General features: G+C 49.0%; 8 protein-coding genes and 2 pseudogenes across 35 annotated transcripts; 7 read left to right on the top strand and 3 right to left on the bottom strand.

Annotated features, from left to right (window-relative positions):
• Positions 1-10,149: 10,149 nt before the first annotated feature.
• Positions 10,150-25,332, top strand: NPTXR (neuronal pentraxin receptor). The gene is made up of 6 exons (XM_036250770.1): positions 10,150-10,156; positions 10,530-11,329; positions 21,086-21,311; positions 22,326-22,573; positions 24,234-24,413; positions 24,785-25,332. Exons 1-6 carry the CDS (start codon positions 10,150-10,152, stop codon positions 25,007-25,009), a joined length of 1,686 nt encoding a protein of 561 aa, XP_036106663.1. The 3' UTR covers positions 25,010-25,332.
• A 16,644-nt stretch (positions 25,333-41,976) lies between these two features.
• DNAL4 (dynein axonemal light chain 4) lies at positions 41,977-52,078 on the top strand. Of its 6 annotated transcripts, none has more exons than XM_036251781.1 (7): positions 41,991-42,052; positions 44,763-44,910; positions 47,835-47,899; positions 48,460-48,665; positions 49,607-49,690; positions 50,988-51,086; positions 51,699-52,078. In XM_036251781.1, the coding sequence occupies exons 4-7, from the start codon at positions 48,597-48,599 to the stop codon at positions 51,789-51,791; spliced, it is 345 nt and encodes a 114-aa protein (XP_036107674.1). In that variant the 5' UTR covers positions 41,991-42,052; positions 44,763-44,910; positions 47,835-47,899; positions 48,460-48,596; the 3' UTR covers positions 51,792-52,078. The 6 variants fall into 6 exon arrangements, with proteins under 6 accessions (XP_036107676.1, XP_036107674.1, XP_036107673.1 ...); XM_036251780.1 differs by lacking the exon at positions 41,991-42,052 and adding an exon at positions 42,515-42,772; XM_036251785.1 differs by lacking the exon at positions 41,991-42,052 and adding an exon at positions 42,519-42,772 and having other exon boundaries at positions 51,756-52,078.
• Positions 44,591-44,701, top strand: LOC118624925 (annotated as a pseudogene).
• A 16,855-nt stretch (positions 52,079-68,933) lies between the features above and the next one.
• Positions 68,934-90,044, top strand: SUN2 (Sad1 and UNC84 domain containing 2). Of its 14 annotated transcripts, XM_036252422.1 has the most exons (18): positions 70,700-71,102; positions 73,105-73,263; positions 74,104-74,294; positions 74,676-74,813; positions 75,330-75,425; positions 75,788-75,881; positions 76,501-76,571; positions 79,092-79,219; positions 81,913-82,167; positions 82,572-82,649; positions 83,118-83,161; positions 83,690-83,855; positions 84,194-84,415; positions 84,714-84,798; positions 85,167-85,282; positions 85,426-85,593; positions 85,950-86,042; positions 87,580-90,043. In XM_036252422.1, exons 1-18 carry the CDS (start codon positions 71,080-71,082, stop codon positions 87,691-87,693), a joined length of 2,241 nt encoding a protein of 746 aa, XP_036108315.1. In that variant the 5' UTR covers positions 70,700-71,079; the 3' UTR covers positions 87,694-90,043. The 14 variants fall into 14 exon arrangements, with proteins under 14 accessions (XP_036108321.1, XP_036108312.1, XP_036108323.1 ...); XM_036252431.1 differs by lacking the exon at positions 75,330-75,425 and having other exon boundaries at positions 70,699-71,102; positions 87,580-90,044; XM_036252419.1 differs by lacking the exons at positions 70,700-71,102; positions 85,950-86,042; positions 87,580-90,043 and adding an exon at positions 68,937-69,031 and having other exon boundaries at positions 85,426-85,939.
• Positions 86,992-115,132, bottom strand: GTPBP1 (GTP binding protein 1). Of its 3 annotated transcripts, XM_036252432.1 has the most exons (14): positions 114,917-115,132; positions 110,974-111,085; positions 104,703-104,883; positions 103,580-103,928; positions 99,473-99,596; positions 98,513-98,627; positions 96,726-96,870; positions 96,412-96,594; positions 95,503-95,638; positions 94,729-94,907; positions 93,851-94,051; positions 92,694-92,741; positions 89,998-90,124; positions 86,992-87,230 (listed from the first exon to the last, which is right to left on the bottom strand). In XM_036252432.1, the coding sequence occupies exons 1-14, from the start codon at positions 115,106-115,108 to the stop codon at positions 87,019-87,021; spliced, it is 2,304 nt and encodes a 767-aa protein (XP_036108325.1). In that variant the 5' UTR covers positions 115,109-115,132; the 3' UTR covers positions 86,992-87,018. The 3 variants fall into 3 exon arrangements, with proteins under 3 accessions (XP_036108325.1, XP_036108327.1, XP_036108326.1); XM_036252434.1 differs by lacking the exon at positions 86,992-87,230 and having other exon boundaries at positions 90,106-90,129; XM_036252433.1 differs by lacking the exons at positions 86,992-87,230; positions 89,998-90,124 and having other exon boundaries at positions 92,397-92,741.
• On the top strand, positions 113,745-113,894 carry LOC118624892 (annotated as a pseudogene).
• A 5,652-nt stretch (positions 115,133-120,784) lies between the features above and the next one.
• Positions 120,785-136,012, top strand: JOSD1 (Josephin domain containing 1). 2 transcript variants are annotated; one of them, XM_036252247.1, is made up of 5 exons: positions 120,785-121,232; positions 131,175-131,303; positions 131,419-131,613; positions 132,825-132,888; positions 135,964-136,012. In XM_036252247.1, the coding sequence occupies exons 1-5, from the start codon at positions 121,048-121,050 to the stop codon at positions 135,976-135,978; spliced, it is 588 nt and encodes a 195-aa protein (XP_036108140.1). In that variant the 5' UTR covers positions 120,785-121,047; the 3' UTR covers positions 135,979-136,012. The 2 variants fall into 2 exon arrangements, with proteins under 2 accessions (XP_036108140.1, XP_036108139.1); XM_036252246.1 differs by lacking the exon at positions 135,964-136,012 and having other exon boundaries at positions 132,825-134,825.
• Positions 135,154-137,377, bottom strand: TOMM22 (translocase of outer mitochondrial membrane 22). Its single transcript, XM_036252248.1, has 4 exons — positions 137,232-137,377; positions 136,862-136,980; positions 136,026-136,143; positions 135,154-135,788 (listed from the first exon to the last, which is right to left on the bottom strand). The coding sequence occupies exons 1-4, from the start codon at positions 137,346-137,348 to the stop codon at positions 135,714-135,716; spliced, it is 429 nt and encodes a 142-aa protein (XP_036108141.1). The 5' UTR covers positions 137,349-137,377; the 3' UTR covers positions 135,154-135,713.
• Positions 137,378-139,592: 2,215 nt separating this feature from the next.
• Positions 139,593-152,084, bottom strand: CBY1 (chibby family member 1, beta catenin antagonist). Of its 7 annotated transcripts, none has more exons than XM_036253196.1 (6): positions 151,995-152,072; positions 148,782-148,897; positions 144,388-144,497; positions 143,442-143,547; positions 143,232-143,350; positions 139,593-141,214 (listed from the first exon to the last, which is right to left on the bottom strand). In XM_036253196.1, exons 3-6 carry the CDS (start codon positions 144,463-144,465, stop codon positions 141,134-141,136), a joined length of 384 nt encoding a protein of 127 aa, XP_036109089.1. In that variant the 5' UTR covers positions 144,466-144,497; positions 148,782-148,897; positions 151,995-152,072; the 3' UTR covers positions 139,593-141,133. The 7 variants fall into 7 exon arrangements, with proteins under 7 accessions (XP_036109089.1, XP_036109087.1, XP_036109083.1 ...); XM_036253194.1 differs by having other exon boundaries at positions 144,388-144,472; positions 148,782-148,900; positions 151,995-152,064; XM_036253190.1 differs by having other exon boundaries at positions 144,388-144,561; positions 148,782-148,900; positions 151,995-152,064.
• A 5,015-nt stretch (positions 152,085-157,099) lies between these two features.
• On the top strand, positions 157,100-220,705 carry FAM227A (family with sequence similarity 227 member A; the record flags this gene model as incomplete). Its single annotated transcript, XM_036250771.1, has 17 exons — positions 157,100-157,268; positions 159,335-159,417; positions 164,548-164,617; positions 165,090-165,163; positions 167,738-167,884; positions 173,779-173,880; positions 174,337-174,441; positions 177,521-177,644; positions 185,500-185,607; positions 189,003-189,082; positions 193,173-193,257; positions 197,762-197,856; positions 200,418-200,575; positions 202,872-203,024; positions 208,411-208,551; positions 218,768-218,893; positions 220,594-220,705. Coding segments are annotated over 17 exons (1,932 nt in total), but the record flags the coding sequence as incomplete, so codon positions are not given.
• Between the last annotated feature and the right edge of the window lie 7,460 nt (positions 220,706-228,165).

Consider the following 228,165-nt stretch of genomic DNA (forward strand, 5'->3'; position numbering starts at 1 on the left):
GGTGGATTTGGAGGTCTTTAGGGGTTCTGTTGAGGATTGATACTCCCATCTGTGCGTAAGGAAATGGGGACACTTTGGAAAAGGCAAATGTGGACTCTGTCCCCCATGGGGACTCATTAAAGCGACCATCGACCATCGTCTCGCTGGCTCCCTGGGCTGTTTCCATTCAGTGGTGTTCTAGAGAAGTCCTGCTGCCCTCAGCACCCCTCCCCTCCCCATTTCTCACCTGCCTGCCTGCCACAACTCGGGACCAGAGACCCTTGTCCAGGTTCAGGCGGCCGGTCTGAGGCTGCTCGGCCACTCGCCCCCTCGGGGCTCGGTGCTCCTTAGCAGTGAAGGAGGCCGGGACGCCCTGCTAGGCAGGCGGCCGGGAGGACTGAAGGCGATGGGTGTGAGAGGGCTGAAGTTCAAGCACTGTGCGTGGGTGAGAAGAGATGTCTCCCAGATCTAAGTGTCCACACCCCTCCCGACTTTCAGTCTGGGTGTTCCAGGGGTCTGCTCACTGATGCTGGTGCCTTCCTCCCGCGAAACAGCTTAAGGGTAACAGAAAATCAGTGGAGTCCAAGCTCTGCCGGCTGCGTACTCTCAGGCCGGTCAAGGACCCTCTCTGGGCCTCTGTATCCTCTTCTGTGAAATGGAAGAGAGGGCCTCCTCTAATGAACCTTTCCAACTCGGAATTACTCTCAGGATAACAACGTGTACAGAGTAGGCTTTACAGGGATAACTCATTAAACCCTGACAACCCAGAGAGCGCGAACCCCACAATGTATAGAGGAGGGGACTGACACCCAGAAAAGTGAGCTCACTTGCTCGAAAACTCCTACGTGGTAGAGGCAGAATTCGAGCCCAAACACTCACACCCTCTAGGCCAACATCCTCCCCGCAGAGCATGGTGGGCAGTCACTGGAGCTGGACTGTGCACCCATGTAGGACCCTGGGCAAATTGTTTATCACTGCTGTGCCTCAGTTTCCCCATCTGTAAAGTGGGGGATGAGAGCAATACTCTCTTCCTTGGGATTACCCTGCTGAGTGCTCCACAAGCCAGGCTCTGAGCAGCACACTGGAGTCTTATTTGGGCATTAGCCCTCCCGTGGTGCAGCCAAGGACACTGGAAAGGGGGTGAGTCACCTGCCCCGGGTGGCCCTGTTAGTACATTGTGGTGCTGGGATTCAGACCCAGACGTCCCGACGTCAAAGTCCATGCTTTCAACCATCTGCTCCTGCTGCATGTGACGCCCTCAAAGCTCACGTTCAAAACCTACCTCGGACTGCAAACTGGCCCCCCACAGGCTGCCTGACTCACCGCCTTCCCGCGGGCCTGAACCCTGTGCCTTGATTTTGACTCATCCTCTCACGGCTGGTCACCAGCGCCGGTGACTAACTGACCCCTTAATGGAAATGCCACTCGGATCTTTCAGCCCAGCTGCCCGCTCCAGTCCAGACCCCTAAAGCTGAGGACAGTGTCACCAAGTACCCCTGTTACAAAATGTAGGCTTGCAAAGGGGCGGGGCCAAAACCCCTTCTGGTCCCTCAGCCCCCAAGGCCATGTGGCCAAGAAGGCAGGTGGGAGGTGGGAGATTGGAGAGGGAGCTCTCTTTAGAGATGGTTGGCCTTGCTCCCCAGCCTCAACCCAGAGAACCCAAGAACATGCATGAGTCCACTGGAATTCGGGAGGTGAGGTGCCCAGGGACAAAGGTGAGAGGCGGTGGGAACAGCCTGCACGCCCAGCATTCCAGGGCCCAGCAGGAACCTTGCAGAATGTGGCTGGTTTGAGGTCATTTTGAACTAGGATCCTGCCCCAAGGGGACCGGGGTGGGGGCAATCAGGAAAGGTGCACGGGATCCTGTCGGAAGAACCTGTGTTGGGTAAACCCCTTGCTCAAGGGGGGTTGTAAGCACCCGCCTGCCAGGGGATGCTTTGCCCAGGTAGGAACTGCAGGTGGGAGATCTCCAGTGATGGGGCAGGAGGGGTCTCTGAAGAACCCACGAAAGTGTCCCTAATGAGAAAGAGCCAGTTTCCAGGCATCCGACCCACTGAGAACACCTGCACCAGCCGTCAGACTTACCTCGCCCCACGCTCCCACCTGGGAGAGACCAGAGGCACCGTGTGAGAGGAGCCAGGGGCGAGCAGACCACCAGGGCCCCGGAAGAGAAGACACCGTGCCTCCTTCCTCTGTACGGGTCTTTGCACTTAAGGAAGACTCCAGTGAGGGGAGGGAAGCTTTGAATAGAGCTTCAAGTTTTGCTATTAAACCAGACTATTTTAATATCCAAAAAATAAGGTAAACCCCAAGAGTGACTGAAAAATCTGTGAGATATGCCTGAGATTGCACCCAGAGGGAGGAAAGACTGGGTCAACAGAACGAGGTGGCCACCGGGAAGAGTAAAACCACTCCTGCCTGCAGCCCGCCCAGCCCCCCATTCTGTGTCTCCACACACCGGGTCAGCCTCCCGCAGGCCCTACTTCCTCTGCTGTTCCTGCCCTGCCCTCCAGCCCCCGCCAGTCCGCGGGCTCAGGCCCTCCAGAGCAGCCTCCCCTGAACTGTGCTCCTGTCCAAAGACTGCACATCCTAGTGGTCATGAGCTTGAATGTCTGGCTTTGTCCCAGCTCCTCACCTTGGCAGCTGCATGACCTGAAGCAATTTGCTTAACCTCTCTGTGCTTCAGCGTTGCTCAGTGCTATGGGGACAGGGAGAGTAGCAGACCGATCCTCTGGGGGCTTGTGAGGCTTCACATGATCACACATAAAGCACGTGGGAACATGTAAGAACCAGCTCCGTGTTAGCGTTCATCGTTATTATTGAGTGCCTGCTTGCTGTGTGATCTTGGACAAGTCCCCTTCCCTCCCTGCTTCTCAGCTTCTGTATCTGAAAAAGAAATTGCGTGTGGGGATAATTCGCTGGTGGCTGCAGCTAGTGCTGGTGGCAGGCAAACCTCCCTGAGGAGAGAGACCCAAGCCCGGACCCACCCCAGGTGGTGCAAAAGGAGGTGACCACAGGACCTGGGCAAATTATTGCATCTCTCAGAGTTTCCATGTTCTTCCTGTGAAATGGATGATAATAATATGGAGCTCCAGAGATGCCACAGGGGAGGGCTGGCGGGCTCAGCGGGCAGGAGCAGGGAGGAGTCCCGCAGCGGAAATGCCACTCTGCCTGGTCTCCTGCATGTCTCTTCCAGCCTGAGAGAATCTCCCCAACCTGCCCACCTCCCCTCACCTTGCCCATAACCTGCCCACCTCCCCTCACCTTGTCCCATCACATACCGCTGCCCTGATTCTCCTCTTTCTTTCTTTTTTTTTTTTATCCTCATCCGAGGACATTTTTCCATTTTTTTGTTCAGATAGAGTGGGAAGGAGAGAAAGGAAGAGAGAGAGAGAGAAACACCAACGTGAAAGGGACACATCGAGTGGCTGCCACCCGCACGACCAACCAGGGCCGGGGACAAACTGCAACCGAGGTACGTGCCCTTAGCGGGAACCGAACCCGGGTCTCTCTGAACCACAGGCTGACGCTCTAACCGCTGAGCCAAACTGGCCAGGGCTGATTCTCCTTCTCTTTCATAGGCCTTTCATCATGCCACAGGCAGCACAGGTCTGCCCACACCCATTGTACGGACTAAGGAAGGAAGGGGCCCAGAGCCCTGCAACTCAGCTTCTCTGCCTCCATGTGCAGTGTCTGTGGAATCCTGGGGGTCATCACAAAATGGCCTCTTCTGGAGGAGCTGGAGAGGTGGCCATCCCTTAGGTTCTGTCGTGCACAAAGCAAACACACCCCAACACACACTGGGCGCCAGGGACCCAGATAGGAGGCAGACGTGTGCCAGACCTCAGGGGGCTCTCGAGTGCGGGATGCTGGGTGAGGGCAGATGGGGGTGCAATGGCCAATAAGTCTGGGAGGATTCTGGGGTTGAGGAAGGGCTTGGGGAAGGGTGGACTGAGCTCAGGGCAAAGGGAAGGTCCAGGACGAACTTGGCCGCCTCCCCACTGGGCAGGGAGCGAGAACCTGCAAAGTGGAATCTGAAAACTTCTGAGTTCAAATCCTAGGTGTGCACCCACTGACCACAGGACCTGGGCAAATTACTGCATCTCTCAGAGTTCCCATGTTCTTCCTGTGAAATGGATGATAATAATATGGAGCTCCAGAGATGCCACAGGGGAGGGTCTGGCAGATGCCGCAGGGAAGGTGTGGGGAGGCACAACAACAAAAGGAAGCCCGGAGCTGCCGTGAGGCCGTGGGGGCACCAGGCGCCCTGACAGCGGCAGAAAGAGAACCTCCTTTTATAGGCGGCCGCCTTCTGGTCTTTCTTGGCTGGGCCTGGACTCAGGCACACACATCAGCCAAGTCCCAGGCCCCCCGCAAGGAGGACACCCGTTTCCTCCTTGGTTCTCAGCCCCTCCTGAGCTGGGAACAGATGTCCCTGCTTCCTGCCTGAGCCTGTGAGCTGGGTTGGCTCCTTTTGCTGCTTCCCTGGATGGAAACCCTGGATGGAAATCTCCGGGCTTCCCCAGAGAGGAAAGCTCTCTCTTCTCTGGCTTCTGCCCCTCCCCTCTGGTCCGGCTCCTAACCCTGGCATCCACCGCTAACAGGAAAGCACGTCTGGGCACCCTGAGCCCCGCTTCCCTTTGGAAGGCCCCAGGCCGGGGTGTGTTGACTGAACGCATATAGGAGCCTTGGTCTGGATGATGCCCCAACTCTGCTCAGAACTGGGGTGGGAGGGAACAGCAGAAAGACAGAGCAACTGTGGAGGAAGGACTGGAGGCACCTGCAGAATAAAGGTAAAGAAGTAAAAAGAGGACATCAATGTACTGAGCTCCTGATATGGGGTAATATCAGCACGTTAACTAGCCAGTTGGCTGGTACGATAAGGGAGGGGTAGCATGTATTGGGCACCAACTCAGTGCTAGACAGAGCCACACGGGAAGAATGGTCTCTGCCCCGAGTGCCTGAGAGGTCCTACACAGGACATCTCACCTGGTCTTATCTAATTCTCATTTCAATCTGTGCAGTAGGGACCATGACCCCATTTTATATCTCTCTTTTTTTATGAGTTCATTTGAGCCCAACTGACAACATAGGCTTGCGAGCGAGATCTCAAATGCTCCCAACCCCATTTTATTTTATTTTTTAAATATATTTTTATTATTTTTTTAGAGGGAGAGGAAGAAAGAGATGGAAACATTCATGAGAAAAAACATCAATTGGCTGCCTCCCACACGCCCCCCACCCCACTGGGGATCGAACCTGCAACCCCAGGCATGTGCCCTGACTGGGAATTGAACCAATAATCTCTTGGTGCATGGGTAAATGCTCAACCACTGAGCCACACCAGCTGGACCCGACACCATTTTATTTTATTTTTCTTTATTATTGATTTTAGAGAGAGAGGGAGAGAAGGAGAGAGAGGGAGAGGAAGAGAGAGATGGAAATGTCCATGAGAAAGAACATCAGTTGGCTGTCTCTCACATGCCCCCTCCCCCCGCCAAACTGGGATCAGGCCCATAACCTGGGCATGTGCCCTGACCGGGAATCAAACTGTCGACCTCTTGGTGCATGGGTCGATGTTCAACCACTGAGCTACACCAGCCGGGCTTCCTCCCCCTTTAATTAATTTATTTTTTTATCCTTACCTAAGGACATTTTTCCATTTTTGTTCAGATAGAGTGGGAGGGAGAGAGAGAGAAACATCGATGTGAAAGGGACATATCGAGTGGCTGCCACCTGCACGACCCAATCAGGGCCAGGGACAAACTGCAACCAAGGTAGGTGCCCTTAGCAGGAACCGAACCCGGGTCTCTCTGGACTGCAGGCCGATGCTCTAACCGCTGAGCCAAACTGGCCAGGGCTTCCTCCCCCTTTTTAAAGATGCATCTCGAATTGAGCAGATATGTCGGACTGTGGACTTGACTAGACGAGGAGAGGAAAGAATATTCTTCCCCCTTTCTCAGCAGAGGCAACAACAGAAGGCAAGGGAACTAGAATGAGTAGTGAAGGAGGGAGCCATGAATACCTCTCAGGACCCTAAGACCAACTGCAGTGACACGGGCTGTGGTTTATCCTACTAACCCCCCTTCTAACTGTCCCCTGAGGAGGAGAGGTCGGGGGGAACCTGGAGGAGCTGCGGAGAAGTGGACCTTCACGGGGCACAGCGCACTCAGCTGCCCCACTGCGCACGCAGTTGGTAGACACCCTCCAGCTGCAGGGCCTTCGGCATCCAGCCCAGTTTCTGTTTGCTTTCAGAGCAGCTCTAGATTCGCAGCAGTGTTGAGCAGAAGGTACAGAGATTCCTCCAACAGCCCCTGCTCCCACACCTGCACAGCCTCCCCAACTATCGGCACCCCCGACCAGAGTGTACATGATACAATTGATGAAGCCACGCTGGCACGTCATCATCACCCAGAGTCCACAGACTACACTAGGGTTCACTCTTGGTGGGTTCACTTCTATGGGTTTGGACAAATGCATGACGTGTATCTACCATTGTGGTATCTTAGAGAATAGTTTCACTGCCCTAAAAATTCTCTGGGCTCTGCCTATCCTCCCTCCCTCCCCCCATAACCCCTGCAACCACTGATCTTTTTATTGTCTCTATAACTTTGCCTTTTCCAGAATGTCATGTAGTTGGAACCATACAGTATGTAGTCTTTTCCAACTGGCTTCTTTCACTTAATTGTGTGCATTTACGTTTCCCCTGTGTCTGTTCATGGCTGGATAGCGCGTTTCTTTCTATCACTGACTTATATTCCATTGCCTGGGTGTACCGCCGTTTATTTACCTGTTCACCCACTGAAGAAAATCTTGGTTGCTTCCAAGTCGAGGCCATTGCTACTACAGCTGCTATTCACATCCATTTGCGGGTTTCTGCGTAGACATCACCCCAGCTTTTGACCCGAAGCCACCTTCTTCTGGGGCAGCTGAGTATGAAAAGGTACCAGGGACTGGGCATTTGTGCCGAGTGCAAAGCTTCCCTACTAGACGGTCTTGGCCTCAGAACTCCCTGGTGGGTCAGCCAAGATGTGGTCAGATCTGCGTTGAGGTCTGAGGCTCTCCCAGTCCAGTTCTTCCTCCTCCCTTTTATGTTTCACAGACCTTAGCCCCAATCAACCCCTTGCACGCCTGGCCCCGTCACGGTGTCTGCTTCCTGGAGGGCCCAATGGACAAACCTACGTCTAAAATCAATCCACAGTTCCTCCCGTTCTCTCCATCATCAGGACCTCCCAGCCCCCAGTCCTTTCACCTTGTTCCTCTCCTGCCCTTGCACGATCCAGTCTCCGTGCAACTACCAGAGTGACCTTTTCCAAACACGAACCACATGATGTCACCTCCCTGCTTAAAGCCCTCCAGTCGGGCTTAGAATCAGACCATTCCCTTCCCCTAGCCTGTACAGCCCCCCATGACCTCACTCTGCCTTCCTCTCCAGCTTCTTTCCCCCTGGAGTTCACTCTGCTCCGGCCCCGCTGGCCTTTCTGTTCCTGAAACATACCAAGCTCATTCCTGCTCCAGGGCCTTTGCACCAGCTGTTCCCTCTGCCTAGAACACAGTCTCTCTTCAAATATCTGCGTGACTGGATTCTCAGGTCATTCGGGTCTCAGCTCAAATGCGTCTTTCTGACAACCTCATAAATAATTCCCATCTCCCAACTCCCCCACATATTACCTCCTGTAATTTTCTATCATATTGCTCTTAAATTTTTCTTTGTAGTTCTCATTACTATTATAAATTAACTTGTTTAATTATTCATTTATGTACTGCCTGCCTCCCCACTAGAATATAAAGGCTCATTTCCAGCTCTCCCCGGTGCCTGGCACTGTGACTGGCCAAAGTCGGTCACAAAACATGTATTTTGAATGAATGACTCTATTTGTTCATTTAGGGCATAATTCCCTTTCTCTAAGAATGGAATGAAAGTGAAGAAATAAAAAACCTAGGAGAGATGAGAATTTAGGGGGGAAATATGGGGACCATTGCCACCCTATGGACACTTCCTTGAGAACCCTTCTCTGACCCAGGATTTCTGTATTAGGGTTAAGTGGGGATCCCCCTCAGAGTTCCAGAGAGAGGGGTTTCAGAACCTCCCTGTCTAGTCTCTCACCTCTGCCCCCAGCAGCCACCAGTGTTGCCTGTGAGGGAACTAGTTCTGTCACATTCACCCAGTAGCTACCTGGGGCAGGGCCCCTGCCGGATGCCAGGGGTGGAATGAATCGCGGAAGGAAAGGTGGCATTCCAGGTAGGGGCTGCATGAACAAAGGCAGAGAAGGAGCCGTTCTGGTGTATTTGGGGAATTATGCACAGTTTGATATTGCTCTAGTCAGAGAGGGAGAGGATATGAGGCTGGAAGGGTGAGCAGTGCCCAAATTACCAACAGTCTTACAAACCAAGAGCAGGTGACATAATAAGACCCAACGTTTATGTAGGCTTTCCATGTACCCCTATCTGTCCCCATTTATAGACTGGGAAATGGAGGCACAGAGAGGGTGTCAAGAACTGTGAAAGATCTGAGACTCTACCCTCCTTGAAAACTAGGTCACACAACTGGTAACAGATAGAAGCAGGGTTTTGAACTAGACCTCCTGGCTCTAGAATCCATGCCTTGACCATTAGGCAATAACGCCTCTTACGGAGATTGGACTTGATTCCATGAAAGATGGCGCCACCAACGAGTTGACAAGCAGGAGCGTGACCCACTCACATCACAGGTTTATAAAGTCATCCTAGCAGATAAGCAGACCAGTTTAAACAGGATTTGATTCCAGCCTCCGGACCCACTTATCCAACTGTCTCCAACTCTCACAAGGCAGCTCATTCATATAAAGGCGGCACCATTTGGTGCCCAAGCCACAGGGGCTCTGCTGCTCTTGGCAGTCCCCTCTCTCAGCCTCCCTGCATTTTCGATGACAGTTTCTCCTCCACATGTAATGTATGTTTCTGTCCTCACAGAACACATGTGGGTGCTCCAGGAGCCCCCACGCCTCACGCACCTTCAGGACATCACGACCTCCTTTGCTTGGTCCAGAAAAGCTTCCTGTAAGCTATGCTGCCTAGAGGGGGTCCAGGTCACTGCTCCAAGAACGAACTGCATATACGGTGCAGGTTCGTGGTGTAAAGCTTACATTTTTGCTTCACCCCTACTTTACAACTCAGGGTAATCCTGACTCCCAGAGATCAGGTAGGCAGGGCAGGCATCATCCTGGAGCTGGGGGTGGGGGTGAGGAAGTGGAGCATGTGCCCAAGTCGAGTCCCCAGGGCTGTTGCCTCCTGAGAAATGTTCTGGTCTCTCCCCACCACCAGCACTGTGCAGAGCCCACACGGTAGCTATGGTGGTCCAGTTTGAACCTCCTTTCAAGTCAAGAATGTGGGCTTGGAAGGGAGGCAGGCCTGGCTGAGGCCTGGGCTCAGGACTGACCTGGGTGTGACCTTCGCCAGTGACTCCCATAAGTCGAAGCCCCTCTCCGCTATCCCAGGATGCAGTGTGAACATCCACAGCCTTCTGAGTGCCCTTCTAGCCCTGGGAACCCACTTTGGTCAGGAAATGCCTCATGGAAAATTGGAACTGGAGGGAGCTGGATGGTAACCGATGGTAGAAATTTTTTTTAAGTTTTTAATTGCAAAGTTAATTTGCAACAAAATATATATAGACATTTTTGACAGGAGGCTCCTCCACCACCCCCATACCACATCCCACTCCCATTCCTGTTGTTCCTTCCAGTGCCTGGTCCACATGCCCACCAGGTTTGCTATCCTAATGCAGACTGCAGCGGGCAGAGGAGTCTTCTCTGTTGATGGTCTGTGCCCCCCGGGAGGAGTCAGAGGAGGAACTTCTGCTACCCTTTGAGACCACAGGAAGTTTTTTTGTTTGTTTGTTTGTTTTTTAATGGAGGTGGAGGGGAGTGACCTCTGCTCCTTTAGGAGGTTGGGGGTGGGAAGTGACAGGCAGATGACCATAATATAAATACAGGTTGGGTCACAATCTCCAGTCCCCTGCCCCCAACACTGGCCTCTTTTCTTCCTCACTCCACACCCACCCCAGCTCCATCCACATCTGCGTCCAGCCAGATGTGCCTGAGCCCAAATGCTGCTCCAACGCACTCTAGCCCTGTGACCTTAGACAGCGACCTGACCTCAGTGAGCCTCAGTTTCCACATCCGTATTGTGAGCATGTCCAGTGAGGCTTAAATGGTACCGAGACTGTAGCTTGCTCAGCACAGAACGTGACACTGGGGCGGGGCAGCTCCCCGAAAGGTATCTTTGGTAATATGGGTTGAGGAGGGGGCCGAGCCCTGGAGGAGTGGGGTGGGGGTCACCCAGGATTCCCGCCGCGCGGTCATCGAGTCGCCGCCCTCTGTGACCAAGGCAAGATAAGCTCTTAGCACCTCCATCTGCCGCTGGCCGCATCCCGGGCTGCTCCCCGCCTCCGCGCCCGGCGCGGAACGGGTGCGAGGCTGGGCCAGGGCCGGCCCGGGGGAGCCTGCGGGGCGGGGCCGCCGCGCCCGCTCCCCCTCCCAGCCTCCTTTTCCTCCTCGCAACGCCGGGCTCAGAGCGGCGGCAGCAGCGGCCGCGGCAACATCTCCGGCTCCGGCTCCGGCTCCGGCTCCGGCTCCTCCCGCTCCCGCTCCGGCCCCGCTCCGGCCCCGCTCCGGCCCCACGCTCTCGGGCCCCGTGCCCCGACCCCGCCGCCGCGCCTCCGGGGGCCTCGGGAGCCCCCGCCGCCCGCCTCACGCTGAAGTTCCTGGCCGTGCTGCTGGCCGCAGGCATGCTGGCGTTCCTCGGTGCCGTCATCTGCATCATCGCCAGCGTGCCCCTGGCGGCCAGCCGCGCGCGGGCGCTGCCCGGAGGCGCCGACAACGCCTCGGCCGCCGCGGGCGCCGCGGCCGCGTCCCCGGGCCCGCAGCGCAGCCTGAGCGCACTGCACGGTGCGGGCAGCTCTGCCGGGCCCCCCGCGCTGCCCGGGGCGCCAGCGGCCAGCGCGCACCCGCTGCCGCCCTTGCCCCTCTTCAGCCGCTTCCTGTGCACGCCGCTGGCAGCCGCCTGCCCGTCGGGGGGCGAGCAGGGCGACGCGGCGCTGGGCGAGCGCGAGGAGCTGTTGCTCCTGCAGAGCACGGCCGACCAGCTGCGCCAGACGGCGCTGCAGCAGGAGGCGCGCATCCGCGCGGACCAGGACACCATCCGCGAGCTCACCGGCAAGCTGGGCCGCTGCGAGAGCGGCCTGCCACGCGGCATCCAGGACGCCGGGTCCCGCCGCGACACTATGGCCGACGGGCCCTGGGAGTCGCCCGCGCTGTTCCTCGAGCTGGAGGACGCCGTCCGCGCCCTGCGGGACCGCATCGACCGCATCGAGGTGAGCGCCACGCCCCGCGCCGCGCCGTCGGGGAGCAGGCCGGGGTGGGAGGGACCGCTCGAGGGCTCGCTGGTCTGGCCACCACCGCTGGTCTGGCCACCACCGCCGGCTGCGGGACCTGGGGGGCCCTCCCGCGAGTATCTGATGCTCGGATCTCCCTCTATGATAAAGGGGGTGATGGCGAGAAGGAAGAGTTCGGGCAGGGTGAGTGAGCAGGAGGCTGACACTGTGACGGAGGAGCTCGGGAAAGGCTCGCTTCTGATTAGTTTCCCTCCAGGCAGTTCCGTCAGCCTCAGCTTCCGCATCTATAAAGTGGGTATAACAGTGTCCACTTGTAGTGAGGATGGACTAAAACGTAGGTGTGTAAAAATGCTTGGCTCGTACCAGGACCTCATTAAATGTCCGTTTCCTTTTCTTCTTTCAGACATCCCCAAAGCAGCACCAGCCCCACTCACTCCCTGTGGTCAGGAGTTAGGATGCGGTGTCCGAGGGGCTCAGAGTCCCCCCCTCCTGCCAAACAGCACGGAACAGAGTGTCCCATAAGCCAAACTCGTGTGCCCCTCACCACCTCCCATCCCCATATCCCCCACCTAGGCTGTACCATAGACCTAAGGGCAGGAGCTCAGGTAGTGCCCTGCCAGCCAGAGTAGCTGGAAGCTGGCAGCCCTGGGGTGGGGACCCAGTGGAGAATAGGGCTCCACCCAGGGTTCCTCCTCTTCCGCTCACTCTTTTCAGACACAGGCTGGGAATCAGACACAAGAGGTCTGACCCAGTAGTCCACTCTTGGCGGTCATGTGATCCTGGGCCAGTCATTTCTCCCTTGAAGTTGCCAGACCCCTACCTCCCTGTTAGGACCTATTTAGGACCTCCAAGAAGGGGAGCTGGACAGACTGGGAAGGACAGGCATCCAGGAGATACTGACCATCCCCAGCCATTTGCCATTTCCAGGCTGCAGGAAAGGGCTTTAGCAACAAAATTGGATCTGGGAAAGGAAGGGAGAGAAAGAGGCCAAAGCACCAGCTGCCTCTTCATACCTCCCTCCAAACCAAGTGCAGCTGGCAGAGGCAGAAAGAGGAGAGAGGCTGGAAAGAAGAAAAGCAGGGACCCCCCGCTCCCCCCACGGCTCTCTGTTAAATCTCTGGCTCAGCAGACAGGCGATGCCATGTGGAAGGGTGGCCGTGCCCATGTACCTGTGAGTGACCCTCCAGAAAGTCTGTGCTGATGTGAGCACCCAGCCCACAGAGTGTCAGAGCGCAGCCAGGGAGCTGTCACAGACAACCCTCTCATCTTACAGGCGAGAAACTTGGGTCTCAGAGACCTCCTAAGGTGAGCGACAGAGGAAGGAGGAAAGCCCGGGGTGTCTTGTCTGCCAGGCCAGCACCCCTTCCCAATTAAGCTCTGGGGGATAGCTCGGATGAGAGCCAAGAGCAGGAAATAATAATAATAATAATAATAATAATAATAATAATAATAATTGCTGCGAGTCATCAGTGAAGTGGGTCTGAGTTTTCCCACCTATAAAATGGGGACAATAATAGCACCGACCCCACCCCGGTGTTAGGAGGATTAAGTGAGTTCATCTTTGTGAAGGACCCAGAACAACGTCTGGCAGAGGTGTGTTCAATCACTCTGAGTGATTGCTATTTTTAACACTAGGCTATCACATTACTAATTTTTTAAATGGTCAAAAATAAAAATGGGGACCAATCCTCCTTTTAGGAATATATTTTATTAATGTAAAAAAATAAGAATTGGTTTCTAAGAAACTTCCTCTTGCCTGCCCTGGACCCTGCCCCCACACCCAGATGGCACCCGTGGTTCTTCTCATGTGTGGGGCTGGCAGGGTGGGCTCTCCACTTAGCCTGCTGAGGTTGGGGCTATCCTGGTGGCTGGGGTTTGGCACCAGGTCCGCCTCTCAGGTTGGGGGAATTCTTGCTTCCTACCCATACCCCTCCTACTTCCTGAGTGCAGTGGACATGGACAAAGAAAGGCAAGGGCTCCCTGCCCACCAGATCTTTCCGAGCCTGGCTGCAGCCAGAGCCAGTCTCTTTGGGGTCTTTGGGAGGAACTGGGGTCTGGAGTCCAACAGACGTGGTCTCAGCTGGACTCCATCCACCTGTTGGACACTGTCTAGTTTCTCTGTTCTCTTTTCACCCAATATGCTCAAAGGGGTGCTCCCCAGTGTTCAGGGTCTACTTTCTCACCACTCACCTGTCTGCCAGCAGGGCACACCGAGCGTGCTCATGGAGACATCACTGAATTGATAAACTGAACAGAACCTTTCAGTTTTTATCTTGCTGGACCCCCTCTTGGATGTCTGACTGTGTTGATCATTTCCTCCTATTGGCTTTCATGCCCTTGACTTCTAGACACCTCTCACCTGCCCCGCTTCTCTCTGCTTTTCTGTCCCCTTTCAGGGTCCTCCTCCTTTAGCATTTGCACCTCTCCTGGCTCTCACCTCACTTTCCCTGGGTGAGCTCAGCCACACCCTGCAGCTTCCAACATCCATTCCACTGTGGTGCCCCAAACCAACGTCATCTCCAGCCCAGGTTTCTCTCCTCAGCTTCAGACCAATAGATCCAACCGCTTCCTGAGCACCTCCCTCTGGATGTCCCGCCAGCCCCCTGCCCTCGTGTCCCTACCTGAACTCAGGTCCTCTGCTTCTCAGATGTGCTGTGAGAAGTCATGCTGGGTTCCTCCCCTTCCCTCCTCCTTCCACTTGGCCTCATCTCTCTCTGGATACTTGCAGTAGCCTCTCACTGGTCTCCCACCCCCAGGCACACCCTTCCATCCATCCTCCTTCAGGTAGCCCTAGGAATCTTCCTTAAGGCCACCATGGGCTCCCCTGTGGTGCAAACTCCTTAGCCTGCTTCCATGCTGTCATTTGGGATCTGGCCCATCTCCCAGTTCCTTCTTGCCTCTGCCTAGATACCCCACCCACCCTAGAATATTCATCCTTATCATTTAAGAGTGTTCTGAGGACACCTCCTCCTGGAGGCCCTCCCTGATCACACTCTATCCACTTCCTTCCCCACTCATGTTCCCATAACCTTCAACACATCCCTGCCCATCCTCACCTGGCACATTTCTGCATCACCCCTTTTCCCACTCCACCAGGCCAACTACCAAAGGGGAGGGAAGGTCACGCTGGCCCAGCCTCTCTCCCCAGGCCTCAGTGGGAGCCATATTTGAGGGCTTCGGAGTAAAGGTCTGTCTTCTTTTCTGTTTTTATTTTTGTTATTGTTGTTGCTGTTTATTGAAAAAAGTCAAAGCTTTGGGGTGGGGGGGCTCACATTTAATTCCACCATTTTATTTGTTTTTGCAGCTTCCTTTTGGTCCTTTATCCAAATCACTGCTGGCGATCGCTTTAATGACGGCCGTAACATTCCCCGTCCGTCGAGGGCTCTTGCGGGAGCTGTAGGTTGTCTCTAGTTATTTTTCTTCCAGATGCTATTGCAGAATCAATTCCAGGCAGATAGTTGTGGGATTTTTTTTTTTTTTTTTCATTTTAAGTCTGTTGAATTATTTCTTTAGGCTCAGTTCCCAAGAGTGGTCATAGTTGGTCAGAGGATATTGACTTCTCATGACTGTGGCCAAGAACCACTTTCCAGAAGGGCTGGACCATTTATGTGGCAACCGGCCATGTGTACACGTTCCAGTGTCCCATTTTTCACTAATTTATCTGTAAAGTGAAATTTCAAGATTGATTTCAGCAGTAATTCTGTGGCATAAACCATATCCTTTGCCCAGCCTAGCAAGCTGGTCACCTCCTTCCATCTTGGAGTGGAAGCTATGGTAAGGAACACCCTGATGACAGTCACAAAAGACCCTGGACTTAATAACAAGTATAGTTCACGCTGAGCACTTGCCATGTATCAGGCACAGTGCATTCTCATTTAATCCTAATAAAATCTCGATGAGGGAAGTACTATTCTATCCCCTTTTAATGACGAAGAAACCAAGGTTCAGAGAGGTTAAGAAATTGGCCCAATGTCACACAGCAGTGACACCTGGATTTGACCCTGTCAGCGTCTGACTCCACAGCCCTTGTTCTTCATCTTTAACTCTAGAGCTGTCTAGAGGGGTCAGACCTCAGTTACCCTCAGGAGAGTGAGACAGGCAGGTGAGCGCAGTGGCCCGTGTGGAGAGCGCCCGGAGCCCCATCTGCCTCAGAGAACCAAAGGCTCGTCCTGCTGGCTGGCCAGAGAGTCAGGAGGATCACGCTGCAGCTTCAGTGATACAAACAGCAGCTAGAAGCAACATTGACTAGGGCCTTGCTACACGTTATCAGTCTTCAGCCCTGTGACTAGGCCGTACACACTCCTATCTCACAGATAAGGCAGCGGGGGCTCAGAGAGTCTGGGGAACCAGAGCCAGGCAACCCCTCACCCCACTTCGGTTTCCTCTCTCTCAAATGATACAGTGGGCCAGCTGCTCCCTAAACACCTTTAAGCTCTAAATCGTCTCTGAAAGAGGAAGGTCTGGTGGCATCCAGTTGAGTTCTTGTTTGTGACTTTAGGCTAATCACTTTTCCTCTATGGGCCTCAGTGGGTTTTTTTTTTTAATCTTTAAAATGGGTGGAAGGAGGGGCTAGGTTTGGTCCAGGCCCTTCAGTCTCTAAATTATGAGTTCTTGGGGATATGCACCCTGACTAGAAATTGGGGGGTACTTATGTATTCCCAAGCTTCCGTTCACCCACTCCCAGCCCTCCAGTTTCTCAGGGAAGTGTGCAGGTAAACACAGTGACTTAGAGAATCTGTTGGTGTCTTTTCTAAAGTTTACTGGTTGCTTTTACTTTTATATTGCTACCCCTTCTGGAAGCTTCTGCTCTGCAGGGCTGGTTCCCCTGCCCGTGTCTCTTTGGCCATGAATGGAGCCAGCAGACTGTGGCAAGAGAGGTTCTGCCCTCTGGCCTTTTATTTGAGGACGTGGAACCTCTGTGCCCTCCAGCCACCTGCAGACCCTGAGGGCCCCTCTCCCAGTGGCTGGCCTCCCCCCATCCAGGTGGGGCACCCACACTGGGAAGCCCTTAACCCCTCCTCCTGCCAGTGTGGCACCTTCGTTCTAAAAAGAAACCTGGTGTGTTAGCCCTGGCTCTGCCACCTGCCCACTGTGACCTCAGAAAATTTCTTCTTTCTGATCCTTAGTTCCCCCATCTGTCAAATGAGAGGGGTGGGCAGGACCCCTCTTGCTCTGTCATCCTGTGCCCCTGAGGCCTTTCCTCCTGGCAGCCTTCAGTCAGGAGACCTGCTCCGAGCGGGGCAGGGCCTTCCCTGCGGGGCTTCTGTGTTTGAGGTATATCTTACAATGAAGATATTTAAGAGCGCACATATCTTCTTTATAAAAGACACAATCTTAAGTACAGCTCAATGAAAATTTATGCATGGAGACACCCATGAAGGTACCACCCAGATCAAGAATCGGAACATTTCCAGTGCCCCAGTAGGCTCATGTGTGACCCCAAAACCCACACTTCCGCAAAGGTCCCACGTTCTGCTTCTGCCGCCGCACGTCTGTGCGCCCGTGTTTGAACGTCATTCCGATGAACTCAGACAGCGGTTCCCCTTCGTGTCTGGTGTTTTCGTCTTCATTGCGTGTAACACTTGGTCTTGGCATGTCAGTGGTCTGTCATTTTCGATGCTGTGGAGTGTTTCTGTGTATGGATATACCTTCCTTGATTTATCCATCCCCCTTGCAGATGAACATTTGGGTCGTTTCTGGTTGGAGGTTATTGCAGATAAAGCTGCTATGAACGTCTTTGTGGTATATTTTGGTGGCTGTAAGCCCTCATTTCTCCTGGCTACATCCCCAGGAGTGGGATGCCTGGGTCCGACGAGAGGCATATATTTAGTGTTAGGAGATACTGCCAAACACGTTTCCAAAGTAGCAGTGAGCGTCTACACACCCACCTGCATGTGAATCTTACCAACCTGGGTATGGTCATTTTATTTTTAAAAAATTTTTTGTTCTTTATTGATTTTTTTAGAGAGAGATTCGAAAGGGAGAGGGAGAAAGAGATGGGAACATTGATGAGAGAGAACATCAACTGACGCCTCCTGCACGCCCCCCACTGGGGATCAGGCCCACAACCTGGGCATGTGCCCTGACCGGGAACTGAACTGGCAACTTCTTGGTGCAGGGTCGACGCTCAACCACTGAGCCACACTGGCTGGGCGGTATGGTCATTTTAAAAACGCTCCTCATTCTGGCCCTGACCTGGTGGCTCAGTTGGTTGGAGCATTGTCCCATACACCAAAAGGTTGAGGGTTCAATTCTCGGTCAGGGCACATAGGGGAGGCAACTGATCAATGTTTCTAAAAAGAAAAAAGCTCCTTGTTCTGGTGGGTGTGTAGTGCACTTGTTGTGGTTTTAATTTGTATTTCTCTGATGACTCATGAAATCGAGCACCCTTTCTATGTTTCTTGGCCATTTTGTGAAGTCCCTGCCCATGGGAGGTGGAATGAGGTCAGGGACTGGCTCTCCTCAGTGAGTGAGACTCGGGGGGCTTCCCCAGGACAGACTTGGGTGCATGATTCCCACTGACCTCTGGGGATAGGGATTGCAGCAACCAACCCAAAGTGGAAGTTCTTACGCACCCCACACACCCCTCATTTGCCTCAGAGGAAGATAAAGTTCAGTTCCGGTCAGGGGCATGTACCTGGGTTGCAGGTTCAATCCCCGGCCCCAGTCAGGGTCATATGGGAGGCAACCAATCAATATGTCTCTCTCACACTGATGTTTATCTCTCTCTCTCTCTCTCTCTCTCTCTCTCTCTCTCTCTCTCTCTCTCTCTCTCCCTCCCTCCCTCCCTCCCTCCTTCCCTCCCTTCCACTCTATCTGAAAACCCATGGAAAAGTATTCTCAGGTGAGGATTAACCAAAAATAAAGATGTGTGGTGGGAGATGGAGGACAGTGGTCTCTTCACGAGGTGACAGCGTGATAGTAATACTGACATGCAGCACTCCATGCGCCACCTCTGCTCTCGGGGCGTCATACCTGTGACCTCGTTTCACTCTCACCACGGTGCTAGGAGATATTATTACCGTGGCCTTCTTGCTGATGGGGAAACTGAGGCACGGCAGCTTTGCATAACAAAGTCACTGGGCTGGTGGAGCCAGGGGTGGGCCCGGGCAGACTCACAGAGGACTTGAGGAATGACCAGAGGGGGAGGTGAGACCACCGGACCCACACTGCTGCTGCCCCTGGAGCTGGGCTGGGCAGGGGCGAGCTGTGCAGGGGGGGACCCTGACCCTAAAGCCAGCACCTTCCCGCTGCTCCCCGAAGCAAAGGAGCGGTTCCCACCTGGGGACGAGGTGTTGGGTCCTCCCCATATACTTCCAGCCTCTCAGCCACCCCGCATAGGCAGGTGCCTCCTCTCTGGTCCCTCTGTGAAGCTGCCCCAAACCACGGTGACAGTCTGCCAGACCCTCCCAGCCTTCTCAGGGCCACTAGAACCTCTCTTTCTGGCCCTCAGGGCAGCCAGGGCAGCCAGCACTGTGCCCTCTTGGCAGACCAACAAACTGAGATCCAGACTGGCAGGTAGAACTGAAGAATGGGAGCAGGTTCTGGAATCTGAAGGGCCTGGGCTGGGATCCCGGCTTTGTCTCTTCGCAGCTGTTACTTAGACAGGTGACTTCCCCTCTCTGAGCCTCAGTTTCGTTATCTGGAAAGTGGGCCTCCTCTCTCCAGGCTGTTGAGAGGGGCTGTGAAGTGTTTGCACAATACTTCCTCAGCGCAGCACCTGGCACAGAGCGTGTGCCAGCGAGGACGGGCCACTGTCCGCATTCTCATTACTCAGGGCTGATGAGCCGCACCTCGGTGCTGAGCAGGACCGGGACCCTGGGCTCTGCCTCCAGGCTCCATACACGCACAGCACACTCCACCCAGGCTCCCGGCATGGCCGACGGTGGGCTCCAAGCCCCCGCTTCCAGCCTCATCAGGGTGATGGCATCATCCTCTCCCCACCACCTTGGGCTAGGCGCCCACTCGGCATCAGGCTGGGAGCCCACGCGGCACGGCCTGCACCCGCAGCAGATGGGAAAGTGGGGGGCGCAGTCATGTTCTTCTGATTCAGACATGGGGGGCACACACGATCCGGTGAGCCCACCCCCTCCCTGGCCTTCCTGTTGGTGGCAGAGTTGGTGGCTCTGACAAAAGAACAGCTTGTGAGCACACCTCCCTCAGCTGCACGGTCTCTCCTCGAAACCATCTGTGTAAATAGCACTCCGCGGCCGTTCCTTCCTGGCAGGTCTTCCCCCCCGAGGGCGGAGGACGCTTTGCTAGCGAGAGAAGGCTTTGGCTCCAGAGGCGGCAGCTCTGCCCAGCCCCATCATTATAGAAAATTCAAAAGGACGCTGCCTCAGTTTCCCTGTCTGTGAAATGGGGACACGAACAGTGCCAACAAAAGTGAGTGGCTGTATGGATACATGAGTAAATAGGTGTAAAGTGCCAAGGATGAGCCTGGCACAGGCATTCAGATGTGTGCCCCTCATGCCAAGCTTATAGCGGAAGGAGGGGGACTGAGGACAGAGCAGTGCTGGACCGAGGAGGCCCAGCCGCGGCCCTCCCAGCAGAGGTGGAAGGCATTCTGAGTTCACCGCCTCAGCCCGAGGTTTCCTGGAAGTCCAGCCACCTCGAAAGCAGTGTGTGGCTGGCCCTGTCTCTCCGTGGGCTCTCTCGATCAAGAGAAGGTTCTGGAGGTAGCAAGCTCCCTGTCCGCTGACGTATTCAAGCTTCACAGTTTGCATTCTGCTTTTATAGTCCATGAGAGCTTTACTTCCTTACCCCTATCCTGGGGGTGAACAGAGCGGGATCAGTGGTCCCTACTTTACAGAAGGGGAAACTGAGGCATTGTGTTTAGTCAGCATGAGAGTCAGGATTCCTAGAACCCTGGGGAGAACGAGGAGCCTTCCAGATAGTGAAGGTTAGTGTAACAGGGGTGTCAAGGTTAGCCCACCTGCCCCCGATTTTGGGGTGGCGTGGCAGAACCGAGTATCTGTCCCTCCAACTCCTCAGCCCTAGACAGTGATTGCAGTAAACAGGCTCTGCTCATTGGCATTTACCACTGAATCGTCTCCACAAACCTTCTAAATAGGTACAGTTGCCCGTGTTGCATGTGAGGAACCAGAGGTTCAGCGAGGTAGAGGCATTTGCTCAGGGTCACACAGCAGGTTGGTTCTCGAGCTGGATGTGAACCTGGGCTGCCTGACTCCAGAGCTGGTGATCTTAACCACAGGCAACCCGGATGGCTGCCCTCTGGAGCCCTGTTCCAGAGCCCGGGTCTGCCTGGGTCCAGACGGAGCCCTGCACCAGCACAGAGAAGCTTGACGAGTGAGTGAGTGAAGACTAAGGGCCCTCAGCATACAGCCTTCCAGCTATGAAGGAGTCAGCTGTGGCCATCAGCTTCACTGCACATTAGAACCCCCGGGAGCCTTTCCAGAGCTCTGCTGCCCCCCCCCCCCCCGGCTGACATGTCCTTGCGGGCAGGAGCCAGCCTGCTCTCAGCTGACCAGTGCATACCAGTCTGACCTCGGGCAAGCTGGGTTTGAACCTGGGCTGTCTGACCCTCTGATCTTAAGATGCTCTGCTAGACGACCAGTTTGTTGCCTAAAGCTGGTATTGCTGACTCCATTTTGCTTACGGGGAAGCTGGAGCTCACCTGGGATCACTCGACAGGGGCGGAGGTCTCTGAACCCCACGTCCCTTCCCTCTCTCTCGGAGGGACCTCACACACCTCTTTCTCTGCCCCGAGAGCAGCAGGAGCTCCCAGCCCGCGTGAACTTCTCAGCTGCCCCTGCGCCTGTGCCCATGGTGCCCACTGCCCTGCACTCCAAGATGGATGAACTGGAAGGGCAGCTGCTGGCCAAGGTGCTGGCACTGGAGAAGGAGCGCGGGACCCTCAGTCACAGCAGCCACCAGCAGCGGCAGGAGGTGGAGAAGGAGCTGGACGCCCTGCAGGGCCGCATAACGGAACTGGAACACGGTGGGTCCTGGGCCCCGCAATGGGCGGAGCAGGCGAGGCCTTGGTCCTCAGATGGCACCTCTGGTGGGGGGGCGGATTCACTGGAAAGACATTTTCATGCTCTCTGGAGGCTGAAGTAGAAAGGTGGGGAGGAGGCTGTGGAACACAAGAGGGAGAGAATAATCGATGGCTATCATCATCATTAAGTTAGTATTTCTGGCACTTATTATATTTTGGGAGTGGGCTAAGGACTTAACCTATCAGCTGGTTTAAACTTCACCCACCACAAAGGGATGGCACTGTTGTTAGCCCCATTTCACAGAGGAGGAAACTGAAGCTCAGGGAGGTCAAGTGTTTTACCCAAGGTCACACAGCCAGTAAATACTGGATGTAGACTTCAAACCAGGTCTGACTCCAAAGCCCATGTATTTAAACACCCTACAAAATAGCACCGTCAGTGAATCAGAATTTGGTCATTTGTTTAACACCTGGGCCTGGCACTGCCAGGGAATCAGAGAAACCTGACGTAATGGACAGTGTACAGGTCTGAGCACCAGGAGACCTAACTCCTGGTTCTCCAGCTGTCACTGACTTGCTCTGGGACTTGAGAAGTTTGCTCCCTTTCCCCAGGCCTCATTTTCTTCATCTGAAAAGTGGAGATTTAGGACTCATACACTCTCAGGAAGCTTTCATTTTAAAACCTTGTGAGGACCACCCATAAGGGGCTTATGGAAAAGTTGAGGATACCAGGGAAAACCCTGAGCAGTTAGGTGGGACTAGCTTAAATGTAAATCAGTTGTTCTGGAGAAAGAAATCCAGGAGACTTCCTGGAGGAGGTGGGCCTCAAGCTAGTCCTTGAAAGCAAAGGTAGAGAGTGAATTTTGGAGTGAAGAGGCAATAGCAGGGGGCACAATTAAAGGGAGACATAGCAAGTGCCTAGGGACTAGTAGCCTCCCTCCTGGAGTGTGCCCTGCCCACTCCACCCTCGTTGGTGTCCACTGACTCACCATTTCCACCTTGCCCACCTCCCCTCAGGGTCCTCAGCCTACAGCCCCCCTGACGCCTTCAAGCTCAGCATCCCCATTCGCAACAACTACATGTACGCCCGCGTGCGGAAGGCGCTGCCCGAGCTCTACGCCTTCACCGTCTGCATGTGGCTGCGGTCCAGGTCGGGCAGCTCTGGCCAGGGCACCCCCTTCTCCTACTCAGTACCAGGGCAAGCCAATGAGATTGTGCTGCTGGAGGCGGGCCCCGACCCCATGGAGCTGCTGATCAATGACAAGGTCAGTGGGTTGGGCAGACTGGAGGGGTGGGGGAGGGGCACCTTCCAGGAGCACCGCACTGTGCTGGGCCCCACGCGTGTGGGCTCTTTCAATTCTCTCTCTCAGCGTATTCAGCACACATGCCATGCCTGCTGCGTGCCACGCCAGGCCCTGGCAACGCAAGGACAAGCCAGACCTGGGGTGGCTGAAGAGGGGCGTGTCCTAGAGAGGCTGTGAGGGCGGCGCTCCCATTACAGCGGAGGCCTGTGAGGCTCGCGGAGATCCCGTGACTTCCTCAGCCACCCAGCTCCAGGAGCAGGGCTGCAAGTGTCTGCCCCTGGGGTCCTGTTCATTCTCCTGGCAAGAGAGGGAGGCCCAAGGACCTGCCTAACTGCTCCTTCCAGACCACCAGAATCCTGCTCAGCAGGAGGTACCTTTTGTGGGTGTACTAGAAGAAGAGGAAGGAGATGGACCCAGGGGACAATGAATTTTTTCTGTGACCCCATAGGTCCTGAGAAGACCTGAGGTGGTCTGCATCTAGAGCCTCTAACCACGTTACTTTCTTACACCCCCTGGCTGCCATCCTTGGCTCTGTCCACGGTCAGCACTCAGTTCTTAGAAGCGATTCAGCACCACGGACAGGGCACAGGGCAGCCCTATTTCCGGAACCTCCGGAGTCCTGAGTGACAACCTCACAGGCGACCACTCACAGTTCCCCTTTTATTCCAGCCTCTAAGCCTTTGCTCCTGCCGTGCTGCCCACTTGGTTGCCTTGTGTGCAATGGTCAGAGTCCACTGTCATCCAGATGTCTTTAGACTCCGTGTCTTTGTTCCCACACCCCCTCTTCCTCTGGGCCTTGATCGGCTCTCTACCTCCCAAATGGTCCCTCTGTTACTTTGTCTTGTAACATTGTCCCCGAAGTCCACTCCTGTGCAGACGCAGCTCATTTACAGCCAGGACCAGATTCATATCCCCAGTGTCCAGAACAGGACCTGGCACCAAGTAGGCCTCAGAGAGTGTTGCATTACATTGTGATCTCAGAGAACTCAGATGAAAGAGCAGCAAGTACCTTCACCTCACAGGCCAACGCTAACCACTGAGCTGGCTTCGGCGAGCATGTTGATGAGGAAGATGCTGAGGCTGAGTCCAGGCTCGTGATTGACTGGTCATGTCTGCCTTGGAGAGGAGGCAGAGGTGACTGCATAATTGCCAGCCCTTGCCTGACCTCCTCACTTCACAGATGAGGAGACCGAGGCCAGGGAGGAAGGTGCAGACCCCGCTGGGTCCCACAGGGGGATGGTTGGCAGAGCCAGGGCCGGATGCCAGTGTCTGGCCTGAGTCCAAGGTGTGTTCCGCCACTGCCCATACTTTTTGAGCCCGGGCACTGTGTGCGGTGTTCAGGGGAAGGTAGGATTGGAGAGGCGGCTCCCACCCTACGTGACCTGTTAGTGAGTAAACTACCTGGAAACAAATGAAAACCAACACTGACTAGACCCTTGTGATCTGAGTGAAGCTGCCTAGTTAGGTCATGAGGAAAGAGGAGAGTGGTGGGGAAGATGCTGGGCTGGGAGGAAGGAGGGGTCAAGCCTCGGGAAGGGAGGACACGGGTCTCCTGCCCCACTCACTGCTCCAGGCTTGGGCCTTGTGACCCCTGACCTGGGGCTGGGGGATCTGTGTCCAGGTGGCCCAGCTGCCCCTGAGCCTGAAGGACAATGGCTGGCACCACATCTGCATCGCCTGGACCACGAGGGATGGCCTGTGGTCTGCCTACCAGGACGGGGAGCTGCGGGGCTCCGGAGAGAACCTGGCTGCCTGGCACCCCATCAAGCCTCATGGGATCCTTATTCTGGGCCAAGAGCAGGTAAGGCTCAGGGTGATATCAGGGCTTGAGGCCCAGGTAGACTTCCCACCCAGGGCCCCTGAGGAGGAGGGGCTAGTGGAGGGACCAGAAAGCACAGCAGTGACCACTCAGCACTGTCTGACCCAGCCATTCTGCAGATGGTCTGGCAGACTGAGACTCAGAGAGGACAGAGACCTGCCCAAGGGGCTAGAACCTTAGGGGCAGGGTTAGATGCTTAGGGGTGGGGCTAGAGTTGTGGGGCGGGGCTAGAGCCGTGGGGGTGGGGCTAGCGGAGCTTCCACTGGGACAGGGGCCTGCCTCTGAGTCGGCCACCTATCTTTTCTGCACTCTCACTCCATTTTCTCTCCTTTTTCTATGTTCTCTTGGCCCAGGATACCCTGGGAGGCCGGTTTGATGCCACCCAGGCCTTTGTGGGTGACATTGCCCAGTTTAACCTGTGGGACCATGCCCTGACATCTGCCCAGGTCCTGGGCATTGCCAACTGTACTGGACCGCTGCTGGGCAACGTCCTCCCCTGGGAAGACAAGCTGGTGGAGGCCTTTGGGGGTGCAACGAAGGCTGCCTTCAGTGCCTGCAAGGGGAGAGCTAAGGCATGAGGGGCCACCTCACCAAGGGCCCCTGCCAGTTTGGGGACCTTACAGGAGGGGGAACACATTCCCCCCACACTGGCCTCCCCTCCTGCTCCACTCCTGACCATGCCCCTCATTTCCCCTACCTACACCCACACCTCCAGAATGCCCTGCCTATGATGGCTGCCCCCTGATCCCACTTGGAGGGGGACAAGCAGCTCAAGTCAATAAGTCAAGCCTGGGTGAGGCCAGGGCCTGGCAGGGGTGGATAGCAGTGTCCATGGCTCTGCCCACAGCCATCTCTTACCCCTGCCACACCCTGTCCATCAACCATATCTGATTCCACTGATGTCAACAGCATCCCCACGGGGTTGTGTATGGGGGGAGGGGAGACCTTTCACTCCCTGTTCCCCATACAGCAGGCCTGGCCCCTTCCCCTTCGGGGCCACAACAGGCCGCAGAGCAGTGCCCCCAGCTGAGAGGGGAAAGCAGAGACACAGGAGACTCAGGCTCACCCCTCCTCCACTTTTCCACCAGCTGACAGTCAAGGGCAGCAGGATCTTAATGGACCCTCTCCCCCAGACCCCTACCCCACCCACACCCACACCCTCTCTCTTCCTCCTCTGTCCTTGTTTCTTTGTGTGCAGTGGATTAAATGTTGGTTCCATGCCTGTCCCAACCCCACCTCAACTTCCAGGACATTCCCTTCCCAGCTCTGACTGGAGGGTTAGGGACCAAGACCCCAAAAGGCCAAAGGACCGTAGTCTCCCCTGTGCCCACCCATAGCTATGTCCACTGCTGGCATGGTCACTTCTCCCCCTCTGTGGCCAGGACAGGGCCTGGGCCACTCGGGCCTGAGCTAGGAGCAGCATGAGGCAGACGCACTGTGCTGCAGGGGACCAGGCTCTGGCACAGCCACACTCCCACCCCTGTCAGAGCTGAGAAGGCACCCAGCCTGATCCCTGACCTGCATGGCCTGCAGCCTCTGAGGAAGGAAGGAAGGAATAGGCGGAGTGAGCAGGGAGAAACATGGAATGGTGTGCAGAGCATTGGATGCGGAGGAGGAGCCCCTGGTTCCTAGCCAGCTCTGCTCTGTGGCCTTCTCCAAATCCCTGCCCTCTCTGGGCTAGCCTTCCTCATTTGTGAGCAAACATGAGATGGTTTGTGATTTCAGGTGACTAGGGTGGGGAAAGCCTGAGAACTTTCCTGGTGACTGAAGGGCATAGCAGGGGCAGATCCTGGGACAGGGCAGCACGTGGGATCTGGCTAGGCATGGGTCAGGGTCAGCAGCTGGCTCCAGAGAGTCAGAGGCAAGGGCACGGGGCAAGGCAGGCCAGCCTCATGTGCATGCTATAAAATCAGCTCTCTGGCCTACCCTAGCCTGGCACTCTTGCCTGTTGGAGGGTGTCTCAAAGGGCTGGTGGCTTCCTGGTCCCCACCCTTGAGTCCTCATCAGCTCTCCTGAGAAAGTGGGAGAATGTCAGAGCTGAGAAGGCACCCAGTCTGATCCCTGGCCTGCACAGACACGGAAGAGCTCAGAGAGGGCAAGTGACTTGTACAGGGTCACCCAACACAATGGGCAGAGTCAGGACTAGAACCCAGGGCTCTGACTCCCTCTTCCGTGCTCCTTCCCCACACCATTCTGCCTACCCATGGGGGTCTTTGAGTCCAGGCCTCACTTAGAGGAGGGACATTTGAGAGGTCAGAATGCTTTCCAACATGACCACTGGAACATCTTCCCTTATAAGACACATCTTGGCATCCCCTACCTCCTGGGAGGCTTGATCCCGGGCACTCTGGCAGCAATGGTGAGCTGAGAAAGCAGGTGTCCCTTCCCTGCCAGTCACCTGCCAGGTCTGGGCAGCTGCAAGCTACCTGACTCGAGTGGGCACTGGTGCCTTTTGCCCCACTTTTTGTTCCTTGTCTCTGCCCCCACCGCCAATCAGCCTGAGGCGCGGTGGAAGAGCTGAGGCTGCGGAGGCTTTGCTGACTTGCCTCCAGCCCCAGATCCTTGTTTCCATTGCAAGAGCACAGGTAGACCTTCCAGCACCTCCAGCCCAGCTCCCCCAGAAGAACCTAGGAGCGATGGCGTGCTTCAGCCAGGACCTGCTGAGATCTAGGTTGCCCTGGTAACAGCCAATGACATCAGCCCTAGTGCTGGGCCAAGTATCTCATGGTGACATACGCTGTTGCTGGGGTGATGGCAGAATTTGGAACTTAGCTTTCAGGGGCACTGGACATTGGCTTTATTGGGTTTCTATTTGTGTTTTTAAGGAAGCAGCTTTTGCAGAGGCCTTGGGGGAAAGAAAGGGTCTTAGGATGGAGGTGACAGAACTGGTCTGACCACTTGAGCCCACCCAGAGAACATCCCAAGTCCTGTGTGCCTTGTCATGGGATGTGCCCTGGTTGGCTATCCAGAGGGAAGAGGAACAAATTGGAGGTGTTGGGGTGCAAGCTCTGAGTCTGGGCCATGGGGGAGTGGCCTGGATCCCCATTTCCAGTCCGGGAAAATGAAAGCCCCAAAGTCCCCACGCCTTCATACACTGGCCGAATGCCTGCTGCGTGGACTCTGGCTTGATCCTCAGCTGCTCCGGGCACAGCCGGGATGGCGGGGGAAGAGGATCTGAACCGGGGCTCAGCTGCGTCCCTAGCTGCTCTCTCTGGTGGTGACGCTGGAGCCCGTGTGTGTTGCGTCATTCTAAACATCAGGCCCTGCGCTAAGCACCTCCTGGGCATCCTCTCATTTCTCCTCTCAATGCTAGACTTTCTTCATGCAGATGAGGAAACTGGGGCCCAGAGAGGTTAAGTAACCTGCCCAGTGTCAATCAGCCAGCAAATGATGGAGCCCAGACTTCAAACCAAGGCAGTTTATGTCAAGGGCCCACCCCTCAGCCCAAGGGGACAGTCACTCCCACACTGTGGATCGGGATTTGGGCATCATTGCTCCTGCCGGGTTTTGACCTGAGGGATGTGCCTGACCCTCTTTACTACCCTACAGAGTTCAGAGTCTAGGGTGGAAGAAGAGAGGCAAGTCATAGGCCAGCCCCAGGGCCAGGGTCCCCTTGGGTGAGACTGTGGGAGTGGTCCCCGTCCCTTCAGGGAAACCCCCCTGCAGTGTGCCCGCCTCTCCTCCAATGGCTGGAGATTCCAGGAGAGCTGAAAGGTGGACTCCCTCCGAGAGCCCCGGCAGGGGAGGGGAGGAACCGGCAACTCCTGCGTTGGGCCAAGCCCTGCTCCAGGTGCTTCACAGCTCTTACCTGCCAGATTCTCCCACCTCGGTGGCATGTTGTGCCCCCAGCCAACCTCCCACGGGGACAGATCACCTTGCCACACCTGTGCATGACCTCGGTCCACAGATTTGGACAGAAGGGCTCTTAGAGGCAGCCAAAGCCCTCATTTTACAGATGAGGACACCAGGGCCCACAGAGGACGAGTGGCCCAGCGCTCCATCTCTGCATTGAGTGCTCTCCACGACACAGTGCCCTCTCCCCACACTGGTCCCCCTTCGCTGGGTTTGTGCACCTTTGCCCTGAACAAACTGGAGAAAGGGTCCCCTTCCAGAGATGGGATCATTTTCTTTACCCCCTTTGTCCGAGCTGCCTGCTACCCCAAACCCCACCTCCCCCGTGGCCCCTGACCTCTGACCCCCTGGGTGGAGAAGAGGCTCTCGTGGGCCCAGTCTAAGCAGTGAGTGAGCATGTCATGCTGCTGGGCACTGAAATTAGTGCACCCTTCTGGTGACCCCCCGCCTCCCGTCCTCCTGGCCCAATTTTGTACATAAAGTGACATGAGATGCAACGTGTGTGTGTGTATATGTGTGTGTGTGTGTGTGTGATATGTCATGGACTTTGTCACTTTTTTGTTTTTGTAAATTTGAATGTTCAAAATAAACATGACGTTTACTCTGAGGCTCTTCTTGCAAGGCTGGGCCACCCGGAGGCGGGCAGGAAGGAGGCTGCGACTTGGGGCAGGGCAGTGGGCAAATACAGGAGGACAGGAGGTGCGGCCTGGGTGCCCAGAGCCTCACCCAGATCACCTGTCCCCCAGTCTGACAGGTTCTGCCAGGCCCCAGGTACAGACATACCCCATGTCCCAGGATTTATGCAGGAAGGATGTGAGAACACAAATCCCATGTGGAAAGTGTCCCAGTTCTGATAACTGGGCTTTGGCCTCATTCCTAACACCCCATCCCCACCTCGTGCCCCAGTTCTGGGAACCAGGTCCCTGACTTGTTCCCTGAGACCCAATCTGCCTGAGTCACTTGCCTGGACCCCCAGAGTGGTGCCTCCCTTGGAGTCCTGGGGAGATGGGGGAGGGGAAAGGAAGTTGGCCCTGGTGTGGTTCAAACCCTCCCCTCCCCGTGGTCTACCTGGACACCTCTGACTTGCTTGACCTCTAAACTGGACTTTCTGATAGTCCCCCACCCACCCCTCCAGCACCCACCCATCCCTGGAAGGCTTTGATCTAGTCCCCAGCCCTCCCTGTCCACACCATCTTAGGAACACAGCAAGACAAGCCTTCCCAGACTTCCAAAGCTTCCCAACTTCCAGCAAGAGTGAATTCACACCCTGGCCAGTTTGGCTCAGCGGTTAGAGCAACAGTCCATGGACTAAAGGGTCAGGGGTTCGATTCCCAGTCAAGGGCATATACCTGAGTTGCAGGTTTGATCTCCAGCTCCAGTAGGGGTCATGCGGGAAAAAGCCAATCAGTGTGTGTCTCTCTCTCCCTCTCTCCCTCCCTTCCACTCTACCTAAAAATCAATGGAAAAGTATCCTCAGGTGAGTATTAGCAACAACAAAAAAATAAATTCACCCCATGAGGACCAGGGGTACCACTGGAAGCATTTCAAACACGAAAACCAAATTTGAAGTCTACTGAGTTACCTGAAAAATTGTGTCCAAAATGAATCCAGATTTGTTTTTAAATATTGTTTATAATTACTTACCAATGAGCAAAATTAAGCTGCAGGCAGCCACGCCCTGCTGGTCCTCTCTTGCTCTGATTTACTTACAAACACCCTCTCTCCTTCTGTCCCCCTCAGCTGGCAATGTCCTGCCCTGGTTAGAGCCCCTGGCCACCTGCCACCTGCCGCACCTGCACAGCTGACGCGGACAAGCACAGGGCTCGCACGTGTGCCGACTCTCATTTCAAATTCACGGCCAGAGATCCAGGGGCAGGTCTCCCTGCTCTGCAGCTCAGCACACTTTCCTCGTGGGAGGGTTCGCTCTCCACAATGGCTAAGAGTCGACCCTCTTTCTCCTCAAAACTCCTACAGCCTTCCAACCCCATCCCTGCACCCTCAAGGGTGACCTTACTTCATAGTGCACCGAGGAGACAAAGCGACCATCACCTCGCCACCAAATCTGCCCTGTCCCCTCGTTCTCTGGCGTCCCTCTGCCACTCAGCTGAACTGTCCCTGCTCCTGTCAGAGGCCCCATCCCCTCAGCTTCCCAAGGTCATCGGTCCTGAGTTACCAACCTCTCCGGGTCTCCATCATTCCATCAGGCACACGAACTAGCCCTAGTCACGCCACACACACAACCCCTCCCCGAGCCACACCCTCCTCCCGCTACCATCCACTTCTTTCCTCCTTTCAGAGCAAGACTTCTTGAAAAAGCAGGTGTGTCAGGGTCCCCGAGACCACCCCAAGCTTGCCGACTCACTTAGAAGGACGCAGGGAACTCAGAAAAGCGGTTGTACTCGTGGTTATGGCACGTTACATTGAACGGATACAGGCTGAAAGCAGCAAAGTGACAGGCAGACGGCAGAGACCGGGCACCGCCCTGGGGACAGGCTTCATTCCCCCGGCAACGAGGTGTGACGCGTACAGCAAGCTGTCCGCCAGGGAAGCTCCCCTGAGCCTTGGTGTCCAGGCTGTATCCGGAGTCAGTCACACAGGCACGGAGCACTCCCATGAGTGACCTTAACTTCTCAGTGTCCATCAAAGGCCAAACTGATACAACACGACCCAGGGTCCTAGACAAATAACAACAGGCATTTTCTACATGTCACATCATTAGCATAAAGTCACTGACACGGCTCAAGGTACACAAAGCACTCTTATTAGGCAGGATGTCTGAAGGCTCGGGGCTTACCTACCGGGCGCTGGCCAGGGCGCAGTCCTTTCTTCAGAATGTTCAGGGTTTGAGCGTCCTAAGCCCTCTGAATTAACCCTTTACTGCACGTGCTGTTTGTAGTCTTTGCTGCCACTTTCTCCCTCTCATTCACTCCTGGCCAGTCCCCACCTGGCTGCTGTCCCCACCTCTCCACCAAGATCACTCTCGTCAAGGCCACCGATGACCACCATGCCACCAAACCTCATGGCCAGGCCTCTGTCCTCATCTGAGCTGAGCTCTCAGCTGCATTTGACAGTTAACCACGCCTTCCTTCTTGAAATACTTTTCTTCCCAAACACACCTTTGCCGGGTTTCCTTCTCCCGCAGGGGTGCTCAGACTTTAGCCCGCACCCTCCAGCCCAGAGCTTCCGAGGCAGAGATCTGGGTGGGGCCTGGCAGCCTGCGCCCTGGCCAGCGCCAGGTGATGCTGTGCTGCAGCCGGACCACACCTGGAGAGCGGCGGGACCACACCTGGAGCGCGGCGGGACCACACCTGGAGAGCGGCGGGACCACACCTGGAGAGCGGCGGGACCACACCTGGAGAGCGGCGGGACCACACCTGGAGAGCGGCCGGACCACACCTGGAGCGCGGCGGGACCACACCTGGAGAGCGGCCGGACCACACCTGGAGAGCGGCCGGACCACACCTGGAGAGCGGCCGGACCACACCTGGAGAGCGGCGGGACCACACCTGGAGCGCGGCGGGACCACACCTGGAGAGCGGCGGGACCACACCCGGAGAGCGGCCGGACCACACCCGGAGAGCGGCCGGACCACACCCGGAGAGCGGCGGGACCACACCCGGAGAGCGGCCGGACCACACCCGGAGAGCGGCGGGACCACACCCGGAGAGCGGCCGGACCACACCCGGAGAGCGGCCGGACCACACCCGGAGAGCGGCGGGACCACACCCGGAGAGCGGCCGGACCACACCCGGAGAGCGGCCGGACCACACCCGGAGAGCGGCGGGACCACACCCGGAGAGCGGCGGGACCACACCCGGAGAGCGGCGGGACCACACCCGGAGAGCGGCCGGACCACACCCGGAGAGCGGCGGGACCACACCCGGAGAGCGGCGGGACCACACCCGGAGAGCGGCGGGACCACACCTGGAGAGCGGCGGGACCACACCTGGAGAGCGGCGGGACCACACCTGGAGAGCGGCGGGACCACACCTGGAGAGCCACGGCTTCACTGGCTGCTGCTTCCAGGCTCCTCCTCTCCCTGGCCCCTAATTCTGCCGTCCTCAGTGCAGCCCTGGGTCTCTTTATTCTCTAGGTGGATTCTCTCCCTGGGAAATCTCATCTAGGCCCATGGCTTCAACCATCATCTGATGACTTTAAAACCAATGAGCCCTCCCCGAACTCCACATTTATATACCCAGGTTGCCTAGGAGGAGTCTCAAAATTAATATACTGCATCCCAAACTCTTGATCCCCCTCTACTTCTACCCCAGTCTTCCGTTTAAAAAATAGGCTCACCATCTTCCAGCTCCTCAAACCAGAGATGCAAGTGTTAGCACTGACTTCTCGATTTCTCTCGCCCGTCCTGTTGAACCCATCGCTTCTGACTCTGCCACAAACATGGATCCAGCCTGTTCAGTCCTCCCCACATCTGCTATCCCTCGGTTCCAAGCCACCCCATCTCTCAATTATACAACTGCAATGTCCTCTCTGAAAATCCATTCTCTACACAATATCCAAAATGACCATGTCACGATAAAAACATTGTCATTCCCTTCCGGGAAGCTCTCCAAAGCTTTCTAGTACACTTAGGGTAGAAGTCATGTGATCTGGTCCTGGTCCTCCTCTCAGACCTCATATAGCGACTCTCTCCTGTCCTCCCGTTTCCCCCCGGGACACACAGGCCTCTGTCTGTGCCTCAAGCACACCAGAGCGGGAACTGACAAGTGTTCTTCCCTCGGCCTGGAACGCGCCTTCCCCTAGTCCTCAGGGGACTCGCTCCTTCTCGTCGTTCAGGTCTCAGCTTGACACACAGATGCTTTGCTGACCCTTCCACCTTAGGTAGCTGCCTAGTCACTCGCTGCCATTCACCATGCCCTCTCCATGACCCCAGAACTGGGAACTAAGCCATTCCTACTCAACCGGGACCCAAACCACAGGGTCATCTACTCTATCATCCTTTTTTAAATCCTCACCCAAGGATATTTTTCCATTGGTTTTCAAATAGAGTGGGAGGGAGGGAGGAAGAGAGAAGAGAAACATCGATGTGAGAGAGATACATTGATTGGTTGCCTCCCGCATGACCCCAACCAGGCTGGGGACTGAAATGCAACCGAGGTCCGTGCCCTTGACCGGAAACAAACTCGCAACTCTTTGGTCCATGGACCAACACTCTAACTGCTGAGCCAAACCAGCCAGGGCTCTATCATCCTTTTTAATGGTCTCAACAGCACACTCCTCTCTTTGATAATAAACTTGCTTACTTACTTTTTATTTTATTTTTATTGATTTGAGAGAGAGAAACATTGATGTGAGAGAGAAACATTGATCGATTGCCTCTTGAATGTGCCCCAACCGGGATCACACCCACAACCAAGGTATGTGCCCTCACCAGGAATGGAACCTGCAACCTTTGAGCTCCAACCAACTGAACCACCTGGCCAGGGTGCTTACTTTTTTGTTCGTTTTTTGTTAATCCTCACCTGAGGATATTTTTCCATTGTAGAGTGGGAGGGAGGAAGAGAGAGAGAGAGAAACATCAATGTGAGAGAGACACATTGATTGGCTGCCTCCCACACAACCCCGACCAGGGCCAAGGATCAAGCCTGCAACCCAGATACAGCCCTTGACCAGGAATCAAACCCATGACCCTTTGGTTGTGGGCCGACTCTAACCACTGAACCAAACTGGCCAGGGCCAGAGCGCTTACTTTTAATTGTAAGTCATTCAGAGCATCAGCTCCATCACGAAGTGACCGTATTTACTTTTTTCACCACCGTGTATATCCAGCACCTGGCACCGAACAGGGCTTAATATGTATTTGCTGAATATTAATAGCTGATATCTATTGGGTACTTACTATGTGCCAGGCATTCGCGGCTCTGATCAGTTGATGTGTATTAGTTTATTTAATCCTGTGAGGGAAGCACTATGAGGAAACAGGCACAGAAAGGTGGTCGTTTATCCAAGGTCACATGGCTGGGAAGTGGCAACACTGGGATTTAATCCAGTCTGACTCCAGAACAAGCACCCAAATCCTGCACTGTGTCATCTGAGATTCCGAATTCCCTTCAGCCCTCCGGGGATGTCAAAACATTGGTTTGAGAGACAAAGATTGATGTAGGAGTTTTCTGTGGCTGACCAATTCTCCCACTGAGAAAGCCTAGAAAAACCACACATTGTATTTAAAACATCCAAGGAAGACATCAGAGAGGTAGCAAGATAGGTGAAAATTGAGCAATGAAGATCCCACAGAGCAGAAAAGTTCAGAGGTGCACTGACTTTGGGGCTCCGTGTTCCCCTTGAGGCACCTGTCCACTTACATACAACAAACGTCTAAGCTGAGCAGAGAGCAATAGCTGAGCAGCTGGTTATTATGTTCAAGAAATTATATGACAGAGAGAGGAACAGATTCCAGCAAAAAACTGAAAGCACTCTAGGTAAATAGTCCAGACTTTCAGTGGGACCCCAAAGGCTTCCACTCTTGGAGTAGAGTGAGTTGAAAATATTCCAGCCCTCCAGAAATGGAATCTCAGCTTCTAAACCTTTCATTCATGCATTCATTCATTGAATTAAGGTGTCTGCCCCTTCACTAACATCCTGCCAAAAGCAAAAATAAATTCTCTCTGGAGGAAAATAATGACATCATTCAAACTCTCGCATTATATTTTTGGTACATAAGGCTTGGCATTCAATAAGAAATTATTAGACATAGCTGGAAACAAAACTGAATGATCGAAAATGAAGAAAGAAAAATTTTAAAGGCCAGTAGGCCTACACATATGTTAAAATTGCACAGAACTAGCACTGGTCAGTTTGGCTCAGCAGTTAGAGCATTGGCCCGCATACCATGTACCTTAGTTGTGGTTTGGTCCCTGGCCCTGGTCATTGTGTGGGAGGCAGTCAGTCCATGTGTCTCTCTCACATCAATGTTTCTCTCTCTCTCTCTCCCTCCCTCCCTCCCTCCCTCCTTTCCTCCCTCCTTCCCACTCTATCTGAAGATAAATGGAAAAAATATATCCTCAGATGAGGATTTAAAAAACGATTGCTCTACATTATTTCTTACAACTAAATGTGAACCTATAATTATCTCAAAATTAAAAATCTAATTTAAAAATCTCTACAGGAGATCCATATGGTAGAGCTATAAGACAGAGACTTAAAAATGGTTAATATAGTCAAAAATCTAGATGACAAATAGAATTTCAACAGAACTGTAAATTATAAAAAATAATCAAATAAAAATTCTAGAACTGAAAAATACATTAACTAATTTGTGAACTCAATCAATAGGTTTAACAGCAGAGTAGACACAGCTGAAGAAAGAACTTACGAACTATATTAGACAGATCAAAAGAAAAGATCCAGAATAAAGAATGAGGGAGAAGAACAGAAAGTACAGGGAAAATACTATAATATTAATAGGACATAGTGGAAAAGTCCAACATGTAAGGTACCCCAGAAGAAGTGGAGAGAGAAAATAAGACAGAAACAATATTTGAATAGAAACTGTCTGAAATTTTTCCAAAAACCACTGAAAGACATTAAGTCACAGATTCAAAAATCTCAGGAAACTCCAAACATGAGAAATGCCAAAGAACAAAAACAAACAAAAAAAAAACCACAACCAGGACTTTGATAGTAAAACAGCTACAAATCAAAGACAAGAAAATCTCAAAAGGCCTTAAGGAAAAGGGATACATTACTTTCCAAGGAGCAATGACAGGACTGATGGTTGACTTCTCAGTGGAAGAATAGAAGAAGGAAGACAATCAGAAGGGATTGGCAAGAAATATTCTACGTTATGAAAAGCAAGGACCTACAACCAATATTACTCTATCCAGCAAGGCTATCATTTAGAACGGAAGGACAAATAAAGAACTTCCCAGACAAGAAAAAGCTAAAGTTCATCACCACCAAACCAGTATTACATGAAATGTTCAAGGATCTTCTTTAAGAAGAAGGAAAAAAAGGTCAAAACTATGAACAATAAAATGGCAATAAATACATATATATCAACAATTGAATCTAAAAAAATAAAAAAATAAACAAGCAAGCAGACAGAAACAGACTCATAGATACAGAGAACACTTTGACAGTTGCCAGATGGGAGGGGGTTGGGGGATGGGTGAAATGGTGACGGGATTAAGAAGTATAAATTGGTAGTTACAAAATAGTCATGGGGATGTAAAATTCTGCATAGGGAATTTAATCACTAATACTCTAATAACTGTATGATGTCAGATGGGTACAAGATTTATTGGAATGATCATTTAGTAAGTTATATAATGTCTAATCATTAGGCTGAACACCTGAAACTAATGTAATATGGCATGTCAACTGTAATGAAAAAATAAAACAATAATAAAAAGAAAAGAAAAATAACATCTTCAAGTGCTGAAAGGAAACACCTGCCACCCTAGAATTCTGTATTCGTTGAAAACTCTTCAGAAATGAAGATGAAACTCAGACAAAGCAAAAACAATATTCGTCACCCATGGTTTTTGTTCCAACAGAGCTTCTCTAAAGGACAGGCTGAGGAAATTCTCTGGGGAGAGAGAAAATGGTCCAGAAAGGAACCATGGAAATTCCAATGAAGAACAACGGAAAGTCAATATGTGGATAAATCTAAGTTAATGTTGATTGAAAAAACTAATAACAAGTATGTCTTGTGAGGTTTAAAACTCATGACAGCAATAGAATAAAAGGTTGCAAGAGGTAAATGCAGTGAAAATGTTTTCATGTTCCTGCATGGCCCTGGCAGTAGTAAGTGTAGTAATATTTCATTAGACTTAAAATATTTTTTCTTTATTGATTTTTTTTTAAAGAGGAAGAGAGAGGGAGAGAGAGAAACATCAATGAGAGAGAACAGCGATTAGCCACCTCCTGCATGCCCCCCACTGGGGATTTGGTCCACAACCTGGGCATGTGCCCCAACGGGGAATCAAACTGGCAACCTCTTGGTGCATGGGTCAACACTCAACCACTGAGCCACACCGGCTGGGCTACATTAGACTTTAATAAGTCTGGGATCCATATTATATTTTCCTAAGGCAATCACTGAAATAATTATAAAAGAACATGTAACTAACAAGCTGCTGCAGGAGGAAAACAATGAAATAATAAAAATAATTTAAAAGAAGACCAAAAGAAAAAAGGAACACAGAAAGGATGGAATAAATAAAAATAGTAAGTTCATTGATTTAAACATAAATATAATGTAAGTGGGTATTTATATTAAATATAAAAAAGATAAACATTCCAATATTGTCAACTGGATTTTAAAATAAATATATAGAAAGGTAAAATTAAAAGGATAGAAAAATATACACTATGCAAACACTAGTTCAAAGAAAGTTGGTGTAGCAATATTTAGTTTAAAGTAGACTTTTAACACGGCTGGTGTGGCTCAGTAGTTGAGCCTTGACCCATGCACCAAGAGGTCACCGGGTTGATTCTCAGTCAGGGTACATGTCCAGGTTGTGGGCCCAATCCCCAGTGCAGGGCATGCAGGAGGCGGCCAGTTGATGTTCTCGTTCACAGATATTTCTATCTCTCTCTCCCTCTCCCTTCCTCTCTCTCTAAAATCAATAAAGAAAAATAATATCCCCCCCCCCAAAAAAAATTGTAAGTATGAAAAAAAGATTGCTAATCAGATAACCGTGAGACAAGGAAATTAGCCGGGATTGTCTGGATGGACCCAAAGTAATCACATGTCCTTAGACATAGAAGACAGAGGTGGGCCCTGGCCAGTTTGGCTCAGCGGTAGAGCATCAGCCATGGACCAAAGAAGAGAGAGGTGGAAGCATCTGCATCAGGGATGTGGGAAGTCTCTAGATGCTGGGAAAAGGAAGGAACGGTTTCCTCTAGGGCCTCAAGAGAAAACATAGCCCTGGGGACACCTTGATTTAGCCCAGTGACACCCATTTCAGACTTCTGACGACAGAACTGTACTACAGTAAATTTAGGTTGTTTTAAGTCATGGTTTTTCCAATCTGTTACTTACAGCTGATCTTATTACTAGCTGATTCCAGAGTGTCCACTGTCAGCAATTTTAAACGACAGGAGCAGCGCCCGAACTGGTGTAGATGGAACCCAGGCTGTCTTGGGGACTGACAAGAGCTGAGTCGGAAGAAGGAGCGTAGGACCCTATCCACCTCACGCATTCACTCATACATGCATTCGTGAGACATTTACTAAGCTCCTGTTCTCTGCTGGATCCTGTGTGGAGCCCAGGAATGTAAGACAAACAGACAAGGTTCTTGCTCTCAAGGAGTTCACAGGGGAAAACAGAATTAAACTCAAGTGCAGAACGGTGGAGAAGGGCAGTGGCGGGAACACACATCAGATGAGCTGGAGCACAACAACTCTACTGGTTGCAAGAAATCCAATGTGTGCAAGCTTTGACCAAAGGTGAATGGGCTCATCTAGCCAAAAAGACGGAAGGGCCGAAGGAGGATGTGGCAGAGAGGATGCGTGAGCAAAGGCAGGGAGGTGAAAAACAGCCATGAGAGTTGGCAGAAAGCAGCAGCAAGGAGACAAAGCTGCCCACAGGCCACATCATGGGGTCCTTGAACTCCAGGTGACAGCATCGGATGTCCTCTGATAGGCAATGGGGAACTGCGGAGGGAGGGAAGGAGTTGTTAAAGAGAGGAGTGCAGTGGTGAAATTTGGGTTTTAGAAGGATCACATTGTCTGTGGTACAGAAGATGGGCAAGACTGCACTCTGGAAGTCCCATTAGAAAGTTATCGCAATGATACCGATGGGATCGTGGGTCTGCGCACATACAGAATGCCATGAACGTGACCAGAAGGGGCTGTAACCAGGATAGAGGCAGAATTGAGTCAAAACGAACAGGCTGGTGATTGACTGGAGGTGGGTGATGGTGGGGAAAGTGTGAAGAATGAGAGTCCCCGGTTTCTGATGGAGGCAACTGGGTGGGTGGTGGTGCCATTTAATGAGGCAGGAAATGCAGGGAGAGCAGGTTGGAGGGAGATGATCAATTCTGTTTGACACATATAGAGTTTGAAGGGCTTGTGGGACAGTCTGGTGGAGATGACCAGGGGCAGTGGGATATTTAGGTTTGGAGCTCCAATGAGAGGCCTAATCTGGAGAGAGAAATAGAGAAGCTATCAGAATCCAGGACATTGACAATGGAACCATGGAATGGATGAGATCCCCAAGGGACAGTACTTAAGACAGCAGTTCTCAACAAGATATGCATAGGGGTGGCATAACTCCCTGAGAGAATATTTGGAATCACCAGAGAGGCTTTTCCAGAGTACATACTCAACCCTCAATTCCAGTAAATACCCAGGAAGCGTGACCAAGGGAATTTCTCACTGATGGGAAGGTGACTTAGGATAGGAAGAAATTTGAGACCATTGATGAGAAGAAAAGGGGGCCAAGGTAGGCACAAAATGCAAAGGACGAAAACCCCAAGAAAGCAGGTAAGGAAGGGGTCAGGGAGATTCAAGAGAGTGAAGTGTCCCCAATGTTAGGAGCTGTGATTCTTAACTGTGAGAGTGCACAGAGTGCTTGTGAAAAATACAGATTCCTGCCCCTCGCCATTCTAATGCCATGGGACCCTTTAAACTTCATTTTAAAGAGTTCTGAAGGTGCCCTGGCAGGTTTTGCTCAGTGGTTAGAGCATCAGCCTACAGGCCAGAGAGACCCGGGTTCAGTTCCCACTAAGGACACATACCTCAGTTGCAGTTTGTCCCCGGCCTTGGTTGAGTTGTGCGGGTGGCAGCCACTCAATGTGTCCCTTTCACGTCGATGTTTCTCTCTCTCTCTCTCTCTCTCTCTCTCTCTCTCTCTCTCTCTGCCACTCTATCTGAACAAAAAACGAAAGGAAAAAAAAAAAAAAGAGTTCTGAAGGCACTAGTTCTGGGGTACAGAATTTCAAGAAGATGGGTGTGGTTGATAGGCTATGCCAGCAGAGAGGATGGGTCCAGGAAAATAGAGACTAAATGGGTCTATCAGATTCTGCTCTCCAGGAGGTCACTGGTAACCATGGAAGAGAGAATTTTGGTGGCGTCGTAGGCGTGGAAGCCAGATTGCAGTGGGCTGAAAACTGAATGGGAGGTGAGAAAAAGAAGACAGCAAATGTGGACCCCTTTTAGAGAAATTTGGATGAGAGGCGGAGGCAAGAGCTTCATCCCCCTCAAAGGCCACCTTCCATCTCCTGGAGAAAGTGGGCAAAGAGATTTCAGGAAATATGGAGACTGAGTCAGACATCCCCTGACCCTCAGAATGCACCAAGGAGGCAAGGTGAGAATCGGCAAGTGGCTAGCACACCTCGTGCTGCCAAGTCTCAAAACAAAATCCACTGTGCCTGCCTTCGGTCTACCCACTCCAAGTCCAGTCCACTATCTTCACCACCCAAGTGATCTTTCCACAACCCAAATCTGACCATGTTACTGCTGGCCTTAAAACGCTCCAACATTGATATTTCAAATAAACTTTCCTTTCGCTTAAAAAACAAACAAAAAATAACTCTCCAACAGCCACTTTCTCCAACTCTCACTCACCCCAGGGAACACCCAAATACCTGAACCTGGCGTTCAAAACCCTCCTAGCTTTTGTGGTCCCTACTTCCCTCTGCATCTTCACCCCTACCCTCTTCACCATCACCTCCCACTTGTACCACATTCTCCGTCCTCCCGGGCCTCGTAGAGCCACCGAGAAGTTCCCTACTGAATTGTGCTCTCCACCCTCACTAGCCTACTGATCACGTACAGATTCAGCCAACTCTGAGTGTTAGTTATTCCCTCCTTGAAGAGAACCAGCACCTTGCCCACGCCTCTATCAGAACACAGATGAAATGAATTATTCTGTATTCATTTTGTTGACACAGCTGTCCCCTCACTGTGCCTTCTCTAGGACCAAGGTTTTCCTCTTCTCGTTCCTCTCTGAATCACCAGAACCAGGCCAGGGGTGAGTTCCCAGTAGGTGCCAGTGAACATGAAGTGGGATTTCACCTGAGTATCCACCATAAGAAAGTAAATGTTTACATTAGAGTATGCCACTGAACCTTTGATCCACCAATCAGATAATTGAATCTGCAGGTTCTTGTCTCTTCCATAGTCGTATAAATACTTTCAGATTAATTTTGCCCCCAAGGAGAAGAAAAGCAGGCTCTGGGCAACTGTGTCTTTAAGTCAGATGGTACAGTGTCTCCTCCAGTGGAAACAGCACCTGGGTTCATTCTCAAGGAGCTTTACCTTGATTTTTTACCAAGTTACTTAGCCTCTCTAAACCTTAGTTCAGGTGGGGTTACGAATCCTGAAAGAGAACTGGTGAGAATCAAGCGAGATACCATTGTAAAGCCCTACATAAATACTAGTTATTAGTAGGCTTTTGAGATCCTAATGAAGTAGCATCTCAGTGTCACGACACTAACAAATTTCACTTGTTATTTCAAATGACTAAAAGAAACTCCCCAGGCAATACTGCTTTTTTAAAAGTTTGTTTCTCTAAAATAAGAACTTCTGTATGTCCCTGGCTCCTCAGGCCCACTTAAGACGACTATAAGTTAAGCCCCGCCTCTCAAGCCTCTAAGCAACGCCCCTTTCGTACAAACCTCTACGTGTAGGGCCCTTCAACGTTGAAGGACACTTTTATCCACCAATAAGAAGTAAAATTTTTGTCAACGTCCGGTGAGGGGTGGGACTTCCCCGCTGTTGCTAAGACACTCTTGTTTTGCTCCTTGACAACCCTGGCGGGGGTGAGGTAGCTGCGGCCTCGGCTCCGGCCCCCGCGGGAGCAGGTGAGGCCCCGGGGCTCGGCGGGCAGCCGGGTGGGGAGGGCCGGCCCGAAGGGGAGCCGGGAAGCACCGCGGGGCTGGCGGGGCCTCGCCCACCGCGGAGGCCCCACCTCAGTCTCCTCCCTGCTGGTCCCCAGCCCCAGGTCCTCCCAACCCCCATCCCCCCACTTTAGAAGACCTGCGAGCTCGGTGGTGACAGATCTGCCGTCGCTATTCTGCAGGCCGCTTCTCCCCACCCCGCCCCAATGGAGGCCCGGTCACGCTTTGAGCTCCTCGGTACTCCCTGACCCGAACCCGCCCCCTGCACCTTGATCCCCCCACCTTTCGCGGAGTAATTACACCCTCTGGCGTTGGGCCTGTGGCCGCCAGAGCCTTGGCCCAGACAGACAGCTTGACTTGGACAGTAGGCGACGTGCTGGGACTCCAGGCTGGTCATTTCCCCCTTTGGGCCTCAGTTTCCCCATCTGTAAACGAGAAGTTGGGCTGAAGGATCTCTAAGGCCTCTTCGACTCTGACGTTCCAGGATGTGCTTCTCTGACCCAACTGTAGGCTTCCCTGAGGATGTGCTTCCCGTTAGAGGAATCGGCTGTGGTGCAAGAACTTGACAAGCCTGGTTTGGATTCCCAGTGGCAGGACCCGAGCAAGTTACCTAAGCTCCCTGGGCGCATAGCAAATCAGGCTACTACAGAGCATCTTCTCTGGGGATTCTGAGGATAATATGAAGTACGGAGTCCAGTCCAGTGTAGATTCAGTATTTGTTACTTTCCTTCCTTTGTCTCTTCCCCACATTTTTCCCCTCAGAAATGCCCCAACTCCCTTAGTGTGAGCTGTCATTTCTCCATTTGACCGTCAAATCCAGATCTCCAGCTCCGTTCTTTCTCCTGGGTTTCCATGGTTAAGGATACTTTGGGGTGGGGGTGGGGGTAGAGATTGATATATTGATTGATGTGCCGGTTGGACTCAGTGGCTTCCCTTCTGCCCCTGACGATCCATGATTCGGTGATTACCTACTCTTGATGAGACACCTACCTCCATTTGCACATCTCGTTAGCCGCTTAAACTCAGTAGTTCTAACATCAGACTGGCCTGCTCTCTCCCTATCCATGTTACACCTGATTTCCCTGTCTCTCTCGGGCAGCATCCATCATTCTGTCATGCCCAGCCCACTCGGGAAACTGTCAGTTTGCTTTGATTCTGCCTCAGCAAGGATTTCACATTCCTTCATTTCTGAAGCCACCACCCTAGGTTCAAGTCTTTAATGTCTGTCACCTGGGCCATTGCTGCAGCTTCCTAACTGGTGTGCCTACTTCCAGTCCCTCCTCCTGTTAACTCAATTGTCATAATGAGAATAACTGCCCCAAAACACAACCATGTCACCAACCCCCAAGAGACCTCCAAAGAGCTTCTCATTCCCCACTAAAAATATCCACATTTCCTAAGCCTGGGTTTTAGGGCCCGTCTTCACTTCCACAACCTAACCCCACCTTTTCCCCCAGCCTTATTGCTCCCTTCTCCTTGGCCAGCTCCTGTCCTCCAGACATATGGGACTGTTGGACTTTCCCAGAAACGCTTGGAGCTTTCTGCTTTGATGTGAGCATGTTTGTTCCCCTCTCTGCCCAGATCTTCCTCACCGTGTCCACCTGGTGGGATTCCTACTCACCTTTTAAGGCCTGATTCAAATGCTGCCCCTTCCCTCAAGGTTTTCTTACTGTTCTCTCCCTGCCCCCTCTAGAAATCTCCCCTTTCCTCTCTCTCTGCATCTGTCTTGTGGCACTTACTGTCTTCTGTCATGAACCACAGTTCCTTGTGTATGTATGTTGGTCTCTCAGATTGTACACTTGAAAGCAGGAACTGTCTTGCTTGTAGTGGAGTAGTTGGAAAAGTATACACTTGAAGTCATACATACCTGATTGAATCCTAGCTCCGTGTATTAACCAAGTGGAATGTCTCTCCTTTTCTCAGCCTACATGGTCATCAGAAAAGTAGGGATAATAGTGCCTATCTGACAGAGTTAGGGGGAATGAATGAGATCTTTATGCAGAGCACCCATCCTGTTGCCTTGCTTAAGGTCAGTACTCAATAAATATTACAGAATGAATTTGATATGTCCTCTCCATTCCCAGGGGGCAAATGAAATATAATTTAATTACAATTTAGAGGTTTGTTGGTCTCCTGCCACATGCCAGACACTGGACTTCATGCTTGGGAGCATCTGCAACAGAACAGATAAAGCCCTTCAGCCCCCGCTGATTGTCTAGCCTTGTGGCACACTGCTAAGTCATGACTGGTTGTGAGATGTCACCAGTAATGAGCAATTGTGAATGATCTTTTTAAAAATTTTTTTAGAGAGAGAAAGAGGGAGCGAGAGAAAGAGAAACATCGATCGGTTGCTGCCTGAATGTAGCCCAGCCAGGGATTGAACCTAAAACCGGGGCATGCACTCTGACCAGGAATTGAACCAGCAATCTTTCGGTACATGGGATGATACTCAAGCAACTGAGCTGCACTGGCCAGGGCATGAATGATTTTTTAAAAAATAAATCAGCAGTTCAGCCTTTTGGCTAAGATCAAGCATAGATCTGTTTGTATCAGTTCATCATCTGATACATCCTCTATCTGAGGACAATATAGTTTTAAAAAGTGCTAACTTCAATTTATTTTTGCGATAATGTTATTATTAGTCTCTTATGTTCAACTCTGTTCTCTTGAGTAGGAAAGGGAGGTGGGAGACCGCATAATCCCCTCTCTGGAGTAAGCAAGTGGCTGTTCTCGCACAGAGCTAGTAGCTGTGATGGTTGTGACTGTTTGCTGTACTCTGTATCTTAACCAGAATGTCGGATTCATCCAGATCTGTGTATGATGTGAGTGTTGTTTATGACATCGTATTATACATAAAGAAAATGTCTTGAGCAAGCACACAGAGGGGCCCTTGGGTGAAGAGGAGTGTAAAGGGCAGGAGAGAAAGCAGGGCTGCCTCTGGCCTATGCGCCAGGATGGGCCCTGGGATGGGTTGAGCTTTGGTGCCCAGCAGATTGAAGTGCCTTGGCCACAGGCACACTTACATTATTAAAGGGCTCTCTTTTAGGCCTGATGGGACTCTTTCTGGCTGGAGCTGTCAGGTACACACTCATTTGCATGGAAGATTGATAAGGTTATTAAAACCTCTACTTCTATTTTTGGTAGCATTCTTTAGCAGGGTTTTGAATCGTGTCTGAATGACTAGAGCTGTACTGTAATGATACAGCATCATAAAAAGTCTTCTACCTTTTTGTACTTGGAAGTACCATCTATAACTTTCATTCAAGTCTCATCCCTTTTGGAACTCCAAAAGTACCTGTAGTGATTATGAAAGCTATTTGCAATCATGTTCTTTTATTTTTTATATATTTTTATTGATATTTAGAGAGAGAGGAAGGGAGAGGGAGAAAGAGATAGAAACATCGATTTGAGAGAGAACCGTCTATTGGCTGCCTTCCACATGGCCCTCACTGGAGATCAAGCCCACAACCCGGGTATGTGCCCTGACCGGGAATCGAACCAGTGACCTCTTGGTGCATGGGTCGATGCTCAACCACTGAACCACACTGGCCGTGCTGCAGTCCTGTTCTTTATAAACGTGTTTGGATCATGTTGACGAAGTCCTAGCTAATAACATGACTAGGAAGAGCAGTGCAATAATAGTTAAGAGAGCTTTAAAATTTCAAAACGCTCGCATGCATGTTTTTGGTGATTGCAACAGCTTTCTGAAGCTACGATGGGATCATCCTATTTCACGGGGAGCAGACCTGGCCCAGGTTAAGTTACTTGCCCAAGGCTGCAAAGCAAGGAGAGGGAAGAAGTCATTTCAGTTACAGAATTGGTACTCAAGCCTAAATACTCCACCTCCTGGTCCTGCACCTTCTCTACAAGGTGATGCTCCTTTCCCCTGAAACTCCCAGCGGCTTTACCCCTTTGTTCCTGAAGAATGGGCTTTGGTAATACCTCTGGAGCCTTGTTTCATCAGGATTCCATATGCTGAAGGGTCCAAGCAGCTGTCGTAGACCCCGACCTCCCCGAGGACAGGCATGCGCATGACTGCCTCGGAATGCCCTTCCAGGCCCCTCCCTGCTGGCACTTTTTAGCTCGAGGATGAATTGAATCAGACTGAAATATTCAGGTGGAAGATGTATAGGCAGCTGCTTCAGCATTTTAAGTTGTTCCCACTTGAAAATCTCAGGAGGTAAACAAAACTTAAAGCCCTTATCCTTTGATCATCAGTGTAGCCACCTTCTGTCACCCCTTGGTAATGAGGAGGAGAAAGTGATCAAGTGGCCTGTAATAAAGCGAAAGGGACAGGATGGAGTTGGAGGTGGGCCTTAAGTTAATGAGCAAAGACACGTGACTCACTGGATTTTATGAAATAAGAAACATGAGCAGAGCCCAGTTGGTGTGGCACAGTGGACTGAGCATCCTCCCATGGACTGAGAGGTCCCAGCTTGATTCCCCATCAGGGCTCATGCCCTGGTTGTGGGCTCGATCCCCAGTAGGGGACGTGCAGGAGGCAGTCGATCAATGTTCTCTCCCACATCAATGTTTCTGTCTCTCCCTCTTGCTCTAAAAAAATCAATAAACGTTTTTAAAAAAATGAGCAGAAAGTACAATGAGATTGTGCTTGGCAATTCGCCAACTTATATATAAAGAAACCAACAAAAGCTAATATCTGAATGGTACAAGTGCCCAGAATTGATGAGATAAGAGGAGCCATCTGCCCACTGAGAAATCAGAAAATGCCAGTGTGGAGGGATGGTGGGATGGTGCCAAGCTTCCAGCCTCGGTTGAGGGAGCTGACCAAGTGGGACGGCGCGGAGAGCTGCTGAGGCATGGGAGGGGAGGGACAGCACGGCCAGAAAAGGCACACAGAAAGCTCGGTGCTTGGCCGGACAGGGTCCCGTTAGCATTAGACCAGCAGACACCAAAAGGGAAGCGCTGATGTTTGCGTCACTGCTGGAATCACGTGAGCCACACTACAGGTCACACTCGAGGTCAGCGTTGTGGCTGCTACATCGGGCCAGTGCTGGGAGAAGGCCGGATGAAAGGTTAGGAGTGCCCACACCAGAGACTGCCCAGTCTCAAGCCCAGCTCTGCGGCTCACTAGCGGAGTGACCTCAGGTCAGCAACCTAACAGCTTCCCGCCTCGGTTGGTACAGGACCTAACTCATGAGGTTGTTGCAGCGATCAGCTGAGTAGATGCATCTGACGCACTTGGAACAGTGGCCGGCACAGGGGAAACCTATTAAATGTTACCTGTCATTACCTACCTACCTATTAGGTGTCTTTGGGGTTCAGTGGCTATGCCATGAAAGGAACTTCATTTGGAAATGTGAGAAATGCTAAAATAACATTTGTCTATATTTGTTAAATATGGATTGTTAAAAAGGGTTTAACAACATGGTAGTTTGTATTTGTTTACATTAGTACTTCATCTAAGATTAAACATTCTTTGAGTTAAGGATAAATTGAATTATAAGATAAAGAGAAACACAGGATTTTCAGCAATGCCCCTAATCATTTAGGATCCAGGCCCATCTCTTCAGGAAAAGCCCCATCTGTTATTAGACAACTGGATTTGGAAAGGAAAAAATCCATGCGTGTGTGTGAGGCTTTGTACCTCTCCAGCCATGTCCACAGGCACTTTCATTTGATTCCCCAGGAGCCAGAGGGAGGCAGGACAGTGCATTGAGTGTCAGCCACATGTCTGGCTCTGATCGTTGCTTACATACACTGTCTCATTTGATTCTCTTAACAGCCCATGAGATAAATGACTACCCTCGTGTTACTGATGAGGACTCTGAGGCCCAAGGCCATACTGGGGTGAGCAGCAGAAGCAGCACTGAAGCCCAGGCCTCCAACTCCTGGGCCAGCCAGACAGGACAGAGTGGCCTGCGGGGGAGTGAGCAGGAAGAGCTAGAGAGCCTGGAGTGCCACAGAGGACACAGCACCGCTGTTCTCATTTCTTCTGCAGATCAGGGGCCTGTGGAAGGAGGCACAGGTCCCATAAGCCCAGCATTGTGGCTCGTGACCTGATAGTAATGTTCTAATCCTGTCTGCTGAGAAATAGGACCATGTACATAGTGGGCATGCAGAGAGGCTGTTTGTTGCTAGTTCACGGCTCCGTCCGCGGCCTGGCCCACAGTCAGTATTTGTCTTGATAATGACAGTGTGGGCTTGCAGCATCATACCAGTGTGTTCTTAACCAGGCCCCAGCATCTCATGTTGACTCATCCTCCCGTCTGCAGACTCGCTGGCCATTTGGCAAAGGATGCGGAGGAGTTAAGATTGGGAGGTGTCAAATTGTTACTGAGACATATCTAATTTGCGATGTATGGTTTTAAAGCCAACTCTTTTCTCCTGGTTTTTCCTGTTTTCTACAGCACCCCTTGAGTTAAGACATTTTCTGCTCCCATCAAGCTAGCAGGACCTGCTTCTTGAATCCCCTGGGTGTGTCTCAGTTGCCAGTCCCAGCACCTCTTGAAAGCCCCCACTCTCCTCCAGTCACAGTGGAAGGATCATGGGAGAAGCAGAAGGGAAGAAAGATGAGGCTGATTATAAACGACTGCAGACCTTCCCTCTGGTCAGGGTAAGCCCCAAGGGAGGGAGCAGGGTGGCCAGCAGGGCCCACACAGCCTTGGAGAGAGGCGGGGGTGGTGGTGGGAGGGAGTTCAGAAGGGCTTGGCTGGCTCAGATCTAGAGATCTAGAAGTCAACAGTAATTCATTCTTTCATTCATTCATCCATTCAGCAAGTTTTTATGTAGGCCACCTGCCAAATACTGAACACTGTGGATATAGTAGTGAACAAGACAGACAGGGTCTGGTCCACATGAAGGAAAGGTTAAACAAGATACTTTGAATTTCCAAGAGAATGAAGTGGAGGTTTATGGGGGAAAGCAGAAGTTATCTTTTGGACGTCTGAGTGAGGTTGTCAGTTAGGTAGTTGGATATAGGAGTCCAGAGCCTAAAAGAGACATTAAAACTGGGGATGAGATTGTGGGACCCCTACCCATATATGAGATAAATAAATCCATGGAACAGGCTAGATCCCCTAGAGAGCAGATACTTGAAGAGAGGAAAGGGTGGAGACAAGCCCAGGACTCTCCGACGCTGGGCCTGGGAGGGGATCCAGCCAAGTGGACTAAGAAGAGCAGCCAGAGAGGCAGGGAGAAAACCAGGAGCCATCGAGAATGGCCAGGTTCTCTCTGCAGGCTTCGGGGTGAGACCCAGCTGTGTTCTGAGGCTGCTTGTAAACGTAGCCGGCATTCTCTCCTGCCTGGGCCAGCCTTCTTCCCGTGTCTGTTGGCTCGAATGTGGTGCTGATGGAGCTTCATGCCCTTGCAGAGGACCTGGCCTTAGAGCCCACGTCACTCGAATCCATGCCCAGTTTCCAGCTGCACGCCCTGAGTGAAGGAGATGCCAGGGCATTCACCCAGTGTCCATGCCTTAAGCTTGGGACAGAGAGGCCGGCCCAGAGCCAGGTCATGGGCTAAGCCTCTCTTTGTTTGTCACCCCTGCCCTGTCTCTAGCACTCGGACATGCCAGAGGAGATGCGAGTGGAGACCATGGAGCTATGTGTCACGGCCTGTGAGAAATTCTCCAACAACAACGAGGTATTGCCATTGGTACCGGTGGCCCCTCGTGCCTTCAGTGACCCCGTGGGTGAATCAAGTACCCCGGTTCCCACAGCTAGCTCCAGAGAGTCCTGCTGGGACCAGGCTAGTGCCTTCCTTGGAAGCATTTGTAGCCTGGGGAAGGCCAGTGAGGGAAGATTCTGGTGCCGTCTCTGGGCACTGATCTGGTGGTCACTCCCAGCTCTAGAAGGAGAAAAGGTAAAGGGGTCTTCAAGGCACCCCTGACTCTGTTCCCTGTCTCAGGTGGGCTGATGAATAGGGCACCTTTCCCTTGGCTCCAGGCCAGTGGAGAACAGGCGCGTCCAGGCATTCATTCATGTATCCATTCATCCATTCAGAAAAGCCGTTAGACACCATCTCTGCTAGGCACGTTCTAGTGCCGGCGATGTGGCCAATCGGCATCCACACAGGAATGTCAATCATTAATCTGGTGGTGAGTGAGTAAGAAGTCCGTGTCATGGCAGCTGGTGGAGAGGCAGACCCTGGCCAACAAGAGCCAGGGCTTTGGGCCAGCCAGGCCCTAGTTCAAATCCCATCTCCGCCCTTCCTAGCATTTTAACCTTGAATAAGCCATTTCTCACCTCTGAGCCTGCTTCCTAGCCTGTAACGGGGGGTGAGGGTGCTGCCTCCGCACTGGGCCGTGTGAGGACCTACGCACTAAGGTGATGCAGACCAAGTGCTCCCATGGCACCTGGCACAGCGGTGGGTGCTGCTGGTGCCTAGGACTTGACCCAGAGGGCTCTGCCCTTCCCTAGACCTCTTGCAAGAGCGAGCACAGGAAGGAGGGGGGCTGGTGCCATGATGAGGGAAACAGACCAGCTGCTCCTCTGGGAGCCCACCAGAGCCGCCAGGGAGCAGCCTTTTGTTCCCGGAAGGGAACCCGGCACCGCAGTGACGATAGTAATCCTGTACAGTCCACAGGGTGCTCTCGGACCCGTGACCTCCTTTAGTCCTGAGGACAGCCTGGTACTGGCCCAGACACGGGCATCAAGTGGCAGGCCAGCACTCAGACCAGGGCTCTGTCTGCAGGCCTGATGCCCACGCTGCCACCCTAGCCAGCGCCTCCTCCAGTGAGGCAGCATCGGGTCCTCCCCCTGCGCCCGGCAGGGGGCGGCCGGTGTGGAAACCCTTCTGGTGGTTCCAGGAGCAGAATGGCTAACAGGGCAGCGGGCCTTGCTCTTGCTAAGACTTCTGCTCCCACAGAGGGAGCTGACTCACGCGCTGCCCGCCCCCCCCCCCCCCCCGGCACCCCGTGACTGCGTCCTCTTTGTTCCAGAGCGCCGCCAAGATGATCAAAGAGACGATGGACAAGAAGTTCGGCTCCTCCTGGCACGTGGTGATCGGAGAAGGCTTCGGCTTTGAGATCACACATGAGGTGAAGAACCTCCTCTACCTGTACTTCGGGGGGACCCTGGCTGTGTGTGTCTGGAAGTGCTCCTGACACTGTCCCCTGCCCCTGCCCCCAACCCTGCAGAGCCCTCTCCTGCCGCTCATCTGGCATGGGAGCAGCCCCAGGCAGGTCCTAGGTTATGAAGGCGAGCGTGGGGTCTTTCTTTTGTCCTGTGTGCCAGTGTCCTGAGCCAGGCCCAGTGTGAACTGACCGACATCTCTGTCCCCAGGCTCCCAGCCATCCCCCCCTGAGGCCCAGGGTGTGAAGGGGCAGCAGGCAGTGGTCTCGATGCCAGAGAGGGTGGGAGATGTGACGGGGCAGGAGGGTGGGGAGGTGGAGCTTCTCACACAAGCACATGCCGGCCCCCTCTCTTGGGGGCTGCCCCCTCACATCCCGGTGCCCACCTTCCACCCCAGCTGGCAGGTGGCCATGCCCTTGTCTTTACCGACCATATGCAAATGGCCCCAAGGAGCCTGTCCTCTCCAGGGGCACCGGCAGCTTCTCTCCTTGTCCTCTGGAGAAGTGGTGACTCCCCAGAAATCCCTTTCCCAAGCTGACCCCAGGCCCAACAACCAATGCATCTCATTGGGCCAACAGCTGCACAGCCCCTGCTTCGGCCTGAGGACCAAGCAGCCTTCCCATCCCCCTCCCCAGCCTGCCTCCACCTCGCAGTTGGTAACCAGTGGCTGAGGGCGTGGGAACTGCCATCCAGCAGTTTCTCAAGGTGTCACCAGCCTCGGTGAGCCGCCTGGGCCAGGAGCGCACTCACCGTGAGGCCTGTTCAGCAGGGAACCTGGCCTGCCAGTTACTTCTCATCAGGGACCGCATGCTGATTTGTACTTCTGATCTCTGCTGGGTTTTCTATGTTCTTTTCGAGTGTGGGGAGAGCGTTTTAGTAGAGGGTGAATCCTATTTTACATAGCGGTCTTATTTATATAAATGTCTTGGTTTTTACAATTAAAATGGCCAAAAACTGACTCGATCTACAGCCTCTTGAGCTTAGAGGACGACATGATCAGGGTCCTCAGACTGTGGCATATCCCAGGAGTCCAGAGAGGCTTCTGGTTAGACAGCAAGGCCGCTGGAAACCCTGTGCCCAGGCACGACCCCTGGCCCTGCCCCCTCCCCATTTTCTCGTGTGTTCAGGCTGAGTGCAGTTGGATGGGACATGTGGACACTGACTGGAACACCTTTGGTGGCCAGACTGAGCTGCTATAGAAACGTTTCAGTCTCGCATAATTTAGTTCAGTTCAGAGATGTTCGTTCAGCAGCAGTTGCATGCCAGGCCCCAGGAGTGCAGATGCGGAGGGCCAAGCCTCAGACCCTGCCCCCAGAGAATTCACAGCAGGTCCGGAGGAGCACTAAACCCAGTCCTTCCGCAGAATGTGGGAACGGGAGTGACAAGGCAGGGACAGGGCCTCTGGGAGCAGGGGGGAGGGCTCCGCGCCCAGCCTAGAGAGCAGGGGAGGGCCTCTGGAGAGAGGCCTGAGAGCCAGCTCAGGCCAGCTCTTGAAGGAAGAGTGGATTTACCAGGGGAGGGGTGCTCCAGGCCGAGGCACGTGGGCGTAAATGCAGAGGTGGAAGTGACTTGAGGGCGAGGGGCCACATTGCAGCACCATGAAGCCCTTTGAGCCCGGGCTGGCCTCTGACTCCCAGTCCCTGACCTGAGAACGATGGACATGGGCAGAGCTGGGGCACCTGTCCTCCCCAGCCCTCCTTCCTCACTCCCATGGGGCCCCTCCTTAGATGCCCCCCAGAACACTCCGGCCTGGCAGTCCTGGCACCCTGGCACCTGGCCCAGCCACGCCGTCGGGAGGCCGATCCAGCTGCAATGATCTGCGGGGTCGCATCGGGCCAGGCTGGGAGAGGTTGCTCGGACAGCAGCGTGGCCGAGCAGAGGGACGGGTTCCGTGGGTTCACTCGTGAACTCGAGTGCTCGTCAGAGTTGCTGTGTGTGGATCCTGAACTGAGTGCAGTGGGACAGACAAGAACAAGAAGTCAAGGTCACTGCCCCACAGCTGACCATCCAGTCAGGTGGCTTTTGGGATCTAAGCCCTCTGGGACTTGAGGCAGGGAGATGGGGAGGCACGGTGGCCAAGCCTGCACCACACCAGGGGCCACGGAGAAACTGGCAAGGAGCAGGTGGGCGTGCGAGGAGAGGGCGCCTCAGCCTACAACAGCTGTGGTCTCCGAACCCCACTTCTCTCCTCCCACCTGTTCTCTCCCACCTGTTCTCTCCTCTCACCTGTTCCCCTCCCACCTGTTCTCTCCCATCTGTTCTCTCCTCCCACCTGTTCTCTCCTCTCACCTGTTCTCTCCTCTCACCTGTTCTCTCCTCTCACCTGTTCCCCTCCCACCTGTTCTCTCCTCCCACCTGTTCTCTCCCACCTGTTCTCTCCTCCCACCTCTTCCCCTCCCACCTGTTCTCTCCCACCTGTTCTCTCCTCCCACCTGTTCTCTCCTCCCACCTGTTCTCTCCCACCTGTTCTCTCCTCCCACCTGTTCTCTCCTCCCACCTGTTCTCTCCTCCCACCTGTTCTCTCCTCCCACCTGTTCTCTCCCACCTGTTCTCTCCCACCTGTTCTCTCCTCCCACCTGTTCTCTCCTCCCACCTGTTCTCTCCCACCTGTTCTCTCCTCCCACCTGTTCTCTCCTCCCACCTGTTCTCTCCTCCCACCTGTTCTCTCCTCCCACCTGTTCCCCTCCCACCTGTTCTCTCCCCCCTGTTCTCTCCTCCCACCTGTTCTCTCCTCCCACCTGTTCTCTCCTCTCACCTGTTCCCCTCCCACCTGTTCTCTCCCACCTGTTCTCTCCTCCCACCTGTTCTCTCCTCCCACCTGTTCCCCTCCCACCTGTTCCCCTCCCACCTGTTGTTTTGTACCCCCCCCTCCCCCTTTCTCCCTCCTCCCACCTGTTTCTCTCCCACCTGTTCTCTCCTCCCACCTGTTCTCTCCCACCTGTTCTCTCCTCCCACCTGTTCCCCTCCCACCTGTTCTCTCCCACCTGTTCTCTCCTCCCACCTGTTCTCTCCTCTCACCTGTTCCCCTCCCACCTGTTCTCTCCTCCCACCTGTTCTCTCCTCCCACCTGTTCTCTCCTCCCACCTGTTCTCTCCCACCTGTTCTCTCCTCCCACCTGTTCCCCTCCCACCTGTTCTCTCTCACCTGTTCTCTCCTCCCACCTGTGTCCTCTCCTCCCCCCGTTCTCCCCTCCCACCTGTTCCCCTCCCACCTGTTCTCTCCTCCCACCTGTTCTCTCCTCTCACCTGTTCCCCTCCCACCTGTTCTCTCCTCCCACCTGTTCTCTCCTCCCACCTGTTCTCTCCTCTCACCTGTTCCCCTCCCACCTGTTCTCTCCCCCTAATCTCTAGCAGGCTATCACACCAGACTGTTCTCTCCTCCCACTGTTCTCTCCTCTCACCTGTTCCCCTCCCACCTGTTCTCTCCTCCCACCTGTTCTCTCCTCCCACCTGTTCCCCTCCCACCTGTTCCCCTCCCACCTGTTCTCTCCCACCTGTTCTCTCCTCCCACCTGTTCTCTCCTCTCACCTGTTCCCCTCCCACCTGTTCTCTCCTCCCACCTGTTCTCTCCTCCCACCTGTTCTCTCCTCCCACCTGTTCTCTCCTCCCACCTGTTCTCTCCCACCTGTTCTCTCCTCCCACCTGTTCTCTCCTCCCACCTGTTCCCCTCCCACCTGTTCTCTCCTCCCACCTGTTCTCTCCTCTCACCTGTTCCCCTCCCACCTGTTCTCTCCCACCTGTTCTCTCCCACCTGTTCTCTCCTCACCTGGTCTCTCCCACCTGTTCTCTCCCACCTGTTCTCTCCTCCCACCTGTTCTCTCCCACCTGTTCTCTCCTCCCACCTGTTCTCTCCTCTCACCTGTTCTCTCCTCCCACCTGTTCTCTCCTCTCACCTGTTCCCCTCCCACCTGTTCTCTCCTCCCACCTGTTCTCTCCTCCCACCTGTTCTCTCCTCCCACCTGTTCCCCTTTCACCTGTTCTCTCCTCCCACCTGTTCTCCTTCCACCTGTTCTCTCCTCTCACCTGCGCATGTGGAGCCCCATCGACACAGTCCGAGTGGCAGGCAGTGTAGTCTCTGAGGCCCACAAATGTGGCTCAGGCCCAGCCCTGCTCCCTAACCTCTCTGTGCCTTATCTGTAGAATGGGGGTTAAAAGCACCCAACCTGACGTTGTTGGGAGACAGGCGTGTGTCTGGAGCAGGTGAGGCCCCTGTGGTGTGTGCTGGCACTATCTTTACTGCTCACCCTTGGACATGCTACTTTTCTTTCTACCTGTAGACGGGGTGCTGATACCAGCTCCCTCAGGACTGGGTGGAAATTCAGCGAGATCGGGCTGGTAAAGGCCGGCCCCACCAGACACGATACAGTAGTGTCCCTTCCCCATTCCGCCCTCTCCCACCCCCACCCCCTGCTCCCTGTTGGGCCAGGGATTTCTTTTCTTGATCTCAGTGGCTTTAACTGCCCCCCCCCCCCCCCCGTGGCCCGTGCCAACTACAGTCACCCTGACCTTCCTCACAGGACCCTCCCTGCTCATGGCCTGTGGTTCATTGAGCTTCGCGTGCAGGGCTAGAGGCCGGGACGGCAGAAAGAACACACTGTCCTTGGCAGCAAGTGGCTCGTGGTCTGACGGAGACAGGCCCAGGAAGCATAAGGCAGGACCTGCTGAAGTCATGTGCCCAAAGAAGAGAGAGGGTGGGGCTCAGAGGAGGAAGCAGACCACACCGCCCGGGGCACAGCGAGGGCGGCTGCCAGGTGCAGGGGAAGGCGCCACCAGCTAGAGCAGTGCCAGCAGGTGCAGAGAGTCGCTGGCCCGAGGAAGCTGGGGGGACGCCCAGGAAGTGGAGGAGTTGGGAGTGAGGTTCATGAGAGGGCGGAGGAGAGGTGAAGGCTTTGCTGGGGATGAGGAGGGTCCCCACTCAGCAGGCACTGGGCTCCCTCCCTAAGACCATGATGTCCTGTATCTTCAACAAACCTCCAAGGTGGTCATCACTGTTCCCATTTACAAATAAACAGGCCTGAAGGGTGAACCCTGTCCAGGATTCATCCAGGAAGCGACTGGCCAGGCCCCGAATGCGGGCCCTGCAGCGTCCACCGTCCCTGCTCTTCCGGGTGCAGCTGCATTCACAGGCCTTCTGTTGGCTCCCACCCACAGGGAGCTGGGGGCCTCAGTCCACCTGGCTGCTGGCCTCTTCCTCAGGCCTGCACGTCTCCCTCCGCTCACCTCTCGCAGCCTAAGCATTTTCTTAGAGGCAGGGACCGCAGCCCTGTGGCCACCGCTGCCCAACCTCCACTGCCATCTGTGTGGGGAGTGGGCTCGCCCACTAATGCTTCAGTCCTTTCTGGGCCCAGCCAGAGTCCATGGGGGGCAGTGCTCCGCAGCCTCGGCCAGACACCTCTGGAGGCCAAGTCACTGGCCCCGACCTCAGGGCCCTGTCCGCTGCTGGGGGAGCAGCGAGCCCGCGGGTCAGAGCGGAGCATCAGTCCCTCCTGGGCTGCACAGGACCAGAGCCACAGGCCTGAGAAGGTGAAGGGCAAGGACTGGGTACTGGGCCCCAAGGCAGCCGAGGCAGTGGGCATGCTGCCAAGGACACCGCTGCCTTTGAAGCTCTCACTGGGGCCTGGGGAGAAACCTTCTGGTGAGTATTGAATGTTCTTGGAAGTGCTGCAGAGACGCTCAGAATCCCACTCACCCACTTCCTCTTCTGGAGAGCAGCCTACAGGCAGCGGGGGTGTCCCCTTGGGTTGTGGGGTCCTAGCCCAAACCAGTGACACCACGCTCAGTGGGAGTGACTGAGCTGTGAAGCAAGGCTCCTTACGAAGAAGAAGCAGGCCCCTGGCTGGCTGGAGTGTCAGCCCATGCACCGAAGGGTTGCAGGTTCAATCATGGGTCAAGGGCACATACCTGGGTTGTGAGTTCAATCTCTGGCCCTGATCAGGGCGTGTGCAGGAGGAAACCAATCGATGTCTCTCTCTCACATTGATGTTTCTCTCTCTCTCTCCCCCACTTTCTTCCTTTCCTGTCTCTAAAAATCAATGGAAAAATATCTGGGGTGAGAATTAACAAAAAAGTTTAGCCACGAGCCAATACCCTGTTCTGTTTTCCTCTTGTTCTTATCTCGATTTAAAGCAACCTCCTCCCACTGCCAGCTGCTATCTTTCATCCTGAGAAAGGCGGGGGCTGGGGTGCAGGGAAGAGAACGGGAGACAGGAATTCGTACTAACAACATTTCCAAACTACTGGGTGCCCGAGCCTGCCGAGCGCCTCAGTGGCATTTTCCTGACTGCCTCATTTAATGTTCGCACCCCCTGTGAGGAGCTCCGCAGTCCCCTTTTCTCCGATGCAGGATTGCAGCCCAGAGAGGCTGAGCTCCAGGCCACACACCAATTAAGTGGTAGAGCCAGGACCCATCCTCGGCCAGGCCTGTGACACCGGAGCCCCAGCTCCAAAACCTCTGCAGGGGTCAGCTGGGACAGGCCACGTGGCTTCTCCATCATATCGGTTTCCTCACCTGCAAAATGAGGTCCGAAGCCCCTGCCCTGCCTCCTTCCCGAGGTTACCGCAGGGCACTGGCGGGGGGGGGGGGGCACATGTGGAAGGGCTTCCAAGCTGGAAGGATGTGGGTCAGGGTCAGTCTGGGGAGCCACCCCCCGCCTTGGGGACGGTCAGAGGGATAGAGGGATGGGTAGGTAGATGACAGGTGGGTGATGGATGAGGGACAGGTGGGTGGATGATGGACAGGTGGGAAAGTCTCCAGGAAGCTTCGAGCAGTAGGGCACACAAGACAGGCACATCAGCAACAGTAGGTCAGGGACTGAACCTGGTCCCTGGATTTCTTTTCTCTTTTTTTTTAATCCTCACCTGAGGATATTTTTTTCCCATTGCTTTTTAGAGAGAGTGGAAGGGAGGGAGGGAGAAACATCAATGAGAGAGAGACGTATCAATTGGTTGCCTCCCGCAGGACCTGAATGGGGCAAGGATGGAACCTGCATCTGAGGAACGTGCCCTTGACCGGGAATCGAACCTGTGACCCTTCAGTGCATGGGCCGACACGCTAACCGCCGAGCACACTGTCCAGGGCTGTTCCCCTGCCATTTCCGGGCCCTCACAGAAGACTAGGGCTTGTTGGGCTCACGGAGTTACTCCCGGCTGACTGGCTCCCGAGGAAGGAGGGAAGCCCGAAGGCAGCACGGACCTGAGGGTGGAGGAACCGCTGCAGGGCGCTAGGCCTGCCCCCCCTCCCCGGCTCCGCTCGCTGGCCGCGTGGCCTTGAATCCCCCAAGCCCCACTGCTGTGTGTAAAACGGGGGACATCCTCTCCTCCTACCCCAGAGGTCACTGGGCGGTTAGGGTGTGGAGCAGTGAAGCAGTCACGGTCAGCTCCTGCCACAGCGTTGTCATTGGCAAGTGAGGCATCACCTTGGCCCCTGCACCCCAGCTTGGCCTGTCCTGGGGTCTTTCCAGCCATCACTCAGCAAATATTTAATGAGCTCCGGCAAGGTGCCAGGCCCTGTGCAGGGAAAGTAGGCCCCCACTGTTGTGGCCCTGCCCTTGGGGCGCAGTCTGGGGCACACACTCTGAAGGAGCTTCCTGGGGAGCAGTGCGGGCAGAGCTGCGGGAGAGCCTCCCCAGACTCAGCTGGGGCACTTACGGAGGAAGGGACCCTGTGTATCCTCCTATGGGGCTTAGCACAGGGTGTGTACACAGCTGGTGCTCCATAAGTGTATTAAGTGGTCCAGCCGGTGTGGCTCAGTGTTTGAGCATCGACCCACGTACCAAGAGGTGGCCGGTTTGATTCCCGGTCAGGACACGTGCCCAGGTTGTGGGCCAAGTCCCCAGTGGGGGGTGTGCAGGAGGCGGCCAATCGATGTCCTCTCATCGATGTTTCTATCTCTCCTCTCCCTTTCTCTCTCTAAAATCAATAAAGGAAGAAAAAAAAAGAACATATGAAGTGAATGCCCTTGTCATCCATTTGTTCCCTTGCCAAACCTGTGGCACATTCTTTGTGCCGGGTCCTGCTGGGGCTGGGAACACAGGACAGCGTGACAGGTGTGCCACCATCGAGAGCTTGCGGTTAGGCAGGTGTGGGAGCCAAGAGGGACAGCGCCACACTCCTGTGTGGGTGTGGGAGTCCCAGGAGGGGCACAGAGACCAGAGGAGGGACGTTTGAACGGAACGGGACCTGGAGTTCAACATGAGGGGGAAACTGAGGCAGAGCTCAGCGTCGGCGTCAGCCCTGAAGACAAAGAGCATGACGTTTTCAGAAAACAAGGCCATTTGGAACAAAACACCCTGATGAACAGGAGACATAGAAGTAGGATACAGACTGACAAACCCTAGAAGGGGGGGGGAGGGAATAAATAAACCACAGAACTTACATGCCTGTATGCTAGCCATGGACATAGACAACAATGCTGGGGACAGGGCAGGGGGCGGGATCGGAAGGAGGGTGTCAATGGGGGGAAAAGGAGGAACTTCTGTAAGAAAAATAAATTTAAAATTTTTAAAAAGAAAACACCATTTGGTATGGCGGGCGGTGGGGGTTGGGAGGGTTAAGAGATGCCTTTGGGGAGGCAGATGGGCCAGCTTTTGCGGCCCTTACTCACTGAGGTTAGGAGTGGAAGTGTGCGGCAAAGAAGGAGGTGACAGCACCCACATGGCAGGGTCCAGCTGCCACTAGAGGGCAGGCTGGGGCGGGGGAAGGCCTGCGCCGGAGGAGAGAGGGTGCTGCATCAGGAGACAGGGCGCGGTGCCCCACGGAATGCTGGGAATGCTGGGGTGCAGAGGGCCTCAGGCTGCGCGGGGAAGAGTATCTCAGCCCTTGGGCTGGGTGGTCCTTCCCCTCCCCCCACCCCCAGCTCAGAGCCCCTTTGGAGCCCCTTGGTTATGCACCAGCGTCTCTGGAGGTTGATTCAGGACCAGGAGGGAGATGAAGTCAACATTCTGTTACTAAATAATCCAGAGCCCAGCCCTGCCTTCGCCTTGGCCCCTTGACCTTCTCTTATCATCACTGATAACCCACCACACCTGGCCAGTGCTCCTGCCCTCCCAGCAGGGCCTTGGGCACTCCCTGCACTCCGTCTCCCGAGGCCCCGGAGGGAGAAGGCCCTCCCACCGCCCCCAGCTGCTTGGCTCCAGCAGAGCCACCCTGACGACTCTGCGACTCTGCGGCTGCCCAGCCCGGCTCCAGGCCCCCCAGCTCCTGGGACTCATCTCATTGGCTGCTGCACTTGGGCCTCTTTAGGTGGCCTGGTCACAGCCAGGGCGCTGCCTTACCGCGCCAGAAGCCATGGGGGCTCCAGGGACCCAAAGGACTACGTGGAGGGGGCACTGCCCAACCGAGCCCGGGGTCGTAGCACTCCAGGTGGGCCAGCTCTCTGTCACCTGTATAATGCCCAAGCCTGTGCTGGGGAGGACAAGCTTCTCTGTGCCACCCCAGAGAGAAGCTCACGGACCCGTGAAAGTGCCGAATGGTAAAGGTCTGGCGAGCTGGACCCCTGGATGCTGCTGCGGGCCTGGCTAGAGACCAAGCCTCTCCCACCTCCCTGCTGGCGAGACCCAGGGGTCTTTGAGGCCTGCAGAGCTCAGTCAGTGGCTCCAGCATGGTGGCCGGTAGCTCCACCCGCTCTGGGCCCCTCTGCACCCTCTTCCCTCTCCCTCCATCTCTCCCTGAATGTGCATAAGCCGCTGGGCCCTGGGATGGCTGGAGACGGCCAGTCCCAGCAGTGTTCCCCACCCACCTGACCTTGGCCACAGACCAGCTAATGTGGTTTCCATAGCCTGGGGGTGACAGGGAGGGGACTGCACAGAAGATGTCTCAGAGGAAGTGACATTTGAGCTGGGCCTGAAAGGGATTTCCATAGGCTCCAGGGAAGTGAGGAGGGGTCAGGGCATAGCAGCCAAAGGAGCTGTGGGTGGGGAGTGGGCAGAGCCCAGGCTGGGGCTGGGTGGGGCATGCCCTTGTCACCAACCAGTGGCAGGGAACCCTGGAGGCTCCTGGCAGAATTCAGTGCCATAGAATCAGGAACAGGGGTCTCCCGGCTCGGAGGGCCAGTCACCTGCTGCTGGTTGAGCATGAGCTGGGCTGTGAGCTACGGCGCAGGCACCAGAGAACGGGACCTCCTAAGCCCCCTCCCCACCCCCATCTTGCTCACTCAGCGGTAACCAGAAGGACCATGCTGCTCTCCAGCTTAACCCCCTCCAGAGAGTTTGCCCACTGCCCCAGGATAAAGCCCAATTTCTCACCCGGCCTGCAAAGCCCAGCCTGGCCTCTCAGCAAGGCCCGGGTGCCTGGGCATCCAGCGCCAGCCCTGACCCTTGAGTCTTGGGTCCCAGGGTCGGTGAGGGCCAAATAAGTGGGCAGAGCTACCAAGCCAGACTCCTGGGTACCTCCCCCACCTGAGATCACTTCCACATCAATGGGCATGAGCCGTGCACCATTGTGAGCCCCGGGCCCACCCCGAGGGAGAAGGATCATGGCCTTGGGTATGGCCAAGTCTATCACTGTAATCCCACTGATGGTTCCCACCCCCCGCCCCGCCCTCACTGCCCCCACACCTGCCTTGCAGTACAGAAGTCTCCGGAACCGAGGCGAAGCTAACTATAATGTGCCCCGTTAATGAGGTGAGGACCTGGGAAGGAACCTCTCAGCTCTGCCACGGGCTGGCTGTGTCCCAAGACCAGCCACCCCATCTCTGGGCCCATCTCCTCCTCTGTGACCCAAGGGCCCTCCTTGTGCACCATTCAGCTGACCCTCCAGATGGCACAGCCTTCCAACCCCTTCAGCCCCATCCTGCTTTGACCCTTCCTCTGCCGCTAGGAGTCCTCTAGGAGCCTGGTCTCTTTGTGGCTGGTGGTGTGGGGCGACCTCTTGTGGTTACATGTGGGCATAACATGGCTCACCCCCAACTGCTTCAGCCAGGGCCTGCTGGAGGGCGCTGAGGGTGCTGGAGGGCCCTGAGGGTGCTGAGGGGGCCCTGAGGAGGCTGAGGGGGCTGGAGGTGCTGAGGGTGCTGGAGGACCCTGAGGGGGCTGAGGGGGCTGGAGGGCCCTGAGGGTGCTGGAGGGCGCTGAGGGTGCTGGAGGGCCCTGAGGGGGCTGAGGGGGCTGGAGGGCCCTGAGGGGGCTGGAGGGCCCTGAGGGGGCTGAGGGGGCTGGAGGGCCCTGAGGGTGCTGGAGGGTCCTGAGGGTGCTGAGGGGGCCCTGAGGAGGCTGAGGGGGCTGGAGGGCCCTGAGGGTGCTGGAGGGCCCTGAGGGGGCTGAGGGGGCTGGAGGGCCCTGAGGGGGCTGGAGGGCCCTGAGGGTGCTGAGGGTGCTGGAAGGCCCTGAGGGTGCTGGAGGGCCCTGAGGGTGCTGGAGGGCCCTGAGGGGGCTGAGGGTGCTGGAGGGCCCTGAGGGTGCTGGAGGGTCCTGAGGGTGCTGAGGGGGCCCTGAGGAGGCTGAGGGGGCTGGAGGTGCTGAGGGTGCTGGAGGGCCCTGAGGGGGCTGGAGAGCGCTGAGGGTGCTGGAGGGCGGCCCTGAGGGCACTAGATGGACTCTGCCTGCACCCTGCTCTCCTCTGAGGCCCAGCAGACCACAGGCCACCTCTTCAGGTTCATCGGGCCCAAGTAGGAAAAGTTATGGTGTCTTTGAGTCTGTCAGACCTGACTTCTTTCGACTCTTCATTAGCAAACATTTATTGAGCACCTACTGTGTGCTCTGCCTGTGTGGGTACCGAAGCAGCACACTAACCGAGCAGGCAGGTGCCCACCCTCACCGAAGTTATGGTCCAGCCTGCCCCAGCCCCTCCACGTCATACTCTGAGACCATGCCCCCTCCAGTAACTGCCTGGACAGCAGTCCCCACCTCGAAGGGCTGTCGTGAGAATGGAGGTCCAGGTGCTCAGGACCTGGCCCAGGGCAGACACCCAGGACCTGATAACCACCCGAATCCTCCTCCACCCATTCCCAGAAACGATCGGAGACCAGTTCTGGACCCAGGCGTGCTGGGGAGGACCACAGCATGAGAGGCCTCGAAGGGGCAGACCGACTGGCAGGGAGGAGGAGACAGTGCCTCACTGAGGGGTCCCAAAGGCAATTGTTTGATCCTAGAAAGGGAGTGGAAGGGGGCACAGAGTTCGAGGAGTGGGGGGGAGGCTGGCGGTCAGGGGTGGGTGGGCCGTGGGCCCTGGCTCTGAAGGATCTGGGGTGGGAGGTGTGGGCGGGGAGAGGCCGGAAGGAGAAGACTGAGAAGTTGCCTGAATGAAGAATACCCACAGCCACCTGGGCCCCAAGAGCAAAGCTGCTGAGACTCAAACACAGTGGGGGAGGGGAAACAGAAGAGAAGTGGAGGGCAGGACAGGGGTTTGGGGGAGAACGCAGGAGAGGGGCACTGCCGGCAGACCGGGGAAGAGGTGGTGACCTGGGGCCCCTCGGAGCCTCTGTGGCAAGAGCGTGGGAGCCAGCCAGCGGGAGAGAGAGGAGGGGCAGCTGAAGCAGGCATCAGACACATACACACATGCCCACAGAGCTGTCCCCGTGCGCCAGGCACTGGGCTGGGTGTGGAGTCAGGACGTCTCCTGGGGCGGACGGGTTCAGGGAGGGCCACTGCTGGTGGGGAGGGCTGAGCCTGGATGGGCTTTGGGAGGGTCCCTTGCTGTGGCCAGATAAGCACCTGAGGCTTGCCCAAGGCCATGTCACTCCCAGAGGCAGCCCAAAGGTGCTATCTGTGTTGTACACACACAGGCGCGCACATACGTGCACACACACCCCGGCTACAGGAGGAGAGTCCTCCCGAGGGTCAGTGGGATGAAGGGGCCAGTCCCAGGCCATCCCTCACTGATCCTGCCTCACTCTCCCCGTCTTTAGCATCAAGAAGTCAACCTTCTCAAGGGGGGCATCTGTAATACTTTCAACAATAAAAGTAAAATAAAAAGAAGTCAACCTTCTCGGGCCCACAGCTCCTGACCACCAGACCATACAGCCCAAGGGATGGCATGTGGGAGTCTGTGAGCTCCGGGAGGCCCTGGGCCAGAGGCTGTGGGCCACGCTGGATATGATGTCCAGGTGCGTGGACCCGGGGCCCTCGGAGTGCTGGTGGAGCTCGCTGGCCAGGGGACCGGAGCCCAGCAGATAAGCACATTTAGCCTCTGACACCCCGCCCCACCCCAGGTGTGTGCCGTCAAAGACAGACACTCAGATCCCCCCACACCCAGGGGACTTTGGCTGGCAGGACATACGGACCCCAGGAAACGGGCAGGGCAGGGGGTGTTGGGGTGTTGGGCACAGAACGAAAACTGAATGAACTGGTTCCCCAGACTGAAATGCCCTCAGCAATGACCAAGGGCCCACCTCCCTGGGGATGGTGCTGAGTGACTCATGATGGAACATTCTTCCCCATGCAGGCTGCAGTGCTGATAGCTGGGTGCTGAGTGAGGAGGGGCCCTCTGGGGTGTGTCCCTGCGTGGGAAGGGCGTGGCAGCCACACCAACAACAGCACTGCTGGGGGGACTGGCGGCCTCTGTGCAGCGCCTTCTCCCCAGGCCCTGGAGAGCCTCCATCCCACCACCTCATCCTGCTCCACAGCCAACCACTGGCAGGGAAGGGCGGCAGTTACTGTCCCCATTGTGCAGGTGGGAAAGTTGAGGCTGGGGCAGGGATAGGGTGTGCTGGGGTCCTAGTGGACGGAGCTGCTGGGCAAGTGATGGAGGGTGTGTGTGGTTCGGAGACAGGCTGTGGCTGTGCCCCAGGACACGGGTGAAGCATACAGTGACAGGGATGGGATGGGACAGAGGCTGTCCCCACACATTGTCCACTTGGCAGTGTCCCCATGAGCTGAGCGCTCTCCTTGAAGTCCCCTCTGCCCAGTACCCTCTTGTCCCCTTTGTTCCCTGGCTTTTCTTTTCATCCTTAAGGTCATGGTCTCTAGCAGCTACTCTGACTCCCCAAATCTGGATTAGGAATCATGGCCTGGCACAGTGCCAGGGTCCACAAAAATGTTTTAAAATTTTTTTCAGTCAGAAGGAGAAAAAGAATGAGTATAATTTAGTCTAGATTATATTTGTCTTTATACCAACACAGCCAAAATAAATTGAATTTTTATTTATTTTTTCTTTATTGATTTGAGAGAGAGAGAGAGAGAGAGATAGAGAGAGAGAAACATCGATGAGAGAGAACATCGAATGGCCGCCTCCTGCATGCTCCCCACTGGGGATCGGCCCACAACCTGGGCATGTGCCCTGACCGGGAATCAAACCAGTGACCTCTTGGTGCATGGGTCGATGCTCAACCACTGAGCCTCACCAGCCGGGCTAAATAGAATTTTTAATAATTTTATGGAGGAAGAGGCCCATGAAGGTCACACTGAAGCCCTGGTCATGGGGGACCCATAGAGGCCCCTGTCCCTCCCAGGTCTTCACTGTGTGGTCACAACCTGCTCACATGACTGTCATCTCCAGTAGAAGCGTGTCTCACTGTCAGAGCAGGCCTGTGGTAGGCATTGGGTGAACACATACAAGCCTGTAAACTAGAAAGTCATTGACATTGAGCACTTACCCTGTGCCAGGCACTGTGCCAAGCTTCTCCGAAGTAGACACATTAGTGTCATCCCCACTTTATAGATGAGGACATCGAGGCCAAGAAAGGCTAATGACTTGCCCAGTTGTTCACCAGGAGAGACGGTCTGCACTCTGGACCACTGGCCCAGCAATGTTCCCATGGAGGTGAAGCAGCGGGAGGGTGTGTTGAGAGTCTGGGAGTCAGTTTCCAGGAGGGACAACCTCACATAGATATGAGGCAAGTCCCTCAATGTCAGCCCACGAGCCCTGATCTGTGGCCTAGTACCTCAGAGGTCCCGGGGCCACCCGCCTTCCTTCCACAGGCCATTCCTCCACTCAGCCAGGCACTGCGCGGGTTGGGGGTGGGAGACAGTAAGTGACAACATCACTTTCACAAACTGAGCGCCAGGCATTAGCCATCTGACCCTCAGGATCCCGAGGCCGTGGTGCCTGGCTCTCGGCGCCACGACACTGAGTGAGATGTGTGCGGATAGAAGGGTGCTCAGAACACGGGGACACGATGCGGGAGCCATTCCTCCTGCCGTGGATACTTAGGAACAGGGACATTTGAGCCCATCCCTGAAAGGTTAGTAGAATTTCATCAGGCCGAGAAACGAGAACCAGGGAAAGGGCACTTCAGGGCACAGGCGAGCAAGGTGTGGGAGTGGGCGGGGCCTGGGTGGGGCTGAGGAACAGGGCTCAGCTCTGGGGAGCGCAAGTGGGGCCCACAGGGGTCTGCGACTGCCACCCTAGCAGCCGGGTGTTTGAAGATTGGGGAGCACAGTCAGGCAGTTTGTTGATGCATATTGATCAGGAACTGGGCAGTATTAGGTGTGGGGCAGAAATGACCGAGGCACAGTGACCCATAAGAGCCTGACTGGGACTGTCCGCGGTCTGTCCCTGACCCCGACGGGCCCCCTTAGTGACCTGGATCCAGCGCCTTTCCCTCCCCAGACTGGACTTCTCCCATAAAACGGGCTTACTACCCGCACATACCACTGGGTGATGGAGCTTTGAGCTCTTTGGATGAAAGAGCTTCAGGGGCTGGGCGGGGTGGAGTAGGGAGCCCACATCACACCCCCAGAGAGGCAGAGAAACAGCCCTGGGGCTGGGGAGGGACACTAGATCCTGCCTCTCCATACTGTGTTTCTGGAGCCAGAAAGCCTGATATTCAAGTCCCGCACCCCCTGCCCCACCAAGGACACTGCCTCTGAAGGTTTAATGACAGACGCCAACACCCTGACTGCTGACTGATGTCAGCTGGAAAGACGGCATGGAGGTGGCCTTGGCTGCAGGGAGGTGGTTAGTATCCTCACACATGTGGTTATTTGACATGGGCATACCGAGTATCTCCTTCAGACCAGTCCCTGGCACACGTGTCCTGGGTCCATGGGGGAGGAAGCCAGGCACCATGTGGGGGTGTCATGGGAAGCTTTGGTCTCTGGAGCACAGACTTGACTATGAGTCCAGGACAGACCAGGGACCCAACACACTCCCTTGTCCTCCCAAAGACCACTGGTGGCAAAGCCCTTTGTATTGAGCAGTTCCTCTCCCTTGCCCTCGCACATGAAGGAACAGAGGCCAGAGAGCCTCATCGACTGGGCCAAGGTCACTAGTACCACACGATTGGTCCAATGCCAGCAGTACGACAGACAGGACAGTTATCCTTCTTTACATCATATGAATGAGGAAAACGGCTCAGAGAGGTGAAATGGCTAGCCCAGGGTCACAGAGCAGGTGTGCACCTGGCCTGCACCCAGGAGGATGTCGTGTCCTCCTTGCTGGTCACCACAGCCCACACCGACGCAGGACTTTCCACAGCCGCTGCCGCTCCAGGCGAGGGCAGGGGGCCTTCTGTGGCCCAGGAGGTCCAGCAAGGGGCCACCCACTCCATGAAGGCGACATGGTGCCCAGGGCCCAGGATGCTTCAGGGACACATGGAAATGTTTTCATTTTTATTTCTTTTAAGATCAGAAGGAAAATTAAATGCCATAATAATGAATATTTACTAATGAATGAAGCCTAGATTATAGTCATCTTTCTACCAATGTGGTCATAAAATATAATTTTTAAAAAATGTTATGAAGGGAGGGGCCGCTAAGGCAAAAGTGTCTAGCAATGAACAAAATTATAACATGACCCCGCTGCAATGGCTGCTCTGTCTGCCACCGAGACCCCGTTCCTGGGGCAAAGCCGCCACCTCCCACGCCAGGTTACGAAGTGATGAGAGAAGGAACAAGAACGGAGCAGTGGAAAAGGGAAGAGCAGGGCTGGGAGAAGACCAGCCAAATGGATGGCAGCCAGACAGAGAAGCCGGGAAGGGCAGAGTTACTGGTGAGAAGAATGGCAGTGAGGCGGGGGTGGGAGCAGCGGGGCAGGAGAGATGGGGGACAAGTCTGATGCATGGTGTCAGTGAGCACCGCCAGGACTGAGGGAGGGGCCTGGCATACCATGGGAGCCTCAAACAACAATTTCCCGCGGTCGCTGTTCCTTCCCTAGAGCTGCTGTAGCAGATTACCACAGACTCACAGATTACCACAGACTCAGTGATTTACAGCAACAGAGTTATTCTCGCACAGAAGACCAGAAGTCCAAAATCAAAACCACTGGGCAGAAAGCAAGCTGTCAGCAGGGCCATGCTTCCTCCGGAGGCTCGAGGGGAGAATCCGCTTGTCTTCTCCGGTTCCTGGTGGCTGCCAGCATTCCTTGTCCTGTGGCCTCGTACTCCAGTCTCTACCACTCACTGCGGTCACATTGCCCTCTCCTCTTCTCTGCCTCTCTCTTCAAAAGGCACTTGTGTTTACATTGAAGGCCCACCCTAATAATCCAGTATAATCTCCGAATCTCAAAATTCTTCATTTAATTGAATCTGCAAAGACTTTCCACATATGGTAGTATTCACAGCTTCCAAGGATTAGGACCTCATATCTTTGGGGCCCATTATTCGTCTACTACAGGGCCATGGAGGCAACACAGTGTAAGAAGGGCCTGTCTCCAATCAGCTTGTGGCCATGGCCCTTGCCCAATTCCAGTAGAAGGCACACCGCCTCCTGCTTCACAGACCAGAGCATTCTGGGACCGTGGGACAGAGGTCCTTCTGCCAGGACCCTGGGAGAGGAGGGAAGCACGCTCGGCAATGGAGATGGTGGGATCTGGAGACTCCATTGAAATTGGGGAGGACAGAATTGGGGAGTTAAGCACCATGGTGAGGGGAAGGTGTCCTCGAGAGGGCCCTGCTGCTACCTGGACGCTGACCCTAAATCTGGTCTGTGTTCTCAGCAGATACTCAGACGCGAGCCAGCCCTTGGCCCCACGGAGCTCTCCACCTAACCCCAGAAGCAACACTGACCAGCACCATTGTCTCCAAGATGCTGCAAGTACAGGTGAGACCCCTATTTTCCAGGTGGGGCAGTGGAGGCCCAGGGAGGGAGAGTCATTTTTTTGTATGGAGTCAACTTAACACAAAGGCTTCCAATTTCCTCAATTCCCTGTGGCCCGCCCCCACCCCTGCCCCCCTTCCTGTCCTGTCTCGGTGATTTTGTCATTTCTTGTCTCTTCCTCTTGGCGCTTTCAAAGTGAAATACTGTACCGGCAGTCTGTCGGGTCTTCCCCTAGAAGAGCTTGCACAGGAAGCGACTCCTCCCAGAACGTGCCTGAGGGCACCGGGACACAAGACCCCTGCAGGTAGCCGGGATTTTACTCCCTATCTATCAAGGCGCATGCCACACGCGCATTTGAATAAGGCAGAGAACCGGTGGCCCCTTCTCAACGATTGTGGCCCCCTCCGCGAAACTGAGAAAAGCTTCTGCAAGGAAACTCGGGGGCCCTGGGGGCAGACTGGGAACTGGCAGAGCCTCGTACCATATCTGAATCCCAAAATCAACCTAAAATGGAAAACGAGGGCTTAGATGTGAAGAGAATCTTCTAATCTCAATGTTGCCTCTTTCTAGCTGTGACTTTAAGCAAATCACTTAAAACCTGTACGAGCCAGTTTCCTTATCTGTAAAGTGGGCGTAGAAAGGCCTGGTCAGGAGGACGAGTCCGCGGAGGGCTAACCACACACTACCCCTCCGGGTGGGCCCCCGGCCGGCGTCTTCTACCTCCCCTGCTGCCCACTTCCTCGGGCCACCCTCGGGGAGGCTGGGCCCCAGTCACCCATGCCTATAAGGTCCTGCACCCGGCCTTGTCGAGCCGGCTTGCGGCGGCCAGGAGGCCACGGGCGGTGTGCAGCGCCCGAGGCGCCCTCGGGTGTTCTGAACCACGGGACCCGGAGTCCAGTGCGCGGCGAGGCCCGGCCGAGCCCCCCTGCGGGCTCCACTTGAGTTCTCGGCGCCCAGACGTCGCCCTCGCGCTCGCGTCTCCCACGCGCGGACTCCTAACTGGGCGCGCCCGGCCCGCGGGGCCCACGCGGCAGGCGGGGCGAGCCGGGGCCTTTGTGTTCAAACCGCCCAATGGGCGGCGGCGGTGGGCGGTGAAGAAGGCGGAGCCTGGCCAATGGGCTGCGGCCTGTCAGGGTTGACTGACAGACGCACACATACACACTCGGCCACGCGCGCGCCGCCCGGCCCCACTCGAGCCGCGCAGTTGTGCGCGGGCTGCATTGTCCACCGCTCCCGCCCGCCGGCCTCGTCCCGCGCCCCGCGCCCCCGCGCCCCGCGCCCCGGGCCCGCGCCGAGCGCCGTTCGCGCGATTCGGACGGGGAAAGGGGCGCGCCCGGGTGGCACGGCGGACCTCGGACGCCCCCGGCCCCGCACGGAGCGGCCGCGCCAGCAGGTAACCGCCGGCCGTGGGCCTCTGGCGAGCGGACGCGCAGGACGAGGGTGGTGGACCGGCCTCGCCCGCCTCCCCGTGGGCGCCGGGCCCGGCCTGACCCCTGGGTCGTCCCTGGGCCGCCCCGACCAGAGCCCAGCTGCCCAGGCCTGGTTCTTCCCCGGCCAAGCTGGGCCAGGCTCCAGCCCCGCCGGGCGCACGCCCCTGGGCCGGTCGGGAAGGGCCAGCGCCGTGCCAAGGCCAGCCGCCCTGACTCATCTCCGTCGGGTGCCGCCCCCAGGCCGGGCCGCCCCACTGGTCCCCCCGCAGGGCGGATGTCTCCAGGCGGGACTTCCCTGGGCAGAACCTCCCCGGGAGGAGGACAACGAAGACCGGGCTGTCTCAAGCCAGCCCAGGGCAGGCCCATGTTTTCGTGCCAGTCGGGCAGTTTCCAGGGACAGACAGTTCTCTGCCTCTCCTGTCAGAGCTCTGGGGCCAGGAGGAAGGGCCATTTTGTTGAGTTCTAAAAAGAAACCCAACAAACGGGGCGGGAGTGTGACAGAGCAGAGAAGCAGGGAAGGCATGTGGTCGGTAAACATCTCCGCAGGTTCAGCGGGCAGGGAATGAAGGGAGTTCGCACCTGGAGCGTTTTACCGGCCCCGGCAGGAAACGTAGTGTGAAAATGTCCCGAAGTGAAAATGGAAGGTGCCCAAGATCTGTGTTAAGTCATAAGTTATGCCATCTAAGTTTGAGAGGGGGTGGAGTTGAGAATGGGATGTGGCCCGGCTTCTGAGTGGGGAGGTATGTTTTAGTTGAAGGTTTCTTAACTGATCGTGTTTGTGTGTGTGTGTGGGGGGGGGGGTCTATTCTCATGCAGAAGATTTGAGCTTCTAGAGGCTCCTCTGTTTTGTTTTGGAGGATGAAGCCTTGACCTTTTTCATCTCGTGAAACCCAAACTGAGTTGCAAACTGTGATACCAGCAGCCACAGGGAAGACTGAGAGGCACCTCTGGGAGGGTGAAGGCGGTGCAGCCCGCTCCCCCAATATGAATATTTATATTCTTGCCCGGCCCAGCCTTGAGCATTGTGTAAACACATTGCTTTGTTTCTAGGGGAGTGAAGACCTCCACTTCAGCAGGGCGGGGAGTTCAGAGGAGCCTGTGAGGGCAGCTGGAGCTTGGGGGGCGGGGGGGGGGGGGCAGCGGTGGGGGTGGAATTACCTTATAAGGAGTGGAATATAGAAAGGGACCCAGACCAACTTCCTGCTTTGGCTACTAGCAGTCAGTCCTTTACCAACACCGGCTAGAACTAGGGAAAGATGTCAGGTAAACATCCCACCTGAGAAGATGCCAATGAGGCTAGGACATGAGGCTGCTTGTTTTTCAGAGGAGGACTTTCTAGAATTCTTCAGCTGGACTAACCAGACCTTCTGGTTTCCATAGTCTGAGTTGGAATGTGTTAGAGTGTGTGCCCACCACACAACTCAGAGAACGCGTCATTTAAGTGTCAACTAGGAACATTAGAAGTGATAGCAAGTCACAAGTCGGAGGACCTCGAGTGGGCCCAAGTAACAGTGACTGTAACACGGGCTGGCCGAGGCAGCACGTTGACACTCCTCACCTTGGTAATCCGAGATTCTGAATTTGGGTTTCCAGAGTTTATTAGTCCTCGGGCGGCAGGATGGGGCCTTTTGCCGGGTCTTTCACCCGGGCCTCCCTTGAGTCCTGGTTATCAATCCAGAGCCTTGATTTCCCACCCCAGAAATCCCACACTGCTGCCCCAGCGCCCTGTTTCGTTAGTTTGTTAACAGATATCTGTTGTGTAACAACTCTGTCGACAGCCTGTTCTGAACATATTTGAGGCTATAAGAGACTCTAGTTGGGGACACACAACACAGTCCCGAAACAACGTGAAAACTTCATGGCGGGGTGGAAAGACCCTGTCACATGTCACCTCTGGGTTTAAATCCTGGCTCTATCCCTTACGGGCTGGGTGGCTGTGGGCAAGTCACCGGCCATCTGTGTCCCAGGCTCCTCTCTTGTACAGTGGGACTAATGATATGTCCCTTGCTGGTAGGACCGGAAATGGGTGTGTAAGGAGCCAGGTACCTAGGAGGCATTTACAAAGTGTTTTATCATCACCATCACGTCTGCTGCACAGTACCCAGCTGAGGGCATGCAGCATCAACCACTGTTAGAGTGCAGGGTGCTGGACCAGGGGAAGGTTTTCCGGAGTCACACTTTGGCTGGGGCCCTGATTGGTGAGTGGAGCTGCAGGAAAGGAACAGCTAACATGAGAGTGGCCACCGCTGTAGGGAGAGGGCAGTGCAGTGGAGTGGCTGGGCTGCAGGGTCTGTGCAGGGCAGCCGTGATCAAAGGCATTCATTCAGCTTCTGTGCGCCTCTCATGTGCCACGTGTCAAAGGTTGCAGAAGGTACAGTCCTGGCTCTCACGGAGCTCAGTGTCAGACAAACTGAACATTAGAAAACCTTGTGGAAAGAGGCTGCCTGGGCTCTAAGTGAGCCCAGGGCAGGGTGCGGACTGTGGGCTGCAGCCAGCAGCAGGGTGGGTGGTGCTGTCACCCACATCTCAGGCTGGTTTCATTGAATGAGGGGTTGGTCAGCTCATTGGGAGAAAATGCCTTGTCTCTCCTCCCCCAGGAAAGATCTGCCAACAGCCCCGAGACTCACCTGTGCCTTCTCTCCCAAGACTCTCTTTAGGGGAAGGGTTCCCATCCCACCTCATCATGTCTCGTCGAAGCCAGCGCCTCACGCGCTACTCCCAGGGGGACGATGACGGCGGCAGCAGCAGTGGCGGGAGCTCAGTGGCGGGGAGCCAGAGCACCCTGTTTCGAGACAGCCCTTTCAGGTAGGAGGTTGCCACCACCCCTGTGGATCATGCTGATGCATACAGCAGAGGGCTTGGGCAGTTCACGGCACGGCCTCTCCCTGCTATGACCTTTATGGGCAGAGGGAAGATGCCCATGTCCAGTCAAGGGGACATCCACACCTACAAGGAGGCCAGGACAAGCACAACTTCTCCCCTACTGTAAACTGGGCTCTGCCCTCATGTTCAGAGAACAGGAAGTGGGGAGAGGCAGCTTCAAGAAAGAGCCAGGCCGGAAACCCCGACACTGCCAGCTGGGCTCACAAGAACCCCTTCTGCTATGGGTGGGCGTGCCCATCTGGCCATCCTCCCCAGACCCACACCTGTGTGTCCCACCACGTGTGGGGCCTCAGCAGGGCCAGCAAGAGGCCGGGGAGAGGAGTGGGTCCCAGGGGCGCCAGGTAATGAGTAAGGCGGGTGTCACTTTGTCTTGTACCCCTTGCAGACATGAGCCCCCATAGCAGCCCCTGAGGCTCCTGGAGACCAGGTTGGGTTTGTCTGAGTTTTCAGTGGGTTGTAGGAATTACTAATCTGTTAAGTGTGAGAAGAAAAAAAAAACTTGGCTATAAAGTTAGAGACCTGGGTTTGTTGACCCTGTCACCTTGATGATCTCTCCAGACTGCTAGTGAGATTTGACGATAATGGGAGCAGAGAAGCTACCTGTGCTGTGCTCTACTTTGCAGCTCTCTGTAGTCGGGGCTGTTAGTTGCCTAGCAACAAGGCCAACCCACTCATGACAGGAGGGCTGAGCTGCTGGCTTCCTATTCTTGGCTAAGCTTACCTTCCCCCCCCCCCCACTTCCCTCCTGGCTGACACCCTCAGGACCCTGAAGAGGAAATCCAGCAACACCAAGCGCCTCTCCCCAGCGCCACAGCTGGGCCCCTCCTCCGACACACACACCTCCTACTACAGCGAGTCCGTGGTCAGGGAGTCCTACTTTGGCAGCCCCCGGGCTGCTTCCCTCGCCAGGAGCTCCATCCTCGATGACCAGCTGCATAGTGACCCTTATTGGAGTAAGTGTCCGGAACCTTTCTCCTGGGGCTTTGCTTCCTCTGGAAACTTAAGGTCCCAAATGCTGGCTCCCCCCCACCCCCGGTTTCCTAACCCTGCTGGGCCAGAGGAGGGCTCCCTGTGTTCAGAAACCCTGGGAAGGGCAGCCAGGTGTCTGAGCTGCCAGGCCCCTTCAGATGATGAGTCACCATGTAGCTGCTCCAAGCCCAGGAGACAGGGGGGCTGGGCCCAGCTCACCTCTGCCCCCCCAATCCCACCCGGGAACCAGAGAGCTGGGGAGAGGCCCAGGGCAGATTCCCTCAGGGTGTCCCCAGGGGACCCTCCGGAATACCCTCCTCAGCATCGGGGTGCCCCAGGAGAACCCCACGCTCTTCCCTCCTCAGGTGAGGACCTGCGGGTGAGGAGGAGAAGAGGCACAGGGGGCACCGAGAGCAGCAAAGTCAACGGGCTGGTGGAGGCCAAGCTCTCCGAGGACTTCCTCGGGTCCTCCTCCGGCTACTCCTCCGAGGATGACTACGTAGGTAGGCGACGCCATCCACCTCGCCTGGGGAGACCTCCAGCAGGTTCCAGGACTGCTGGGGAGGTGATGGGAGGCTGGGAGGGCAACCCTGACAGCTTGAGAGAGCACGGCATGTGGCGGGTGCCTCTGCAGGTCCTCTGGGGTGTCCCTCAACGCACTAGCCCACCTCTGCCCCACCGGGCCTGCGGTCAGCGCCCGTTCGCGCATTTCCAGTCAGCATTGAACCCGGGCTTCGCACAGGGGGCGCCTCAGGAGTTCTGAGCAGTGGTTCAGATATGCCCACAGGGAGGGAGGCAGGCGGGAGCGCTCGGGAAATAAAGCGTCAGGGCCCCATCGAAAGCTCCGGCAGCAGACACCACGACAGGCTGGGTGCCCGGCCTGCGTGACACTGGGAACCAGGAGAATGATGCACGGCCTCAGCGCAGTCTGAGGGAGAAGACAAGTGACAGGCCGTCTCCGGGCAGCCCAGGCTCCTCCCAGGGAGGACAGACTGAGCTGGTTGGCTCTGTGCCTGCAGGATACTCGGAGGCGGGCCAGCGGGGTGCAGGCTCCCGGCTCAGGAACGCTGTCTCTCGGGCAGGCTCCTTTCTCTGGATGGTGGTCACCTTTCCAGGTGGGTGCTGGCTGTCCCTCAGCAGTCCCTTCTCACCTGTCTCTGGGATTGGGTGTCCAGCCAACACAGAGAGACTGTAGGACCATCAGGGGAAGCTCATTCTAGAATAATCACTGGGGCCAGGAGCCATGGGAACACCCTTGCTTGGAAGGGCAGGAGCCCCCGTGGAGCAGAACCCGGGCATTGGCAGAGCGGGAGTGTGGGATGGGAGGAACTGGGTAGCCCTAGGACAGGGCAAGGCGCCCGGCAGGTCGGTGTTAGTGGGCAGGGAGGACCGCGGGTGGAGAGAAAGCGGTGCTCTGAAACCGCAGCCCGCGGACCCCCGCTCAGAGGACACTTAAGCCTGACGGTCCCTCTTACAGGCCGCCTGTTCGGACTCCTTTACTGGTGGGTGGGCACCACCTGGTACCGCCTCACGACAGCTGCCTCCCTCCTCGACGTCTTTGTTTTAACCAGGTGAGTGAGACTCCTGCCTGGACAGTGAATCACAGAGGCTCAGACCAGTGGTGTTGCCCAGAACATTCAGCTTCCCTCTTGGCCTTGTGCCGACCTAGACCCCAGGGTTTCTCCCACCGCGTCCGGCAGCTGCCTGAGGATGCTGTGGGTGTGCCCTAAGACCCTGACCCAGCAGAGCCCACGGGCAGAGGAAAGAGGACCTCCTGAGGCCAGAAGCCAGGGGCCCTCTGGCCATAACCCTGCTTGGAGTGGGTGGCCAGCTATGCAGAGGAGAGGGGCAAGGATGGGTTGATTCATGGCACCAAAAAAAGTTTCCTCGTTTTTCTACAAGAAAATGTTATTTAAGGAGTTCCATATTTTGTTCTATATTTGCTTGCTGAGAGGACCTCTACATATGAGTTTTAGTTTTTTCGAAGACTCCACTACTTATTTTTAATAACATCAGTAAAATCCACAGGATCATAGTTGTCCCCAAGTCTGGCCCTAGCAAAAGGAGACACTCAAGGGTGTCCCTTTCAGCTCTAGGTTAGCACTCAGGGGACTCCCTGGGGGGAACCTAGAGGCCCTGGAGCCCTCTTGACACCTCCGCCTCCCCTACCCCCCCCCTCCCACGGTCCAGGCGCTTCTCATCCCTGAAGACATTCCTTTGGTTCCTCCTCCTGTTGCTGCTCCTGACGGGCCTGACCTACGGTGAGCAGACCCGCTGTCACGGGGATGGGTGGGACCGGACTGCCCGAATGGGGCTGGTGAGCCAGTGCGGCGGGGCAGAGTGTGGGTGGAGGCCAGTGCTGAGCAGAACTGAAAACTAGAGGGACCGTGATCACCTCCCAGAAAAGGGAGAAGGCAGGACGAGTGGGGTCGGACAGCCTGGGCACCTCCTGAGCCCTGAGCCACAAGGCCACTCTTGTCTGGCTCTCTGGGTCCTCTGCTGACCCATGCTGCTGCGTTCTCAGGGTGTCCAGGGGGTGAAAGGGGAAATTCCCCTACCCACTGACCTTCTCCTCAGTTTGGGTAACTACACTGGACTGTCTGGCATGTCCACTCAGGCCGGAACATGCCCTAGTACAGGGGTAAAAACCAGGGACTTGGATGCCGTTATTATTAGTGGTCATTTTCCCTCCATTCCAAATCAGGACATAGTCTGGGTGAGTGAGTTATTGTTACAAGATCAAGTATAATCTTTAGCTATCTTTAAGATCAAAATAATGGCCTGGCCGGTGTGGCTCAGTGGATTGGGCATTGTTTTGTAGACTGAGAGGTCCTGGTTCGATTCCTGATCAGGGCACATGCCTGGGTTGCAGGCTCGGTCCCCAGTAGGGGGCGTACAGGAGGCAGCTGATCGATGTCTCTCACATTGATGTTTCTATCTCTCCTTTCCTTTCTCTCTCTAAAAAAAAAAAAAAAAAAATTAAAAAGATCAAAACAATGAAGTAATAAAGAGAAGTAAGTATGCCTTTTACAGTAAGAGGCCTGTAAATCATGAAATCGTGAGATAGAGTTGTCCCAATCTCTGCAATGGGAGTATCAAATTGGATACATAGTTGTAATCATTGTTTATAAATATATACATTTGTGTCAGCTTTCCATTTGACAGTTTCACATGAGTTTCACAACTCCCTATGAGTTGCCTCCATGGCCCCCAGGCTCAATTTTAATGATTGTACCAATTTATAATTAAAGATCATGCTTTATTATTTTTTAGAGAGTTGGTTTTATAGATTTAGCACCTATTTGATTTGTCCCTCTTTTACCAACACCAAGGTAGGACATTTTTCCAAGTGTTGATTTCCTTTTTGTTTCCTGTTACAAGAACAGCTTGTTCATACCCATTGGAAACTGGGCATTGCCCTTAAAATAATAATGCCCTTTATAATTGTACAGTGTTTTGTTTAGGAAGCACTTTCCCATGAGTTAACTCAGCTATTGTGAGCTTCACCCTCACCCTGTGGAGTTGGTGACGTCCTCCTGATGGCATCAGGAGGAGATGCCTATCAAGTCTGAAAGGCAGAGTTGGGGCGGGCCACCTGCTTGGGGAGTGCAGCGAGTGAGGGCGTGTCCAGAGGGTCTGACCTAGAGCCTGGTGGTCATGTGCTTCCTGTTGCAACTGCTCCTGGCTGATGAGTGACAAGTGTGACATCTTACTGGATAGAGACCTCTAGCCAGTGGCTAAGCCCTCACCCTGCACACACAAACACGTGCAGCTCAGGAGTAAACACACTGATGGCCCCTGAAGCAAGAGGCAGCGTCTCGATGTGGCTGTAGCCTTGTGCTCTGTCCTATCGCCATAGTAGTGGGTGTTTTCTGTTTCAGTGATTCTCAACCATGGCAGCCCAGTAGAGTCACCTGGGGAGCTTTTATTGATTTTTTTTTTTTTTTTTGAAAGAGGAAGGGAGAAACATCGATGTGAGAGAGAACATTGATCAGCTGCCTCCTGCACGCCCCCCACTGGAGATCAAGCCCACAACCCTGGCATGTGCCCTGACTAGAAATAGAACCAGGACCTCTCAGTCCATGGGAGGATGTTCAATCCACTGAGCCACGCCAGCTGGGCTACCTAGGGAGCTTTTAAAACTCACCTATGGAGGGTCCCCCGGACCAATGAGCTCACTCTGTGGAGGGCCTGACACTGGGTGTTTTTGCTTTTCTTTTCTGGAACATTTACTACACTGATTTTGACAACTTCATTCTTGTCATGTCACAGCTTATCGTTTGTCATCGTCCTGTTTAAACAACTCTTTGCGATGTTACATATGTAATTCCTTGAATTGGGGCTGAGACTTGCTTTAAAAAAAATCTTGTCCTTCTCTACAAAACTCAGTGATTTGGATTATGTGCATGGTCTCTTATGTGTGTGGTCTTTTGTGATATGTGTTCGTCTGTGTATGACATGTGGCGTGTTTTCTGACACTGGGGGTTTTAAAGCTCCCTGGGTGGTTCTGGTGTGAAGTCTGGGCTGAGAACCACCATCAGGGCCTCTGTGCTCCACCCCTGGGTTGTCCTTAGCTTCTTTAGCTGATTTCTCCAAGTTCTGAAAGATGAGGATTCCGGAGGGGCTGTGAGAACGCACGCACTGGGCCTTGGGGAGGGGGCCGCCTCCGAGAAGGGTGGGCGCGCGGCTCGCAGGAAGGAGACGGGCTCTGATAACTGACATTGGTGAGGCGAGAGCCGCACCGCCCCGGCCCGGGTAACCACCCTCTCCCCTGTGTACAGGTGCTTGGTACTTCTACCCCTACGGGCTGCAGACACTGCACCCCGCCGTGGTTTCCTGGTGGGCAGCGAGGGGCAGCGGCCAGCAGCATGAAGTGTGGGAGTCCAGAGATTCCTCCCCACATTTGCAGGTGAGTATCTGAGTTCGCAGGCTCCTGCCTCAGCCTGTTCGCAGTTGGTTTCCCTGCACTTATACCTGACACACAAAGCCAAGAAGCGGTGCCTTCCACCCTGGCCGGTTTGGCTCAGTGGCTAGAGCATCAGCCTGAGGACCAAAGGGTCATGGGTTTGATTCCGGTCAAGGGCACATACCTGGGTTGTAGCTTCGATACCCAACCCTGGTTGGGGTCATGGGGGAGACAACCAATCGATGTTTCTCTCCCTCCCTCCCTCCCCTCTCCCTCTCCCTCTCCCCTCTCTCCTTCCCTCCCTTCCGCTCTATCTAAAAAAATTAATGGAGCCCTGGCCAGTTTGGCTCAGCGGTTAGAGAGTCAGCCCCTGGACCAGAGAAGCCCAGGTTCGGTTCCTGCTAGGGGCGCGTACCTTGGTTGCAGTTTGTCCCCAGCCCCTGTTAGGGTCGTGTGGGTGGTGACCAGTCGATGTGTCTCTCTCGCATGGATGTTTCTCTCTCTCTCTCCCTCCCGCTCTATCTGAAGATAAATGCAAAAAAAAAAAAAATTAATGGAAAAATACCCTCAGGTGAGGATTAACCAAAAAATAAAATCTGGAAAAAAAAGATGCCCTTCTAGCTGGGACACTGCCTCATCTTCCAGGCACCCCTTTCTCTACCGCTTGGAGCGTACCTACTGGGAGGCAGTCTGCTTAGATATGACTCAGGACTTTCCCCAGCTCCTTGCCATCCTAAGCACAAAAAACAGAAGGAAAAGGAGTCAGGCAAGTCATCTTTTTGCTTTATTCCTTTCCATATAATTTAAAAATACACAGTGGGGCAAAAGTAGGTTTATAGTTGTTTGTATAGAAAATACTACCATAACTAATAATAATACGAGCATAAACTGTTTCATGTACTCTCCACTATAAACCTACTTTTACCCCACCCTGTATTTACTGAGCACCTTCTATGAATAAGGTGATATCCAGGTCAGTTACCTATTAGCATAGCTAAACCATCCCTAAATCAGGGCCTTAAAGTACAAGCACTTGATTAGCTCATGAGTCTGTGGGTCCTCTTGCTGGCTCTTCTGGTCTGAGCGAGGACAGGGCTTGGCTGTGCTCCCTCACGTGTCTGAGGCTGGCTGGTGGAGCGGCAGGCAGGCTGTACTCCACCCGTGCTTTTGTTGTCCAGCAGGCTAGCCTGCTCGTGTTCTCCCGACAGCCGTGCAAGGTCCAAGAGAGCCGAATCAGGTCAGGCCCTTTGAGGCCTCGATTCAGAACTAGCACCCTGTCACTTCCTCCACCCCCGATTGGCCCCAGCAAGCCTCAGAGCCGGTCTAGATTCAGGTGGGGGAAACAGACTCCACCTGTTCATGGAAAGGCCACGAGGTGCACACACAGGGCAGAGGGAAGGTCAGTGGCCACTTGCAATGTCCCAGAGGCAGATGAATAGGCCTAGGCTGTGCCCTCAAAGAGCTAGCAGTCGTGTGTGTGTGTATGTGTGTGTGTGTGTGTGTGTGTGTGTGTGTGTGTGTTGGGGGGGGGGGGCAAGTGCACAAATACCAGAATGTGTGTGCACAGGTCCTGAGGCCACAGTGAAAATTTAAAACTATTTTAGTTATTTCATTTTGCTTATATCTTGCTGAATTTAACTGGCATCATATTTTTAACCATTTCTTTTGGTGGATATCACTTTCCTGGCCATAATCTTATTATTTCAAAAAATAATAATATATTCTGGCATTTATAATTTTTCCTTTTTTAATCATTAGTAAAGACATTAAATATAATTCAATTTCAGGACCACTTTTATTGTAAGAGAAAAAGGAAGAGGAGTTACATTTGCATAAAGGCACTAATAAAAATGATTGCCTAGTTTGGGGGCGTGGTGAGGGCTCTGAGTGGAGCAGGGCAGAGGTTAGGAGCATGGCTTTTTACTGTTTGCTTTTTGAGTCATGCAAAAATAAAACAGAATTTTTGAAATCAGACGCAACCTCTGTACCCAGTGGCCTTGGCCTTTGGTAGTTGACAGACTGTTTTTCATGCTTTCTCTTGGCAAAGATTTTTGTTGTGAAGCCAACAAGGTTCTCAGAATTCATGGCACGCTATCAAATGCCGCCCTCCAGTCCAAATGACTTGTGTTCTATCTTTCCTGTGGGGCATCCAGTTAAAGAGGGAAAAAGAAGGCCTTTTCAAACCATTTGGTCTTTTAGCCATAGTTACTGTAGTTACCGATGGACGAAATGAAAGTGGTTAACTCAGCAGCTGAACCTCTTACAGCAGCGAGTCCCACACTCGCCCTCCCGCACACCTGCACCTAGAGAGGGAAGGGGGATGGGCTCAGCCCAGCAGGTCACCTAGCCCCCTGTGGTCATCCTGAGGTTTCTTCCTGTCCTCTTCTTCGACTGTCCCTCTTTTTGGACCCTCTTCTGGGGGGCGGGGGCACTGTGTCCCCCCTCCCCAGTCCCACATGCACTCCTTCTTGGGGATCAGCCTGCTGTGTCCCAGTGCCCCGTGCTTCGCTGTCACCACACCCACAGAACCCATTTACCTGCTGAAGGGCCTGCCCACCTGTGGGGCAGAGAGACTGTCCTGAGAGCCTCGGGCCAGGCCCGGGCAGGTGTTACATCTGGGTGTGTCTGGGACTCTCTTCCCTTTCACTGTCATCACAGGTCCCTCACCTCTGCGGCTTCTCTCTCCACCCCACCAGGCTGAGCAGCGCATGCTGTCGAGGGTACACTCTCTGGAGCGGCGCCTGGAAGCTCTTGCTGCCGAGTTTTCCTCCAACTGGCAGAAGGAGGCCATGCGCCTGGAGCGCTTGGAGCTGCGGCAAGGGGCTGCCGGTGCGGGAGGCGGCGGCGGCCTGAGCCAGGAGGACACGCTGGCGCTCCTGGAGGGGCTGGTGAGCCGCCGAGAGGCTGCCCTGAAGGAGGACTTCCGCAGGGACACCGCGGCCCGGATCCAGGTGGGGGAGAGGAGCTGGGCGTCGTATGTGGGTGACACCGTGGGCACGGGGCGGAGGGGCAAGCCTGCACCCTGACATGAGAGACAGCTCTGCCACTTAGTAATTACCTTCTCTAAGTCTGCGTTTCCTCCTCTGTGAAATGGGCACTCTCCTTCTGTGCCCACGCCCCCGCCGGGTTGTGAGCAGGAGGTTGCAGTGTGCCTGGCACAGTGCCTGGCACCGCGTACATGTGCAGTAAAGGGCATGGCGATGCTTGCATGTGTCCAGGCACTGAAGAGAAAGGCTGGGAGCTGAGGCTGGCCATCAAATAGGCCTGGTTTGATTCCAGCCACACCACTTACTGGTGGTCAGTGGCCCTCTGAGCGAAACTCCAGGAAATACCCAGCCTCTCACTGTGCCAACAGGAAGAACTAATCACCCTGAGAGCAGAGCATCAACAAGACTCAGAAGACCTCTTCAAGAAGATTGTCCAGGCCTCCCAGGTTGGTGGGCTGGGAGCACTTGGGGCCCACAGTGAAGCCCTGATCAGTTCAACATCTGTTCTAGGGCTGGGAGACTCCTCGGCCTCCCGAAGGGCCTGCTTAGACATGGAGTGGGGAGGGGTGTGTATCTCCTGACTTCTGCTTGCACTGAACCTACCTGGGCTAGAATGCTCTCCAGAGACGCACTGGGGCATGCTGGGGGGCAGGAAGGGCTACATTCCAGCGCCCGTGGTATTGGGTCTAACATTTGGGATGAATGAGTATGTGAAGCCTGGGTGCACCAAATATGGAGTGAGACTCTCATAAGGACCGTGACCGGGAGGCCAGTTTGACATTTGCTGGAGCAGTTGGGAAACACTGGGGCAGGGATGTAGTTAAGCAAAGACCCCCGCAAAGGGAATAGATCCCGAGAGGCCAATTGGACTGAGCCTGACATCGCTTGTATTTCTCCTTTGTTCCTGCTAACAGGAGTCTGAGGCTCGACTCCAGCAGCTGAAGTCTGAATGGCACAGGTAATGGGCCCTGCAGGCTGGCCTAGCCTGCCCCTCCCCCTACAGGCAGGACTGGGGAGCAGAGCCAGAGCAGAGTTCTGACTGTGTTTTAAGCAGGGAGCAGATGGCTGAAAGCAACTCAGGAGCACGCACTGAGGGCCTGCACTTGAGGTGCAGTGGAGGCTGGGGCAGGGCACTGCAGGAGAATTGGGATTCGTGGGTTCACGTAGACACACCATCTTTTCTGTGCACCCTCATGCAGCTGCATTCCCGTGCCCTAGATGCATGGTTGTGGAGGGTACGAGCGGCTGAGGCCAAGTGAATGATGGATTGAGCGTATAGAGGGGGCAGGATAAGAATGAGCTCTGGGTGCAGGCAAGCCCCAGAACTGTGTTCACAGCCAGGATCTCCAAGAGTAGGCCTTGCCTTCGCCTGTATGTGGTGGGTACATGTTACATCAGGAGCCAGTGAGGGGATCCTCTTGCTTTCCCCAGCATGGCCTTCTCCTCCCCAGAGTTTCAAGGCTTACTCTTCTCTCTTTGGGAGTAGGATGACCCAGGAGTCCTTCCGGGAGAACTCCATGAAGGAGCTGGGGCGGCTGGAGGGCCAGCTGGCAGGCCTGCGTCAGGAGCTGGCAGCTCTGGCCCAGAAGCAGAGCTCGGTGGCGGACCAAGTGGGCCTGCTGCCCCAGCAGCTCCAGGCCATGCGGGACAATGTGAGTCCGAACCTTCCAAGTTTCCTGCTGAACACCCCGCCCTCTGAGACCATCTGTCCTTGGAGTCTGCATGGGGCAGAGAGCTTCCTGCCCCTGCAGCCCGTTAGTCCCACGAGCCCTGGCCCTGGACTAGACACAGATGTCAGCTTCCTTTCATGGGAGTTCTTTTCGTTTTTCTATCATGAACATGGAGGGTTGTTCGCAGCTCTTTGCTCCATGTGGCCTGAGCAGGCACATGCTGGCCCTCCCCTCACAGGCCTGCACTATTTCCCTGCTCCTCTGCCCACGCCGGGCACTGCCCTGCCAGCACCCAAGTGAGACCTCTTCTTGGTCCCTAGGTGGAGTCTCAGTTCCCTGCCTGGGTCAGTCAGTTCCTTCTCCAGAGTCGAGGAACCCGCACTGGGCTCCTTCAGCGAGAGGAGATGCAGGCTCAGCTGCAGGAGCTGGAGAGCAAGATCCTCGCCCACGTGGCCGAGATGCAGGGCAGGTCGGCGAGGGAGGCTGTGGCCAGCCTGGGGCTGAGGCTGCAGAAGGAAGGCGTGATCGGGGTGACAGAGGAGGTGAGAGATTATGCCCCCAAACACCCCACTTACACACACACTGCTTTCCTCCCTGGGAGCTGTAGGCCTGCCCAGTCCCACGCTGCCAGCTCCCTGGTGTGTTCCGGGACCCAAGTGCTATGCAGGAGGCTCCAGTATTTGCTTTGGGGCTGGTAAGGGAGGGTGGAGGTACACCTGCGTGGGTGGCACGTGTGCCGGGAAACCAGCATGGTGCAAGCACAGAACGGGTCAGTCTGTGGGTCCCTGGCCGCCAGCAGTGGAGGCACGAGGGTCACAGCTGCTGTGGTGCCTGTTTTAGGAGGTGCACCGCATCGTGAGCCAGGCCCTGAAGCGCTACAGTGAGGACCGCATCGGGATGGTGGACTACGCACTGGAGTCAGGAGGTGTGTGCGCCTCTCCTTCCGCTGCCCTGGTGCCGCGGAGCACTTGGCGGCTGCGGAGCAGCTCGCTGCTAGGCAAGCAGGGTTCACACAAAGGCAAGCGACAGAGAAGTCGGATGTGCCGGGAACCATCCTCGGCAGGGACCAGGCTGTTCACAGCTGCTCTGTGGTCTGGGTCAGGTGTAGGCTGGGCCTGGGGCGTCTGCCCTCTGTGCTCAGAGAGGACATGGGCAATAGTGGTCCCCCTCGGGCTGCCTCAGCCTTTTAAGCCTGGGGTCCTTTCGGCTGCCGAGCGGAGCTGGTTGTCTGGTCCCCCTCCCCTGCGATGTCCAGGCCCCAGGCACCCACAATGCCTTTCTCTCCTGTGTCAGGGGCCAGTGTGATCAGCACCCGATGTTCTGAGACCTATGAGACCAAGACAGCCCTCCTCAGCCTCTTCGGCATCCCCCTGTGGTACCACTCCCAGTCACCCCGAGTCATCCTCCAGGTAGGCACCCAGCGAGGGTGACAGCAGTGTCTTGAGCAGAGTCGCCCATGTAGCTGGGTGACGGGTCCCCCGGTCAGCCAGAGCTGTGCTCAGGACAGGCTCCATCGCCAGCCCTGCCCTGACCCGACTTTCTCCCCTTCCAGCCAGATGTGCACCCAGGCAACTGCTGGGCCTTCCAAGGGCCCCAGGGCTTTGCCGTCATTCGCCTTTCTGCCCGCATCCACCCCACTGCCGTCACCTTAGAGCACGTGCCCAAGTCCCTGTCACCCAACAGCACCATCTCTAGTGCCCCCAAGGACTTCGCTGTCTTTGTGAGTATCTCACCTGTGCAGGGCCCGAGGGCTGCAAGAGGACCCTGGGGGTCTCTACTGAGGATAAAGTTGGGGTCACTCTGTGGTCAGGGAGGGGGGCAGATTTGGAAGAGATGGTGCCAGGGTGGGAAATGGCACTTCAATCCCAGTTGTCTCGGGCTACGGAGGAAGAAACAGAGGTCCAAGGAGCTAAGTGACTTGCCTGTCACAGATCCCACAGTAGCCCTGTGTCCAGTGCTCGGGTCCACTGTAGTCCCCTGGGTGGGAGGCGACCACTGTGGGAACAGGGACTCCTCCCCGGTGGCTGGGGCATGTGTCTGAGGGCAGGATCTCCCTTCATCCATTGCTCTTTCCAGGGGTTTGATGAAGACCTGCAGCAGGAGGGGACGCTTCTTGGCCAGTTCACCTACAACCAGGATGGGGAGCCCATTCAGACATTTTATTTCCAGGTACAGGGTTGTGATGCCAGCCGAGGTGGCATGCTCACTTCCCCACCCACTACCTGTGCCAGGCACCGGGGGTTCAGAGCAGGAGACCACAGCTCCTGGCCTCCCGCAGCTCAGGGCATAGAACAGAGACAGCTGTCCAAGTGACTTTTGTGCTTCTTTTTTTTTTTTTTTTTTATCCTCACCTGAGGACATTTTTCCATTTTTTGTACAGATAGAGTGGGAGGGAGAGAGAGAGAGAGAGAGAGAGAGAAACATCGACGTGAAAGGGACACATCGAGTGGCTGCCACCCGCACGACCAACCAGGGCCGGGGACACACTGCAACCGAAGTACGTGCCCCTTAGCGGGAACTGAACCCGGGTCTCTCCGGACCGCAGGCTGATGCTCTAACCACTGAGCCAAACCGGCCAGGGCCAAGTGACTTTTTGGAAATGCAGAGTCCCAGGCTACACCCTGGAGGTCGATTCCTTAGGGCCGCTGGGACCCAGGGACCTGCGTTCTAACCGACAGCACAGAGGAGCTGATGCGGGTTGTCTGCAGCCTCCACCAGGGGTGAGGACTTGGAACACACTAGTGTGAGGCAGGGGCTGTGAGGTGAGGGACAGGGGCAGGAAGAAAGCCTGGAGAGGCCGCCTGGGTACCCGGCCAAAGAACTTCAGCCCTCAGGGCTGGGGTGGGGGGAGGGGAGGGCATTGCTGTTTTAGGCAGAGACATGCCAGAATGATGTACATCATTCTAAGATCACTGTGCGTGTGAATGGTGAGTCTAACGGGCACAAGCCTGGAGACAGGGAGACGGCCGAAGTGGCTGCAAGAAAGCAAGCCGGAACTGACAGAGGGTGTTCAAGGACGGAGAGGTGGTGGGACACAACAGGGGGGGAGGAGGTGGAGGAGAAGGCAGTCGAGAAGCTAATACAGAGATGGGGGCAGGTTTGGCTACCAAGTTTGAGGCACCTGTGGTATGGTCCAGTGGAGTGGTCAGGGCCTGGACAGCCTGGCTGTGAGCTCCAAGGTGATACGGAGCCATGGGAGTAGTTGGGGCTTCTCAGGATGTGTAGACTGTGCCTTTAGGACAGGCTGGAGAACTGGCAGTGGAGGAGGGCTGGTGGGCGGGGCAGAAGGTGAGACCTCCGAAAGCTGGCTCAAACATTGTAGCTCTTTGAGCAGAGAGGACAGAGGCCTGATGGCGACTTGAGAAAGAAAAGAAATTCTGCTTAATTCAGAGTAAAGGGCTTCTTTCCTGACATCAACATAATAGCAGGTAGTTCCGCCCGCTGACAGTAATGATCGCGAGCTCCTGCGGGGTGTCAGTTTGGGATGAACTGTGCTGGTGCTCAGCTACAAGGCCGTTTCCAGGCGGCCCTGGGTGGGTGGTCCCTGTAGGACCTCTGAAGGCCTGGGGGTTCCTTGGCCCACCAGCTGGAAACTCTCCAGAAGTCCAGGTGTCTGCAGAGGCCCCAGGGGAGACGCCCCCCCCCCCCCCCCCGCCTGCTGCCGGTGAAGTCTGAGGCCCTGACACGCCTCTTCCTCTCCACCCAGGACCCTAAAATGGCCACATACCAGGTGGTGGAGCTGCGGATCTTGACTAACTGGGGCCACCCTGAGTACACCTGCATCTACCGCTTCAGGGTGCATGGGGAGCCTGCCCACTAGGCCTTCCCCATGTTGCTGCCAGCCAGCTGGGCAGCCAGCGTGCCCCCTTCTCTGGGAGTGGGCGAGCAGCACCCCTGCCACTTCTCCCACATGCTTGATCGGCGCACTGACTTCCAGGAGCGAGAACCCCTGCCCCAAGGACGTGAGGAAGAACATGCAGCGCTTTCCTGGCAGCGGGCGCTCGATGGGCACAGCTGCTCCAGCTCCTTCGCCCCCCTTGTGCCAGGCACCAGGTGCCTACTCCCCCTCCTGGGAGGGTGTATATATGTAGCATATCATGTGGGACTGAGGCAGGAGGTGAGAGTGGACATGGTCCAGCAGTTGTGGGTAAGACCTGACTGCCTCTGGCCCACAGTGGAGGGGCTGGCACCCAGGAAGCTCTGTTGGGAGGCGTGTGAATGACGCACATGCCAAAGCCATGGGTGACACAAGCTAGGGCCCGGGGCAGGGAATTGAGGCCCTGTGGGAGGAGGCCGCTCAGTTCAGGTTGGGACTGGGCAGCAGGCAGGAAGCTCCTGGGAGACCGCGGCTCTCACAGAAGCCAGTGCTGTCCACCCAGGGGAGCTTGGCCCACGGGGTCCTCGAAGGGCTTCTATATACTGTATTTTTCCTGGGTTGAGGTGGGCCGTGGGGCTACTTGTACCGTAGGTCTGGCTCCTGCAAACTTCTGAGGGGCCCAGGAGCCAGCCCTGTAGGATCCCCTCAGCTGGGGACACTAGTTGCTTTTTCTCTTGATGCTGGGACTGGGGCCTGCCTACCCCTTGAGCAAGCTTGCCACATTCCCCCAGGGTACATGGAGCCGAGGCTGTAGGGATCTGGGGTCAGCTAAAAGCGTGGGAGCAGGGGTCTCCCTGGGCTCTCCTGATGGCCCAGTGATGATGTGATCATGTTCAGGGTATCGTGGCGGGAGGTCGGTCTGCCTTGTGGGCCCTGACCCACCCTCCATTGCAATCAGGTCCCTGGTGTAAGGGGCCCTCACTGTCAGCCACCCCCGTGGGGCTCTTTCAGCTCTTGCTCAGTCATTTCCGTTCTGGCTTTTTTTCTATGAGGGGCTGGGGGGTGGGCTATGTGGGGCAGGGGCCGGAGGCAGGGGTTTTTTGACCCAGCAGGCCCTGCTGTATTATGTAAAGATTTTTCAGGGTCTGTTTTTTAACTGAAAAGCTAAGGGCTTGATTCCTAGCCCCGTTGTGTGGGGCACTGGGTGATTTCGGGTCCTTGTAACCCGGCTGCCGAGAGGCTGTGGTGCAGGCAGGTGCCCTCAGGAGGAGGGCTGAGCCCTGCCTGGGCTCCTGCGGGTGGGGCTGGGAGGAAGGTGAGGCCCCAGGCCATCCTGTGCTCCTCCAGCACTGGCCCCCACACAGCCCGTCCCCAGCTCTTCTGTCACAAATGCTGCACTGTTGGGTTCTTAATTTTTTTATCTCCAGATTCTAATTTATGCCTATGCAAAAAATAAATTATGCCCAGGACTAATGGAATATGTGGTTTTTATCTGGTCATTGCACAGGGAATCCACTCTTGGGAAAACGAGAATGAATTCCTAGTCAAAACAATGCCTCAAAGACTTGCCCAGGCCTCTTAGCTAAAACTCAGCTGTGGCAGGGGAAAGTGAGGTGGCTTTATTTAAGCTGACATAGACATTGCATCATGAAGCAGGTGGCTTTTCCTGCATCGCGTAGAGCCATTTGAGTAGAAGGGAGGTTACCTGATTAGTGACCATGTCTGCCTTTAGGGCTGCGAGCCTCCTCCACGGGAGTTAGACCTCTGCACCTTGTGTCTGGACTGTGATAGGACAAGGAAGTGGGTCCCTTGAAGAGCCAGAAGCTGCCAGCTCAGGGAAATACGTCCCTAAATGCTTCCCCAGATTCAGTGTCTCTCATGAGCTGCCCAAAGGGCCAGGGGCTGTCCTCAAACTGGACCCTCAAACACACCTCTTGTCCTAACCACGACACCTGGTCCAGGGCCAGTCCCCATCACAGCTGAGAAAATAAAACCAGGAACAGACAGCAGGGCGGGGACTGGGGGATGAACTGCCAGACGAGCCGGGTGGAGCACAAATCCAGCCCTGAGGCCCTGGGCCAGTTCTGAGGCCCTGAGCTCGGGGTCCAGAAAGAGCTAGTGCTACATCCGGCTCAGCACCCCCACCTACTCACTTCTCTCCGTTTCACTCACCACCACTCTGCAACGAGCACCATTTTTCAACAAAGGGGACATCCCCGAGTGGTACCAGTAGTGAGTCCCTGAAACTTGCCACACAGTCCCAGGGCTTGGGGCCTCTGCCCCCGTCCTCTGCGGCTAGGCACATACCCTCTGCCTGTCGGCACACATCCAGATCCGAAGGGCCCCCCACAGCACCTCTCAGCATCTTCCCTGGGGTACATCCCAAGACCCTGGTCAGCTGCACGTCCTCTGAACCACGGCACATTCCTGTCACCTGCGCTGTGCGGGAGAGGCCAGTGAGCCAGAGCAGGTGCGACGAATCCAGACACCACCACCGCCACCTGCTCCTACAGACGGGCCATGATCTGCTACTCGAGGTGATGAGATTAACAGCTTTATTCTTTATCAACTACAAAAGGGCTGGTGTCTTGTTCCAAACGGAAAGTTGGTAGGGCTGAGGCCCACAGGGAACTTCTGCTGTCCCTGCTGAGGACAGTGAGACGCTGCACTGTCAGCCCCCCACTGGTAGGTGTGGCTTGGTGACCACACAGACCCAGACCAACCTCCTGAATGTCTGAGGGCAGAGGCCAGGATGGCGGCCACAGCTTCCAAACGCAAAGTGGTTATGCTCACAGGGGCTGAAGAGTTCAAACAAAATGAGGTTCCACCTGTTCTGAGGTTCTACCACGCCAAGCCCTATGGAAACACCAATTCCACAGCACCCGCCGTGGGGACGGAGGGGGCTGCCCAACGCTGGAGCCCTCCAATGCTGAAGGGTTCGGGGGCAGAACCCCTGTAAGCAGAACCAGAGTCAAGAAGTGAGAGGGAAACAGCCAATAGACAAAGGAACAAGCAGGGGCCGAAGGACATGGTAGCAGCCGAGCTCCCGGGGTGGCTGGGGGAGGGCCGGGCGGGGTCCTGCCTGCGGTGGCACTGCTCCTCTGAGCTGGTTCCCTTCACTAGAAGAATGGCACAAAGACCACCTCCCTCAAATAATGTGAAGCAAGGGAGACACCTGGCACAGCCCAGCCACATAACAATCGAAGCCACACTTCTCCTTCCAAGCCTGTCCCCAGCTGTGGCCTCTGCTATGGGGCTTGGGGATCAGTACGGGTGGTAAGCAGCGTGGTGGCCATTCACCAGGTGCCTCCCACGTCCGGGCACATCAGGGCCTCACCATATCCCCTCACTAAACCCTGACAACCCTCGTAGGCACGCAGGCATTCCCCTCTTGCCATGGAGGAAAGTTCAGCGAGGCTGGCCACTCGTCCTGTGTCAGGGCCGGTGGAAGGGCCTGGGCAGAGCCACGCCTGCCTTACAGATGCTGGGTCCAACCCCCCTGCTCTGAGACGGGCTCTGGGCCACCTGGAGGGGGAGGACAGGAACACACTATCCACCTGAACACTTGTGTGCTGGTCTGGTCAGTCCACGGCCACAGGTCAGTGGTGACTAGAAACAGTTGGGAGAAGGGAAGGTGAGGGGACCAGCAGTCTAGGAGCAGAAGGCAAGGAGTAGGGTTGGGGACAAGCGGGAGGCAAGGCTGAGGAAGGACCCAGCCAGCTGGATGTCTGCCCCGGCTAGAAAAAGAACGTATCTCCGCTCCTCAGTCCACAACTCAGACCAGGCTGGTTCAGGGCCCACGCTGCCATCTCTGTCCTGGCACCCCCACCCCAGGCAGATTCTTCCAGAGGGCTTACTGCTCTGTGCTGGTCTGGACCTGCCTCCCTGTATCCCAGTTGGGGCTTCCAAACCTGGGGCTCAGGCCTTCACTGCTGTGCTCCTGTAGCGGTCATGCAGGGGCAACGTGACCAAGGTGTGGTGGGAAGAGGGGTTCCAGTCCCAGCCTGGCTCAGAGGAACACCCCACACCATACCAAAAGGAGGTGCTAGTGAGCACGACCCTGAGCAGGTGACACTGGTCTAGGTCATCAGTGCCCCAAGACCCAATAAGATTCGAAGTCCAAGTGGGAGACAGCTCCTGGGAGAGGCGAGAGCCCTGGCTCAGCAGACTCCAGAGCAGGAGTTGCCCTGACCAGCAGGCAAACACAGGATTGTCTCGAAGGGGAAAGAAAAGCCACCAGCTGTCTTGGGTCAGTGGCAAGGGTCAGAGTTAGGGATAGGGAGGACCTTACAATCCAATTGCCTCTCCCCTCCACACATCTACAGGTTACAATTTAAGAGCTTTTGGCATTACCTGTTTGGGGTTGAAGGAGAAAAGGGAGAGAAGAGGAAGCCAGCACCGTCCACCCTGCTAGAAGCCCGAGTCCCAGGAGGCGCCCTCTGAGCTGGCAGCAGCAGCCCACACCTGCAGCCCCGCCTGAGGCCGGCTCCGGAGGGCTCCGGGCAGAGCAGCCCTGGGATGGGGCACCTTCAGCTCCTGACAGCCCCTAAAGGTTCTCACACACACACATGGATGGACAGACGAATGGGCCAGCGGTCAGCTCCTGGAGGCTGGTGGCCAGCCATGAAGAAGGAGAAAGAAGATGCCAGGGCCCTGAGTGCCACGCTCCTGCACCCCCATCCCTCCCCCCCCCCAACACGAGAGAGAATAAAAATGAAAACTAAGGGCCCAGATGTACAGACGGAGTGAGGAAGAAGGTGGACAAGAGGGTGAGAGATGGTCAGTGCTCTGGAAGTCTGGCCACCTTCCTCAGCTTATAAATTACAACACCCCTGAAACCAGGGTGGGGGAATGAGGAGGCTCCACTGTGGCGGAGGAGGGCGCGACGCTGCTCTGGCCCATCCGATGGAGCATGGACAGAGTGTAAGGATCCCTTGGGTGGAGAGGAGACAGAACATTCAGCAGCCACTGGCAGGAGTCACACAAGCCCCCTGGTTCTTCACCTTGTGACGCTGGCCCCCTCGTCGCCGGCCCCCGCTGCTGGGCTTGAGCTGAAAGAGAAAGAAGGAGCTTGAGAAGCCATAGGCCACTGGACACGGGGCAGGGCAGCAAGGAGCAGGTCAGCAGGAAGGGGGGCAGGAGATGAAGGGCAGGCAATGTGATCCCAGCCTCCTCCCATCAGACGGAGCAAGGGCCAGCGCTGCCCACCTGCCACCTGCCGGGCAGGCGGGTCATGTGGTAAGGGTATTCGTGCTCAGAGAAGCACAGAGAAAGCAGGAGCCAACTCCACCACAACTGACAGGTGGAAAGAGAAAGGAAACGTGCCCAGCCAGTGTGGCTCACTGGTTGAGTGTCAACCCATGCACCAAGAGGTCACCGGTTCGAGTCCTGGTCAGGGCACATGCCCAGGTTGTGGGGGACATGCAGGAGGTGGCCAATCGATGTTCCCTCTTATCGATGTTTCTATCTCTCTCTCCCTCACCCTTCCTCTCTCTAAAATCAATAAAGAAGAATATTTTTTAAAAAGAGGGAATGCAGGAGCCAGAGAAAAGCTCAATGTATGAGAGCAGAAAGGACAGGTCCAGGCAAAAGCTTCCTTCTCCAAAGAGTGGTCAGACTGAGAGACTCTGGAAGGAGCGAGGTGAGGGGGTGCCAGGAGACACCCTGGGACAGAGCTGGCAGGGGATGCTGAGTGACAGCCACAGTGACACAGGGCCCGAGGCCACCAACCCCTCAGGAGGCATCATGTCAGGGGAGAGGACACAGGAGAGCCTCCAAGGCAGCGATTTTCAAACCCTTTGGACCACAGTGCACAGACACATCACACGCACACAAACAATATTTATTCTTACTAGGAAAGGGAAACTGAAATGTGGAAGCCAAATGCTAACTGGGCCCGGTTACACTGACTGTACATAGGCCACATGTCCAAGTTTGAAAACAGCACCTTCAGAGGCAAATAGCTCCCACTCGGAAAGCACCCAGGAGCCTGGAGCTACGGAACACATTCTGTCTATGCACAGATGTGGCAGTGGGCGAAGGCTGCCTGAAGCTCTCTTACATGTCACCTCCACTGACTGTGACAGCCACACCCCCTGGCCCTGCCTGTACTCCGCCCCCCGTGGTCAGGGGTCCAGGACTGGCTAGGAGGCACGCTCACCGTTGGCTGGAGACTGCTGGACGCAGCTGACTGTGCAGCCCCTAGAGAGCCAGCTTCATCTCCAGGAGGGGGTACCCCTACTGCTGGCCCTCCAGATGCACCCCCATCTTCTCGTTTGGTCAGGGGGCCTTTTTTCGTCGACTGCATTTTAATCTGCTGAGGCTTGGAGTTCATTGGAGAGTTGTTGGTGGTCTGGAGGAGCTGCAGGGGCCAAGGGGGTGAGGGTGAGGCCGGAGCTGCAGGCAGTGGCATCAGCTCAGCTGCCCGCTCCCCCGCCCCCTCTCTCAGGGACTTCTCACTGCCTGGCCTGGCGGGTCCTGGGGGAGCGGGCCACAACAGGGGCAGAGGGAGGGAGAGATGTTCTTGCCCCACAGAGTCCCAGGCTACCTGAGCCCAGCCAGGTAGGACTCCATCCTGTCCTCTGCTCTGGCTGTTCTTCCTTCAGACAGTCGGGGACCCTCAGCCCCCGCCCACTCAGCCCAGCTCCCAGACGGAGGCCCAGCCTGCCAGAGCCAGGTGAGCTGAACCCAAGGCTCTGCTTTCTAAGCTGCTAAGGCTCCTCAGACCATCAACTGCATCTCCAGCCCTAGGACCCTGCTGTCCCTGCAACAAGAGTCTGGGGCAAATTTTAACTTCAGGCTTCCCAGAAACCAAGTGACTACCCCAGTAGCTGAAACATTTGGGGTGCGGTCATCAGAAATCTCAAGAACTGTCACCCAGAAGAAATGCGCTGTTCCAGCTCTCCCACGGCAGAGACTGGCCCCTCTGCCCCGACAGGTCAGGAGATTCTGCACAGCTTCTCAAGAAGCACCTGCTGCGCTCAGGGTCTAGAGGCCCCTGGTGTTTGCTGGGGGCAGGTGAGATCTGCCCGGCCTTACCTTGGTGATGGTGCCCACAGCCTTGGTGCGCCCTTCCCGGAACACCAGTCGCTGGTCTATGTGTAGGTACTCGGGTGTCTTGATAAAGCGGAAGTGCACAGTGGCCTTGTCCCCAGTGCGTAGACAGTCCTTATCCATGCTCAGAATGGTGGCCGTCTGCCTGATGCTCCCACAGTGCACTGCCAACGGAGCCAGGTCAGGACAGGCTGAGCCACCCGGTAGCCGGGTCAGGACAGGCTGAGCCACCCGGTAGCCGCAGGGCAGGGGAGGCAGTGCGTGAAAGCATGAACATGCTCCAGCTACAGCACGCCGAGGCCTCAGGGAGGCCTGGAGAAGCCGAGTGAACCGAGGCTGCACTGAGATCTGATCGTGCCTTGAACTCTCCTCACTCTTCCTCCAGTTAGACCCCAACTGTCCCTGGACCGATGGTCCTTGTTCCTGAATGCGGGGCACCGTGTTTGCATGTGTGCCTTCTCTAAACTGTTGGCTTCTTATGGGCAGGCCCCTTGCCTATCTGGTCTTTTTCCCCAGCATCTGGCAATACCTGGCACACAGCCACATCAGCAGACACTGAGTAGGTATACGGCTGGCACTCGGTTTGTCTGCAGGACTGAATAAACGCTACAGCTCGTGCGCAGAAAAGAGAGCATCACTAAGCAGGAAGACCTGCCTCTTGGACAGAGGTGAAACTCGGGGGTTTGTGTTGCTGGAGCACTTTGTAGAGAGAGCTAGAGTAGGGGGCCTCCTGGGGTGGCAACCCCTTTAGACACCTACCCATGGCCTGGTAGCGCGGGCTAATCGTGGTGGGGTGGTGGAGGACGAGGATCTCAGCCTCAAACTCCCAGGATGCTTGGGGATTCAAACGGGGGGAAACCATCACCATGCCCTTCCGGATGGATGAGCGCTTAATCTGAAAGAAAGAGGGAATCCCAGACCTCAAGGACAATGTGCCTTCAGGTTTCACCCCTGGTTCTGGAGGTCTAGGAGTCCTCCTGGGAATGAGGACCAGCCCCACTCGGCCTTGCCCTCACTGCAGTGATGTGATCCACGGGCCTTCTGGGCAGCAGTTAGTGCTCGGTGGGAAGCTTAAACACTGCTCTTTGGGGTCAGGAAAGGCTTCATGCAGGAAGTGGCATTTCAGCTGGGCCTTAAGGACAGGTAAGAATTAAGTGGGTGGTAAGGGCACAGGCAGGCAGGCATTAGGCGGAATGAACAGGGAGAGTATGACATGACTGTTGGAGGAAATAAAGAAAGTCCCACTTTGTTGGTTGGTGGAAAAGGGAGGTGATCCTAGAACTAGCACTCACCCCAACCCCTGAGGGACAGAAGGCTGAATAGGAAGAGGATCTGGCATGGATCCCAATGGCCCTATGGAGAAGGACCTTCAACACAGCAGGGAGATGCCTATCTGACCTCACAACTGAGCTCAGGACACTCAGCTCAGGCACTAAATGGAGAACAAACTTAGGAGGCGGGCAGGCCTGGGATCAAGTCCTAGCTCTAGCACTTACTACCTGTGTACTCCCGGGCATGTCACGCAGGCTCTCTAAGCCTGTTTTCTCATCTTTAAAAGTAAGGTCAGTAACCCCCGGCTTGCAGAACAGCCATGAGGACTGGAGATGGCCCAGAGCCTAGTAAAATGCGGAGGACTCCCAAGGGAGTATTAGTATTACTGACACTCACCTTCTTTAGTGCAAAAGAGGCTGTCTGGCCCCCCCGCACCTCCTTGACAGGCATGCGCTTTCGATGGATCGATTTGACAGCAATGGACAGGAAGTTACCCAGAGGATCTGGGCCCAGCAGCAGAGTGTCATTCAGCTTGATCAGGCCCCTGAGTGTTGTCCCTGATACCACTGTCCCCACGCCCTGCAGAGAAGACCTGGCCCAGTAAGTCTATCCCCATTTAGCCCCTCTCCACCACAGACCCAACCCAACACACCTTGTAGGGAGTGCCTGCCCAGCCTCCCACCCTGCTCAGTCCGCCAGAAGCCACTCACTGGTACAGAGTAAGTGTCATCAATCTGAAATTCAGCAGGTTCTTCCTCCCGGTAGCTGGTGCGGGGGGAGAGGAGGTTGAGGAACATCTTCAGCAGATCTAGGTTCTCGCCTGTAACATTGGAGATCTGGAATATCGGGCACATCCTAAGTGGAGGGTGAAGAATAAGAAAGACAAGCTCAGGAGGCCAGCTCCTGCCTGGCACAGGATGGGAGCAGCAGGAGGGCTCCTGGGATGGCCCCACTGCCCCCACCCCCTCCCAGGGCCCTACCCTTCTGCCCTGCTGACTGTAAGGCTTTCTCCTCTTACTCAGTTTTGTCTCTGAACCCTGCCCCTTTCTCTCTGTCTCTCTACCACTGCCCTATTTCAGGCACTCTTAACTGCTTCTTCCTAAAGCACACGCATGCTTGCTTGAAATCTTTAATCCCCTCACCATTACGAGAAAGTGGCCTGCATCCCTTCTCCCAACCTGTCTGCAGGCTTACTCCTCTTAAAGTCCTATATTCCAGTCAGACCGGAAAACCTTAGTTTCTCCTAAAAGCTTGGTTCCCTTCTACCCCGTGTTCACTCTGATCCTCCTGACTGAAGTCCTTCCTTTTCATCCTGCCACATCCTCTCATCCTCCAGGGCACATCTCCAGGCTGCTGCTTCCAGGAGACCCTTCCCAGAGGGGACTCGCTGTCTCTCAGCTCTTGAACTTTTGCGTCTGTTACATGTAACTAAGTCTGACTTTCCATCAGTTATCTCAGTGGCCTCTATACCTCCTATCCAGAGTGAACCACACTGCTCAGGATCAGGAATCACATATTCCCCATAGCTTCTAGAAGAGCACCTGCGCAGAACAGGCACCAGAGAAAACCAGTGAATTAAAATGGGGCAGCTGGCCCTGGACACTGTGGCTTGGTTGGCTGGACGTCGTCCTGGGCACTGAAGGTTGCTGGCTCAATTCCCAGTCAGAGCATATGCCTGGGTTTCGGGCTTGATTCCTGGTAGGGGGCCTGCAGGAGGCAGCCGACTGATGTTTCACTCTCACGTGGATGCTTCTCTCTCTCTCTCTTTCTCTCTCTCTAAAAAAAACAAAACAAGAAAATCAATAAAACTTAAAAGATAAAATGTGTCGGCTGAAATGTAACCCCTCTGCTCACCAAATGGTGGTACTTGAAGACAGTGTCAGGGCAGAGCCAATAGGCCAAAATGCCAGGGTCCTATACTACAGACCAAGCCAGAAGGCGGAAGGCTCTAAGCAGCCCCAAGACTCTGGGAGAAGGAACAGAGTTAACAAAGTTTAAAAAGTATCTCTGACCAAGGAGCTGACCACCTTGAAGACAAGGATAGTGCCCGAGTTAACTCTGAAACCTCAATGCCTAGATGAAGAACCTGGCACAAGCAGATTTCCAAAACATATATATGGAATCAAAGGATGTGTTAATGAGTAAAGATCTAAAGTGATTTGTGATTCAAAGGCTTTTGAGAAATAACATTATACAAATGTACAAGTTATAAAAATGGCTGGCAGCTGGGCACATCGCTAAGTGCTTTCTATACGTCATTCCCAACACTCATGAGAGCCCTATGGAGAAGGTAACATCATGCACATTTCACAGACAAGGACACTGAAGTCTCGGCTGGGATTCCGACCTCAGCGAGGCTAGCTCCTCAGAATGTGAGTCACCTGAAATAGCCCCTGGGCAATACTGCCAGCCTGGGAGACCTTGTGCAGAGACCACAAGAGTCTGTTTCATCCACTGTCTGTACCTGCCCAGAAGTGAGCGCTCCCCACCCTATTACCTCTCAGAGCTAAAGTTGGAAGCCGTCACGATCACATCATCCTTGCTCTGCACCAGCACAGGGATCTTCCGGCAGCCTGGAGACTTCAGCAGGCGCTGTAACAGCTTCAGGGTTTCTTAAAGGGTGAAATGGAACAGAATTAGGGGAACACAGCCTTCTCTTTGACCAGGCTTCCAGAGCAAGACAGGTCCACTCATTACTGCTGCAAGCAGAAGACAGACAATGTTAAATGCCACAATGCCTGGAGAAGCAAAGGAGAGGATCAAAACTTTGGGTGGATGCGTGCTTGCTCGAGTAGGAAGAGAGCACAGACGGGGCCTGTCTGCTAAGGTTACGAGTCTGAAACCCGCTGGATTTCTCTAGTCTCTGAATCCTTTTAGTAAGTGACTTGGGGTGGGGGTGGGGTGATCCATAAGGACAATGTTCTTCTCAGAATAATCTGCTTCCTGAAAACAAAGTGAATCTGACAGAAGGATCTCTAGGACATTTAGACACCTGCAGAGGTCCTTATGAGGCCCTCCAAAAGGCTATCTCCCCTAATTCTCTTCTACCACCTGCAGCAATGAGGGAGAAATGCATGAAGACCTAGTCCTGCAACCCTGTTTTGAAGCCTCTGGTGGTCAAAGATTCTCAGACCCTTTGCCCCAGTGTTACCACATATATCCAGCTTAGATGGCAAAACCCCGCCCCTTCTGTCAGGGCCATCTGAAAGAGGTGCCAGATTAAGGATCTCAAGAATCTTGCATCTGGAACCAGAAAGAACAGTGTGCAGATGATAATTCTAGGCTGTGCTCAGACCAAGAGTTGAACAGGGGAGAAAGCAGAAGATTCTGGGCTGATGGGAAATTCAGGCCCGGTCTGAGGACAAGATAAGGAAGCAAGGTTCTGGGCTGAAGCACTGGCAGCAGACCACCAAGGAGCCACAGTGGGTGACAGCTGCTAGCTGGAGGCTCCACTTACCTTGCAGGATGTTAGCAGGACACATGTCAATCTTGGTGACCACCACAAAAACAGGCACATTGAGTGCCAATGCCAAGCCCAGGTGCTCCTTGGTCATCCCGACAATGCCAGCATTGCTGCCCACCTGCCCCAACACAGAAAGAACTGTCAGGGCAAGGGAGACAGAGGTTGCTGCTGGTTGGCACAGAGACTTAACAACTGCTGGAGTAAGAAAGAGCTCCCATCTCTGAGGCTTCCATCAAAGCAGGACACAGGGGACACCAGTCTCAGGCCAGTAACAGACTGCTTTAACCTGATTTGACAACATGGCACATCAAAATCTGAGAAGACTTGGAAGCAATAAAAAAGACAAACCCAAACAGTCTGGGAAAATAATAGTCTCGGGTCATCAAAGTGAATTCAGTTTCAGATCCCTGGCCCTCAGTATCCTGATCTATAAGATGGGGGAATAATACACACTTAGAGAGTCACTTGAGGTTTAAATGTCATAATAAAACATATGTCAGAGGTCCAGCACACAACTAGCATGAATTAGGTGTTCAAGCCATGGCTGCTGCTATTACTGTTACTCTGCCTTCCTATAATAATAAACGGGTTTTTTTGTTGTTGTTTTAAATCCTTACCAGAGGGCACTTTTCCATTTATCTTCAAATAGAGTGGGAGGGAGAAAGAGAGAAACATCAATGTGCGAGAGACACATCGACCAGTTGCCACCTACACACATGACTAAAGCTAGGGACCGAACTGCAAATGAGGCACGTGCCCCTGACCAGAATCAAACCCGCAACTCTTCCGTCTGTGGGCTGACGTTCTAGCCGCTGAGCCAAACTGGCCAGGGCATAAACGTTTTTAAATATCGCCACAAAGGCTGGTTAAACAAATTAGGGCAAAGCCCTGGCAAGTTTCATTCAGTGGTTAGAGTGTCGGACCCTGGACCAAAGAGTCGTGGATTCAATTCCAGTCAAGGGCATGTACCTCAGTTTTGGTTTGTCCCCGGCCCTGGTCGGGTTGTGCAGGAGGCAACCAGCCGATGTTTCTCTCTCTCTCCCTCTCCCACTCTATCTAAAGATAAATGGAAAAATATCCTCGGGTGAGGATTAAAAATAAATAAATAAATAAATTATGGCACAAGCACAAGTGGGCCTCACAAGAAAAGAGGAAACTCTTATCTACTGATAGGAGATAATCTCTAAAATGTGTTGTGTGTGTGTGTGTGTGTGTGTGTGTGTGTGTGTGTGTGTGTTTTTAAATCCTCACCCGAGGACATTTTTCTATTTATCTTCAGATAGAGTGGAGGGGGCACATCGACTGGTCGCCTCCTGCACAACCCTGATCAGGGCCTTGACGGGAATCAAACCCGAAAGTCTTTGGTCCGTGGGCTGACGATCTAACTGCTGAGCCAAACCGGGAGGGCTCTAAAATGTGTTTTTTAGGGGATACAAGCAAGGTGTATATAACATGCTACCATTTAAAAAACGATGAATGGATTACCGTTCAAAAAAAGCAGATGTCTGACAGTTGGGGAACATCTGAGAAACATCAGTACTTCTAGACTAGAGATGAGGGAGCTCTTGTTCACCTTCTTGCTTGCAATAACAGTAGGAGACAGTTCTTACTTTTAGGAGCTGTGTGCTGAAGTATTTGCAGATGAAGAGTCATAATGTCTATAATCTATTTTCAAATAATTAAGCCAAAATATAACACATACACACACACACACACACATCCATCACATACACAAGTAAGTAGGGCAAAATGTTAACTGTTGAATCTGAGTGGCGAATTTATGGTATTCATTATACTATTCTTTCAACTTTTCTGAATGTTGAAGTTGGATGGAGAGAATATATACTACTTTTGCTAATATGATTACAGATATCTCTGGAGGATACATGAGAAACTGGCAATACTACTTGCCTCTGATAGGAAACTGGACAGAGTGAGGAAGAGAGACTTTTCACTAGAAGCCTTTTGGTACCTTATTTTTGTATCATATAAATGTGTTACTTAATAAAACAAAATTAATTTAAATTGCCATGATATGTGATCATCACAGTTCACAGGTGATCCACCACCCAATGACACAGATGTCCCATACCTGTGCTCCCTTCCACCTACACCAAAACACCTCCATTATCTTCCCTAATTTTTCCCATTCCCTCCAACCTTTCTTACCCAACCCAGACTTGCTTTTGCTCTTCCAAATCTAAAGAGCTCTACTGCTCTATTTATATATTTTAAAGACCCTCCCCCCTACCCCCAGCCCGCTGGAAACTGATTGACATAGAACAATAATAAAATATTTCATTATTTTCTACAGAAAATTTTTAGTATTTGAATCATGGCCCAAAAGTCAGATAATATTTAACATTTCATATGGGTGAAGATATTTTCAATAATTGGCCTTGCTCACTATAGCTCAGTCAGAAAAGTGCTCATTTAATTAATTAATTTATTTGTTTGTTTATTTTTCTCTTTATTGATTTTAGAGAGAGAGAGAGGAAGGGAGAGAGAGATAGAAGCATCAATGAGAGAGAACATTGACTGGTTGCCTTCTGCATGCCTCCCACTGGGGATCGGACCCACAACCTGGGCATGTGTCCTGACCAGAATTCAAACTGGCGACCTCTTGGTGCATGGGTCAACGATCAACCGATGAGCCACACCAGCCGGACGTAAAGTGCTAATTTTAAACTGATTGATGTCTATACCTTTCTTAATACCCACCCTCCCCCAATACGCCCCATGGACCATCCACTGAAACTCCTCTGGCCCTCAGCTTACAAATGCGGGCCTCAAGTACAAGTGAAGGTCAGCTTACGTAAACAAATTCTTAAGCAGGAATCTTTTTTTAAAAATCCTTACCGGAGGATATTTTTCCACTGATTTTTAGATAGAGTGGAAGAGAGGGAGGAAGACAGATAGAGAGAAACATCAATGTGAGAGTCACAACAATTAGTTGCCTCCTGCATGACACCAACCAGGGCCCAGGATCAAATCTGCAACCCAGGTACATGCCCTTGTCTAGGAATCAAATGCGTGACCCTTGGAAACCTCTTATAGAGCATCTTTCCTTAGCTCAGTCAAGGCTGGTAATGGTCCCTTGCAATGATCAAAAATATGGGAAATGAAATCACACTGAGATCCCAAGAACCCTGGGCAGAGCCCACAAGTGTTCCTCCATATGCCCCGCCTCTCCAGTCTCCAGTTTGGGAAACCTTGCCTGAGAATCTGTGGTTTGGGGCAATTTGATGGAGTTTGCTCTGAACAGATGCTTGTGTTTACTACACTTATTAATGCAGCAGCTGGAGGAATGGGATATGGGGAAGGGCTTCAAGAAGGACTTGCCAAAGAAAAACGTGCTTGCTCGCTCTCTCTGAAAGCTGTGAAGCTGCCACCGGGGCTGTGGGCCCCACAGACTCCCACTCTGTCCAGGGAGAAGATCAAAGGGACCCAAATACAAGCTTAGCAACGTGATCCAACACAGGCCTCTGCTCCCTTTCCTTTTCAGTTCATCTATGTAAATGAGCTGCTTAAAAATCTATTCCCATAGACTGTAAGCTCTCTGGGAGCCCAGCTGGCCCTGCTCACTGCTCTATCTTCAGGCCCAGCACAATGCCAGGCACGCAGAATCCCCTCAACTAGTACACTCATCCCAGGCTTTGAAAGAGGCCACCTCTCAGGCCCCTCTTGATTGCTGTCTGTGCTCTCCTCCAGTTCTTCCCCAGCCTCCCCTCTCTGAGGGTACCGCCTGGTGTCATCTCCTCAAAGCAGCCCAACCCCCGAAGAAAATATTTCTGAAGGTAATAAGTAAACCCTAGGAGAAACCCTCCTCTATGTCTCTCCAAAAAAAAATCAGATGTCTACAAATACCTTGGTTTTTCCTTAAGGGATCATTCTGAGCCTCACCTAGGAGATCAAGTTACATCCCTTCAGACGACTGTAGAGTTCAGGACTGGACATCCCTGGCAAAACTTGTTATCCTTACCCAGTGTCAAAGCCCCAAACCAACAGGCTTCAGCCTCTGAACAATTCCAAACACTTGCATTTAACCACACCCTTGAGAGTCCCGCCGGAGCCTGCCCTCCTGGGGAGGGCCGCACTTACCATGAGCATGCAGAAGTCCGGCAGATGGCCCGTCATGCCAAAGACAGTGGTCTTCAGGTATTTCTCATGGCCAGCCAAGTCAATGAAGGTAATCACTTTAGTGGATTTCTCACAAATCTTTGTCCACTCCAGGCTGCCACCATGGCTGTCCGGCTTGTTCACCACATTGCCTTCGCTGTCAAAGCCCAGGATGTCGTTGCCTACACTGCTGGTGCGACCAGATTCAATCTCATGTTTGTGGCGGAAGAGTTTCTGGCGGGCAAAGCCTCGGCCATTGTCCAGCTCCCCGTGTGTCAGGACCCCCAGAAGTGTGCTTTTGCCGGCATCCACGTTGCCCACCACTGCTACCCTGCGTGTACATGAATCCAGACATCCACATGAGAGTTAGTGGGTGAGCGAAGTGAAACCCACTAACTGAATCTGTAAGAAAAGGCTTGCTCCTGAGCCTCTCCAGCTCACTGTTCCTTCTACTCATGGATAAGCATATCGGGAATGTTCTTGGAGGTACTCTCCAGGGAGCAGAAAGAGTAATTCAGGAGGAACTGGGTTCACACCACAGTGGCTTTCTTCCTTAACTTCCACTAGCTTCCCCAAAGCTGCTGGAGAAGGGCCCCAAAAAGAGAGGCACAAAATGCTCTTCTCCATCACCCTGATTTCTAGCCTCACAGGCTGATAAGAAAGAAAACGCAGCCTGGCCGGTGTGGCTCAGTGGTTGAGCGTCAACCCATGCACCAAGAGGTTGCCGGTTCGATTCCCAGTCAGGGCACACACCCAGGTTGTGGGCCAAATCCCCAGTGGTGGGCCTGCAGGAGGCGGCCATTCGATGTTCTCTCTCATTGATGTTTCTGTCTCTTTCTCCCTCTCCCTTCCTTTCTCTCTAAAATCAATAAAGGAAAAAAGAAAGAAAATGCAGCCCACAGAGCATATGGCTGGCCTCTCTCCCACTATTGCCAAGTGGAAATATTTAGGGATGGGGAAATGCACAAATAGAGAAAGGCCCTATTGTGTCTCTGGATACTCTTTCCGTGCCTCAGAAGGGAAGGGGTGAAGCTGACATACTAGGTGTCAAAGGCTCAATCACAACTCATGCTGCAGGGACCCCTGAACTGTTCTGAGGCCTCACCTGACCTCCAGGAAGTCACTGTCTCCTACTCGTTTCCGGACCAGGTAATCACGCACACGGCCCCCAGCTTCTTGACGTTCCCGCAGGAGGATGACATCAGCCTCTATCTGCTCTGCCATGCTTTTCACTGTGGCGTAGGAGGCCTCCATGTCAGCTTCACTCAGCCCGTACTCAGTCCCATCTGGTGACAAGAGCCCAGACATCAGTGTTCCAACAAGCTAGAGAGTCAAGCCCTAGTAAAGGCCTCACCCTAGGCACTGGAGAAGAACATGGCTCTCTACCTGACACTTTTCAGTAACTTGGGCACACACAGAGTTAATAAATAATAGTGCCACAGGCTTCCCTATTAAGCAGGACATATTAATTCATTCAACAGTAATCATTGAGCCTTTCCTGGGTTTTGTGCCAAGCTGCATGCTGAGTCCTGGGAATACAGGTGCCCTGAGCGAGCTCACAGCCCAGCGGGAGGGACAGGAAATTAATTAACAGCAACACAGCTTGAATACTGTACCATAGAACTGTACAAAAAGAACACAAAGTTTGAGCAACTAGCACTGCATGGAGGACAGCTTTGCAGGGTGCTGAGTCCCCAAGTGTGAAAAATGGGCCCACAGAGAAAGAGGAAAGACGTCCGAGGTAGAGCAGACAAGCATGGAGCACTGCAGATCACAGCACATTCAGGGGCCGATAAGCAGCTCAGTGATGGGGAGCAGGATGTCAAGTGGCAGGAGATGCCACAAGAGGTGGAAGCAGTTAAGCAGACAGACAGCAGCAAAACACATGATGTACCAGGCAATGGGAAGCCTTGGGGATTTAGGCAAGGGAGGAACGTGATTAGATCGCTGTGGGTTAGAAAGATCTCTTGGGCAGCAGTAGAAAGTGTGCACTGAAAAGTGAGAGACCGGAAAGGGGGAGCCCAGTTAGGAAGTCATTCTAATAATCCAGGCAAGTGACAATGAGCACAGGAGACAAAAGAAAATGGGGAGAGAATTTAAGAATGGTTTTAGGAATAGATGTTTAACTGAGATAGCTCAGGTGAAATGTCCAGCAAGTAGATGGAAAAATGAGTCTGAGCTCAGGATGAGGAAGGAGGGAACTAATCAACCAATCATTTACTGAGTCTATGACAATTTTCATCAGGTGCTTTCCCCTTGGTGTCCTAATTCCCACAATAACTCTTTAAGCTCTTCCTCCAGCCCCTGTCTCTGGGAGCATCCCTGCTCCTTCCCTAGGTGAGTCCTCCCAGCATGGGCCCAATCTCTTCTCTTTTCCATCCTCCCAACAACCTTGAAGCACCTTCTCTCACCCTCTTCCCTTCACTTTCCCCTTACAGACAAGTTCAAGTCATTCCTAAACTAGAAAAAGGAAACCCATCCCCTCTTCCCTGCTTATCTCCTCTGTCCCTCCTTTTACTACCAAGCGTCTCAAAAGAGTAATTGGGACTTGATGACTATAACCAACCTACTCTCAAATCTTACTTAGAACTCTAGAAGAGACTAGTTTTCAAGTCATCAGTGGCCTTCATCCAATGCCCCTTCCTTGACTCCAACAGCATTTGACACCGCTGGTCTCCCTCCCACCCTGCTTGTCTACTGCATGAATTCTCCTGACTCTCCTGCTCCCTGGTTCCTCCTTCTCTGTCTACTCTGCTGGCTCTTCCTGCCCCTATCTTCTGAATGCCCATCTTTTCCAGTAATCAGCCAGTGGCCCTCTTCTCTATCTTCTGAACATCCCCCGTGGCTATCTCATACTATGGCCTCAACTGTCACCTTAAAACCTACAAAAGAAACCACATTCGTTTCTAGCACTGTGCTCTTCCCAGAACTTTAGACAGAATTTCCAATTGCCTGGATGACTCCTAGAAGCACGATGCCTAAACTCAACAACCCCCCCTTTAAACAACAGCACAAAAACTAACACCATTAATAAATCATTATAGGCCTCACTGCAACCCTATGAGTTAACCATTACTCTTCCCTTTTAACAGTGGGGTAAATGGAACCCAGAGAGGACTCAGAGCTGGTAGGCAGCAGAGGGGCCATGTGAGTTTAGGTCTTCTGATCCCAAATCTAGAGCCTTTTCCTCTGGCAAGGGTTCCTCTTAATGCTAACCAGTTCCTCTTCTCGCCTTCCTGATTTCTGAAGACAGCACCACCCTTCCACTCACCCAAGCTTAACACTCGTCACTCCAGCAATGATTCTAGCTTTACACCTGCCCTTCTTTCTTTGTCCCTGCTCTACTCTTTTTGTCAACCCAATGCCATAAGTCTGACTCAGGCCCTTTTTCTATCTGTCACCACAACAGACCCCTAACTGGTCTTAGCAAATCCAGTCCCTGTTTTCTCCAACCCATCCTGCACAGACACTAGCCCAAGCTCCTAGACAAAGCACAGCTCTAATGTTGCCACATCAAAGTCTGGAATGGCTCCCAGGCCCAGGAGTGTTCAGTTTCATTTCCTTGAAGGCCTCCCCATTCATCCCACACCCTCTCTGTTTTGTTCCAGTACAAGTGGCCCAGTCACCATCCCCTCTCCATGTTCCCTGTACTTCTCCAGCTCTACACTTTTGCTTATGTATTTCCTATCCTACCCATCAGTCATCTCCACTTGTCAAAATCCTACCCATTTTTCTCCCTTATGGCATTTACAACATATTACACCTTGTGGAACAGTGTTTTGGAAGCATGGCTTCCCCTACTATACATAAGCATCTTCAGGACAGGGATCAAACTCAAACATTCCCTGGATACCCTATGTAGGATGTCTTTCCCAGATACAGTTCTCAAGTGTTTGTAAAATGCAAACCAAATGAACAAAGAAGGAGCAGTTGGGCTGAAGAGTTTCTAAATGCATGGCCAACTGAGCTCTGGACATCTGGGCAAGAGAACTTGCTGGAAGTATTCCTCAGAGAAGGCCTGCTAACCCTGCCATTCTTGCCAGACCCCTAAATTCTATCCATCATTTCCTAATTCTGACACAACAAAAAGCAATGTTTTCAAGTCCCAATCTATACCTGGGGGCAAAGACCAATGTCGCCTAGTCCATCCAGAGCTCCAGAAAATGCCCCGTCACATCACCCTTCTCCGGCACGCACTGCATTCTCACTCAGTAGAGACAAAGGCCAAGGAGAAAAGCCACAGAGGCCCAATGACTAAAGGCCACATATTCACCCACGCCCGACCCTCAGTGAGACCTCAGTCCTGCCATCTGACTTACCTTTCTATATGCACTCTCCTGCTCAACGTGCTGCAAAGGTTCTCCAGACTTTTAGGATAAAAGTCTAAACTCTTCTGTATGGCATTCAAAGACCCTCGAGGTCTGCGCCCTACCTACCTGTCCAGCCCACCTTCCTAAGTGACACTCTCAATCTCACACACTACACTCCTACTTTACTGACTCACCACTGGCCCATCAAATACTCCACAATTGCCAATGCTCTCCTGTGCCTTTGTGCACGTGGCTTCCTCTGCTTACTCACTATTGACTCCATTTACCTAGAAAACTCCTATTCATGCTTTGGAACCAATGCAAGGTGTACCTCCTTTTTGAAGCCTTTCCTGATTCCCCACAAAGATTTAACACTACTCTTTTGTTTCCTGAACTTTTTTTTTGGGGGGGGGGGGGGACTATGTGTCCCTAGCGGGAACCAAACCCAGGACTCTCTGGTCTGCAGGCCAATACTCCAACCGCTGAGCCAAACTGGCCAGGGTTTGTTTCCTGAACTTTTAATAGAGTACCCGGCTCTTAGAAAGTCATAACTTACTATCTGACAAATTAACAAGATTCTTTCTGACAGAAATCTCACAATAAATCAACTATAACCCGGAACCCTTAAAGAATTACTACTGCAACTACTAAGACTAGCTAACATTTATATAATGCTTATGATGTGCCAAGTGTCAACCTTCACCATGACACCACTACTATCCCCTTTTTAAGATAAGTTAGAGCCAGTAGGCAAACTCAGACCTGCCAGACTCCAGGCCCTGAACTAAGTACTAAGCCAGATAGCCTCCTTTTGAAAGATCAATCTTAAATTAGGAATGTATACTTAAAGAGCACATTCCTCTATACTGTTTAGAATTTGTAATGTCTAACTTGTTCATACAAAATTTTTCAGAGGTAGGTTGGGGAAGAATGTCATTATCCTCCTTTTACAGGCAAAGGAAGAGATAAACAGAGGTGAAGCACCAGGCACACACAGGAGGCAAGTGATGAGGCTAACCCCTGGGGGCCGAGCATCTGGTTTAGTCCTCTATTTGATGTTCAACTTGTTTAACTGGTTATGACCTCTGAAGAATTCCAGCAGGAAGGAGTCACTATGAATCTAATAGCATCCACTGATAGATGCAAAGATAATGCCTGGGTGTGTAGGTGTGTTAATGAATGTTTGACATCTTACGCTTTGCCATGAGAGGGTTAATTAGTTGTTAGTTGCCACGGTATGGTAAATTCACTAAGAGTGCACATTAAAGAAGGGGGAGGAGAGTCTTAAGAACCTGGGTCTTCAAAGAACAGTCCCAACACTTGTCAAAACTGATCTAGATGCAGTTTATTCAATTCTACAAGCATGAAGTGACCCCTGAATGGTTCCTCCTATCACAGCAGGCCCGATGAGTACCTGCCACAAAGCTTTCAAAAGGCTACCAATGATCTCCTAGTCACCAAAGGGAATGACTTTTTCTGAACCCAACTCTCCTTGCTGTCTCTAGCACCTGACAATGCTGACCAACTCCTTCCCTTTCTTGACAGGCAATCTCTTAGACCATGCCCTCTTAAAGATAAGACAAAACTGCAGTGCCAACAAAGACTGAAAGGAAAGGATAGATAAGAAAAACATTTCAAAGGAAGGCACAGCAGTAACTGGATACCAAGTCCTTCTTCCTAGTGTCACTCTTGCAGCATATCCAAATACTGTTTTCTACTGAGGTTATTTGTATTTATGTCATCTTTCCTTCTTGGGACAGAGACCAGATTTTAGTATCCAAAAGTGCTTTGCGACAGTATCAAGCCCTTAAAAGATACTTAATAGATATCTGTTAAATAAAGAATGATTTTGAAATTTTCTCTACCTTAAACTCAGTCTACAAAATTATTACTTGCCTTTACAAAGCCTACATTCAGCAAAGAGAACTGTTCTTTTAATGATGCACCGAGCACTACTGAGGCTTCCTGAAAAGATGACAGACAAGGTCTGGTACAGACTAAATTCATACTCATTAACAAGCCCAGCTGCCATTTCAGTAAAGGTATGTCATAATGAAGATGAGGGTAAGTAGGCCTTCTATTGAAAGTATAAATTAGGAATGATCAGGGCAGGGGGATGCCCGAGATAAAATCTGGATTCTGTTATGGAAGCTGCCTTCCTCTAAAACAGCCATTACAATGGAATAAGCAGGCCGGAGTACAATAACCAGTTCCTTCCAGAATATTAACAAGTCTACATGTCTGATGAGAACTCACAGAGAGAAGAGAGGGCTTCTGTTAGCACTGCTATCCACACTGAGTGGGTTGGTGTGGTCTGGGGCAAGGAAGCCTTGCTAAAGAGAGGAATTCCGGGTATCCCCTTCTTGCTGACATCAAGAAGGATCACAGGCCCTGGCCAGTTTGGCTCAGCGGTTAGGTTGGTCCACAGGCCAAAGAGTCGCCAGTTCCATTTCCAGTCAAGGGCATGTACCTGGGTTGGAGGTTTGATCCCCAGCCCCAGTAGGGGTCATGCAGGAGGCAACCAATCAATGTCTCTCTCTCATATTGATGTTTCTCTCTCTCTCTCTCTCTCTCTCTTTTTCTCTCCCTCCCTCACTTCCTCTCTCCCTTTCATTCTACCCAAAAATCAATGGAAAAATATCCTCAGGTGAGGATTAATAAAAAATAAATAAGTAAGGAGGATCACAAAAGATCTCTGCTAAGCAGACAATAAGTAGCAATGGGATCTGTAAACTGAGGTTGAAGGAAGACTAGAGCTGCCCAAGGCAGGCTTAATTCTAGACCTGTGACTTGCTCTATACCTGGAACAAGAAGTTTCCTTGCTCTGTACTTAATTTCCCTTTATGCAAATAGAGGTAGAAAAGAAGCATCTGTAAAACCGCTTGGAAAGTGAATCTTTCAAGTCAAGCATATTATGACCAATAAGGTGGGAATTAACATTATCACATTGTACTTTTATGTCCTCCCAAACAGTTCTGCAGACACTAAACAAGAGAGTGGGTAAAAGATGGGAAATGTTCTCTAAATAATTTTTTAAAAATAAAGTGAAAGGAAAACTATGCTCACCTGATCCCTGCCCAATGACATATATGGTCTCTCCGCATCCCTCGTCCATCCTCTCCCACATCTGCCGAAGTAGGCTGTCATACTGCTCTGATGTAGGGCTCACTAGAACCAGCTAGAAAAGAAACCAACAGCCTTAGGACCACACTTACTAGAAGAGCACCACAGCCAAAGCAGATCAATAGCCTGATCAAAGACCCTGACTGAATCCCATAGCACCGTAATCTAAAATAGCCACAAAGCCCCCTCATGCCCTCTCTGTCACTCCTTAAATAGCCTTTGAGCCTAAAGCCTTATATGAGTTGAGTTTTTTAATGTACTAAAATGACTATGTCTGAAACACAACCCACAGAAAAGAGGGTGTGAGCAGCCTGCCTCCTGCTGTATAACAGGAGGGGAAGGACCAACAATGACTGAGAATCTGACACTGTAGGTAGAAATTGATGAGCAGTGAGTGCTTCACACCTACATGCCAAAGTCTTCTACCTGCAGCTTGCAACTCACAGGACAGAGATCTCCCATACTGACATGCCCTCCACCCAAGATCAACGGTTGCCATAATAACAAAAGAATTCTGTTCCATCTTGCTTTGGCTATCTTGATTATTTAGGGATTGGCAGTAAAAACTGCTGCAATACTTGTCTTCATCAACAAAACCACTTCATTACCACTAAGATGGATATTAGCACCATCATTTTATAAATTTGTGACAATAACATTATATTTGGGGAGGCCATTTAACAATAGGCATGTCAGGTCCCATTCTCTAAACCATTCTTGTGTGACCTTGGACAAAGAACTTAACCTCTCTGAGTCTCACTTTTTTAGTCTACAAAATGTAGATAATACCACCTGCACTCTAAGGCCACTGTAAAGACCAAATAAGATAATATGTAAGCATCTAGTCCACAGCTCAGTAAGTATGGTTTTCTTCATAATCATTCCAAAAAAACATTCTTGGATGAAACTAGCCACCACAGTTTACTAATTTTCTCCCTTTGGAAACTTTCAGAGCCTCAGATCTCCACATATAACTGTAGCAAGTGTATAAACTTATAGCTTCTAGTCTTTTTCTCAGGAATCAATCTATCAACCCATTCTTTGTCTCCCTCCAAATGGTCAGTTTTTCTTTTCAGTATCACCAATATTTATATACATAGCTTCTCAACTTTAAACTAGTGAGGCAGACTTCCCCAGCTATGTGATGAAGTAACACTCCCCTATTCTGGAATATTAAATACACTGGTCAGGAAATGAAGGTATTACTCTCTTTGCAACTCTGCCCTGCAATTTCCCACTGTGTTTCCAGGTTTCCTCAGCACCTTGACCATGAATTAACATCCAGATTATAAGCACATCTCATAATTCCCGAGTTAACTCATCAGAGCTTGTATTTGAGTGCTGCCTCGGTCTTTTGCATCATGTCACATTGCCTCACATATTTCCCGACCATCCCTCTCTCCCAGCTTGGCCAGCCCCATTATGGCATTAGAGGCACCAGACAGGACCAATGGCTTCTAAGTGCTCAGCTGACACTAAAGGGAGAAAGAGCAGTTGAAACTTGGTTGCTTAGATTGTAGGGACAAGTTTTCTCCAGTTTTGGCCAAATTTCATGCAATTTTGCTATCAAAGTCTGTGAAGAGTCACAAACGTCTCTATTGTGACTTTTCAACAACAGGTAGGAGAGGGTATTGGTATTCTATCTTCCAGTAGCTGCTATTAATCTGCACAGGGAATTATCAGTTATTCAGTTCACTTCAAACATTTACTGAGTAGTATGCAATAGGCACCATATTACGTGTCTTATATATATCTCGTTTTTACAACCATCTATTCTTTTTTTTTCTTTATTGATTTTTAGAGAGGGAGGAATGGAGAGGGAGAGATGGAAACATCGATGAGAGAGAACATCCGATGGCCACCTCCTGCATGCCCCCAATAGGGATTGGGCCCACAACCTGGGCATGTGCCCTGCCGGGGAATCAAACCGATGACCTCTCTTGGTGCATGGGTCCACGCTCAACCACTGAGCCACACTGGCTGGGCAACAACCATCTATTCTTAAAAGATGATGTAGCTGCCCCAGCCAGCGTGGCTCAGTGGATAGAGCGTCATCCCATGGACTGAGAGGTCCCAGTTCAATCCCTGGTCAGGGCACATGCCCAAGTTCTGGGCTTGAACCCCAGCAGGGGGCGTGCACCAGGCAGCCCACTGATGTTTCTCTCTCAAATTGATGTTTTTATCTGTCTCCTTTCCTCTCTCTCTAAAAGATCAATTAAAAATTTTTTTTTTGCCTGGCCAGTGTGGCTCAGTGGTTGGGCGTCGACCCATGCATCAAGAGGTTGCTGGTTTGATTCCCGGTCAGGGTACACGGCCCAGGTTGTAGGCCAAATCCCCAGTGGGGGCATGTAGGAGGCAGCCAATCCATGTTCTCTCTCATTGATGTTTCTATCTCTCTCTCCCTCTCCTTTTCTCTCTCTCTAAATTTCAATAAAGAAAAAAAATTTTTTTTAATGAAATATTTTAAAAACGAAAAGAAAAAAGATGACGTAGCTGGAGAACTGAGAAGTTAAGAAATTTTCCCAAGGTCACAGAGCCTTTTTAAGTGCAGGGCAGGAAAGGAATCTGTTAAAAAACAAAATTCAACCAAGTAAATCTGAAGATTTAATTGGTTCTATTGAACCATTCTTGAATTGTGCAGCATCCCACCTAGTAAATAAGAGGCCTGCTCTGAGTAGTACAAAATGAAAGATTCTTATAGGAAATATATTAGCACCCCCTGGCAATGGGCAAGGAGACACCTGATTGGTGGTATTGTTCCTATATCAGTCAGGAACAAAGCAGATGGTATAGTCCTTAGTTTACCCAGTTTGATGCCTGTGTTGGTGGCCAGAGAGAGCTACTTCATGCCTGAAGCAGCACATAAAATTACTTTTTTAAAGTTATTAGCAAGATAAAAGATTGTTTCAGGCCAGGTCACCAGTTTTGGTGGAGAAGGGTGGCTGGGGGCTCTCATACAGATTACCTCTCTAGTGTCCTAGAGAAAATTACAGTTTAATATCCCACACCTAGGAGGGGCTGAAACTGCAATTAAGTCTTGTTTTGCTGTCAAGGGGGCTAGTGACCCCACCTTGGGCTTGCTTTTTTGTTTTTGTTTTTTACCAGAACCCAGCCCTGACTCCCAAGTTGGCATTCTTTCCCTTTAGCAATGTTAAGCACCTTCAAAACAACAGCCACATCTTATACTTACTTTTTTAACCCCACAATGCCAAGCAGAAGGTTAGACCTTAATTCCTGCCCACCTTCTCAAAAACTCATAAGACACCATTTGAAACGTCCTTCATTATTCCATTCATACAAGTTGTAGTTCCACTCCCAGGATGGCGAGATTATGGGTCTTGCCCATATTTCTATTTTGTTTTGGGTGGATGTGTAAAGTAGACATAGTTCAGACATCCTTCTCCGCGACTGAACGACTACTTTCTGTTTTCTATTCCGATACCAGGAAGAGACGCCTCCCGGCTCCCCTTTGGACAACCCGATCCTCCCACGCCTCCGCTCCCCCTGCCCAAGCCACCTCCAACCCTCAGCTGCCCTGGACAGTCCAGAGAGAGGGCCCCTCTCGGTCTCGGAGGAGTCGACACCGCGTAGGACGGCAGCCGGCATCGGGCACCCGAGTTCCACGTGGCGGAGCCGAGGGGTAGTGATCTCCCCCGGAGCCAGACGGCGGGAGGCCGGCCGGCGCCACCGGGAGAAGGACGGAGGGGGGGGGGGCAGGGGCGCGGGGGGCCGCCCATCGCCCGGGAGCCCCCTGGCCACCCGCACCGGCAGGTAGGCGGGCTCATCCCTCCCGCCCCTGCCGTCGCCCAGGAGACGACTCGGCCCCGCCGCGGAGACCCCTAGCCGCCAGGTCCCATTTAGAGCTGTCGCCGGCGCCCGGGCCTACCTTGCTGGTAAGGTCCAGCTCCGGCTCGCCGTTGAGCGCCTCGCCGTCCTCGCTGCAGTCTGAGTCTAAGCCGTCGTGGAGCCGGGCGGCAGCTGCCGCGGCCCTGGCCGCCCCCGGGGAGCTGGGCTCGGGGGCGAACATAGAGGCCGGGACCGGCGAGTCCATCGGAGAGCGACTCCGCTCCGTCGCCATCTTTAATAACTTAGGCTAATTCGTACCCGGCCTCCCATCCCTCCCTGGCTCATTTGCCTAATCTATGTGTGGTCCCGCCCACACCTTATCGGAATAATTTATGCAAAACATTTCCAGCCGCGTAGAGGGTGACACGTATCTCTAGCTGAGAAACAATCGGCCAGGCCTCTCAGCCACCAATCGCTGCAGCCCTTTCAAGTACCTAATGAATAATTAATGAGGCCCAAACCCCAACAACAAATATCTGAGACGTCGCGCTCCTGAATCTCAGTTCGGGAGTGAGCAGCACCGTGCCCACGTTACCAGCCCGTAGCCTTCCCGCCAACGGTAGCAGCGGAGAGTATGACTGACACGATAGCCATCCTATGAGGAGGACAAGACACACAACGTTTACCCTCACCTCTTCACTCCCTCCGTTTCCAGAGGTGGTGCTCAGCTTCCAAATCTTACTGCAAAACAGTGGACGCTCAGAGCTTCAGGATGATGGACAAGTACAAGGCCCAATCCAGTCATCGGATAGGTCCCGCGCTTGGGCCACCGCCCACGGAGGTAGTAAACAGCACAAGGCTCATCCCACTCAACTCTGACTCAGGGCGCTCCCTGGAAGACCGTATCTAATCTCCAGGTAATATTTTTTCCCATTTTTTGTTCAGATAGAGTGGGAGGGGGAGAGAGAGAGAGAGAGAGAAACATCACGTAAAAGGGACACATCGAGTGGTTGCCACCCGCACAACCCAACCAGGGCGGGGGAGAAACGAGGTACGTGCCCTTAGCGGGAACCGAACCTGGGTTTCTCTGGACCGCAGGCGGACGCTCTAACCGCTGAGCCAAACCGGCTAGGGCTCTCCAGGTAATTTTTTTTAAAACATTTTGTCATTTTTGATTTTTTAGAGAGAGGACGGGAGAGGGAGAGAGAAACATCCATGAGAGAGAACATGGATTAGCCGCCTCAAGCATGCTCCCCACTGGGGATTTGGCATGTGCCCTGAATGGAAATCCAACCGGTGACCTCCTGGTACATGGGTGGAAGCTCAACCACTGAGCCACACCAGCCCAGCTCCAGGTAATTTTGATAGTAGGGTACAATTGATGCCTAAAATAGAATAGTAGCCAGAGGAGGCAATTAAATGTTGACCTTACCAAGAATTCTCCATTTACTGCCTCTGCGGAGAGGGCAATTACACGACCAAAAAGGAGGCAACAAGCTGAAGTAGAAGCCAGAAGCACTTGTTAAAAATAGACCCAAAGTGGAGTCACTGTGGTAAGTCCCACCAAGACTCAATACCTAACAACTGCATTTTCATTCTTTCCCAAGAGTGGAATTTTAGATCAATTAAGCCTGCAATTTCCTGATCATTTTTTATGTAAGCTGCCTGAAAAGACCCCCTCTACCTTCTCCCAAATGAAGGTGACCTTGCCTTCATTTTAACCACTCTTTTAACCTTGGCCCACCCTTCTCCTATAAAAACATTCCATTTTGTACAACTCCTTGGAGCTCCCTTCTGTTTGCTAGAAGGGTGCTGCTGCCCATTCATGAATCATTTAATAAAGTAATTAGATCTTTGTGTTTACTTGGTTGAAGTTTTGTTCTTTAACACACCTCACCACATTTATAAACTGTGGAGCGAGATCTAGTTAGGGTCTGTTAAGGTAGTTTCCTGTGTATGATTCTTTTCAGTGTCATCATTTTTGGAAAGCCCCAATCCAAAACACCATCAGCACAAGTTTTAGTACCTTGAATTCCAGTTTCTGAAAAGCTTGATGAAGTTAGGGATTAGGCCCCCTCACTCGTCCCAGATAGCAAAAAAGCAGCTATTTGAGAAGATTTAGGGTTTGGAACACGGGATTTAGTGAACAAAAGGCAGGGTTCAAAATGGCTTTCAGTTTCAGGGATCTACCTGAAAGGAAAGAGGCAACCTCATCTTGTTCCCGTTTTCAACTACAGTCAAGTCTTTTTTTTTTTAATCCTCACTCGAGGACATTTTTTTTTATTTTGTTCAGATAGAGTGGGAGGGAGAGAGAGAGAAACTTCAACGTGAAAGGGACACATCGAGTGGTTGCCACCCACACGACCCAACCAGGGCCGGGGACAAACTGTAACCGAGGTACATGCCCCTAGTGGGAACCGAACCTGGCTCTCTCCGGACCGCAGGCCAACGCTCTAACCGCTGAGCCAAACCGGCCAGGGCCAGTGAAGTCTTATGTGTACAAACACAGCTGGGAACCCTGGCCAAGAAGTAATCCAAGTCCAAATACAGCTGGGAACCCTGGAGAAGTCATCCGACTCCAAATGTCTTGATAGTGATTCTTTGAATGTGTTTTTTCTTCCTTTTTTACTAGTTAAATTGCTCACCACTATCTGTGAGGTAGCTACAGATATTAAATTCTTGATTTGTCATAAAAGCTAAGTATCAAGGTATTGTATTCTACAATAATTGATATTTAGTATTTTACTAATAAATTGGCTTTTCCAGAAAGAATTCAAGTTCAGAATGTGCTAACACATGATGGCATACTAAAAAGCATGCTCTTCTCATTATAGGGCTTTGTCTAGAATAAATATTCTCAGAGTAGGTGCTTCTTGAATAGAGAAGTCTAAAATCAAATTTTATAAAGGGAATTCCCTACCCATCTGTCCATCCTCTTTCTGAAAACAGATTAGGGCCTGAGTTGAAATCCTAGGTCCACTACTTATTAGCTATGTGACCTAGAGCAAGTTAATTAGCCTGCGGGGCAGTTTTCTCCTCTAAAAAAACAAAAACACCCTGGCTGGTGTGGCTCAGTGGATTGAGCGTCATCCATGGACTGAGAGGTCTAGGTTCGATTCCCAGTTAGGGCACATCTCTGGGTTAGAACAATGATTGCAAGCCTCAATAATTAATCTTATAGAAATATATCTATAACCCTTAGCAGGCTTACAAATTACAGAAATTTAAGGTCATTCAAAAGTTGTCTGGATCAGCCCAGAGGACTCCAAACCACATAGTAGTGAAACCAGCGACGGTTATCGGGTTCATTGTCTCGTGAAATCCATAAATGAGTTCATGGACCAAGAGTAAGCAACAGCAAAGTTTATTTGAAAGATAGACAGGGAGGGGACCCAAGTGGGTTGCCAGTGGGGCTCTGTTGTCTAGGTGTAGATATAAGTCTTGCTAGCCTCTGATTGGTTCTTTCAAGGAATTCTGCCTTAGCAACATTCATACATTTTAAAGTTTGTGTTTTCCTGCCTGACTGGGTTCATTCCTAGGTCATCTATGGGGGGGGGGGGGCTTAGTAGCTTTCCTTTTTGATAGTTTCAGCTTCTCCCAGACTATTAGTGAGGAGGAGGGAAAACGCCCTTGGAGCCACCCTATACTTGCTGTAGGTTTCTTTTCCTATCCTCACCGGAGGACATTTTTGTTCAGATAGAGTAGGAGGGAGGGAGGGAGAGAGGGAGAGAGAAACATCCACGTGAAAGGTACACATCGAGTGGCTGCCACCTGTGTGACCCAACCAGAGCCGGGGGGGGGGGGGGACAAACTGCCACCGAGATACGTGCCCTTAGCAGGAACCGAACCCGGGTCTCTCTGGTCCGCAGGTTGACGCTCAACCAAGGTCGGGCCAAACTGGCCAAGGCTCTTTTCTAACTCCAATATCGGTTTTCTATAACCCTTTTTAAGGTGACCAGGCTTTCTGCAATAGGATCACACTCCATAGTTTCTAAGAACTCATTCAGCAATCCTGTTGACTTGCTTAAAACCAAGATTTCTGGTTTTTTGTTTGTTATGTAATTGACCTGTGCTTCTACCAGGAGCTTTGCCTTTCTATAAATGGGGGCTGGGAGTTTCAGGCCTGGGAGCACAATGCCCATGTTGAATTTAGTTTTGAGATATAGAGTCCAAATAAACCTCCAGATATGCTGTGTACTGGGTTACCTGCCTGTGTGCTGAGCTCCAGGTCATTTCAAACTTTCCGCATGTCTCAGCCTTCCCATGGTCCTGACCCTCCCTACCTAACCTGCCTGTCTCTTCAATAGGCAGGCACTCAACCCTGTGTTAAGTGATAACTTCTGTGTAATGGTGTTTAGAGTCCTGCTGAAGCAGGGCTAAAGAAAAGAAATGGTAAGCGTGATCTTACTGTTTTTCTAGTTCTTTGAACAAAAATCCAAAAGGCGGGCAGCTAAAGATAGTGAATGGGGTGATGCCTTCCACATGCCCTCGAGGGGGGGGAGGACATCCCCGCGGGACTGAGAGTTTACCCTTCCGAGTGGCAACCACCCTGAGGGCGAGAGGACAGTAGTGTGTGTGCAGTGAACCGAAATACGACACCAAGGAACTGAAACCGGACTCTTCACTCGACTTGAAATGCGACTCGGCCTCAGCGCTCCTGGAGCGTGGCGCGGTCGGGCCCACGAACCAAGAGAACTTGCGCCCGACAGAGTCGGTAAGGTGCTTTGAAATCAGCTGACGAGCCGCACGCTAGACAAACAAAACGGTCGGCGCAAGAGTAGTTAGTTGGTCCGGGCTGGCGGAAGCCTGTGCCGGAGCAGCCCAGCCCAGAGAGCGGGGCGGGGCGGGCCGGGGCGGGCCGGGCCGGGCTCGAAGTGCAGCCGCAGGCTGGGTCACCACCCCGGAACCGCGCGGACGCCCGGGGGAGGGGCGGGCGGGCGTCGAGGCGGGACTCCCGCCCGCCACCCCGCCCTGCACAGCCTGGCACCGGCTCCAACCACTGCCGCCGCCGGGTTCCGCAGCCCGGCACGCGGAGGCCCTCTGGCCCCCACACCCACCAGGTCTCCAAACGCTACCGGAATCCAGCCCACAGACGCGCGGTGCCGCGGCCCCCGGAGCCGGCGCCGTTGACGTCAGGCTGACCTCAGACGTGACGCCGAGGCGGGGCGGTGCAGGAAGGCGTTTCCGGAGCACGCGCTGGGCGTGGGCCGCTGACGTTGGGCTCAGGTGCGCGCGCTCGCCGGAGCGCGGCCCAGGTGGTGGCCCGCAGTTCCAGGTGGCAACCTGCCGCGGTGAGGGGTGGTCCGCGGCGCGGACGCGAGTTGGCGCGGGGGCCGGGCTTAGGGGAGCGGCGTGAGGGCCCCTCGGCATGCCCTCACGTGACTGCCGAGGAGGTTTGGGTGGGGACGGCGAGACGGGTGGGCCCCCCGAGGGCGAGGAGAATTGTTCGGCCCCACCCCTCGCGGGTTGGCCCGTCCCAGCGTGGGACCTTCCCTCGGGCTGGGGCAGGACCCGCCGCGCCACTTCCCCGGCCTGCCTGGTCCTTTGCGGCGGCCCCTGCGGCCGCCGGAGCTGACCCGAGTTGTCTCCCCCGCAGGGCCGCGGCGAGAAGGTGAGAGTCCGCGCTTTCCGAGGGAGCCGCGCCTGCCTCGGCTCGCGCCCTGCGGGGCCCCAGCGCGCCCGAGGGGATGGAGAGCCGCCTCGGAGGCCCCGGCACTGCCCGCGAGCCCACGCTGGCCGGCACTCGCTAGCTGCTCGAATTTTGCGTTTTATCCACCACCTAGGCCTTGTCTCCTGAGTCAGTGGCATTGTGGTTCGAAAGAAATGGAAGAAAAGGAGCGATGTGACCGATTCCGTTCGGTCTTCCTGCATTGAGGCCTGGTTGGCTTTTGCAGAAAGGAAAATACAGCAAGAAAATCCTGTGTTTTTTTTCCGAGGGGGGTGGGTGGGGAGGGTGGGAGAAGGGAAATAAGGTTTTATATGATTTTTAAAAAATTCTGCACTTTGACCGGAGTGGCGAAATACACTAATCCAAAAGTTATTTTTCTATAAGAAGAGGTGGATTGTTTTCCTTTTGATTCCAATCTTTTCTCCCCGTGACAAAGCATAAATCATGGACACCAGAAAATAAGGTGGACCTCAGGAATCCTGAAAAGACTCAGAAACTTACATTCTTCCTCAGGAGGGAAGGGTGGGTGTTTTTAGCCCTCTCTGGAACCCAAAACGAAAAACATGAGTTGCGTGCCATGGAAAGGAGACAAGGCCAAATCTGAATCATTGGAGCTGCCCCAGGCAGCACCCCCACAAATCTACCATGAGAAACAGCGCAGGGAGCTTTGTGCCCTGCATGCCCTCAATAACGTCTTCCAGGACAACAATGCGTTCACTCGGGAAACGCTGCAAGAGATTTTCCAGAGGTAGGGGACTCCTTGGCTTCTTGATATTTTTTTGCTGTTTATGAATTTCTGTGGGTCGGGCAGTGTCTCAGTTACACCTTCAAACCAAAAGGTTATCAGCTAGTTGCTACCTATAAGGGACACAGAATTGGAAAGATAATCACTACCTTTTATTGAACACTTATTATGGGCTTGGCTCAGTGCTACAAGCATCAGTGGTGTTATTTCAACAAAACCATGGAATGCATGTTATTTCCATTTCATAGATAAAGACTGGGCTCAGGAAGTTCAGTAATTTGCCCAGGTAACATAACAAAGGATGGAGCAAAGTTTGAATTCAGGTTTGAGTCTGTGCTGTTGACCACTATGCTATAAAACCTCTCAAGTCCTGCCCCTAAGGAGTTTACAGTCTAGAAGGGGATAAGGTAAGTACATGCTCAGTCACCTGTTATTGGAGGTGGAATGTTGTGGGTTCCATAGAAATGTGTATACACAGCGCTCAGCCCTTCTTTGAGGCCATGTGCTGGCCTTGGTGCTTTTCATACATTGTTTTGTGTAGCCCTCCTGACAGTGTTTATTGATAGAGAAACAGAAAGGTCAGGTAATTTGTCCAAGTAGCTTCTAAGTAGCAAAGCTATGATGTGAAGCTGATTCTTGGATTCCCTCCCTTTTCTGCTTCATTCTAGATACCCTTTCTTATCCACTTTGCCAAATGCTACCTGACAGGTTGATAGAAGTTCAGCTTTTCTCTCTCTGCTTTGATGTTCTAAAATTGTTTTATCAAACAGTTTGAGAATTAGTTCCTGCAGAACTATTTCTCTTCAGGAAATGGGGCCCTGGTAGGTGAGATAATTCGTCTCAGATCACCAGATCATGTCGGCACGTCTGCAGTCCATACATAGCAACTTGGGCAGTGAGCCTGTCCAATTCCTCCAGTTGGAAGTGTTAGGCCTACTCAGTTCTCAGTGCAGACAAAGCTGAAGAATTCTTCAAGCAGTGCATATTGGCAGTTTCAGAAGACCCTTTTCTGACTCCCTTCACTCAGATGAAACTATTGCCCCAGAAGGATCTGACTTACAGCTGGAAACAACCTGTTTGGGGTAATTTGTGAAGCCATGGATGTGGACCATTTACCCTGAAAGAACCATATTCCTCTCTTAAAAGAAGGTTAATCCCAGTGTGCTGACAGAGTTATAATGAGGGTAATTATTTTTCACTGCCAGTAATAACCATAGTTATGCCTTAGCAGGGCAAATGTGTCATTTTCATGATGACCATTATCTTGCAAATAGAATTAAGTCTCTTCAGGAATTGGGCCCTGGTAGGTGAGATAATTTGTCTCATATTACCAAATCCTGTAATTGCAAGGAGTAGAAAGGAGGCCAATCCATTAGACTCTTTCTTTTTGACCAACCATTAATATTTCTTCTAAAATGGATGTTTACAGATTATTTCCTAACCTAAAACTAGGGAGAAGGAAAGGATTCACAGTGAATAGTTGAATGTGCTTGGTATAGTACATGGTAGTATATAGCAATCTTGCAACAACCTTATCAGTAGTGATCCAAGGAAACTAGGATTCAGTTTACGCAATTTGCATAGTTTCACTCTCTAGTCACTTTTAAGTGTCAAGATTCTGTGTGTTCATTCAGAAGTTTTCACTTCTATAAATTTGATCCCTGATCTGACATGGTGCCGATCACTAACACAACATTCACTCTGTAGAAAGCCCTGTTTCCTTGCGTTAACTCATTCTTCACACTGATCTTGAAAGATAGATTCTGTTTTCCATTTTTCCAGATGAGGAAATCATAGTACAGAGCTATTAATGGCAGGATTTGTACCCAAGCTTTGTGACTCCAAGGCCTGCCCTCCTAACTGCTCTGTTACTTCCTGAGTATTGGGAAGGCATGTCACAACAATTATATCATCAGTAGCTATTTGCCCTGCTAGTAAGTTGGGTCTGGGTCTGAAGATGTAGACTATGATTATCATCTATTTGTGAATAATAGTGGGGTTCTTTTAGCTGTGTTTTCCCTGAATGAAAGAATGCTAAATATTTGCTCAACATTCACATGGAACAAGAGTTCTATTTCTGATTTTAAAGCTTTAGCTAGTTGTACTATACTCCCTAGTTTCTATGAGCACAATGTAAAGATCCACCTTAAATGGCAATTCAGTACTCAAAGAAAATATATTCTGTCCCCACTCCAAGGTCGGAATTCTATATAGAATATTTTGTATGGAAAGATTCTTTGTGGATGAATAGAAACAAAATAAGAGGCCCTGGCCAGTTTTGCTCAGCGGTTAGAGCATTGGCCCACGGACCAAAGGGTCATGGGTTTGCTTCTCAGTTAAGGGCATGTACCTGGGTTGCAGGTTTAATCCCTGGCCCTGTGTGGGAGGCAGCCAATCGATGTGTGTCTTTCACATCGATGTCTCTGTCTCTGTCTCTCTGTCTCTCTCTTTCTTTCTTTCTCTCTCTCTTTCTCTCTCCTCCCTACTTTCCTCCCTCCCTCCCTTCCATTCTGTCTAAAAATCAGTGGAAAAATATCCTTGGGTGAGGATTAACAACAACAACAAAAAGAAGCATGAACAGGATCAGAGGAAAAAGCAAAGGAAAAGAGGTGAGAGAAAGAAAATGGAAATTTAAAAATATTTACTGGCTGCTTGCAGTGTGCCAGGCACTGCTAGGCACTATAGAGAAAACAAGTTGAAAAGGACAGCATAAATTGAGTACATCATAAGCATACATCTGAGAGATATGCATTGACCAGGCCTTGAGAACAGATTCAAGTAAAGGTAGAACCACGGAACTTAGACCAATGTAAAAGGAAAAGATGATCTATCTATTGGATCCTAACAGAACAGTAATGTTGGCAGGTTTAACTAGATAATTTTTAATTCCCAGATCTAAAAGTTCTATGCTTTTTTGAAGATGTGGCTAACGAATCATAGAAAAGAGGAAAAAAATTTATTAATGCCATTTGTTGAGCGGCAGTTTATCCTCAAAGTTGAATTTTAGCCAGATAAAAGAGAAATACAAAAGCAGGGTGGAGTTTCAATACAGTGGTGCATATGAGATGACTCATGTTTGGAATAGAAATGAATAGGAACTTAGAAAGAACTAAGCTGATGACTTGGCAGCAACATGGGAACGGGAAAGAGAGGAGTCAGAGGTGTGACAGGCTCAATCCAGTATTTGGAGAAAGTGGTAATGTCCACAGTGATAACAAAAAGAGGCTTGAAAAAGGGTCAGTTTTCAACATGTGAAATTAGGGACAAGATAGAAATAGGGCAAGTGTCAACAGTGTGCATGTGAATAGATGTGGATATTTGATCTCATAATTTTTTTTTTTTTTTTATCCTCACCCAAGGACCTTTTTGTATTTATCTTCAGATAGAGCGGGAGGGAGAGGGGAGAAGAGAGAGAGAGAAACATCAATGTGAGAGAGACACATTGAGTGGTTGCCACCCACACGACCCCAACTGGGGCTGGGGACAAACTGCAACCAAGGTACGTGCCCTTAGCGGGAACCAAACCCGGGACTCTCCAGTTCACGGGTCGATGCTCTAACTGCTGAGCAAAATTGGCCAGAGCAATCTCATACATTTTTATCATATATGTTTATGCTTTGAAAAGAAAGGACTTAGAAGTCAAATGATTGGTAGCATCTGTGCAAGGTCGTTTTGAAAATCCCCAAGTCTCGCCCTGGCCTGTTTGGCTCAGCAGTTAGAGCATCAGCCTGCGGTCCAGAGAGACCCAGGTTCGGTTCCTGCTAAGGGCACGTACCTCGGTTGCAGTTTGTCCCTGGCCCTGGTTGGGTCATGCAGGTGGCAACCACTCAATGTGTCCCTTTCACATCATTGTTTCTCTCTCTCTCTTCCTCCCACTCTATCTGAACAAAAAATGGAAAAATGTCCTCGGGTGAGGATAAAAAAAAAATTCCCAAACCTCAAACATTTTCACTGAATTCATCCCAATTTTTCAGTGATAAAATGTTCTTGCAGCTAGGCATGTGTTTCCCAAATAAAATAGCTGCTAAAGTCTGAAAAGAGGAAAGCTAGCTTGGTACTAGGGGGAAAAAATCTAATGCAAGCTGGAAGGGACAAAGACTGTAGATATTGGTGAACAATCAGCAATCTCTACCATACAGGGGAAGTCCTCCTGCCTCCCTATTAAATGGTTCCTGAACAGGCAGAAGGAGCCACATTTAAAGGTATGGTGGTTGTGCCTTGGCCGCTGTGGCATGGTTGGAGCTTCATCCTGGATGTGAAAGATGGTGGGTTCAATTTCCAGTCAGGGCACATACCCAGGTTGCAGGTTCCATCCCATTCAGGGCGCATGCGGGAGGGAACCGATTAATGTTTCTCCCTCTCATCACTGTTGCTTTCTATCTCCCTTCCTCTCTCTAAGATCAATTTTTTTTTTTTAATTTAAAGGTATAGTGCTTGTAAATTGAGAAAAGGTGTTGAGTGTTAACCTATAGAGATTTGAATTATCTCATCCAAGGGCCAGACAAACATCATCACCGTCACAATCATAGCCAGCATCTACTATAGAGTACTTCTGTGTGCCTGATCCTGTGATCTGTGCTTTATACTTAATAATTTAAAGACATCAGGAAGTTCTGAGCCATATTTTTTAATGTCATATTTCTTCAGACGGGATAAAAAGGAAAATAATAATTATGAGAGAAAAGGAATATGGATGAATATCTCCACATTTCCTTTTCATTAAAGTCTGAACTCATCAGCATAGCTAGGCACAGTGGTAATCATGAGAGAACCTGGAACTTGACTGAGGTGTGAGACCTGGACTAGAGCCTATCTTCTCGCTTATAGATCACTTCAAATCTCATGGCTGTAACCTCTGGCTGTGACAACAGTGAGAAACCTGCTTTGTGGTTCAGAATTTCTAATGAAATCATGAGAGTCAGTCCTGAATAGGAGTTTGCCAAGGAATCTCAAGAAAACAACCCAGCTGTTTCCCTGCCTCTCCGGAGTTGCGCGGAGGCGGAGGCTTGGGTACATTCAAGATTTAGTTCTACCCATAACCCACCGCCATGGCCAAGGAAGGCATTGCTGCTGGAGGTGTGATAGATGTTAATACTGTTTTACAAGAGGTGCTGAAGACTGCCCTCATCCTGGATGGCCTAGTGCATGCAATTTGCAAAGTTGCCAAAGCCTTAGACCAGCGCCAAGCCCACCTTTGTGTGCTTGCATCCAACTGTGATGAGCCTGTGTATTTGTCAAGTTGGTGGAGGCCCTTTGTGTGGAACACCAATCAACCTAATTGAGGTTGAGGACAACCAGAAACTAGGGGAATGAGTAGGCCTCTCTAAGAGGGAAAACCCCGTAAAGTAGTTGGTTACAATTGTGTGGTGATTAAAGACTATGGCAAAGAATCTCAGGCAAAGGATGTCATCAAGGAGTACTTCAAATGCAAGAAATGAACAAAAAACTTGGCTTTTGTTTCTCAAAGAAAGAAAAAACAGTCCATTGGAACAAAATAGGATCCTATGGAATTCATTGGGACCAGTGTAATGAAATATCCAGACTATTCAGTGTAGCCTTAGCTCTGTTCAGAGTTAGGAGGTTGAATCCTAACTATGCAGCTCACTAGCTGTAGATGACTGGGCAAGTCACTCTAACCTCTTTGTACCTAGTTTTCATATTTACACTATAGCTCTCTCAAGATTGTTGGAAGGATTAAGTAATAAAGCTTGTAAAAGTAGCTATCACAGTGGGCACTTCATTATTGTTAACATAAAAGCAAGTGCTAGTGTCATAGGTACACTGGATGGACCTCACTTGTTCAAATGACCACTCTTGCAATGAGATGGAAGCCATTCTTAGCATTCCTGTATTGACTGGTCTGGTCAACACATGTTTACTCAGTTGCTAGTGCCTTCTTGTGAGGGATACAGAATAGAAGAACCATTTCCTTTCCTTCAGGAATTTACTGTTTGTTTGGACATGTATAAAATAACTGCATTCTTCAATGATCCTGTAAGGCATTCCCATTTTTACAGATAAGCTAATGGGCATGGAGATTAAATCTCACAGTTAGCACTGATGCTGCATGGAAGTGAACTCAGACATGTGTGGTCCTTCCAATCTCCCTCCCTTTTCTATTACAAAGGAGCCAGAAAAGATTCCATGGAGGAGGCGGTATGTGAGTTTGGGCCTAAAGAAGCTTTAGGATTTGAGTTGGAACAGAAAGTAGGATGGAAGAATAGAGGCCACATGGTCATGGTGCTTGATGTACACTAAGCCCAATGAGAGGGAAACAGCAAGCCAAGTAGGGTTCGGAGGGTTGGAGTTGGCCAACCAGGCAGTTGGCTCTATTGGCAATTCTTATATAAGAGCGAAATGATGCCTTGGTGAATATGGCAGGAACATATAGGTGAATGGGAGGAAGGAGAGTTTGAAAGCAAGGAGATCAGTTTAGGAACCTGTTTAAAGTCCACGTGTGGGGTGAGGAGCCTTCAGTTAGGCAAGAGAGGGAGAGCAGACGGGAAAGGATTTACATCTGAGAAGATGTAGGACAGAAGTCCTGGGTAGAACACTAGTCCTGTAGAGTGCACCTCCAAAAACAGTTTGCATTGTCAAACTGAAAGATAAACCCCGTGTCTTCAAAACTCAAGGTGAATATTAGCATGTTAGAGGTTCCAAGAATTCTTGCAGGAAACTTGTTTCCTTGATTCATTCAGCCACTGTATTGAATGTTTCCTTTGATCTTCTGGGAACAGCACTTGGGAAAGCGTGGCTCTAAGGTTTGAGCCTGGTAAGGACTTAGGTGAAAGAGGAGGAAGACTCAGCAATTTCTTTATTGGAGCCTTCATGCATCTACTGGCTAGAGACTTCACTGAAAGTAATGAGAATCTATTAAAAAACTGGTGAAGGGAAAGGAACTGGATACGTCTTGAGCTGGGCTTTCTTTCACGTGCTTTCGCATTTATTCCAAGTGCCCAAGGATCCACTGGAGAGCCTTTGTCCTCTTAAGCTACATTTCAAGCCCAGGCCCTAGGACTCAGCTGGCCTTGCCTCTTATCAACTGCTGCCTCCACCACTCATATTGGGTCCTTGCTATAAGGCTGGCACAACATTGGATTCCAACAAATGTGAGTTTGAATCCTAGTTCTATCACTTGAAAGATAAGTGATCAGAGACAAGTCATTCAAACTTCAGGGTTTTTTGTTTTGTTTTGTTTTATCTTCACCCCGAGGACATTTTTTCATTTTTTGTTCAGATAGAGCCGGAGGGAGAGAGAGGAAGAGAGAGAAACAGACGGGAAAGGGACACATCGGCCCCCTGCCACCTGCACAACCCAACCAGGGCCGGGAACAAACTGCAACCGAGGTACATGCCCTTAGCGGGAACCGAACCCAGGTCTCTGGACTGCAGGCCGACACTCTAACCACTAAGCAAAATCGGCCAGGGCCAAACTTCAGTTTTTTAAACCTATAAAATGGAAATAGTTCATAGTTTCATAGGCTTATTGTGAGGATTAAATTAGGTACATATGAAAGCATGAAATGGGCTTGGCACAGATGTTTCCAATAAATGGTAGTTACCGTTAGAGAAAACAAATTTTGGTTGCAAAGTGGAAATTAGTGTCTTCAGATACCCTCTGCTGGCTCTGGAGACAAGCACATAAACTCTTCTCATTTTAAGGGTCCACTGCTATTTTCAGGCAAAGAGATAGGATAATAAAATAAATAGAGAACATTTCAGCAACACCCCTTAAGTACTTAATCATGTGCCAGGCACTCCTTGGGCCCTGGTGATGTAGCATTCACAGGATGGAGAAGGCCCCTGCTGTCATTCTAGTGTGGGAAAACAGACAAATGAGATGTGTCCAGTGGTACAAGGGCTGTAATTAAGTTAAAGTAGGTGGATGTAAGAGGAAATGACTGGGAGAAACCTAAAGTTGGATGGTCAGAAAAAGCCTCTAAGGCAATTATACTTGAGACCCAAATAATAAGGAACATATCAAATGACAATCCATTCTAGCAGAAGAGTATTCCAGACAATGGCAGCCGTTGGGGAGTACAAAGGCCCTCAGTGAGGAAGCGTGTGTGTTCAAGTAGCAGAGAAAGTCTGTGTGGTAAGTGTGATGAGGTCAGCAGGATCCCGAAGGCCTTGCAGGCCAGAGGAAATGTAGATTGTATTTAAGTGTTTTGGGAGCCATTAGCAGGTTTAAGCAATGGCAGGGGTATGTTTTATGTTGAAAAATTATATGTTAACTGTGTATAAAGAAGTTTTGTTTTTTTTATAAGATTTCTTAAGTTTTTAGAATTGACCGAAAGTCTTAATTCTTTTCTTGAGATGGCATTTAGCAGCCTCCTGGACATCTCCACTTCTGTTCCACACTTCCCTTCCTCCACACATGCTGCCCTTTCCATCAAGATGGCCTTTCCTCAGGTCCTGGCCTGACAAGCCTATGAAATAATAGGATTGGAAATGCCTTCAGAACTGACTTTGCCTTGAGATGAAGCAGTGGCTAGGCTAAGAGGCCTGGCCAAAAATGGCTTTAAGCTAGGTGAGCAAACCAGACTGCAACTGACTTTTGTTTTTCTGGCACAAAAATTTTTTCAATTGATTCTTTGTGGGTTTTTTTTTTTTTTTTCCTCACCCAAGGACATTTTTCCATTTTTTGTTCAGGTAGAGTGGGAGGGAGAGAGAGGAACAGAGAGAGAGAGAGAAACATCGATGTGAAAGGAACACATCGAGTGGCTGCCACCCGCACAACCGACCAGGGCCGGGGACAAACTGCAACCAAGGTACGCGCCCTTAGCGGGAACCGAACCCGGGTCTCTCAGGACCGCAGGCCGACGCTCTAACTGCTGAGCCAAACCGGCCAGGGCGGTTTTTTTTTTTTTTAATCCTCACCGGAAGACATTTTTTCATTTTTTTTGTTCAGATAGAGTGGGAGGGAGGGAGAGAGAGAGAGAGAGAGAGAGAAACATCTATGTGAAAGGGACACATCGAGTGGCTGCCACCCACGTGACACAACCAGGGCCGGGGACAAACTGCAACCAAGGTACATGCCCTTAGTAGGAACCAAACCCCTGTCTCTCTGGACCACAGGCTGACGCTCTAACCACTGAGCCAAACCGGCCAGGGTGATTCTTTGTGTTTAAAAAAGAACACATACACAGGTATATTTGGAATGCTTTACATGCATGAGTCATGCATTCCAGTTTAATACAGGCTTTACTACTTTTTAAAAAAATAATTTTTATTGATTTTAGAGAGAGAAAGGGAGAGGGACAGAGAGAAATATCAACGGGAGAAAGAAAGAAAGAGCGCTTCCTGCACCCTCTCTACTAGGGGTTGAGCCCACAACCGGGCATGTGCCCTGACCCCGGGGAATTGAACCAGCGACCTTTAGGTACACCCTGATGATGCTCAATCCACTGAGCCACACCCAATGGGCCACCAATCTGGCCCCAATTCATACATTTATGTTCCCTGTTCAGCCCCTGTAGTCTTTGAGAGTTTAATGATTATCAAGTGTGCAAGCCTTAAATGGAAAGCATTTAAATTGTAAAAAAAACAAGAGTAACAAGTACTACCCATATAAATGAAAAAGGCTTGTTTCAGGGCAGAAAAATCAAGGAAAGAGACAGCAGAAATGGGTAGGCTGGGGATTTCATAAACAACACTACTTCATGGAATACTTTGTGTTCATTGATTTCACTGTAGACACTTTCTAAATGACAGGCAAATGGGTCCCATCACTACTGAATAATTATTTTGCATAAAAAGAACTAATCCCTGGATAGTAAGAGTCCAGACTACAAAATACTTTGTTGAAAGCTTGTTAGTTTACTTGAATGGGGTAAACAAGCTTTGGGGGAACAATGGCCCGAAGTGCTCTTCTGTCTCTGGTAATGCGGGCTCAGGAGATGTTAGGCAGATCAACATGTCTCAGCCCTCCTTTCACACCTGTAGGTTGTCTCCGAACACCATGGTGACCCCCCACAAGAAGAGCATGCTGGGAAATGGGAACTACGATGTGAATGTCATTATGGCAGCACTTCAGACCAAAGGCTATGAAGCTGTTTGGTGGGACAAGCGCAGGTAATCTGAACCAGGCTTGACCTGATGAGAACTGGTACTCGAGGTATGAGTGGGGAAGTGGGTGGTCAGTCGTGGTGTGACAGCCAGGGAACCTGACACTGTTTCTCTTCTGCAGGGATGTCAGTGCCATTGCTCTCACTAATGTCATGGGCTTCATCATGAATCTACCCTCCAGTCTATGCTGGGGTCCACTGAAGTTGCCTCTCAAAAGGCAGCACTGGATCTGTGTTCGAGAGGTGGGCGGTGCCTACTACAACCTTGACTCCAAACTGAAGATGCCCGAGTGGATTGGAGGCGAGAGCGAGCTCAGGTGCTTGTGGTGGCTGCTGTGCTGGGTGGGCTCCTTCGAGCTCCTCTCTGATTATTTGACAAAGGAAATGAAATTCCCAGCTCCTTGGACCTCTCTGTGCTTTACTTAAAATCATAGGGTCTGCCCTGGCCGGTTTGGCTCAGCGGTTAGAGCGTCAGCCTGCGGTCCAGAGAGACCCGGGTTTGGTTCCCGCTAAGGGCATGTACCTTGGCTGCAGTTTGTCCCCGGCCCTGGTTGGGTCGTGTGGGTGGCGGCCACTCGATGTGTCCCTTTCACATCGATGTTTCTCTCTCTCTCTTCCTCTCTCTCCTTCCCGCTCTATCTGAATAAGAAATGGAAAAATGTCCTCGGGTGAGGATAAAAAAAGTAAATAAATTAAAAAAATAAATGTAAAAAAAAAAAAAAAAAATCACAGGGTCTCAGATTTGAAAGACCTGAACCTTTGCTGGCACATGAAGTTCCCGCACCTGGGAACTGGCCTGCTGATCTGGTGGGACTGGCATTGTAATGTTACCTATGCTTTGACAACTGTGACAGCATAGCTGCCAGCCCAGAGAAAGGAAGACATTCAGGGCAGAGAGGACTAAACTTCCCTGGGACCAAAGAAACTTTTTTTTTATACAATTAGAAGCCCTTTACTTTAGATACTTTGGGCTGGCTCTATTTGTCACAGAACTAGTTTTGTTTTTTTTTTTCTTTCTTTTTAAATCTTCACCTGAGGCTATTTTTCCATTGATTTTTTTTTTTTTTTTTTTTTTTTTTTTAAGATGGAGTGGAAGGGAGGGAGGTGGAGAGAGAGAGAGAGAGAGAGAAACATCATGTAAGAGAGACACATTGATTGGTTGCCTCCTGCACAATCCTGACCAGGGCTTGGGATCGAACCTGCAACCCAGGTACGTGCCCTTAAGCAGGAATCAAACCTGAGACCTTTTGGTCCTCAGGCCGACACTCTAACCATTAAGCCAAACCAGCCAGAGCAGACCTAGGTACTTTTGACAATATGAGGAGCAAAAATTCAGATTGGAAATCTAACTGGACAGGTTGAGGGGTAACCAAAGGTGGAACCCTCCAAGAACAGATCACTATGGGAGTGTTTTAAGGATTGCTAAGGATATAAATAATGAGGTTACTGGTGAACATGTGGCCCCAAGACTGGAATTTGCAGTTTTAACAGCATTTCATTTCCTCTTTCATCTATTTTCCACCCATAGGAAATTTCTAAAACATCATTTGCGAGGAAAGAACTGTGAACTCCTGCTGGTGGTACCAGAAGAGGTGGAGGCCCATCAGAGTTGGAGGGCTGATGTCTAACAGTTCTGCCCAACCTCCCCTCACCTCCACCCCCTAAATCCTCCGTGATGTGCTGTGGCTTATACAGTGGGTCTTCCCTTGCCACTTTCCCAAACATCTCATCGGGTTTTCCCCCTCAGATTTGACAGTGTGCAATAGGCCAGACGTGTGAAATGTTACAAGAACCAACCAGCGTTACTCATTCCTGGGAAAGGAAGGTAGGAGCTCTGTTCTTAGGGCAGGCAATGGAAGACCCTTGTTTTATTTGAAGAGGGAAAGAAAGGTGGGTCCTAGCTTATTTTCCCCTTTCCTCTGAGGACTTGACAGAGGCTCTGCTGGAGTTCACTGCTGCTCTGACTTACCTGGAGATGCTGCCTCCATTTCCCCTTTCCTGGCAACTAGTGGGTCTAAAGACACAGTGCATGCAAAGTCCGTGTGACTGGTTTGAAGGGCCCAGAGCAAAAGGGCCTCTCAGGAAATCATTTTGAAAATCCCAACAGCACTACAGCATGCCTTCTCCAACCCTCAATGCCACCCTTTACCCTATTCTTAATGGTGGTTTATGGCCATTCTTGAAGTTTTATAATGGAAAGTTCACTAATATTTCACACCAAGTGGTTGAATCCTACATCCTAGCGTGACAGGGTAAGCTAAATACCTAAGAGGACATGGCCAAAGCCAGGCAGACATGGGCAACCTGTCTGCCTCACTCCAGCATTGTCCCTGCCACTTCATTACATTAATTTAGGAGGCTCAGGGGCACAAGATAAGCAAAAGGGCAGTTTTCCCAGTTGACCCACTCCAGCAAAAATCAGGAAAAAAATAAGCCTGTCTTCAATATCAGATTCCTCTAGTTTAAGACAGTTGAGTGAGGCAAGCTCGAAGAGAACAGCTGGGGTCAAGTCCAAGGCTCGGAGTCACTAGAGTGACAGCAGAGCCAGGTTGGGTGGTTATGTGTATTATGTTACAGGACCTGGGTCTGTCATCTTTCTGTAGTTTCCTTTACAAGTCAACTGAGAATTGACCTGCCCCCTACCTCTTCAAATAGTTGTAGGCCACTTTTCTCCTGTAACTTTGGAAAACGAGGGGGGGGTGGAGTACGTGTCATACCACATTGCATGACACACTGCGTGTCACCAAAGTGGTTGTAATTGCCTCAAGGCAGATGGGCAGACAGGGATCAACGTCTTGGCAGGCCTGAGAGCTGCTCCACTGGCCACAGAGTTATCTCCAGCAGCAAAGCCAGCCAGGGGCTTGCATGTCAAACTTGAGCAGGTTGAATGGGGTGAAGCTGAGGCTTTCTCCTCCCCACTGTGACTGGAGTGCATGTTTACACCAGCACTTTTTCTGCACATTGATCTTCAATCCAACAAGGCCATTTTTTTATGCTGAGTAAAGAGGCCACCAAGCAACTACTGCAGTACACCGTCTGAGCAATTGACTACAATCTCTTTTGCACCATTTTCTACATCAGACCTGCTTGGCACCACAGACAGCTCTTTACCCCTGCACAATGACATTCCAACCACCACCAGCCAGAAGTTACAGCCAACCTTGCTGATTGTCAAAAGCAGGACCTTGGGTCCATTGGCACTGTCAGTGATAGATAGTAAGCCATTTCCTGGGAAGAGGAGGAAACTCCTCTCCAATCTGCTTCGGCCTGTGCAAATGGCACTTCAAAGGAGTCCCCATGTACTTGGAGTCCATGAGCCAATGGAATATGCAAAGACACTTAAACATTTCAGGGCTGGATTCTCTGTTCATATCCAATTTTGGTGCTTAGGAACAGGGACCCATGCTGATGCCCAAGGGCAAAAAGCCCCATTTCCTTTAAGGGGGCAGGCCTGACCCTGATGCCCAGTAAAGGGGCAACCCTAGGCTTTTTGTTTTCCTTGCTTTTATTCAACCCCCCCCCCCCTGGTTTCTGTTGGCCTTGTGCTGGGTTTGTTTACAAAAGATGTATTTTGTTTAACCAAATATTAAAAATGGAAAACTCTGTACATAAATCTGTCTGAATTCTGTAATTATTTACAGAAAGGAAAAAAGGTAAACTTGAGAATGATGCCACTTTAGAAGAAATTCGCTAATACCACAAGTCATCTTTCAGAGAGATACTGTTCTTTGGAGCAGTTCTAGTCTTTGCCCTTATAAAATGGTCTAAGTAATCTCGAGGTGCATGTAACAGAAGCACATGCATGACACCTTGGGTTGGAATTGTTTTAATATTTAAATACAAAAGTGAGCACTGACTTTTTTTTTTTTCTCATTTAGACACACACTCACACGGGTCTAACAGCCAAAATGTGCAGAGGAACTGAGCTCCTGCTCTGCCCTCCAGTCCCCATCCTGTGGTTGAAGCTGCTGCCAGCCCTCCCTCTTTTCCAACATACATAGAAATTCACAGTGGCTGCTTTTACACTATAGCTGTAATGCATTTTGTATTTCATATAGTGTGCACGTCAAAACAATGGTCGGGTACATCATCCTCAATGGCATCAGTTCCTACTCCACAATGAGTTACTGAGGAGATCTTCTAGTCAGGAGTAATTTGGTGAAAGGCGGATGGCCAGAGTTGGAGAAACCATCTGCACTGTTGCACTCATCAGAGTGAGGACAGAAGTTAAGTCAGGATAGCTTGGAGGGCATTGTTGCAAGTTGGGAGTCTCTCCATGAGACAATGAGAGGGGAAATTCTCCCAACCAAGTTAAGATAGGTTGATGTGCCAAAGTTAAAAAAAAAAAAAGGCAGTTCAAACACTTGGAATTTTCAAACTCCTCCCACCAAGACAAGTCAAACATAGCAGTAACAATCTAGATCTTTCCAGGAAGTGAAGGTAGAGCCCCTGGCATTCCTCCTGACAGCCCTGTGTTCGGCCCTAGAAGTATCTGGAACAGAAAAGAAAGGATGTAAGGCATTATACAAATCCAGGGATCTCCTTTTTTCATCCTACCTGATAGGGGACAAACAAGTTCTACAAAAACAATGCTGATAGCACAATTGAGTACCTAAAAGAACATGGGCCAGATCCTAATCTCTACTCACACATTCCTGGTCTCCCAGGTACTGGAGAAATAACCAAGTTGAGTCTCCAACACTGGCAAAAGCCCAGGGTGTGAGCTCACCTGCCGCTGCTGCAGTTGCTGCTGCTGCTCCATTTGCAGCTTCTCTGTCTCAAAGACAACAGGAAGAACCAGGATCATGAAGGAAGTCGTCCCAATCCACAAGGCTGCTCTGGAAAACCTGCAGAGGGATTGTGAGCACAATGGTGAGGCAAAACCAGACAGCTGCACCCAGAAGGAACCAAATTACTCATGCTACCTATGCCAATGTTATTTTTTGTTTTGCGTTTTTTTTTTTTTAATCCTCACCTAAGGATATTTTTCCCTTAGATTTTTTTTTTTTGGAGTGGAAGGGAAGGAGGGAGGGAGCAAAACATGGATGAAACACATTGGTTTGCTGCCTCCCTCATTAGGCTGATTCGGGCCAGGGATCGAACCGGCAACCCAGGTACATGCCTTTGATGGGGAATTGAACCCACAACCTTTCAGTCCTCGAGTGATGCTCTAACCGCTGAGCCAAACCTGCCAGGGCCCAATGCCACTGTTTTTGATAAACTCTTCCAGCCAACTCTGCACCATACTCCTACCAGAAACAAGAGGAGCAGTTCTGGTAGCTGTGTATCTAGAGATAGCAATCTTAACATTCTATTGAGTTCTAACAAAGATACTAATACGTTAATAATCTCACGTAATCTGAAATGATACTAAGGACTCTGCCTGACAGAATCCCCACTTACAGAAAAGGAAATTGAGAGTAAGAAAGGCAAGGTACCAGGAGTCCAAGGTCATTCAATCATCTAGGTGGCAGGCTGGCTTCCAACCCAGGTATGTTACTTCCAAAGCCCGTGTTCGTTCATGAGTTCCCAGGACACCCCAACGTCTTTGCCCTTGTCCCTTACCTGTACATTTTTTGAGCCACAAAGAGGGAGAGATCAAAAGTGGCTCCGGCCGCGGAGCGGATCCTCTCCGGAAACATCTCCGTCAGACCCCAGAGTCTCTCCGACAGGGTCTCATCTAGCTGTGGTGGAGGAGGCCCGGGTCTTGGCCGAAGCAGCGGTAACCTCCCCCCGACACCGGGGCACGCCGAACCCCCCTGGGCCCAGCGGGGCCCCAAACTCCGCCTCCCGTAGAAAACGCCTCTGCTCCGACCTCTCCAGGATCCACGACGCGCCTCTGCCCGGGTCCCGCAGCACGCGGAGCCCACACCCCCGGGCGGGACGCTCCTGTTCGGAACCCAGGTCCCTGCCTCACCCCGCGGGGCCCCAGTACCTCGTCGTCATCGTCCTCTTCCAGCTCCTCCTCAGTCTTCTCCGCATCGCCTTTCGGAAGCAATTCGTCCGGGGGTAGGGGGGCACCAGGGCCCGCGGCGACGGCGGCGGCAGCCATGGCTGTATGGGGGCGGGGGGAACACCGGAACCGGAGGAGAGGAGGCGAGTGGAAGCGCGGAGCGAGGATAGAGCTGCCCTTCCGGGAGCCGGAGTCCCGCGGGTGGGGGAGAGCGACGCTCTCTGGCCGGCGGTCGTCAGCCGCCTTCAGCCGAGTCGGCAGGCGGCCGAGATTTCCGTGGAAATTAACACCGGGGCAACTTGCTCAAGTCCAGAGTCGAGGTGTTTCCGCAGCAGTTCCGTTCAGAGGGTTTCACGTGGGCCCAGAAACCTGCATTTAACAAACCTCCCAGGGATCGCCTTTACAGAAACACTGATCCAGTTTCATTTACCTGAGTGGTGTGTTGTTTGGTAGGAGTAAATTAGAGATTTGAAGGTTTATTGGTCTTTTGAGAAACAGCAAGTAAACAGATCCAATGTACTAAAACAAAGGCAAGAGTTAACACAAGTACCAGCCATTGTTTGTGTGTGTATTGAGGTACTATTATCCCTATCTTAGAAATGAAGAAATTGAGGCACAGTACGGGGTTGATTTCTGGAAGTGGATTTACTGCCAAAAAAGTGTGAACATTTAAAATTTTATTGGCACTAGCTCATTGCACTTCAAATTATATCATATACTTTCACAGTAGTGAATGAAGTGTCCTTTTCCTCACACCCTCCCCCAAAGTAGGTATCCATGTTTTGTCTAAACAATAGATGAAAATTCTTTTTATAATGTGCCAAGTTATTTAATACAAGGGTAATTTGATATACATCGTTAGCCACCTGACCATAGAATCAGAGAATCTCAAGATTGGATGGTCCAAATCCTTATCTGATGCACGATGCAGCAAGGCTTTGTCCTGTGTACACATTCTAGGGTAGGTGGGGCTTGCACTTCCTCCAGATACCGCCCTCAATTTTGTTCATCTATAGACAGGGCAACTCTGACTACAAAAATTTTTCAATGTCACTGTAGGGTTCTGTTATATAAAGTTCAAAACCAATCAATGGTGAGAATAGTAATTCCCTTTGAGGAGAAGGGGATTAATACTTGGAAAGGGGCAAGAGAGTGACTTTTGGGGTGCTGCTGGTGAAGTTCTATTTCTTGACCTGGGTGGTGTTTACATGGGTGTTTTCAAATAATTCATCAAGCTGTACACTTATGAATTGTTTTTGCGTGTTAACCTTTTTTTTTTTTAATCCTCACCAGAGGACACTTTTTTGCATTTATCTTCAGATAGAGCTGGAAGGAGAAAGGGAGGAAGAGAGAAACACTGATGTGAGAAAGACAAATCGACTGGTTGCCACCACACAACCCCAACCGGGGCTGGGGATGAACCACAACCGAGGTAGTAACCTTAGTGGGAACCAAACCCGGGACTCTGGTCCACGAGCCGATGCTCTAACCACTGAGCAACTGGCCAGGGCTTGCCTGTTAAACTTCTTATTTTTTTAAGTAGGCTAGCTCTATATCAATGTAAGGGCAGCTTAATAGCCTGGTGCCAATGGCTTTTGATTCTTTTACCGGCTCTTTTAAGAAATGATGGAAGACCAACATAGTGAAGGCAATCCTATGTACAGACATCAATGACTTCAAGTAGAAAGTCACAATGCTCAAGTGAAGTTTTAATTTTTTTCTTTATTGATTTGAGAAAGGGGGAGGGGAAAACACATCGATTGGTCGCCTCCTGCATGCCCTCTCACTGGGGATTTGACCTACAACCTGGGCATGTGCCCTGACCGGAAATCGATCCGGCAACCTCTTGGTGCGTGGGCCGATGCTCAACCACTGAGCCACACCAGCCAGGATAAAGTGAAGTTTTAGAAAAATTCAAAAATCCTTCTCCACTTTAGAGCTTTCCCACATACTGACTCCAGCCCTTTCAGATGCCAGTTGTGGTAAGCAGTGGGCCCATCATTATGACAACCAAACCTGCCCCTCATGATTCCCAAGGTTTTAGTTCTATCCCCCCAAGCTGTCACCTGGCTGGGCTAGTTTTCACCTAAAAGCAGGATAATAGCTCTGGCCCGTTTGGCTCGGTGGTCAGAGCATCAGCCCGTGGACCAATGAGTCTGTTTCAATTCTGGTCAAGGGCATGTACCTCGGTTGCAGTTTGATCCTGGCCCTGGCCAGGGTCATGCAGGAGGCAACCAGCAGATGTGTCCATCTCGTGTTGATGTTTCTCTCTCCCACTCTATCTAAAGATAAATAGAAAAATATCCTTGGGTGAGAATTAAAAAGTAAAAAAAGCAGAATAAGGTTTAAGAATTCTCGAGAGAATCAGAAATAGGTTCCTGGCATCAAGTGTACTCAATAAATGTTTGCTAATGATAGTGGTCTAGGAATAAGCAAACTCCATTGATCCTGTTGCCTGCACCTGGAAATTTACGCCCTGTGTATATCTGTATCCTTCTCCAATTTCTTCCATGTTGTTCTCTCTCCTCAGAAAGTAAGGGTATGGGCTGGAGCTACCCATCCCACATCTATCCGTAAGGATGAACTACAAACAGCAGCCTCCGTCTGAGGCGGTCCCCCACCTAGCTCCTTTCATGGACCGCCGAGTCCGCTGGATCCTCCACTTCCACTCTCTGACACTACACCAGTTTCTGAACCTCCGAGTTTTGTTCCTTGTCTGCAAATAGGTATGATAGTCCCTGCTCCACAGGGCTGACCTGAGGAGGAAATGAGAATGTGTGCAAGGACCGGAGCCCTGTTCCCAGGCATGTAACTGCTGACCATGGTAGTTCTCCCTGGACAAAAGCCTTGGGCTCGATGTCCCCACCTTCAGTGCCCTCCCCATTGACTTTGGGAGCTGGATTCCCTCTTACTGACTGGCTTCCTCCCCATCAGAACAGTTCAGGTCACTGGCTCTGGCACAAATTCCCACTCTAGGAATCCAGCACCCACCCCAACCACTTGGTCCCTGCCAGATCCAGGCTGGTCCCAACTCCCTGGAGGAGAGCAGGGGAATCGGGCACAGAGCTGTCCCAGGGCAGCCTCCGCCAGTGCTCCATGAGCTGGAGTGCTTTTCCTGCAATGATGACATTTCCTCCCAACTTAAAAATGCTGTCTTTGGATGGGGCAACAGAAGCTTAGACTCCAGGCTCCACTTATTCCTTCAAGAACTGATGCTTCTTTTTTCACTCTGGCTACGTAGATGATATAACATCATTTAATTTTAAATAGTAGTATAAACAAGAAAGTAGCACAAAAATATAGTGTTGCATGGAAGACTGATGCTTGCTGCTGAGAAGCTGAAGCCAGAGGTTGTGGATCTTGGGAATGGGTACTCTTAACAGGACGAAGAGAGTGGCCAGAAGGGCAGAGGACCAGGATTGCTGCTCCTGAGACTCCCTGATCCAGGGCTCCTTGGAACTGCAGCCACACCCCAAACATCAATGTAAGGGGACGCTATGATGAACTCCAGCTGCTTCTCCCAAGAGTGTCCATCCATGAGAGTGAACCTGGGACAGGTGCATTTGTATGTTAAGTGACTGGAGAGCACTCAAAGTCCTACCATCGCTCCAGACCTCCCCGAGGCCTAGTGCAGACTGGCCTCCCTGAACTGTGCAGCCAGAGTTCTTGCTATTTACTGCCCTGGCCTGGAACCCTGTTTTCCTCCATTGTGTCATCACCTTTCTATTGCCAACTCAAGGGTGCCAGTGCCTTCTGGCTCAATTATATGGTACTCTCTCCCAGGACCTAATCCACTAGTTTGGCTAAAAACAAAAAACCCTCAGCTATATTCTACTCCTCTGAACAGCAGAGTTCTCCCTATTCTAATGAATGTCTTTGGATCTTCATTTCCTTCTCCGGTTGACACTCTTCAGTTCATCCAATTCCTTCTTCATTATTTGGAATTCAGCCGTGGTCTCAGAGAACTGAAAGTAAAGCAGCAGAACGTTAGAAAGGAGGACATTTTTTGGCTGTGTTTCAGGTTTGCCAGGCCAGCCCTGTGCTGGGGAAAGGCCCCTGGCATTTCTCTACCACTGCCTGGCGGCCTCCATGACAGAACCCCTTTGTAACTGGGCAGAATGTTAACTGCCTCAAGTACCTGAACAACATTCACAATTCACTCTATCAATGTTTTTTTTTTTGTTTTGTTTTGTTTTTTAAAAATTTATTCAACTGCTAACTTTTATTTTTATCCTCATCCGAGGACATTTTTTTTAATTTTTTGTACAGACAGAGTGGGAGGGAGAGAGAGGAAGAGAGAGAGAGGGAAACATCGATGTGAAAGGGACACATCGAGTGGCTGCCACTCGCACAACCAACCAGGGCCAGGGACAAACTGCAACCGAGGTACGTGCCCTTAGCGGGAACCGAACCCGGGTCTCTCCGGACCGCAGGCGGACGCTCTAACCGCTGAGCCAAACCGGCCAGGGCCACTCTATCAATGTTTTTGATCATTTATGATTGCAAGGCACTCACTGCATTAAGGACGGCAGGCCTCAGGGGATGAGAAAGGCTGGGAGTATGCCCCTTCCCTTTCCCAACCCCCTCTGCCTCCCCCCAGGTGCCTTAACTTTGCCTTTCCCTCTCCTAAGCTCCAAGGGCCCTTGTTTTGCTTCTGTAACTTGTTTCCTGAGCCTATGTAGCCCAGCCAGCTCACTTCTACTACCTCTGTAACTTTCTAAATAAACTTGTTCTTATAATTTGAAAAAAAAAAGACAGAAAATGGCAGCTATTGGTAATTCTAAGCTAAAGGATTACTTGTTTCTGAGCTGTAGCTCTCATAATGATGTGGAGGGGGAAAATGCTTAAAAAAGAATGTCACGTTCCTCATCAGAATCCTTCAATAGACTTATATTCACGACAGGGACAGAGAGAGATAAACTCTCTAAAGTAGAGGTCAGCTTACTATGAAATAAGAGCTATACTTCCCAAGCAATCCAGTCTTCTGACTGCTTTACTTGTATTATTAACTCACTACAAGGTGAATCCCACTATCATGTCTATTTTATTGCTGAAGACACTAAGTTTTTCAGACAGATCAGGTAAGTAACTTGCCTAAAGACACAACCAGTGTGGAAGGTGGGCAAGGAACTAGGAAGTTTAGCTCCAGAACGCATGCTCTTAACGACTCCAGTGTATGCTCTCCTGCCACTCAATCAACCTTCACATGTATCTCTAGCCCCAACAGGCTGCTGGGTTTTTATTTTTATTTATTTTATTTTTTCCTTTATTGATTTTAAAGAAAAAGGAAGGGAGACGGAGAGAGAGAGAGAGAAACATCAATGAGAGAAAACATCAAATGGCCGCCTCCTGCATGCCCCCCCACCCCCATTGGGGATTTGGCCCACAACCTGGGCATGTGCCCTGACCGGGAATCGAATCAGCAACCTCTTGGTGCATGGTTCGACACTCATCCACTGAGTCACACGAACCAGGCAGGCTGCTGGTTTTTAACAGCTACAGAAAAGTGATGCCAATGCAGAGCACTCCTGGGCAGGTCTGTGCCAGGCATTGACAAATGCCTGCGTGGTACAGGACATCTCCAATTCATGAGCAGCCTAGAGTGTCCTCCTTCCTAGAACACCTTCATCCTAGCCTCTATCCTTCCCCTTATTGTTCTACATTCAGTTCAAATGTTCCCTCCTATGTGGCATCCTCCTGTCTCAACAGAACTACTTTCTATCACATTCTGACCAGGCCCTGTATAGCCTCTAACTGTTGTCCTACCACAAGGTACTGTCATTACGTTTACTGCCCATCTCCCCGCTAGACTGTGAGTGCTTGAGGGTAGGGACTGTGTCTGATTTCGTTTTGTACCTTTGGATTCAAAGCAATGTACCTGGGCAAACTGGCATTCACAAGGTATGAGCTGGATGAACTGACCTGGGGTGGAGCCTCCCTCCGAGGGAAAGCCGAGGCAGCCCTTCCCATCACCTTCCTTACCATGTCAAGCAGGATGTCCACTTTCACCTGTAAGAGATTATTCTCTTCTTCTAACTGCTGGTTCCGTTTCCGGAGGCGCTGAGCCTCCCTCTGGTCCACACTTCCGCTAATCCCTGTCTCTGGTGGAGAGAGAACCAGCAGTTATAAAGCGGGGGTGAGAGGTGTTCCTTCCACAATCTTGTTAGACAATATGGCAGAAAATCAGCCCACCTGTTACCCAATGGCCATTTTCAAACTTCAGGCTTTGTCCCGCCAGGTTCATAGAGGGGGTTCCATAGTCAAGGCCCAGCTCCACCTCGCGGGTTGATCGATCCAACTGTGGGTGAGACACTGCGTGTCAGCTTCAGGTCATGGCACTCAGGCTCTAGTCCAGCACCTCTCCTAACTACAGGACCCCAATAACTCATTTCTGTCCTCTAATAGTTACTCAGCACACTTCATGTTTTTTAGTCAGAAAATTAAGGTACAACAAAAAATTTTAAACTATAAGAAACATACTACTTTATACACTAGATGTTTTCCAAAAATTTGTAAAATGAATTACTTTATATCTACTGTGAAAAATCCTTTTTAAATGTCATAAGCCCCTAAGCTATCATCTGCTTTCTCTGGAGCTATATATGTCATGGACAAGGCATAAAATGCTAATGCCCTAACTAGTGGTAGTAGGTGTTCTTTAATGTATTTTTCGATGTTTCTACAACTCACTGAGCACCCACCCTGCATCAGGACTAGTACTGGGTATTCAGAGATGAGCTCGACCAGCTCTGCCCTCAAGGAGCTTGAACACTGCCTCTGCAGCGGTGACACACCCCCTGGATGCCATTAATGGTAGCAAAACATCATCCTTTCAGAATGATTTGATTCTCAGATGTGACCAAAATAGATTCCTGGCCATGTCTTGGGAATAAAGTGAAGTCAAATTGGGTAATATCTGGAGCCAAAAATCATGATGAGATCAACTGTCTTGTCAGGTTCTTGAACAAGCTGACAGTAATTCCCAAATAGGAGTTAAAAATTATTTTAGCAATAGCAATAGGAACAAAAAGGATGCCCTCCTACTTGGATGCCTCTGGAGGACCCCACTTTCCATCAGAGACCAGGCTTGACACTCCGGTTACATGCACACTGGGCTGACCCTTGTACTGACACTCACATTATGCAGGTTGGAGAGAGAAGCAGACTTCCGAGGCGGAGTCTTCTTTGGACTGAACGTATTCCCAAAGAGAGGCATCTTTGGCCTGACGAAGGAAAGGTCAATGCTCCCTATGCCGGGGTCAGAACAAGTCAGGGGTACAAATAGTTGAGTCAGTGATTTCATGCCACTGTCCTAAAATCACGAAAACATACATCTTATGTGGTTATTCACAATCCTGGAAAAGGCTCCCACGTTGAGTGCTCACTATGTGCCAGGTAGGCAGTATGCTAAAAACCTTTGCATGTAGTATCTCTGGTCCGCGGGCTGACGCTCTAACCGCTGAACCAAACCGGCCAGGACTGCATGTAGTATCTCAAGTCTCACAACCACCCTTTGTTTAGCTCCCCTCATTTTCCTCATTTGACAGATAAGGTTTAGAAAGATTAGGGTCCACCCTAGCCAGTTTGGTTCAGCGGTCAGAGCATCAACGTGGGGACCAATGAATGGCGGGTTCGATTCGGGTCAAGAGCATCAGCCTCCATTGCTGTTCGTCTTCAGCCCTGGTCAGGCAGGAAGCAACCGATTGATGTGTCTCTTCTTGTCGATGTTCCTCTCTCTTCCTTTCTTCCTCCCTCCCACTCTATCTGAAGATGGATGAAAAAATATCCTTGGGTGAGGATTTATAAAAAAGAAAGACTAAGGTTCTAAGGCAGCAGCTCTCAACTTGTGGGTCGCGACGCCTTTGGGGGTCGAACGACCCTTTCACTGGGGTTGCCTAAGACAAAACAATAGCAAAATTACAGTTATGAAGAAGCAACGAAAATAATTTCATGATTGGAGGTCACCACAACATGAGGAACTGTATTAAAGGGTCGCAGCATTAGGAAGGTTGAGAACGACTACAAGGGGAGCTAGATTTTGAACACAAGTATGTGTGATTCTATAGTTTATGTTAACCACAGGCAAGTGCCTAACTTGTCTGTCTTAAATTTCATCACAAGTTGACATCACAAAATTTAGTGTCTAGAGTAAGGAATACAATTCTACTTATTCCCATATACTTGCAAGAATCACACTAGGCAACACCCTCTGCATAGACTCCATTTTTTTCAATCCTCACCTGAGGATGTTTTTATTGATTTTAGAGAGACAGGAAGGTAAAGAGGGAGAGAGAAAGAGAAACATTGATCAGTTGCCTCCCATACATAACCCACCAGGGATCTAATCCGCAACTAGGTATCTGCCCTGACCAGGAATCGAACCCGCAACCTTTTGGTACACGGTATAACATTCCAACCAAATGACCCACCAGGCCAGGGCTGCACAGACTCCATTTTAAAGAAATAAAGCTATATTTATACTTCACTTTGAAACCAATAGTGTCCCTCACTCTATATGTCAAAGGTCGCCTGTCCTATATGGTAGGTGAGGTGTCCAGTGGAAGGAGGCGGCCCATAACATAGCAGAGCTGACAACGGCAGCCACGCATTTGTTTTCAGCATGTTGTAACCTATTGCAATTCACACAGGCCAAGTTACACAGATTTACTGACACTGCCCTTTTAGGGTGTAGGAGGTGGGAAGAGGTAGAGGTAAATTTTTCGTATATTTATATATTACATAAGTATAGAAAAGTATACAAATCATAAATATGGCTTCATGAGTTTTTACTAAAGATATCTCCCCCACATACTGTGTAGCCACCCTCCAGATACAGAACATTTCATCACCCACAAGCCTTGCCCAACAGCTTTATAACCATGGACTCAGAGGATATCCTCTTTTGTGACCCCCCCCAACTCAGTTATCATGTTTGTGAGATCTATCCATGTTGTTGTATGTAGCTATAGTTTGTTCACATTGCAGTAAAATATTCTACCACATAAAGTGGACATTAGAACTGTTTCCAATTTTTGTCTATTAAAATGTGCTGCTAAACTGATGAACAAAACTGGTACAGAGCTATGGATGTATGAAACAGAACAACAGATCTTGAGGAGTGTGTTGGGGGGGCAGGAAGAGATTAACCAAAGAATATATATGCATATATGCATAACCCATGGACACAGACAATAGCATGGGGAAGGCCTGGGGTAGGGCAGGGGTAGGGTGCAGGGGGCCAAAAGGGAGAAAATGAGAGACATCTGTAATACTGTCAACAATAAAGTAAAATTTTTAAAAATATGCTGCTAAGCCCTGGTTGGTATGGTCCAGTGATTGGAACATCGGCCTGCATACCGAAGGGTTGCAGGTTCAATTCCCAGTCAAGGGCATGTACCTAGGTTGCAGGTGCAATCCCTGGCCCAGGTGAGGCATGTGTGAGAGGCAACCAATCCATATGTCTCTCTCACATCGATGTTTTTCTCTCTCTCTCTCTCCCCCCTACTCTCCCTTCTTACTCTCTCTAAAAATTACTAGAAAAAATATCCTCAGGTGAGAATTAACAACAAATTTTTAGACATGTATTTCCATACACATAAGTATACTTCTCTGGTTCTATACCTAGGGGTGGAATTGTTGAGTCATATATTCAGCTTTAGAAGATACTGCCAAATGGTTGTACCAACCTATACTCCTACCAATAGTCTATGAGAAAGCCTTATAAACATTTAGCATTTCCTATCTTTATTTTATCCATTCTGGTAGGTATGTGGTGGTATTGCACTGTGTATCATTTGCTTTTCCCTAATAATTAATTAAATTGGCACCTTTTCATATGCTCACTGGACATCTGGATTTCCTTTTTTTGTGACATGCTTATTCAATTCTACTGTCTTTTTTTTTTTTTTTATCCTCACCCGAGGATATTTTTCCATTTTTTGTACAGATAGAGTGGGAGGGAGAGAGAGAGAGAAACATCGACGTGAAGGGACACATCGAGTGGCTGCCACCCACACGACCAACCAGGGCCGGGGACAAACTGCAACCGAAGTACGTGCCCTTAGCGGGAACCGAACCCGGGTATCTCCGGACCGCAGGCCGACGCTCTAACTGCTGAGCCAAACTGGCCAGGGCTGAGTTGTCTTTTTTAATTTAGTTTTTTTAAAGTACGCTTTTAATGATTTTTGAGAGAGAGAGAGAGAGAGAGAGAGAGAAACATAGATTTTAGAAATACATCGATCAGCTGCCTCCTGCATGCCCCACACCGGGGATCGAGCCCGAAACCCAGGCATGTGCCCTGACCCGGACCTCTCAGTCCCTGGATGATGCTCAACCCACTGAGCTACACCGACTGGGTATGGGTTGTTTTTATTTTTAAAATCCTCACCCAAGGATATTTTTCCATTTATCTTTGGATAGAGTGGGAGAGGGAGGGAGAAAGAGAGAGAGAGAAACATCGATATGAGAGATACATCGATTAGTTGCCTCCCACTCTTGGCCAGAGACCAAACTGCAACCAAGGTATGTGCCCTTGACTGGAATTGAACCCATGACTCTTTGGTCTGCAGGCCGACACTCTAACCACTGAGCTAAACTGGCCAGAACATGGGTTGTCTTTTTTTTAAATATTAATTTGTAAGGGTTCTTTATATACGATGAATATGAGTCTTTTGTTGTATGTACAGAAGATACTGAAAATATCTCAATCTGGAACTTGCCTTTTTGTTTTCTTATTGGTTTCTTTTTTTATTAAAAAAGTTCTTAACTTTAATTTCTTTCATTGATTAGTGTTTCTGTGTCCTATTTAAGAAAATCTGCCTACTCCAAGGTCATGATATTTTCATATACTAATTTCTGGAAATTTTATTGTTTAACTTTCACACTTAGGACTATGACTCGTCTGGAATTGATTTTTATAGATTGTGTGAGGCAGGGGTCAAGGTTAATTACTTCCCAAATATCACCCAGTTTTAACTCAAAACACACAAGTAGCTTAAGATTCCTTCTAAGAAACTAGATTGATGATAACAATAATGAAGGCACAAGGGAGCAAAAAGAAAGTAGAACTCCCCCTTTCCCTAGTCCTAGACATAAGATTTTCCTCCACATTATGAGATAGAAACAGTAGTAAGTTAATCGTATCTGACAAGAAGTTGGCCAAAAAAAGAGGGAACTTCAAGACTATTTGAAATCAGGTTTTATACCAACTGTCATTAAAAGATACCTCATAGTATAAATCCATCACAATTAGCAAGACATGTTTTCAATGAAAACATGAAGAAAAACTGTTTTCAGTGATGTTGAAATTAATATCACTAAAATTAATGATAAAAGTCTAAAAGCTTCTTTGGAAGTTTTACAATATACAATAAGAGTACGTGTATATATAATTTATAAATAAATAAAAATAAAGATATTTAGGGGTGTGCGCTCATGAGTTTCACTGGTGTGTGTGTGTAATGAAAAGGCAGCAGACCCACAACTATGGGACGGCATTGGGCCTGGGCACACTACTTTAGGGCTTGAACAAACCAGGGTGCTTCCAGCTTGGTGGCGGACGGGACAGCAGTGGGAACCAGGAAGTTGAGGGAGTTTTATGCTGTGCTACCACATCATCCAAAACACAGTGGAAGGCCCTGGCAGTGTTTCTGCTGGAGAAAAAAAAAAGGGTGGAAGAGGGAAGGCAATTAATCTTATGTATATAGAGGGCAGAACAAGAATGAAACAGGAATATCCAGAAAGATTTTGACTCAAAAAAGAAAAGGGCACAGTAACAAAAACTAAGGAGTATCACTTCCTGCATATCCACTATGGGTTGGGCTCAATGCTGGATGCATTTCCTGTATTTCTTGAATCTGTTACAGCAAACCTATAAGGGTATTTTCCTAGCAATATTGGATATGAAAAAACTAGGGCTTAGAAAAGTTAGACAGTTTTGCCAAAGTCCACAGCCACAGTCAGTTGGCTACAGGTACATAGCAAATTATCTCTGTATTAATAATTTGTGGGGTGCATCATAAGAAGCATTTCCATCCATCATATTGGCAAAATTTCAGAGATGAATAGTAATATCCAATGCTGGTGAGGGTGAAAAATATTCTCTTGGTGGAGACCTAAGAAGCCATAATTTTTCAATTAGGCAAAACCTAGCAAAATCTTAAATGTGCATACTTTTTGGCCAGCAAGTCTACTTCTAAAAATGTATCCTCCACAAAGAATTCGACATGTTCACACAAGTGTTCTCTATTGTTGATAATAGCAAAAATTAAGAAATAATGCAAAATGGCTATCAATGGCTGGTGTAGTCAAATACATTGTGGCACATTCTTTTAATGGAATACTAAATGGCAAGGAAAGACAATGAGACAATTGTAATATGGACTGACCTGAAGCTGTCCAACACACTCTAACAATAAAAAAGCAAGTTGCAGCCCTGGCTGATTCGGCTCAGCGGTTATAGCATCGGTCTGAGGTCCAGAGAGACCCGGGTTCGGTTCCCGCTAAGGGCACGTACCTCGGTTGCAGTTTGTCCCTGGCCTTGGTAGGGTCATGTGGGTGGCAGCCACTCGATGTGTCCCTTTCACATTGATGTTTCTCTCTCTCTCTCTTCCTCTCTCCCTTCCACTTTATCTGAACAAAAAATGTCCTCTGGTGAGGATAAAAAAAGAAATCAAGTTGCAGAACACAGTGTATACTATAACCCCATATGAGATTTTTTTTTAAAAGGCAAGAAAATAGGTGTGTATATTAAAAAAAAACACAAAAACTGAAAAAGATCTGGAAGGGTACACCAAACTGCTCACAGTGGTTAAATCTAGAGGGGGAGTAGAATGACTGACAATGAAATTATCATTTTATAGGTTAAAAAAATGGCCAAACAGTGGCAATTTCATATGTTACAATACTAAATTATGTTAAAGAAATATACTTCCAGTCCTGGCCAGTGTGGTTCAGTTGGTTGGAACATGGTCCCGTGCACCAAAAAGTCTTGAGTTCTATTCCAGTCAGGGCACATACCTAGGTTGTGGGTTGGGATGTTGGAGAAGCAACCAATCCATATCTGTCTGTCTTTCTCTTAAAAAAGAAAAGAGAAAAAAAAAAAGGAGCTCTGGACAGTTTGGCTCTGTGACTGGAGTGTCGGCCGGCAAACCAAAGGGACTCGGGTTCGATTCACGATCAAGGGCACATATCTGGATTGCAGGTTCAATCCCTGGCCTCAGTCAGGGTTGTGTGGGAGACAACCAATTGATGCGTCTCTCTCACATTGATGTTTCTCTTTCTCTCTCTACCTCCCTTCCTTCCCCTCTATCTAGAAGATCAATGGAAAAATATCCTCAGGTGAGGATTAGCAAAAAAAATTAAAAATAAATAAATAAATAAATTTCCATATTTAATGAATTATTACAATATATTTACTATTACTTAGGAAAAACAAACAAACAAAAAAACAGATAAAAAGCAGCCCTGTCTCTTCAAGCATCTGGAGACATTTGAAGAGGGGGGAAAAATGCCAAGTTGTTGCAAAGCCCAAAACTGTGCTAATAACTCTGTGCCTAAGCACATCACCTGGACACAACAGGGCAAGTTCCAGGCCTGGCTCTGCCCCTCAGTTGCCTGCTAAACCTTAGCCAAGTTACTTTATTCCTCCGGGTTTTAACAGGGACACTTCACCAATTACCTGGTTCTCATAACCTTTCAGCTGAGAACCATTATCAATATACAACAGATGAGGGAAAGGAAGGATCTGCACTAGCTGCCTTTTAAGTCAGATCCACAAACAACTCTGGCTGAGACCCATGGGTCCCGGAATATTAGGGTGGATCTAGAGGTCCCCTTGGCAGCCTTCTTTCCGGTGAAACTCCCTGGGGAGAAAGGCTCAGCACAAAGGAAGTTAAGGGAGAGCATCTGGGTTCCAACCACCGCTCCACTGCTCACCCCCAGCGGGACTCCAGCACTTACCTTCCCTGGGTCTCCGCCTTCTTTATTGGTAATCAGGGAAAATATCAGTAATCCACTCACAGGTTGTTAAAGTGCTTTAGTGTTTATAAAAAGCTGTGAGGGCCTGACCACTTTGGCTCAGCGGTTGGAGCGCTGGCCTGCAGCCCAGAGAGTCCCAGGTTCAGTTCCCGCTAGGGGCACGTACCAAACAATAAATAAATAAGTAAATAAATAAATAGCTGTGAGATTTGATGCTCACAGCAACCCAAGGATGTCCCCATCTACAGATCCGAGAAGTGAAGCTTGGAGAAGCTAAGTGACTTGTCCCCATCACACCGTGGTAAAGTGGTGGAACTGGGTTTCAAAATAAAGCCTGTTCCTCCGCGCTGGTGATAATAATTACTTCATCACTGTGCAGTGCTGTACATTTTGCACCGAGCCACAAAATACATGTTTCTAGTCTAACAAGAAGACTAGTCTTCGGCTTTCATCGGATTCTCAGAGAGATCCGCGTCCCCCACACTTCAGAGCCAGCCAAGGCCCCCCGGGGTGATGTGTTCACCTGACCGCAGCGAACAAACGTTCACTCGCACGCCGTTCACAGCCGACCTAACGGAGGCATTACTATCCCGATCTACAATCAAAGAAGCACTTCGAGAGGGCCGGCGACCGCCTGGGTGAAGACGGCCTTAGCGCCCGGCCCGGCGCCCTCGGGCCGCCCCAGCTGCCGGGAGGCCCTGGTCCCCTGGGATACGCCCGGACATCCTACGGTCGGGCCCTCGGGAGACGCCGGGTTCAGAGACGTACCTGACTCGTTCCTCAAGCCGGGTTCCAAGTAAACGCTCAGACCGCCCGCAATCCGCGCGCTGGGTTTGCGTCACTGGCGGCGACCGCGTCCGCCGGCCTCTCCGCGAGCCCCCCACGCGCATGTGCAGCCCAGCCCCGGAATCTACCACCGAGAAAGTGGGGGTGCCCGGCGCGGCGGGGTCCACTACACGAGCCTTCGCGAAGCACCACAAACGCGCGAGGACTACCTTCGATATAACAGATAGATTCCACAAAGGGGTCACCTTCTGGAGTCACTTAAATGTCCCTCTGCTATAGGACAGGACGAGGAACTACACTCACCCTCCCCACAGACCAATTCATTTGGTCTCCCCAACCCAGGGGGCCGTCACCTTGGTAACCGCGTCCGGCAGTGGCTCGCGTTGGTTCCATTGTTGTGGGAAAGGGGGACGCGGTGGTTGCCTGGTGAACGCCGGGACTCACAGTAGCAAAATGGGCGTCTCCCTGCTTGCCCCCCCTAGACCACAAAGCAAAGGGCCCCCCTTCCTGGTGGATGTGGGGGCAACAGGGGTCGCCTGTCTCATCCAGAACTTTTGCAGGGTCCCCTGAGAAACCCGTGACCGAACCCGCCCCGAGTTCGTCGGACTCCGCGGAAGCCTTCAGGTAAGACCCACAGAAGAACGGTGACCCCCACCCCCCACCCCCTGCCGAACTCTCATCGGTTTTTACAAGCAGGGGAAACTGAGGCTCCGTCCGCTTCAAGGTCTCACAGTGAACAAGGGGCAGAGAACTGCTCGAAACTACTCGAAATCAACTCTCGATCTCTCTCAAGTCTTAACACAGTGTGTTAGTTCCATTTGATGAAGAAAGTCAGGGGCACTCGGGATATTTACTGGGTGCCCAGTGGGTGCCCTGGCAGGACTCGTGGGTCTCCTGCTCCAAGTGTAATTTTCTTCCAAGTACACCTCACTGCATTGAAAAGGGGAGTTCCATGTCCTAGAACCAAAATCTGCACGGTCTAACCCTTCTTGTTCAATGGAAATATATTATGGACCATATGTCGTTTAGAATGTTCTCATAGCCATATATAAAAAAAATTTTTTTTAAATTAATTTTAGGGAGAGAAGAAGGGAGAGGGATAGAAACATCCATGAGAGAGAACATCCACTGGCTGCCTCCTGCATGCCCCCCATTGGGGATTTGGCCCACAACCTGGGCATGTGCCCTGACAGGGAATGGAACTGGTGATCTCTCCATTCTCAACCACTGAGCCACACCAGCCATAATAGCCATATTTTTAAAAGTAAAAAAAAAAAAAAAAGTCAGGTGATATTAATGTGAATGATATTTTATTTAACTCCAATGTCTCAAATGTTATCATTTTAACATATACTCAATATATTAAAATTTGTACTGCTTCATTTTAAAATGAAAATGAAAAATTTAGTTCTTCAGTCACATTAACCAAATTCCAAGGGTTTATGTGTCACACGTGGTTAGTGGCTACTGTGATGCACAGGTCTAGCCTTTTCCAACCTTTCTACCCTTGCTCCCCTCTGCTTAGATGGTGTTTCCCCTCCCCCTTTATCTAATTCTTATTCTTCCTTCAAGTCTTGGTTGTGTTGACTAGGTCAGTGCCCTCTATTATGTTATCTCATAGCACTGTGTGCCTCCCTTCAAAGAAGTGGTCAGAGTTATCATTCACAATTACTTTAAAATAATTGATTATCACATGTCTCCCCTAGTAGACATAAAGCTCCTTTAGGACAGGAATCCAATCCTGTTAGCTCCCCATCCTATCCCCATAGGAATATACCGCTGGCTTGTCTTAGGTACTCAGTAACTAGTCATTGAACTACTAAAAGTTAAACTGAACAAAAGTCAACCTGTTTAAGTTAAAACATGTTCACTTTAAACAGGGACATTCCATTTTCGGCTGCCAGATATGTGCTCCGTGGGGGCAGGGTGTTTATTCTTTTACTCATCTACCCTCAGCACATAACACAGTGCTGGGCACAGGGTAGATGTTCAATTAAGTTAGTTCTCTCCACTGTCCTTTTTTCCTCCTTAAATACTGACAATAAAAACTTACCATGTTTTAGCCCTGGCCGGCTCAGCAATGAGAGCGTAGGCCCGCAGACCAGAGAGTTCCTGCTAAGGGCAGGACCTAAGTTGCGGTTTGTCACCGCCCCTGTTAGGGTTGTATGGGTGGCGACCGCTAGATGTGTCTCTTTCACGCTGATGTTTCTCTCTCTCTCTTCCTCACCTCTCCCTCTCGCTCTGTCTCAAGATAAATGCAAAAAAAAAAAAAAAAAATGCCTTCAGGTGAGGATAAAAAAAAAAACAACTTACTATGTTTCAGAGAACACTTATCTTAAAATGATATGATGAAAAATTTAGAAGGGAACAGAGTATCTTTTTAAACATTTCTCTTAACAAGTGTAATATTCAGCCCTGGTTGGCGTGCTCAGTGGTTAGAGCATCAGCCCATGGACCAAAGGGTCGTGGGTTTGATTCCTGGTCAAGGGCATGTACCTGGGTTGTAGGTTCTGTCTTCAGTCCTGGTTGGGGTGCATGCAGGAGGCCACCGATCAATGTGTCTCTCACATTGATGTTTTTTTGTGTTTTGTTTTTTTTTTTTCTCTCTCTCTCTCCCCTTCCCTCCCTTCCAAAAATCAGTGGAAAAAATATCCTCAGGTGAGGATTAAAAAAAAAAGCATAATATTCAATTCTCCCATTAGGCATGAGTAATAATGTTAAGCTAAAGCAAGAGGCTTTGTGACAGGGTCACCCTAAGGCTGGCTTCTCAAAGGACTTGTAGTTTGCCAGTCATGCTGAGGAGCAGGTAGGAGGAAAGTGAGAACCCTTACAATGCACCTATGTCCTCTCTCCCCTCTCCCCTCGCCTATTTAGCTAGGAGCAGCAGGCTAGGAGCAGGAGGGAGAACGAGTATGGGCCTGGGGCCTGGGGCCTGGGGCCGCTCTTCATATAATCCAACTGATTTGGGATTGCCCAAAATGGATAGCTTCTTTGGACTAGAAAAGAAGTATGGTGAGTGAGTCTAAAATGGAAACAAATATTGAGTGAACCTAATCCCTAAGAAGTAATTTGCCTAATGGAGAAAACTGTAGAAGCAAATAATTCTAGTTGGACAGAATTCTGGACTTCATGGAAGACAGGTGGTACTAATTGTCTGGAGTAATTCAAGAAGGTTTCCAAAAGATGTTATCACCTGGGCCGAGCTTTCAAAAGAGGGAACAGTGCATGCAAAGGCATAGAAGCACAAAGCATAGCACGGCAGGGTCCAGGAAGAAGTCAGTGGGGCAGGCATGTAAGGTACACACATGGCTGGGAGAAGAGGGCAGAGCAGAAGGCATGAACAGAAGGGAAGAGGAAAGGAGACTGTGGTGAAAGGGCACCTTGGTTAAGTTCTCTACCAAATTATACCTTTTCTCTCTCCTTCCATTATATATAAGCTTCTTGAGGGCAGATCTCAGTGTTTTTACTTCATAACCAGGCTTCTATTACCAGGCTCTGGACATGAAGGACCCACAGATGGCAGAGATGAACAAAAAGCAAGGACCCAGGAGAGCAGCCTGGCCATAGTGTTCTAAATCCAGGAGGAAGGGTAGTGATGGGGTCCGTTTTCTGAGAAGGAGCAGAAGCCATGGGTAGATCAGGACCTTCGTGCTGAGGAGATGCGCCTGTATCATGGAATAGCATCTGAGAGCTGAAAAAGGTCTTTGGAACCTCCTCCATATCTTGGACTTTCCGGGTGATGCTCAGAGAGACAAAGATTTGATTTGATTTCTAATTTGGAAACTTGCTTGCTGGGTCATCTGGAGCCCCAGCATTTTTAGCACCTCAGTCTCCTTATTTTTATAGTTTTATTTTTAATTGATTTTAGAGAGAGGAAAGGAGAGAGAGAGAAATATTTATCAGTTGCCTCCCGAGTGTACCCCAGTTGGGGGTTGAACCTGCAACCTGGGCATGTGCTCTGACCAGAAATTGAACCCACCCCCTCTTGGTGCATGGATGAAACTCTAACCTCACTGGCCAGGGCCACCTCTTTTTTAAATTTTTTTTCCCTTTATTGATTTTAGAGAAGAAATGAGAGGGAGAGAGAGATAGAAACATCAATGAGAGAGAACATCGATTGGCCGCCTCCTGCATGCTCCCCACTGGGGATCTGACCCACAACCCGGGCCTGTGTCCTGATCAGGAATTGAACTGGCGACCTCTTGGTGCACGCGTCGACGCTCAACCAATGGGCCACACTGGCCGGACAAGTCTCCTTATTTATTTATTTTTTTATCCTCACCCGAGGACATTTTTTTTTTGCATTTATCTTCAGATAGTGCAGGAGAGAGAGAGGGCAGAAGAGAGAGAGAGAAACATCCACATGAGAGAGACACATCGAGTGGTTGCCACCCACATGACCCCAACCAGGGCCGGGGACAAACTGCAGCCAAGGTACATGCCCTTAGTGGGAACCGAACCTGGGACTCTCTGGTCCTCGGGCCAATGCTCTAACCACTGAGCAAAAACAGCCAGGGCCAAGTGTCCTTATTTTTAAAACTACAGTTGCCCCTTGAACTTACCATGGATTTTTTTCAATCAATACATACAGTACTTTAAATATTTTCTCTTCCTTTTGATTTTTAAATAATATTTTCTTTTCTCTAGAGTACTTTATTGTAGGAGTACAGTACATATATATAATACATATAACATACAAGGTATGTGTTAATTGACTGTTCATGCTATTGGTAAGGCTTCCAGTCAATAGTAGGCTACCAGTAGTTAAATTCAGGAGTCAAAAGTTATATGTGGATTTTTGACTGCATGGTGGTACCCCTGCCTCATCTCCATATTGTTCAAGGGTCATCTGTACAGCAGTTTTCATCAGGGTTGGGGGGTGGGCATCAGCAGGTAGAAAGAAAAAGTGTGTATGCCTTGAAATCCTCAGTTGACCATGGGCTTCTCAGACAAAAGCCTCTATTCCATCAGTCCTACTTGCCAGATGAGCATGCTTGCGCTTTCTAAGATAGTTCTGTGCTACTTGTGATTTCCAGGAGGCTGGTTGAACAGAGAACAAGATCAGAGTGAGAATGAGATGCTTTTAAAAGTGGAAACTTACTATTTGTCAGTTTACAAGAAACTGGACAGTGGCTTATTTCAGGAAGATGGAAGTCATCAATGTCATCGCCTTGCCAGTGGTGCCAGTGGGTGAGCACCTGGCTTTCTCACGTGTTGCAAGTGCCACGAGGAAGAATGTGCAAGACAGTCCACCCTGTATCCTTCTGTGGTGCTGTTTACAATCGAGACCAAATACACCTGCCGCAGAGGTGTAACCTGTGCAAAGTTTATAACATGCATTTCTTATTAGCTCGTTCCATATATTCATTACTTTTTTCATTAAGTTGTATTTGCCCTCTAAAAGAATTTGAGACTGTGAAGGATTATTTGACTTGAATTTGTTTCACTAAGATCATCAGAAAGAGCTCAAAAGGAAGAAGTACTGGACATATTTGTTGAAAGAATCAGGAAGAAGAGAAAAAGGCTCATTTTTTTTCATTGTCTCTTTCTTTCCCTTTTACCTTCCAAAGAATTAAAATTATAGCTAGCAACTAAAAAGTCATTGTTCAGCCCTCTAGCCTCAGAGAAGTGAACTTAAGACCTAATTAAAAAAATTTTTGTTTGTTTGTTTTTGCATTTATCCTCAGATAGTGCGGGAGGGAGAGAAGGAGGAAGAGAGAGAAAGAGAAATACGATATGAGAGAGACACATCGAGTGGTTGCCACCTACACAACCCCAACCAGGGCAGGGGACAAACTGCAACCGAGGCACATGCCCATAGCGGGAACCAAACCCCGGACTCTCTGGTCCACAGACTGATGCTCTAACCGCTGAGCCAAACCAGCCAGGGCTAAACATTTTTTTTTACTCCAGTCGACCTCACCTCTTTTCACCTGCCAGCCCTTTTTCTTGGGCTCAGAGTTTGCTCCTTCTGGCACCACCCAGGCTCTCAGCATCTTACTTCTCTAGTCCTGCCTTCACTGATCCTCATCTTACTTCTCACCCTGAACTATATCCCAGGAACCCACAAAATCCCATCTCTGGAGGACTTAGAGTTCATCTCGAAAATAACCCTCTCAGGTTATAAATAACCGCAGGTCTTTCCATGTCATAAAGAGCTCATTAACCTTCAAGTCATGCTGCTGCCAGCCAAACTGCATGCACCCCTCCAAGTCCCCGCCTCTCCCATGCCTCTAGAAACCCTTCTGAAGATGAGCACGTGTGATCCCATCAGGATATGCTTCAAAGTCTCTCTTTCCTGGGCCTTCTCTTATGCTCCCTCTTTCTTCTTAATCCCACACTCATCTCAACCTAACTAACCCATTCGATTTTTCCCGTCCCTCCTTGGCATCTTCATTTGTCAAGTATACTCCAACTTGTAAGAACACTTGAGGGTGATGGAAGAAAGCGTGAACCTTGCTTCATGTGAAGGTGAAGAGAGGAGTGATAGGATTATGGGGCTTTTACAGAGGATATATCCTAGACAATTGAAGCTAAGACAGAAAGAAAGTCAAATGTAGAGAGGGTTTGAAAATGGGCCATTGAACTGGACAGAGATTTCAACAGGGATAAATAAGGTTGAGATACACTTTGATGCAGTTATCTGTCACCTAAAAATCTCTCTTAAAGGAATAGTCCAAAATATGAAAACAGTACTCTGTGTGAATATGTGTATAAATAATTTGCAATTATTTATAATTGCAAAACGTTATAAACAATTTAAGTATTCAGTAGGCAAGGAACAGTTAAGTATTAATGCATATAGATTCATATAATGCCATTTAAAATATTATGAAGATGTCCTGGCCGGTTTGGCTCAGCGGTTAGAGCGTCGGCCCGCGGACCAATGAGTCGCGGGTTCGATTCTGGCCAAGGGCACCCACTTCGGTTGCAGTTCTTCTCGGGCCCTGGTCGAGGTCGTGCGGGAGGCAGCTACTCAATGTGTCTCACGTAGATGTTTCTCTCTCTCTCCCTCCCACTCTATCTGAAGAAAAATGCAAAAATGTCCTCAGGTGAGGATTAAAAAAAAAAAAAAGGTTGTTAGGGTGGTAGCATAATGGATGCTTCTTTTTATATTTTCTAAGATTGTTAGAATATAATTTCATTTATAATTTATAAAATAAGTTATTTAAAAGAAGATAAAAGAAGTGTTGAATATCTGGAAAGAAATTAAGTGGAGAGAGCACAGAGAAGGAGTGAGCCTCTGTCCTTGCCAGACTAGCTCCATCCTGTTTCTGTGCAATCACCACCCAGAGAGTTTCCTTAGCAGACTCACTTCCCAGCGTGCCTCATTGGCTCCATCGAACAGGTGAACCAAAAGATTGCTGAAATAGACCTGAGGCCCAACCTGCTGGACAGCAGCCTGGTGAGTTATGGGTATTGGGGCTGAGGCTAGGCTTCCAGGAAGGAGGGGCTCTGGAGGCCCCTTCATTTATTTGAAATTACCTTTACCCAATAGAGGTCTCAAAGATATATTTTTTAATTAATGAACTTTATTTTTTAGAGCAGCTTCATGTTTACAGCAAAACTGAGCTGAAAGTACAGAGTTCTCGCATCCCCATTCCCATACATACACAACCTCCCCATCGCCACAGTGGTACCTTTGTTATAACTGAGGAACCTATATTGGCACATCATTATCACCCAAAGTCCATCCTTTACATTTGGGTTCTCTCTTTGTGCTATATATTCTGTGAGTTTGGATAAATATGGATCAACATGTATCCACCTTTGTAGTATTATGCAGAATCGTTTCGCTGTCCTAAACATTCTCTGTGCTGTTCATCCTTCCTCCCCCAGCCTTTGATAATGACTGATCTTTTTATTGTCTCTATAGTTTCACCTTTTCCAGAAATGTCATGTAGTTGGAAGCATACAGCATTTAACCTTTTCCGACTAGCTCCTTTCACTTAGTGTGCATTTAAGCTTCCTCCATGTCTTTAATGGCTGGATAAGTCATTTCTTTTTGGTACTGAATAATAATCCATTGTCTGAGTGCACCACAGCTTATTTCCCCATCCACCTATGAAAAGACATCTTGTTTGCTTCCACATTTTGCCAATCATGAATAAACTTGTGATAAACATCCATGTGCAAAGTTTTGTGTGGACATCGTTTTCAGTTCATTTGGGTAAATACCAGATATCATGATTCCTGGACCATATATTGAGTGTGTTTAGGTTGAAAGAAACTGCCAAAACTGTCTCCCAGAGTGGCTGCAACATTTTTCATTCCTACCAGCAATGAAGGAAAATTCTTGTTGCTCCAAATCCTTATCAGCATTTGATGGTGTCAGTGTTCTGGATTTTGACCATTCTAATTGGTATATAATAATATCTCATGGTTTTTTTGTGTTGTTGTTTTTTTTTAATCCTCACTGGAGGATATTTTTCTGTTTATCTTCAGATAGAGGGGGAGAGAGAGAGAGAGAAACATCGATGTGAGAGGGACACATCGACAGGTTGCCTCCCACACGGCCCTGGTTAGGGACGAACCGCAATCCAGGTATGTGCCCTTGGCCAGAATTGAACCCCTGACTCATTGATCAGTGGCCCAACACTCTAACCGCTGAGCCAAACCGTCCAGGGCTGTCTTAATTTTAAATTCTCTAATGATATGTGGCAGTAAACATCTTAATATGCTTACTTGCCATCTATATTCTTTAGTGAGGTGTCTGTTAAGGGCTTTACCCATTTTTTAATTGAATTGTTTTCTTGTTGGATTTTCATAGTTCTTTGTATATGTTGGACAACAGTCCTTTGTCATGTGTGTCTTTTGCAAATATGTTTTCCCAGTTAGTGGTTTGTGTTCTCCTTCTCTTGACATTGTGTTTTGCAGAGCAGAAATTTTAATTTTAATGAAGTCCAGCTATCAATTGTTTCTTTCATCTATCGTGTCTTTGGTGTTGTATCTAAAAAGTTATGGCCATACCCAAGGTCATTTAGGTTTTCTCCTGTGTTACCTTCTAGGAGTTTTATAGTTTTGCATTTTTTTAATCCTTACCCAAGGATATTTTTCCACTGAATTTTAGACAGAGTGGAAGGAGGAAGAGAGGAAGGGAGGGAGAGAGAGAGAAATATCAATGTGAGAGAGATATTGATTGGTTGCTTCCCACATGACCCCGACCAGGGCCAGAGATCAAACCTGCAACCCAGGTATGTGCCCTTGACCAGAATTGAACCCACAACCCTTCAGTTCGAGGGCCAAAGCTCTAACCACTGAGCAACTGGCCAGGGCTAGTTTTGCATTTTATTTATTTATTTTAATCTTTTTATTTATTTTATTTATTTATTTTTTGCAGCTTCTTTTTTTTTTTTTTTTAATTTTATTTTTGTTACAGATGTTTCTCCTTTTTTACCCCATTGACGCCCTCCTCCCCATCCCCGGCTTTATTGTCCATGTCCATTGGTTATGCATACAAGCATATAAGTTCGTGGTTTATCTCTTTAGTTTTGCATTTTATACTTAGTCTGTGATCCATTTTGAGTTAATTTTTATAAAGAGTATAAGATCTGTGTCTTGGTTTATTTATTTTGCATGCAGATATCCAGTCGTTTTAACACCATTTGTTGTAAGACTGTCTTTGCTCCATTGTTTTGCCTTTGCCCCTTTGTCCAGTTCAGCTGACTATATTTATGTGGATGTATTTCTAGGCTCTCTGTTCTGTTCCATTGATCTATTTGCCTGTTCTTTGGCCAATACTACACTGTCTTGATTACTATCATTTTATAGTGAGTCTTGAAGTTGAGGAATGCCAGTTCTCCTTCAATAGTGTGTTTGCTTTTCTGAGTCTCTTGCCTATCCATACAAACTTTAGAGTTAGTTTGTCAATATCCACAAAATAACTTGCTGGAGTTTTGATTTTAAAACAAGAATGTCACCTCTGTGATTTTTTAAAGATAATTTTAAAACCAGAAAAAAGAGCCCTGGCCAGTTTGGCTTAGTCGTTAGAGAGTCGGCCCACAGATGAAAGAGTCGAGGGTTTGATTCCGGTCAAGGGCACATACCTCGGTTGTGGTTTGTCTCCGGCCCTGGTTGGGGTAGTGTGGGAGGCAACCAGTTGATGTGTCTCTCTCACGCTGATGTTTCTCTCTCTCTTCCCTTCCCACTCTATCTGAAGATAAATGGAAAAATATCCTCAGGTGAGGATTTAAAAAAACAATAATAATAAAACCAGAAAAAAGAATGACACTGTCCTCCCAGAAGCAGGGTCTGGTACCTTTTTCAAGACTACCTAATGTTGGCATGGCTCCCTCAAGATGCCAGTCAGAACCGGGATGGGGCTAGTAAAAGCATCTTGGTCCTCAAATAACCTAGAGGAAGGGACCCCCTTGTCTGCCCTTTCTGCTCCTGTGCCCACGCAACTGGTCAGATCTGTCAGATGCTGACTGCCTACTGCCAATAGCGTCCATCCCTGGGCTACGCTGCCCAACCTCTGTTGGCTACAGTTTGCCCTGCCCCTTATACACTAGGCCTTGACTGTGTCGCTGCTTCTCCTGTGTCAGCACCTAAGGCCAGATTGGTTTCTCTAGCCTCCGTCCCGCCCTGCTGGATGGCACCTAGCACAGTTCCTGGTGAATGAGAAGTGCTCAAAAGATGTGCACTGATGGACGAGTGAGCCACCTCCTACTGAGGCCCAGGTCCTCCTCCTGGTGTCTTATTTCTGTTCCTTCTCTCATGCCCTAAGTGTGGGTCTCCCTCCAGGCTCCGGCCAGGAGTCTTGCTTTGCTTTTTTTCCAGTCTCCCTCCAGAGCTTTGTGCCCAGCCCTACAGTTTCACCATTCACTTCAGTGGTAGACACGTTCCTTCCTCTCTCTACCTGTGGGTCACTACCTCTGCTGGAAAGGCTTTCCCAGCCACTCCTTCTGGGCACACTCCTGTCATCCTGTCCCGCCTCATGTCAGCACCACTCACCTCTTGATCACCAGCTTCTCCCCACTCGTCTGTGAGCCCTTGCAGGGCAGGGACATTGTCACTGCTCACTGCTGCATCCTCACTATGGACATAGTGTTTGGTTTTTAGTAAGTGCTCAGGAAGTATTTATGGAATGAGTAACGCATTTGCAAATTGTAGCTTCTCACCTGCATTTCAGTCTCCCAGCTACCTAGAGGAGTGATACTAAGAGGCAGACTTTTTACTGTACTGTTTGCTTTTGTACCATGCACCATGTACCATGTTTTTAAAAATTTTAATAGAGAACTATTCAGGAGCCACTATCAACAATTCCAAAGCAGACCTAAGGAATATGCCTCTCTAATAAATCTGAATATCTGAATAATCCCCCACGATGCTTGTCATCAGCCAGGTTTGGGAGTTGCCTTCTCAGGAACATTTCCACTAGAAGGTCCTGCTGTCACCTCAGATGCAAACTCAACCCAATGCTGGTCTCATAATTTCCCCCAACTTGCTTTTCTTCCAACATTCAACTGTCCTTTCTGTCAACGTTCCAAGGTCCTGACACTATTGGCTCTAGTGGCATCCTGGTAAGGATCAGAGACCTTGCTGTTTTGCTGTATTGACACCCAACCACCAATTCATCCGTCATGTCTTATCCCTGTATACTAGAGCAACAGTGTTGTTACATACCCTACCAATGTGACCCCTTTCCCCACATACACCCACTTGCACACATTCAGGCGGAGGAAGGTTGGAGAGGCATTTCACAGTTTAACAAGCTAATTGACAGAAGCCCCATCATTGCCCCCAGTACTCATGTCTCACCTCTTTTGGGCTGTCCTTTGTGACTGCCACAGCTCACACTAATCCCACTTAATTGAGCCCTAAATTTAGCAGTTTAATTGTTCCACAGGTGTTGACTTGGCTAACGGAATAGATTATAAGTTCCTTGAGATCAAGAACACAGAATCCTACTTCTTTGCTAACTTTGTTATCTGGGCACCATGGGCTCAGGGCTGACAATCTATACAACTTGCTGAGTCATGTACATTCATTTTTCTTTCCTTCCTTTTCAGGAGGGAGTGGGGCTTGGAGAGGAGGAGTCAGAGATCAAGAGAATTTTCTTGAGATGATCAATAATAATAGTTACTCTTTATTGAGCAGCTCCTAAGTGATAGCCTCTGTGCTTGGGTTTAAAGATGCATTAAATACTTTGTAGCTGATCCTTGTAAGAACCCTGGAAGGTAGGTATTATTATCCCCTTTTTACAGAAAGATTAAACAGTAGCTTGTAACCTGTGGAGCCATGATTGGAACCACTCCAAATCCTACGCTCCTCAGGGGTGTAGCTCAGAGGTGTAGCCAGGAGGAAGAGCATGGTAAGAGAGGGCAGGGCTGGGAGATGTGTTAGTGGTGACACTCAGGGACATGAGGTCTGTGGCCACCAAGATTCTACCACCTAGGGGAAGATGGCAGAACATTGTTACAAACTTTGCTCCAGACTTTTGCACCCCAACAGAAGAAATGGCTTAGTCCCTGACCCCGCCCTCCACCAAGATTTGCATCAGCCCCTAATGCCCATTTCTTTTTGGTTTTTGAAGGCAGTGGAGAGATTTGAGTTGGAGAAGAAGGCTTTAAGCGAGAAAAGTCATGGCAGCTCAGGAAACAGAGGCAAAAATCCTTTCTCATAACCTTGATGGTATTTTTGTAGGGTTTGGTTTTTTAATATATAACATGCATTGAGTAGGAATGCAGAGCTTCTGATGAGGATATCTTTGCAATCTTCTGAAGGAGCCTTAAATCTGACTTCTTGACACTGGGCAACAAAGGAGGAAAGGGCAGTACTATTCAGAGACCACCTACTATGTGCCACACTGCACCAGGTCCTTTCATATGTACCCCTGTTAAATCTTCATAATGCCCCAACCTGTAAGGTTGGTGCCACTGAATATATTTTATAGATGAGGAACAGGCTTGGGGGGAAGGGAGGGCTTAATAAGTCAGCCATACGGGTGAGATCTAGTGAGACTGATAATTGTATCATCAGGCAGTTCAGGTTAAACGAAAAAATCACAGTTATAATTACAGCACGGTGGTGGACAGACCCCATGGTTACTCACATTCCATTTCTCTTCTTCTGCAGACAAAAGTAAAAGAAAATTGCCACATATTTGCAGTGGCGTAGAATCCAGGAATGTCAAATCTATCATTAAGAGGGTAAGAGATCCTGGGTCTGGGTCTGATTTCTGCTAGGCATGAAATCAATTTTATTCCTGGGTGTGCGGGGATAATTGACACCTGGATGGTGATGGTGCAAGAAAATCACAGAATTCCCTTTATAAAGGATTTTAACGTATTTGAATAATGCTAGAATTTCTCATAACACCCTGGAAAGGGTAGAATGGGGAGTGTTCCAGAGGTCATTTTTATGTTTATTTGTAGAACTTAGGTGTTTGCCCTTAGAAACAATGAGTACAGATTCAGCTCACACAGAGCCCCTGTGTCACTCAGCTCCCAGGGGCCATTCACATAGCAGGGCTAGTCTGTCGGTCCCAGCAGACGCCCAAGAGGCTGAGATTCAGGAGTAAGTTACATGACCTGTCCACTATCATGCATAGTTGATGGTAAAGCCCCTTTTCCTGCTGAGATCCTCAGACCCATGGCCAGACTCTCTTCACTCTCTCCAGCCACCACCCCAGTTAAGAGTCTCTTAAGTGTCGGCCTGCGGTCCGGAGAGACCTGGGTTCGGTTCCCGCTAAGGGCACGTACTTCGGTTGCAGTTTGTCCCCGGCCCTGGTTGGTCGTGCGGGTGGCAGCCACTCGATGTGTCCCTTCACGTCGATGTTTCTCACTCTCTCTCCCTTCCTCTCTCTCCCTCCCACTCTACCTGTACAAAAAATGGAAAAATATCCTCGGGTGAGGATAAAAAAAAAAAAAAAAAAAAAAAAAGAGTCTCTTAAGCTTGCTCCTTAAACTACTCAGGTCATATGCATTCGGACCCCTCAGTGTTGGAGAATATGAACGATAGAGCATTGCTGTCCTTTTTTCACCTTTTAGCCTAGGAATTTCCCACACAGCGCGAAGTCCAACAGTGAGAGTCAGCATTGAAACTGCCATGTGACCCATGATGGTGGCCAAGCAGATTTGAATGTCCTGCCCAAAGTGGCACAGCTACTAAATGGTGGAGCTGACATCTGACCCCAGGTTCTCTGACTCCGAGTCAGTGCATTTACTCACTGGGTTCTCCCACTGTCAGTGCCGAGGCCCTGTGCCTCAGTATGTTTCCTGCGGATGTCTTGGTTGATGGTAATTTAAAAAATTTTTATTTATTGACTTCTAGGGAGAGGAAGGGAGAGAGAAAGAAAGAAAGAACGATTTATTGTTTCACTTATTTATTCATTCATTGGTTGCTTCTTATATATGCCCTAACTGGGACCGAACCTGCAACCTTAGCATATTGGGACAATGCTCTAACCAACTGAACTACCCAGCTAGGGCTGGATGATGGTAATTGGTTTCCTCTTTCCACTTTTCTGTATTTTTACATTTTATTTATTTATTTGTGTTAATCCTCACTTGAGGATATTTTCCCATTGCTTTTTTAGATAGAGTGGAAGGGAGGGAGGGGAAGAGAGAGAGTGAAGCATCAATATGAGAGAGACATATTGATTGGTTGTCTCCCTTACAACCCCAACCTGGGCTGCAGATCTAACCTGCAATCCAGGTACGTGCCCTTGATGACCAGGAATCAAACTTGTGACCCTTCTGTCCGAGGTCCAGTGCTCTAACTGCTGAGCCAAACTGGCCAGGGCTATTATTAACTTGTATTTTTTATTTATTTTTTATTTATTGATTTTACAGAGAGGAAGTGAGAGGGAGAGAAAGAGAGAAACATCGACGAGAAAGAACACTGATTGGCCTCCTACATGCCCCCTACTGGGGATTGGGCCCACAACCTGGGCATGTGTCCTGGCCGGGAATCGAACTGGAGACTCTTGGTGCATGGGTCAACGCTCAACCACTGAGCCATACCAGCAGGACTATTTTTAACTTGTAAAAATATAATGGGCCCTGGCCGGTTTGGCTCAGCGGTTGGAGCGTCGGCCTGCGGTACAGAGAGACCCGGGTTCGGTTCTCGCTAAGGGCACGTACCTCGGTTGCAGTTTGTCCCCGGCCCTGGTTGGTCGTGCGGGTGGCAGCCACTCGATGTGTCCCTTCGCATCGATGTTTCTCTCTCTCTCTCTCTTCCTCTCTCTCCCTCCCGCTCTATCTGAACAAAAAATGGAAAAATGTGCTCGGGTGAGGATTAAAAAAAATATATATATATATAAAGGCAGTAGTAGTAGTTGGAAACAATTAACTGTTAATTAAACTATAGCCCATCTCATTAATAGGATAGATGAGAAATTTGAAGACAGTGTAGCAATGTGAGAAATCCAGAGTGAAGTGGATAGAGTGTGTGTGGGGAGGAGGGTGGAAGTGGAAGAGGGCATAGAGGGGATAAATGCTGATGGAGAATTAAAATGAAAAGTATGTGTGGGTGTATGTGTGTATTGTAAAATGAAGTTTCTTATACATATTTGTATACACGTGCTCAAAGCCTGAAAGGGAAAATAGAAATAATGTGAATGGGTGTTTGGTAAGGGGTGCTGGGATCATGAATGCACCCTCATTTTTTTTAAACATTCTATAAGGTTTTATTTTCTTCATGATATAAAGGGGAAGATATCTCAATGTCTTAAACTGTCAAAATGATGCACCCCATTTTTATATTCTGCTTTTTTGCTTCAGAAAACGGCAGATAAAAACCTGCTGGCGGAGCTGTACCGGTACTCACAGTTTAACACTGCCAGGCCGCATAAGCTTCCCAACGGGGTGGACTTCTGTGACATGGTCGCCAATGTGATCCAGTCTGAGAGAAGCCCCCTTAGTGGCAAGGTAAGAAAGAGCATGCAGCTTGCCTCTGTGCTGCCCAGCCATCCATGGGCCTGGCTGTACCCCAACTTTACAACCATCCCTGTGGCAGATGCAGCTGTCCCAGTTTTACACCCCAGGAAACAGCCAGTCAGGGCACTTGAGTAAGGCACTGAGGCCTGTAAGTTTGCAAGTGACTTAACTGAGATTAGACTCAAGCTCATGTTCCCTCCAAAACCTAGATTCTGTCTATGAGAGCACTAGTCTCCAGATCAATTTGATCATGTATGCGATTAGCAAAAAATTTTGAGTACACACCCTCATGATATATGTGTTTTAAAAATATATAATATACATGTTCTGTTGTCCAATACTACACTATATATCAATAAACTTAATTTTTTTCTTAATTAAACATTAGTTAGAATATTTTCTCCCCACACCCCATGGTACACCATGGGTGAGTTGCTCACTGGAGAGCTTGCGCACTGGGTTCCTCAGGGAGGGAGCCAGGGAGTATTTTAAGGCCCAGAAGCATATGTGAGCCAGTGCTGGCCACTCAGGATATGGGGATAGTTGAAGGAGGTGTGGGGAGAGGAGGAAGCCCAGAAAACGGTCTCGGCAGCCCTCCAGCTGTGCCTCATTGCCCTTCACAATTGCACAACTGCGGTTGTCCCCAAAGCAGCTTTGGTCATTATCCCCTCAGCTCCTAACTATTCACCCCATCACTACTGCTTGCTTCAAGCCCTCCCTTTATTTCTCCTCCCTTTCTTTCTCTCCCCCTCCCCATCTTCTTTCTTCCTTCTCTCCTTCCTGTCCTCTTCATGATTTCTCCTTGCTGCCTTCTCTCCAGTTAGGTCTCTAGTTCCATCTGTCTCCTTCCTTTGTCTTGCATTCAGACTTCCTCAGTGATGATCTGTTCGGGCCAGTCACTGCCCAGTATGACAGTGGTGTTTGCTGAAGTTCTACTGCCAGGCACTGGTCTCTGAGCCAGGCAGTGGTCACCCTGGGGTGGGGTACCTGACCCCCTGCTTTCCTCAGCAGAGACGTGGAGGAGCAGCAGACACGGGAGCATCCATGCTTCTAGGACAATGTAAAAAGATGTGTGCCCCACATTGTCATTCGATAGCAAGGAACTGGAAGGCAGTACATCATAGTGGCTAGTAGCTCTCTGGGTTCTAGGGTCTCCTCCTGTAAAATAGAGATAACAACAGTCTCTACCTTAGAAGAATTAATGTAAAATTAAATAACACGTGTATAAAAGCACTTAGCAAGTGCTCAGTAAATCATTAGTTCTAAAAATATGGTAGTTTTTATCATCAATGTTATTAAAAAGTTTAATGATCAATAATAGAACAGTATAGTCATTGTTGGTGTATATGTCATACTTAGCCATTAAAATGAATGTTTTTGAAGAGAGTATCTTAACATGCTATACTATGTTGTTAAATAAAACATACCAGCATATAAATGCTCTACAAACAATGTTATATAACATTGCATAGGAAACCGGGGCGAAACTGTACATGGCTATTACCAGTGTTCTCTGTGTGATAAGATTATAGTTTGTTTTCTTTTAATCCTCACCCGAGGACATTTTTCCATTTTTTGTTCAGACAGAGTGGGAGAGAGAAACATCGACGTGAGAGAGACACATGAGTGGTCGCCACCCACACAACCCAACCAGGGCCGGGGACAAACTGCATCCGAGGTACGTGCCCCTAGTGGGAACCAAACCCGGGTCTCTCTGGACCGCAGGCCGATGCTCTAACCGCTGAGCCAAACCGGCCAGGGCAAGATTATAGTTTTTTTCCTTCTTTTTCTATAACTTAAATGGATTGTGTGTTTCATGGATCCGCTGTTCCTGCATGACCTTTCAACCTATGCCCTTGCTTACCCTGGACAGGCCTGCTTGCACAGCCACGTGTGTTCACGTTCCATTTCCTGTGTGGGTAGCCCCGAGGACAGTGACTACTATCCCACTTTTGAATGTTTCCTTAGGCCTTAATCCCAAGAAAAACGGCCTCTCTTGGAATGCTTTTAGCCTTATAACTGTGCCATTTCCTGCTTTTCTTTGGTTTCCAGGAAACTGAAGGAAAATTTGTACCTTGCCTTTAAAAAAGGACCCTCTTCCATCCTATTCAGGGGCCATCCCCAACTTTCACTTGCCTTCTCAAATCCTCTCCTCCATTAACCCCTCTCCACCTTTTCAGCAGCCTCTGCTTCAGAGAATCTGGAGGCCATCATTAGGCCATGAGCTCCATGAGGACAATAGTCCTGTGCACCTTGTTCAGTAGCGAGGCCCAGCTCATCACTGAGTGTCACCTGGGACTTCTTGGAAGAGCTGCCCACACTTGCTGGCTTCAGTTCTCACCTCCATTCCTTTTTCATGCCCACACAGTCTGGTTTCCTACCCTCCCCCATCACTGAAAGTGGGCCAGGTCAATCCACCAATAGCTCTCATATTGCCAAGTAAAAAGAATGTGTTTCTGCTGTCATCTTACGTGACCTCTCTGTACAGTTGACCCACAGGACAACTCTCTGCACTTTGACATTTCTCCTTCCTCGATTTTTGTGGTAGCACCCTCCACCTCAGGCAGCATCACCTTGTCTTCCAAGCCCCTTCACCGTCCATGCTCTTCAGGACCCTGCCCTCTGCACAAACTCTGTGGGCGGGTGGATGTTGGTCATCTTCTCCCCACATGAGGCTAATCTCCACTGTTAACTCTGTCCAAACTACCTCCAAACCCTATGCTGTGCTCCTGACTCCCACATTTCTCTGCTCCTGCCCTAATTCCCCTCAGACTTCTCAGACTCCTAAGACCTGCTTCTCCTCTTGGTTCCCTTTCTGGCTGAAAACACAGACTTCCACCTGGGCATTAGCCCATCTCCTCCCCCACTCACCTCCACATCCAAGCAGTCGCTACGATTCAGCTGCCATCCTTACGGACGCCTCCTCCTTCCCCCTGCCCCTGTCACGTTCAGGCCCCACAGCCTCCTGTGTGGATCACAGCATCTGCTGCCCAGTGTGCTGCCTGCCTTGCCATCTCAATCCCTTTTACTAGCTCTTTTACACTGCCTCCAGGGATCTTTCTAGAACACCATTCTCACGGTGTTCCTGCCCTGTTGAAAGTTCATTGGTGCCGGCTCCTGCCCTTCCCCTGTTCAGGTTCAGAACAGCTCTCACTCCCAGCACCCAGAGACCTCATAGCCTGGCTCCTGCCTGGCTCCTCACTACCCACCCTCCGTGCTCTCACTGCGCAAAAGCCTCTGGAAGTTCCCCGGATGTATCGCGGTTCCACAGCTTCGGCACATGCTTTTTTCTCTCTCTGTGGAGCTCTTGATTCTCCCTTTTAATCCAGTTATTTTTACTCTTAAAACCTTCCCCGGTGTCTCCAGCACAGATCAGATGCCCCTCTTGGCTCCATCACACTGGGTTCCTTCTCTCAGGACACATATCACCTGCATTGCAAATGTCTTTCCCTGTGACCACCTCGAGGGCAGGGACTCTCCGTCACCATCCCAGTGTCTGTCAAAGGGCTGAAATGAAATACTTTTTTTTTTTTAAAGAATAGTTTCTTCTTGCCCTGGCCGGTTTGGCTCAGCGGTTGAGCGTCGGTCTGCAGTCCAGAGAGACCCAGGTTCGGTTCCCGCTAAGGGCACGTACCTCAGTTGCAGTTTGTCCCCGGCCCTGGTTGGTCGTGCGGGTGGCAACCACTCTATGTGTCCCTTTCACGTCGATGTTTCTCTCTCTCTCTCCCTCCCGCTCTATCTGAACAAAAAATGGAAAAATGTCCTCAGGTGAGGATAAAAAAAAAAAAAAAGAATAGTTTCTTCTTTAAAAGGGGAGAGAGAGAGAAACATCTATGTGAGAGGGAAACATTGATAAGGCTGCCTCCCAAATACCCCCTACTGGGATCAGGCCAGAAACCCAAGTTTGTGCCCTAACTAGGAATCGAACTGGCAACCTACTGGTGCATGGGACGATGCCCATCCAACTGAGCCACATCAGCCAGGGCATGAAATCCTTTTGAAAGGAAGCAGGAGAATGAATAAATAAACAATAGAGCACACGTTTAGCAAGTCCTAAGTGCCTGGTACTGTTCTAGGCACTTTGTGTGTATCACTCATTTAATCCTCATAGCAGTTAAGAGGTGAGGCCTATCATCACCCTCATCTCCATTTTCTGGATGAGGAAACTGAGAGCGCACATAGGTTCAATAACGTTGCTCAAGATCACACAGCTAGTAAGTGTAAGAGCTGGACTTGAATCCAGGCAGTCTTGTGCCAAAGTCTGTGCTCTTCACCGCTGTACTCGACTGCCTTTCTAAGGGAACGTGAGGAATGGTGACAAAGACCGAGTCAAAAACGGGGCCCAGAGAGCTCCTTGCTACAGGAAGGCCCGCTTATCAATGCACAATGCCCTCCGCTTCCCAGGTTGGCTTGAAACGAGCACCACGGAGTCTTTTTCTTTGCACCCAGGAAGGTGGCAAGAGTCAGCTCTCTGTTCTTCCTAATGGCAGCCTGTGTGGTGTCTCTGGGGGCAGACTCCCTACTTTTGAGCCTCCCGGGCTGTGTGAGCTTCGGCAAGAATCTTAACCATCTGATCCTCACTTTCCTCGTCTATAAATTATAGCACCTACCACTGTGAAAAAGAAAGTGAGGTAAGGAATGAACATGCATAGCCCAGTGCCAGATACATGGGAAGCGTTTAACAAAATGTACATTTTATTACAATAGTTGCTTTGGAGACAGTACAAGATTCAAGACTCGGCCCAGCCAGTGTGGCTCAGTGGTTGAGTGTCAGCCCATGTACCAAGAGGTCGCTGGTTTGATTCCTGGTCAGAGCACATGCCCAGGTTGTGGGCTCAATTCCCAGTGCAGGGCTTGCTGGAGGTGGCCAGTTGATGTTTTCTCATCGATATTTCTATCTCTTCCTCTCCCTTCCTCTCTCTAAAAAAAAAATCAATAAAGAAAAAATTTTTTTAAAAACAAAACTGTTCAAGACCTAGCTGTATGACAATGAAGGCTGAGTTTCCTGTCCCTCAGAGTTCCCCAATAATTCTAATTTTAGAATACCATGTGCTTCTTACCAACTCAGAAAAATCTTAAGATCTAGTGATTTGCATTTATATAATTTCTGTATTTGTTTATTGAATGCAGGGGAGAGGATGGAGCTCCTATCTAGAGTTATGGGTTCTGATCCTGGCCCTGCCACTTGCAGGCTCTCTGGTCCTCAGTTTCCTCATCTATAAAATGGAGAAAATAAGGCATACCTTGTGTGATTATTCTAGGAGTAAAAAGGGAACATGTGAAAACGCCTGCAAAACAAATAGCGTTTACTATAAAGTTGGGTGTTTATTATTAATTATTTTTTTTAATCCTCACCCAAGGATATTTTTTCCACCGAGTTTGAGAGAGAGTGGAAGGGTGGGGGGAGAAACATCGATGTTAGAGAGATTGGTCGCGTCCCCCAGGCGCCCCAACCAGGGCCAGGGATGGAACCTGTAACCGAGGTACATGCCCTTAACCAGGAATCAAACAAGTGATCCTTTGGTCCCCAGGCCAACACTCTAACCACTGAGCACACTGGCCAGGGCTTGTTTTTTGTTTGTTTGTTTTTTTGGTATGTGCCCCTAGCGGGAACCGAACCCGGGACTCTGGTCCACAGGCCAGTGCTACAACCGCCGAGCCAAACTAGCCAGAGCAGGGCTGTTATTTTTTTAAGGTGACTCCAAAGATGACTGGTGGGAAAATGGTGTAATTAATAACAATAACAAGGCGTGGGACACAGAAGGAGGAAAGGAAGGTTTTGAGTGGAGATGATTATAAATCTGGCTGTGTCTCCCAGTGAAATTTTTTTTTTAAAAAGAACAATAATGGCAACAGTAATAATGTGAATTTTATTTCTTTTTAAGTCTTTCTGTTCAACTAGAGAATTAGAGAAGTTTCTCTCTTCTCCTACTATGAAAGCCATGTGGCTGGATAGCTTCTGGTGGTTCTTTCATGAAAGGTACCAGGTAAATGCAAATCTGATTACTTCTCTCCATCACTTAAGTTACTTTCCTGTGACACAAACCCTAACCTCTTCACCATGAGCCATAAGCCCCTTTGATTCCATGGACCCCTGCTGAAGCCTCATCTGTCACCCCACGCCATCCCCACCCATGCCTCACCCTTATACCCTGTGCTTTAGCCATTACCCCAAAGTCTTGCAGCTCCCCTGAGCTTTAGTAACTATTCCATGTCACAGGGCTGGTCAAGGGCAGGGCCAAGAGTAAAGTCAGGCCCTCCTGGTCCAGAGTTAGGGTGCTTTCTTCAACACTCTGCCCCTCTGTATGTGTTTTATAAACCCTATAAAACAAATTACGGTATTATTTCCCAAATAATATGAGGTTAAATATCTTGACAATAAGATTCCTAAAAATTGGCTGTTTTCACTCTAGTAATTTCTTCTCTATTTGTATTCCTGGTAGCCAAACAAAGAGCTCCAGAATAAGCTGTTCGACCGGATATCCCAATGCTACGCCTTTCTTTTGTTTCGTGAATCCAGGTCCCGCTTTGAAGAGGCTATCTTAAAAGTGAGTATCAACCACTGTTTAGAAAAAAAAATCACATGAGATAGCTATTCACTTCTAATACCAGTGGAATGCCCTTAACTTTCTTTCCATAAAGGAGTAATTAGTAAGTTGTGTATATATTCATACACTGACTTGTAATGTAGCAGTTACAAAAAATGAGGTAGGTCTGTATATACAGAGTAGAGCAAAAGTAGGTTTACAGTTGTTTGAATGGAAAATAATACAATAATTAATTAATAATAATAATAATACAAGAATAAACTCTGTTTCAGCACATACAACTGTAAACCCCACCCTGTAGTGATTAGGAAAGATATAATGATATATTTTAAGTGAAAAACAAAGCAATTTATACAACTCTATGTTAAGAATAGATATACATATGTATATATATTTATACGTGCCTGTGAATAGAAAAAAAATCTGGAAAAATATTTACCAAACTCTTAGCAATGGTTATATTCTGGGAAATAAGGTTATAAGAGACTTCCCTTTCCATTCTATATATTTCTGTAGTATTTAAATAAGCATATAATTTAAAAATTAAAAGTAGAGGGGTGGTGGGGGAGAGATAAACCACAGAACTTATATGCATGTATGCATGAACAATGGACATGGACAACAAAGCTGGGGACAGGGTGGGGAGGGAGGGAGGAATCAGTAGGGGAAAAAGGAGAAACATCTGTAACAAAAAATAAATTAATTAAATTCAAAAAAACAAGTAGAATATACATATTTATTTTTTATATACGAGTGTATGTATATGTGTACTAAAAGGATTGCTAGCCGTGGCTGGTTTGGCTCAGCAGTTAGAGCATCAGCCCACAGACCAATGAGCTGCAGGTTCAATTCCAGTCAAGGGCACATACCTTGGTTGTGGTTCATCCCCGGCCCTGGTTGCCAGGGCTGTGCAGAAGGCAACCAGTCAATATGGCTCTGTCACGTCGATGTCTGTCTCTGACTGTGTGTGTGTGTGTGTGTGTGTGTGTGTGTGTGTGTGTGTGTGTCTCTCTTCCTCTCACTCTGATGATAAATAATGAAGTATCCTCAGGTGAGGAATAAAAAAAAAGGGATTGCTAAAAGAAAATATTAAGTGAATATTTACCTGATTTGAGGGTGGGGAAGGACTTTTAAAATATGACCCCAAATAACCATAAAGGAAAAGACTGATTGATTTAATTACATACATTTTTATTTTTAATTTTATTTTTGAATCCTCACCCAAGGATATTTTTTTGTTTATCTTCAGCTAGAGTGGGAAGGAGGGAGAGAAAGAGAAAGAAACATCGATATGAGAGGGACACATCGACTGGTTGCCTCACGCACAAACCGACCAGGGCTGGGGACGAACCACAACTGGGGTACGTGCCCTTGACTGGAATCGAACCCACGGTTCATTGGTCCGCAGGCCGACATTCTTTTTTTTTTTTATCCTCACCCGAGGACATTTTTCGATATTTTGTTCAGATAGAGTGGGAGGGAGGGAGGGGGAGAGAGAGAGAGAGAGAGAGAGAGAGAGAGAGAGAGAGAGAAAAACACATCGACGTGAAAGGGACACATCGAGTGGCTGCCACCCGCACGACCCAACCAGGGCCGGGGACAAACTGCAACCGAGGTACGTGCCCTTAGTGGGAACCGAACCCAGGTCTCTCCAGACCTCAGGCCAGTGCTCTAACCGCTGAGCCAAACTGGCCAGGGGCCACAGGCTGACATTCTAACCACTGAGCCAAACTGGCCAGGGTATTACATACATTTTTTTGAAAATTACTACAGACATAGTTAAAGGCAAATGAGAAATTATGCAAAAATACCAGTACTATATATGTCACACAACATAAAAAAACTCTTACAAATCAATAAGAAAAAAATGAAACGCCCCATAGACCAGTGGAAAATACATGAACTAGAAATTTACCAGGGAAGAAACACAGATGGGAAAAATTTCATCCTTAAGAATAATAAAAAATATGAATTAAAACAATAATAACTTAATACTCTTTTTACCTGTCAGCATAGTTTTAAAACGGCAATTCCCAGTGTTGTTAAGGATATAGGGAAATGGCACTCGGACCTGATGAGTGGGAAGTGAATTGATATAATTATGCTGGAAGGAACTTATTCTAATTAAGTGACCACTTAACAAGTCACTTAGGTTTTCTGTGCCTCGGTTTCATCACCCATAAAATGGGGATAATGATGCCTTTCTCACTGAGTTGTCCTAAAGATGAAATGAGAAGGTGTTTGTAAGGCATCTGACATATCACCCAGCACACGATAAGCCCCCAATATATCATAGCTGCTATAATTAGTAGTATTATCATTCCATCTTTTGGAAGACATAAATTAATATTCAGGAAAAGCTGCTTTTATTCATGCATGCATCCATTCATTCAATCAACAATTTTAACTAATATGCCAAACAATGAAATAGTTTAATAAATAAAAATAATTATTCAGCATAATTTGTAATGCAAAGTCTTGGAAACAAGACAATATCCACCAATAGGGGATGTTTAAGTAATTTTGATATGGCCACTTAGCCCATAATGTTATAAAGGTAACTATTGGGGGAAAAAAATCCCAAAAAGTTTATAATAACTTGGAGAAGTGTGTATGTTATAATGTTAAATGAATAAAGCCAAATTATAAATGTATAATTTCAGCTCAACCATAGTTAAGAAACAACAGTACCACTTGTGTATAGAAAAAAAACCCAGTGAGTAGTACTTACTAGTATCATCTCTGGGTGACAAGAAGATAGCTAGGTCACATGTATCTTGTCGTTTTCTGGACTACTGTTTGGCCAGTTGCAGAAGCGGCTGAGCCACAGACCACGTCCAGAGGAGCTGGAGGAGAGGGTGCTGGCCTAGCATAGCATGGTGCTTGTGAAGTGCTTCCCAGGGAGGGTAAGGAGTCCACGGAGCTGTGGGGCAGTGCAGATGGAAATTGCTTCACTCATAACCAGGAAGGCAGCATGGTGTCAGGTAGAGAATTTTATCACTGGTCCTTTCTGACGTCAGGGGCTCTTTCTGGGTTTAGAAATGTCCAGAATGTTGCCTGAGCTCTGCTTTCCCCCCAGAGGTTGCCATCACTTCTGAGCAAAGCCCTGTACACTAGCTTCTGCTGCTGCTTCCCACAGTCCTGGTTCAACACACATGAGTTCAAGTCTGAGATCTGTAACACCATGAGCCTGTGGATTTCAGGTAAGAGGTGGCTGCTTTCTACTAGGGAAAGTAATCCTGGAACTCCTTTTTCCACCTGAGTATATTATTATTTGCCTCACACCCCTTCATTGAAGCAGTTGTCCTTTTCTCCTTGACATTAAAAGAAGTAAAGTGTACAGTTAGAGCCAAGAGTACCAACTTTTCTGCTTCCTCAACATAGTTTTGAGACATTCCTTATCCCCTTTTTGTGTCCAGCTGCCTCTACAGGTAGCAGGTTTGAGCACAGCCCCATTTGCTGTGCAGAAGTCAACCTTGTGCTGTGGGTTGATGGACCCAGAACTCAGGAATCCAAAAGCAGTATGCCAGTTAGAACATCCCACCCTTCCCCACCCCCTCCCCCATGTGATGCCAAGTGGCCCAACTGTGTAGTCCCCCTCTGTCTGCAGCACACACCATGCAAGTGTGATGTTTGTTTTTCAAGTATTTTTCTGTCTCCTTTTCCACTCCTCCTATCACAACCCAGACATTTTTAAGGTCACTAAAAGGTCCATTTACTGAGAGGTTCCTATGTACTAGCTACTCTGCTAAGTAAGCACTTTTCACATTTCCTACTGTGCTGGCGGTCTCCAAGATTACTCTCACATTAGGAGATTTGCTAAGAGAAGTCACAGGTTGTATTCATGGCTGAGATTTATTATAGCGATGTGGTAAGGCTGCACAGCCAGACTGCAAGGGAGAAGCTGGGCAGAGGTGGGAGGAGTTCCTGTGCAGGCTTCCTTCTGCTCCTCCCTCCCGGAAGGACTTATGCAGAACCCTCTCCCTTTTGCAACACAAATGTAGCAACATGTGTGATGTTTCTGTCCGGAATCCCACCAGAGAAACAGTACCCAAGGTTTTTGGTAGTGGTGGTGGTGGTTTTGTTTTTTGGGGTTGGTTTTTTTTGTTGTTGTTGTTAATCCTCACCTGAGAATATTTTTCCATTGATGTTTAGATAGAGTGGAAGGAAGGGAGGAAGAGAGAGAGAGAGAACCATCAATGTGAGAGAGACACATCGATTGGTTGCTTCCCACACGTTCCTGACCAGGGCCAGGGATTGAACCCACGTACCTCCCCTTGACCTGGAATTGAACCCATGACCCTTTAGTCCATGGGCCAATGCTCTGACCCAGCGGTTCTCTTTCTTTTTTTTTTTTAATCCTCACTCGAGGACATTTTTCCTTTTTTTTTTTTGTTCTTCAGATAGAGTGTGGGGGGGGGACATCGAGTGGCTGCCATCCGCACAATCCAACCAGGGCTGGGGACAAACTGCAACCGAAGTACATGCCCTTAGCAGGAACCTAACCCGGGTCTCTCTGGACCGCAGGCCGACGCTCTAACCGCTGAGCCAAACCAGCCAGGGCTGACCCAGCGGTTCTCAACCTGTGGGTCACGACCCCTTTGGGGGTCGAACAACCCTTTCACCAGGGTCGCCTAAGACCATCAGAAAACACTTATTTCCAATGGCGATTCATAATAGTAGCAAAATTACAGTTATGAAATAGCAACGAAAATAATTTTATGGTTGGGAGTCACCACAACATGAGGAACTGTATTAAAGGGTTGTGGCATTAGAAGATTGAGAACCACTGAGCCAAACCGGCCAGGACAACGCCCAAGGTGTTTTTGGGAGCTGGTCATGTAGATACCTCTATCATGTACCCAAATTCCAGAAAAGCAGGTATTCAGCATAAGCCACATTGTTTTACATGCAGCCTAGGCACAGTGAACTACTCTTATCCACTAGGGAAAATACTTTCCCCACAGCTTTATTGAGATATAATTGATGGGCCCTGGCCACTTTGGCTCAGTGGTTGAGCGTCGGCCTGTGGACCAGAGAGTCCCAGGTTCGGTTCCCGCTAGGGGCACATACCACACACACAAAAAAAATGAAGGTTTTTGTCTAAAAAAAAAGCAGCCCTGGCTGGTTTGGCTCAGCAGTTAGAGCGTCGACCTGCGGTCCAGAGACACCCGCGTTCAGTTCCTTCTAAGGGCACGTACCTCGGTTACAGTTTGTCCCCGGCCCTAGTTGGGTCGTGCGGGTGGCGACCACTCAATGTGTCCCTTTCACATCAATGTTTCTCTCTCTCTCTTCCTCCCACTCTATCTGAACAAAAAATGGAAAAATGTCCTCAGGTGAGGATAAAAAAACAAAAAAAGCCCTGGCTGGTTTGGTTCAGCAGTTAGAGCGTCGGCCTATGGTCCAGAGAGACCCGGGTTCGGTTCCCGCTAAGGGCACGTACCTCGGTTGCGGTTTGTCCCCAGCCCTGGTTGGTAGTGCGGGAAGCAGCCACTCGATGTGTCCCTTTCACGTCGATGTTTCTCTCACTCTCTCTCTCTCTCTTCCTCTCTTTCCCTCCCACTCTGTCTGAACAAAAAATGGAAAAATGTCCTTGGGTGAGGATAAAAAAAAAGAAAACCGTTAAACAAGAGATATAATTAACTTGTAACATTGTGTAAGTTTAAGGTACAAGGTGGTAATTTGATTCAGATATATATTGCAAAATGTTTACCCATAGCAAGGTTAGCTAACACCTCCTTCACCTCACAGAATTCCCATTGTTTGTGGTTGTTATGATGAGCACATTGAGGATTTACTCTCATAGCAACTCTCAGGTAGACAGTACAGTATTGTTAACTGGCACCATGCTGTACATCAAATTCTGAGAACTTGTTCCTCCTATAATTGGAAGTTTGTACCCTTTGACCAACATCTTCCTATTTCCTCCACCCACCAGCTCCTGGCCACCTCCATTCTACTCTCTGCTTCTGAGTTCAGCTTTTTAAGATTCTAAACATAAGTGAAGTCATACAGTACTTGTTTTTCTGTCTCACTTATTTCACTTAGCATAATGTCCTCAAGGTCTGTCCATGTTGTCACAAATGGCAGGGTTTTCTTCTTTTTATGGCTGAAAATATTCCATTGTGTATATATACCACATTTTCTTTACCCATTCATCGTCATTGGACACGTAGGTTGTTTCCATATCCTGGCTATTGTAAATAATGCTGCAATAAATAAGGGAGTGGAGATGTCTCTTCAAGACAGTGATTTTATTTTCTTTGGATATGTACCCAGAAGTGAGATTCCTGGATGTATGGTAATTCTATTTTTAATATTTTTAGAAACTTCCACCCTATTTTCCATAGTGGGTGTGCCAATTTACATTCTCACCAGCAGTTCATAAGAGTTCCTTTTTCCCACATCCTTGCCAGCATTTGTTATCTCTTGTCTTTTTGATAATAGCCACCCCAGTGGATAGAAGGTAACATTTCATTGTGGTTTTGTTTTGTATTTCCTTGATGATTAGTGATGTTGAGCACTTTTTTTTTTTAAGGAAAGTTGATTTTTTTTTCTTTATTCATTTTTCTTTCTTTCTTTCTTTCTTTTTTTTATCCTCACCCGAGGATATTTTTTCTTTTTTTTTTTTTTGTACAGATAGAGTGGGAGGGAGAGAGAGAGAAACATCGAAGGGACACATCGAGTGGCTGCCACCCGCACGACCAACCAGGGCCGGGGACAAACTGCAACCGAAGTACGTGCCCTTAGCAGGAACCGAACCCGGGTCTCTCCCGACCGCAGGCCAACGCTTTAACCGCTGATCCAAACTGGCCAAGGCTCTTTATTCATTTTTAGAGAGAGAGGAAGGTAGAGGGGGAGAGAGATAGAAACATCAATGAAAGAGAACATCAATTGGCTGCCTCCTACATGCCCCACACTGGGAATCTGGCCCACAACCTGGGCATGTGCCCTGACCAGGAATCAAACCGACAACCTCTTGTTTCACGAGTCAACTCTCAACCACTGAGCCACACTGGCCGGGTGAAAGTTGATTTTTTTTTTAAAAAAATGTCTTTATTGTTTTTTTTAGAGAGAGAGGTAGAAATGTCAATGTCAGAGAGAAACATTGATCTGCTGCCTCCTGCATGCCCCCTACTGGGGATCAAGCCCACAACCCAGGCATGTGCCCTGACCAGGAATCAAACCGGGACCTCTCAGTCCATGGGATGATGCTCATACCAGCCATACTGTTGAGTACTTTTTTATGTACTTCTGGGCCATTGTATGTCTTCTTAGGAAAAATGTTTCTTCAGGTCCTCTACCTATTTCCTAATTGGATCATTTGTTTTGCTATTGAGTTATATGAGTTATTTTATACTTTGAGTATTAACCCTTCATCAGATATATGATTTGCAAATATTTTCTCCCATTCAGTAGATTACCATTCCATTTTGTTGTTTCTTTTGCTGTCTAAAAGCTTTTTAGTTGGATATAGTCCCACTTGTTTATTTTTTTTCCCATTTATTTATTTATTTATCCTCACCCCAGGATATTTTACATTTCTCTTCAGACAGAGTAGGAGGGAGAAAGAGAGAGAGAGAGAGAGAGAGACATCGATGTGAGAGAAACACATCAACTGGTTGCCACCCACACAACTGCAACCAGGGCTGGGCACGAACCGCAACAAAGGTATGTGCCCTTGGCTGGAATTGAACCCAGGATTCTTTGGTCCACAGTCTGACACTCTAACTGCTGAGCCAAACCAGCCAGGGCCCACTTGTTTATTTTTGCTTTTGTTGTTTGTGCTTTTGGTTCATGTCAAAAAAAAAAAGTTGCCAAGATTAATGTCAGAGAGCTTTCCCGCTAGGAGTTTTATGGTTTCAGGATCTTACACTTAAGTCCTTAATTGAATTGATTTTTGTAAGTGGTGTAAGATAGGGGTTTAATTTCATTTTTTTGCATAGGACTATCCAGTTTTCCCAATTTATTGAAGAGACTGTCCTTTTCCCATTGAGTATTCTTATCTTCCTTTTCAAATATTAATTGACTCTATATGTGTGAGTTTATTTCTGTTTCATTGAGTTCTTTGTCTGTTTTTTTGTTTTTTGGTTTTTTTTTGGCCAGGACCATACTGTTCTGATTTCTAGAGCTTTGTAATATAGTTTAATATCAGAGGGTGTGATTCCTCCAGCATTGTTCATTTTCCAAGATTATTTTAGCTGTTCAGGGTCTTTTGTAGATCCATACAAATTTTAGGGTGGTTTCTTTCTATTTCTGTGAAAAATGCCTTTGGTATTTTTATAGAGATTACATTGAATCTATAGATGGATTTGGGTAGTATGGACACTTTAACAATATTAATTTTCTTGATCCATAATCATGGGATATCTTTCTATTTATTTGTCTTCAGTTTCTTTCATCAATGTCTTATAGTTTTCAGTGTATAAATATTTTAATTCCTTTGCTAAATTTATTCCTAAGTATTTTATTGTTTTTAATATTACTGTAAATGGGGTGGTTTTCTTTATTTCCTTTTTAGATACTTCTTTGTTAGTGTATAAAAACACTGTTGATTTAAAAAACTTTTTTTTTTTTCTGTATTGATTTTAGAGAGAGGAAGGAAGAGGGAGAGAGATAGAAACTTTGATGAGAGAGAACATTGATTAGCCGACTCCTGTATGCCCCACACTGGGGATTTAACCCACAACCTGGGCATGTGCCCTGACCTGGAATTAAACCAGCGACCTCTTGGTGCATGAGTCAACACTCGACCTCTTGGTGCATGAGTCAACACTCAACCTCTGAGTCACACCGGCCGGGCAACCCAGTTGATTTTTGTGTCTTGATTTTGTGTGTTGATTTTGTATCCTGAAACTTTACTGAATTCATGTATTAGTTCTAACAGTTTTTTGTGGAATCTTTAGGGTTTTCTATACATAATAATACCAAGTTATCAGCAAATAGAGTCAATTTTACTTCTTCCTTTCTGATTTGGACATCTTTTATTTCTTATCCGTGCCTAATTTCTCTGGCTAAGACTTCTAATACTATGTTGAATAGGAGTGGTGTAAGTGAGCGCCTTAGTTTTGTTCCTGATCTTAGAAGAAAATATTTCAACCTTTCATTGTTGAGTATGAGGTAGCTGTGGGCTTGTCATATATGGCCTTTATTATGTTGAGATTTATTCCTTCTTTTTAAAAAACTTTTTAAAAAAAGTTTTTATCATGAAAGGGTGTTGAATTTTGTCAGAGATTTTTCCTGCATTTATTGAGATGAACATGTGGTTTTTATCTTTCATTGTATTGATGTGATGTATCACATTTATTGGTTTGTATATATCATACTATCCTTGTATCCCAAGGATAAATTCTGCTTCATTGTGGTGTGTGAACCTTTTAATGTTCTGTTGAATTCTGTTTGCTAGTATTTTGTTGAGGAATTTTTTATCTATATTCATCAGCAATATTGGCCTATACTTTTCTTTTTCTATGGTATTCTTATCTAGGTTTGGTATCAGGATAATACTGATCTTCCAAAATGAGTTTGAAAGTATTCCCTCCTCACCCAGCTGGTATGGCTCAGTGGACTGAGTTGAGCATCGTCCATCCCATGGACTGAGAGGTCCCAGTACGATTCCTGGTCAGGGCACATCTCCAGGTTGCAGGCTCAATCCCCAGTAGGGGGCGTGCAGGAGGCAACCAATTGATGTTTCTCTCTCACATCAATGTTTCTATCTCTCTTCCCTTCCTCTCTCTCTAAAAAAATCAACAAAAACATATTTTTAATAGACAGAAAGTATTCCTTCCTCTAATTTTTTTTGGAAGAATTTGAAAAGAATTGGAGTAAATTCTTTAAATTTTATTAGAATTTATCTGGTCTTGGGCTTTTCTTGATTGGGGTGGAAGGTTTGATTACTGACTCAATTTCCTTACTCATTTGTCTGTTTAGATTTCCTGTTTCTTCAATGATTTAGTCTTGGTAGGTTGTATGTTTCTAGGAATTTATCTATTTCTTCTACTTAGGGAAAGTTTTATATCAATGTAAGAAACTGTTTACCAGCCAAGGTCCCAGATGCCAGCTAAGGGCCAATCTTGCAAGCAGGCCTTTCTGAGGATAATAGTCTACTATGTTAACTCTTTTCTGCACACCCATTTAATCCTCTTAACATACGAAGGATCAAAGAAATTCAAAAGCAAACAAATGGGGGAGCAGCCATTCAGATCCACGCATTCAGATTCAGTACCACAGCAAAGCTAGGTCTGTGACCATTATGCCACTCTGCCTCCTATTCTCTGACTCTTTCTGTTCCTCCTTCCTATTCCCCTTTTTTTCCAACGCTGTGCTTCCTTTTCCTAATTCATCCCAATAACAAACCTCCTGTCTTCTTACTTTGTCCAGTAGAAACAACAGCAGCTTTGCATAGAGACTCAAATTTCTCAATTAATCCTTTGTCTTTTCTTTCCTAAAGCAAAGAACTTAGGGAGACAGTGGAGTCCCTCTAAGTCTGAGAGTTCAGGTTCCAAGATCCCAAGACTCTGAAACACATTTCTTTAAAAGAAAAGCATTAGTCCCATAAACATCACTGTCAAATACTTAGGGTGAACTCATTTCTGGTACTTAGCTAAGTGTGATAATATGTTGAACAGAATTTACTAAGTACCTATTTATTATGTTCCAGGTTTAACACTAATCCCTGGAGGTAGAAAGATAAATAATACCTGCCCTCAGTGAGCTCATAGTTCAGTAAAAGCAGAGGAGATAGATAGGAAAACAAATAATTACAGTGCCTTCACACCTGCATAGCGTGTCACAGGGTCACTCGTCCGTGGTATGATCTGATCCTTATACCCATGCTGTCAGGAGGGCAGGGTGGGCATCACTGTCTGCATTTTCCAGATGAAGAAACCAAAGCTTCCTAGAGAGGAAGTGACACCCAAGACCACAAGGCAGGTGTAGGACAGGGATAATGCTTTCTGGAAGCCCAGCCTCCCCAGGACCAGCAGGGGCATCTCTGTCTTCTTTTTCTGCCTTCTGTTCTCTTTTGCAGTTTTCATGATCACTTTTGACTTCTCTTAGGTATATATCCTTGCCCACAGAGCTATGAAAGTTGGGACTACTCAAAACTGGATCCAGAGAGATTCTTGAGAGAAGAATTAATGATGCAAAGAAAAAAACTGATAAAGGGTAAGATACCACTTATGGTTTTCTGCCCCCTTTGCCTGGGTCATGCCCAGCCACCATCTAGTTGGGGTAGGGAAAGGCCTTAGTATTAAAATCCTCAGGCCAGGTTCTCTCTCATCCATCCCCAAACTAGCCACCATAATGACTGAAATGTTAATTTATGAACTGTAGTTAGAGTGAGCACAGCATACTTGTTGGGATGTAGGGGGTAGTATTTTATATTATAATAGTAGATGCCAGTTATTGAGTGTCTACTGTGTGCCAGGCACCATGCTCAGTTCTTCATCCTTTTTATTTAATCCTCACAAGTTGAAGTACACACTAAATCCACAGATGAGGAAACTAGAGTTCATAGAAGCAACTTTCCCAAGGCAAACCTTTTATTTGCACTCAACAGACACATAAAGAGTACCATGTGCTAAGCACTGTGCTAAATAAACACTAGGATCACGCGTGGAGACAAGCACAGTGCCCACCGTGTGGTCTATTGGGAAATACAGGCAACACAGTTATACTGCAGTGAATTGTGCACTATGATGGGGAATATGGGTGCTAAGTGGCATGGGAAGGGGTACCCAGTGCAGCCCTTGAGGGTCAGTAAGTGGCAGTTAGGCTGAGATTTATTTATTTATTTATTTATTTTTTAATTTTTTTTTTTTTAAATATATTTTTATTGATTTTTTTTTTTTATCCTCACCCGAGGACACTTTTTCCCATTTTTTGCACAGATAGAGTGGGAGGGAGAGAGAGGAAGAGAGAGAGAGAGAGAGAAACATCGACGTGAAAGGGACACATCGAGTGGCTGCCACCCGCATGACCAACCAGGGCCAGGGACAAACTGCAACCGAGGTACATGCCCTTAGCGGGAACCGAACCCGGGTCTCTCTGAACCGCAGGCCGATGCTCTAACCGCTGAGCCAAACCGGCCAGGGCTTTATTTTTATTTTTTATCATCCTCACCCGAGGACATTTTTCCATTCTTTGTTCAGATAGAGTGGGAGGGAGAGAGAGGAACAGAGAGAGAGAGAAACATCGATGTGAAAGGGACACATCGAGTGGTCGCCACCCGCACAACCAACCAGGGCCGGGGACAAACTGCAACCGAGGTACATGCCCTTAGCGGGAACCGAACCCGGGTCTCTCCGGACCGCAGGCCGATGCTCTAACCGCTGAGCCAAACCGCCAGGGCATTAGGCTGAGATTTAAAGGATATGTGTTTTAGGCTGGTAAAGGGGAGGACTACTGTTCCAGACAGAGGAAACAGCATGTGAGAAGACACAGGCATGAGGGAAACAAGAGGCATTCCTCAAAGCAACAGCGGGAGGATTGTAAGGGATGACCAGCCCATGGGTGGTTTAAGCAGGATTCAAACTCAGGCCTGCAAAGTGTGATCTAAGGACCAGCCTGCTGCATCAGCATCTCCCTAGACTGGACAAATCAGACTCTGCAGTTTACCAATATCTCTCATTGATCTAAAAGCGCAGTCCAACCCTAGCCGGTTTGGCTCAGCGGTTAGAGCATCGGCCTGTGGTCCAGAGAGACCCGGGTTCGGTTCCCGCTAAGGGCATGTACCTCAGTTGCAGTTTGTCCCTATCCCTGGTTGGGTCGTGCTGGTGGCAACCACTCGATGTGTCTCTTTCACGTCGATGTTTCTCTCTCTTCCTCCCACTCTATCTGAACAAAAAACGAAAAAATGTCCTCGGGTGAGGATAAAAAAACAAAAACACAAAAACAAAAAAATATAAAAGCACAGTCCAGTTTGAGAAGCCCTGGTGCAAGGCACAGGGAAGAGAATACGTGACAGCCTAGAGAAGTGAGTGGCTACAGTGACTGGCTGGAAATGAGAACAGCCACCCCTTACTCAGAGCCAGGCACTTCCGTGCGTTACTTTTCTACACGCTTAGTTACTGACCAACCTAATAGGTTTGTTTTCCAAGCAGTCATCATAGACACACAGGAATTTCAGAATGAAAGAAGTCTAGCCTGTAAATTGTCTTCAAATTTACTGACATTTCAATGAATACTAAATTTAACATCTAATGAGATTGATAGATTGTTACTTTTTAAAGTATTTAATCCAACATTTATTCATTTCTATTTTGCTGGGTTCTGAGTTTTTTGTTTTTCTTTTGAAGTCTTTTTTTTTTTAATCCTCACCTGAGGATATTTTTCCACTTACCTTCAGATAGAATGGGAGGGAGGGAGGGAGAGAAGGAGAGAGAGAGAGAGAGACAGAGACAATGATGTAAGAGAGGCAGATCTCTCTAATAGCTGAGCCAAACTGGCCAGGGCTGAAGTCCTTTATTTTTTATTTTAATATGCATTGAGTACTTGTCCTTTGTACTCTGCATACATTATTTCCTTTAATTAGCTCTCAGCCCTGAGGTAGTTAGTATTCACACTTTTTTTATTGTTGAAAGTATTGCAGATGTCCCCCTTTCTTCCCCATTGAGTATTCACACTTTTTAATGGGAACAGAGAGGTTACTTAACTTGCCCAAGGTTACTCAGTATGTAGTTCTGGTTTGCCTGAGGCTGGTGTATTACAGATGTCCCCCTTTCTTCCTTATTGAGTATTCACACTTTTTAATGAGATCAGAGAGGTTACTTAACTTGCCCAAGGTCACTCAGTATGTAGTTCTGGTTTGCCTGAGGCTGTTTCTCTTGCTGTAGCTATTGCCTCCAGGGAGGGGGCTGTCCCAAAGTTTTTGGTCTGCAATGCCACCCCAGGACATGAAGGAACTGAAGAATAACTGTTGCCTGAGGGTCTGCGAAATGAACAAAAGACACAAACAGACTAGACTGCAGCCCCCAAAGTCCTGCAGCTGTTTATTTTTATAGCCAAAGAGATTGCTGTGGTCCCAGTTCCTATCAAGATAACTAATCTATTTCCCCTGCTAGTTCTTCTTGTACAAACCACCACCCCCCTCAAAGGTCAGTGCTGCTCTTAAGAATATCTCATCCTTCCTGTTTGCAGGCAAGGAGTGGCATACCTGTGTGCAGGACACGCTCTGAATTGTTCTTATTTATTTATTTATTTTTTATCCTCACCCGAGGACATTTTTCCATTTTTTGTTCAGGTAGAGTGGGAGGGAGAGAGAGAAACATCGATGTGAAAGGAACACATCCAGTGGCTGCCATCCGCACGACCCAACCAGGGCCGGGGACAAACTGCAACCAAGGTACGCGCCCTTAGCGGAAACCGAACCCGGGTCTCTCAGGACCGCAGGCCGACGCTCTAACCGCTGAGCCAAACCGGCCAGGGCTGAATTGTTCTTAAGGATTGAGCAGCACTCCAAGGCATTGTGTGCAGAATATCCTTGTTAACCCTTGTGTGAGTCCATCTGTGTGCGGAATAAACTCACATATATTCTACAAATAACTTTTTTTCTTCCCTAGGAAAAGAGATGTCCTTCCTCTCCTCTAAAACATACTCTTCCCAGAAATCTGTCCAGAACAAGCAAGTCCCCTTTCCTCAGGTGAGTGGGGAGGCACAAGCCCTTGGAGCCCCGTAAGCTTCAATGACTTCTGGTCAGTCCCACATCTCTGCACTCCCTACCCCATCATCTTGGGGAGGGGCCCTGAATTTTCCCAAGTTCCAGAGCATGGGTACACTGAGGGTCAATAACAGTACTGACCCAAATTCCTCCAGCTTGTGCCCATACCTGCTAATACCAGATCTCAAAGCCCGCCCCTCTCTCAGATATTTCTGGGTATCCCCGGATGGAATCTCACTTTGGCTCGAAAACTGGCTCTCCTGCTGCTCTGTCCCATCATCGCTAAGCTCTCAGTGTGCAGAATCTGAGTAGCAGGGTGACCACGTGGGGTAGAATGGTTCCATCTCCTCTGGTGAGGAGGGAGCCCCAGAGCAGTATTACTTTACCCCCATGCCAATGATAGTCACCTAGCCTTATACACTCAGTGGATGGTAAAAGGTCTGAGGCGGCGGGAGATCACAGCCACAACACAAGGCCAGTGTAGAGCAAAGTGGCTTTGTTGCATGTGCCTGGGTGCAGGTGGGCTGAGCCGAGAAGGGTTCAGCTTCAAATCAAGGTTGGGGTGTCTTTTAGCTTCCAGCAGTTCCTGCTGATGTACTCTGGCCCACTGTCTACTTTGCAGTAGGACTGGTCTGGTATCTCATCCAGCATCTGCTGGGTTATCCATTGCCTTGCAGATAATCCGGATAATCCTTATCTGTACTCAGCAGAAGGCTGAGCAAAGGCCATGCAAGCAACACAATGTCCACAGTTTCTGCCTTTTACAAACTTTTATCCTTACCCTTTAAAATATTACTCACCCCTTTCATTGAGCCCTTTTAGGTGGGTGCTGGTCACAATGTGAAAATAGATGGAAAAGTACTTTGGACAGTCCACCATCTACAGATTTTCTTTGCATATATCCCCTCTAGTCCTTAAAACGTTTCTGCCAGGTCGGTAATGATTATTTGGCAAAGGAAGGAATAGACTCAGGTGATCATTTTCCCTAGGCCACACAGATGACTTTAGCTGACATCAGGACACTGTCAGTCTGAGTTCTCTCTACATCATTATGCTGCCTCTCCAACAAGTAGGAGAGTCTTAATAACTCAAACTAAGCCAGTCTCTGCATTTATTCTCTGCTCTACTGTAGAGCTTGCTGAGGCCTGTTAAGAATGAACATGAGTCTGGCTAGTGTGGCTCAGTGGTTGAGCATCGACCCATGTACCAAGAGGTTGCCGGTTTGATTCCCAGTCAGGACACATGCCCAGGTTGTGGGCCAAATCCCCAGTGGGGAGCATGTAGGAGGCAAACATCTCTCATCGATGTTTCTGTCTCTCTCTCTCTCTCCTTCTCACTTCTTCTTTCTCCAGAATCAATAAAGGAAAAAAAAAAGAATGAACATGAGCCCTGGCTGGTTTGGCTCAGTGGTTAGAGAGTCAGCCCACGGACCAAAGAGTAACAAGTTCGATTCCAGTCAAGGGCATGTACCTCGGTTGTGATTCTCCCCAGCCCTGGTCGGGGTCGTGTGGGAGGCAATCAATTGATGTGTGTCTCTCTCACATCGATGTTTCTCTTTCTCTCTCTGTCTCTCTCCCCTGCCCCCACTCTATCTGAAGATATTTGAAAAAATATCTTCAGGTGAGGATTAAAAAAAAAAAAGAATGAACATGATGCTTCATTGAGCCCCGAAAGTATTTTCTCTCTAACAAATCCCAGTTACCAATTCAACACTATAAACATCAGTAGCTGTTGGACAACCAGCTGCATAGTGTATGGGAAGTCCTTTCTGCTTTCTTCTTCCTAATCAAATAACATATTTATATAAAAGCAAACTGGTGGTTGTTAAGGCTGGTGGACTGCTTGTCTGCCACTTGGTGGGCCATCTGTTTAGCATCACTAAACTCCTACTCATCCTTAAAGACAGAATAAAAGTGTCTACTCTCCTTGGAAACCCTCCAGCTCTCCCCCAGACAGAATCCAGTGTTCCCTTGCCTGGCCAGCGTGGCTCAGTGGATTGAGCATCGTCCCGTGGACTGAGAGGTCCTGGTTTGATTCCTGGTCAGGGCACATATCCAGGTTGTGGGCTTCATCCCCAGTAGGGGGCATGCAAGAGGCGGCCAATCAATGTTTCTCTCTCTCTCTCTCTCTCTCTTCCTCTCTAAAAAATCAATAAAAACACTTTTTTAAAGAAAGATTCCAAAAAATAAATAAATAAATAAAAATAAAAAATAAAATAAAAAAAGCCCTGGCCGGTTTGGCTCAGCGGTTAGAGTGTTGGCCTGCGGTCCCGAGAGACCCGGGTTCGATTCCCGCTAAGGGCATGTACCTCGGTTGCAGTTTGTCCCCGGCCCTGGTCAGTCGTTCGGGTGGCAGCCACTCGATGTGTCCCTTCACGTCGATGTTTCTCTCTCTCTCTCTCTCTCCCCCTCTCTCTCCCTCCCACTCTATCTGAACAAAAAATGGAAAAATGTCCTCAGGAGAGGATTAAAAAAATAAAAATAAAAAAAAAAAAGAAAGATTCCTATCCTGGTCAGATTGGTTCAGTGGTTAGAGCATCTGCCCACAGACCAGGGAGTCCCAGGTTCAATTCCGGCCAAGGGCACGTATCTTGGTTGTGGTTTGGTCCCGACCCTGGTAAGGGTCATGTGGGAGGCAACCAGTCAATGTGTCTCTCTCATGTTGATGTTTCTGTCTGTCTCTCTTCTTCCCTCTCTCCCTCCCGCTGTATCTGAAGATAAATGCAAAAATATCCTCCATCCCTGGCCAGTTTGGCTCAGTGGTAGAGCGTCAGCCCATGGACCAATGAGTCTCAGGTTCGGTTCCAGTCAAGGGCACATACCTCGGTTGCAGTTTGGTCCCAGTCCTGGTAGGGGTCATGTGGGTGGCAGCCAGTCAATGTGTCTCTCACATCGATGCTTCTGTCTCTCTTCCTTTCTCTCCCTCCCACTCTTTCTGTAGATAAACAGAAAACATGAGGATTAAAAAAAGAAGAAGAAAAAATACCCTTGGGTGAGGATTTAAAAAAAAAAAGAGTTCCCCACTCTGTCTTATGCTTCTGGCCTACCATTAGTTGGCTGCACTGTCTTGTTCCCTTCCTCTACAGAAAGAGAACCTCCGATTTTTATCTGGGCATGCACATGGCCAGATACAAGATTACATTTCCTAGCCTCCCCATTACCCATGTGTAGCTGTGTGACTAAGATCTAGTTAATGGGATATAGGTGGATGTGCCACATGGCAGTGTCTGGGAGTCTTAAGAAAAGAGCTCATGTGAATCCTTTGCCTCTGCTGTTCTCTCTGTTCTGCTGCCTGGAATGTGAATGTGATGACTGGAACTCTAGCTGCCATTTTGGACCCTAAGAACAGGGTTTCTATCTTAGGAAAGGTGGAACCATGAGCCGGAAGAAGTTGGATGCCCTAAGGACTTATCCCAGCAGAAATACTATATAAGCCCTGTATTATCTACCTGACTATTATGTGGGAAAGAAATTTCTACATAGTTTGAGCTACTGTTATTTTGAGTCTCTGTCACTCACCTACAGACCTAATCCTAACTTATATTGCCTCGCTAATAAATATGTGATACTTTCTACACCTTAGCATAATTATCTACTGTTGTCTTCCCTGCTGGACCGGGAGCTCCTCTGGGCAAGGACTAGGTTTCAGGGTCTTGCCAGTGCCAGACACATTAGTGGTTGGCTCAGTGAAATGTGGTGATTGCAATATTCATGGAGCACTTCCCACGAGAGGCCGCTCGTGCACTTTGCACGCATCAGCTGACTTAATCTTCATAAGGACCCCACAGGGAAACCAGGGCAGTCAAGAAGTTCGATGACTTGCCCAGGATCACCAGCTGTTGCGCAACAAGGCTGGCCTGGAACCCCAGTCTGCCTCAGTCCCCAGCCCATGAGTTTCCTACATCAGCCGCTCCTCCCCACCACTCTCCCGGGAGAGAGGACTGAGTTGTCAAACCGTGCCCGAAAGCTGTCCCTCTACAAGAACAGTCAGAAATGTCTATGAAATAGCCTGCAGACTTTTTGTATTCCTCTCACTATCAGTTTTTCTAATTTTTTTTTCCTATTCCCTGGAGGCAACTAGTGGAAATTCAAACAGCGAAAGAGACACTTTATCCAAGGATCCGGAGGATACCTCACAAATGCAGAATACCGCGAAAGGTATAGTAACTGCCTAAAAGGGAAATGTAAGCTTCCGGTTCAGTTATTGTCTCCAAACCCTCATGTTTTTGGTTTATTTCAACATAATTTTTATTTATTTTTTATAAGTTTTAAAATTTTATTTATTTATTTATTTTTAGTAATTTATTTATTTTTGTTACAGGTGTTTCTCCTTTTTCCCCCACTGATTCCCCCCTCCCCCTTCAACATAATTTTTACCTTAGTTTACATCCAAGTTCTAGCCTGGGCCCTGGCACCAAGTAATATCTTTTGAGAGGCTGTAATTGTCTTTTCAGTTCAACAAGCACTTAATTAAGTTCCACTTTTGTAATGATGAGTCCAGCACAGCACTAATATCTGTGGGAAAGAGAGGTTGTTGGCAGTGGAAGAAATAAATCTAAGGCATGATTACTGCTCCTCTCCCCATCAGAAACCAGCATTTACTGATTCTTGCCTGGATGTTAATTTATAAAATTGACTCAGTGATTACCCAGAGGGGTCAGTGTCATAGAAAGAAGAATCTGTTATTCACAGTTCTGGAAACCAGAGGCATGGCTTACTATGGCTTACCTGCAGGGCCATGGGATAAAATGCCAGTGAAATTGTATGCATTTACCTGAGCTACTTCCTCTAATACCTCCCAATAGTCTGAATACGCCCAGACCCCAGGCACCCCACACTGACAGGAAGCGAGGTCTGCCATATGCTCTCAGCGTCAGTCAGCAGGCAGAAAGGAGCAAGGGGAGGGCGTTTCCTTGAGAAAGACAGGCTATAACTGGGTAAACAGTTTAGGGTCGGCTAGTTTCGAATAATTCTAGCAGGCTTTTGGGGGTACAGGGGCTTTCCCTAGTGGTGTGGCACCTGGCCCTGGATGGATTTAGGTCAGGGGAAATACTGGCTTGGTGTGTGAGAGTTAGATAAAGGGGGTGGTTCAGAGTATGGGCTCTGGATCACAAGGAAGATGTAAAGAATTTTGGCCATTAGTTTGGCCCTATAATTAATAGATGTCAAATAGACAAATACAGAACGGAAGAAAACACAGTATCAATGTAGACAATTTCATGTGTCATTATTCCAAAAAATTAAACTATTCCTTTTCTTTTATTTATTTGTTTATTGATTGATTGATATGTTTTGAAATTGATTCTTAGGGAGAGAGTAGAAGAGAGAGAGAGAGAGAAACATCAACTGGTTGCCTCCTGTAGGAGCCCTGACCAGGGATTGAACTTGCAACCTTTTGGTATATGATGTTCCAACCTACTGAGCCACACCCATCCAGGGCTATCCTTTTTCTTGATGGAGAAATGGAGGCTCAGAAAAGTTAGTATGTGAATTATATCTCAATAAAGCTGTTATTTAAAAAAAACACTTGGGCACCATTGAGAGGTATGTATAGTCAGGGTTCCAAATACAGGCATACCTCAGAGGTATTGCAGGTTTGGTTCCAGACCACTGTAATAAAGTGAATATAGCATCCCACATGTTTTATGTAGTCTTTTTATTTTTATTCAGATTGTTTCCACCTTGTAACTCTTATGCATAGTGCTGCTATGGACATTCGTGTTCAAATTCTTGTATAAGCAAGTTTTCATATCTCTCGGGTGCATGCATACCTAGGAGTGGAATTGTTGAGTCATGTTTAACATTTTATGGAACTGCTAGACTACATTCCAAAGGGATCATAATACATATTTTAAAGAATGTAAGAGAAGGAAAGGAATCTATTATATTTACTATATATCATCAGATATACAGGGTGGGACAAAAGTAGGTTTACAGTTGTTAGTCCTCACCTGAGGATATTTTTCCATTGATTTTTTTTTTTTTTTTTTAGAGTGGGAGGGAGGTAGGGGGAGAGAGAGAGAGAAAGATCAATGTGAGAGAGACACATTGATTGGTTGCCTCCCGCACAACCCCCACCAGGGCTGGGATTGAACCTGCAACCCAGATAGGTGCCCATGTCCGAGAATCTAATTGTGCCTTTGGTTCAAGGGCCAAATGAGCCAGGGTGAGAATGTCTTTATTTAACTTTCATTATTGAAGGATATTTTTGCTGATACAGAATTCTGGGTTGACAATTCTTTTCTCTCAGCAATTTAAAATGTTGTTCCATAACCATCTGATGAGAAATCCAGTCTTTGAAATTGCTCCCTTTCTGTGTGATGCATTTTTGTCTGGCTGCCCCCAGGCTATTTACTTTGTCTTCGTCTTTCAGCTGGTTGATGATGGTGTGTTTAGGCCTGGGTTTGTTTGAATTTAACTTGTTTAGGGTTTGCAGAGCTTCTTGAGTCTGTAAGTTTGTGTCTTTAGCCAAATTCGGGAAGTTTTCAGACATTACTCTCAAATAAATTTTTTGTACCACATACCTTTTTCCCTTCCTTTTTGAGACTGATAAACACAAATGTTAGACCTGTTGTCTCATAAGTCCCTGAAGCTCTGTTAATTTTTTCCAGTCTTTTGTGTCCACTTGTTCAGATTGTGTGCTATAATAAAAATACAGATTTGGTTTTTATCCCCAGTTCCTGGCATAGAGCTCCTAAAACCCTCAGAATTTTCTGAGCCATAGGAGTGGCTTTTGCTATTCATAATGAGCATCTCTCAGCTATATCTGAGGATATGCTAATAAGATGATGTCTCAGGTTGGGGCTGCAGAAAGCTTCAGGATGCTGTCTGGTTACCAGAAAGACCAAATATGATTAGAGGGTGGGAACTTTTAACCCCACTTCCCACCCCCAGTCTCCAAGGAGGAGAGGGGGCAGGAGATTAAGTTATAAAAATTCTTGGATTAGCCCTGGCCATTTTGACTCAGCAGTTAGAGCTTCGGCCCACAGACCAGAGTCCCGGGTTCGGTTCTTGTTAAGGGCACGTACCTCGGTTGCAGTTCATCCCTGGCCCCTGTTGGGGTCATGTGGGTAGCAACCAGTCGATGTGTCTCTCATGTCGATGTTTCTCTCTCTCTTCCTTCCTCTTTCCCTCCCACTCTATCTGAAAATAAATGCAAAAATGTCCTCGGGTGAGGATAAAAAAAAAAATTCTTGCCCTGGCTGGTTTGGCTCAGCGGTTGGAGCGTTGGCCTGTGGACCACAGAGTCCCGGGTTCAGTTCCCGCTAGGGGCACGTACCAAAAAAAAAAAATTCTTGAATATATGAACTCCAGGTTGCTGAACATATAATGTTCTAGAAAGGTGGTGATGTGCCTGAAGAGAACGTATCATACTTTCCTGGTTCTTTGTAATGTACTAGTGGCAAAGCTCAGTGGTTCAAAGCTCAGGGTCAGAGTCAGACAGATCTGCATGAAGAAAAGCAGGAGTAATGACCTCAGAGGACTGTGACAGTTAAACAAAATGTACTGCATGCACAGGTTTAATATAATGCCTGACATGTAGTAAGTGTTTATTACATGATCATTGTCATCACCACCTCAAGTAAACATCCTAATACCATGACCTAGCACTTACTGTCTTCATTTTACAGAGTAGGAAACGGAGAGAGAAACACATCTAATCTTTAGCAGTTTCTTTATCACAGGTTTCTTGGTATGTACCCTTGTTTTTGTTTTTCTGTTAATGCCTTTGGTTCATCTTTGTTCTCGAAGGATAGATTTCCTGGACACACAAGTCTACCTCAGTGTTCTGGTGATTTTATTCCACCGTCTTCTAGCTTCCAGTGTTGCTGTTGAAAGCTCTGCTGTAATTCTAATTATTCATTTATAGATGATCTGTTGTTTCTGCCCATCCTACAGAAAAACCAAAGCTTTGTGTAAGAGTTGGATATTTTTTCTCTTTTAATTACAACACCTTTCCTGATTCTACTTAGCTTTTTAAAAAAAGCCTTTTGCCTCCCTTTGTTCTGTAATCATACTTTAACCTATAAAGAATTCTATCATGGCACCTGAGTTAGTGTACATGTATTATTTGCATGTCTTTTTTTCCTCATAAAATGTGGGTTTCTTTTCTTTTTTTTTTTTTAATCCTCACCTGAGGATATTTTTCCATTTATTTTCAGACAGAGCAGGAGGGAGAGATAGAGAGAAGCATCGATGTGAGAGAGACACATCGATTGGTTGCCTCCCACATGACCCCGACCAGGGCAGGGGACCGAACTGCAACCAAGGTACATGCCCTTGACTGGAATCAAACCTGCAACTCTTTGGTCCATGGGCTAAAGCTCTAACCGCTGAGCCAAACTGGTCAGGGCAAAATGTGAATTTCTTGAAGATAATCTACTTCCAGCACCTAGTATAGGCCCAGCACATAGTAGATGCTCAGTAAATGTTTGTTGGATGAGTGGATAGATTAATAAGTAGAGAAATCTATGGCCATAGGTATATATCTGGATAAAATGCAAGTGAAATTGTATGAATGTATTTGAGCTACTTCCTGTAGTATCTCCCAATGATCTGAATACACTCAGGCCTCAGGCATTTTCTCACTAACAGGAAACAGATCTATCATAGTTGACCAACTCCAGTGATTTTTTTTTTTTTGCTAATATTGCATTGACAGATAATTATTGTCAGATTCTGTTCTGGAGGAAAGCTACACCACAAGTCAAGAAGATAACAGAAGCAAGAGAATATGAGAATATGTATACTAAGAAGGTGAGCACGGGATTGGAAATTTAATAGTAGAGATGATTTTAAAAGGATTATGGGATATAATTACAAAGTCACCACTTTTGAGATGTCAGAGTAAGAATTGGGGTATTTCTGATTGTAGAATCAGGTGATACAGTGAGGAAATCTCCTAAGGGTAATTCCTGGCTAAGGTAAGCACAAGTTAAGTAAATGTTTTGTCTTTGGATTTCTCCAGGGATTTAAATTACTTGCTTGAAACTCAGGAGCCTGGGTGTAATAGAAGGAGAGCACTGAGTTGCTGTTTTCTACTCTATAAAATGGAGACAGTAATTTCTAGGTCATGGTGTATGAGATTTACCTGAGATAGTGGTGATAATTATCATGCGATAAACACTACTGCATGTCAGGCACTATATGAAACCTGTGCACACAGTACCTTTCATTTTAGTTGTTGCAGTACTCCAGGATAATTACTCCTGCTTTTCTTTAGTTTATTAGTGAGGAAAATGATTGTCAGAGCAAGTAACTAACTTGTCCAAGTTCACAAAGCAAACAACTGATAAAGTCAAGACTTGCGTTCAGATCTGCCTGGCTGTGAGCCTGAGCTCACAACCGCGGAGGCTTGCACCAGCACGGTCCACAGAACCCAAGACTCACCGGATTGCGTGTTCTCCTCTCTGCTCCGCCCCTCCCCTCAACGTTCCCCGCAAACCTCAGTGCTTGGTGGTTTATATCCATGACACCTTCATTTCTGTGTAGTGGAGAGTGGCTCTTAGGACCCTGAGCAGGGCAAGAGGTTTGGGGGCTTTCCCAAGATACCAACTAGCGAAGGAGTCGTGCCACAGAGTTTGGCCAAGTACAGCAAATATTGTAGATTTCTTTCTTTTTTTAAAAAAAAAATATGTTTTTATTGATTTTTTAGAGAGAGGAAGGGAGAGAGAGATAGAAACATCAATGTGAGAAACATCGATTGGCTGCCCCCGCTGGGGATTGAGCTAGCAACCCAGCATGCAAACCGGAATTGAACCGGGACCTCTCAGTCCATGGGATGACACTCAATCCACTGAGCCACACTGGCCAGGCTGTAGGAGATTTCTTGAACCTTCTTCATTTCTCCATATTTATTACTGCTGCCTGTTTCCTGTCAGCATTTAGCATGACACTTCTGAGAAGTAGCAGGGCATGGTAGAAAAACAGACAGATATGGGTTCAGATCTTGGTGCTGCATCTCATCAGCTGTGTTACTTGAGCAAGTTGTTTAACCCTTCCAACCATCTTCTATAAAATTGGGAAAATGGCCCTGGCCAGTTTGGCTCAGCGGTTAGAGCATCGGCCTACGGTCCAGAGAGACCAGGGTTCGGTTCCCGCTAAGGGCATGCACCTTGGTTGCAGTTTGTCCCCAGCCCTGGTTGAGTCGTGTGGGTGGCGACCACTCGATGTGTCCCTTTCACGTTGATCTTTCTCTCTCACTTTCTCCCTCCCACTCTATCTGAAGGAAATGTTGAAAAATGTCCTCGGGTGAGGATAAAAAAATAATAATAATAATAATTTGCATCTCTCTGATGATTAGTGATGTTGAGCATTTCTTCATATGTCTCTTAGCCATTTGTATGTCCTGTTTGGAGAGGTGTCTATTTAGTTCCTCTGCCCATTTTTTAATTGGGTTCTTTGTCTTTCTTTGGTTGAGTTGTATGAGCACTCTATATATATTGGAAATTAACCCCTTATCTGATATATCATTGGCAGTTATGCACCCCATACAGTGGGTTGCCTTTCCATGCACATCTTGATTATTTTAAGATGATCAAGGTAGAGATGTTAATATCTTCTTGAAAATTCTTCTAATCTTTTGTTATAGTAAAAATATCAGCCATCAACATCTTTGTCCCTAAATCAGTTTTCTTTATTTTGGGTAACTACCTTAGGATAGCATCCTAAAACTGGAGTTAGTTACCAGATCAAAGGACATGAGTACCTTTACTTTTTTTATTTATTTTTTTATCCTCACCCGAGGACATTTTTCCATTTTTTGTTCAGGTAGAGTGGAAGGGAGAGAGAGGAACAGTGAGAGAGAGAGAGAAACATCGATGTGAAAGGGACACATCGAGTGGCTGCTACCCGCACAACCAACCAGGGACAAACTATAACCGAGGGGCATGCCCTTAGCAGGAACCGAACCCGGGTCTCTCGGGACCGCAGGTCGACACTAACCGCTGAGCCAAACCAGCCAGGGCTGCCTTTACATTTCTTTTTTTTTTTTTTTTTTTTTTTTTAATCCTCACCCGAGGACATTTTTCCACTTTTTTGTTCAGGTAGAGTGGGAGGGAGAGAGAGGAACAGAGAGAGAGAAACATCGATGTGAAGGGACACATCGAGTGGCTGCCACCCGCACAACCGACCAGGGCCGGGGACAAACTGCAACCGAGGCACGTGCCCCTAGCGGGAACCGAACCCGGGTCTCTCAGGACCGCAGGCCGACGCTCTAACCGCTGAGCCAAACTGGCCAGGGCTGCCTTTACATTTCTTAATGCATGCTGTAAAAGTGACCATATCCTTTATTTTTGTCCTCTCTCTTTCCTGTTCAGTCTCACCCTGCCTGCAAAAGCCCTGGGCTGACTTCAAACCTTTTCAACATTTATGGGAAGAGCCCTCTGATTGTATACTTCCTCCTGAACTACTTCATTCTGCATCAGTCTGGCAAAGATGTGCTGATAGTAAGGAGGGAAAGAAGCAAGATCGTCCCATATCCTTTTCTTCACAGGCGGGCTACACATTACTCCTGGCCCCTGCTTCCTCTTCCCAGAAGCAAGGGTAGGGGAGAGGCATCCAGCCCTTGTTACATGTAGCACCTGGTTCGTAGTAGGTGTCTGTCAGGGGTGGTCATTGATATAAACCTAAGGGTCAGAGTCTTGCTCATTCTAGTTCCACATCTGCCTCTGAACTGGCTGTGTGGGATCCTGGGGCAAATCAAATTACTTTGTGTGCAAAGTTTCTTCCCATATACTGGGATGAATGGGCTAACTAGATACTCTAACATACTTTGCAACTCAGTAATCACTCCCAGGTGCTCAATGACCCTGGAGTCTGTATTGATCAGGAATTTTGGTGTCTAGGTGTGTGTTTTTTTTTTAACACCCTCCTCACACACACCCCTTCCCTAGACACATCAGCAAATTTCTGGACCCTCTGGCATTTATCCTAAAGATTTGGTAAAAAGCTTCAGATCTTTTTTTTTTATCCTCACCCGAGGACATTTTTCCATATTTTTTATTTATTTTTTTATCCTCACCCGAGGACATTTTTCGATATTTTGTTCAGATAGAGTGGGAAGGAGAGAGGAGAGAGAGCGAAACATCGATGTGAAAGGGACACATGGAGTGGCTGCCACCCACACGACCAACGAAGGCCGGGGACAAACTGCAACCGAGGTACGTGCCCTTAGCAGGAATCGAACCTGGGTCTCTCTGGACCACAGGCCAACGCTCTAACCGCTGAGCCAAACCAGCCAGGGCCATTTTTCCATATTTTGTTCAGATAGAGTGGGACGGAGAGAGAGAGAGAGAGAAACATCCATGTGAAAAGGGCACACTGAGTGGTCGCTACCCACACGACCCAACCAGAGCCAGGGACAAACTGCAACCGAGGTACGTGCCCTTAGTGGAACCGAACCCTGGTCTCTCCAGACTGCAGGCCGACGCTCTGACTACTGAGCCAAACCATCCAGGGCAAAAGCTCAGATCTTAATAAAACAGGTGTGACATTTGTTGGTGTCCTGAGTCTTAGCAGTTTACCAAAGAGGGTCAGAACATGGATTCAAATAGACCTGGACTCAGGAAACAACTCAGCTGCTTGCCAGCTCAGCCGAGTGATCTTAGACAAGTTCTAGCTTCTCTCTGAGCCTCATTTTTCATCTATAAAATGGGGATAACCGTACTGCCTCATAGGCCTGTTTTGTAGAGTACAGACACAACAGAGGTAAGGCTTAGTTAGCATGGTGCCTGGCAGGTAACAAGTGCTGAATAGTACCCATCTACATATAGCTTCCATCAGGAGGCGTTTTCATAGCAAGCTAGGCAGGACTTGTAACTGCTGCCCTGTAGCACTTCGTATCTACAAACCTATGTATATGTCTATAGACAGAGAATGAGAACTCACCATTCATGGTGCTTCATTGTTTATAAAATACTTATCCTTCGATCACCTATTGTTCTGTAAAGACAGTGCCATGTAATATGGTGTGATGTAGTGTAACGTAGTGCAAGGAGCCTGGGCTGGAGATACACAGACCTGGATTTGAGTCCCAGCTCAGCAGCCCACTGGCCTTCACATCTCATGTGCACAGCTTAACCTCTGAGCTCAATGTCTGTATCTTCTCCTTCCTAAAATAAGGATAGTCATACCAAACCAATAGTGTTGTGACCAGGATTAAATGGCACACAGCTGGTACTAAATAAGTAATAACTGTCACCATTATTAACATCATCTGTGGAAGGTATTATCCCTATTTTAAAGATAAGGAACTGGAAACATAGAGGATGACTTATATCCTGTCTGAACTCCCTCAACAAGTGACGAATATAGCTGAGATTCCGACTGATCCAGAAGGGGTAAAGGGATAGAAGGAGGCAAAGAAAAATTTCTGACATATATACATGAGCATGGGAATGAGGCTTTGGGCCTAAAAGGAAGGAAAAGTTGGAACTCCTTCCTATTCACCACTATGATAACGGAGTAAGGATTTTAGATGACAGTCTGAAAAAAGCATTGCCTTGCCCTTCCATCAGCAGGCAGAGGGAGGGTTTTATTAAAAGATAGGGAGTGGCCTAGCCATGGAGAGGACAGCATCTTCTCAAAGCAGGCCATGGTCGAAGAGCAGAAGGTCATTTCCTGCCCAGATTTCAGTTATCTCGTCCACAGACAGTTTCCCCGCTCTGCCATCTCACCATCCCTACTCCCCACGCACTAGGCTCATCCCACTAATAATGCTGAGAGCCAGTACCGGCTGACAGCGTGGGGTTTTCCTTGACCATGAAAGCCACTGAGTCCAGCCTGACCTACTCTGATGTCATCAGCCTGACCCTGTGCAACATGAAGAGGCGAGGGGACATCCTCCGGCAGCTGAGCCATCTCCACTGGAGCGAGTGGACTTACTTCGATGATTACATAAAGGAGCTACACGATGGCTTCCTCAGGTACTCCGGGGCTTTGGGGAAGTGGTGTTGCAGAATTTCTGTTGTAGCACATCGGAATAACTCGTAATTGGGGGGCAAGCCCCATAACATCCAAACACACTCATCTTTCTTGTGGTCAGAATGTAAACTCCACAGTAAGAGAGACTAGATTTTAATTTTATTTGTTTGGGTTTTTTTTTTTTTGTTTTTATCCTCACACGAGGACATTCCTCCATTTTTTGTACAGATAGAGTGGGAGGGAGAGAGAGAGAGAAACATCGATGCGAAAGGGACACATCGAGTGGCTGCCACCCGCACGACCATCCAGGGCCGGGGACAAACTGCAACCGAGGCACGTGCCCTTAGCGGGAACCGAACCCGGGTCTCCCTGGACCGCAGGCGGACGCTCCAACTGCTGAGCCAAACCGGCCAGGGCTGTTTGGGTTTTATATGATACTAAGGAATTCCTTTTATTGGTGTGTTCCTTTTTAAAAGATATTGTAATAGTTTTGTAGTTATGTTATTTTTTAAAAGTCATATCCTTTTTTTATCCTCACCCGAGGATACTTTTGCATTCATCCTCAGATAGAGCGGGAGGGAGAGGGGGAGGAAGAGAGAGAGAAACATTGATGTGAGAGACACATCAAATGGTTGCCACTCACACAACCCGAGCCAGGACCAGGGACAAACTGCAACAGAGGTTCCCTTAGCAGGAACTGAACCTGGGACTCTTTGATCCACGGGCTGATGCTCTAACCGCTGAGCCATACTGGCCAGGGCAAGAGTCATATCTTAAGGAGATACATAATGAAGTATTTATGGATGAAATAACATGGCGTCTAAGATTTGTTTTAACCCATTTGAGGACATCCGGTCAAGATGGGGCATAGGTAAACGCGGTATCCGTCCTCCCATAACCACATCAAAGTTACAACTAAACTACAGAACAACCATCATTCAAAACCACCTGAAATCGAGCTGAATGGAAGTCCTACAACTACAGAATTAAAGCAGCAGCCGCATGGAGACCGGTAGGAGGGGCTGGTCCCACACCTACGTGTGGCAGATAAAAATCAGGAGAACGCCCTGGCCGGTTTGGCTCAGCGGTTGGAGCATCGGCCTACGGTACAGAGAGACCCAGGTTCGGTTCCCACTAAGGGCACGTACCTCGGTTGCAGTTTGTCCCTGGCCCTGGTTGGTCGTGCAGGTGGCAGCCACTCAATGTGTCCCTTCACATCGATGTTTCTCTCTCTCTTTCTCTCCTTCCCACTCTATCTGGACAAAAAATGGAAAGTTGTCCTCGGGTGAGGATAAAAAAAAAAAATAAGGAGAACACCTTGGCTGGGAAGGTCCTCCCTGAGGACTGAGGGGGGGGTCCCCATCCCACACCAGGTGCCCCACTCAGGGTTCCAGTGCCAGGAAGAGAATCTCCATAACTTCTGGCTGGAAAACCAGCAGGAAATGAGGCTCAGGGAGGCTGAGGCGGCTGGAGCCCTAGGCAGCTCCTCTTAAAGGGCCTGAGCACAGACTTACTTAGACTCACACCCTCCAGGCTCCAGCATGGGAGAGGCAGCCTGAAAGGCACCAGAGACAAATGGGGAAGAACTGAGCTGTTTGGCATTGGAATGAGGGTAGGAGAGGCAGCTTTCTCCTGGATAGACGTGCTGTCTGAGGCTTTTGTTCCTTTGGTGAACCCTTCCCTGGGGCAGCAGATCTGGGACTCCAGCAACCTGGCTCATACTGGTAGCCCCACCCTGGTGATTCCCTGAGGCCCCGCCCCACCCAACCTCAGGCCCACCCAAGCCGTTGCCAGTTGTTTTACCGTAGGATTGGCTTGTCTTGGATCCTGCTTCAGGTTTTCCTAAATTTTTTCAAACAAGCAGCATCTGGTCTCAGCTAGCCCCATACCTCTCATTAAGTAATAGAAGCAGGCACAGAGAGGTGGCCAGAATGAGGAGACAAAGAAACAGGTCCCAAATGAAAGAACAGAAAAAATCTCCAGGAAAATAATTAAGCAAAATGGAGATAAGCAACCTAACAGATGCTGAGTTCAAAACACTGCTTATAAGGATGCTCAATGAACTTAATGAGAATCTCAGTGAGGGCCTCAAGAGCATAAAAAAGGACCAGTCAGAAATGAAGAATGCACAGTCAGAAATGAAGGAGGTACTAACTGAAATAAAGAATAATTTACACAGATTCAATAGTAAAGTAGGTAAAGCCAAGAAGCAAACCATTGATTTGGAATATAAGGAAGCAAAAACCACCCAATCAGAACAACAAAAACAAAAAAGAATAAAAAAAAAATGAGGATAGTGTAAGGAGCCTCTGGGACAACTTCAAGCATGCCAACATTCGCATCTTGGGGGTGCCAGAAGGAGAAGAGAGAGAACAAGAAATCGAAAACCTATTTGAAACAATAATGGCAGAAGACTTCCCTAACTTGGTGAAGGAAACAGACATACAAGTCCAGGAAGCACAGAGAGTCCCAAACAAGATGAACCCCAAGAGGCCCACACCAAGACACATCATCATCAAAATGCAGAAAGTTCAAGACAAAGAGAGAATCTTAAAAGCAGCAAGAGAAAAGCATTTAGTTACCTACAAGGGAGTTTCCATAAGACTGTCAGCTGATTTCTCAAAAGAAACTTTGCAGGCCAGAAGAGAGTTGCAAGAAATATTCAGAGTGATGAAAAGCAAGAACCTACAACCAAGATTACTCTATCCTGCAAAGCTGTCATTTAGAATCGATGGCCATATAAAAACTTTCCCAGACAAGAAAAAGGTAAAGGAGTTCATCACCACTAAACTGTTATATGAAATGTTGAAGGGTCTTTTTGAAGAAAAAGATAAAATATATGAACAAACAAAATGGCAATGAATACATATCTATTGACAATGGAATCTACAAACAAAATGAACAGGCAGAACAGAAGCATTCTCATAGATACAGAGAACATTTTGTTGGTTGCCAGATGGGAGGGGGGTTGGGGAAATGGGTGAAAAAGGTGAAGGGATTAAGAAGAACAAATTGATTGCTAGATTGACAAACCTCAAAGGGAAGGGGGTTAGGGGATGGGAAGAAATAAACCAAAGAACCTATATGTATATATGCATAACCAATGGACACAGACAATAGTGTGGGGAAAGGCAGGAGGGGGGAGGCGGGGGTCAATGGGGGAAAAATGAGAATACATTCAACAATAAAGATAAGTTAAAAAAAATAAATAAATAACCCATTTGAGGTGGGTATGTTGGGGGGGAGGCAAAGGGAGTAATAGATGAGTCAAGATTGACCTTATGTTGATAACTGTTGAAGTTAGACAATGGGTAATTGGTGTTCATTATACTACTTTCTTTACTTTTATATATAAATTTTATGTTATAAAATTTTAAATAATTTTTTTCATTTAATTAAAAATGGAAAAAGCAAGAACAAAGGAGACAAATGTCAATGTGGAATATTACTTATAGGTGGGCTAGGGCCCTTTTGGACATCAGTTCCCACTTACTTCTCTACTAGACCACATCAGTCCGGAGCACTGGCATTGAAGTTGGGCAGACCGAAGCTCCAGTGCCAGCTCTCTCATTCTCTGTGTGAATTAGATCCATCAGTCAGCCCTGTGAGGCCTGGGTACCATCTCATAGTAACATGGAGTAGTTATGCGAGTGAAAGTAAATGTCTAGGTCAGTCCTGGCTCAGAGGAAGTGCTTACTAAAGGACAGCTATTACAGATAATACAAGCAAGCCCATACCATAAAAACTGCGGGTTCCAAAGGAAAGTTAGTGGTTGGGGAGGCATGGAGCAGTCCCCTGAGAAAAGGCAACCCAGCAACGATTGTGCAGGGTTCTCTGCTCTTGAGTGAGGAAGAGCCTGGTTTGCACGTGCAGATGGGGCTCTACAGTGAAGGAGCGGGCTCAGTGCTGCTGAAGAATTCATTTTCTTGCTAGTCCAGAGCCCTGATGCTCACACTTGTCTGGGGGCAAAGCATCCACAATTCAGAATGCGTTTTGCAGAACTCTCTGAAATGTTTCAACATACGATTCCATCATACACGCTAAAAATGCTTTTACTAGTGGAAAGTAGGAGCCTAAAACACGTACAGGCTGCAACACCTCAAGAAATGACAATGCAGAAAATATTATCAAGGAATCCCATCCAAATTCTTTTTCTTCTGTTTTTTTTTTTTTTTTATCCTCACCCAAGGACTTTTTCCATTTCTGTTCAAATAGAGTGGGAGGGAGAGAGAGGGAGAGAGAGACAGAGAAAAATATCGATGTGAAAGAGACACATCGAGTGGCTTCCTCCTGCACAACCCCAACCAGGGCCGGGAACGAATCACAACCAAGGTACGTGCCCTTGGCCAGAATCGAACCTGCAACTCATTGGTCCACGCGCTCTAACCTCTGAGCCAAACCAGCTAGGGCTATCCAAATTCTTCTGTTAGAAAAATGTGATCATAACAAGGACAATATGCTGCTGGTTTTTTGTCTCTCCATTGCAAGCAGAAGCAGGCTTCAAAAAGTGAAGAAAAGTTGTGGCAGAAGATCACAAAAATGAGAATGTTGTGTCAACACAATTTTTTCCTTTAACTTGGGAAAAGACCCCCATTGTTGGAATAACTACTGGTTTAGGCCAAGTTCAATGCTAGTTTTTAAATGTCAGTCTTTCTATATCTATCCTACCATAGTAGAGAAGTATATGACAGCATCTTACTTCACTCAAATATATATTTATTGCTACTGTGTCTACCTTGAACACCCATAACCTGCTTCTTCATCAAATAAATGTTCACTCACATTTCAAATGTCAGCTGGTATATTACCCAATAGCATTCCCATTGCGTACCCCAAGCTTAGCTACAGACGTTCTGCTGGAAACCTCTTATAACACCAGCAGCAGTAGCAGCCAACGTTATTGAGCACTTTCTGTGTACCAGGCTCTGTGCTAAGCACCTGACCTGTGGTAACTCAACCTTCCACAACCCAAGGTTCTGTTATTCCCATGTTGAGATGAGTACATTGGCATGGAGAGGTGAATTAATTTGCCCAAGGTCACACAGCAAGTGGCAGAGCCCCAACCTTAATCAGCTTGCCCTCAAAGCTCACACTTGAGCTTTCTTTCAGATTGTGGATTTCCTCACCTGTCTTCCTAATTCGAGTAGTGTTCCTTGAGTTCAAGGACCACCCGTATTCCTCTGTGTCCCAGGGCTGATGTGACCTTAGGCATACAGCAAGGGGTGAGTTCCTGCTGTGTGGTCAGTTCTCTGTTCAGTCAGTTTCTCTTGACATTTGTCATGAATGAATTTGTAAATATTTGCTTCTCTTTACATATGAAGGTAAGAGAGAAAAGATCATGCTGGCTTTTTAGTCTTTTCCCCTATGTGTCTTTGTGATTTCACACAGGGAGGTGAAGAATATAGACCAAAAAGAAGCAGATAAAAAAAAGGCAAACCACACATTCATTCATCCTTCAGCCTTCATGGAGGAATCCCTGGAAAAGAAATCTAAAGGAAGCCTGAAGAAGGAGACCACATTTCTTTTAAGGTTTGTTCAAAAAAAGACCATGGGAAAAGTAGAAATGTGAGCAATGTAAGAATTCTTAATACATGGAAAAGAATATGTAAAAAGTTCACTTTTATGTATCACTCAATTCTCATTTTATTTTTTTGTTGTTAATGGTGGCAGAAAGAGCTACCAGTGATTCTGTACTTCTCAGTGCCAAGCATTTGTGCTTTATGAACTGCGTAAGGCAGAGCTTTCGGTTGCAGGTGCCAGGAAATCGGCTCAAACTAACTTGAGCAGAAGGAACATCTAGTGGCTTTAGTAACCAGGCAGCCCACAGACAAGTTGGCTGCTGGCACGTTGGTACTAAGGACGCACTGATATTTTCAGGTTCTCTCTCCCTCCCTCTATCAACCATCCATGTGCTGGCTTGTTTTTCAAGCTGCATTTTTTCTCAGAGAAACAAAGAGGGCCAGAGACAAGCCTATGTCCTTATAGCACATGACCTAAAGGGAAGAGATACACCGAGATAAACCCTTTCCCAGCCTCCATACACCAAACCTCATTAAAGTCTCTGATTGCTCTGCTTGGGTTATGGACCCACACTATGTTCAGGAAGAATCGTGCTATGATTAGCCAGGCCTGAGTGTCCGTGTGGCCCGAGAGAGCTGAGCATAGTCAGTTACATGGGGTAGAATGGGTGACATGCCATCAAAGATAACATGCCCACTTAATTCTATTTATATGTCATCAAATCCTAATAAATAACATCACTCCCATTTTACGGAATAGAAAATGCAGACACCGACATGCCAAGTAAACACTGACTAAAGACCTTCAGTGCCAGGCACTAAGGATACAAAGAAATAAGTAAGTTAAAGTGCCTGTGGTCTAGAAGGAGGGAAAAGATGTGAATTGGTAATATGCAACAAGTTGCTTAGGTCCTAAGAGAACACTTCAAAAGGGAACACAGTAGGAAGTGGCCAGTTCTTTTTGTTTGCGATGGGAGGGGAAGAATGGGCTGGTACTCTAGACAGAGACAGCTGCTCAAGCCAGTCTGTAGAGCTAGAAGTTATCAGCCTGCCGTTAGGTCTGGCTGGTCAGGGAGTGAGGAAGAGCTGAGGAGGGAATAGTGGGGCATCGGGGGTCTTACATGCCACACCTGAATTTTGCTGTCCTGCAGCCTGTAGGTAGCCATCCAGAAGTCTGCTGTATAGAAATAACAATATTCAATGCTGGAACTTTCATCCATTATTCTAAATAACATACTTACATATGTATTTCTTGATTTATTTTCCTTCTAAAACATTATCTGTTGATCATTTTTTCCAGATTGTTAAGAGCTATCAAAAACTAAGCAGCATTGCCCTGGCCGGTTTGGCTCAGCGGTTGGAGCGTCGGCCTGCGGTACAGAGAGACCCGGGTTCGGTTCCCGCTAGGGGCACGTACCTCGGTTGCAGTTTGTCCCCGGCCCTAGTTGGTCGTGTGGGTGGCAGCCACTCGATGTGTCCCTTCACATCGATGTTTCTCTCTCTCTCTCTTCCTCTCTCTCTCTCCCTCCCACTCTATCTGAACAAAAAATGGAAAAATGTCCTCGAGTGAGGATAAAAAAACAAAAAAACAAACAAAAAAAAAACTAAGCAGCATTATTTTGCATATTCTCAAATATATCATATATATTCTGTGTATATTCTGTTAGATAATGTGGTTATAACAAAGACAGATGCAGTTTGCTGCTTGTTATTTTATCTCTAATGCAAAGAGATACAGACCCCAAAGGGTTAAGAAAACCTTGTGGCAGAAGATCCTAAAGTGATGATATTCTATTAATTTCTCCTCCTCCTCCTCCTCCTCCTCCTCCTCCTCCTCCTCCTCTTCCTCCTCCTCCTCTTCTTCCTTCTCCTCCTCCTCCTTTCTTCTTCTAATTTTGGAGTACTTCTCAGGACCTTTTCCTCTTCAAATCTAGACTGGTGTGCTCTAGGTCTGATCACAGTTATCATCATGGGGCTTTTTTCGCCATCATCCTAGGACTTCCCTTTGTCAACTTTACTTTGTTGTAGTCTGTTTCCCAGGTCACGTGTCTTTTTCTTTCCTGTTCCTCATTTTGCTGGGGCACATCTTCTAGTAGCTTTCCAAGAAAAGGTACATGGAAAGTTTTTTTAGTCTTTGCATGTCCAAAATGACTTTGCTCTTGATTAATATTTGACAAATGTTTTGCTGGGAATAAAATTCTAAATTAAAAGTCAATTTGCCATAGAATTTGGAAAAAAACATTTCCCTAACTTTTAGTTTTACTGTTGAAAAATCTGATACCTTTCTGATTCCTATGGCCTTGAATGTTGTATGTCACCTTTTTTTTTTTTCCCCTGTGGAAGGCTTTAGGATATTGTCTTCACCCCTGGTAGTCTGAAGTTTCAGTTATGTGCCTTGATATCATATCTTAATATCTTTTACTGGGATTGGGAACCCTCTCAGACTGTAGAGTAGTGTCCTCCAATTCTGAGAACTTTTATTATTTAAGAATTTCCTTCTCTTCATTTTCCTAGCTCTGTTTTTCTGGATTATACTCAGTTGTTGGTCCTCCTGGACCGATTTTCTAATTTTCTTATCTTTATTCTCCTGTTGGAATCTGTATGAGTTTCCGTCCTACTTTCTAGGAGAATCTCTATATTTTATCTTCTAACACTTTTTTTAATTTTAAAAATTCTATAACATTTATTAATTTCCTAAAGTGAGATCTTTCTTATATTTTGGCCGTTTATTTTTTATAGCGTTCTCTTCTTTTTCATATGTGATATTTTCTTCTATAACTGAGGGATATTGATCTTTATTTTATTTCATTTTATTTATTTATTTATTTATTTTTAATCCTCACCCGAGGACATTCTTCCATTTTTTGTTCAGGCAGAGTGGGAGGGAGACAGAGGAAGAGAGAGAGAGAGAAACATCGACATGAAAGGGACACATCCAGTGGCTGCCTCCTGCACAACCAACCAGGGCCGGGGACAAACTGCAACTGAGGTACATGCCCTTAGCGGGAACCAAACCCGGGTCTCTCTGGACCGCAGGCCGACACTCTAACTGCTGAGCCAAACTGGTCAGGGCTATTTTTTCTTCTTCTTCTTTTTTTTTTTATCCTCACCTGAGGACATTTTTCCATTTTTTGTTCAGGTAGAGTGGGAGGGAGAGAGAGGAACAGAGAGAGAGAGAGAGAAACATCGACGTGAAAGAAACACATCGAGTGGCTGCCACCCACACGACTGACTGACCAGAGCCGGGGACAAACTGCAACTGAGGTACATGCCCTTAGCGGGAACCGAACCCAGGTCTCTCAGGACCGCAGGCCGATGCTCCAACCGCTGAGCCAAACCGGCCAGGGCCTATTTTTTCTTCTTTTTAAATATTTTTTCTGTATTGATTTTAGAGAGAGAGGAAGGGAGAGGGAGAGAGAGATAGAAACATTGATGAGAAAGAACATCAATTGGCCAGCCGCCTCCTGCATGCCCCCCACTGGGGATCGGGCCCATAACCTGAGCATGTGCCCTGACCAGGAATCGAACTGGCAGCCTCTTGGTGCATGGGTCAACGCTCAACCACTGAGCCACACCAGCTGGGGCAAGTTATGTGTTTTCTTATTGTTGAGTTTTAAGAGTGCTTTGTATATTTTGGAGAACAGTCCTTTCTCATTGTCTTTTGTAAATATTTTCTTCCAGTCTATGGCTTGCCTCCTCATCTCTTGGCATTATCTTTTACAGAGCAGGAGTTTTTAATTTTAATAAAGTCCATTGTATCTATTTATTCTTTCATGGATCCTACCTTTGATATCTGAAAAGTCATCACCAAACCCAGTGTCGTCTAGATTCTCTTTTATGTTACCTTCTAGGAGTTTTATAATTTTGCTTTTTACATTTAGGTCTGTGCTCCATTTTGAGTTAATTTTTTATGAAAGGTATAAGTAAATTCTGTGTCTAGATTCATGTTTTTTGCATGTGGATATCCAATTGTTTCAGCACCATTTGTTGAAAAGATTGTCTTTTTTGATTGTGTTGCCTTTGTGCCTTTATCAAAGATCAGTTGGCTATCCTTATGTGGATCTATATCTGGGCTTTTTCTTTTCCTTCAATATTGTTTTGTCTATGCTGAGTCTTTTCCTACTCATATAAACATTAGAATCAGTATGTCAGTATCTGCTAAATAACTTGCTGGGATTTTTATTGGGATTGCATTGAATCTAGATTAAATTGGGAAGAACTGACACCTTGAAAATATTGAGTTTTCCTGTCCATCAACATGGAGTATATCTTCATTTATTTAGTTCTTATTTGATTTCTTTCAGCAGAGTTTTATAATTTTTTTCATATAGATCTTGTAGATGTTTTGTTAGTTTTATAACTCAGTATTTCATTTTTGTGGGTGTTAATATAAATGGTATTGTGTTTTTAAATTTCAAATTCCACTTGTTCGTTGCTGGTATATATAGGAAAGCAATATTAGCCTTACATTCTTTAACTATGGTATGTATAATCACTTACTAGTTCCAGGAGTTTTTTTTTGGGGGGGGGTGTCTTTTTATATTTTCTACATGAGTGATCATGTCATCTGTAAACAGTTTTATTTCTTCCTTTCCAATCTATATACATTTTGTTTTCTTATTGCATCGGCTAGGACTTCCAGTGCAATGTTGAAAAACAGTGATGAGAGGGGACATCCTTGCCTTGTTTCTGACCTAAGTGAGAAAGTTTCAATTTCCTCACCATTAAGTATGATGTTAACTGTATTTTAAAAATCCAATTTAGGTAGTTCTGTTCTATTTTTAGTTTGCTAAGTTTTATTCATGACTTTTTGGATTTTTAAAGTGCGTTTTCTGTATCTAGTGATATGATCATGTGATTTTTCTTCTTTAGGCTGGTTATGTGGTGGATTATATCAATTGAAAAAATGCTGAACCAGCCTTGCATACCTAGTACAAATCCCAGTTGGTCATGGTGTGCAGTTATTTTTATTCATTGTTGGTTTCGATTTGCTAATATTTTATTGATGTTTGCATCTGTGTTCGTGAGAGATACTGATCTACAGTTTTCTTTTCTTGTAATGTCTTTGTCTAGTTTTGGTACTAGGGTAAAGCTTGGCTCATAGAATGAGTTAGGATGTAGTCTCTCTGCTTCTACCCTCTGAAAGAGATTATAGATCATTGCTATAATTATATTTCTTTTTTTATCTTTTTTTTTTTCTGTATTGATCTTAGAGAGGAAGGGAGAGGGAGAGGGAGAGGGAGAGGGAGAGAGAGAGAGAGAGAGAGAGAGAGAGAGAGAGAGAGAGAGAGAAACAAACATAGATGAGAGAGAACATTGACTGGCTTCCTCCTGCATGCCCCTCACTGGAGATTTGACCTACAACCTGGGTATGTGCCCTGACTGGGAATCGAACCAGCAATCTCTTGGTGCATGGATCGTCGTTCAACCACTGACCACACCAGCCAGGCTCTTTTATTTTAGAGAGAGTGGAAGGGAGGGAGGTAGAGAGAGAGAGAGAAACATCGATGCTGAGAGCGACACATCAGTTGGTTGCCTCCTGCACAGCCCTAGTCAGGACCGGGGAATCCTGCAACCCAGGCATGTGCCCTTGACTGGAATTGAACCCTTTATCCTTTGGTTCGTAGGCTGATGCTCTAACTGCTGAGCCAAACGGGCCAGGGCCTTTGTTATCTTTTTAATGTCCATGAGCATATGTAGTGATGGCTCCTCTTTCATATCTGATATTAGTAATTTGTATCCTTTTTCTTTTTTTCTTAGTTAGCCTAGCTAGAGGCTTGTCAGTTTTTATAATTGATCTTTTCAAAGAACCAGCTTTTGGTTTTGTTGATTTTCTCTATTGATTTACTGTTTTTAATTTTATTTCTGCGCTAATGTTTTTAAAATGTTTGAACAGTTGGGTTTATTTCAACAGCTGATTTGAAACTCATGTCTTATGCAAGAGTACTACAGTAATTATATCAGGAATAGACAATTTCCTACTATGTGCTCTCATTTTTTATTATTTATTTTCTTTTACTTACTTTGGATTTAATTTTTTGCTCTTATTTTTCTAGTTTGCTCTTATTTTCTAGGGAAAACTTAGATGACTAATTGTAGATTTTCTTTTGTAATACACGTATATAATGCTATACATTTTCCTCTAAGCACTGCTTTCAGCATCCCCAAAATTTTAGTAAGATGTGTTTTCATGTTCATTTAGTTCAAAATATTTTTAAATTTCTGTTGAGACCTGTTCTTTGGCCCATGTAATATGTAGAAGTATGTTATTTAGACGCATGTTTTCTCTCTCGAGCAGGCCCACACCTTTCCCCTTGTCCTTCCCCCGGGCACGTTTCTTTGCCTTTCTTTTTCCTAAGCTCCAAGGGCCCTTCTTTTGCCTCTGTGCCTTGTTTCCTGAGCCCACACAGACTAGCTGGCTCACTTCTTCCAGAGTTCACTTCTTCTACCTCTGTGACTTTCGAAATAAACTTTTGCTTGTATTTGGGGGAAAAAATAAGTATGTTGTTTAATTTCCAAGTATTTTGGGATTTTCCAGCTCTCTGTTATTGATTTCTATTTGATTCCATTTTGGTCTGAGAACAGACATTGTATGACGATGTCAGTCCATGGGATGATGCTCAATCCACTGAGCAAGACTGTCTGAGTGATAATGACCTTATTTATTCCTGATAACTTTCCTTGCCTTAAAGTCTATTCTGTCTGAAGTTAGTATAGCTATTCCTGCTTTCTTTTGATTAGTGTTATTTTTCTCCATCAATTTACTTTTTTTTTTTTTTTTATCCTCACCCGAGGACATTTTTCCATTTTTTTACAGACAGAGTGGGAGGGAGAGAGAGGAAGAGAGAGAGTGAGAAACATCGATGTGAAAGGGACACATCGAGTGGCTGCCACCCGCATGACCAACCAGGGCCGGGGACAAACTGCAACCGAGATACGTGCCCTTAGCGGGAACCGAACCCGGGTCTCTCCGGACCGCAGGCGGGCGCTCTAACCGCTGAGCCAAACCGGCCAGGGCTCCATCAATTTACTTTTAATCTTAGAACTCTTTCTCTCTTTTTAAAAAATTGATTTTAGAGAGAGAGGAAGGGGAAGAGAGAGAAAAAGAAAGAAAGAAAAATCAATTTGTGGTTCCATTTATTTATGCATTTATTGGTTGAGTCTTGTATGTGCCCTGACCGGGGATCGAACCTGCAACATTGGTGTATCTGGATGACATTCTAATCAACTGAGCACTCACCCAGGGCATAACTCCATTCTCTTTTAAGAAGCATTTCCAGAAATCCCAAACATTTCCACTTATACCTCATTGCTAGAACATGACTACATGGCTATAACACCTTCTTCCTTTTTAAGGAAATATTATTTTATTTTATTTTATTTATTTTAATCCTCATCTGAGGATATTTTTCCATTTATCTTCAGATAGAGTGGGAGAAAGAGAGAGGGAGAGAAACATCAATGTGAGAGACACACATCAATTGACTGCCTCCCTCACAACACTGACCAGGGCCAGGAACCGAACCACAACTAAGGTACGTGCCCTTTACCAGAATTGAACCCGTGACTCTTTGGTTGAGAGCCGATGCTCAAACCACTGAGCCAAACCAGCCAGGGCAAGAAATATCACTTTTAAAAATGTTTTTATTGATTTTTAGGGAGAGAGATAGAAACATCGATGTGAGAAACATCAATCAACTGCCTCCTGCACGCCCCTTACTGGGGATTGAGCCTGCAACTGGAGCATGTGCCCTGACTGTGAATTGAACCCGGACCTCTCAATCCATGGGACAACCCTCAATCCATTGAGCCACATTGGAAGAACAGGAAATAGCATTGTAAAAAAACAATTTGAGCCCTGTCCGGTTTGGCTCAACTATTAGAGTATCAGCCCATAGACCAATGAGTTGCAGGTTTGATTCCAGTCAAGAGCACATACTTCAGTTGTGGTCCCAGGCCCTGGTCGGGTCGTGCGGGAGGCAACGAGTCGATGTGGCTCTGTCACATCGATATTTCTCTGTTTCTCTTTCTCTCCTTCCCTCCCACTCTATCTGATGATAAATGGAAAAATATCCTGGAGTGAGGAATAAAAAAACAAAAAAACAATTTGATCCCTGTCCAGTTTGGCTCAGCAGTTAGAGCGTCAGCCTGCAGACCAAAAGGTCATGGGTTTGATTCCTGGTCAAGGGCAAGTACCTGGGTTGCAGGTTTGAGCCCTGGCCCCTGTTGGGGTCGTTCAGGAGGCAAACGATTTATGTGTCTTTATCACATAAATGTTTCTCTCTCTGTCTCTCTCTTTCCCTTCCTCCCTTCCTCTCTTCTACTCTCTTTTAAAAAAAAAGAAAGGAAAAATATCCTCGGGTGAGGATTAACAACAACAACAACAACAAAACATTTTGAATGGTGAAGGGCACGTACCTCGGTTGCGGTTCGTCCCCGGCCCTGGTTGGGGTTGTGTGGGAGGCAACCAGTCAGTGTGTCCCTCTCATGTCAATATTTCTCTCTCTTGCACTGGCCGGTTTGGCTCAGCAGTTAGAGCGTCAGCCTGCAGTCCAGAGAGGCCCAGGTTCGGTTGCCGCTAAAGGCACGTACCTCGGTTGCGGTTCGTCCCCGGCCTTGGTTGGGTTGTTCGGGAGGCAGCCACTCGATGTGTCCCTTTCACGTCGATGTTTCTCTCTCTCTTCCTCTCTCTCCCTCCCACTCTATCTGAACAAAAAATGGAAAAATGTCCTCAGGTTAGGATAAAAAATATATATATATTTTCTCTCTCTCCCTCCCTCCCGCTCTATCTGAAGATAAATAGAAAAATATCCTTGGGTGAAGATTCAAACAAACAAACAAAAACAAGCCCTGGCTGGTTTGGCTCAGTCATTGGAGCATTGGCCTGTGGACCAGAGAGTCCTGGGTTTGGTTCCCTCTAGGGGCACATACCAACACAAAAAACAAAACAGAAACTGGCTCCATTGTTAAATAAAAAGGGGGAGGAGTGGATGATGTGTAACTAACAATCTCTGCCACAGATAGTTGGTGTTATATTCTTTACTTTAGAAATGAAGAAATCAAATCTTAGTGAGTTGAGGAATTTATCCAAGGAAAACTTCCAATCTTAAACCTTCTAATTTGAATTTTCCTTCAAACCAGAAAAAGACCACAATTTTTTATAATAGTTTATAAGCTTGAGACCCACCTGTTAGAGCCATGGAATCTCATAGGATCAACGGTGACTCGTTAACAGTTTTTCCGATACTAATTTTAGATTCTCAGAAGTATAAAAAGCCAACTCAGTCGAATTCACCAATATTATTGTTGTTCCCTAAGACTTTACTATCCTTCAACTACTTCTTAGTCAAGCTAACCCCTTAAAACCCAGCCCAGGAACCACCTCCAGGAAGTCTTCCCTGACTTGCCTACTCAAGGTACCCATTATGTGCCATGCGCTTTCCTGATCACACTCCACAGATCATAGCCTACTCTAGTCATTATTTGTTTGTTCTTCTCCCTAGATTAAAGGTTTATTCTTGAGGTTGGGAATCTTGTCCTAGATGACCTTGTTATCCCAGAGTCTAGTCTAGTGCCTGGCACCCAACAGGTCCTCAGTCAATGCTTAGAAAATAACTGAGGGAGCCCAGCCAGTGTGGCTCTCTGATTGAGCGTCAACCCATGCACCAAGGAGTGGCTGGTGCGATTCCCAGTCAGGGCACATGCCTAGGTTGTGGGCCCAGTCCCCAGTAGGGGACATGCAGGGGGCGGCCAGTCAGTGTTTTCTCTCATTGATGTTTCTATCTCTCTCTCTCCTTCTCCCTTCCTCTCTCTCTCAAATCAATAAAGAAAAAATATTTTAAAAAGAAGAAGAAAATAAATGAGAGCACCCTGGCCAGTGGGGCCATGCACCAAGAGGTCACTGGTTTGATTCCTAGTCAGAGCACATGCCCAGGTTGTGGGCTTGATCACCAGTAGGGGGTGTGCAAGAGGCAGCCTATCAGTGTTGCTCGCTCTCACTTCCTCTCTCTCTCAAAAAATCAATAAAAACATATTTTTAAAAAAATGTTTGAGGGAGTCATCTTGGTGTGTTCAGCACTCTGCTTCAGTTGTTTGCTATTGCCAGTGTTATTGATTTATAAACTTTTTTTTTTCAACACCTATCAAGATTCCAGTGAAAACTTTGAAGAAATCACACTGAATTTTTTTACCCGATTTTTGTTTATGTCTTTTTTGTTTCCCCACAGGAAGGAAAAGGGGGAGGAAGAAAAACTGGACTTGAGCTGCTGTCGCTTCTCACTTTCAAGGCCTGATGAAATCTGTTCCCTGGAACTAGAAGGTTCCAACAGAGCATCTGATATGTTTGATATCGGGTAGGTAGAACAACAACAGGAGAAAAAGCCCTGGCCGGTTTGGCTCAACTGTTAGAGCGTTGGCCCGTGGACCAGAGTCCCGGGTTTGGTTCCCACTAGAGGCACATACCTCCGTTGCAGTTTGTTCCCAGCCCCGGTTGGGGTCGTGTGGGTGGCAGTCAGTCAATGTGTCTCTCTCACATCGATATTTCTCTCTCTTATTCTCTCTCTCCCTCTCCTCTATGCAGAAATGTCCTCTGGTGAGGATAAAAAAACCAAAAAACAACAACAGGAGAAAAAGAAAATCCTGGTCAAAGACTGAAAAATAAAAATAACCATTCCCAGGATAAAAAAGAGAGTTCATTATTCATTATAATTTTTCCTCAGCTGAGTGAAAAACAGGAGTGAGGAGTTTTTTGCTTGGATGACTACACTTATTCATGCATTTATTCTTTTACCCATTATTTTATTTAAAATATTATATCTAACAATATTAAGTTATAATATGATGATAATGGCTACAATTTATTAGCTGGTTACTCTGTGCCAAGCATTAAGTTAAACAGGTTAGGAACATGTCTTCCTTTTAACCTTTAGAACAGCCACATAAAGTAGAGATTATCCACTGTGTTTTCTACAGCACTATGCCCAGGTTTGGAGAAATTTCAAAAGTTCCCAAGGGTAGACACCAGGTAAATAACAGTACCTAAGACACAGTCGCTATTTTCAGGAGGTTCACAGTCTGGTATAGAGAAGGCAGATGTATCAACAAATAAATGCTATACGTTCCAGAGGTGCTATTAGAGGGACAAAGAAGGCAGCAGCCTGGAGCCGTGCAGAAACACTTTACAGAAGTGGTGTGTCTTGACCCGAGTCGGGCGTTTGCCAGGCAGAGGGCAGGAGATGAGAAAAGGCACGATTCTCAGTGGTTGGAGCAGTGGAGGCAAAGGTTCAGAGGCAGGAGATCAAGAAAGTATGAGGTGCTTCTAGGAAAGGGGACTTGGAGAAGATCCCTGGACAAGTCAGGAAGTGATTTCCATTAAGCACTTCATTTTGTAAGTTGTGGAAAGCCATGGAAAGATATTAAACAGGGGAACCACAGGGTCATATGGATTTTATAAGTCCTGATGGCAGATGGTGGTCTTCACAAAGGGAGGATATATGTATTTGGGGGGATTTGCAAAGGCTCCCACAAATATTCTCTCTGTGGAACCCTGGCTCTACCTCTTGATCAGTAGTCCCCAGGCTTTCTTTTTCCCCCCTTTTATTGATTTGAAAGAGAGAGAGAGAGAGAAACATCGATGAGAGAGAACATCGATTGGCCGCCTCCTGCATGTCCCCCACTGGGGATCGGGCCCACAACCTGAGCATGTGCCCTGACTGGGAATCGAACCGGCGACCTCTTGGTGCATGGGTCGGCGCTCTACCCGCTGAGCCAAACCGGCCAGGGTAGTCTCTCTCTTTTTTAATCTGCCTATTTTTTCCTTTTTTCCTTATGTACTTATTATAATTTATCTCCAAATTCTCCCTTGGTTGTATAAATCTCCTCCCAGTACATTCAGACACTTGACATAATCTGTCAGTCTCACCTTCTGACCTGCTTCACTCTGGGTGGTTGATTTCTAGCTGTTTTTATAATGCTGGGGGTTCCCGTCTTCATTCTCTTAATCACACTGATTTTTTAATCTGTTTCTGTTTTTGTCTTTATGGTTCGTCCACAGAGAGGTCACCAGGAAATCGACACTAACACAGGAGAAAAAGGCATCTTTGACTAGCTCCTCACTTTCCAGCTCCTCTGGAGAAGTTCAAGAATTGGGAGAATTTTCAGAATGAAGCCTGCGCATGTTGTTAGGTTTAATCTAAAACAAACAACAAGATAAACAAAAAATAATACTGCAACATGTCTATTCATTCCCAGTCCATGGGACAAAGAATATTAAAGTTCACTTCTACCCTGGGCCAAAGTCAGGATTTAAAGATAAGTTAATTCACCTCATTCATTCATGCCTTTACTTACATGCTTTCTTACTTATTTATTTAAATCCTCACCGAGGATATTTTTCCATTGATTTTTAGATAGAGTGGGATGGTGGACACGAGAGAGAAAAATCTATATGAGAAAGACACATCAATTGGTTGCCTTCCGCACAACCCCAAGCCGGGCTGGGGATTATACCTGTAACTCAGGTATATGCCCTTGACCAGGAATCGAACCCACGATTTGGTTCAGGGCTACTTACTAATTTTTTTTCCTTTCCTTTATGGATTTCAGAGAGAGAAGAAATGAAAGTGAGAGAGAGATAGAAACATCAATGAGAGAGAACATCAGTTGGCTGCCTCCTGCATGCCCCCCACTGGAGACTGGGTCCACAACCTGGGCATGTGTCCCGACCGGGAATCGAACCGGCAACCTCTTGGTACATGGGTCAGCGCCCAACCACTTGTTTATTAATAACACCATGGAATATATAATATTATTATGTAACATAGTAATTATAGGAGACATCATTTATTAAGCACTTACTATGTGCCGAGTGCCCTGTTAAAACCTTTTTAAACAATTTCTCTGTTAATCTTCCTATGGCCCCCCGAGATGGTACTGTTACCTCTATTTCCCCTAGGAGGACACAGGGGCTTGGAGAGGTTGAGTAAATATTCACTAAGTGTCTATTCTATGTCATCCCTGCATTTGTCCCTGTGGATACAGAGATGAATAAAGACATAGTCTCACCCTGGCCGGTTTGCCTCAATGGTTAGAGCATTGGCCTGCAAACCAAAGAGTCGAGGGTTCGATTCCAGCTAAGGGCATATACCTCAGTTGTGGTTTGTCCCGGGCCTCGGTTGGGGTCATGCAGGAGGCAACTAATCAATGTGTCTCTCTCACATCGATGTTTCTCTCTCTTTCTCCCTCCCACTCTATCTGAAGATAAATGGAAAAATATCCTCGGGTGAGGATTAAAAAAAAAAATAGACACAGTCTCTGACCTTAAGGGGCTCACAGTCTAGAAGAGGAGGTAGGATGTATAAATAAAAAATGCATTAATGCTTTGCTAGAGACTTGTGTGGAATTTAAGAAAAACCAAATGGAGAGAGACTTCACTGAGGCCCAGAGGTCCTGGGCCATTGTGCAGAAGGATGTGCAGTGGGCTGAGAGGCTTAGCCAGTATCATTTTGGCCTCGGCACAGAGAGTGGCCTGTTCTGTGTTAGAACAGTTTGTTCGGCACAGCCAAGGGTGAAGAAATCATGCAGACAGCTGTTTGCCTGAACCAAGAAGCACATAAGTGCCTCCTTAGGACCTCTGGTGTCTCCCAGGGATATGCATCTTCACTTGAACCCTGAATGTAACTCTTGGTGACCTCCCTTGGAGAATATTACCCAGGTAAAGAGGCAGGAAGGGTGATTGAGAAAGGAGCTCAAGCTTTGGCCCCAGAAAATTCAGGGCTTTGAGTCCCCTGCCTTGCTTCATGATAGATGTATGATTTTAGCCCTAGCAGCAGTGTGACTTGACCTTTATGAACTTGTTTTCTTAAATACAGAAAGGAATGCCTGCCTAGAAGGCTAGTGTTGTGATGATTAAATAATATAATTTATGCAAAGTTCCTGACACAGCCTATTACACTTGGTAATTGCTACCAACTATTATTGTTGTTATCATTGCTGTTAAAAAGTATACTCTCCTGAAACCAGGACATGCTGAGCACCGGCCATGCATAATGTGCCATATGGCTCAGATAACCAGAGCACTCTCTTTCCTCCCCTTTGTTACTTAAGCCACAATCAACTGTTTATTGGCAGTTTTCTTCTAAGGAGCCATGCTCTCTCTCCTATTTCTGGGTCTTTGGCCTGTTGCTGCTTCTGTGCCTGGATATCCCTTCTCCCTCTTCCCTGTTAACTCCCAGTATTGCTAATTTCTGCTTCTCCTTCAGGACCCTGTGCAGATGTCCCCTCCTCCAGGAAGCCTTCTAGGAAACACTAGCAGCAAAGTTGACACGTGTCCCTCCAGTGTGCTCCCACAGCCTTTTATGCACACCCATTACAAGCAGTTACCATAGAAGATGTAATCTGTTCACTATCTATCTCTATAACTAGCCCCACTCAGAAGGATGGTCTCCTGGTTCTCTACACCCAGGGTAAATTGCATTGCTGTCTTTCAAGACGATCCTGTGCATAGTGCTTGGGTTCATCCTTGCATGGACCCTTTCCAGAAATTACTGAGGACTCATAACCATAGGCCTCTCAGGAAAGTCAAGATTAAAAGAGTTATCTTTGCTCTGTAAATATTAGAAGGGAAAATTATGGGGAAGAATGCTTCGCCCTTTATAAGGGGAGGGTTATAGAGCATTAAAGGGAACTAACATTTTTAGTGTTTCCTGTAACGTGTGATGGAGCAAATGAATAATTGGGTAATATTCCAGTTCTGTCACTCCCAATGTTATTGTGGACTAGTATTCTCAGCATGGAAGAAAGGAAATTCAGATGTTAAATTAGAAGAGATGAAGTTAAAAACCTGTAGTTCTGCCTGGCCAGTGTGGCTCAGTGGTTGAGCGTTGACCCATGCACTAAGAGGTCACCAGTTCGATACCTGGTCAGGGCATATGCCCAGGTTGTAGGCCCTAATCCCAGTGGGGGGCATGCAGGAGGGGGCCAGTCGATGTTCTCTCTCATTGATGTTTCTATCTTTCTCTCCCTCTCCCTTTCTATCTCTCTAAAAGCAATAAAGAAAAAATATTTAAAACAAAAACCTGTAGTCCTGATTTTTTTTTATTCTCACCTGAGGACATTTTTCCATTTTTTTGTTCAGATAGAGTGGGAGGGAGAGAGGGGAAGAGAGGGAGAAATATCGACATAAAAGGGACACATCGAGTGGCTGCCTCCTGCACGACCCAACCAGGGCCGGGGACAAACTATAACCAAGGTACATGCACTTAGCGGGAACTGAACCCGGGACACTCTGGACCGCAGGCCAATGCTCTAACCGCTGAGCCAAACCGGCCAAGGTTCGACTGTTTTTATAACAGCCAATCTGTACATCATAATCCCCCGAACCTTTTTTACCCATTCCCAACCCCCTCCCATCTGGCAACCATTAAAAAGGTTCCTCTGGCCCTGGCCGGTTTGGCTCAGCGGTTAGAGCGTCGGCCTGCGGTCCTGAGAGACCCGGGTTCGGTTCCCGCTAAGGGCGCGTACCTCGGTTGCAGTTTGTCCCCGGCCCTGGTCGGTTGTGCGGGTGGCAGCCACTAGATGTGTCCCTTTCACATCGATGTTTCTCTCTCTCTCTCTCTGTTTCTCTCTCTCCCTCCCACTCTACCTGAACAAAAAATGGAAAAATGTCCTCGGGTGAGGATAAGAAAAAAAAAAAAAAGGTTCCTCTGTAGCCCTGGCCAGTTTGGCTCAGCGGTTGGAGTGTCAGCCTGCGGATCAGAGAGTTCTGGGTTTGGTTCCCGCTAGGGGCACGTACCAAAAAATAAAATAAAGTTAACAATATTTTTAAAATAAAATAAAAAGGTTCCTCTGTATCTATGAGTTTATTTGTTTGTGTATTTTGTTTTTTAGATTCTACACATAAGTGGACTCATAAGGTATAGTGTTTCTCTGACTTAGCAGACTCAATGTTTTTCAACAAATACGTTGCAAGGGAAGACAAAGAGGGAAATCTATATATTAAAAGAGACAAAAGGAGCCCTGGCCATTTGCTCAGTGGTTAGAGAATCACCCTGTGATTGAGGGATCCCATTTTCCATTCCCTTTCAAGGACAAGTACCTGTATTGTGATTCATCCTCAGCCCCAGTGGGGGTCATGCAGGAGGCAGCCAGTGGATGTGTCTCTGTCACATCGATGTTTCTCCTTCCCTCCCTCACTCCCTCCCTCCCTCCCTCCCTCCCTTCCACTCTAAAAATCAATGGAGCCCTGGCTGGTTTTACTTAGTGGTTAGAGCATCGGCCTGTGGACCAAAGAGTCTTGGGTTCAATTCCCGGTCAAGGGCATGTACCTCAGTTGGGTTCAATCCCAGCCCCAGTCAGAGTCATACAGGAGGCAACCAATCATTGTCTCTCTCTCACATTGAGATTTCCCTCCCTCCCTCCCTCCCTCCCTCCCACTCTATCTGCAGATAAATGGAAAAATATCCTTGGGTGAGGATTAAAAAAAATTTTTTTAATTAAATAAAAAACAGTGGAAAAGTGTCCTCAGGTAAGGATTAACAACAACAAAAATTGTGTGTGTGTGTGTGTGTGGCATTTATGAGATAATTCGATATTTGAGTATCTGAATATTTAATATTAAAATTATGTTTAGGTGTGATGTTATGGTTGTTTTTAAAAAGAATCCTTTTAGAGATATATACTGAAGTATTTACATATGAAATTATATGACATATGGAATTGCTTCAATATAATATGAGGAAGGAAGTGGATAGAGGTATAGTGAAACAAAATAGGCCATGTGTTGAAAATTGTTGAAGCTGGCTGATGGGGATATTATACTAGTTTACTTTTGTTTATATTTGAAATTATCCATAATAAAAAATTAAAGGCATTTACTATGGACTAGACACTTTTTTTTTTTTTTTTTTATCCTCACCCGAGGACATTTTTCCATTTTTTGTTCAGGTAGAGTGGGGGGGAGAGAGAGGAACAGAGAGAGAGAGAAAAACATCGATGTGAAAGGGACACATCGAGTGGCTGCCACCCGCACAACCGACCAGGGCCGGGGACAAACTGCAACCGAGGTACATGCCCTTAGCGGGAACCGAACCCGGGTCTCTCAGGACCGCAGGCCGACGCTCTAACCGCTGAGCCAAACCGGCCCGGGCTGAACTAGACACTTTTAAACATATTATTATATATTATTTTGTCTTGTCCTATATCCCTATGAATGAGGTCCAATTTTCCCCATTTTCAAACTGAGGCCTTTCTTGGTTGTGGCCACCATTGCCCCGGCTTGGACTTTTACAGTATTCTCGTAGGTGTTCTCTTGCCCTCTTTCCTACCCCCTCTAATCCATTCTGCACACAGTAGCTCAAACACTCCAAAAGCATTGACCCCCTTAATTCTCACAACTCAGTACCAATATGATTCTTGTTTTTCAGATGAGGCTCAGAGAGGTTAAATAAATCCCCAAGACCACGCAGCTAGTAAGGCTGAATTGTCCTCAAAGTATGGCTTAGTTGCTTCTCGTATGTGTGCTTATACCATATTTCTAAAAATGGAAAATAAAATTGCATATAAATATACAGACTCTGCCAAACAGTAATTTAGCATATTGGTTAAGAGCCTAGACATGAGCAGACTGTGAACCCTGGACAAGTTATTTAACCTTGTGGTGCCTTAGTTCCATCATCTGTAAATGGAGATAATGTAGTTCCTACCTCAGGGTGTCTGTGTGTGGAATGGATGGAAAGCAGTAAGTGTTGTAAATGTTAGCTATCATAAAATATTACCTTCGGCTTCTTCCCTTTGCTTCCCAGAGCTCGTGTCTCCCTAGCACCTTTCACTCCAGCAGAACCACTTGCAGCTCCCTGAATAAGCTTGTGTGTTCCTTCTGTCTTTCCCACTGCCTGCCTGGCAAATCCTTACCTATTCTTCCAGCCCCAAATTAAGGGTGACCACCTCTGTGAGGATCCCCAGGGAGAGGTCTGCTTGGTTTCCAACTGCATGTATATATAATCGCTCTTATCTTGTCCTGTATATGATTATGTTTCTGTATCTATCTTCCCAACTAGACTCATGGCTTCTTGAGGGCAGAGAATTGTCTCTATCTCCATATCCAGCAGAGAGCTGGGACCACGTGTTTAATAAATGGTGGTTAAATAAACTGTCATGGGCATGCCTCCCTGGGCAGCTATGTGCTAAATGTGGGAGTTTTTCAAACTTGGAACTAAACCTAAATAAATGAGAAAGCCCCAAATGACTGGTATATATGTATGTATATATGTGTATATACTACTGTATTTGCCTATATACTCATCTGTAGCCCCCACTGGGATTTGTATCGTTTGTTGTTGAATCCCTAGCACCCAACACCTGGCACAGTATCTGACAAAAATTAATCTTTTGGCCCAGGCCGGTTTGGCTCAGTGGTTAGAGCGTCGGCCTGTGGTCCAGAGAGACCTGGGTTCGGTTCCCACTAAGGGCACATACCTCGGTTGCAGTTTGTCCCCGGCCCTGGTTGGGTCATGCTGGTGGCAGCCACTTGATGTGTCCCTTTCACGTCAATGTTTCTCTCTCTCTCTCTTTCTCTTTCTCTCCCTCCCTCCCACTCTGTCTGAACAAAAAATGGAAAAATGTCCTCGGGTGAGGATAAAAAAAAATTAATCTTTTGAATGAATTAAATATATTTACGGGGAGATATACCCAGTGAAATTCTTTTTTTTGTGATTACCCTTCTTTTTTTTTTTTTAATCCTCACCAGAGGACATTTTTCCATTTTTTGTTCAGATAGAGTGGGATGGAGAGAGAGAGAAACATCGATGTGAAAGGGACACATCGAGTGGTTGCCACCCGCACGACCCATCCAGAGCCGGGGACAAACTGCAACCAAGGTACGTGCCCTTAGCAGGAACCGAACCCGGGCCTCTCTGTACCGCAGGCCGACACTCTAACTGCTGAGCCAAACCGGCCAGGGCTACCCTTCATTTTTTTAGTTCTCTACTAAAGCATCTCTCAAATTTGAGCTCTTGAAACTCTAAGAATATATATCTATAGAGTTTCCGTTTGAGGAAATTCAAATGTACATAGTGGAATCATAAGCATCTATTTGATTATAAGGTGGTTGTCCACAGAGGGTCAATAAAGTGTAATGGTCTAAAATACAGATCTTGCCCTGGCCGGTTTTGCTCAGCGGTTAGAGCATTGGCCTGCGGTCGAGAGACCCGGGGTTTGGTTCCCGCTAAGGGCATGTACCTTGCAGTTTATCCCAGGCCCTGGTTGGGTCGTGCGTGAGGCAGCCACTTGATGTGTCCCTTTCACATTGAGGTTTTTCTCTCTCTCTCCCCCTCCCACTCTATCTGAACAAAAAATGGAAAAATGTCCTTGGGTGAGGATTTAAAAAATAAATAAAATTCAGATCTTAACAGTAATTCTACTGCCTGTTTGTTATTTCTTAAAATATAAAAATGACACAGAATTTTAAAATATTATGGAGAATTTGTGGACTCAATGAAGAATTTGAGAAATTGTAGAACCTAATCGACACAATTACTAATTGGTTACTAATTGACAAAAAAGTTCTGGCTTGCCATCTCTGTATCTAGCACTTTTATTATTTTATTATCCAGATTTAATTTCTTGATCC

The sequence above is a fragment of the Molossus molossus genome, unplaced genomic scaffold (assembly GCF_014108415.1).
Source record: "Molossus molossus isolate mMolMol1 unplaced genomic scaffold, mMolMol1.p scaffold_m16_p_10, whole genome shotgun sequence".
Taxonomy (NCBI): domain Eukaryota; kingdom Metazoa; phylum Chordata; class Mammalia; order Chiroptera; family Molossidae; genus Molossus; species Molossus molossus.

What these genes read in the sequence shown, in the direction of transcription:
- NPTXR (XM_036250770.1), top strand. An exon ending in ACCGCATCGACCGCATCGAG is followed by an intron (nt 11,330 to 21,085) that starts GTGAGCGCCACG and finishes CCCCGAGAGCAG; the next exon opens with CAGGAGCTCCCAGCCCGCGT. An exon ending in CATAACGGAACTGGAACACG is followed by an intron (nt 21,312 to 22,325) that starts GTGGGTCCTGGG and finishes ACCTCCCCTCAG; the next exon opens with GGTCCTCAGCCTACAGCCCC.
- DNAL4 (XM_036251783.1), top strand. Translation starts at nt 48,597, where the DNA reads ATGGGAGAAGCAGAAGGGAAGAAAGATGAGGCTGATTATAAACGACTG. An exon ending in AGACCTTCCCTCTGGTCAGG is followed by an intron (nt 48,666 to 49,606) that starts GTAAGCCCCAAG and finishes CCCTGTCTCTAG; the next exon opens with CACTCGGACATGCCAGAGGA. An exon ending in GCTTTGAGATCACACATGAG is followed by an intron (nt 51,087 to 51,698) that starts GTGAAGAACCTC and finishes TTGGGCCAACAG; the next exon opens with CTGCACAGCCCCTGCTTCGG.
- SUN2 (XM_036252417.1), top strand. Translation starts at nt 71,080, where the DNA reads ATGTCCCGAAGTGAAAATGGAAG. An exon ending in GATGGTGGTCACCTTTCCAG is followed by an intron (nt 75,426 to 75,787) that starts GTGGGTGCTGGC and finishes TCCCTCTTACAG; the next exon opens with GCCGCCTGTTCGGACTCCTT. An exon ending in ATTCCTCCCCACATTTGCAG is followed by an intron (nt 79,220 to 81,912) that starts GTGAGTATCTGA and finishes CCACCCCACCAG; the next exon opens with GCTGAGCAGCGCATGCTGTC.
- GTPBP1 (XM_036252432.1), bottom strand. Translation starts at nt 115,108, where the DNA reads ATGGCGACGGAGCGGAGTCGCTCTCCGATGGACTCGCCGGTCCCGGCC. An exon ending in TCCAACTTTAGCTCTGAGAG is followed by an intron (nt 96,871 to 98,512) that starts GTAATAGGGTGG and finishes CCCTCCACTTAG; the next exon opens with GATGTGCCCGATATTCCAGA. An exon ending in CTGTGGGCACCATCACCAAG is followed by an intron (nt 94,052 to 94,728) that starts GTAAGGCCGGGC and finishes TGGCCCCTGCAG; the next exon opens with CTCCTCCAGACCACCAACAA.
- JOSD1 (XM_036252246.1), top strand. Translation starts at nt 121,048, where the DNA reads ATGAGTTGCGTGCCATGGAAAGGAGACAAGGCCAAATCTGAATCATTG. An exon ending in CTGCAAGAGATTTTCCAGAG is followed by an intron (nt 121,233 to 131,174) that starts GTAGGGGACTCC and finishes TCACACCTGTAG; the next exon opens with GTTGTCTCCGAACACCATGG. An exon ending in GGAGGCGAGAGCGAGCTCAG is followed by an intron (nt 131,614 to 132,824) that starts GTGCTTGTGGTG and finishes TTCCACCCATAG; the next exon opens with GAAATTTCTAAAACATCATT.
- TOMM22 (XM_036252248.1), bottom strand. Translation starts at nt 137,348, where the DNA reads ATGGCTGCCGCCGCCGTCGCCGCGGGCCCTGGTGCCCCCCTACCCCCG. An exon ending in AAGAGGACGATGACGACGAG is followed by an intron (nt 136,981 to 137,231) that starts GTACTGGGGCCC and finishes CCTCCACCACAG; the next exon opens with CTAGATGAGACCCTGTCGGA. An exon ending in GTGGCTCAAAAAATGTACAG is followed by an intron (nt 136,144 to 136,861) that starts GTAAGGGACAAG and finishes ATCCCTCTGCAG; the next exon opens with GTTTTCCAGAGCAGCCTTGT.
- CBY1 (XM_036253190.1), bottom strand. Translation starts at nt 144,552, where the DNA reads ATGAAATCACTGACTCAACTATTTGTACCCCTGACTTGTTCTGACCCC. An exon ending in CTCTCTCCAACCTGCATAAT is followed by an intron (nt 143,548 to 144,387) that starts GTGAGTGTCAGT and finishes TCTCACCCACAG; the next exon opens with TTGGATCGATCAACCCGCGA. An exon ending in AAATGGCCATTGGGTAACAG is followed by an intron (nt 143,351 to 143,441) that starts GTGGGCTGATTT and finishes TCTCTCCACCAG; the next exon opens with AGACAGGGATTAGCGGAAGT.